The sequence below is a fragment of the Danio rerio genome, chromosome 16, assembly GCF_052040795.2.
Source record: "Danio rerio strain M-AB ecotype USA chromosome 16, GRCz13ab, whole genome shotgun sequence".
Lineage (NCBI taxonomy): Eukaryota > Metazoa > Chordata > Actinopteri > Cypriniformes > Danionidae > Danio > Danio rerio.
In genome coordinates, this window is record NC_141036.1 from 13,795,965 (window position 1) to 14,084,322 (window position 288,358).

General features: G+C 36.9%; 11 protein-coding genes and 2 long non-coding RNA genes across 35 annotated transcripts in view; 3 read left to right on the top strand and 10 right to left on the bottom strand.

Moving 5' to 3' along the window:
* grin2db (glutamate receptor, ionotropic, N-methyl D-aspartate 2D, b) overlaps positions 1-3,385 on the bottom strand; it is a 295,775-nt gene extending 292,390 nt beyond the window's left edge. The window contains exons 1-2 of one of the 3 annotated variants that reach the window (XM_087286722.2): positions 2,839-3,030; positions 2,602-2,701 (exon numbers count right to left, since the gene is read on the bottom strand). The gene's annotated coding sequence lies outside the window, so the exon portion shown is untranslated. Of the gene's footprint in view, positions 1-2,601; positions 2,702-2,838; positions 3,031-3,313 lie in introns of those variants that run through there. The other 2 variants (XM_087286723.1, XM_087286724.2) reach the window with 2 other exon arrangements.
* Positions 3,386-25,110: 21,725 nt separating this feature from the next.
* On the bottom strand, positions 25,111-62,958 carry si:dkeyp-69b9.3. 5 transcript variants are annotated; one of them, XR_015511131.1, is made up of 16 exons: positions 62,712-62,958; positions 59,846-60,002; positions 44,105-44,161; positions 43,838-43,893; positions 41,629-41,686; positions 41,072-41,197; positions 38,159-38,340; positions 35,955-36,095; positions 35,520-35,824; positions 33,162-33,300; positions 32,292-32,714; positions 32,060-32,173; positions 30,401-30,538; positions 30,210-30,264; positions 25,943-27,258; positions 25,111-25,739 (listed from the first exon to the last, which is right to left on the bottom strand). XR_015511131.1 is itself a non-coding variant. In XM_087286760.1 (15 exons), the coding sequence occupies exons 2-15, from the start codon at positions 59,898-59,900 to the stop codon at positions 26,834-26,836; spliced, it is 2,274 nt and encodes a 757-aa protein (XP_087142886.1). In that variant the 5' UTR covers positions 59,901-60,002; positions 62,712-62,958; the 3' UTR covers positions 25,111-26,833. The 5 variants fall into 5 exon arrangements, 1 of the variants encoding a protein (XP_087142886.1); XR_015511132.1 differs by having other exon boundaries at positions 25,111-25,745; XR_015511130.1 differs by having other exon boundaries at positions 25,111-25,757.
* LOC141378342 (uncharacterized) lies at positions 57,559-59,696 on the bottom strand. Its single transcript, XM_087286361.1, has 3 exons — positions 59,691-59,696; positions 58,314-59,341; positions 57,559-58,117 (listed from the first exon to the last, which is right to left on the bottom strand). The coding sequence occupies exons 1-2, from the start codon at positions 59,694-59,696 to the stop codon at positions 58,349-58,351; spliced, it is 999 nt and encodes a 332-aa protein (XP_087142487.1). The 3' UTR covers positions 57,559-58,117; positions 58,314-58,348.
* A 12,312-nt stretch (positions 62,959-75,270) lies between the features above and the next one.
* Positions 75,271-85,029, bottom strand: LOC101883024 (uncharacterized). 2 transcript variants are annotated; one of them, XM_087286758.1, is made up of 3 exons: positions 84,973-85,029; positions 80,676-80,693; positions 75,271-80,578 (listed from the first exon to the last, which is right to left on the bottom strand). In XM_087286758.1, exon 3 carries the CDS (start codon positions 80,352-80,354, stop codon positions 77,703-77,705), a length of 2,652 nt encoding a protein of 883 aa, XP_087142884.1. In that variant the 5' UTR covers positions 80,355-80,578; positions 80,676-80,693; positions 84,973-85,029; the 3' UTR covers positions 75,271-77,702. The 2 variants fall into 2 exon arrangements, with proteins under 2 accessions (XP_087142884.1, XP_087142883.1); XM_087286757.1 differs by lacking the exon at positions 80,676-80,693.
* Positions 85,030-89,455: 4,426 nt separating this feature from the next.
* Positions 89,456-115,186, bottom strand: ntd5 (ntl-dependent gene 5). The gene is given in 8 exon segments (NM_001386345.2): positions 89,456-90,194; positions 90,429-90,626; positions 95,282-95,464; positions 100,552-100,628; positions 100,746-100,884; positions 111,616-111,807; positions 111,945-112,091; positions 115,087-115,186. Coding segments are annotated over 8 exon segments (1,086 nt in total). The 5' UTR covers positions 115,154-115,186; the 3' UTR covers positions 89,456-90,111.
* A 4,579-nt stretch (positions 115,187-119,765) lies between these two features.
* On the bottom strand, positions 119,766-134,110 carry dbpb (D site albumin promoter binding protein b). 3 transcript variants are annotated; one of them, XM_087286136.1, is made up of 5 exons: positions 133,998-134,110; positions 132,641-132,881; positions 130,822-131,280; positions 127,002-127,255; positions 119,766-123,474 (listed from the first exon to the last, which is right to left on the bottom strand). In XM_087286136.1, exons 2-5 carry the CDS (start codon positions 132,834-132,836, stop codon positions 123,259-123,261), a joined length of 1,125 nt encoding a protein of 374 aa, XP_087142262.1. In that variant the 5' UTR covers positions 132,837-132,881; positions 133,998-134,110; the 3' UTR covers positions 119,766-123,258.
* On the top strand, positions 133,864-135,018 carry LOC147840193 (uncharacterized). Its single transcript, XR_015511174.1, has 2 exons — positions 133,864-134,406; positions 134,525-135,018. It is a non-coding gene; the product is annotated as an uncharacterized LOC147840193 (long non-coding RNA).
* Positions 135,019-136,409: 1,391 nt separating this feature from the next.
* Positions 136,410-144,087, bottom strand: si:dkeyp-69b9.6. 6 transcript variants are annotated; one of them, XM_087286743.1, is made up of 3 exons: positions 144,041-144,087; positions 140,182-142,964; positions 136,410-140,070 (listed from the first exon to the last, which is right to left on the bottom strand). In XM_087286743.1, the coding sequence occupies exons 2-3, from the start codon at positions 142,226-142,228 to the stop codon at positions 137,729-137,731; spliced, it is 4,389 nt and encodes a 1,462-aa protein (XP_087142869.1). In that variant the 5' UTR covers positions 142,229-142,964; positions 144,041-144,087; the 3' UTR covers positions 136,410-137,728. The 6 variants fall into 6 exon arrangements, with proteins under 6 accessions (XP_087142869.1, XP_087142867.1, XP_087142868.1 ...); XM_087286741.1 differs by having other exon boundaries at positions 136,410-140,082; XM_087286742.1 differs by having other exon boundaries at positions 144,037-144,087.
* An 842-nt stretch (positions 144,088-144,929) lies between these two features.
* shisa7a (shisa family member 7a) lies at positions 144,930-177,322 on the bottom strand. Of its 3 annotated transcripts, none has more exons than XM_087286764.1 (6): positions 176,702-177,322; positions 157,757-159,943; positions 154,672-154,820; positions 154,040-154,105; positions 150,987-151,175; positions 144,930-148,929 (listed from the first exon to the last, which is right to left on the bottom strand). In XM_087286764.1, exons 2-6 carry the CDS (start codon positions 158,479-158,481, stop codon positions 148,019-148,021), a joined length of 2,040 nt encoding a protein of 679 aa, XP_087142890.1. In that variant the 5' UTR covers positions 158,482-159,943; positions 176,702-177,322; the 3' UTR covers positions 144,930-148,018. The 3 variants fall into 3 exon arrangements, with proteins under 3 accessions (XP_087142890.1, XP_087142891.1, XP_087142892.1); XM_087286765.1 differs by lacking the exon at positions 176,702-177,322 and adding an exon at positions 176,223-176,472; XM_087286766.1 differs by lacking the exon at positions 154,040-154,105.
* An 8,818-nt stretch (positions 177,323-186,140) lies between these two features.
* On the bottom strand, positions 186,141-193,837 carry ube2s (ubiquitin-conjugating enzyme E2S). Its single transcript, NM_001025536.1, is given in 4 exon segments — positions 186,141-188,055; positions 191,803-191,993; positions 192,089-192,236; positions 193,354-193,837. Coding segments are annotated over 4 exon segments (666 nt in total). The 5' UTR covers positions 193,357-193,837; the 3' UTR covers positions 186,141-187,731.
* A 2,829-nt stretch (positions 193,838-196,666) lies between these two features.
* Positions 196,667-217,742, top strand: josd2 (Josephin domain containing 2; the record flags this gene model as incomplete). 3 transcript variants are annotated; one of them, NM_200151.3, is given in 7 exon segments in its annotated part: positions 196,667-196,838; positions 196,929-197,020; positions 198,719-198,973; positions 199,111-199,239; positions 210,114-210,239; positions 212,130-212,324; positions 216,927-217,742. In NM_200151.3, coding segments are annotated over 4 exon segments (555 nt in total). In that variant the 3' UTR covers positions 217,039-217,742.
* A 4,794-nt stretch (positions 217,743-222,536) lies between these two features.
* The window catches only part of ttyh1 (tweety family member 1), a 70,243-nt gene continuing 4,421 nt past the window's right edge, over positions 222,537-288,358 (bottom strand). Inside the window, exons 2-16 of one of the 5 annotated variants that reach the window (XM_087286774.1) lie at positions 278,508-278,555; positions 276,093-276,262; positions 266,709-266,938; positions 259,874-259,985; positions 257,155-257,495; positions 255,442-255,537; positions 255,171-255,243; positions 251,561-251,636; positions 248,028-248,083; positions 243,937-244,029; positions 243,726-243,818; positions 243,500-243,639; positions 236,288-236,455; positions 232,170-232,248; positions 222,538-223,068 (exon numbers count right to left, since the gene is read on the bottom strand). In XM_087286774.1, coding sequence (XP_087142900.1) covers positions 222,985-223,068; positions 232,170-232,248; positions 236,288-236,455; positions 243,500-243,639; positions 243,726-243,818; positions 243,937-244,029; positions 248,028-248,083; positions 251,561-251,636; positions 255,171-255,243; positions 255,442-255,537; positions 257,155-257,495; positions 259,874-259,985; positions 266,709-266,938; positions 276,093-276,227 — 1,776 coding nt within the window. In that variant the 5' untranslated portion in view covers positions 276,228-276,262; positions 278,508-278,555 and the 3' untranslated portion in view covers positions 222,538-222,984. Of the gene's footprint in view, positions 223,069-232,169; positions 232,249-236,287; positions 236,456-243,499; positions 243,640-243,725; positions 243,819-243,936; positions 244,030-248,027; positions 248,084-251,560; positions 251,637-255,170; positions 255,244-255,441; positions 255,538-257,154; positions 257,496-259,873; positions 259,986-266,708; positions 266,939-276,092; positions 276,263-278,507; positions 278,556-288,358 lie in introns of those variants that run through there. The other 4 variants (XM_087286773.1, XM_087286775.1, XM_087286776.1 and 1 more) reach the window with 4 other exon arrangements.
* On the top strand, positions 248,429-251,679 carry LOC147840194 (uncharacterized). The gene is made up of 2 exons (XR_015511180.1): positions 248,429-250,317; positions 250,398-251,679. It is a non-coding gene; the product is annotated as an uncharacterized LOC147840194 (long non-coding RNA).

Here is a 288,358-nt window from a genome sequence, read left to right on the forward strand (position 1 = left end):
TTCTCCACAGTATAACTTACACATACTGATTAAAGAGCAACAAATGAATCTCTCATTTATTAAATTTTTTTTTACATTAAATAAGAGGTGTCACTTTAAAAATGCACACATCTAACGTTATAATGAAAGCATTTGACTGCTTTTCTAAATTTTATGCTCATTTAAGACGAAATTAGTTGTGTTTGGGGAAAAAAAAAAACACCAAGATCGACATGTTTATATGTTATTATTATTAATTATGTATATATTTCTGTTTAAACACGCACCCAAAAGCCAGACTTTCTCTCCGCTTTAAATCGCATGTATAGAATCCATTTGGGAAACAGCGTCTATTTATCTCTATGGAGCGCATCAGCTGACAGTCATGCACCATTATATGACTGTTTTAAGGATTGTATAGGATGGGCGATGGCACCTGTAATCAAAAGGAAATGGAATTGCGCCGTTTTTAATATTTATTTATAGGTGTTTTCATTCCTAAACAAAGCGAAGCACAGAAGACTCACATTTTAGAGCAAGGGCGACCCCTGGTGGTTCGGCGGTATGGGTTGTGTATAGGGAGGATCGGCTGTTCAGAGAAAGACTGATAATACGGGAGAAATACGGGAAAATGCCTTTACGGGATGATAGCGGGATAGAACAGTAAAATACGGGAGAATCCCGGGAAAAACAGGAGGGTTGACAGGTATGCACTATTAACCGCACTTTAATTCATCATGGTTAATTAATCGTAAAGGCTTTCTAACACCGTGTTTCTGCATGGAACAAAACTACTGCACCTTAAAGTTATGCCAACTGTGCACTAGTTTGAAGTTGCGAGCTTATACACTACGCACGCACACTGGATTAAAGGCTGATTTTAACTGTGGCTGAGGCTGTTAACTATAAGGGGTCTTTCACATATCCCTTGTTTTGCACATGCAAGTTCCTTATTTCCAATGGAGGGGAGTGGCTTGTGCAAGCATATTGTCAGCGACAAGAACGACGTAGCTATTATGCAGCTTAGATTTACATTAGACAAATATAAAAAAAATTTTATTCTGATTTTTATTTATTCATTGTTCTGTCGTTTATTTTCAGTGTAATATTATTACTTGCGTTTAAATGCAAATTCTTTTTTTTTCACTTATTTTTAAGTAAATGGACTATTTTAAATCTAGTTTGAATGAGCAATGTTTCTTTTTATTAATATTTTGTGCTGCATTATTTGGTTACTGATGAGCAATAAATACAATTTAAAAATATAAGGAGTTTTCACGTGATCTTCTAAACTAGAAGTATTTTAAAATGAATAAATTCATAATAGTTGTGAAACTGTGACTCTTTCACAGACTATAATCATACACCAAAATCTATAATCGTTGCATCCCTAGTTATGGATGTGACCAAAAATGTTAACGAGTTTACAGTTTACAACATACTTTGTAGAAACTTTGCACAACCCAAAAGAAATAACAATAATCATAAGAATAAGAGCTGCCTCATTATAGGAAACTATTGATTTTATTTTATTTTAAATATTTGCATTTATGAAGGAAAAGCTTCGTAATGGATGTGACATATGTGAAGTTGCCACTTGTGTGACTTTAAGAAATCAAATATAATTGTTTGACATTTACATTGACAGAGACATTTTGAGCAGTACTGTAAAAAAAAAACTTACACAAAAAAAAGTAGAAACGATTTCGCTATTTTAATTAAAACTGAATTTTTTCATGACAAGGTTTACATTTGCATGGAATTGCTCAAATGTACTTTTTTATCTTCATGCTTGTCTACTATCCAAAAGCCATTAGACTTTTAATAACTGGAAATATAATTATACTTAATGTAACCTTAAATGTTTCTTTTGTACATGTTTAATAGTTACAGGGCAGGATATGTATTTGCTTGATTTTAACATAAATAAATCTAATTGTTCTGTATGGTGATATTTTTCACCCAATTTTTACCCCAAATTAAATGGAGACGCAAAACTTGTCTGTCAGTGAAAATCTCAAAGACTAAGAAAAGCTCTAGACTGGAAATCAAATACACAGATTAGACAGATTTCAAATGTGTGGTTGTGCATTCCTGTGTATTTTACGTCTAGTATTTTTGGCCTATTCTTAGTTAAACATCTATTAAACTTTCATTGACAGTCCAAATTGAGGCTTGTTTTAGCCAAGCCCCTCTAAATCTATTAGACTTCTTTTAAAACACAAAATTGCTAGCTGGGATTTTAAATGTCAGACACTTTACCTGTGGGTAAAATGCTTTCTATGTTATGAAATCATCTCACTGTAGATAAAATAAATTAAAAATAGAATCCAAGAAAATAGATCTGCTTATTGACAGAAGCACAATCAGATTTATGCCTGAATGTTTTCAAGCAAAGTTCATTAATAACGCATGTCCAGTCCAACCACACAAACACAAGCAAGGGCCCAAGAGAAATCGTTTACTCTAGATATTAAATATTTAACAAAGGGTCATTGCACACTTGAGGTCTATAAATAAACAAACAAATGATTCCCTCATTACATAATCAGAGTTTTAAAGCCCGATTCATCTTTAAAGGCAGCAATTAAATGACTGCAGCAGTTAGCATGATGAACCTGCCTTGTGAATGATGATGTCCAAACATTTTTCCTAATCCGTCAACACAGTCGGCAGGGTGTCTCTGGGTGATTTGTCGAAAGCCTTGGCAGGTTTGAAGTCACTATAATCAATATCAATTATTAGTGAATTGATAATTACAGGCGATGTAAGCTTTTAGCCGTTTCAAAACTTTTGTTAAAAACTCTGACGAGGATTACACACGCGTACGTGTTTCCAAAGCTCAACTTTAGAAAATACCTTTTGTTGGCAGCGATCAAAGCTCCTCCTGCCTTGCTGGTTATCGCCAATTGCCCCAAAACTGTCGTCGAAAAAATATAACTCCATGTTTCTGTCACCTCAATCCGCTCACCATAAACCAGCAATGTGAGCGTGAACGCGCATAATGATTGACAGGTTGCACGGCCACTGCTATCACGCAAATTAACCGGTTCTCAGTCAATTTTTACTTGTTGTTTTATGTTGTGTTTTTTGCACATTACAGAGTGCTATCACAGAGACAGGTGTGATATTGCCTGACACCTGATTTACTGCACCCTCTCATGTGATATTTTAAGTGTCATTCTACCAGAAAAAAAATCACTTACAGAAGATTAATTAGGCTACAGAATGAATTATTAAATTATTCAAAAAGTAGTCCATAGTTCATTGCCTCAGTTATATCATTAAAGGGATAATTCACCCAAACCCGAAAATCATGTCATCATTTACTCACTCTTCAATTGTCACGAAGCTTTCTGTATGGTGGCCGAGAGAGCTACGTGCTGCAATTTGACAAAACACATGTGATTACAAAACACACGAGCAAATTAAGAAAAATCTTCATCTGTTCGACAACACGCGTACTATAAATCCTCACAACAAATTTATGGAAACGCGCTGCATTTTCTTAGAACACTTTTAAAATAGCTCGGACATAACGAAAATATTTTAGTTTTAAATGCAATATTTAGAGATATTTGTTTGTCTATTTTAATATCATTTTTGTCTTTAGTATTCATTCATTCACACACTCTCATACACTACAGACAATTTAGCCTACCCAATTTACCTGTACCGCTTTGGACTGGAACCAGAGCACCCGGAGGAAACTCACACAAATGCAGGGAGAACATGCAAACTCCTCACAGAAACGCCGACTGAGCTGAGGTTCGACTCAGCGACCTACTTGCTGTGAGGTGACAGCACTGCCTACTGCACCACTGCGTCGCCTCTGTCTTTAGTATGTATTAGCCTAAATTACCATACTGTACATTGCTGGGTCTGTCACATAACCATACTGTATGAATGAATATCTCCTTGAAACATTTCCATTGTATTCTGTGCTATAAAGAAAGTGTTGTGAGAAAATGCAGCCCGTTTTGTAAATTGTTTGCACTGTTAGAAAATGCAGTGTGTTTTATTAAATTGTTTGTTTTGTGTAAAAATGCAGCATGTTTTTAAAATGTGTTTGCACTGTGAGAATTTGCAGCACGTGTGCTGTCAAATGAATGATCAGTCTTTTTATTTTTTAATTTTATTTATTTTTTTGGTCATTATAAAATAACTTTCTAGGAAGAACTATTTTTGGGCCCTATGATTCCTCAATGTCAAAAAAACACAGGTTACAAACTCTGATCAGATCATAAATTAGGTTTTAGCTGTGTAATGCAGTTTTCAATGATTCCATTGTTTGTTGTTTGTTGCAATAAATCAATAAATCTGTTTTAGTATAAATACTTTTAGGTTCAGTCATTATACATAAATATACACGTTTTTGTAAATTGATTGCGCTGTGAGAAAATGCAGTGCGTTTTGTAAAAATGTTTGCATAGTGTGAAATTGTAGCTCATTTTTGTTTTTTGTAATTGCATGTGTTTTCTTAAATTGCAGCTCGTTAAGCTCTCTCGGCCACCATATTTTTGACTTTTTTCCACCGCTGAACACAAAAAAAAAGATATTTTGTGGAACTCTAGAAACCAGTAACCGTTGACTTCCATAGTATTTGTTTTTCCTACTATAGAAGTCAATGGTTACGTTTTTGGCATTCTTCAAAATATCTTATTTTGTATTCAACAGAATAAAAAACAAATAATGGTCTGTAACCACTCTAGGGTGAGTAAATTTTAATTTTTGGGCGAACTGTGTCTTTAATTATAACAAGATTAAAAGCATTTTTCAAAAAAATACAAGCTAATATCAAAAAGCATGGAATCACAAGAGGCGACACTCTAGTGCAATTTGGGAAACAGCCACTAGATGGTGCGGCTGCCATTTTGGAATGAAAACTCTAATAGAACAACAGCATATTATAAGTCTGTAAAATAAACTATTAAATGTGCTGGTGATCGCGATAGTAAGTGTTGTATTGTCGTCTTTCAGGTTGTATCTCAGCTTTAATGCACTTTTTAATTAAGTGAAGTTTATGTATAAACAAATTTCGAGAGGATCACGTGCTTATGATTGCTAGCGGCTGGATCGGCATTATCCAATTCACTACGCTCCAATCAGATGACTCCTAAAGTACTTTTAATACCCTGGGTTTCATTCTACTGCTACCTTCGTTTTGAAGAGTCCCCCCTTCCTCCCTTACTCCTCCTTCTTAGATGGGTGACACGGTGGCCCAGTGCGTAGCACTGTTGCCTCACAGCAAGAATGTCTCTGGTTCCAGGCTTTACCAAACCAGCAGAAATTTCTGTGTGGAGTTTGCACTTCTCCCTGTACTCACGTGGGTTTCCCCCGGTTTTCTCCCACCGCCTAAAAACAAGCAATTAAGTTAATTGAACAATCCAAATTGGCACCATAGATATACTTCTAGTACGTAGTTATTTTCAAGAGCAATCACTTACTGTTCATTGGTTACTACAGCAGGGGAGTTCTCGAGATCTACTTGAGCTCAAACTCCCCTCCTCCCTTGCAACGGGTGGAAACCCTGGGCTTGAGGATCTCATAAGCTCAGGGCTCTCTCCCTTAACAGTATGCCAAACAAGCTTTTATAATTAATCATCAGCTAAGTGTGAACTCTTGAAATAAATGAAAAACAAAGCAGCTGCTTGCCATCGCAACAGCCGATCACTTTTACTCCAAAATGGCTGAATCCGGGACTGTTACTGGGCGCTGCTGTTGCAATGGAACGTTCTATTGAGTGTTGCCTCTTGGTCATTTTAAGCTCTTTCTTAATATCTTAACACTTGCAATCAGATATCATGGGAAAACAACTATTTTTTTGGATTGTCAGAAACCTGGCTAATTTGTATAAGGTAATTTGTATGTAAACGTAAATTTTTTTAAACAAAAATTCTTTAAGTCAAGCCCTTAACCTACCCATCATTGGGGATGTGCAGAACTTTCTAAAATGTATAATGAATTTGTATAAATATATACGAATTAGCCGCTAAATCTAAAAATTAGGAACGGCCTTGGTATTGTTTTAGAATAAACTGAGCAGCAAACCCAGGTACAAATTTAAACTAGTACTGCACTGCTGTTCATATAATCTTGAAACACCTCCCATAGGATATAAAGGGCCCTGAAGCGCTTTTGCGATGTACAGATTTGTGGATAAGTCAGGGCCCTCGTGGACACAACAGAGAGGCTGACCTTCAGTAGATGGGGAGATGGTTGACTGTGCGCTCATGAATATTTATCAGCCGAGAGGACCGATCTCCCCACGGGCTTAATGCAGCAGCTCATATCAAAAGTTTTATTACTACCAAACAAAAAATTACTAGTAACAAAACCCCTAGACAGCAAAAGCGCAGAGCACGGGTGAAAGGAAAACAGGGAAACTGTTTGAAAAAGAGTGGAAAGACAAAGGGAGAGATGAAGTGGCAGAGTTGTATCAGTGATGTAGTGTGATAGGGCTCTTGACCCTAATCTCAGATTCTCTTGTTTAATTGAGGTTGTAATTACTCTCTCTCTCTCTTTCTCTTTCGCTCCCGCCATACTGTTCAGATTGTTATCTACATACTGAAAGAGCTTATAATCACTAACTCAAGAGGCGCAGCTCCTGAGACTTAGAGAGCCCTCTCACTTTCTCTCCTCCCAGCTCTACTCTAAAGAGTCTTTTATACCTCTTCTCTCAACCCCATCCCTTCATTCCTCTCTGTTTGACCTACAAATTCACACTCCAGCTCTGCTGCACTTTGTTGCATTCAAACCTCGTCCATTACATCATTTTAGAGCTTAAAAAAGCGTAATCATATTAAACATGACTTCACTTAACCGAGCGTTAAGTCCTTGACTGTGGATCAGAACATTTCAATTGAAACGGTGCAGACAGAATACAACAACTAAACAGACTCGTGCTTAATGCAACTGATCGGCCGACAGAAGGAGAGATTCAAAGCTGTATTGACCTTGTATGCTTGGCGGTGTTGACATATGTAAGGTAATGATGTGTTGGTCATTATGTAATCATTTTCTCTGGGTTCATTTGGCCCCTACGGTTCCACCTGTTCAAACAGGCATCCAGCAGGGACAACAGATCCACCACAATGTGTTTCTGTTCAGCTTACGCTCAAACACTGACACACCACTCGTACGTGTGCATTTGCTACATGTGTTGACCTCTGCTTGTGATTCACTGTGTTCAAGACTAAAAAAAAAGACAAAGTGAAAGTGAGAAGGACAGGTCAGGAGCATCATGCTGTCTTGCAGCTGTGGCCACTTGTTGATAATTCTAGCCGCACTTCCTTTCAGATTCAGTGTCACACCAATACATCAAAGTGTCCTTTTTTTGGTCATTATGAAATAACTTTCTAGGAAGAACTATTTTTGGGCCTTATGATTCCTCAATGTCAAAAAACACAGGTTGCAAAATCTGATCAGATCATAAATTCGGAATTAGCTGTGTAATGTGGTATTCAGTGTTTTAATTGTTTGTCAATGAATCTGTTTCAGAATAAATACTTTTAAGTTCAGTCATTACGCATCTGGATTTATTTATTGTCATAATGCCAATCCAACCTGTATATTATCCAGTCACAAGATAGCGCCAAACAGTCAAAAACAGCAGCATGACAGACAAGACGGTCAATATGATTTAAAGTATCCAGATGAGTCTGTGTTATTAGTTTCAGCGGTTGTTATCTGGGAATAATTTAGTTTGGAATGTTGTGATTGACCAATACGAATCAAATGGCCAATACGAGGAAGTACTGTACATCCAGGCGGTTGTTATCACAGAATAAAGCCTGAAAGGTATAAGATTGAACAGCTTTATTCTGAGAAAACAACCACCTAGATGTACTTTAACTTAATATTGTATCCTATTAATTAATACTTGTTTAAGCTGACAGAATCTAAACAGCTGATGGAGCATAAGATGTATACTAACTTATGCATTATTCAGTCACAAGATGGTGTCAAACCTTTAAAAACACAAAGCTGACAGTAACAAAATTGTCTAAATAAATCATAGAAGTGGGTGTCAGAACAATCCCCTCACAGCAGGAAGGATTGCTGGATTGAGCATCGGCTAGTCCAGTTGGTATTTCTGTATGAAGTTTGCATGTTCTTCCCATGTTCATGTGCGTTTCCTCCGGGTGCTCCGGTATCCCCCACAGTCCAAAGACATGCGCTATAGGTGAATAGAGTGGAGGAGCTATGACATCAATTTGTATGCAAAAACCCGAAAGAGAGTTAGCACTTAGTAGTTCTGGTTCCCTCATCCCAAAGTCAATGAGTTTTTTGAATGGGGTTTCAGTAAAATCGCTTAAATAAGGTTTGTGACGAACACAAACTCAAGATGCTTTCACGTTTTGTTTTACGACATAAAACACATCAGTTACAGCACACTCTTGATTTTTTAAATCGATTACGCTTCTTTTAAAAGACGGTTGCTATCAAGTTGCTAAATGTGACTACATTATATGGAGACATTATACGTCATTGAGCTGATCTGGTCTGGAGCGCAGCTCGCTTGTATTGGGCATTTGGGTTTGTCTGTTATTTAAGTATTTTTATGAATAGTATTTTATAGTTTGTAGTGTTTTTCTAATTGGGAATACTGTGTGTAGATAATGCCTTCACATGTAAAGACTGTCGAGATTAATTTGTTGATCATTTAATTAAACGATATTATGGAGAAAATAATATAAAAAAAATAAGATAGAAATAAGCTAGAAAAGTCGTCTGTAGCAGGGTGGTGCATACGTCACAGGCGAGCACCCCAAATGCGCTGTAATTTGTTTATAGCCTAATGTTAGCTTTTCAATTCTTGCGTTTGCATTTAAGATCCAAAAGTGCTCAAAGTTGTATTTTCGCATGAGGATTATCTGGCTGAACAAAACGTGTGTTATGAACAGTGTTTGAACACAGAGCTTATTATTTGCAATCTTCGAAAACCCTATAGGAATATCCTATAGGGATTTTATCGAGGGCACCAGTTTTATGCTAGCAGCTGATTCGCCTACAAGGTGACGTCATAGTTCCTCCACTGTATTGAATAAATTAAATTGGCCGTAGTGAATGTGGGTGAATGCAAGAGTGTGTGGGTATTTCCCAGTATTGGGTTGCGGCTGGGAGGGTATCCACTGCATAAAACATATGCTGGATAAGTTCATTCCACTGTGGCAACCCCTGATCAATAAAGGGACTAAGCCGAAAAGCTAATAAATAAATGAATAAATCATAGAGTAACCTACGTATTACTTTTCAGAAGACAAAAGTAAGGACTTATTGAGTGATTATTATTCATTTAATAGAGAAATGCGTTGAGTAATATAGTACTTTCCTCTTTTGAACGTTGTGTTTACATAAAGTTAGCGCTCCAACAGTTTGCTGTTTAAATTTACGTTAGCATTAAAGTTATTGCAAATTTCCAAAGAACACAGAATACATCTTTTTATTATAGATAAATATCAATTTGTGAAAATGTTCAGTCACGTTTCAATGTGGTTTAGTGAGGTTTAAAATAAAAGCAGTCCCGTTAGGCCTAACATGATAGCTATACCAATATTTTTTTTTATCTTGTTTTCAATTATTATTATTGATGCTTACAGACAACTAATGACTACATTATTTAGGGGAATTGGTTAGGATAGGATCAAATGTATAATTCTTTTTTAACAGGGGCATAGCCATGGGTGGAGGCCAGCTAGTGTGTGCTGTACAGGTAAACCTCACTCCTCTGACCTCTAAAGGTGCTCTAGCGACAGACACTAGAGGCCATGGTCTTTAGCCTCCTTGTTAGAGCAACCGACTCCCATGCGGAGGGTTGCAGGTTTGATCCTAGCTTGGAGCGGGTTGGGTGGTGTAGGACCGGCAGGGTTACATTGGTGCTGTTACCCGGATGGGAGTGAGTTTTAGGGAGGTGAGTGTAACGGAGGCCAGCTAGTGTGTGCTATGCAGGTAAACCTCACTCCTCTGATCTCCAAAGGTGCTCTAGCGACAGACGCTAGAGGCCTTGGTCTTTAGCCTCCATGTTAGAGCAACTGACTCCCATGCGGAAGGTCGCCGGTTCGGTCCCAGCTCGGAGCAGGTTGGGCGGTGTAGGACCGGCGTGGTTACACCGGTGCCTAAAAATAGATGCAGAAATAGCCAAACAGTTGAAAACCACAGCATAACAGACTAACATATACAAATGAATGTGAATATAATTATATGGATGTGAACGTATTCACTGACATTGACGGTGATTCAAAGTTCCCAGATGAGCCTGTATTATTTATCGGTTGTTATCTCGAAATAACTTACCTTGGAATGTCACGACAGACCAATCACAATCAAGTATTCCAGAATATCCAATAATATCCAATGCAATCTCACGGCTATTCGTAACTTATTGATTTAGTGGCTAAATTGGATGAGTTCGTATAACCTCATTCATATAATTTAGTACGATTTGATTATCCCTCAATGATGGCTCGGTTTAGGGGTGGGGTTTGGTGCCAAGCCTCCTTTTTAAAATCTGAACTGAACTCATACGAATTAGCCACTAAACTGTTTCCTCATGGGATCAGGCTGTAATAGCCTATAACACACTCTCACATATTTATTTCTTTAATTTTGTGAGGAGAATAATTTTGTGGTTTCAACCAGATTTATTCCCAGCAAGTATTTTTTGTTTTTAAAAGATGTCCTATAGACATCTAAACATAGTCATCTTGGCTAAAACAAGGTTAAATTTGGGCTGTCAGTGAAAATCTAATGAACGTTCAGAATAGACCAAAAATAGACTTGTCATCAAATAAACAGAAAGTATTGTTTTATCTAAGCTGTCTACATTTAAATGTCTATTAGACGTCTATTAAACACAAAATTTGCTGGGTTTAGAGCGTTCAGATTTACATCAGTTTCGATTGGATTTCAGTGGCCATATACACCTGCCCTTTCCACGAATAAATAGCTATCCTGTCAGAAAAAAAAAAAATGCATGATGTGACTTGGAGTAAACAGCCCCAAAGTGACATAGATTCCATCTAAAGAACACGGTTACTGTTTTGTAGCAGAAAAAATATGAGTCACACATCAGGAAACGAAACCAACAGAGTTGCAGAAGTAGAAAGTAAACGTTTTAAAAGAGTCAGCGTGAGTCTTCCCTCTGTGTGTTTATCGGTGTCTGGGGAGGTCAGAGAGCTCATTCCCCCACGGGCTGCTTCTTTACAATAGTGCTGATGACTCATCAACCTGAGAGGAACTGAGGGTCAGCGAGAGCAGCTGATTAACACTGTAATTGCTTTGGGCTTTCCAGCACTGTGCTAATTGGTTATTATAACTAACCCATCAGTTCTTTCATGTTTAGGGGCTGATTTATAAATGGACTCTTTGGGACTATTGACCATTTGGGAAGATGGAGACACAGCAAACCTAGACATGGCCTGTGGACGGCTGAAAACAATTGCTGTTTAACACACCGATTAACCATTATTGCATTTTCTCTGAAAACGGCAGTAAACAGAGATGGTTGTGAGGTGCTGGCAGATCAGATATGGCAACTTTCATTTACATAATACATGCATGATGAGCCCTCGAATATAAAAATGTATCTATTTATCTCCTGGAACGCAGCCTGTTTATTCATAATCTGCAGTCCTGTCCAGAAACGCCACTGTTTTACCGCTTTTTCAGGACTCGGTTTGAACGTGCTCGATGAGAAAATTGAGAATATTATATTATGGAAGAGAGGTGGAGGAGGGGTTTGTTTTGTTCTATGCATACTGACGATCTTTGATTTAACATTTTAATTAAGGGCTCAATAACAACATAAGGACATATGGTCTCTTCTGCTCATTGGAGACAGTGAAGTATCCTGTAAGGTAGGAAAATTGAAACAAAAATTGTACATTTCTGCCAGGAATGTTAAAGAAATTGACCCAAATTTGAAAGGTTCCTCATAATTTACAGTTAAAGTCAGAATTATTAGCCCCCCTTTGAATTTACTTTTCTTTTTTAAATGTTTCCCAAATGATGTTTAACAGAGCAAGGACATTTTCACAGTATGTCTGATAATATTTTTTCTTTTGGAGAAAGTCTTATTTATTTTATTTCGGCAAGAATAAAAGCAGTAATAAATTGCCTAATTACCCTCACCTGCCTAATTAACCTAATTAACCTAGTTAAGACTTTAAATGTCACTTTAAGCTGTATAGAAGTGTCTTGAAAAATATCTAGTTAAATATTATTTACTGTCATCATGACAAAGATAAAACAAATCACTGATAAGAAATTAGTTATTAAATCTATTATGTTTGGAAATGTGATGAAAAAAAATCTTCTTTTGGTTAAACAGAAATTGAGGAAAAAATAAACAGGGGGGCGAATAATTCAGGGGAGCTTATAATTCTGACTTCAACTGTACACATGCTTAGGCCACCTAAGATGGTCACCCGATTTTGTTGGTCACATTATGTTTTGGTTGTCTGTGTTTTTTGACTCTCAAAGTGTCAGATGTCATTGACTTTTTATGACATTTCATGATTCGCCAGTGACACAGATTCAGTCCTTCTTTTATGTCCTTCAGTGTAAAACAAACAAATTTCCCTAAAGCAGGTCGCACATCAGAAGCGCCGCACAGCAGCGCGCCGCACAGCGCCACGCAGCGCCACGCAGCGCCATGCATTTTAGAATTCTAAACATAGGTTTCTATCAGGATACACACACCGGCGCCGCAAGTCGGTGGCTGTTGGCGGTGCCCGGCCACGGCTCAGGACGCAGTTAATTTTTCAGCCACGCTACAGAGCGCCATCTGATTAGTTTCATGTTAAATATCATTTGAATGTGCGCGTCTGTTGTGTGATACTTTAAACTGTCATGTGCGCGCCGTGCCGAGCGGCTCTTCTGGTGTGCGACCTGCTTTATATCGCAAAGCACTGTCAAACAACATGAATTAATATAATTTTCTGTCATTTTGTGTTTCAAATGTTTTATTTATTTATGTTTTTAGATTGCATTATGGGAGCTTGATTTCTGCTCTGACCTATTTTGACATTGAAAGATTAAAAAACGACACGTCTTTTAATGACTTGCTTAGTAGATTGTGGCATATTGGATATATTTATAATTAATAATAAAGGTGACACAGTGGCTCAGTCGTAAGCACTGTCACCTCACAGCAAGAAGATGACTGGTTCGAGTCCCGGTTGGACCAGTTGGCATTTCTGTGTGTGAATGTAAGTGTGTAATGGTGTTTGCCAGTACTGGGTTGCAACTGGAAGGGCATCCGCTGTGTAAAACATATCCTAAATAAGTTGGTGGTTTATTCTGTTGTGGCAACTCTTAATAAATAAGGGACTAAGCCAAAGGAAAATGAATGTATGAATAATATTAAAGTAATAATAATACTTATCTAAGTAATCGAGTAATTCATTACTTTTAAAAATGAAGTAATAATATTTGGGTTACTTTTTAAAAATGTAATGAGAGTTACTTTTTATTTTAATTAATTAGCTTTTTAATAATAAATTGCTGAAGTAAAATTAACGTAGTGACAGAGAGAAATTAACATAGAGAATGCACTTCCACAGCAACTGACAGAAACCAAGATGGCAGGCCAGAGCCTTACGTTTCTTGATGGAAGTATTCTCATCATTTTGAGCGTATTGAATAAAAGGACAAGAGGATCACCCTAATGGACATTGGTTTTACTTAACTAATAAGACAAAAAGTACAAAAGTAGCAAAAACATCTTTAAATTTTCAATAACCTGTACATGGAATGTATAACTCTAGAATCAGAAAGTTCTCAGGAGATAAATTATACTAAATAATTAGTTTTTGATGTGTTTTTGTTTAAATGAAGGTGTATGTTTCATTGTGTTGTTAAATGCAGAGCTCCTCTATTAATAATAATAAAAAAGAGCTGCACATTCTGAAAGAGATCCAGCCTCAGCCAGTTAAGAAAAAAGTAATGCAAAATAAAAGTAATGTAACACAATACCTGCTGCAAAAAGTAATTAAGTAGCACAACTAGTATGAAAAAATAAATAAATAATATAAATATATATTTGTGTGTCTGTGTGTAAAACATCAAAAAGTTTACTTGCAACTTATTACAGACATTTTTTACTTGGTCAACCCAGACAATCAATCATTCCAAACTACAAAAAGTCAATAAAAGGTGCTTGTTAAACTGAAAGCAGAGATCAAGGTCACATAATACAATAATAAGAGCAGACTAAACAGAATATTAAAGTACAGTTGTCCTCTTTTTCTTTTTTAGTAAAAATCTTTTTTTTATTTTAAAGGCTTCACGTCTTTTAAAATGACTAAAAGGCAACAGTAACAAAAAATCAAATCAAAATCACGCTAGACCACTGAGCAATACTTAAAAGTCTGCAGTTCCCAGCAGGGCTCTCTCGCAGTACTGATGTGTGGTGTGTCTTCAGTGTGTAATGGAGTGAATACGACTCAAGTTGTAAAAATTATGATCGGTCAAGGTAAGAGAATCCAAGGGGATCAATAAAAGCTCAGGCAGGCTGCATGGATCATGAGCTCCTCTAACTCATGGTCTCTCACTTTCTCTTTCAAACACTCACATGAACACACACATTCATTTGAAACAGACTTGTTCTGATTGATTGGTTGGGTGGTTGGTTGGTTGGTTGCTTGGTTGGTTGGATGGATGGATGGTTGGTTGGTTAATTGATTGATTGATTGATTGATTGATTGATTGATTGATTGATTGATTGACTGAGTGACTGACTGACTGACTGGTTGGTTGGTTGGTTGGTTTGGTTAATTATTTGATTGATTGTTTGATTGATTGATCGGTCGGTCGGTCGGTCGCTAAGTCGGTCGGTTGGTTGGTGGGTCAGTTGGTTGGTCAATTGATTGGTTTTTTGGCTGGTTAATTGGTTGGTTGGTGTGTTGGTTGGTTGGTTGGTTGAATGGGTGGTTGAATGGGTGGTTTGTTGGTTTGGTTAATTGATTGATTGATTGATTGATTGATTGATTGATTGATTGATTGATTGATTGATTGATTGATTGATTGATTGATTGATTGATTGATTTGTCGGTCGGTCGGTCGCTAAGTCGGTCGGTTGATTGATGGGTCAGTTGGTTGGTCGATTGGTTGGTTGGTTGGTTGAATGGGTGGGTGGTTGGTTTGGTTAATTGATTGATTGATCGATCAATCGATCGATCGATTGATTGATTGATTGATTGATTGATTGATTGATTGATTGATTGATTGATTGATTGATTGATTGATTGATTGATTGATTGATTGATTGATTGATTGATTGATTGATTGATTGAGTGAGTGACTGAGTGACTGACTGACTGGTTGGTTGGTTTGGTTAATTATTTGATTGATTGTTTGATTGATTGATCGGTCGGTCGGTCGGTCGCTAAGTCGGTCGGTTGGTTGGTGGGTCAGTTGGTTGGTCAATTAATTGGTTTTTTGGCTGGTTAATTGGTTGGTTGGTGGGTTGGTTGGTTGGTTGAATGGGTGGTTGAATGGGTGGTTGGTTGGTTTGGTTAATTGATTGATTGATTGATTGATTGATTGATTGATTGATTGATTGATTGATTGATTGATTGATTGATTGATTGATTGATTGATTGATTTGTCGGTCGGTCGGTCACTAAGTCGGTCGGTTGATTGGTGGGTCAGTTGGTTGGTCAATTGATTGGTTGGTTTGGTTAATTGATTGATTGATCGATCAATCAATTGATTGATTGATTGATCGATCAATCGATTGATTGATTGATTGATTGATTGATTGATTGATTGATTGATTGATTGATTGATTGATTGATTGATTGATTGATTGATTGATTGATTGATTGATTGATTGATTGATTGATTGATTTGTCGGTCGGTCGGTCGCTAAGTCGGTCGGTTGATTGGTGGGTCAGTTGGTTGGTCAATTGATTGGTTGGTTGGTTGGTTGGTTGGTTGGTGGGTGGGTTGGTTGGTTGATTGGTTGACTCACATTTTTTAATGTTTACTGAATCAGTCTTACCAAGTTATGGGCCGATGGTTGGTTAATTGATTGGTTGGTTGGTTGGTTGGTTGAGTGATAGTTGGTTGGTTGGTTGGTTGGTTGGTTGGTTGGTTGGTTGGTTGGTTGGTTGGTTGGTTGGTTGGTTGGTTGGTTGGTTGGCTCAAATCCTTTACTGTTTACTGGATCAGTCTTACCAAGTCATGAGTTATCAGATTATAACCCTAATTTCTCTTATGAAATTGCATATTTAATTGATAACACTGTATGTAATTACGGTACTAAATTACATTATAAAGAATTTAAATGTTTTCATGTCAATAAATTACCTTTTTTTTTTTGCCCTACTGCAGAGTACAGAGAAGGATTTACATTTATTTCTACCATAAAGTCCTATTTAAACAATAATAGATACATATAACTTATAAACAGGTCAATACAATAGATAAATATAATCATTCTATATATAAAATTGTCTTCACACCATATTAAATAGTCCCTGAAGCAATAAATATAATCTTGTCATGTTCAAGTGCTTTGTTATCATAAAAAACACATTGTCTGCTCTACTGTATACCTTCACAGCGTTATCTCTCCACGTTTCCAGGTCCAACTGCTCTATTAGATACTAACAAGACAACAAACTCAAAGTGTGCTGTAATTCTAGCTACTGAAAAAAAAAAAATATATATATATATATATATATATATATATATATATATATATATATATATATATATATATATATATAAATATATATATATATATATATATATTATCCTAGCTTTTATCTTCCTTATGAAATTCAGATGCCTAGAAAGTGGTTCATCTTTTGTGAATCTTTAAAATATTGGCAGTATGCGCCCAGAGACCATGAAGTTTTTAAAAGCTTAGCTTAAAAGGATCATGAACTTGCTTTTTTTTTATTATTTTATGCATATTTCTGAGGTCCACTTATGATGTTTGCATGGCGTTTTTACATTGAAAAAACATCAAAATCAATAAGTAATTGGCTATTTTCTAGCTTGGTTTTAAGAGATACTGGAGGGCTAAGAATGAAACGCCCACTGCTGTGTACAATAGTTCTGCACAGTAAATCATTCAACTGCTCCATCAGTTCACTGTGGTGTTAGTAACTGTTCTATAGACCGTATTTTGGGTGGCGGCTGTGATTGGATCCTATACTACATTTAGTGACTCGGGGGTTTTACAGATTGTACCATAAAAGCTGAAGACCAGGGGCAGTGTGAAATTATGGGAGTTTAACAAAACAGGAGGGTGGCGGGAGATGGGTCAGAAATATGAGGGACTCCTAGGAATAATGGGAGTGTGGCAGGTATGAGTGTGAAGGCACAGTAACTGTACGATAATTAATTTCCTCTAATTTACCATTGATACAGATGTTAAATCTGTTGTATACCTTCAAGAAAGTAATTAAAATTTTATTGCGCCCTTCCTGAAGTTTCTGTACACTCTAAAAAAATGCTGAGTTGTATTAACCCAGTGTTGGGACAAATATGGACAAACTAAACTTTCGATTAAGTATTTACATTTAAATTAGTTTAAAATGACGGTTCAGTTTGTCTATATTTGCCCCAGCACTGGATTAATACAACCCAGCATTTTTAGAGTACATGATCAAATACAACACTATTATTAGATATTCTATTTGTTTAAGCCCAACAGTCCACAGACCCTTACTGTACTTTTCTTTGACCCCGAGATGAAAACCATGCTACAAGTGTCTCACCGCGCTCTGTTGCTCCAAATCCAAGCAATTAAACACTCTCCTTCCGCTCTTGTGCCCGAGGGGGGTTGATCAGGGTCGGTTGTGTGCGATCGAACTAACCTGACCTTCTTGCAGTGATCCAATCACCCGCAGCGGGTCCCAACGGATCCACGCAGAGGAACCAAGATGCAAAGCGGCCACACAGTCAACATCTCTACTCTACTTGGCCGCTTTACACATGAAATGTGCCTTTCAGCAATTAATTTCCATGAAGCGGGAGTAAAAATCAGCACCAGGGAAGAAAGCTGGTTATCCGTGACAGCAGAAGTCATTATACAGAAACTCATTACATACCGTTCACGTGAGCAGAGCGTTAAAAATCGCTGGATTGGCTCAAGCGAGGCCTTCAGCATGGAAATGGATGAATGCATGCTTGATTTATGCTGGATGAAACTTCTTGTTAGATGGTTATCGTCCTTTTTCACAGTTCACGTTTAAAAAGCTTTCATCTCTCTCTGAACCTTCGAAAAAATCTGTGGAATGCAGCTCATATCAAAAAAAAAAAGATACGTCGTTCATCTTAATTTGCCTGATTATGTCAAACTGAGTTTGTTGATAATTGCGAGAGGTGTTCCCATGTCATTGGATGAGCAGAAAAAGTCTTCACTTTCAACACTCATTTATAGTCACTGTCATAGACAAGCATTTGTCACATGCATTTCAGTGTATTTCACAAGTGCTATTAAGTGAGGGATAATGTCTGCTTCAAATCTATGATGATAATAGCTATACATTATCATTCATGTTGAAGGGCTTTTCCCAAATACAATTTATAGACGTGAAATTTAGATTTGATCTTGCTTGATGAGCTTAAAGCTTCTGCCAAAGTAAAGAGTCCATCTCGACATGGAAAAAAAAAAATGAACTCGCTGTCCAAATATGCCTACTTCTATTGTAAACAGTATATGATAAACAGTATGTGAGCAGAACGTCCAAATGTGAAGCATTTATTAACTATAAACTGGTCCTGGACTTTTTTATCAACATAAAACATAAAATCAACATAAAAACAGGCTGCTGTTGTGCTTTTATATTAATATGAAAATAATATGATAGAATAAAAACATAATATTCAAATGATTTTAGATTTAGTATAAATTTGCATGATTTTATCAGCCACTATAAGAGCAACAATTTATAATTTACCTCAGATTTAGAAATAAGTCTGAAATATTTGGTTGGCAGCAGTGTTCTCCTTCTCCAGTATTTGATTGCTCAATAATAGTTTTATAAGCATTAAGGCTCGTACACACCAGGACATTTTTCAAGAGGGATTCAAACCCAAGCGATTTTCACTGCCGTCAAGCAGAAGAATATGTAAAATCACTCCTTGACGTTAGATGGCGCTACACAACTTCAAGGTTCTGACACCCACATTTAACAGAAGAAGAAGACAAAGTTGACACGCTTGTTGTTATGGATGGTTTAAGCAGCAGCTCCAGCTCTAGAAATGATTATTGTTCACCAGTGCAATAAGCAGCGCCACGTTCATATCGCCTCTGGGCATCTTCTTCAATGTGCGCTCGCATTGACAATTTTGCACTTAAGCACCTCCAAGTGCTGTTTACTGTAACATCAGCAGCTCTGTGCACGTGAACAAAAGTGCCAACCTGATTGGTGAGGAAGGTTTTGATGTGGCGCATCAAAACAAAATAAAACGAGTATGAAGCGTTTCTTAATAAAAGATGCTTTTACGCCTGCCGTTTTGCGCGTTGGTGCACATTTGCGCCCTTTATTTAGTCACAAGGCTTTAAACGTAGATAGAAACGCAAGCAAAAAACATTTCCGTGTGCACAGGCACTAAAGGCCCTTGTTGGCCCGCGTTGCACACAACACGAAAAATGCCAGACGTAAAAGCATAATTTTTTTTAAAAACGCCTCATGCTTGTTTTTTTGTTTTGACGCACCGCGTCAATTTTGTCTTCTTCTTCTGTGTTACAAGTGAGTGTCAGAAGCTTACAGTTGTGTAGCTCCATCTAACGTCAAGGAGTGATTTTGCATACTTTCTGCTCGACGTCAGTGAAAATCGCTTTCTTGACGGTTTGAATCCGGAAAAACCTCTTGAAAAACGCTGACGATAAACACAAACATAAAGCAGTGTGTACGAGCCTTTATGTTTAGATTTTATGTCTTCTACTTTTTAACATGCTGTTTTGAAGTGGTCATTTTGACGCCAAAGCTCTTAAAATGCACATTATACTGACATGTTTGGTGAAGTTAACAAGACTGGGACTGACTAGACTTAAAATGCAGCTAAAAATAGCATAATCACAACAAAAGGTGTGGAGCAACAAAAAAAGTGACAAATGTGTATATATTCATCAGAGATTTTGGTCCTTATTGAAATGATAGCATCACGCTGTTGCTGCAGATTTGTTGGCTGCACATCCATGATGCGAATCTCCTGTTCCACCACATCTCAAAGGTACTCTAAGAGAGATGATTCACGATATATGACATGGCGCGTTATCCTGCTGGAAGTAGCCATCAGAAGATGGGTACACTCTGGTTATAAAGGGATGGACATTGTAAGCAACATTACTCAGGTAGGCTGTGGCGTTGACACGATGCTCAATTTGTACTAATAGGCCCAAAGTGTGCCAAGAAAATATCCCCCACACCATTAAATTATCACCAACCGAATGTCGCAGCAGAAATCGAGACTCGTGAGAGCAGGCAATGTTTTTCCAATCTTCTATTGTCAAATTTTGGTGAGCCTGTGCAAATTGTAGCCTCAGTTTTCTGTTCTTAGCTGACATTAGTGGCACCCAGTGTGGTCTTCTGCTGCCGTAGCCATTCCACCTCAAGTTTCGATGTGTTGTGCGTTCAGAGATGCTCTTCTACCTCAGTTGTGACGAGTGGTTAATAAAGTTACTGTTGCCTTTCTATCAGCTTGAACCAGTCTGGTCATTCTCCTCTGACCTCTGGCATCAACAAGGCATTTGCACCCACAGAACTGCCACTCACTGGATAGTTTCTCTTTTTTCTGACCATTCTCTGAAAACCCTAGAGATGGTACACACAATCCCAGCAGATAAGCAGTTTCTGAAATACTCAGACTAGCTCGACTGGCACCCACAACTATGTCGCCACTTTCAAAGTCACTAAATCACCTTTTTTCCCATTCTGATGCTCAATTTGAACTGCCGAACAGGTAATAAACTTAACATCATGCTCCATGATGGCTTTTTTTCATCAGTAGAACATTTCATATAAAATATTTAGCCTTAAATCATGGTCCTTGGTGATTCATAAAATTAAACATTTCTAAAAATGCATGAAATTATCGACTTTTGCATGAAACAAATTTATTTTCAACATTATTTTACCTTCCTTTGTGTTAAAATTTGTTGACCATAAATATACTGCTTTTTTATTTTAATCAGTAGTTGTCGAAGCTGTTGACCAAACTACCATAAATATTCCATAAAGTAATGTAATAAAAAAAAAAATGAGCAGCAATTATAAAGTTATGGAAAGAAACAGAAATTAAAAATGTGGTAAAACAGATTAGCCTAATGGTTTTTAAAAACAATTCCCATCAAAAGGCACACATAATAATTCATAAAATCAACATCATCAGTTTGACTTATTTTCGTGTTGATCAAGATGTATATTAAATTTGTCACGTTGTGTTAGGGAGCTCCCACCCCGTGTCAAACATTCTGAGCGATCTAATTAACACATTCAAGTAATTAAAGCATGGAGAAGCTGAAATTCGACTCCGCAAAAGGTAACAAACATGAATAATGCATGATTGTGTAAACCGCATTTATTAGGATCACTGAATAGTTAATCAGTTGGTGTGAATTAATATGATTGGTGTGAAGTGGGTTTCGAATCTGAAAGCAGACCTTTTCATAAGAGTTGCCTGATGTTTGGGTTTCATTTCTGCCCGCCAGCATCTTCAAAAGCATGTTTAACCATAACCATGATCTAGACAGAAAGGCAATCAAGCTCCTGCTAAGTTCTAACCATCTCCAACTGTAAACTTACTGGAAATTAAATGAAATTTTAAATAAAAAAGGCTCAACCCATTTCCAGCAGGAGCAAAGACAGCTAACCGAAATTGGAAAGGCTTTATTGCTGACACAACCTAAATGAACATTACAGGCAGTTAAACGATTCAATGAGGGACATTTAAAATAAAATAGAGCTTATTTTCAAGATTAGAGTATTTTTACTCAGGAATTTAAAGTCATGAACTGAGAAATCGTTTGACATTGAAGAAGACATTGTACTGTGTGGAAACATCCTATACATATCATTTCATTTGATTTTCCTTCGGCCTAGTCCCTTTACTCATCAAAGGTCGCCACAGCGGAAACCTTCCAACTTATCTAGCATGTTTTACACAGCAATGTCCCTTCAGCTGCAACCCAGTACTGGGAAACACCCATACACTATTATTCAGACAAATACAATATGGCCAATTTAGTTTATTTAATTCACCAACAGAGCATGTTTTTGGACTTGTGGGGGAAATCGGAGCACCCGGAGGAAACCCATTCTTATACGCAAAGAACAAGCAAACCACACAGAAATTCCAATCGACCCAGCATGGACTTGAACCAGCGACCTTCTTGCTGTGAGGCAACAGTGCTAATTACTGAGCCACCGTATCACCCATCCTGTAGATTGTAGAATGAAATTGTTCATGTAAGTCTGAAAACAGCTTATATCGAAGTCTATCAGGCATGTTGTGAACTGTGCCTTTTTATTTTGTAATAACAAACTAAAACTAAACTCCGCCTCCCAGAATAAGATCAATGCCCATTTTTAACATCGCTGCATGTTTAGCTCCGCCCATCGATTCACCTATGTAGAAACCCAGTTTGGATTCCAAGTTTGTTTATTCATTCATTCATTTTCTTGTCGGCTTAGTCCCTTTATTGATCCAGGGTCGCCACAGCGGAATGAACCGCCAATTTATCCAGCATGTTTTTACGCAGCTGATGCCCTTCCAGCCGCAACCCATCCCTGGGAAACATCCACACACACTCATACACTACGGACAATTTAGCCTACCCAATTCACCTGTACCGCATGTCTTTGGACTGTGGGGGAAACCGGAGAACCCGGAGGAAACCCACGCAGGGAGAACATGCAAACTCGACTCGAACCAGTGACCCAGCGACCTTCTTGCTGTGAGGCGACAGCACTTTGTTTATTTTGAGAAAAATTGTATTTTGTTGCTGATAATTTATTTGTGTTATTCATTCCTTCATTTTCCTGTAGTTTAGTCCCTTATTTATCAGGAGTCGCCACAGCAGAATGAACCGCCAACTTTTCCGGCATATGTTTTACAAAGCGGATGCCCTTCCAGGCGCAACCTAGTACTGGGAAATACCCATACACTCATACACTCACATACTGTACAATACACTACAGACAAATACATTCATTCATTTTCCTTTGGTTTAGTCCTGGATTAAGGATCGCCACAGCGGAATGAACCTCCTTATCCAGCATATGTTTTACACAGTGGATGGCCATCCAGCTGCAACCCAGTACTGTGAAACACCCATAAACATTCACACACATACAATACAGCCTTTTTAGTTAATCTGAAATTCACCTGTACCGCATGTCTTTGGACTGCTAGGGAAACTGGAGCGCTCTGAGGAAACCCACGCAAACATGGGGAGAACATGCAAACTCCGCACAGAAATGAGAACTGGCCCAGTGGGGACTTGAACCAGCGACCCTCTTGCTGTGAGGTGACAGTGCTAACCACTGAGCCACCGTGCCGCCAATATTTGAGCTATAAGAATAATAATTGTTCAACTAAATGCTGGTCTAAAGTCCAGCGCAGAGCGCATTAGTTATGCGCCTGTGCAGTTCCAAACGCTTATACGTTGTTTAAGACACACAGGATGTATAGCATTACACAAATATTGTTACACATGAAAGAAATTAAAGGATTAAAAATGATTATTTTCTACATTAATATAAAAACCACTGCCCCTATGCCTTCTTCTTGTCAGGGAGCTTAGTTCAGTTTATTCATGACAATTTGCATTTGTATAATGTTATTATTATTAGCAGTATTATTTATTTTATGAGTGTCTTACATGGAGTGTTTTCACCGTTTACTTACACCACAAAAGTAAAGAGAAAGTAAAGAGGCCGAATGGAAGAGGCTAAATCTTTATCCTCGTGCTCCAGATGGTCTATTTTAACTGTTTTTTTTACAAGTGAATCGTTCAGTTTTTACTCTCACAAAGTCCGCCAATCTTAAAAAAAAACAAAAAAAAAACGTAATTTTACGGTTTATTTCCGGCAGCTGGGGTGGCGAAAAAAAAAAGTTAAATAACGGCCATTAAATTATAGAAACTTACCGTAACATAACAGATATTAAATTACTGGAATTTCCTTGGATTTAAATTTCTGGTAAATTTCTGTAATTTAATATCTGTTATTTTACTGTGAATTCTGTAATTTAACGGATGTTTTTTCCGTATTTTTCACATTTTATTTTGTCACCCTAGATGCCAGAAATAAACCGTAAAATTACTGATTTTTTTTTTTTTTTACAGTGCATGTAAATAGCAAATGTGCCATGTGTGATGCAACTGACTCTTAAAAAGAAAGAGAGAAGCGACTCTGATTGGTTTAATGCATGTTATGCTCAAAACACAGCCATAACTTGGCCCACATGGAATCTACGTGCACAGAATTCCGCAGATGTTCAGCCCATCATTAATTCTGTTTATTAACCTGAGTAAATGTGTGTAAATCTGTATTTATTCAGTTTTTTTATTAATTACAGTAATATTATTAACTAATATGAAAATTTTCATCTGATTTATGCACAATGTAGTTTGTGCAGTAATATTTTCTGTCTTTTAGTTTCTGCATTGTATGAGAAAGTTGCTTTGTTTACCAAATAAAGTGGATCTAATTGGATTTGGATTTTAAGCATTAAATAAAATATAAAAAGGTATTACTTTTTTATTTCACATATAAAGGTTTTAGTTATGATACTCCCAAAATAATTCCACAGAAATCCGCGGATTTTTACCAAAATTCTCCACAAAAATAGCAAAAAAACGTCAGCAGATTCTGTCTGGCTCTACCCATAACTCATTAAGAGAATAAGCACAACCCTGTTAGACCATGCGCCAGGACGCAAAGCGCATTTTTCCATCCTTAAAATAACACAAGTGGATTCAAACACACATTTAATGCTTTTTGCGCCATGTGCTTCAGACTTTGAGTCTAGATCCTTAAAATAGAGCCCTTGATAACCTTATTGGTGAAAATCTGAGAACAGAAGAAAATAAATAGAGTGTTTATCAGATCTAAATACGTATACTGTTAAAAAAAACACACACAAAGAAACAGATACAGTCGGGAAGATCAATTAAGACTTTAATTGGACTACTTTAAGTATTTTACATGACTTGGACATAGATAGTTGACCGTTTTAATAAATTATTCAATAAATAAATCAGTGAATGAGTCAATATAGGCAATCAAACGCTTAATATGTTTGCTTTTTGGTTGGTTGGTCATTGACATACTGAGTCATGTGGCTTAAAAAGAAACCATGGATGCTTTAAAAGGGTCACATACAAAAAAAAAAAAATCCTCTGAGAACCAACAAGGCCCAGCTGCACAAATGCTGTGATTCTCCAGCACCTGTTTGCACACTGAACTCAGGACAATACATTTGATTATCAAACACGTTGTCCTATTTACACGTACACGTTCACATATAAGACTGGGAAAGAATAACGAGTTCATGTTTCAGTTTCTTTTGGACATTTGAATACGCTTTATCCCTGTGCCCTTTCATGGAAGTATATTGCATTGAGTAATGTCCTGCTTTGTCCAGAATAATGCATTAAAGCAACAGGCAGCCGAAAGGTCAAATGTCTATGAACAACAATGGCAGACGATTTTAAATAGGTCCCATTATGAAAAGATAAACAGTTGTGGTTGAACAATCACTTCAAACACTCAGAAATAAAGGTACAGGAGCTGTCACTGGGGCAGTACCTTTTCAAAAGATACTTGTACCCAAAGAGTCCACAATGGTACTTCAATGGTCCATATTAATGTTCAAATGTACTTAAAAAGTTCCTCTGAGGTACTATTCTGCACTCTTCAGGTACAAATATGTATCTTTTGAGAAAGATACTGCCCCAGTGATAGTTCCTGTACCTTTAATTCTGAGAGTGTACAATGTTTTGTGTGTGTGTGTGTGTAGCAGACTGCATCAATCTGCTCTAAAGCCTTTAGATAATCCAACATAATTACATTGGGCTTTTTTTAAAGACACATCTTCTTTTTAATCCAACTGAAGGTGCACACTGGCTTCAAACCAGCATATTTTTGCACTGTATTGGCACAATCTTCAGAGGATCTGTTGTTAGGCCACTGCGTTTGGGCTAGAATGCGCTAATCCAGGCAAGGCAGAACATAACTTGATACTAAATGGAAAAATGTACACCAGTATAAACAGAAACAAGTGCGTTTGGATGCTTTAGGCACCTCATTTAGGGTGCATTGAAATTGTAGATACAGAACATGCTGGCAAGTGTGTGCGTGCCAACACAAACACACACGCTCGCGCGCAGATAAAGCAGCCAAGAGAAGCGTGCTCACACACACAGGGAGCGCATACACTTCCCTGCAAATACACACACACAGATTGTTTGAAGCTCCCGCCGCTCCGCGCAGTTGCCACATGCCGACAGTTTGTCTGGCACTGAAGCAAGAGGCAAATCAATAGGGAAACCCGTGACATTTTTTTGGTATAATATATTCTTTTTCATTTTTTAAGCTTTTATAAAAAGTCATTGTGAAAGCGTGACTTATGTGCACATGCTCTTTGTGGATCTTTCTGAACGAATTACCAAAGCATACCTCTTCTTTTCACTTCCCTCCTACTCTCGACATTGCGTGGAGCAGAGGCTACACCAGTCAGATCTGTTTGGTCACATCAGTTGACAGAGATGGATGCAGAACCGGAGGAACGAACGAGGGGGGTGTACAGGATTTGAAAGGTGCTTCATTTCCAATCATGCATCCAATTAGCCACAAGCACATACAGACACACTACGCCCCCTTCTTCACCATTGCTCCACCATCAGGTCCAGGACCCTGTTGACGTTTAGGTCCGAGTCGAGGCCAAAGTCGCTCTCAAGAAACGGGGCGGCAGGGGGCGTTAGTGGATGCAGACCAGAGGTCAAGGTCTCCAGCCAATCAGCGGGGTCAAAAGCGGGGACCTCTGACCTTCTTTTCCTGGACAGGGAGGTTGATGGTGGAGTGGTGCAGATGGGGGGAGGGGGAAGCGGAGCTGGGGTCGGACAGAGGGCTGAAGTGTTGTTAGGTGAGGGAGGAAGCTCTAAAAGAAGCGAAGAGCATAAAGGAGACGACAGGAAGTTGTCATCTTTTTGCCGCTTGGTGGACTGTGATTGGTCAGGCTGTAGGGCAGAGGAGAAGCCTGAGACGACGAGAGCGGCTGATTGGATGTCTGTGACGAGCGAAGAGTTATCTGAAAAGATAACAAAATAATTTAATGGTGAATTCACAGTGTTAAAGATGTTTGATGGATCTTAAGTATGGGTGTGAGGAAATCTGATGAGCCTCACGACATCTGGCTGAGATTGGTGTGAAATCAGTTCCAAATCGGTTACTTTTCTTTGACAGTCAAAATAGCCAATATGAACTTGGAAAAGTGATTCTTAAGTAGCAGTAAAACACTGCTGGGCTAGAAGTAACCGCTTGCGTCAGAACCGCTTGCGTCAGGAGAGCAGGCACTGCAAACAATACTTTTCTTACTTTTTTGTTTTGATTCTAGTCCAAATATCTAAAAACTTCTAAACTAAGAAGCATTTTCTGGACAAGCAAAACATATTGTCTTGTTTTAAGAAATAATATGTTAAAATTAAGTGAGTATTTCCCTAAAACAAGCAAAATAATCTGCCAATGAGGAAAGCTAAATTATCTGAAGTCAAAAGGAAAAACTAGATTATTTTGCTTACACCATTGGCAGATTATTTTGTATGTTTTAAGGTAAAACCTAAAATGTTGCCGTATTATTTGCATTTTATTTGCATGTCTAGAAAACGCTTCTTGGTTTAACACCTTTTGACATCTGGACTAGAAATGAGACAAAAAATCAAAGTAAGAAAAGCTTTTTTGCAGCAGCACTAGGCATCTCGAAGTCCTGCACATTGGCTCCAGGCTTGTGGACCTTTTCCAATCCCATCCCCACTCTCTCTCCAACTTTGCTTACTCTCTACAGATGTTCATATACCAATAAAGAAACAAAAATGTCCAAAATAAATTAAAAAACAACAATAACATGACCTTTTGTAAGGGTGTTTTCAAACCTGCCATATTTAGATTGGTTGAATCTCACTAGAGTTTGTTTTCCCTATTGGTGTGGTTCGTTTGGGCAGGTGTGAATGTAGACTAAAAAAGCGCACTGAGACCTCCTTGAATAGGTGGTCTTGGTACGATTTCAAACGAAGCCTGGAGGAAAACATGATCCGAACTAGAACAGACACAACCGCAAAAAGTACTGCACCTTTTTGGACTAATCTAGCTGCTGTAGCCGATGCACTGGGATGTAGAGAAAGAATCTCTGTTGACAGTGCTTTACCAATATTTTTAAACAAAGAGAAAGAGAGGAAAAACATTACCTGATGGACCGTTGGTAATTTTTTCAGAAGATGACCATGTCACAGTTTGGTTAAATTAATTTACACCTCCTCCTGAAGTGACTTGCGATGCGCGTTCATTGTTTACAATGCATTAAAACATTGTTTTCCAGCAGCAGCCGCGCTTCATTCTCGAAATGTATAGGTTATCTAAAGTGATGTATACAAACTATATAATATACTATAACCAGAGATCCAATCAGCCAGCGCAGTCATCCCTCCATAGTAAGAGACATTAGCCCCTTTTACACATACAGATCAAAATTACTGGCAATTGTCCGGAAAGGTCTGTATGTGTGAACAGGCCCTTTTTAAAAATACCAGTAAATTCGTTCTGGCTATTTTCCGGAAAGAGAAGTTATAACATTATCGGTAATTTGCCGGAATGCTGCGCTGTGTGAACGCCGATGGAAGATTGCCGGAAAGCGCGTGTTCACGTCTAGACCGTGCTGACGTGAGACGTCTGCGTTAGCCAATCAGAACAGTCAGACGCATTTACGTCCGCGCGGTTTAGGAGAATAAAAGCCTCTGAATATTTTCCCAGACACACTTAGCTGCTAGAAGTTAGTCAGATCACGTTTATATGTTCATCTTAATACCAACTGTATAAATAATTATCGATAAGATGCTTATGATAAACCGTTGTTTGTTTACCTTCAAGCTTTGCGTGTGCCCGTGAAACAGCCTGTGAGCGCCAGCACACACACATATCATGTACATCTCAACATGTGAAAGTGTTTCTCTATATGTTTTTATCGGAGTTGTTCACAATACTGATCCATCCACAGAGGCTGTAATGTAGTCAAATGTTTACAAATACAAGCGCAGCCGTTTAGAGCTCATTTCAGGTTAATGATGTCAGAATTTACCGGTATTTTGGAATGGATGTGTGAATGGCCCTTTCCAGAAAAAATCCGTAAGGTTCTCGCCTGTGTGAACAGCGCTTTTTTGAACTTACCGGTAAAGTCATTCCAGAAATTTTCCAGATATTTACCGGTATCACTGTGTGAAAGGGGCTATTTTGTGTCTGCCAGTTTGTTTACCTGCATGAGTTCCATTGGCATTTTCCCGCATGTAAATTCTGACCAATTGAAAAGCAGTTTAGAAAATACTTTCAATAACATCTGGCCAATAAGTGATGTGAATTTTGTCACATGACTGCATTTTAGTTCTTTTCAACTGGTTCGGACCAAATTAATCAGTGTGGTGTGAAAAGTACCCAAAACGGCAAAAAAGGTACCATTTGTTGCCCTTGGTCCGGACCAAATGAACCGAACTATAGATGAGAAAGCACTCTTAGGCTATTCTGTATAGTACACATTTCAAGTATAGTCCTATGAGTTTCTAGAGAGCACTGTTTTGATTATAGTGAATTACTGCACTCATAGGTTGCACTTAAAAGAATGTTTGTTTTATTTATGCTATTAGTAGTTTTTGTACAATTACTTGCGGTTGAGTTTGTGGGAAAAATATTGCAGTGTGTTTTCAAAATGCACCTAAATTTATTTATTTATTTATTTATTTTTTTGAATAAAATACTATATTTTATTATATATTTTTTCACTGAGAATTTCTTTAAAGTCTAAAAATCTCATCCTTGTGAACCCAGTCTCATGCCCTACCTCGGGTTGATATGCGTCTCGTCACACCCCTAATCTTAACCTATTTGTCATCCACAACCAGCTGTCAGTGATTTTAAAAGTGTCATAATTGCTGTCTCTCTTCAGATCATTTTCAGAAATACTCTTAAATTTTAATCCACTAGTCAAGTTTTACTTACCTGAACCACCAATATTCACATCCAAAATGTCATCTATGGATTGAGAAGGGTCCATCTTACATGGTGAAAGAAGAATGGACAGGAAGTTGAACGTCAGTGCTCATTGTTAATGAACAGCGATCAATTCATCAATAGTTGCATATTGAAGGAATTGTCAACAGCAGACGGCACATAAACTCGTAAACACTCACCTGCACTCTTTGAATGGCCTCCTGTAGTTCCTCTTCCAAACTGCGGACAGTGGGTGATGCTTGTGCTGGACTGGCAGTGATTTGCATTGGCAAATCAAAGTCCTGCCCAATTGCATCACAAAGCTGACAGCAGTTTACCTAATATTAAGAATAACAATAAAGAAAGAAATGTATCTCAATAAGTATGTTTCAGTGGACATTAATATGATTAGGATAATGCTCTGATTAAGAATCTAATATGTAATCAGATTTTAGATTACTTTGATCCAGTTAAAAAGTCAATATCAAAGTAAACAAATTAAATTAAGACATGTGCAGTAGTCCTCTATATGTCCCATTAAAGAGCAGAGAAGGCCTGTTGCTGGAGAATTTATATCTGTCACCATTTGTTTGCTCATTTAAATAAATGAACTGCAGTTCAAGTGTCGATAAACTAAAAATAAAACATACTAAATTCATATAGTACCCTTTACGAACATGAATTATGATGAGTGAAACTTTAAAGGAAACATTGGATAGTGTCATGTGGTGATGTTTAATCATATTATAGTCTTATTCAGGGCTGCACAGTGGCGCAGTGGGTAGTAGTTCACCTCACAGCTGGACGGTTGATGGTTCGAGCTTTGACTGGGTCAGTTGGCATTTCTGTGTGGAGTTTGCATGTTCTCCCTGTGTCCGTGTGGGTTACCTTTCCCCACAAGTCCAAAGACAAGCGGTACAGGTGAATTGGGTAAGCTAAATTGTCCGTAGTTTATGTGTGTGAATGGGTGTGTATGGATCTTTCTCAGTGATGGGTTGAAGCTGGTAGGGCATCCGCTTCGTAAAACACATGCTGGATAAGTTGGCGGTTCATTCCGCTGTAACAACCCCAGATTAATAAAGGGACTAAGCCGAAAAGAAAAATGATTGAATGAATGAGTAGTCTTATTCATTTATTCATTCATTTTCCTTCAGCTTAGTTCCTTATTTATCAGGGGTTACCACCAAGGGCGCCACTAGCCGGCACGGGCCCTATGACAACATTCTGGTAGTGTCATGGAAGAAAGTGAAGAGCGAAAATTGGGCCCCCTAATAGTAACGCTGGGGGCCCCAAAATGGCGTGGGCACTTAAAATCATCCTAATCTTACCCCTACTTGCACCCCTGGTCACCCCAACGGAATTAACTATTCCAGCATATGTTTTACACAGCAGACGCCCTTCCAACCACAACCCAGTACTAGAACACTCCCAACCCTAACCCTACCCCTACCCTAACCCTATCTCTAACCTAGTACTGAGAAACTCCCATACATTCTCGCAGTCACACACAATTTTGTTTACCCAATATACCACGTCTTTGGACTGTGGGGGAAACTGAAGCATCTGGAGGAAACCCACAGGAAAATGGGAAGAACATGCAAATACCACACAGATATACCAACTGGTTCAGCTTGGACTCGAAACAGCAACCTTCTTGCTGCGAGGCCACCATGCCACTAGTCCTATTCAGATTAAGGTAAATAATTTGATTACTGATGTCTATGCATAGTAAATTCTGTTTTTTTTTTTTTTTGTGCTAATATTACTTATCTCATGAGCTACGAAATATCTAACAGATAATGTACCCCCATTATATTTTCATGCCACATCCCAAAACTCCCAACACTCAAAGTGCTTACTTTTCCATCACCACTGCAGTATGTAAAGAGCAGTTCCTGTCCACCTGTTTCTGCTTTCCCTCTGTTGCACCCTGGCTCCTGTTGCAGGAACGGATGAAGGGAACTTCCACACAGCTGGACAAAGCAGAAGGAAGGAACAGCACAATAAATGCTTGAAAACGAAAAGAAACTGATATAGCACGAATAAAGTCAATAAGAAAACATCAGAATCAGGAAAGGCATCCTTACTCACCTGAGTGTCCTTTGCTCCATCTCTGGGTCTGCTCCTGATCCTCTCTCTCATTTCCAGCTCTACACTGAGTTCATCTACTGCCTGGCCTGGTCTCCATGTTGCACCAGAGGGCATTTGAGGGGATGATGTATGCAAAGTAGGGCTGGAGCCAGCAGAAGAGGGAGAAGTTAGGAAACCATCACTAGCTAAGCTTGGCTCGGCTAAACCTGTGTAAGTGGAATTGGAGGAGGTGTCTATGCTGGTGGGGCTTAGGTTTAGGCTGGCAGGGTGGGACTGATCTAGTGTGGCCCCTAATTGGCAAAGTGGAGCAGGGGTTAATGGGGGACGAGGCATTTGGAAGGGACGGAGTCTCTCCAAAAGTGCCGGCTTGGTGCCAGAAACTGGGAGTCCACGTTTACGCAGCTGTTGACGAAGAACTGACACCTGAAAAGAGGGAGAAATACTTTCAATGTTCTACACAAAACTTATGCATGCAAACAGTTTGAAGACCAAACAATCCAGAGCAAAACAGTCTAATCCTGCTCCTGGGGGTCAACATAACATTAGATTTAATTCCAACCAGATGCCTAGGAGTTTCTAGTGAGCCTTGAACATCTGGTCTGTTTAACCATGGTTGGAGCCGAAATTTCAAAACAGTGATCCTTCATGAATTTTACTGAACTGCCTTAAACTTGACCATGAGTCTTCAAACCTGCTTCTGGAGGGCCACTTTACTACTGGGTTACTAACCTTAATTAAACACACCTAAACCAACTAATCAAGGTGTTCGGGATTACTTAAAACCCCATGCCTTAAAAATCTGTTGGCTATAGCCGAATTGAGCAGGATTGCCATTTTGGAGCAGGATTGGTCATCTTAACCAGTTCTTACCGTCAAGTCATCAAGGTTTGAAGGCAGTAACTCTGCTTGGTGGATGGGACTTGTATCAGGAGTAGAAGGGTTTGTTGATGGTGTTGCAGACTGAGGAGAACTCTGAGGTGTAGATCCAGAAGTCTTCAAATTGTTCTCACTATTGATTGGATGAATAACATAATTTTATGAATTACTCTTTGATTCCACTGTGTTACCATTTAACCTAGAGACTTTCCCTTTTCCACCAACACAAACCAGATAGTTCAGAGCCAGTGCTATTGTCCGTTCGAAGCTGGCCATTTAAAAACTTCTTTGCTTTTCCACTTTCTAGAGCCAGGTCTGATGTCACTGCATACATCTAATTTTTCCCAACAACACAAATGTGGAAGTGCCAAATACAAACACAGCATAAACAATGCATTGTTTTAAATGCTATAACTTTGTGAACCTACACAATGAATCTGTGTATATACAGATTTTACAAGTGACAATAACATGTTCATGCACCCACCATTTGCAAGAGACTCAGAATACAAGTAAGAATAGCATGTTCATGCAGTGCGCTGTCACACTAAGTAAAGTTGCCTTGAACCGTGCCGAAGCACTTGTCCCCCCTCCACTCTCCCCCTGTCGGCCTGCACTCACACTACATCTTTACTGTCTGAACCGGAGCACGCTTACGTAATCGATCACTGTTGTTCAGAGAAGTGCTCTTGGACAGCACAATGGACATTGCTTTAGCTGTATTTATTTGTATTATTTTTAGTTGTTTAGGATGCAGTGGCATGCAGTCCAGGGCTCAACAATAAGGACTGCCCGGTGGCCCAGGGCCAGCGTGAGAGACGCTTGGTACAGTAGACAGGATCATTACTGGCCCGATTGGGACAGTACTGCCTTGTCACTAACATTTAATTTGTCTGCGACTATTTGTCAATTGCGTGGATTTTAAGTTTGTGCGTTTAAGTCTTTAAACATTACCTTCTCTGTGATGTCGTAAACACCATATTGCTTTCCGGTTCCTCTTATCTGATTTGATGTTTTGAGCATGCAATTTTTTTCCATAACCTGGTAACAACCAGTACAGAGAAGGCTAAAAGAAAATGTCAATTTCTAATGTCTTGGAAGCAGACATTTACATGTGAACAACGCGACAAAAAAAATGTGATGTTTTGCACAGTTTGCCATCAGTTTGACAAGTCAGCCATCTTTTGTTAAATAATTTTCAACTGTAATAAAATACCTCCACATTTTCCATACTACTCTTTTTGTTTGCATAACACTTTAATTAATTTTTTTAAGTATTAAAATTGTAGATTCACAGACTTTATTTTTGACATATTATTTAAAATATGCTGCTAAAATATAGCTATTAACTTCCCTTTTTTTGGTGGGGCCAGTGAAAATATTGGCAGGACAAGTAAAAATCTGAACCACTGGCCCAATCAGACCAGTACAAAAAATCCTTAGCGTTGAACCCTGCAGTCAAATATTTTGCTGAACAAATCCACAACATTTGACTCTTATAAATTATCATAAAAGCCCTCGTGCCGCACGTATTAGGAGGTTTTCACCTTCCGTCACGTCTTTAGTTTCGCTTTCAGGCATGCTTTGTACTTACACTGCAAACGTACCAACCAAACCGCGCTCTGGCATTCCTCTTCCAACCAGGCCTGGGGATGGCCAACTGAATCGTGTCTGGGCCCGATTCAGAGCACTAACACTTGTAAAACAAACCGGGAGCGAGCATGGGCACGGTTAGGATAATAGTGTAAGTGCACCCAAGAAGCGATAATGTGTTCAGCATAATGTTCGCTGCTATTACTGACCTTATCCCCTGACTCAAATGGTTCTAACTTCTAGCTCAGCAATGATAAGGTGCTACTAGAGAGGCAATATTTCTTGGTCAGATTGCTTTGGGTGTCGAAAGGCAAAGTAGCAATTTGGAGCAAGGTTCTGGCTCTGAACCAGCACTCAAACTACCTTGGTGGAAAAGGGGTAGGAGTAGCAAGAATACAATTTTAGCTGTGATTTTGATTTTGATCATATCAGTTGGCCTTTATTCATTTAATGCTAGATTACATTACACTACTTATCTTATTTGGAATTAGGGAAAGGTGATGCAGGTTGATGCAAATGAGAACTACAGCTTCCAAACTGTATATGACGGTTTTACATTCTTGCTTTTTACTCTATACTGCCACCTAGTCCAAATATTTTTGAGGGTAAGGCTGACATAAAAGAGTGATTCTGGATTTTATTCAGAATTTCAGTTATATTTTAGGAAAATATGAAAATAATACCAATCATAGAGCATGCACAGGGCTTTAGCTGTACAAATCATGCATTTTTCCATGAGTGTTTTGTTTGGAGGATTACCTGTTTGTCACAGGGAGTTGTTGTTGCTGGTTGAGAATTTGTAGTTGTAAGAACACCTGCTGTTGTTGCAAGAGGTGCGAGTATGAGGAATCAGTGGCCGGAACCTGACTGTTGTTATTTTTTTGCGAAGCATTTGCAGCTCCGCTTCCAGTCCCAGTCCTTTGATCTGGAGGAATGTACTGATGGTATTTCAGTTTCCTCATTTTAGGCTTTGAATCGCGAGGTTTCCGTGGTCGTGAAGGGCGGGATGAATTTAAGGACCCACCCAGAATGGAATGAGAAGGTGGAGCTGGAGGCTGTGCGGTCTTGAGGCAAACAAAGCGAAAATGTGATTAACATAATTTGGAAAAATGACATTATCTAGTAGATGAGAGAAATAATGAAGGATGAAATGGGGCGAGAAGCAAAACAAATCATTATTTTAATTCTCTGTACCTTTGGCAGCAGGGGTGGTGTCTGGGAGGGCATGTACATCCCTTTGGGTCTCCCAGTTGTTATGGAGTTTGACCCCGTTACTGTCATGGTCATTGGTTGGCTGATGCACTCGGTTGCCGGGAGCAACGCCAATCTACACTGCTGTAAAAAAAATAAAAATGAGTCTGTAATGGTGAAAATTCTGAGTAACCGCCTTCCAGCCTTTTAACCTGAACTTAGAGGTATTTTCTGACCCACTAGCTGCACCAAACCGATTTAAATGTCAGTTGAAATCAGAATTATTGGCCTCCCTTTGAATTTCTTTTTCTTTTTTTTCTTTTCTTTTTTTTTTTTACATATTTCCCAGATGAAGTTTAACAGAGCAAGGACATTTCCACAGTATGTCTGATAATATTTTTTTCTTTTGGAGAAAGTCTTATTTGTTTTATTTTGGCTAGAGTAAAAGCAGTTTTTAATTTTTTAGAACCTAGTTAACCTAATTAACATAGTTAAGTCTTTAAATGTCACTTTAAGCTGTATAGAAATGTCTTGAAAAATATCTAGTCAAATATTATTTACTGTCATCATGGCAAAGATAAAATAAATTAGTTATTACAAATGAGTTATTAAAACTAATATGTTTAGAAATGTGTGGGAAAAAACTTCTCTTTGTTAAACAGAAATTGGGAGGAAAATAAACAGGGGGCTATTAATTCAGGGGGCTAATAATTCAAACTTCAACTGTATATTCATTAATATAAAGCAAAAAATACAAAAATACCTAAAAGTGAACAGGGAGCATTTTTTGTTGACTCAGTGTGGTTTGGTGCTTCAATTAAGAGAAATATTTGGTAACACTGGTATATACAGACCAATTATCACTATTAACTACTGGCTTATTACTGTACCTGCCTATTATTAAGATATTGTCCGTTTATTACAGCTTCCAGGGCAACCAGCTATTTACAACGAAGATAAAGTGATTTTTTGTATAGGCAACGAGACAGTTTTTTGGATTCCTTTGAGACGAATTACAGAAAGTGAAGTTTTAAAAATTATTAGTGAGTTAAAATTAAATAAGGCTCCTGGAATTTATAATATTCCTGCAAGATTTTTTTAAAGACTTTGTTAAATTGATTGCCCCCTATTACATATTTTAAATGTATCAATTAAACAAGGAAAACGCAATGTGATTTTAAAAGTGCTAGAGTTATGCCTTTATATAAAAAAGGTAAAAATGTACACTAGGTAAGGTTAGTTATAGACCTGTTTCAATCTTGGGGATGATGTCAAAAAAATTCTAGGAAAAAAATGTAGACAAACAGATTGTCAGCTGTATTAGTAAAAAAAAAAATTGTATGAACTACAGTCAGGTGTTAGACCATTACATTCTACCGAGACATGCATATTACATATGACTGATAAGGAGTGCTGTGGATGGTGGCAAATATTGTGAGATGGTGCTGCTTGACCTTCAGAAGGCATTTGCCACTGTAGACCATCAAATTTTATTATATAAATTAAAGGCAATTGGGTTTAATAAAGCGACCATAAAGTGGGTTCAGTCCTATCTGGATGATAGAAGCCAGAGAGTTGACATAAAGGGTGTTTTCTGCTAACCTTATCAATAAATTGTAGAGTTCCTTAAGAAAGTATTTTAGGTTCATTATTTTATCTTTTATATATTAATGATTAAAAAGTAGCATGTTCAGAGGAACTCAATCTTTATGCTGATGATGCCGCAATGTTTGTATTTCATCAAGACAAAAGGGCCCTGGAAGAAATCATGAATTCCCAGTTAAGAGTTTTGGTTTATATCAACTAGTTTTTAGTAATACACTTTCTTTATACCTAGGTAAAACAGAGGCTATTTTATTTGCTTCAGTACTTAAATTAAAGAAGGATGATTCTTTTGTGGTTATGATTAATTCTTATAAAGTACATATTCTGCATTATATTATTTTAAATTCTCAGGCCTACCCAATACATAAACATAGCTACCTTATTAACGAATAAAAAGAAGCCAATTAAGAGTTTATTGAGCTAAAAAGGCATAGTTAATGTTTTATTATTATTGAGAACTGTAGCATTAAAAAGTGTGACCAAATGTTTGTTTTTATTGTTAAAAATTAAACAGTTTAATTGTGAATAAAAGAGAATAAAAGGACAAATTAAATTGATAGACTTAGTTTAAAAACTGTGTAGGTGTTATATGCCCATTATACCTGTACATTGTTTGGACTGATAGGCGTAGCAACAGGTGACACATCACTCAGTGATTGGTCACCTCCTTGCCCAGGTGATGATGAGGAGAAGCCGGGAGATTGGTGCATCCCGAGTTGCTCGGGAGATGCAGAGGCAGAAGAGGAGTTGTCATCTTCAAAGACATCTGATGGCAATAAAGCAGCTGAGGCAAAGAAAATGGTAAAGGAAATGGTGAAATGGTGAAATGTATCAATTTCTCTGCAGCAACCCTAGTTATAGATTAAATGTTATGTGCAAAATGTGCAACTAAAGTTTGTTTACATATTTGTGAGGTTATTTTTTCCCTATGAATTTATTTTGTTTTATTTTTGGCTTCAGTTAGACAGGATAGTTGAAGAGCTGACAGAAAGCAAAAACGGAGGAGAGCAGGGATGGGTTGGGGAGTAAATGTGGTGGGTGGTGACGATTCTAGAAGTTTGGTAACCCGAACCACAACCATGCTGCATGTCTGAGCACTGCGAGCTTCGAAAAATATAGATACTGTTAAACCACTAGTCACACTAAGCTGATATAACCATACAAAAAGCAATTAAAGAGTTCAGATACAAGTTACATCTTAAACTTTCTTCTAAAATGGTAGTTTTTCTCAAAATCCTATGTTTATGTTTTGTTATTTTATTTTAAATGCAATGCCAAGAATCTAATCTTTGCCACAAAAGTCAAATTAATGAAACTACACGAAGGAGCCTGAGAATAATTGTTCATTTGAGGAGAAACACTTGGAGTTTTTGGCATCTGAAATCTTCAAATACAATCAAAACTTCATGTACTGTATATTAGAAAATCCTGATATGCGTTACAATTAAAATATGTTAATAATGCTGTTAATTGGCTAACTATTTACTATTAATTTTATGCTGCAGATTTTTATACAAATGGTGGAATATATCTGTTAGCTGGATTTTGTCAGAGCCTGCTCAATGTCAGTATATTGTGCAGATTCGCAAGAGTGATATGCCCTTTATGTGTCACGCTCAGTTGGACTGCTGATTTATCACTATTGATGCCCTTGTGCTTTGTTTTAAACCGATTAACTGCCCCATGGTCATCTAGGGCAGGGGTGTCAAACTCAATTCCTGGTGGGCCGAAGCCCTGCACAGTGTAGTTCCAACCCTGCTCCAACACACTTACCTGTAGGTTTCAAACAAGCCTAAAGGACTTAATTAGTTTGATCAAGTGTGTTTAATTAGGGTTGGAACTAAACTGTGCAGAGCTGCGGCCCTTTTGGAACTGAGTTTGACACCTGTGATCTAGGGTGTACATCAGGAAAGCGCACTCTATACTGACACTGAGGAGAAGAAACCGTTAAATAAAGTCATTATTTCTGTTTTATATGAGCACAAAAGTATTCTCATATCTTTATAAAATGTACCACTGAAGACTAATGGTTTATTTTGGTTATTTATTTGTTTTTTTCCGACTATTTATGTGGTCTATGAAGGATGAGAGAGCTCATGAACTAGCTTTTTAGGATACACCTGTTTCATGAAGCCAGTTGTACAAAATTGGATTTGCAGAGTTGATTTAGCATTCACAAAACATTATTTTCATTATTTAAAAAAAAAAAACATTATCTGCCAAATCAGAATTTAAATCAGAGTTCGTGATTTGCTCTGGACCACATGCAGCTAGATGTGTGACATGCAACAAACGCCAAAACACAAGAAATTGAAGACCATCAGTTTGTCAAATAAATATTTACATTAACTTAAAGTTTATAAATTTATAGTGTAATATTAACTGACAACTCAAAATTATAGAAATATATATTATACATTTAAATAAATACAGTTCATATATAAATATACATTATTGGCAGAAAAAGATTTTCCCTCAGAAATGTTTTTTAAACAGCTTCGATTTGGAGTAAAACTTACACACGTGATTTAGGGAATTGAAGTCAGAATTATTAGCACCCCTGTTTATTTTTTCCTCCAATTTCTGTTTAAAGAAAACACATTTTTAAACTTAATAGTTTTATTAACTCATTTCTAATAACTGATTTATTTTTTCTTTGCCATGATGACAGTAAATAGTATTTGACTAGATATTTTTCAAGACACTTCTATACAGCTTAAAGTGACATTTAAAGGCTTAACTAGGTTAATTAAGATAACTAGGCAGGTTAGGGTAACTAGGCAAATTATTGTATAATGATGGTTTGTTCTGTAGAATATCAAAAAAATAAATATAGCGTAAAAGGGCTAATAATATTGACCTAGAAATAGTGATTAAAAAATTAAAAACTGCTTTTATTCTAGCCAAAATAAAACAAATAAGACTTCCTCCAGAAAAAAAATATTATCAGACATACTGTGAAAATTTCCTTGCTCTGTTAAGCATCATCTGAGAAACATTTAAAAAAAAGGAAACAAAACAAATTCAAAGGGGGCAAATAATTCTGACTTCAACTGTTTAAGTCACTTTATCAACAGCTGATCCAGTGTTGGTCACTGTGATGAAACCAGGTAAAATCCAAACATCTTAAAAACTTAAACTGGATTTGTGCAACAGGCCTCTGGTATTTAGATGCATTTTTGTCAGTCTAACAATAAATGAACAACAATACAGGTGTATCTAAATAGTTTGAGCTTGTCCACTTTTGTCAAAATCCATAGTCAAGAGCATATCTATTGGCAAACTAGCGAGTATTATATACAGCAATTTAAAACCCAAATCTGCTATCTATATTAGTTGAACTGTTTTAGAGATTAACCATTTAGCATACTAGCTTAGCATCTCTATGCTATCCGAATGTTAGTATAAAAACAGTGTTTGTTTGTGAGTGCGTGTTTTTCTGTGCATATAAATATGCAGTTTGGCTTCTTGCACAGTTTGTGAGACTTCAGTTTCAGTTAATGTCAATAACTCACTGTTCTCTGGAGGCAGAATATGCCTCTGCAGGAGTTCAAGTGGTCTAGGCCGACTCTGGATTTTCTCAGTCAGATCTTCAGCCAGACGAGCCTTCTTCTGCCTGTGAGCTCCACTGTAACTCCTATCTGTGAGCGAGAGACATCCGGAGAGAGAAAGTGAGGACAAGAAATCAGAAAAAGAACAAAATGGATATTGAAAGATGGGGAATGTGAATGGCAGATCAATTGCTCTGCTTTATAATAAGCGAGGAGAGGAGGAGGAATATTTTAAAGACAGATATGAACGATTTTTTTTTTTACAAAAGAGTTTGTTGTTGTGTAATCCAATTCAGACATTCAGAAAGCCACTGATAATAAGTGCAGAACTGAAGGACCTTCGGCTGAATGACTTGCAAATACAAAGAGCTGTTTGATGAATGGGGGCCGATGGATGTGTGAATGGCTAATGGACAAACCGCTCATTCCAGCTTTAAGGTTACAGCTTTGTTCGGCGCTGGTATTGGGGTATTCTTTTATGACTGAAGGTCAGGAAATATTGGCTGTGGATGATGCATCACCTGGTGCAGTTTGAGCAGTCAGGCCACTAGGGGGCGACTTCTGAGTGGATCCATCTTGCTGCATTGAGAAACAGCCCAGACAGATTGACATTAGTAAACAACATACTGTAAATCTTTATTTGTCCAACTTCTACTGTAACATAGTTAAAAAAAAAAACAACAACGCTGATTGTTCTGACATTCTCCTGTAAGACAGACTACATTTTTCACCTCCTGACTGTAATTATCTTCAACCAGCTGCTGTTTACTGTCTTACTAATCATAATTAACTGTGCTAACAGTGTTTCACGGCTAATACTAATAGTTTGCGACAGTAACTAAAGATGTAATTACAAACATTAAATTATGCTAAAGAGGTAGATGAGCAGCTCATGTCTGTTATCAGGCTGTTTTGGCAGCGCTGAGTAGTTTGCTTATCTACACTGGCACCCTGGTTCACATCAGCCTGTTTTATATAAACCAGGCATACACATACTCCTGCTGCTGGAGTCTGTCAAGCGTGGAAGCCATTAGATACAGACATTGTGTGTTTTAGTTTGGAACTTCACCCTCAAACTAAGTTTGAAAGAGTTGCAGTCACATAATCTGTGGAAGCTTATTTCCCCCATGTGTTAAAAAACAAGAAAGGTAGTTACACGTTATGACTTGATAGGATAGGATAGTTCACCCACAAAAGAAAATTTACTCGCTATTTACTCAGCTGTTTCACTGTTTTTACTTGTGTGTGTATGTTTATATATATATATATATATATATATATATATATATATATATATATATATATATATATATATATATATATATATATATATATATATATATTTAAATCAGAAATGTAAACCCACATCTACAAGTAAATTAATTGCTACTGCAAGATATAAACTTTAGACTTGAAAACAAGTCCAACTTTTGACATTTAATTGAAAAATGTAAAAAAAATTGTTGGTGTGTTTTTAGCCCTAAATAAACAGATTGGGAGAATATAAAGCCACTATTATTATTAGTTTACAGCTTGCAATTGTGGGAAAAAGGAGTCTGAAATAATATTATTACAATTATGAAATAAAAAATGTCTCAATTATCACATGTTGTGAAAAAAAAAAAAAAAACTTTGATGAGTGAAATGTACACTCAGAATTCTATCAAAAAAAAGGCAGACCTGCAAGATGCAACCCAGGCTCATTCTGAAAACGTAGTCCCGTGGACGTTTCTGGAGACCCTGAAATACGTCCCAGGAGGTAAGTATTATTGCAGTTTTTGTTTTCGCGAATCCGCAGGAGGCCGCTGTGTGCGCTTTATCTTATCTCAAACGTCTCTTGCGAGTGCCGCTCGCGCCCGCGCTGTTCTGGCGTGAACCCATCAGAGGCCGCTGTCTGACTGACCGAATGATTGACTGCGCGACCGGCCAATCGGCAGACCCACCCTCCTCCTTCCCTGAACCCAACCAGTTTTACCGACTGACCCGCCTGCCCGCTCACTTCCCTAAACCCGAGCAACAATTTAGAAAAGCTGTCTAGAAAAAGAAAAGCCCTCGTCTGGTTTTTTCACCACATTTTCAGATTTCACCACGTTCTCACCCTGTTATGAACCCGTTCACTTTATTTTTTGGATTCTGTTTTTGATTTCTGGAACCGGTCTTCCCCGGACTCGAACCCAGTCGCCGTGGTCAACTCCACCTCTCTGCATTTGATGTCCGCCGACGCACACGATGAGCTGACCGGACAAATTGATTGCGGCGGGAAAGCCCTCCACACGGAGGCAAGCGGTCAGCCCGTAAGCACGAAAGGGAACATCGTCACACCGCCCCGTAGCGTTTGCTTAAAAAAATTAAATGCAGCCATACGTACCTCCAGGGACGTATTTTGCGGTCTCCAGAAACGTCCACAGGACTACGTTTTCAGAATGAGCTTGGGTTGGCAAGATGTGAACTTGCAATTTTAAGTTCATAACTTCCAATTGCAAGTTATAGACTTGTGATTTTAAAGTAAATAGTAAATAACTGTGAGCTATGAACTTGCAATTGTGAGGGGGAAGTCATAATTGTGAGATACAGTTAAAATTGTGAAATACAACTCCCGACAGAGGTAAACTGAGAAAAACTATTAAATTCCTCAACTCCTTGGCGCAAACAATCCTCCACAATAAACTTTCATTTTGTGGGACATACATTTCACTATTTCTCCTAGGACGTAGATTAATAATGCCTCACCAAACTATTGCTGACTTCTTTGTCCCCAGTTTTATCAGGAACTGAGGCCTTTGTACCTAAACAGAACATGGAAAGAAAGGATATCAAGAAAAAAGTGAAGACAAGCTGTTATAAAGCTAATATTTGGAAGTGAAATGCATATTCCAGCTGCTCCGACAAGTGTGAATTAAATATATTATGATTTTCCTGCCCCATAAAGAGAAATTTCATAGATGCCTGTGGCCAAGCAAAATGATCAAAAAAATCATAAACAACACACAAACTCACCAGCCTCTGCATTAAGTTCATTCTGCTGTCTTCGGTTCTGGATCCTCAACTGCAGAACTGAAAAACACATATTGATTACAATGCAATGAAAGCTACATTTATAACACTTTGTACTGGGAACGTTGGCAAAAAAAAATGTTGCGCAATGCTACTTTATGGATCATACAGCTTAATTTAGGACTGCATGCCCAGCATCTGACAAATATACAGCACCACGCGAATGATAATAAATGAGTTAGAAGCTTGAAACACTTGTGATTGGGTACACATGCGATTGCTATTTGTGAGCAATTCAATGCAAAAATCAACCTTGCCATAAAAAATGGCAAAAATGGCAAAAAACAACTTTCTAAGTTGTGTAGACTTGTTTTTCTCAAAAATGTATCTGTAGACATTTTTAAATCATTTTCATTTTTCACACAAGTGCCAATTTTAGATCTGTCACATCCATAACAAAGCTTTGTCCTCATAAATTCACAAATGTCAAATAAAGTAGTTTAAATATTATCCTTTTGATTGGTACTATGTATTTTGGTGTTGCACTGTTTAATTTACAGAATTTCTACTATGTATGCTGTTTACTGCAAACGTACTATTTTGGTCACACACATTGAAAAAAAACACTAAGTTCCACATAATCAATTGGTGTTGGTACAACATGAAGGAATTATAAAGGAAGCCGACAGCTAGCTCTCTGCAACTCTCACATGGTTGCCCACTGAAGCCAAGCAGGGCTGCGCCAGGTCAGTACCTGGGAAAGCTAGTTTGCTGTCCGAAGTGGTGTTAGTGAGGCAGCAGAGGGCGCTCAACCTGCAGTCTGCGTGGGTCCTAACGCCCCAGTTTAATGATGGGGACTCTATACTGTTCAGTGAGCCCCGTCTTTTGGATGAGACATTAAACCGAGGTCCTGACTCTCTGTGGTCATTTAAAATCGAAAAAAAAGAGTAGGGGTTTAACCCTGGCATCCTGGTCAAATCTGCCAACTGGCCTCTGTCTATCATGGCCTCCTAACCATCCCCACATCATAACCATCCTCCACCAATCAGCAGGTGTGTGGTGTGCGGTCTAGTGCAATATGGCTGCACACTGGTGGTGGATGATAAGATTCCCCCGCCGACAAGAAATGCACTATATAAATGTAAGGAGTTATTATTATTATTATTATTATTATTATCATTAATTTAACTTACAAATAAAGTGGATTGAACATAAAACAATTAGTTTTAATTGTTTAATTATCAAAAAAAAAAAAAACTCAAGTATTGTGTTGTTTCCAGCTTGATCTTACTAGGAAACATAACTATTTTATGCGTTGTCATTTTCAGAATTCATAGAAGTTCAGTCGTATGAAAATGTACACTTTTTTTTAAAGGAGACGTGGCACCCAGCCATGCCCAAAAACCCAACTGTCATTGGGAGATTTAAACTAAAATGTACGAATGAGATCATATGACAAAAAATAACAAATTGTGTGAGATTGCGTTGGTTGTTTCAGATCTGTTTAAATAAGTAGTTTGAACAAACAGCAAATGTCATTTTTTGAGTGTACAAAGCACATGTATATTTCTCTCATTTAATATATAAAACATGTTGATTGATACTTATCTGATCCCTTAACTCTGCAATCAGTTGTTTTGAAAAATATAAACAGAGATTTCAATATACTGTAATATACACTACCTGTCAAAAGTTTGGGGTCAGTTTTTAATTTTTTTTTAAATTCTGTTAATCAATGCGGCAATCATTAAATGTAAAAAAACAATTGTTAAATATTTATTTTAAAAATGTAATAAATGGTTTCATATTGTATGTATTTTCAAATGAAATTCTCACTCCAGTCATTACTGCTTTTATTACTATTAACAACAACCACAACAATAATAATAATAATAATAATTCATATTAGAGTGATTTCTGAAGGATCATGTGACTCTGAAGACTGGAGTAATGAAGCTGAATATTCATCATTTAAACAACTAAAATAAATGATTAAATTAAATAATTAACTACTTTTTAACAGTTATTTTATAGCAATAACATTTCCCAAACTTTTGTCTAATGTATAAATTCTTCAAAGTTTTTACTGCAATGTCACATCCACAACACTAAAAACTGCTCTCTTAAAGAAGTTTTGGGTTTCTGCTCAAAGAAACAGACTTGAGCAGCAGGTGAATTACATCTCGGTGAGCTATGATGTCCCATGATGCACCTCTGTGCTGAGTTTTGAGATCTGAGAGTGGACGTGAGAGGAAGGGGCGAACTATTTATCCCTCTGAATGTCTATTTCTGTCGCCTTCCCATCCCCCATCCAGCTGTCTCGCTCTCTCTCTCTTTCTCTGTCTTTGACTCCCTGCCTCGCTCGCTGTCAGTCGCGTTAAGTAAATTCTTCCTCTTTTTGCTTTACTCTGGAAGAGAATGACACGCTGAGTGGCATCAGGCTAAATCAGGTTGGAATAGTGGGATTAAAAATTCACAGAGTGTCATGGCAGCTTAAAGTAATGTGCTCTGATCACGTAATGGCAGAGATGCATAATGATACTTCAAGCTTTTTATTATTCTACTAATTGCACCACCTGTTGAGATCACCGTAAACGCCTGAAATCAATACATAACAAAGGACATGGATGACGCCTTCTTTTCAGTAACATTTAGACATTCTGTTTACTTTGAGCAACTTTGTATCTACATGTCAACTTGTAGTCATTTAGCATTAGCCGATTGTCTGCTCGGTATCTGACAACAGTTGGTTTTAATGGTCCTCAAGAGACATTCTGCTGATTATGAGTTACTTTTTAAGAATGTCAATTCACTCTGCTAACTCTAAACCATCTAGTGATACTCAATATAGATATACTTGCATATTGTGCAGACAATGTCTAAAGGATCATAATCAAGCTGTGGGCAAAACTGTTTCTAACTCACTATACACTGTAGATATGGAAGGTCACACACATGCACATGCGCTCACTCGCTCACACACATATTATATGCATTTGCGATTTATCATTGTGTTTGAATGAAAAATTTTAGATGTATTCTGTAAACTGCTGATGACATTTCTTTCATATTTTTGATCAAATGTTATTTAGAGCCTTTTGTGCGTAAAATATTAAAGAAGATGGCATGTACAGTGTGTAGTATATACAGTTGAAGTCCGAATTATTAGCCCCCTTGTTTTTTCCCAATTTCTGTTTAACAGAGACATTTTTTCAACACGTTTCTAAACATAATAGTTTTAATAACTCATTTCTAATACCTGATTTATTTTATCTTTGCCATGATGACAGTAAATAATATTTGACTAGATATTTTTCAAGACACTATACAGTGTATACAGTGTAAATACACTATATACTATACAGTGTAAAGTGACATTTAAAGGCTTAACTAGGTTAATTAGGTTAAATTGTCAGGTTAGGGTAATTAGGCAAGTTATTGTATAACGATGGTTTGTTCTGTAAACTATCGAAAAAAAATAGCTTAAAGGAGCTAATAATTTTGACCTTAAAATGGTGATTAAAAAATTTTTTAAACTGCTTTTACTCTAGCCGAAATAAAACAAATAAATTTTTCTCCAGAAGAAAAAAATATTGTCAGACATTCTGTGAAAATTTCCTTGCTCTGTTAAACGTACTTTAGGAAGTATTTTAAAAAAAAATCAAAGGAGGGCTAATAATTCTGTCTTCAACTGTATATACATAATTAGGTACCACTTTATATTGTGGCCTTAACTAATATGTACTTACACTAAAATTAATAGTTTGTTACAATGTACTTATTGTGTAAATACATGTGTTTACTGTGTACTTATTGATTAAATACATGTTGTTGCAATGTAATTACATCTGTAATTAACTTTTGTTATTACATTTGTAAATACATTGTTCACCATCCCTTACACCTTAACCCACACTTAAACCTACCCATGCCACCAAACCTGTGCATAACCGAACCTCTATCCCAACTCAAAAGCACCACAAGTGTTCTCAAATACATTATAAACACAGTAAGTACATTGTATTTATTTATTTATGTAAGTACATAGTAGTTAAGGACACTTAATATAAAGTGGGACCCATAATTATACATAATTCGTAAGAGGGATAATATTATTGGCCCAGTGTTGGTATTTAGAAAGTAATAGATTACAAAAATAAGTTACTCCCCCAAAAACTAGTTGCGTTACTTGGTTACCTTTATGGCAAGCAGGGCTCAACAATAAGGACTGCCCGATGGCCCGGGGCCAGCGTGTGAGATGCTCTGGACAGTAGACAGGATAGTTACTGGCCCGATCGGGCCACTGCTTCCTTGTTACTAAAGTTTAATTTGCCTGTGACTATTTGTCAATTGCGTGCAAATAAAGTTTTAGAATTGAGAAACATTGAGATTTTTCAAGCCTTCAAATGCTACCTTCTCGGTTCTTCTTATCTGATTGGATGTTGTGAGCACGTTATTAGTACAGTGAAGAGACAGCAACATGGCGATGACATCAAATGATGATGCTAAAGGAAAACATTTGTTTCTAACATCTTGGAAGCAGACATATACGAGGGTACACCACGACAAAAAAAAAGTGATCTTTTGTACAGTTTGCCATCAGTTTGGCAGGTCTTTAGCCATGTTTTGTTTCAAAACACTTTGAATTTTGCTCATTACACATTTATTAAAAATTTTGAAATATTTAAATTCTATATATACAAACATTTTGGCACATTTTTTTATTTGTGGCTAAGAAATTAACTTTTTTTGGTGGGGCCAGTGAAAATATTGGCAGGGCAAGTAAAAATCTGAACCACTGGTCCGATTGGGCCAGTAGAAAAAATCCTTAGCGTTGAACCCTGGCAAGTCATTCATTATGTTACTTTTGTGTTACTTTTTATTACCTGGCTGATCTCTTTCAGAACTTGTTTTTTGCTTTAGCCTACACCTACATTTACCTTAAAGGGTCACGAAACACCAAAACACATTTTTTGAGCCATTGTCAGTTGTATATGTGTCCCACACTGCTAAAAACACTATTAGGACACATATATTTCACTAAAAAGTAAAAATTGGTTGTTTTTGCCTTATCTTAGCGTGTATTCCAGCATGTAGACTGGACGTCTGTACCTGGGAGTACCGTATTACGTCTCCGAGTGTGCTGCATTATTGCACGAGTAAGGCTTGGTTCAAACCAATCAGCGCGCTCTATTGTGCAACTTTATTACTATTCATTAATGTTACAGTGTTAAGATGGCAGAGAGATGTCACGTTGTGTTGGCAAACAAGTGTGCAGTGTTGCTTTCATAATTTTCTGCAGTGAAGGTTTTTTTTTTTTCATTTTCTCTCTATTTTAGGATAATGTTATCTGAGAACTTCCTGACCCCAGAGCTCTAAATGTCGTATATACAGGTTATTGAAAGTTAAAATGAAATGTGTTTGCTACTTTTGTACTACTTGTCTTAAGTAAAATCACTACCCATTGAGACAATCGCCTTTTCCTTTTCTTCGATGCGTTCAAAATAATGAACGCATTCTCTCATTGACTGTGTGATTCATTGTGACTACTTTAATTGTAATTTTGCAATTTATTTTTTTTAAAAGCTAATTAATTCAACTAAAAAGTAACTTATGTCGCATTTTAAAACAGTAACTCAAATATTATTACTTTTTTTTAAGTAATGTGTTACTTACTCGTTACTTTTACTAAGAAAAGTCATATTATTACACAACTTTGATTTGATTGAGTTACCCTAAACACTGTACTGGCCTACATATTGGCATATATATATATATATATATATATATATATATATATATATATATATATATATATATATATATATATATATATATATATATATATATATATATATATATATATATATATATATATTTATATATTATATAACATAATTCTCAAGAGGGCTTATAAAATTGACCCAGTGTTGGGGAAAGTTACTTTAGAAAGTAATTTATTACAGTATTGAGTTGCCTTCCAAAAAAGTAACTAGTAGCGTTACTTAGCTACTTTTGATGCATCACGTTACTTTTTAGTTACTTTCGCGTTAATTTTTATTACCTGGCTTAGGTAATAGAATCTCTTTCAAAACTTATATTTCATATACACATATATTTAAATATATGTGTATACAAATTATATAAATAATGTAAATATCTTTGTAGCAAAGATGTTTTGTATACAATCCAAAAAATAATTTTGCTGCTTTTTCCAAACTACTTATTTAAAATGAGCTTAAACAACACCATTCTTCATTTTTTTTTTTTGTTCAGTCTACTTAAATTTGTTGCGTTAACTTAATCGATTTGTGTTGGGACAACATGAATGAACTGTGTGGAATCCTTCATTTTTTAAATGTGTTTTGTTTCTATCTATGTTTGTTTCTATGTATAACTAAATATATCAATAATTGCAATTTACAAGTACATTTGTGACTTAATTACCTGGGCTGTTTTTAAAGACACATGGTCTGAACTCCAGAATTTTATTTTTATTTTTTTATGCTGCTTGAAAGTCTCTTTGGATTCTGATAGCTATCATTAAATGATGTGTTTCAATATTCTATGGAAGGTGTCGGACCAAGAAAAGTTAGTCCAATCAAAACATTTAGTCCGAACATTTCGATAGGCTGTCAAAATATATACTTGCATACCTCTGCGAAACCTGTTTTACTTCATTGGCACATTAACTGATGTGTTTCAGACAGAAAATGGCAGACAAACATCAAGAACCTAAAGTTTTAGAAAGCTTTCTTTCTGGTGAATGTTACGTGATGTATATTAGTGTTGTCTAATGAGTGTTAATGATTTCTGGAGGCATAGCTTTGGATGATGTGGGCTTTCAGCGATATCAGGCTAATGTTAGCATTTTCCAAGATCTCCTATTGCAGCTTCAATATTGAACAAACCCATTGTGTGAGGGAATGAGAGCATTAACGTGTAATTTGTTCAGCCAAAAAGGAAAACCATGTAGTAGTTCCTCCACTTGTTCCAAACCTGTTGAAGTTTCTTTTTTTGTTGTTGGACACAAAGCAAGATATAATGAAGAATGCTGGAGAAAACAGCCAGGCTCCTTTTTCGCAACACTCTTCAGAATCATTTGCTTTGTGTTCAGCCGAAAAAAGAAATTCCCAAAAGTTTAGAACCACTTTAGTGTGAGTAAATGGAAAGGACTTCATTTTGGGGTGAATTATCCCTTAGTTTATTTTAGCATGCTAGTTTAAGCATCTTTCAGCAGTTTCTTCTGCAGTATTTGTCTGCATTAAGCAAGGCTCCCGTTGTGGTTGACTGCTGCACTTTTACTCTGTTCTCAGCAGCTGAAATCTTTCAAAGTGGTTGTTGGCTTCTCTAAGTATCCTTCTTGTTTGCGCAGAAAGTTTAGCAGTTGACCTTTTCTAGGCAGAGTCTGGGAGGTCTGATGAAGCCTCCACTTGCCCATAATTGAGCCAAAAAGCCTCCTGCGGGACATCCAAACACTTGGAGATGATTTTGTACCCTTTTCCTAATTTATGCATTGTTTTGTTACATTATCTCTGACGTCTGAAATGTTGTTTGTTCTCCATTTTTAAAGCTTGCCTTTTAGATTCACAAGCTGAATAATATCTGTGGGGGATTACAATGGTATGTTTTTAATAAGGGCATCCGCTGTGTAAAAACGTGCTGGATAAGTTGGCGGTTCATTCCGCTGTGGTCACCCCCGATTAATAAAGAAATTAAACCGACAAGAAAATGAATGAATATATATATAATATATTCTCAAGGGGGCTAATAATATTGACTTTAGCATTTTATTCCAGCCAAACTAAAAGAAATGAGAGAAATAATTTTTAAAATATAATAAGAAATACTGTGAAAATGTTCACATTACTTAGGAAATATAAAAAAATTATAATTTCACAGAAGTGCTGGCCAAAACATAATCAAAAAAAAAAAAAAGGTTTTAACATTTTTAATTCTTTCCACTGTCTATATTTATTATAAATGTATAACTACACACAGACTTACATTTACAGTATTTGAGAAAATGTTTATTTTATAAATTAATATATTAATTAATATATTTTATAATTAATATATTTACAAATAAAATATACAGTCGAAGACAGAATTATTAGCCCCCCTGTGAATTTTATCCTTTTTTAAATATTTCCTAAATTATGTTTCTGATAATATGTTTTCCTACTGGAGAAAGTCTTATTTGTTTTATTCCAGCTAGAATAAAGCAGTTTTTCATTTTTTAAAACCATTTTAAGGTCAAAATTATTTAAGCTATACATTTTTTCGATTGTCTACAGAACAAACCATCGTTATACAATAACTTACCTAATTACCCTAACCTGCCCAGTTAACCTAATTAACCTAGTTAACCCTTTAAATGTCAGATATTTTGGGGGGGAACTTTTTTTTTTATGTTTAATGTACTTTTGTTTAATGAACTTAATCGATTTGAGTTAGAAAACAATTAGTAAAATTTACTTAATCTTGCTCTGGGAAGTTTTTTATTATTATTATTATTGTATTTTTTTTTGCATGTAGATTTAAAGGAATAGTTCATCCAATCGTCCAGTGTTTATTCACTTTTTGCTTGTTTTAAACTTTTATGAATTTCTTAATTCTGTTGAACATAAAAAAAAAGGTATTTTGAAGAAAGAAACCTGTAACTTCCAGCGTTTGTTTTGATTAAAGTAAATGGTTACAGGTTTTTCAACTTTCTTCAAAATAACTTCTTTTGTGTTCAACAGAATAAAGAAACTTCTAGGTTATAAACCATGTTTATTTTGGGAGGGAACTATCACTTTCAGTAAATTTCACATATGGAATAAAGGCAAATTAGATATCTAAGACAAACTAAGTTTTTTGAAGTAAGTTTTTTTGTTTGTTTTTGAGTCATTTTTTTACTTGGTCGTTTAGTTTACTTTACAAACTTTGTTTTAAGTACACTTAACTCTCTGTTTGTAGGTTTTACTCAAACTATTTATCACTGAATTAGGCCATGCTATTAAAGTGTGCTTTATCTGCAATACATTTAAATAAACAATGAAGTAGATTTCTTATCACAATCTAGAAGATAACATATCTACACTACAGAGATAACGAGGTGCCTAACCGAACACAATACACAAGTATGGAAACTGTCATGATTTGTGTGTGTGCATGTGTGTGCATGTGAACGAGTGTGTGGCTTTGTAAATAAACTCCACTTCATAAAACAGCAAGTAACTACTGTCCACATATCATCCAAAGCAATTTTTAAAAAGTGCAAACAATTAGAAAATAGAGAAAACTGCTAACTGCCAGAGTGTTGGGAACACCAGTCGTTGTTTTTCCCTTAATTTTATTACTTTGATTTGCTCACAGAATCAGTGTGAACCTAACAAGCAACTCCTAGTAAAAAATAGTTTAAGGTGTAATTTCTACACGTTTGAATAGCAGAAATTACTTTTTGTTCTCGTCTGAATTTTGAAATTACATTTGTTTCTGTATCAGTGTGTCAGATTAGTAGGAACATTCTATGTGTGGTATTAAAACAGGGAAAAAACTCCAATGTATGATAATTTTAAACAAAAACTTTAGTCCTTAGAAACAAAATCTAGATTTTACTATACTTTCAATGCATAAACATAAGTAATTTAATTATGTATCCTGAGAAGTATCTTTTTAGCTTATTACACAAGTCTCTGAAATCTAATTTTCAGAAATGTGTTCAGGTAAACTGCTAAATCATGTTGCGTTATTAAAAAACAACCTAATTTATACAAAATCTATTCATGCTTATCAACAGATAAAAGAAAAATTAGCAAATATATAGAATATATAGACTTTACCCACTAAAACACCAAAATGTTGGTCAGTGTTACAAGGTTAAATTCCAAAAATGCCATATTTTTGGTATAGTTTTGGTTTAAATCTGCCATATTAGAACAAAAATCAGTTAATGATATATTAAGAGTCTTTATTAAAGGTTGCAAAATACTAATTTGTTGGCATTTAAAATCTATATGTATGTACATAACCTATAAGTAGGTTAGAATAAGTAAGCAGATTTATTTTTACATAATAAACCTGTTAAGGTGAATGATGAAGGACCATTGTTTCACCTATATTTTAACATTTTATTTTCACAGATTTGAGCAGACACTCTACTTGGATTCTAAATGCGTCCTATGTATAGAAAAATCCCCTAAATTTCATTTAATTTGTGCACCGAAATGGGCTGATTCATTTTTGCCCCTCTTAAATCCCTTTCCAAATTTGTATTATAACTTTACCCTTAATACACTCAATGACTCACATTTTTTTATTTACTCAATTTTCCAGAGAAGCAACCATTTTTCTGTCAACACAACATATCCAAGGTCAGAGCTGATTGAAGGGTCAAAACCAGAGCACAACAAGTCTTTCCCCGCATCAAGATCTCTTCATTATGAGTGTGATTTTTCTTTTAAAAGTCTCTTTTTCAACACTATCTAAATTGTTTTAAAGTGTAAACTCAGTGCATTTTATTCTGACGACAGACTCTTGTCAAAACCAAAGAGTGCTGCTGGACATTTGTCTGAGAGTCTTGCCAGCATGATGTTTACAGGGAACTCAAGAAGAGGGCATCGCTTTTGAAGAGGTTCCAACCACAGATGGGAACCAACAAAGACAATCTGTCCACTGTCCACATGTCCTTCAGGGAGGACCGCACTGCTGGCCACATTTCTACAATAAGGGGAATTACGAGAGACTGTGGGACCTCATGAACATGGTCAATTAAAGAGGGCACAATGGCAGAAACTGGTTGTAAATATGGATTCAGATGTACGTTATGAAATATCAATCAATCTGTCGAACTTTACAGTCATTATGTAAAAGTAGTCGTAAACAAACACCTAATCAAATAACAATGTGTTCTACTATCTGTAAATATTAAACCACAATGAGACTATTTAAATTGCATCTTTCTTCGAATGGATTGTGCTCTTTCTATAACTCAAGCACCAGGGTTGGATTCAGTGATGTTGGTGCCCATAGCAATTTCAGCCATAAAGCCCTATCAATGCTGATATGTAACCTTTATTTAGCCGTTTCTTTCTTTAAACACTCAATCAATCTTTTTACAAGATTTTATTTTATCTCAGCCCTTTGGTGCATAACATCACACTGGTGTGATCAGTCTATAGGGTCTCTATTGTGTGCAATCACGTGGGTGTGATTATAACGTTCAGTGTATCACGTAATCAGCTGCTAAATTCAAATCTGCTTTCTCGCAATGGTTCCCGATAAACCAAAGCAAGACGCTTGGTGCATCAGTAATGCCAACTTCTAATTTATTATAGGTGGGATTGGTTTGGCATATGTTGAGTTGTAGAATCTACACATTTCTCTGTAAATTATTTATTTTTTTCATTAATTTTCTTGTCAGCTTAGTCCCTTTAATAATCCGAGGGTCGCCACAGCGGAATGAACCACCAACTTATCCAGCAAGTTTTTACGCACAGATACCCTTCTAGCCGCAACCCATCTCTGGGAAACATCCACATACACATTCACACACACTCATACACTACAGACAATTTAGCCTACCCAGTTCACCTATACCACATGTCTTTGGACTGTGGGAGAAACCGGAGCACCCGGAGGAAACCCACGCGAAGGCAGGGAGAACATGCAAACTCCACACAGAAATGCTAACTGAGCCGAGGTTCGAACCAGCAACCCAGCGACCTTCTTGCTGTGAGGAAACAGCACTACCTACTGCGCCACTGCCTCGCCTTAAATTATTTATTTTTTACATTTAATTTAAAAAAATTCTTATGCTTTCTAGATAATATTGCATTATGTTGTGTTTGACTGTTTGTAAAAAGACCTTTTAACCTTTGTTTTAAAAAATGCTGGTCGGTGCTCTTTGGGTACGGGATTCATCTAAACAACAACAGAAATCAGTCCAAGGCACTCGAAAAAATGTGAAACATCTAAAAAGCCTTTATTTAAATGGCTAAATCTTAAAAAACCAACGCGTTTCGGCAGGGAACTGCCTTCATCAGGGTAACAGCGGCCATGTGCATCAAGAGTCTCTTGAGTACTACCGTCACATGACTCATGAATCCAAACATCTGAACAACACTCAAATAATTTAACAAACAAGGTCAGCTATTATCATTAATTTGGCATAGATGTATTAATTGTATGAGCGCTTCTATCTATGCCAAATTAATGATAATAGCTGTCCTTCTTTGTTAAATAATTTGAGTATTGTTGAATGTTTGGATGCGTCATGTGACGGTAGTACCCAAGAGTAGTACTCTAGACGCACATGACCACTGTTACTTTGATGAAGTCAGTTCTCTGCTGAAACGGGGAGGTTTTTTAAGATTTACTTTAGCCATGTGAATTAAGGCTTTTTAGATTTTCCACATTGTTCGAGTGCCTTGGTCTGATTTTTGTTAATGTTTATTTTATGTTTCAGATATTTAAATAAATACTAGCATGGTTTCAAAAATACATGCTGATGTATTTTATAAGAAATGTAATCAGATGATGTGGTTCTTTCACACTTTTTAGGTTACTAGAACGTTTACACTACTCGTACCGGTTTAACAGCCACTTACTTTCATGTGTTTCGGGAAAAGTTGATTCACTAACATTCAGTAAACCAAACAGTTCTGTCTCTCCAATACAAAGCAGACTCATAGATCAATAGCCAACATAGTGCAATTAATAAGTTCATTATTAATTAATATTAGACTAAACACAGTACATGTTCTTACAAATATTTGAGATACACACAATACGTCTGTTTTTACAGAAGGAGGAAAAATGAAACTAAAAATAATATATGCATAGTGGTCTGAGGTTTGTCACATGATAATATTGACATGTTACCATGGACGCTTTAAAGCAACACATTCTAAATAAGGGTCAAAAACATGAGTATGTGTATCTTTTGTGTAAAAGGGTTAATGTAGTTAATGTACTATTTATCTATGTAACTTCAAGGGAGGCAAGACAAAGATATCAAAACTAGATGGATATATGAGGTACTTTGATGTTTAATACATGATGTTTTAAACATTATTTTATTGAATCTCTGGCACTACCCTTCCTACACTTCAAGAACTGTACTCTTTCAGAGCGAGTAAAAGGGCCCGCAAAATCACTCTGGATGCCTCACACCCAGCACACTGCCTGTTCAAACTGTTGCCGTCTGGTTTGCGCTTCAGAGCACCAAGCACAAAAACAGCCAGACACAGGAAAAGTTTCTTTCCTCAGGCCATCTACCACTTGAACAGTTAAATATTCCCCACTTGTACACAGCACCGCATATCAATATACAATGCAATACTTTCTCATGCGCATTCGTACACAGCATCTTATAACCTGTATATTTATAACAAATCTGTACATACAATTCAACATCTCTTGACTAACTGCATCTCTGTTTAATGCATTTCTTTTTTCCATATTTATATATATGAAGAAACAGAAGTAATAAAATAGTCCAATGGCGGTGGTCTTTGGGGGTATCTGCACTTACTTTTTGAAATGCTAATGATTAATGCTGTTTCAGCAAACTTTATATTTTTCAATATAGTTAAAAATTGTCCAGCAAGACCTTTTTTTCTCAGTTATCAGGTTGAGCCTATTTTCAGGTGCTTCATAATATCATTGAGCCTGCTGAAGCTGTGTTATGGTAGCAAAGTCCTGTGATTATTAACCCAGAATGAGAGCAGAGTTTCTAGCTGTAGCTGCCTGTAACTTTTTTCCATCGGATTTAGCACACAATGTGACCACAGAATAGTCAAGTTTTAAATAAAATATTTATCTAAGCTCTTTTTTTTTTTTTAAGAAAGATGCTAATGGTCTAATCTTTAACCAATCGTTAACCAACTTTAACCAACCCATACTTAAAACATTACTGCCTACAGCTATGGATACACATATTCGTGTACATATCGCTGTCAACACTGCCAATATATATATATTTTTTTTTGGGAGTATGCTGTTTTATTTTGCCCTGTCGTTGTATTTGCACTGTCTGTATTTTGCACTGTCGTTGTATTTGCACTGTCTGTCTTTTGCACTGTCATTGTATTTGCTCTGTCTGTATTTTGCACTGTCGTTGTATTTGCTGTCTGTATTTTGCACTGTCGTTGTATTTGCACTGTCTGTATTTTGCACTGTAGTTGTATTTGCACTGTCTGTATTTTGTACTGTCTGTATTTTGCACTGTCGTTGTATTTGCACTGTCTGTCTTTTGCACTGTCATTGTATTTGCTCTGTCTGTATTTTGCACTGTCGTTGTATTTGCTGTCTGTATTTTGCCCTGTCGTTGTATTTGCACTGTCGTTGTATTTGCACTGTCTGTATTTTGCACTGTAGTTGTATTTGCACTGTCTGTATTTTGTACTGTCTGTATTTTGCACTGTAGTTGTATTTGCACTGTCTGTATTTTGTACTGTCTGTATTTTGCACTGTCGTTGTATTTGCACCGTCTGTATTTTGCACTGTTGTTGTATTTGCACTGTCTGTATTTTGCACTGTCGTTGTATTTGCACTGTCTGTATTTTGCACTGTCGTTGTATTTGCACCGTCTGTATTTTGCACTGTCGTTGTATTTGCACCGTCTGTATTTTGCACTGTCGTTGTATTTGCACTGTCTGTATTTTGCACTGTCTGTATTTTGCACTGTCGTTGTATTTGCACCGTCTGTATTTTGCACTGTCGTTGTATTTGCACTGTCTGTATTTTGCACTGTCGTTGTATTTGCACTGTCTGTATTTTGCACTGTCTGTATTTTGCACTGTCGTTGTATTTGCACTGTCTGTATTTTGCACTGTCATTGTATTTGCACTGTCGTTGTATTTGCACTGTCTGTATTTTGCACTGTCGTTGTATTTGCACTGTCTGTATTTTGCACTGTCTGTATTTTGCACTGTCGTTGTATTTGCACCGTCTGTATTTTGCACTGTCGTTGTATTTGCACTGTCTGTCTTTTGCACTGTCTTTGTATTTGCACTCTCTGTATTTTGTACTGTCTGTCTTTTGCACTGTCGTTGTATTTGCACTCTCTGTATTTTGTACTGTCTGTATTTTGCACTGTCGTTGTATTTGCACTGTCTGTATTTTGTACTGTCTGTATTTTGCACTGTCGTTGTATTTGCACTGTCTGGAGCCGGCACCTAAGCTTGTGCCGCACGTGCTGCTGATGATGTGACAATAAAAGTGATTTGATTTGATCTGATTCAATGATCTATGCTAAGCTAAGCTAAAAGTACTTCTGCCAGACCCAAAAATTGTGTGAAATCCATTGTGTGAATGGATTCAAAAATATTAAAACTCAACTGTTTAATTCTAGAACAGTTGTGAAGCCAATTTACAAAAAAAAAAAAATCAAAGCATTTCTTTTAAAATGAACTTAGATTCATTGTGTGTTTTTGTACCGTTTTCACAAGTGTTTCAGTTTTCAGTCAACATACAGAAATATATATTTTACTGTAAACTAAACTTCAGTCTTTAAAACATGAAACAATGTAAATGTGTTTTTGAACTGAAGCTGCTTTTATTTACAGTAATTACTGTTTTTCCAATTACTGTGTCAGTCTACGGTCATCTTATGCATACTGCTCGCCTAGACATTCAGCAAAGCTGCAAAGAGACCAGAACAGCCACCAGTATGCTCATCTGAACTCCAGTCACCAACCAAAGTGAACAGGACAGCGAAAAAAAAAAACCCAGCTCAGATCCTGCCTTTGTTCTTACCTGAGCGGAACTTATTGCGGATGAGCAGTGACCTCTCAGACGCCAGCAAGGTCATAATGAAGAGACCGCAGAGGAAGAAGTGGAGGGGGCTTTAAAAGATACGTCTTCCTCCTGCAGAGCAGATACTTGTGATGATTTCTTACGCCCGTTCCTCTCCCTGCACAGAGAAAGAAAGGAAAGGAGAGTCATAGGAGGCCTGAACTTATCAGAGCTGCTATCAGGAACACAAGCAACTGGTGTAGTCTGTGAGTGACTGACAGAAACAGGAGGAATCAGAAGTCTGACAGCATCACAGCTTTGACAGTAAACAGCTTTGCTTAATAAAAACCCCACAGATCTCAAACATGCTTTTAACAGTAAGTCAGGCTATTAAGCTTCAAAAAGGAAGTGGTCCATTTCAAGTATTTTAATGCCAAACAATAGCTGTGTGTGAAACTGAACATTTGCTCGTCATTCAAGAAAACATTGACAATGGCATGTGAAATAGAGAAGTAGAGACCTGTAAACAAATCATTCTATTGAGGCACACTTTTTTAATACGTTCTTTTTTTCCTGTGTGTGAATGATTGGTTTTTGAGTTCAGTTCACAGTGAATTGAATAACAAACAACAAAACAGTGTCCGAGAGAGCTTAACATGCTGCAATTTAAAAAAAAACGTGCAATTACAAAGAAATTGCCAACAAATTGAGAAAATACTTTCATCTGTTTGACAGCACCCATGCTGCAAATACTCACAACAAACCTCACAACGCAAACAAATTAATAAAACACGCTGCATGTTCTTACAATTCAAACAAATAAAAGGCACTGCATTTTCTCACAACACAAACAAACTAATAAAACGTGCTGCATTATCTTACAACGCAAACAAATAAAACGCGCTGCATTTTTTAACAACACAAACAAAAATAAAAAACTGCTCTGACATTTTTTTACAACGCAAACAAATTAATAAAACAAGCTGCATTTTTTCACAATGCAATCAAATAAGACGCGCTGCATTCTCTCACAACACAAACAAATTAATAAAACGCACTGCATTTTCTTACAACACAAACAAAAATAATTAAACACGCTACATTATTTCTAAAACGCAAACAAATAAAATTGCACTGGCATTTTTTTACAACACAAACAAATTAATAAAACATGCTGCTTTTGTCACACAACGCAAACAAATTAATAAAAAGGGCTGTATTTTCTAAAACGCAGACAAATACAACGTGCTGCATTTTCTCACAACACAAACAAAAATAATAAAACTGCGCTGGCATTTTTTCACAACACAAACAAATTAATAAAACGTACTGCATTATCTCACAGCGCAAAAAGATCGAAACACAACAGAAATGTTTCAAGGAGACTTAAAAACTTGACAAACACCGCTGTGCCGTAACTTTTGTTAAGTGATATAAAAGGCGATCTTAGAAAGGGGAATTTTTTGTTTGTTTTATTTTAATATCTCGATTCCCTTGTCTTTAGTATTTATTAGCCTTAGTAACCATAACCTAAATAGCATGGGTCTGTCCTGTTTTATGGTCTCCTTGAAACATTTCCGTTGTGTTGTGAGAAAATGTAGCGCGTTTTATTAATTTGTTTGCGTTGTGTGAAAATGCAGCACTTTTGTTTAAATGTGTTTGTGTTTTAAGGGATTTGCAGCATGTGTGCTATCAAACGGATGAAGATCTTTTCTCAATTTGATGGCATTTTTTTATAATTGCATGCGTTTTCTTAAATCGCAGCACATTAAGCTCTCTCGGCCACCATACAATGAACTTTTTTGGTCCATTACTGAAACAAACAGACTTTGAATATGGTGTATCCAACACCTTCTTGAAACTTTCAAAACTTTCATATATAACTTTTTGATATATCAAAACTTTAAATAGCTATTTCACAAATAAAAAAAGAATTCCATCATCACTTATTTATCCTTATGTTGTCCCAAAACCAAAAGGTTTTTGTTTATTTTTGAAAACCACTCAAACCACTTAGTTCAAATTCAATACATTTATGATGTCATTTAATAAATTTAAAAAAAAAACTTCTAATGGAAATAACTAGATTCTCCTGTTTCATTAAAATATCTATTCATTCATGGGTAGACTCTTAATAATAAACATTATTTTCTGGTTAATGTACGACCTTTAAAATCCACTTAATTTTTCCGTTGCACGAAATGTTCATCAGATTATTAAAATGTTCTTCAAACTAAGAATTAAAATGATCCCTTAAAAGAGATCCCAAAATGTTTATTCTGCAGCATGACTGCAAAATCCCCTATTTTGGAACATTCATTGTGTATTTCTGTGGCAAGTAAATCAAGACAGAATATTAATTTTGAACTAGTCCCCGTCTCCATTCACTATTGTATATTAAACAGTGATAGTACATTGAAGCTAAAGTTTCTCCTTTTCTCTTCCACAGAACAAAGCAAATCGTATGACTGTGGAACGACATAAGGGTGAGTAAACAAAGACAGCGTTTTCATTTTTAGGTCTTTTTAAACTATTCCAATGGGAGGAATTTTGTGCCCAACTAGCCAAGGATATAATGGCCCGTCGGAGCAGATGAGAGTGAGTGCATGTGCACAGGCTTGAGTTACAGAAATAATTGGTTTTATTTATGTGCCCCAGAGCTGGATTTCAAGTACGTCAACGTTTTCACTGTAGATCTCTCTTCATGGGTTAATAAGAACTGCACTACCCGCTAACTGCAGCTACTGAAGCAACAAATTGTCCTTAGATGAAGATCACAAAAATGTCTGGCATTACAGACATATGCACCCATATGCTTTGAAAAAGTGCACACACACTTGCAGATAAATGCAGGAACGTGATAGAATAAATGGAAATGAATACTCACAGTCAGACTGCACTCCCACAAGTTTTGTCAGAATGGTGTTTAACAGAGATTAAAGTCAAGAGAGAGAGAGAAAGAGAGAGAAAGCTGCTTCTGATTGAGGTGGAGAATAAGGGCAGAACTTAAGGCACGTTCAATGACAAGGTTGTTCCTTATCTTCTTTTTCGTCTGCTTGCTCATTCCCTTCCACAGGTGAATCTAGGGAGAAAAGGGCCCAGTGTTTCTTCCTCTTTTCTTCCGAGACGAATTCACCCTGTGCACCTCGTTCTCTCTCTCTCTCTCTAGCCTCACACGTGGGGTTGAGCCAACTGTGCTGGGCTATCAAAAGAGCACCCTGACGCACTGCCCTGCCCCCTCTCATACACACACACACACACACATTGGTTTTAGTAATTTATGAGAACTTTCGATAGGCATAAAGTATTTTCTACAGTAAAAAACTAAACCCAACTCTTACACTAAAACTTTTAAAGTTTAAAAATACCCTGTTAACTAATTTTAAACAGTTTTAAATTAAATTAAACATAAATGCCCTCAGGAACCACATTAACACTGTAATACCAAGGTCATACACAAGTCATTAAACATTTTTTGTCCTCATAAATCACATTCACAGGCAAATGCATGCACAGGTTGGTTTTGGTGGTTTATGAGGACTCTGCATAGACATAATGTATTTTATACAGTAAAACTGCTTATTAAATGACCTTACCCTACCCTAAAACCCATCCTTCCCATGAAACTTTTACATTTGAAAAGACCCCGTTAACTATGATTTTAGACTGTTTTAAATTACAAGGACACAGCGCATGTCCTCAAAAAACTAAACCCAACTCTTACACTAAAACTTTTAAGTTTGAAAATACCCTGTTAACTAATTTTAAACAGTTTTAAATTAAATTAAACATAAATGCCCTCAGGAACCACATTAACACTGTAATACCAAGGTCATACCCATGTTATTAAAAATGTTATGTCTTCATAAATCACATCAACAGTTAAACGCACACACAGGTTGGTTTTGGTGTTTATATGGACTCTGCATAGACATAATGTATTTTATACAGTGAAACTGTATATTATATGGCCTTACTCTACCCCTTAACCTAACCCCCACAGAAAACGTTAGCATTTGAAAAGAACTTGTTAACTATGATTTTAGCAGTGTTGGGCAGTAGCGTCACTACATGTAGTGACGCCACTAGCTTAACTACATTTCTCAGTAGCGTGGCAGTAGCATCGCTACTTTATAAATCAAATAGCTTTTCCGTAGCCAAGCTATTTTTCAAATCAAGTAGCGCAGTCGCGTCCACACAAGTTACATTTACTGATTGCGGATCAATCAGTGATGGCACTGACATTCACGGAGCTGTGAGGCCGGTGTCTAGCCGATAAAAGTAAAGCCATACGATGGAATGGCGAGAATGAGGAATTCTTCTTCTTGTTTTACGGTGTTCGACAACAAAGTTTTTGGTGCGTTACTGCCACCTCTTGTTGGCGATGTCGCCAACCGAAACTTGCTTGATGGAAAGATGACAGGGGAGACCAGTTATTTCTGAAGCAGGATTCCTCGTGCCCATAACATATAATGTATTCAATATAACACTTATTCCAAAATATTTAACTTTACTATAAATTACTATGGTATTTTAAATGTGTAACACCTGGTTTTATTGGATGTTTTGGTTTAGCTGTTATATACTATAATTTGTTTCTGTTTGGTACAGCATACTATTTACAGTAAATAACTGAACTGAACTATTATGCCTCATATGTTTCATTGACAGTTTTATTGATCACTAAGATATGATTGACTTGGATTTAAGTTGCTTTGATTTAAAAATGAAAATTGCAAAAACATCCTAGATGTAGCTAAGCTACTTTTGCCTTGTAGCTTTTAGTTTAGCTTCCTACATTTCCCAGGGGGTAGCTTTTAGTGTAGTTAAGCTATTTTAAGTAGAGTAGCTAATAGCTTAGCTCACTAGATTTTTCAAGTAGCTTGCCCAACACTGGATTTTAGACCATTTTAAATTATTAGTACACAACGCATGTCCTCATAAACCACATTAACACTGTAACACCAAGGTAATACCCATGTTATTATGAAATTTTTGTCCTCATAAATTACATGAACAGGTAAACACACATACAGGTTGGTTTTGGTGTTTTATGAGGACTCTCTATAGGCATAAAGTATTTTACACAGTAAAACTGCTTATTGTATGGTCTTACCCTACCCCTAAACCCAACCGTCACAGAAAACTTTTTAATAAAAAAAAAAAAAAAAACACTGTTAACTATTTTAAAAACAGTGTTAAATTACGAGGGCACAACGCACACAGGTTGGTTTTGGTGGTTTATGAGGACTTTCCATAGGCATAATGTATTATATACAGTAAACCTGCTTCTTATTTGGCCTTACACTACACCTAAACCCAACCCTCAAGTAAAATTTTACATTTGAAAAGACTCTATTAACTATGATTTTAGAAAATTATAATTACATTAAAAGACATTTTAAACCACAATAACACTGTAAAACCAACGTCATACACGTCATTAAACATGTTTTGTCCTCATAAATCACATTAACAGGTAAAACACACACACAGGTTGGTTTTGGTGGTTTATGAGGACTCTGCAAAGACGAAATGTATTTTATACAGTAAAAAACACTTCTTATATATGGCCTTACCCGGCACCTAAACCCAACACCCACAGGAAACCTGTGGATTTTTTTTTTATTATTTGAAAAGACCCTGTTAAGTATGATTTATAGCAGTTTTAAATTATTAGGACACAAAGCATGTCCTTATAAACCACATCAACATTATAATACCTAGGTCATATCCATGTCATTACACGTTGTTTTCCTCATAAACCACAAACATGTACACACACACATTGGTTTTGGTGGTTAATGAGGACTCTACATAGGTGTAATGTACTTTAGCAAAAATGCTTAATATATGGCCTTACCCTACCCCCAAACCCAACTCTCATAGAAAACCTGTAGCAGATTTTGGATGTCAAAAAAGCCTGCTAAGTTTAAATTTTAATTATTTTAAATTACATGTAGTGTCCTCATAAACCACCTTAAAGTTGTGATACCCATTTCGCTATACAAATTTGTGTACTTGTAATCCACCAAAACAAGTACACACTCACACACACATACACACACCTGCTGACAGATTCATTGAGAGGCGACACTACTGGGTGGGTAACGTGCGGTGTCTCCTATCTCCTCTTTCTCTCACAGGGGTGACAAGGCCAGACCTTCCCCCACAGGTACTTGATAGAGCTTGTAAAAACTAGTGACCTTCAGCAGCACATTATGTACAGCAGAAAAGCTACAAACAGAACAGGGAGAAAAAAAAGGTTACATTTTATTTTGATGGTCCCCTTTAGACATTCAGTTGACTATAAGTCACTCTGCAGCAACATGTCATGTAACTCTTATTAGGGCATTGAGGTTCCTTTTTCTCCAAGTTTCACTCAATTTTGTGCACTGCCATATCTATAAAGCTTTCAAGGTATACTCAACCTTGTTCTGTTTTCTTCCACACATGCTGATATATTGGCAGACGTCTGTGAAACTCCTGATTCTCCTGTTGAGGTTTGCAGCTAATGTTAGTTAGCATGTCTAATGAGCACCACATTCAAGTGTCTTTGAAATAAATAGTACTTTTCCAGCCTGATCTCACAGGGAAAAGTAAGTATTTTACCAGTTTTATTAGTTTAGTGGCTAATTTGTACGAATTCCTACGAGTTAAGTCGTACAAAAAAGAACGATTTTAAAAAGGAGGCGTGGCACCCAACCTCGCCCCTAAACCCAACCATCATTGGGTGACGAGCAAATCGTACTAAAATGTATGAATTAGATTTTATATGAATAACGAATTTATACGAATTGTCCACTAAATCAAAAAGTTATGAATTGCCGTGAGATTGCTTTGTACTTTTCTGTGTTCAGTATTATTATTATTTTGTATTATATTATATTTATTTTATTTTATGTTTTTACATGTATTATTTTTTTAGTAATACAGCATTTTGAACATTGAATGAATTAAATTTTTAAATAAGCTTTCGGAAATAGCATACATTGCCAGTAAAATCCATTTTACTAATGTTATTAATGAGTGATTTCAATTATTTATGCTTTCAAATTGCATTATTGGATCCAGCAAGTTTATCAAATTAACTTTTATAGCGGTTCGAAATTGTATATTGACAATTATATACCACAAAAATCCTATTTTAAAACATAATTTAACCATATTTAAAAAAACATGAGAATTTTGTAACAGCATTCATTAGCACTAGGTAGAACATAGTTAATGTATTCTTGAAAAGAATATAAATAGTTGGCAAGGATGCGAGTCTTATAGGCGCAATATATAATTTTCATGTATTCACAACAAACAAATGTCTGATTTGATGGTCTATTTGTTAAATGTAAGTTACATTGAGTCTACATGGGCGATGCAGTGGCGCAGTAGGTAGGGCTGTCGCCTCACAGCAAGAAGGTCGCTGGTTCGAGCCTCAGCTGGGTCAGGCGTTTCTGTGTCAAGTTTGCATGTTCGCGTGGGTTTCCTTCAGGTGCTCTGGTTTCTCCCACAGTCCAAAGACATGCGGTAAAGGGGAATTGGGTAGGCTAAATTGTCTGTAGTGTATGAGTGTGCATGAGTGTGTGTGTGGATGTTTTCCAAAGAAGAGATGCGGCTGGAAGGGCATCCACTGTGTAAAAACATGCTGGATAAGTTGGTGGTTCAGGGGAATTGGGTAGAATTGGGTAGAATTGGGTAAAGGGGAATTGGGTAGGCTAAATTGTCTGTAGTGTATGAGTGTGCATAAGTGTGTGTGTGGATGTTTTCCAAAGAAGAGATGCGGCTGGAAGGGCATTCACTGTGTAAAAACGTGCTGGATAAGTTGGTGGTTCATTCAGCTGTGGCGACTACAGATTAATAAAGGGACTAAGTCGAAAAGAAAATGAATTTAATAAATGATTGAATGAATGAATGAATGAATGAATGAATGAATGAATCCATCTACATGCCAGCTAATTCTCATTAGATTATAAGTAGACTGTTAGGTTGGGGTTAGTGTAAGTTGACATGTACTTGCAAAGTTTTTTATAGTCAGGTAAATGTGTTGAAGAAGCAGTATCAACAGATCTTAAGCAGACACTGTACTAACAGTCAAGTTAGTCTATTAACAGTCTCAAATGGACCATCAAAATAAAGTGTTACCAATTTGATAACTCCAGTGTGGAATTATGGGAATTATAGGTCTTTGTTACATCCTATGTAACCCCTGCAGAAATCATGTTCATTGATGAGCTAAAGTATTCAAAATCTGAGATGCTGTTCAAATGGTTTTTAGATATTTTATTAAAAAGAATCTGACATATTGTGCATTTAAAGGAGCAAAAATATGTTCTACAGAAGAAAGCAGCTGGTTTTTAACAACATGAGGGCAAGCAAATAATGCCACGTCACTTTTAAATGAAATATCCCTATTAAATATACCCTAACATGACTTCGCAACATTTATAGACATACAAATACAGAGAATACTAAACATATCAAATCAGCCATTAGATTCAATGTAAATCCACAAACATGTGACTATGTTTGTCTGCCAGTGAGAGACGGAGGCCGGCTGGTGGTGGAGGGGGTTGGGAAAGGGAGATCATTACTGCACCACCTGTTTGGTGGCTTTGACGGACAGGTTGGTGTGTGCTGCTGCATCAGCAGGTCAGAGATGGCCAGCGGGTGACAGAGAAAGAGACGCAGAGAAGAAATAAAAACCAAAGCGCTTCAAAACAAGAGTTCCAAAACAGAGTGCACATCTATTTGTACACCACATATAAGCGGTACGACAGAAAAGACACACAGGCTATAGGATTGTGATCATAGCAGCGCAGAGCAGCTGGTAAAGCCAATATTAGCCATTTTAGCAACAGACATTGTCTCAACCTTGAAACCGAATACAACTATTGAAACTATTATAAGCGTGAATGATATAAAAAAAATTGGCTTATTATTGAATGACGCACTTGCGAATTTACGCCTCACAGTACTATTGGGGGAAAAGTGATGTAATGACCCTTCCTTCCATCGACCCCTCCTTTCGGGAATCCCTCTGTGATTAACACCTGTTACTGTCCATCTCTGTCTCTCTTTCTCTCTCGTCATCCCTCCCTGCTCACCTCTATTAGCTTGTGTCATTTTGTGTCACAGCATGCGCAGCTTAACTGAAACAACACATTCTATACATTCTAACGACGCCACACGTCTAATTGGTTTTGAGAGATGCAAGGAAGAATGTCAAAATGATATATATCTGCGCGCACAAGGTGGGAACCTCTATTTCATTATGCCATTCTCCAGGCGATCTGCAATCATATATGCAGAAAATGGGAAAGGGTTAGATCTGATAACTGTGTCAGAATGATAATTACAAAAAGTTTAATTTTATAATACTTTTCATTTTGAATTGAACAAATATGAAACTCAAAGGGATAGTCCAGTCAAAAATGAGTATTTAGTCATTATTTACTCACCCTTCACTTATTCCAAAACCTGTTTGAGTTTTTGTCATCTTTTGAACACAAAATAAGCGGTGGTGGAAGGAGTACTGAAAAATCACTCAACTAAAAGTACCACCAAAAATGTAGTGCAAGTGGAGTAAGAATATCTGTTGTAAATAATACTTAAACTATGGGTAAAAAGTAGCCCTTTAAAAAAATACTCAAGACTAGAGAGTAGTGAGTATTACGATGTAAACGCCTTATGTGTTTACATGCAACTTGTGCATGTTTGAAAACGTAACGTTCTGTAGCGCATTTAGTGATTGTTTAAGGCCATTTGGTGATTTCAGTCATCAAACAGTAAACATCCTTCATGTTCACATTAGTGTCATGTGTCTAAACAGTATCCGAGTCATTGCATATAAAGCTTTTGGACATCTTCTTGGACACTTTTAATGCTTTAAAACGGTTTGCTGCCTTTATAAAGAGCCCATGTCTTGAGGTTGTTCAGTATGGTGCGATTTACGTAATATGTGCAAATTGATTGGACAGGAATCACAAGACAGATTTTTCTTCTCAGCTAATCCCCATAGACTAGAAAAGATAAAGTAGTGACTGCAGTTTGAAGGAAAATAGTGGAAAAAAATAACAAGTGAAAGTAAAAGTACACATTTTTTAAAACTACTTTGTAAATTACAATTGCTGAGAGAAACTACTCAACTACAGTAGTTTGATTATTTATAATGTGTTACTTTACACCATTGAAAAGAAAGATATTCTGATTAAAGCCAAAACATGTGATCATTGACATCATAGTACCCAGCAAGTGCACAACGTCATAAGATGTTAATATTAGGTTAGACTTAGGTCATGATGTTGGGTGACCAAAATTCAATGTCTAGCCAGTGTCTAAGGACGTTATTTTGACGTCCAATAACGACGTTAAATGACATTGATATTTGGTTGTTTTTAGGTCGTGTTGGAAAGTGATCAAAATCCAACATCTGTTCGATGTTAGACATTGGGTTCTGACTTCAACCTGATTTTCATTATCCCACTACGTTAGGGTACAGCGTTAATCTGACGTCATCTTGTGGCTGTGGAAGTCATTTGTTACAGGTTTTCAGCTTTCTTTAAAATATATTCCGTTTGTGTTCCACAGAAAGAAAGTCAAACAGGTTTGTAGCAAGTTAAAGGTGAGTAAAAGATGAGAGAATTGGGTAAACTGTCCCTTTTACACTGCAACAGAAAAGAAACTGCTGTGTATAAGCACCTACCCGTCATTAAATTTTTATTAGACTATTAGTGGACTGTTAGGGTTAAGTCTGGATACTTATTAATAAATAGTGAGCATATTATCTGTTTGGGAACCATCAAAATAAGCAGGCGATCTATTAATACTTGGATGGCTGCTGTTTGACATGTAGTTGCAGTTATTTATAGTCTAACAGAATGCCTAAAGGGGACCATCAAAATAATGTGCAACCAAAAAACTATTTGTCAGCTTTTTTGTTATTGATCCAAAGCAGTGCAAATAGGGCCAGTGGTTCTCGGCTGATATAGTTTTAAGACCCAGTTTTTACACAAGTCATTAAATACAAGGTGTCAGAAAGCATATCCAGGAACACTCTTGAAACCCATTTTTAAGCACACCAGCTGAAAAAAACGTTGTAACAGAAAAGATGGACAACCCTAAATGCTGCAAGGCTGCTTACTGTAAATGCTTGAGGAGTGCATGCTTAACTTGGACTGAGTTTGCCCTCTGGTGGCATAAATATGTAACAACATCATACAATATGCTAGGTTCTGTCCTTGTGCTTTCCTGCATTGGGAAAATTAGCTCTTTAAAAGCACTGCATCCAGGTCCCTCATCTCTAGTTATGGAAGTCTCTTTGCTTGAACCAGCCGTCATATGCGTCAGCAGCAGGACATTCAGGCCACTTCTCCAATCATATGGCTTCACTTGCCACAGCTATGCTAACACCACTCAACTGTGTATCTCCTGATCCCTCTAGCCTCAGTATCTACCTCTCGGAAAATGTACTCTGTGTGTCCACCAGCATATTACCTCTTCCATAAACATTTCATAAGCTGAACTAAAGGGCTCTTTGGAGCTTCTGCACTGGAGCAACTAATACTTATTTTCCAGTATTTGGAGGTAGGTGTATCTATGTTTGCTCAACAGAAACTGGCAATAATGCTACTAGTTTTTAGGAAAATCATTTGGACAGTCGGAACAACACTAAATTAGCTTAAGAGCAGGGTCTATCCTTACAATAGGCGCTATGATATCAATAAGTATTAGTAGATTGTCTGCTTAGTATCTTCTGATACCGACAGACAGTGCTCTAACTATAAAGAACTTTGCATTAACCTTACAACTAATATAACAGTCAACTAACACTCTAATGAGAATTACTTGTCATGTAGCTGAAATGTAACTTATAATTTGTTAAAGGGAGCATTAGTGAAACCAGAACTGCAGTAACGCAAGTATGCATTCTTTGGGCAAATGCATTCAATACAAAACATCTACAGAGTATTTTAAAGTGTCACACGACAATCATTCAGAACACCAATGTTAGAGGCTTTTACCTGTTGCTTTTGTCAGCAGCTTTGTGTTTGTGTAAGAGGGGATTTAGTTCCCATTGTGCTGTTTCAACCACAGAACTCGTACATCTGCGTTCCATCACTGATAATACAAAACCTGCAAAAGACAATAAAAACAGCTTTGATTATGGTGGCCTTTATAATTCTCGTTGTTGATTTTGTTAAAAGCAGAGATTGGTGTCACCTCTGGCTTACTTGCATACTTTCAGAGTTGCTGCAGTGTGAAGGCAAGGAGGATTTGGTGGATAGTTCTTATGAGTGAGTTCTTGTCGCTACCTGGTGCCAAAGCCCCTCAAATGTACTAATACATAGATGCCCTGTCTTGTGCTGAAGGACTTCATCCAGCTTCAACACACTTGTCAGTATGTTCCAGGTCTGAACAGAGAAGGTCTGAATTATAGAAGAGTGAAAGAGTATTGAAAAACCTGAACAATGTGTGCATTTTGTAATCAATTCCATTGACTTTCTGTCAGAGTTGTGCGACATTAGTTGATGTTTGCAAAATAAACAAAGTAATGAAAGATCATGGGCATACTCTAGAGTTCTGCCTGTCGCAAAATTGTCTGTGACTTTTCTAATAAACAGCTAATTTAAAACCAGATAAAAATAATGTTTAATGGAAAACATTTGGAAGATTACCCAATATACTGTTTATACATAATTTAAGATCTTCTCACACAAAAGCCGTTTATTTAGCATGAGGAAGATATTCCTTCATTAACATCCATAGCACAAATAACAGCTTGTTTTGTCCTTGCTTGTATAGTGGTAAAGTTGGAGCATTAGCTTTACAACAGTACTTTTTTGGTTGAAGGTTGCAGGCTTGGCAGCCATATGCTTTGGTCCAGCCTGATCTCACGAGAAAACGTGAGTATTTTACGTTTTGCCAGTTAAGTGGCTAATTCGTACGAATTCATACGAGTTCAGTCGTACGAAATGGTACGATTTTAAAAAGGAGGCGTGGCACCTGACCCCACCCCTAACCCCAACCGTCATTGGGGGTTAAGCAAATCGTACTAAATTGTACGAATTAGCCACTAAATGAAAAAGTTACGAATTGCCGTGAGATTGTGTTGTTTGGTCTGAAGAAATTGATTAGCTTCATTCAGGCCTTTAATTATGAAATTTTGTAGGATAGTGGCCCTTGAGGAGAGGGTTTGGACAGCCCTGTCCTAATCCTTTAAAATGGGGACGGGCAACTTTGATTAAGGAGAGTCATTGGCTGTTTCTCAATTATGCATTTTCGTATAACGTCATCATCAACTGCCAAAGATCAGTTATAAAACTCAAGACCGCAAGAACAGAGGAGGCGTGAAAGTTCCCAGATGTGTTCTTGGTATGGAGAATGCAGCGATGCAGACTTAAGCACCAAACTAACTCTAGAAGTCCCAAAAGTCATTGCGACTGAATAAAGGAGGTGAGGAGTGCAGCATGTTATATAGACTTATTATTAAAGTTCAGATATATGACTTATTTATCTCAGAAGTTTCCGCAAACGAGACACTGAAAGTAAACATTGCCATAAAAATCTTAATAAAGCTATAAACCATAAAGGGTGTTTTTTTTTTTTTTTTTGCAGAAATTTTAATTAAATCTGTGTTAAAACTATTGTGCAAACTACATTTACAAGTTTTTTGTGAATATTAGGCAGAACGCAGAAAGAACACAGCATCTAATTTGTCACAGGACGCGTTCTGTGTTCTCAGTCTCCCGAGTTTGTTGTTTTAAGGTGATCTGGCAAATTCTTCACAAGATTGCAAGTTCATTCTCTGCGTTCTTGGAATTAAGAAATAGCAGGTATTCTCCAGAGTTTTGATCCAACCCTAATCAAACACACCTGAGCAAGCTAATCAATAATTTCAAGGTAAGCTATTAGAAAACACAAGGTAGGTGTGTTTGATTAAGTTGGAGCTAAGCTCTGCAGGACAGTGGCCCTACAGTAGATCGAAGATGCCCATCCCTTAACAATATTTACACCAGAGGAGAGGTCAACAACCGAAATCCTGGAGATCTACCTTCCTTTCAAGTTCAGTCAAGAGCTTGAAGAACAATCAAGTGCCTTAGATCCTAATTAGTCGGTTAATTTGTGTTTGGTTAAGGTTTGGTCTGAATTCTGCAGAAAAGTAGATCTCTATGAACAGGGTTAAAGGTCTCTGCTATACGATGTGAGAGCTTGAAGGATATAGGGGAAAAACTGTCCTGCATTATCTGTCACAAATTCCACATGTGCAAAAAACATGGGAGGATAAGGTGCCTATAAAAATACTACAATTTGAAAATTTTCTTGGGGCAGTTGTGAATACTTTGGATTGAAACAAACTTTTTTATTTGATGGACATGATAGTTCCCACACAGTGTGCTGCAGAGGCAGATTGCAAGCCTTGCATGGCCTGACCTTCACAATGACAGCAGAAGAACTAAACTCTATAGCCTTCCCTGACCAGGGACCACCCAACAGGTCAGCTGACAAACATGTAAAGAAGTCAATCACATTTAAAGGTTTCAAAGTCCAAATGGCTTAATGTCCCTACAGTAAAAGACTAGTGCTCGGTTAATGAAGTGTTTAGATGTAAAGAGAAAATCCAGGGTTTGTTTTATCCTGTTAAATGCGTAGTCACAATAGTTTTCTTCTTCCATGAGGGGGTTTGACATCATGACAGCTTTGTTTAAAAAAAGACAACCACAGAAATCCTGGAGAATTTAATGAGATGTAAACGTCGAAGCTCACAAAATGTCTTCCATTTTGTGTGCCTTATGAATCAGCCAATGGTCCACGAAGTGATGTGTAAGGCTGACTACACTAAAGCAAGCTTCTTCCTGCCAACAAACCATGAGCCATGTCTAAAACGTTACCTCTTCGCACTCCTTTTCATTATGAGGAAATTCTTTCACATTATACTGCCTGATATCCATTTCAAGAGACTATCGCACGCTCACACTCATTCCCATTATTGTGCAAATGTCTTATTAACGGCAAGTGCCAGGCATCAATGTAACAAGCTCAGAAAAATGCAAGTCTCCTGCATTTTTTCTATACTGTTTCTCTCTTGCTCGCTCTCACACATCCAAATGCACACATTCATACCCAACACTTATAGACACCTGCTGTCAGCTTGATTGTGGGAGCCGCTCTCCTTGATGCTGCCAAATGGAACAGCGACCCTATGAGCACATCTGAGCTGTCAATCACAAGTACACAGACACTCCTGTCTAGCACAGCCTGTAAGGTTAAAGGAGGCGAAGCACATCCATGCATAAACACTTCAAGCCAGAATTATCATTGATATCCTGAGCAGTCTATGTATCAGAGTCAATATAGGCATCAGTCTTAATTAAAAATAAAAATAAAAACAAAAGTAAATCAAGAGCATAAAATATTTTTTTTCTGAAAAAAATGGATGGCCTGGAAGCATCTGAATTTGATTCATTTTATTCAAAATCCTGTGACACAGGTTACAGAAATTAGGCTGTTTAAATATCCACAGTCTTGTTTTTAAATTGTGTATTAAATATATAAGTGTTCTGTGACATAACACACCATTTTAAATATAACATTTTCACCATAAATAAATAGTTCTCATTGGTGCAAGGTTCTCAGTCAGTTACAACACACTCCTTAACTTGTAAGAAAGAACCAAATATGTATTTTAAACATGTGCTAAACTGTGAAATGAGCTCAATAATAAAACACACTAAACCAGTCTTAATATATATGAAAAAGCTATGTAAACAACTGTGTGAATCAAATTTAGTGATATTGTCCAGCGCATAAAATATCTTTAGAATATGTGCTGCCATGAGCTGAGAGCAAAGTTAATTGAGCATGGAAAAAAGATGGGATTGACAAGCTTTAATTAGCCTGTGCAAATATTCTGATTCATAATCAAATCTGAAGTTTAACCAACAGAATTTTATATTAACCCAAGGTGGTCGTTCTGTGTATGATGTTTGGTTATTTAAAGTTTGGTTGGCAAATTGCAAGAACAGAATTGTTCATCAAGGGTTAAACCTTTCAGTCACTCAAGCTGTTTTTATTCAGGTTTTAACCTACTAGTTAGTTGTTCTGCTAAGTTTAAATGTAACATTATCAGCATAAAAAGAAAAGTGCAAGAGCACCAGACAATTATATCTGCACATCACTGTGAAAATGTATATAAATAGTTAAATTAATTTGTATCACAAATAATATGTGCAGATGAACTAGAACCTTCTGCAATAGTTCAGAAGATGTAATAAAACCTTCTTTGTCCATATAAAAGCATAATTTAAAGCAATGAAAATTAAGCAGACCCTGAAAGAAGGTCAGGGTTTTGTAATAATTCAGAAAAGAACAAAGCACAGCATTTAGCATTCAGCAAAAGAAAAATATTGTTGTACACACATGCTCCCTTCTGAAAATATAGAAAAACCTAGAGGCAGAAACCAAAAGGAACACACAGCAAGATGTTTTAAAGCGGATAAATCTGAGGATGTTCTAAAACAATAATTAAAAAAAACCTAGGCCTGTTTAATTGTACATAACAGATGTACAGCAGATTCTACAAAAACAATCAAATGTGTTAAAACCCTCAGTTGTCCACAGTAAACTGGTATTTATCAGTGTTGCTCATGAGTAGGCCCACACAGAATCTACGCACGCAAAGTTCAACAGATTTTTAGCCCATCGTTGATTCTGTTTTTTTACTTGAGTAAATGTGTTTTAATTTGTATTTATTAAAGTTTTAAATTAAATTCAGTAATATTACTGACTAACATGAAAATAATGATATGATTTATGCACAATACAGTTTGTAAAGTAATCATTTCTGTCTTTTAATAGATATAAGATATAAGAGCCTGGCTTTGTTTATGAAATAAAGTGTATCTAATTGCATGTGCATTGTAAACATGAAATAAAAGTTTAAAATGTATTCTTTTTTTTTTTTCATATATTAAATTTTTTATTAAGATCCTCCCAAAATCATTCCATGTAAATCCGCAGATTTGTAACAAAATTCTCAGCAGAAATAGCAAAAAATGCCCGCTGTCTGTCTGGTTCTTCTCATGAGGCACAAAGTGAGCCTTCTGTCAAATGCATGGAACTGAATTAGCAGTAGATCCAATATGTGATAACTCAGTAGTTATTTGAAGAACTAGCGAAAATTATGGAAAATGCATATGACACAACTGATGACAAAAATGTAAATGAAAGCAATGGCTGTGTGGAATGAGAAAAGGCATAATGAGGTCACAGTGCTATTAAACTGCCCTCTGCAGGTTACAATGAACAAAGCAGTAAGAATGAGCTTGCACTGAACATGTTTAGAGGCAAATTTCCCAAGCTTCTTGTCACAAAAGAATGGTCACTTTAGTCATGATACGCAGAAAATGGCGAAGAAAAGCATATGTGAGGCCTAGTTTGGCCAAATAATTTGGAGAGTTAAAGATATAGTGACCTGGCAAATCCTTGTTACTATTTCGTTACTTCAAGGAACCACAATGTAAAATTTTAAAGAGCATTTATGAGTGTCTTAGTCTATTACAAAAGCTACATCACACCCATGAGGAAAGAAGACGTGCATGCATGCAAAAAAAATGAAATGAATAGTTGACTGAAGATTTGAAACTCAATATCTTAAAACTAAAGCATATTAGAATAAAGATTGAGTGAATATTGCCTCGTTCAGTCATCAGCAGTAATAGCCTCAAGTATCAAAGGAATGAAATGTAGACAATTATCTGAAACTAATGAGAAATAAGGAATTGTTATATCAATACAGAATAAATTAAATATATATATACAACTATTCGTATTTCTAACCTTTTTGTAAAAAAAAAAAAAAAAGGTGACCTAATTGTTTATATCCTCATGTAGTTCCTTCTCCCCCTGTGTCACTGTCGGACTCCATTTCAGGAACTGTTGAACTGTACCACTCTGCATTCTCCTCTGCCTCTGCTTGCACACCAGCGAGGGAAATCCCTCCACTTTCTAGCTTCTCCTTCATGTCCACTGCTTCCAGCTGCTGGCCTTGGTGCTTGCGCTTTGTGTGACGTCGCAGTGTGTTGCGCTCTGCAAAACGCATATGGCATATTAAGCATTGAAAGGGTTTTTCACCGGTGTGTACTCTCTGGTGTCTCATTAGCTCCCCTGATTCACGAAAACGCCTTGGGCAAAGCTGACACACAAAGTTTCTCTGTCCTGTATGGATGTGTTTGTGTCGCTCAAGATGGCTTGATCTTTTGAATGCCTTGCCACAGAGTTGACACACATGGGGTTTGCTTTGGGAGTGTGTGATGGAATGGCGCTCAAGGTCCGAGAGATAGTAGAAGATCCGAGGACAATACTGACAGTAAAGAATGCGACGTGGCCCTAAAGAGTCTTGGCTCTTTGAAGGATTGGTGGGTGATACAGGACAAAGGGGAGAGGTGGAAGAGGTGGTATCTAGTGAGTCTGCTTGGTCCACACAGGTAGATTCAGTTTCACCGTCACAGTTTACCTCCTGGTTTTTAATTTCCTGGACTGTGGCAGAGGAATCCGGCTTGGTTGCTTCTGAGGAAGGTGAAGTGACCGATTGAGCCTCAGTCTGGTTTTCCTGTTTTTTTTCCACAGACACAGCCAATCTGAGAAGAGCCTCCCGAAAGGAAGTGGGCACTGGTGTGTCAGAGCAGGCATCAGTGCTGAATTGCTTGGCTGGACTTGTAGAGGTCACTGTTGAAGTGCTAGAGGAAGCAGTTGATGAGGTAGGGCTAGCAGGAAGATTAGAGGGGTTATTGGATCCTGAGATGTCTTTAGATGTGGCAGAGGAAACCGTGCTGAGGCTGAGAAGTGACGGATGTGAAATTAGTGTAGATCCCAAATCAAGGGGACACGTGGCTAAGGGAAGTGCAACAGTGGAAGAGGAGGAAATTTGAGATGATTGCCCAGGCAAGGACAAACTCGGAGTTGAAGACACCTGAGGAGATGACAAAACTAAAAACATGGGGGAGGACTGAGTGTTCTGACTGAGAGAAACTGGTAAAGAAAGGGTAATTAGTCCTGGGTTAGCCTTAGAGGCTGGTGAGGAAAGTGACTGAAGCTGAGATGGAGGAAGGAGAAGAATGGGAGTATTTGACCCTGTTGTATTGGCCACGATCTGAATGGGAACTGATGCCAAGTTAGACACAGCAGGTATGATTGTGGGTTTTGCACGAGTTACAGAACTGGAAGAAGCTGTAGTCTCCTGGTTTGAGGTAACTTGTGAGGCTTCCTCAGAGACAAGGCCAAGAGACATATTTGGACACAGTGAATTAGGTTGTGTCTGCTGTCTAGAGTCTGCAATATCCTGTGCGCCAGCAAATGAAGAGGGCTTATCTTCAGCTTGCCTTGGGCTGTGGGCTGTTAGTTCAGTGAACCCTTCAGCATCTTGTATATTATCAATTTGTGGCATTTTCTGTCCATCAAGGGTGAGTGTGTAAGGAATGCCCTGGTCATCTATAAGTAGAGTATCCGCTGGCTCTGGGGTTATGGCATTGGGGTACGATGAAGATTGCATGGCTTCAAGCGAGGGGGAGGACAAATGTGCATCCCAAGGCTGTGGGAGATATGCGTGAGCCTCACTTACTGAAGGCATCCAGCAATATCCAATATCATCCTCCTGCTCCACTTCATCATGTTGGGGTTCATCTTCAATTTCGTCAACTTCCATGTGAAGTGAACCTTCAAATTCAGGGTCTACAACCCATTCACACTGCCTCTCCTTATTGCGATCTTTCTTTTTTGGTAGACTTAAATCTAATACCTCGTCTTGATCATACTGTCCCAGAGATTTTCCTGCACTGGTCATTGCCAAGTTTGTTCTGAGAAAAAGTCTATTCTCTCCTACGCTACCCAAAGTTTGTGTTTTATCATCTTCGGTGCATTCTTTAGTATGTTCTAAATTTTCTATGTTTGCATTCATGTCAATGCCAGGTTTACTCCCTCTTGCATGTGCCACATCAACGACCTGTGTCTTTTTCTCAAAAAGGTTGCATCCATCAGATGACACTAGCTTGTCATTATGAAAATCTTTATTCAGAACAGATTGTCGTTGAACCTTAACCTCTAGAAAATCATTTGAGGTGTTAACAATGTTTGTAGCTTTGGTTGTTACTTCACAAATGTCTGTCTTAGCATTATCAGACTTCATCTTGGGTATCAGCTGCATGTTTGTTGGTAGACTTCTTCTCTTTTCCTCAGAAGTGACACCTTTATTTTTAGGCGTCTGGTTTTCATGAGGACTCATCTGGTCTGAGATTGATGTGTATTTTGGTGAATTCTGCTTGCTGTAATCCTTTACATTTTCTGTTTGATCTTGTGATGGGACAGGAAACCCATCTGGGGGCACCTTGTCCTTATGTTCATTCTTCAATGAAAGCCCCTCACCTGATGACTCGCCTTCTTGACCCACAGACATTTGACAATCTTTGGTTGCAGTAAGATCAGTCCATTTATTTTGTGAAATGATCCCACCTAAGCTGTCCAATGTTTGTTGTTTTCGCATAGCAACCTCAGTACATTCAGCAGTAGAGAAATCATTATTCAGTACTCATGGAGTAAGTCAGTCCTGAGAGAACATCGAAATATTGCCTGACAGGGCCACAAAATCTTGCATAATCCATGTAATGGTACCATTTCCATTTCCTTGTCCATCTGATGTAACTGCTGATATTCACCCATGCCTCTGGCACTGCCATCAGTCATGAATGTCTCATGTAAGGACTCAATCTGAAAAAGGCCACACAAAAAAAAGAATATAACATGATGCTTTCTTTGATAAAAACGAACAGAACACAAATTATAATGACAAATTTCAAATGATCACCTGTTAAAGCCAGTAATCCTTCAGGGAAAAAAAACAACATTAGTACTGTAATGTGCCAAGTTAACCAAGTTAATTTACACTGTATAACCATAATTACTTATTACAACATTCAATGCTATATTTAAAAATCAATAACTTAAATATGCTTAATTCTGTTGTTTGCAATTAAATAATGCTTGTTGTGTGCATTTAAATACATAAAGGAAAATATCCCACATTAAATACAAAAGTATGGTGAGGTTCTCATGTTGTTCGTAAAAAAAAATGTATTTGGTAGCAATAAGAAATTGTATGCAAGTATTTATTAAGCACAATAGAATCATAATAGATGTTGCAGTTGAACAGAAGAGAAAGAGGAGGTGATATTAGGCAGCTTAATGTTAATATATAAATAATTATATTCTTATTAAGCTGACCAATGTTGCCTCTAAGGGTCTATTTCCTCTAAGAAACAGTCCTAATAATTTAATAACAATACACAAAAATAAAAAATCTGTTTTCACCTTTGATAACAGCATCATTTATTTTTTAAGTTATCTTCATTTAATACTGACCCCTACTAAAATACACACTCAGTAATAACAATCCTTCAAAAACCATCAGTGCTGTAATGTAGAAATTAACTGAAACTTTAAACAATATTAATATTTGTAAATGTACAGCCACTTTATGTACTTATGTAAATAGTATTATTAATACATATTCATCATTATTTAATAGTGTTTGACGCATTAATTCAGTTGCACTGTCTGTTGTGCACATTTTCATATGTGATGTCATCCAGTACATAAAATAAAATGGATGTGGAGGACCTTTTGAATTGTGTACAAACCTAGCGATAAGGAATTGTTTTAAAACCATGGTGCATGAATCACTTCACAATCAGAATAAAATGATAACATATTGCAGTTAAACTAAGACAGAAGAGATGATGAGAGAGGGAGTCTTATTTAGAATATGAAATTAAATAAAAATAGAAAAAAGTAAGCATAAAACATGAACCAGTTTGTTCATCATTAAATGTCAGTTTTTTATTATTAAAACACAGACATACACATATAAATGAATTCAAGTAAAATCCAAAACAGCTTTTTCTGATAGATTTTTAGCATCCTCAGTTTAAAAGCACGATATAGTTTTCTATCATGCAGCACAATCGCTTTACAGCAAGAAGATCACTGGTTCGAGCCCAGGCTGGGTCAGTTGGCATTTCTGCGTGGAGTTTGCATGTCTCCCCATGTTCGCACAAGTTTTCTTTTGGGTGCTCCAGTTTCCACCACAAGTCCAAAAACATGTGGTATAGGCGAATTGGGTAAGCTAAATTGTCCATAGTGTATGTGCGTGAATGAGTGTGTATAAGTGTTTCCCACAATGGGTTGCAGCTGGATGGGCATCCACTGCATAAAACATATGCTGGATAAGTTGGCGGTTCATTACGCTGTGGCGACTAAGCCGAAAAAAATTAATGACAGATTTTTGATAGATAATGATAGAAAATTAATGAATTTCTATCATAATATTGTGTACTGTATACCAGCACACATACTGACAGAATTGTTGTTATAATATTTTTAAACTCTGTTTCTTAATTATTCATATACTGTACAGTAGTCGACATTTAAAGCGGATGATCAGATTTCATTAAAGTTGTCCTAAAGCTATTGAACAGCACCCATTGTTGTCTTAGGACAATTTTGAAAAACCTTTTTTGATCCACTTTAAATGTTGACTACTGTAATAATGACCACATTAAATAAAATCAATAAACCATTTATGCATATTGTTTGAGTTTCCAATCGTTAACTTATCCATCAGCTTAATGTTCTGTTTGTAGTTATAACAAAGTTTCTTTAAGACTAGTCATTTCACTCGGCGACCATCTTTGAAACGCCTCTCCATGTATGTCCGGGCATTCTGTCTGAATGGGGAAACATCAAATTCTCCAAAACTGTTTGCCAAGCATACGATTACATTACATATTTAGAATCACCAATAAAATTAAACAACAACCATCTTGTAAGTTTTGTTTCCAAACATTCGAATCAAACTAAATCTGAATTTATTCAGGTTTCCCTGAGCTAATGCACATGCGCACACAAAAGTAACAAGATCGGGACACCAGCCTCATTTATGGCCGTTACATTAGTACATTATTGTCCTTGAATGATTGTCAGATGCACTTTGTTTGCAAGCATGAGTTGCTATCATGTGATGTGTGTTTGACAGGATGGACTGTACCTCGTGTTCGTTTCATACAGATTGCAAAACTAAAAAAAGTTTGTTTTTAAATTTATTTTACTTATATATATTTCTTATATATTTATATGGATATTTCTTATATGAAAGTATTTGCTGAAATTTCAGTTTTACTGCCGTAAAAGTCCAAGCTCCCCCAGCCTGATCTCAAGAAAACGCAAGTAAATTACGTTTCGTCAGTTTAGTGGCTAATTGTACAAATTTTCTATGAGTTCCGTGGTATAAAAATTTACGATTTTAAAAAGGAGGCATGGCACCCAATCTCACCCCTAACCCCAACTGTCTTTAAATGATAAGCAAATCATACTAAATTGTACGATTTAGATAGTTCGACTTAATACGAATTAGCCACTAAATCAAAGTTACGAATTGCTGTGAGATCTCATCGTCTCCCCCAGAGAATCATCAATCTATATCGATCGATGATTGGTTCTTGTACTAGTAAGCGGGGTTTCATTCGCCATGGTGACTGTTACACTTTTCCCATTCAAAACTATACGAGTGACATGTCTCATGTATTCTGGTCTTTGGTTATCATCGGGACTAATGCGGATGTAAAAAAACCTATTTCAGTGAGGTAAATATATTTTAAAATATGATAGTTTAATAACATTTCTATTGCCTGGACATTTTTGTCCTCTATAGGAAGGAATTATGTGTAATGTTTAAACTGATGCACAAGGGGCTAAAAACAATATTCAATAACTGAACAATATTCTCCATAAAATACTTTATTGGGTTTTTTTCTATTTACTACATTAGTGTTATGGTAACATTTTGTTAGTTATAGTATAAAGCTTTTAATTTATATAAATGTTAGATTTGTGTTATTTTACACCTTAAAGAAACAGAAAATTTGCTATCTATCAAGTGGTTCCTAACCTTTATTTGTTTAGTTTTTCTGTTGAACACAAAAGAAGATATTTTGAAAATGTTATAAAACTGTAATAACAGACTTCTATCACAGGAAAAACAAATGAAGCCAATGGTTACAGGTTTCCAACGTGTTTAAAAACAACTTATTTTCTGTTCAAAAGAAACTCAATTTCTGACAAGTGAAGTTTGAGTAAATTATGACAATTTTAGTTTTGTGAACTATTCCTTCTATGTCAGATCTAATAAAAGTTGTTTTGACATTAAGACAAAATGATAATAAACAAAAACAAAAAATGTACATAAGAATGCTAAACATAAATCATCTAAAAAATCGTTTTTAATGACTGGCATAGGTTATGACTGCAATGTGTTATTACTTAAGAATTACACTGTCCTGAGAAGTTTTCACTTTATCAACATAAACATGGAAAAGAAAAGCAGAACTATCGAATCGAAGAACTATAATAATTGATATTTTACAGGTATTATAGGTATGTTTTTAATTTGAGTAATATGTTTAAAAGCGCTCAAAAGCTGTGCAGTTAGTAACGCAATGAGCTCGACGACGCGCTGTCAGGACAGCAGCTCCACTCCTCCTCCTCCTCCTGCCCATGGATTTGATCACAAATGAAGCCCGTTGATCTGTCAGCGCACGCGGCTCGGGGTTTGACACCGATGTCTTTTGTCCGCACACTCAGCCATGCCGCACCGAGAGAGTTTAGAGCTCGACACGGGGACCTTCGACGCCATTACGCGTTCGTTTAAAGAAAAAAATAAATACAAAAAAACAAACACCGCGTTTGACGTCCTGACAGAGAGTCGAACCCGTGCCATAATAAGCACAAAAGTGTGTGTGTGAAGAATATACCCATCCACAACGTGAGTATTTCGAAGACACGGCCAATTATCCACACATTCGGTTGGAAAAACACTGACAGCGCTCGAACCCGCGGCCAGCCATTTTCTGCGTACCGAGGGTTCGAGCCGCCCGGTGACAGCGTTCAGACACACCGCTTCCCTGGAAACAATATTTCAAAACTTTCTCAGACAACCAGCGCTCTTTCACTGCTAGCCGCAAGAACACACGCTCAGTCCCACAAGCGCACAGCCATTCGCACACATTGCTTGTTTTTAAGTGAAATATTGAATATGAAACTGTTCTCACCCCACGAGTCAGCTCGCGCAGGCACTGACTGGCCCGACCCTGAGACACTTCCGGAAGACCAAATATGAATGAATGACTGGGCGGAGAGGCTGAGCGAGCAGAGGGGAGGGGGTGTCGTGGTGTTGCAGTTTTCTGCGTCCGACCTGGACATGCTTAGGGTTGGGATTTTGAAACAATTTATATTCATTCATTCATTCATTCATTCATTCATTCATTCATTTTTCTTCGGCTTAGTCCCTTATTTATCAGGAGTCGCCACAGCGGAATGAACCGCCAAACATTGTATATTTAATGAAAATACTGAATATATATATAATATATATAAATACTGAATATATATATTTTAGAACATTAGTTTCAGATTATTATTATTATTATTATTATTATTATTATTAGTTAGTTAGTTAGTTAGTTAGTTAGTTAGTTAGTTAGTTAGTTAGTTAGTTAGTTAGTTAGTTAGTTAGTTAAAATGTATACAATTTTGGTAATGCAAATTAGAGGAGGCATGTGCTTAATTACAAAAATGCCACAACAATGCTAAAATAATCAATCCTTTTGATAGTTTTGATATGGAATATAGAACATTTATTTGTAATAAGCAGTGCCAGACACAATCTTCTGATTTATTTTGAATTTCTTTTTGTATTTCTGCACAGGATTTTGTAAAAAAAAAATAAAATAAATAAATAAATAAATAAATGAATAAATAAATAATATTGAAATCTGTGGATTTATCTGAAATTATTATGAGAATACAGAAACTAAAACACATGGAAATTTTTTTATTTAACTTTTATTTAAGGTTTGCAGTTCAAATCCTATTAGAACTTGTTTGGTATCAAATCAAGTCTCTCATATGATATCTAATAAAAGACAGAAAATATTACTTTCATCTAAATCAGAGACGCCCAATTAAGGCCCCTGTGTAGTTGGCCCACAGTAACCTTTGATTTGGCCCTCTATCCCTTCTGAGAAGAGAAGGAGAATGATGGGGAATGCCTTTAACAGAGACTGTCATTTCTAATTTAACATAACTTTTGTTTTTTTTAACTGTTGATACAAAAATGCAAACTGAAATTAAATGTTTTATTTAAATGTTGTGAATGAATCAGATTTTTTTATTATTATTATTTTAAATACAGTAACGATAGACAGTGGACATTGCAGAAGACATCAGCAAGCGAATGAAGGCAATGTGTTTTTTAGTGTCATAAATAGGATTGTTCATGTTTTTATTTTAAGATGTTCATTATAAAATGTAAAAATATATAATTATTAATACAATTGAAGTATTTTAAATGTATTAAATTATAGTATTAATTAAATTATATAATAAAATTTATAATGAATTTTAATAACAATTTAGGAAATTATATAGACAACTTTACATTTTGGTATAGTTACCTCCAGACAACCAACCTCAATTAAGTTTAGCTTTTGGCCCAAGAAAAAGTTTGGACATCCCTGGTCTAAATCATCTAAGCATTTGCAACTGAACATTTTTTATTATTATGCAAGAAAGAACATTTACAAAGATACAATATAAACAAAGAGACAACAAGGGTTACCTAAATAAAATTCCAGCAAATTAAACAAGTTTAAATGATTTACACCAAGAAAGAGTTTGACATGCAATATAATTGTTAAAGTCTTTTAAAGGAGTTTACATGTAAATCAAAATCCTTTCAAAAATTAAAAAGGTAAGGGTGTTTCTTTGAAAATTTTTGGATGTAAAATGTAGACAGAAAAAGCAATAAATTAATAATAATTTTACAATGAGAAGGATCTAAGTTCAGAGAGCAAAGCATACAATTTTTGGGGATATACAAACGTTTTTTTTATGACATTGGAAAAGATAACCCAAAACACTTTACAGTAAGTACTCTTCCAAAATAAATGATTTAGGGTTTTGTCATATTAAGTACAAAATGAGCATTTAGGGGAAATATTCTTATTAGATTTAGCTAGTTTGGTATTTATTGGGCAGCAATCATGAATGGTTTTGATAGAGACTTCAACAGCTTTATTAGATAAAAAAAAAATATATATATTTTTTTCCAAAGTGCATCTGAACATTGGACATTAAATAGACAAAATAAACTCATCATGGTCTCAAAAAGCTTTAGATTTTTGTAAGCACAGATTCCATCTGGGCCTATGCAGAATTTTGAAATTATATGTATACAAAGATATAGATATTCTGTACACGTTGATGTGACTGAGATCAATTGTTCAATGATTTGTTTAGTAATTTGGCCATTGGATTGGATCAAATCTTTAAAAAGTGGCTGTCCTTAAAAGAAGAAAAATATATTCTGAATTCAGAATAGATCCAACACAATCTCACGGCAATTCGTAACTTTTTCATTTAGTGGCTAATTCGTATGAATTCGTACGATCTAATTCGTACAATTTAGTACGATTTGCTTATCCCCCAATGACGGTTGGGGTTAGGGGTGGGGTCAGGTGCCACGCCTCCTTTTTAAAATCGAACCATTTCGTACGACTGAACTCATACGAATTCGTACGAATTAGCCACTAAACTGGCAAAACGTAAAATACTTACGTTTTCTCGTGAGATCAGGCTGAATAGATCACAATATTCAGTCTCGGTTTTCATCTGTATTAAATCCTCAGGTTGTGTTGTTCAAAACCTTTTGAAGAAACATACACATGCACACACAAAAACAGCTGTCCCCTTAATCTTTCTTTATACCCAAGAAGAAGACCAAGAGCTAACAAGCCCAGCACTATTTACTGCCACCGCATGGTATGGGAGAATTATGTTCACTCTCTCCTGCAGTGAGTGCAATCTAACTTGTTTTGCTCATTGGGTTTGCCCCGACGAAGGCTTTGCAAGGTGACACGAGGCAACCCCACAGTCTGCTTTCCTTAGCGCTAGTTCTTTGGCATCATTTATTGGCATGTCATCACTCTAATCCCTTCATCCTCTGCTAAGTGTATTGTAGACATTGATACTTGAACATGCCTTTAACTATGGTTTACACACAGTCAACTAGTATTGCATTCGAGGCCTTCTGGGGTGTTTGCATTTATGAGTTGAGATGTTTAAGTCAGGACGACACAATGACTCAGTGGTGGTTATACAAAAGATACATTTTATACATGCATTTGGAAAAATGTGAACTGTACATCTACAAAATAAACAATCACTAATATGCATCAGTTTTGCTTTTATCTACTGTCAAATTACTGTCAAGATGCTTCATCCATTGCTTCTGAGGGACATTCTTAGGGACACTCCCACAACTCGGAAACTCGGAGAGTAAAATCCAGAGTTCCTGCCTTGTTAACTTGACTTGAATGCACTATTGCACTCAGGAGTTTATACAGGCTGGCTTTAATTGTTTAATTATCTGAGATGGTTTCTGCATCCAAAATCACCCCCTATACCCTCATTCACTGTTCCCTACATTAGCCCACTGATATTGTCCACTTGAAGGAGTGAGTTAATTTAATACACAGGAAGGAATGTTGTTTTGTTTGTGAAGGGTATTTTACACTTAGTGATTAGTCTATTAGTAAAGAAACAAAGACATTTGATTTATGTATATAAATGTTACTTTAATTAAATAATACTTTATTTTGGGGTGGCACGGTGGCTCAATGGTTAGCACAGCAAGAAGGTCACTGATTCGAGTCCCAGCTGGACCAGTGGGCGTTTCTGTGTGGAGTTTGCATGTTCTCCTTGTGTTTGCGTGGGCTTCCTCCAGGTGCTCCTGTTTCCTCCACGGTAATGCATGCGCTATAGGTGAATTGGATTAACTAAATTGGCCATATGAGTGTGTGAATAAGCGTGTGGGTGTTTTCCAGTACTGGGTTGCAGCTGGAAGGATGTATGTTGGAATAGTTGATGGTTCATTTTGCAGTGGCGACCCCTGATAAATAAGAAACAAAGCCGAATGAAAATGAATAAATAAATGTTTTATTTTGAAACCTACACCGATAACATGGCACTTTAGATGCCATCTTGTGGTCAGAAGCGGAAATCCATATGGTGCATGAGCTCACAGTGTACTAAGGGGGTTTTCCCAATAGTATCTGGATGCAGCATTTATGATGCAAGCTGAGATTGCATCACTCACCAATGCACTGTCAGACACAATGCACACAATGGAGTGAGTGACGTCACTGTGACGGGTAGGGTTAGGGGTGGGGTTAGGTGAGCACATTAAAAAGCATTGGATGCAGCTCAGATTGCACTGCACCAGGTCTGCATCCTAACCCCTCTTGATTGTCTAGCTGTTGAGTGTACATGGGTTGTAGACTCGTTACTGCTATGCATTGTGGGATTGATTGAGTGCACTTAATCTCCACTACAAACACCACTAAAAAGGCTGATTTGTTGGTCTTGGGGAAGGGGCCAGTGTGTATTTTGCAGCCACTAATTAATGCGGCTTTTGTGTGTTAACACAAATTCATGGTTAATTGAACTAAAATCCGTTCTTTTAATGACAACACACATGTTCCAGTTTCTTTATTGTAGATTTATAAGATATGGAGAGGAAAATACATTCAAAAAATCCTTTATGAAAGCAATCATTCAGCAAAGCTGCTTCAGCAAGGCTTTTTATGCTATAATACACACAGGTCTACTCTACTCTTCATGTAATCCAGTCAAACAGTTCAGTCAAAGTTCAGTTAATGCTATATATTTCATAAAACTGCTTTTGGAATGAAGTAAATCTAGAAAGAATCACAACATGGCACAATTTTGGAGCCTGGAAGCACTTGTGTGACTGACGAATGTATCAGCTAAAACACTTTTAACACAGAAATATAATAAGATAAACGCCAGAGTAACTTCTAAAGCAGTTTTACACTTTGTACGACGACATAACAAGGGAGCAGCTAATAGCATCCACAACCTCCAGCAAGTATGAGGGTGTTTGCATACATCAGATATGACATAAACTCTGTTTAAGGTAACTTTGTCAAAGCAACAATAGAAAAATATCAAATAGAAGACATAAGAGTTAGACGAGGCACGCATGTGAGATCCTGCTGAGATCCTGTCCGGAAAATCAAAAAGTAGTTGGCACATTAAGACAATTTATGTTAAACCAGACTTGAGTCAGATTGAGAGTCATGTGCCAATATGAACATATTTTGATGAGATCACTGAAGATCTGCAGGATCACATGCGTCAATCTCAGAAACCAGTCGATGAGGGTAAAGCTTGAACTGCAGCCAGGTAGGATCTAAAGAGAGAAAATACAACTAGTTATCAACAGAGAACCATTAGTACTGTTATTGTGAAAGTTAAACCACACTGAACTGAACTTCATCTTTGAAAACTGGACTGAAACAGTTGGCTAGAACTTCAATGTTAAGCTGCTTTGACACAATCTACATTGTAAAAGCGCTATAGAAATAAACATGAATTTAAAAATGTAATTGAATATATTAATTGTGAAACTGTGTTGATTGCCTACCAAGGTAGCAGCTAGGTGCCTTTAACTCCCCATCTACGCAGACCTCAGTGGCAGTAAAGCTGCACAGTTTTTCTGGATGTTTACAGAAAAATGTCACATTCTCTCCATGAGCAACCACACCATCCGTCAGATCATATGGCCAGCGTTTTACTCCTCCCACGATCACCCTGCTGCGCTGAGCTGGAACTGGGCAGCGGGCTGATCGGAAAGATGAGGGAGGAAAAAGAACGATAAGACAAATTTGTCATGACAAAGAGAAAAGGTTTATGATTTAAGGCTGCAAAGCAAAACATTCCAAACCTTGAATCCATGGCCCTGACTCCACCCTGCTTTAACATGCATATTCAGTGATTTGATCACAAGTGGTCATCCATGATGCATCATGCAGTATTAAAAGTGCAGTAGGTGATCTGCCTACAAGCTATTCGTTAGCATAATATCTTTAAAACCTATCTCCTTACCCTGCTGTCCAAAGCCACCCCTCCTGATATCATGAACGTGCAACTTAAAGATGACAGTAGACAATCCACTACTAGATCATGTCAATCACCAGTTAAAAAAACTTTATAGTACTTTATAATACTACAATTCTGAAGGAAACGCTAAAATCTAGCACGTATTTAATTGTGTAGCAAGCAAATCTTGTCATAATGTGCAATATTTCATGCATGCAAGGATCGCTGGTCTCACTCTCTCACAAGCTTTGTCCTAAAGCAACTACTGTATGCTTAGTGGTTGGCCTGCAGCATGCAGGAATTACACTTATTACTAAGCCACACTTACATGCTATTTCAGACCGAATATTTAAAGTAACACGGTAAACAATATAGAGAGCGCGTCACAGGTTTTCATTGTTCAAAAATGAACCAATGTGATGTGGAATATAAAAGCAACTTCACCTCAGTAAAGCAGGCTGGGCGGAATAGCGCTATTTACCGATGTGTTGTTGTTAACGTAAATAAAAATCAGCATCATCAATGCAGTAAAAGTTCCCTTATGAAATTGAAAATAGTCACATCAATCGTTCACCGGAAGATTTTAGTTACTAATAATAATAATTCCTTACATTTATATAGCGCTTTTCTGGGCACTCAAAGCGCTTTACACACAATGGGGGGATCTCCTCATCCACCACCAGTGTGCTGCATCCACCTGGATGACGCGACGGCAGCCATTTTGCACCAGACCGCACACCACACACCAGCTGACTGGTGGAGAGAAGGCAGCGATGAAGCCAATTGGAATATGGGGATGGTTAGGAGGCCATAATGGACAAAGGCCAGAGGGCAGATTTGGCCAGGATGCCAGGGTTAAACCCCTACTCTTTTCAAAGGACATCCTGGGATTTTTAATGACCACAGAGTCGGGACCTCGGTTTAACGTCTCATCCGAAAGACGGCGCTCAATGAGCAGTATAGCGCATATACTGGGGCATTAGGACCCACACAGATCGCAGGTTAGGCGCCCCCTGCTGGCCTTACTAACACCACTTCCGGCAGCAACCTAGCTTTCCCATGTGGTCTCCCATCCAGGTACTGACCGGGCGCAGCCCTGCTTAGCTTCAGTGGGCGACCATGTGAGAGTTGCAGAGAGCTAGCTGCTGGTGTTGTTCAGTAGCTGCAGTTACTGAACAACACTTCTGTGCAAATAAACTATTTGTAACATAACACAATCTACTTCTACTAAAAGAGTTTTAAAACAGAACATTACCTGTCAAAAAGAAATACTTCAGCAGGGGCAGACTGGCCATCTGGCAGACCGGGGAGTTTCCCGCTGGGCAGACGCACTTTTTGGGCCGGGCTGATCATCGTCTTAGATCTGATCAGCCCATAAAAGGCTTAGCAGCCTATCGTTTTTATCTTTATTGATTGACGATGCTGTGATCTGTGACTCTCTGAAAGTAAGATGCTTTTTTCTCCAGACAGACAGACCGGGCCGGCCCATGTGACACTCTGCAGCCCATTGGTTCTTTTCTTTATTGACATTAGGCTGACCCAATCACAAACTCCTAGTATTTTGGACTCTGTGTGAGCGTGCATTGTCTGTGTGAGCGTGCATTGTCTGTATATCAAAATAGTCGAGAGTCAGAGAGAAGAAACAAAAAGGCTAAACGCACACGGCTAAAAACGCAAATCACGTGACCACACACACACACACACACACACTCTGCCTAGAGATGCACCCAGTAGTTCAGCGCGGGTGCTTTGAGCATAAACCCCAGGTGAGAATATAGTGCATGTCGGACAGTTCATCAACTATCTGCTGAATCTCATCTCACTATAATTGTTAATTGGATATTGAATTCATCTTGTTGTCTCTATCTAACGACTCTTCGGTCTTTTGAATCACTTGTTCTAAGGTAACTCTGTTTTGGCTGAGTGCAAAGATAAGCTAATATATTAATTTATGTAACCACGTACACTGATTCTGCACATTGACTGATTGCTTACCTTCATAGTATACATTTATTGACCGTTATACTTTTATAATGGCCATTATTGATTATTAAAACTGAAATTCTGCAAAAGAGACGGGGTAAAGTTCGTTCTTTTCAATGAAAAAGAAAGGAGGCAGTTATATTTAAGACCTGTTTTGTAATAAGAATGCAGAGTGAAGATGACGGTCATATAAATTTGTAGCTCCACGAGGCTGTTTGGTGTCTGTTAATCATAATATCAAAATGAAACAAATTTCCTTATATTATGTTTTCATTGTTCAGATGAATGAGGTTATAAAATACACTGTTCCCTTTGAAGATTTACTCATGCGTCAGCAGGATGTTTTTGTTATGTTTATTATTAAATACAGGCTGAGTGAATAGTGTATTGAACAAGCTAATTTGGCTTTAGTGTATGAGTGTGTGTGTGAACGAGTGTGTATGGGTGATTTCCGATACTGGGTTGTGGCTGGAAGGATATCTGCTGCATAAAAAATGCTGGAATAGTTGGCAGTTCATTCCCCTGTGGCAACCCTTGATAAATAAGGGACTAAGGCGAAGGAAATAAATGAATGATAGTGTATTTTTTAGAAACTTAACAAATATCTTTATGGACAGTATACAGAAGTTAAATTGAGATGAATGTCTGTATTTATTTATTTATTTAATATATATGGCTTTTGTGTTTTATAAAATAGGAGTTGATAAACATATTGGACATGCACAGATAGATAGCTTTTTGATTGAATGTAGTGGGCCGCTCTGGCCCAAAATGCCAGGGCCGATTTTTTGCCCCAGTCCAGCCCTGACTTCAGCCATGGTGTTGTCCTTCCTCCACCGTGCAAAAGTAACTACAATATGGAGAATTAAGTTGTGGTTCAGCATTTTTTTTTACTGTCATTCTCTTGTATGCACCTGCAAATGGCGTAAATGTGTAAACAGAGGTGCACAGATGTACAAATCTACATTTGTGTACAGACAGTTTGAGCTACTTATCAGAATTATGGAAATTGTCGGCCCAACAAATTTTAATTGGATGAACATTTTTTAGTCTTATGCCTTACCCAGAATACAAAAATACATATAAATACATTTAGATCATTTACTTTAATCATTACAATTGGAATGTGATGAGACTTTGATCCAGCACAAAAAGAAATGTTTCTGAAGACAATCACCTACTGCACCTTTAACATGCATTCAAGTGCATTTCTTGCGACCACTTGTGTTTCATAAGAGTGCAACACAAAAGCAACAATGAAGGAACAAATTAGGGCTGCACGATACTGGAAAGATATGTGATATTGTTGTTTAGTATTGCGATAACAATATTTCTTATGATATATCATTTCCCTATACATTTTTAAAAATTATTTATTTAATTAATGATATTAAGAAAAACCAGCAAAATATTTTTTCAGATCTAATTAATTCTAATCCAGTCAAAGTGCAAAAATAAAGTCTTTGAAACTTTGAGGTTCAATACTCCAATTTCTTCTCTTGTCTTGACTCCTGCCATAAGCACTTATTTTCAGCTCTGGGTTTACCTTTGGGCCACTCCAGCCAATAGCAGAACAGCAACTTGTAGGGAGGTGGGGATAAAATAGTAAGGCCCCATCTGATTGGCCAAATTTAGAAAAAACAACCAATACATCAAATAAATGTAATTTATCCCACATGTCTCAGATACGTATTTTGCATACTGTATACTACTATCGTGATAACAGTAATTTCGGGATATATAGTGCAGCAAGCAGAAAACTACAATTTTGATCTTAATCCGTGTGTTAAATAGCTTGTTTTTTTATGATCACATGATCAGTCAGGAGGCGAGGCAGTGGCACAGTAGGTAGTGCTGTCGCCTCACAGCAAGAAGATCGCTGGGTCGCTGGTTCGAACCATGGCTCAGTTGGCGTTTCTGTGTGGAGTTTGCATGTTCTACCTGCCTTCGCGTGGGTTTCCTCCGGGTGCTCCGGTTTCCCCCACAGTCCAAAGACATGCGGTACAGGTGAATTGGGTAGGTTAAATTGTCCATAGTGTATGAGTGTGTGTGTAAGTGTGTGTGTGGATGTTTCCCAGAGATGGGTTGATGCTGAAAGGACATCCGCTGCATAAAAACTTGCTGGATAAGTTAGCGGTTCATTCCGCTGTGGCGACCCCGGATTAATAAAGGGACTAAGCCGACAAGAAAATTAATGATCAGATACTGATCAGTCGGTAGGCAGAGAGTAGGTGGTCTTTTGTGAGAGTTTAAATGCATTTGACTAGGTGAACATCTAGCACAATTCAATCAAATTTTGCTCTCAAAGTGTTTGAGCATGCACAAGCTTAAAACGTTTTAGACTGTTTACACTTGTAACATCCTTGGATTGACAAATATTTTTAAATGTTCTGTGTTGTTTCCAGCTTTCCTTACCTCTACAAGCAGGCTCTGCACTCCAAGTCCCATTAGGTAGACACGTCACTTGATTTGGTCCATCCAACAAGAAGGTCTTTTTGCACAGGTAATAGATAGTGTCACCAACATCATATTCAGTTCTCTGGACGGCCACCAGGTGTCCACGATCAGCAACCTCCTTAGGAGGAGGACAAACCACACCTGAGAACATACATATGCACACACCTAAGATTTCAACAGTGCCAGCTTATTCAGCAATTTAAGACCAGTACAAATCACAATGTGAGTTTAATAAGTCAGATGTATGTAGACTGAATGATCCTGACATCTATTGAACTGTAAGTTGTGGAGATACTTGTTATTGAACAGTAAAATGGCATCAGTTTGCATATTTTGGCAGTTGTTGTTTTTTTTAATACAGTAGGAGAATATGGATACAGTCATTGTTAAGGGGAAAGACAGCCGTTTTGTTAAAGACAATTGATTTAGTTTGTTTTAAGATGCTAAAACTATAGCATTGTGTTGGCTATTTAGTAGATGTGGGTCTAAGCAGAAAACCCATTGTCACACAGTCATCCTAATTGTCAGATTTGTTCCTTTTTGCAAAACCATGGCACTGTTCATTTTTCACTCTACAGTGTGATGGACATTTTTATTTAACAACATGTTTTTGTAAAATGCTGTCAGAAACTAAGCAGTTTGGTACTGGCCACAGGCAAAGGTTTTCTTTCCCACCAGAAATGTATCTTTCCTGGAGTTAATTGGCACAAATGTGAGTGTACGTGCACTGATGGGTATAAAACTGTCTGTTGAGAAGACTGCCCAGATAGCATATGAATGTGGGCCACTTTAGGCAGTTATGCGGCACTGGTGGTATTCCTACAGCCCAGACAAAATGAATGTGAGCCTAAAGTAGCACACTTGCACAATGGCAAAAGGGGGCCAAAGATTCAAATTCATATATAGGCCATTTAGGGCAAAGATTTGGTACTTATGGCAAAATGTAATCTGAATGTGAGCTTAATGTGCTCCATGTGAAAAATGATAAATTTGGCCCATATGATGGAGGACAAATGTGGGCCACAGATGGTAAAAATGTGGCATAGTCATTTAAAGGTAATCTGAGTCTAAACCTAAAGTGGCTCACACATGTAGGTGCAAATGTGGCCCAGTTATCTTAAGACAGGGGTTTTCAAAGTGTGAGGCGCGCCTCCCCAGGGGGGCGCCAGAGCATGTCAGGGGAGGCGCGGGAAAAAATATTATATAATAAAAATATAATTATTAAGTTTAATTATTATATGTATTTTTTATAATTTTTAAACGTTTTAATTAGACAAAGCTAAAAAAAAATACATCAAAAATAAGAAAACCTTTTTTACCCAGAAGGCCATAGCTGTGAATTCGCTTCTGTTTGGCAAGCCCGCCAATACAGGTAAATGCCTGCTAATCATGCTGCTAATACAATGGATCGGTTTCTGAGACCCCACGATTCAAAGCCTTCAAGTTCAGGGCTTAAACCCAAAAGAGGATGATATGATAGTCAGTATTTGAGTTTAGGATTTACGTGGACAGGACCAGCTGATGAACCACGACCGTTATGTGTGGTTTGTCAAGATATTTTGGCTAATGACAGCATAAGACTCGCTAAACTTCGGCGACACCTTGAAACCAAGCATGATGAGGTAGCAGAAAAACCTCCAGAATTTTTTTGTGTGTGTGTGTGTGTGTGCGTGTTTGGGAGGAGGGGGGCGCCAATGGATAAGTTGTGTCAAAAGGGAGGCCCACTGTCTTAGACTTTGAAAAACCCTGTCTTAAGACATATGTATGCCACTTTTGGCAAATTTTTGGCGCAGTAAGCTCTGGCTATTGTGGCTGTGAGCCTAATGTGGCCAAGAGAAAATATGGCAGACGTGGCCCAGTTATTTTAAAACATATGTGGGCCACTTTTGGGGATATTCGGCACAGTAAGCTAAAAGTGACGAAATCAACACCGTCAACATAAACAGCAGAATCAAAAGCAAATAATGAAAACTGGAGCTTCAATAAGCTGTACAATGTATTCATACTGCAATGCATGCTGGGATTTTTGTACTTTGCCACATCCAGCAAGTGTAAAGTATATGAATAAAAGTAAATTGTGGCCCAGAATAGGGTCAGTTCTGGTTCATTTGGTTGAATTCTTGCTAATATCTAATATTGCTGGCTTATTTGTGGCCCAGACCCTGGTGTGGGCTGGATTTGTCACATGAATTTTGCTAGATGGGTAACGCACGGTCTCTTACACATTTACTCCGCGTGTATGTGTAACAGGTGTCATCCTGCAGAATTATTTTAATAAACAGCTTTTTTGCTTTGCTCTAACTCTTGTCTGATTGAAGTCATTTAGCAGATTTCCACGACAACAGTATGTGCGAATAGAAGTAGAATCACCATTTATGAGCTGAAATTCTTCAGGTCATGTTTGTTTTATCATTATTATTTTTGGTTCTAGGGTATTTCAGCAAATTTAAAGCCTGCTGTCTATGATATAAGCCTTTTATCATCTAATCTCTCCATCAAATGACAGCAAGACTGCTTGTTGTAATTCAAGAAATGTCCACTAGGCCAAAAAAAGCATGGCACACTATGTTCCAAGAACACAATGATCATAATAATAATTATTATTATTAATCACAATTATTGACATGATTGCCAATATTTCATGAATTGTATTGAAAAAAGAAGGATTCAATTTGATTATTAAAGTTAAAAATCGACTGTTGAATTGCAAGCTTTTAATGCAGATTTTTTTCTTTTTTAAATATGTGGGTTTAGACCTTAAATATGTTGGCCCATTATAATGGACAGTGGATTTGTTAAAAGGATTTGTTACCCAAAAAATAACATTTGCACACCCTCACATGGTTCCAAAGTTTTACTATTCTGTTAAACACAAAAGAAGATATTTAAAGAAAGCTGAAATCCTGTAATCATTGACTTCCACAATAGGAAAAACAAAAACTATGGAAATACATTTTCCGGCTTATTTTGTGTTTGAAAGTTTGAAACAAGTAAAGGCTATGTAAACGATGACAAGATATTTTTGAATGTACGCTCCATTATTGTGTACAGTGGGTTCGAATGATGTGCAGTTTATAAAACAAAAACCTGAAAATGACATTTATATTCCCAGCAGGCACTTGATGTCAGCATGATGTCAGATTGACGTTGTACAGCAACGTTGTGGGGACGTTGCATTTTGTTTGTAAATGAAAATCGGGTTGACAGCAGAACCCAATGTCAGTTCAATGTCCAACGTCCAACCTAAAATAACTAAATATCAATGTCTATTGATGTTACAGCTTGATGTTGTGTGGATGTTACCACTATGACATTTATCAGACATCGGATTTTGGGCAATTAAATGTCCGTATTTGACCTCAATATGACGTTGGTTTCAGATGCTGGCTCGATGTTGGACTTTGGTAACTTTCTAGCACAACCTAAAATCAACCAAATATCAATCTTTTAACGTTGTTATTAAACATGAAAATTATAATGTCTTTAGACGCTAGCTAGACATTGAATTTTGGTCACCTAACATCGCAACCTAAATCTAACCTAATATTAACGGTCTTATAACGTTGTGTGCTTGCTGGGTTGTTCAATTTTTTTACCTCACAAAAAAATCAACAATTTGTATTATTTTATATTTAATTTTATGTTGATTTATTGTTATCAATGTACAACAGTTTGGACCTGATGTCAGTTTTTTACAAGATTATTTTTTTCTCTCATTTATGAAAGTCTTAAGAACAGGGACGATTATTGAAGCACCATTAACATTTGCAAACCATTAGTGTGTTTCTCAAAACAACTTGCAGTAAAAGCAACACTCAGTGGATTATATGCAAACACCTGTAACATGCTCAAAATCTCTATTCATCTCTTAAAAGGAAATATTTATGAATCAATCAATAAACAAATCAGGGCCAAACACCAATAAATTACAAATAATTGTGTCATTGTTCATTAATAAATGTCTATCCAATTTAACACTGCCCTCTTTAGTATTTCCTGATGCAAACTATGCCTACAATTTTGGTTTTGACTGAAAATGCTCAGGCCTATGTGCTTTTGCAGATTTCCATATCCTTTATAAAAACAACAGAAAACATTCATACATTAAACGGTATATTAAGAGACTGGAGAGTATTTGCAGTTAAGATTTACTACAAAAATTATCAATATAGAAAGTGCACTCCGTTGGGTTACATAACTGTTCCGTCCACAATACATTTAAGTAATTAATTGATTAAATGATTCAAGTAATGATACGCAAATTTATAAATTTTTCATATTGAGAAAATACACTCACTGGTTTCCAATTACAATTCAAAATGTATCAGCTATTAAGTTTTTATCTGGACCATGTAGCGAAGCATCACCTTGGAATTATAAGGTCCTATCTGCATTCTGAATGGTTTGAGACACTGCTCACTGCAGAGCCATTTGAGCAGAGCTGAGCTCCAGCGAGGGGGAGCATGAGCTCTCGCTCCTCCTCCTATAAGCTGTTTTAATGCGTACAGCAACCCCACCCCTAACCCTACCCCCAGTGACATCACTCGTAGAAGAAGTGCAAGAAAGGAGGAGCGAGAGCTCAAGCTCCCCCTCGCTGGAGCTCAGCTCTGCCCAAATGGCTCTGCAGTAAACACCACTTGAATGGTTTTGAGATATTGAGCTTCAAAGTTTTTGCATTCCATAGCAAACAGTATGTGTGTAACATTTGTTTTTCAAATAAAAAGTCTTAAAATGTAAACAACTAGTAGCATCCCATAATGTAATTAAGTTGTCATTTAATAAGAATATGGCAGTGACTCAACTGACAAAAAGGTCAAGATTTATAATGCTAAGGTGACGAACGGCAGACAAAACTGTAAGGCCTAAATGCATAACATAACCAACAGGGGGCAGCATTGCACCACCATATATTAGTCAAGCCCGCATCGGCTTCAGTAGCGATTCACACTCAAAAATTCATTTACACATAGTGCCCCATCCACCTACTCACAAGCCCACACAGTCTTTGTTGCTCTTCTCTCTCCCGCTGTCCCTCTCATCTCATTACTTAGTAAGTAGCATGGCGTGCAAGAGCACACAACCAAGATCTCTTTAGCAGTTCGGCTCAACATTTTCCACTCAACCATACACATTCTAATACACCTGCTATTTCATTTAAGCAAGATTTCTGTCTCAATCAGTCCAATGTGAAGGTGTTTACGTAGACATGCGCACACATACACACTTACGGCGACAGATGGGGTGAGGGTATTGCCACGTCTGGTTCTCATGACAGATATTCTCACTATTTCCAATCAGCACAGATCTGTATGGGAAAGAGGACGAGGTGTGTAGATTGCATAAGCATAAAAAAAACAAGACATTCTGTTTATATCAGTGGCAGATATCTCTTTCCAGTTGAATTCTTTCTATTCAGTCTCACCCAGATGCACATCGGTACTTGATAGTGGATCCCGTGGTGGCACTGCCCTGCACAGAGAGCAGATCATCATCTTCAGGCAATGAACAGGACACATCAGGCACCAGACCCGGCCCTGCTGAAACATCTCCGCCTGGGGGGGCTGATGGGAAAATCAAAATAACTTGTTTATCTCTTATTTTGAGCATTTGAACTAAAATGCTTTGTTGGTTTGGTGGACAAAAAAATCAATCAAGTAAAATGTATTAACATGTTTTCCTGAGGTAACGGAGCTATGTGGGTTTGCAACTCACTCTCTTAGCCTCAAGAAGCAAAGAAGTTACACTGGTGCTGTGACTTGAATAAAAAAGACTGGTTTAAGCCTGGTTTATACTTCTGTGTCAAGTGACGGGCGTAACCCACGGCGCATCCAAAGTATGTAGCTGTGCATTTATACTTCTGCACGCTGTCTCTGTTGGTCTGCAATAACACTTCGAAATGCTAGTTGGCAGTGAGGTGTTATTGTTCCTCTGTTTCGAGTTTCTTCGTTGGTGTTTTGTTTTTTCTGAACGCTTCCTGAATGTACAAGTGGCTCAAACTCGCTCATTTTGAGGCAGGAACTGGCGGACATGCAACAACTTTAACTATGAGGTAAACACAAAAGAAAACTTTCCATCCGGAGCTCCTTCACAGGACACTTGTAAACAAACGCTCCATCGGGCTCGCGCCTCTCACGCGGCTCTCGGCCCTGCCCAGACTCCTCAGCACTACCAAGCCGACCAATCACATCGCTTGCGGTACACGTCGTCATTTTTTGAGAGGTGCACGTCAGCGACGCTGACGGCCACGGCGTAGGGCTTGACGCAGAAGTATACATCAGCCAAAAACCTGAGGTCCACCACACTGCCTTTTTTGTTGAAAAGAAAATGAAGCGCAGTTTGTTTTTTATGTCACTAGGCAAGGACTGAATTAGCTGTGTATTGAGCACGAGTGCTGCAAATTCAAGATTTGTGGGTCATACAGCACAAAATAAAGGATGATTTATACTTCTGCGTCAAGCGCACGCGTATGCTATGGTGCAGCCTACGTGTTGACGCATAGCCCTACGCCGTGGCCGTCGGCTGACGTGCACCTCTCAAAAAATGTAACTACACTTCGCAACGACTCGTAGCGCAAGCTCTGTTTTTGGTCGGCTTGGTAGCGCTGATGAGTCAGGGTGGGACTGAGATTTGCGCGAGCCCGATGGAGCGATTGTTTACAAGTGTGGAGTCCCGTGAAGGAGCTCCGGATGGAAAGTTTTGTTTTGTGTTTACCTCATAGTTAAAGTTGTTGCATGTCCACCGGTTCCTGCCTTAAAATAAGTGAGTTTGAGCCACTTGTACATTCAGGAAGCGTTCAGAAAAAACTAAATACCAGCGAAGAAACTCGACACAGAGGAACAATAACACCTCACTGCCAACTAGCGTTTCGGAAGTGTTAATGCAGACCAACAGAGACAGTGCGCAGAAGTATAAATGCACAGATACACGCATTGCATGTGCCGTGGGTTACGCCGTTCAATTGACGCAGAAGTATAAAACAGGCTTAACTCAAAACAGCAACCACAAGTCTCTCCTCCATCTTCAAAAGTCTCTGTAGTCGTCTTGACAACACAAACACTGCAGGTATTTCAACAGAAACCCTGACTCTGCTTTCATTTGATTGGAGAATAAAAAAGATGCGACTGATGTAACGCACTTTTCCACTCAGAGTTGACTGTATGTTGAGCACACAATGCACAATGAAAAAAACGCAAGGCGCAGCAGGAGATTACAATGCTAGGCACGCAGGGCTCATAAGCAGCACGCAAGCCGTTAGTAAATCATTCAAACCAGGAAGAGGGGGTACTAGCAAACACTCTTAGACCCCAGCCAATAGTGCCAGCCACTTGTGTGCTTCTGGAGGCCATGGAAATGAGTTTCATTGGTACAGCTCTCACTAGCTGGCCTCTGTTACGCAAACAATGCAAATTTTACTTTTATCTGAGTCACGGCACCAATGTAACTCCATCAGTTTTGCACATCCCACTTCAAACAGGATTCAAACCAACCTTTCCAACAGAGAGAGAGGAGAGAGGGCACTAACAAAAGACCACAGTCTATAGTGTCAGCCACTAGTGCACCTGTAGAGGCAGGGGAGTGAAGCTTATATGTACAGCTTCCACCAGGTGGCTTCTTTTACACTGACACCCTTATGCTGTCACCCTTATGCTGTGTTCACACCAGATGTGGAAAGCGTGGATAAATCATGCTTTTCGCGTGTAAATAGACGCGTAAACATTTGAGTTTACTTGCTTCAATCGTGCGTCAAATCCGCTTCATCCGCGAGTTAAATTCACATCAAAACAGACACGCTTTCATGTCATGGGCAGGGCTTCTTTCTGCCCGGTGACTCTAGCTTCATTGCTAAATGGCTAACATGAGTTTTATTGAGAAAATAACTGTGTTTATGTGCTTTATGAATGCTAAAAAAAAACAGCGTTGATTCGTTCGGAACCGTGTCTGAGTCCACTAGATCCTTTCAGAAGTGCACCCTGCTCTGTGAGCTCATTAACTCCTCCAGAAACTGTACATGGTTGAAAGAAGCATTTAGCGGTGCTTCTGACTGAGCCGAGCCCAGTTTAATGAACTGTTGTCAGTGTGTGCAGGAGGATATTCCCCCGGGACACCGACAACGTCATAATCATACCCGCACAAGAGCAAGCTCCTGATTGGTTAAAGCGGCGTGAATGTCTGCTGAAGTTCAAATTTTCAAACTCAAGCAGTTTGCGCTTTAAGAGCATCAAAAGCACAGAACGCTCAATACGCGTTGCGCCATTTGTGCATATCGTGCCACAGTATGTCTATTCACGCCTTTGCATTGACTTAACATGTAAATCACTCGCGCTTGATGCTTCTTCGGCATCTGGTGTGAACACAGCATTAGTGGCCGATCACCCTAAACACGCTTTTTGAGAGGTTGAGAGGTGCCCTTTTTGAGGCATATCTTTAAATGACTCCCATGGCCTCCAGAGGCGCACTAGTGGCTGGGGTCTTTAGAGTGTTTGTTAGTGCCTCCTCTTCCTGGTTTGAGTCCTGCTTGGAGTGGGAGGTGTAAATTGAAGAGTTTTCTTGGTGTCGTGACCTGTAGCAGTGAGGTTTGAGGTGGTTGTATAACTGTGGCCAGTAGTAGATGTTGAGCTGGTAAACTTTAATTCCAGGTCTCATCATGGCATGCATTAGAAACTGATGTTATAGGCTGCAGTCTTAGTTTTATTTTTATTTTTAATCTTTGCCATTAGTGCTCACTCCTATGCTGTAAACCTTGGTTTGATTCTTGCTTGGAGTGGGGATAAAAAGGTTACACTGGACTTGTTCTGGTTTAGACAGAATATGCTTTCTTGGCCTCAAGCATTGATGTACCTTGGGTTTAGCACCCTGTTGCTGGTTTGTGGTTTGTTTTTTATGAGACAAAATCTGGAAATTCTTGGTAAATTTTTACCACTTTTATTATGACCGGGGGCAACCCACAATCCTTGCCGTTTTAGAGGCACTCTCACCCAGTTTCTTTGCTATAATAATTTGGCCCTTGACGAATCAATGGAATCTTTATTCCTTCCCATTTCTCCTGCATCCAAGAGTCATATCAAAGCAAATATTGTTGATATAACATGGCCACATATTAAATCAACCCTTTATTAGCCATAATTGGCTCTGCAGAGTACATTTAAAAGAATGAGAGATTGCAAAATATTTGTGAGCAAATCCAAAACTATTTTGGAAGGCAAAATTTCTTTGGGCAGTTCAAAAGTTTTGCTAGAGAATGCAAAGTTTCTTAAGAAAACTCTTGGGAATTAAAACAAGCGCTTGGTGTAGAGCAGAGAGTAAAAGTGTGCCACACCAGGAAGTTATAGGACCTAGCCACCAGGCTAGTCTCCCTAGAACTACATTTCCCTAATTTGCATTCGCAGGGCTTATTAGTGTGTCTTGGGATAAACAGTATCAGAATGTAAACATAAATTATGTCACTAAAAGAGCAAAAAGAAGAACAAAGAAATCTCCAACAACAACTACGACTAGTGATACATATCATCAAGATAGAGAAATGGACACATCACCATGGTCACCATTGTCTGTTAGCATTCTGTATGTGTAGGTCTTGCTACACTTTAAAATACAGTGTTTGTTTTGTGTGGCATGCATTTATCCAATCAATGTACATTTGCATCCCCTAAAGTTCCTATTGTCATGGGTTAGGCCAGTGTTTCTCAACCACGTGGAGGACCACCAGCACTGCATGTTTTAGATGTGTGTCACAAACATTTTAGGTCTCTAAATGAGCTGATGATCTGAATCAGGTGTGTTTGGTTAAGAAGACATGAAAAATGTTCAGAGCTGGTGGTCATCCAGGACTGTGGTTGAGAAACACTGGGTTAGACCCTACACTAGGCGTGTCAAACTCAGTTTCTCAAGGGCCGCAGTCCTGCACAGTTTAGTTCCATCCCTACTTCAACACACTTACCTGTAGGTTTCAAACAAGCCTGAATGATTCAATTAGTTTGATCAGGTGTGTTTAATTACAATTGGAAGTTGGAGCACCTGTGTCTTACACTAAAGTATGAGCTAATTTAGTTCCCCAGAAAGGTTATGCAAAAAAGCCACCACTTCCACCAACGGTTACAGGGACTATGAAGGTATTACTCTAGTGTCAAAGCTCGTAAATACACCCAAAGGCCTTCTGTTATTCAGCTTCAGGTCCATTATTCAGTCTCTTCATACATGGTCAGGACAGGAATCTAAATGGATGACCCTGTGACTACTAGCCTGGGGATTTTATTCACTACATTACGAAGCAGGAGTACAAATACATGACAGGGTGAATAGACAGATGGATATTTAGGGTTGACAAATGGATTTGCAGGTCACCGTGTGGCTGAGCGGGTACCCAGATGATGGATGGACAGAATGCGTGGCTCGATTTTGAGTTTTATCAGAAAAATCCATCTGGAACAAGCTGTTCTCACATTCCCTATTGAGCAGTTGACTCATGCAGTTATGTATCAAATCTCTCCCCCTTTTGTGAGGATGACTGATTAATGAAGGGGGAGGAAATCACACAGTCAACATGCACACACACTAAACTTCCATTGTACAGCTTTGAATGAGCTTGAACTTTGTGTGTGAATCCGGCGTATGTTCATGCCTGCCTTTGCTTGTGAAATATTCCATGCCACTGATCTGCAAATATAGAGTACTGCAGGACAGTTTTCACAGACCCCAAACGCCCACACCTCAGCTCTTTTGACAGCTCATTCCTAGAAATACCTCTCATGTTACTCCAGGAAATGTGAGTGTAAATGTGTGCATGCGATAGAGGGGGATGATACTGGGAATGTTGCAGCCTGGAGCTCAGCCGATTTACGCCTCCTCTCCACAGAGCTGGAGTCTTTAGACTAAAACCCCACCATCCAGAAACAAGCAGTGACCCAGGTCTACAAGCTCTAAGCATTTGTTCCATAAACAACCAAAAAAAACACATTACTATGCAGACACTGACACATATTCCTCATTTTTATCTCGCATTCATGGCTGGCTGTCCTCAATATCACCACCATCACTTTGTTGCTATGTAGCATTCTCTCTGAATTGCGTAAATCTGACAACAACTTGACAGTTTGCAAACAGGATGAGGGCAGTCCGACCCAATGAGACACTAACCAGTGCAGATGATCACCAGAGTAAAGTACATCATGTACATCATCTGTTTCCACCTTTCAATAAAGGGAGACTGAGCCTTTATATGCTGTACATGTCTGCAATAACAGTATAAATCAGGAGTTTTCAAATATTACAATTCCAAGGACCCCTACCAAGTCTTTGAGCAACCCAGGCAGGCTCATTCTGATAACGTACCTCTATATCCATTTCTGGAGAGTGCCAAATATGTCCCAGGAGCCACTTTTTTCTTTTCTTTTCGTGAATCCACCAGAGACCACTGTGTATGCTTTTTGAGATCTTAAATTTCTCCCACGAGTACCATTTGCACCTGCTGTTTTTGCGTGAATCCACCAGAGAGCATTGTTAACTGACTGTTTGATTAACTGACTGATCAGCTGACCCACACTCCTTCTTCCCTAAACCCAACCAATAGTAATTTAAAAAGCCCAGAGATATTATTAGGGGCCCATGACTGACCGATCCCCCCTCCCACCGGCCCCCCACTCTTCACTTACATCCGCGACCAACTGCTTTGCCTGTGTGTGTGCTTGGTGCTTGTGTGTGTGTATGTTAGTGTGCGCGCACGAATGAGAGAGAGAGAGTGAGAGAGAGTGAGAGAGCTTTCCCAGATAGCATAATACACTCGGGCCCGTTTCGGCTAGATTCTCGCCTGCCAGAGACTTACCACTCAGCCCGGCTCCGGCTGCCGGACTCCGGATGCTTGTGGACTCACTGCCCGATTCCGGCCCGAATCAATCGGGCCAGATGCGGCGGCCGTAAGCGAGAATCGGCGCCGGAATCGGCCCGAGAGTAATGTGCGCTGCGGCCCGGAGCTGGCGCGACTCAGTATTTATATACCCTTATATAAAACCTTTTGGTATTACATTGGTACTTGATACATGGTATTACAAGCCTTTGAGTTGATATAACACCAAACGCCTGTGTGTCTGCTTGGTGCTTGTGTGTGTGTTAGTGCGCGCGCGCGCTTATGAGAGAGAGAGAGATTTGTCTGTGTGTGTGTGCTTGGTGCTGTGTGTGTGTGTGTGTGTGTTTATACAGACAGCTTGGCTGTCTGGACTGTATAGCTGGGGGATTTTCGGTTTCGTTCTCCCCCGCTCTTTAGCGCGATCGGGCGCGGCGGGCAGAAAACGGGGCGGGTCGGGCAGAGGGACAATAAATTCTTAATATAAGCGGGAGCGGTTGGGTTCGGGCAAAAACCTGGCGGGTGCAGGCGGGAGCGGGATTCAAAATTTAGTCCCGCGCAGATCTCTAGTGTAGAGCTAAGGGGAAGGGATAAATACCCCTTTGAATGATGATTTTTCAGGACCACACTCGAAACCATGGGGTAAGAAAATTTCCCAGAATACAGCAGCCACAACGGCAGGATCACTGCACCCGGAAGTAAGGAGGTCGACAAATTGGTATTTTTTGTCATTATTACAATTTTTTACAACAAACAAGCATATGTTTTACATTCACGTTTTACAGTCATGCTTTAAAAAAAACGCTAAAATAAAAACCACTAAATTTTGCGATCTATGATCCCTAATCATAACTCCTGTATAGCAGTCCCACAACATTCTGTCACTCGATGACTCTCGAATATCCTGTCAGTAATGTCTAGTGGCTGGGAATGGGCTTTTTACAGTGTCTGCTATAATGTTAGTGTTGTTTTTGTGTGTTTACATAGATGAATATGGCTACGGTGTAAATGCGCAGTATAGTTACGAACTTATTGCCACATTAAATCGTTATGATAACATAAAATATGCTTTCAGTGATTTCCTGAAGATAAAGACAAAAAAATAGCACAACTGGAATACCTACAGTGTTCGCGATCGTCTGAACTCATATGAAGCAAGAGATTGCGACGACCTATGACAGGGGTGGCCAACCCTGTTCCTGGAGAGCCACCTTCCTGCAGATTTCAGTTGCTACCCATATCAAACACACCTGAACCAATTAATTAGAACCTGAACACCACCTGATAATTACAGCCAGGTGTGTTTGATTTGGGTTGCAACTGAAATCTGCAGAAAGGTGGCTCCCTAGAAACAGGGTTGGCCACCCCTGACATGTGATGACATGTGCAGGTACTGTAATGCTGTCCCAATTCTTACATTTTGAAGTCCTTCCCCTTTACTTGTAAGGGCCAAGGGGAAGGGGAAGAGGTAGGGGTACAAAAATAGAATTGGGATTGGGCCAAAATGGACAACAGCCAACTGAAATGAGAACGCATGTTCTGCTCCTGCATGAGAGGATGTACTGTATCTCTCCATAGCTGCAGGTGGCAGTATCTGTACTGTCATTTCACAGTTGGAAACTGGAGCTAGCGCTGCACACATACTAACAGTAAACAAAGCAGCATTTATATACTGTTTTCACAGTACTTCTTGCTCACCACAATGGGGTTCACTAGTGCAAATATATCTGAAAGTCTGATAATCCAGATTGTTTGCAAATATTTAATAAATTCAACAAATTTACAGCCAGCTTCTTTGAGTTTCACTCTGATTTGTAGCTGAAAACCCAATAAGAGCACTCTCTTTCACTGACATACTCAGATCATGGCATCATTCTTTCTCCAGTTGCTGATTTTTATGATATATCAAATTTGATAGTGCTATCTACTGACTTACGTCACTTCAGAACACCTTGTGATGGTGTAAATTCAACCAGGAGAATAATAAATAATAAAATTTAGCTCTCTGTGGATTTACCCTATGGATAGATTCTATAATGGAGTTCCAGATTGATAGTTCCAATAGATCAGTGGCCGATCCCCCAAGCCGGGATCTTGTTAGGGGCAGCTTGGAGAAATCCCCCACCCCCCAAGCTTGCTCCAACCCTAATCAAACACAGCTGATCCAACTAATCAAGGTGTTAAACTACCGGAGACTATTAAGCAGGTGTGAGTTGGAGGTGGCTGGATCTAAACTATGCAGAGCTTTGGCCCAAAGTTTGAGACCACTGTTATAGATAAAGAGAGGACCTAAGATAAGCTCCAAATGTGAGTAACAAAGTTACTCACCAGTTTGCCAATACTGTTTTTAATCCTTAAAATACAATACAACAAAATACAATACAGCAATAATATGAATGCAGTATGTTCAAGCATGATTATCAATTGAAAACACTATTGTAATTCTAAGAATATGTAATCTGGTGTGCGGTGCTTTGTTATTCTTATGTGGGCAGCTTATAATAACTGTTTTACTTGTCTCGAATGGTTCAATGGTTCAGTTGTTTGCAATCTGTTTTCACATTTTTCACAAGTTTCACATTTAAAATCCTAAATGACCCCGCATCCCTAAAAACATCCTAATGCACAGTTCTGTGCACTATATGCTTATTTTTGTTAAATAATTTTATATAATAGCTAAATCTCTTACGTTATATTTCTCTAATGTATACATTTGTTTAATCTAATTATAGTCTGAACAAAAACTGCAGTCTGAATGAAAATGTAGATTCATATTTTTACACAAAACAAAACACTTGTTGACTTTGCCTAATGATGGACAGTAAATTTACTGTCCAAATGTTTTTTTTTTTTTGATAACTGTAATTAAATTCTCTATTAATGATAATTAAACTTTCATATCAATGGGAAACTTTGGTTTAAGACTAAATTGCATATAAAGTTCTATTATAGATTTAAAGGCTATGCGATGGCATCATTTTGATGTTTTATGTAAACATAGTTATTTAATTTTGATGTTTAATTATTTTAAATTATCCTAAATTGTTTTTCAAATGTTTAAATAATCAAATTCCAGTGCTGTTTTCTGATCTAATCAGTAGGCATCAAACCTTTCACAGTGTCACACGAGCAACTGCTAATAGTCACTTTCTAGTGCCAAAGTGCTCATTTGGTGAGTCTCAATTCTTTTTTTAAGGGAGCCAAACTGTGGAATGATTTACCTGTTAAAAATTAGAAAGTAATATAAATATTTTTAGTAGTGTTCTTAAAAAGCAGTTAAAAGAAAACAGCAGTGTTTGCACAAATAAACTACTGTTTGATCATGCCACCTTTGCTTTTGCCTTCAGTAATTTTATGTGAAGAATTATAATGTATATGTATCTTTTTTATTTTCATTATGTCATTATGTCAAGTCTCACAGGTGTTGAGAATTAGCAAGTCTGTTAATTGTGATGCAATGTTACCGCTGTAATTGTGATGTCTATGTCAAATAAATAAATAAATAAATAAATAAAATGTTGCTCATAGTGTGAAAATGGGACATGTACCTAATATCGTCGAAATGATAATACTTTATAAATCTGTTGCCGTCAAATGAGAGAGATTTCAAAAGGAAACTGATTTTCCAACAACATTAAACCCATAAGAACCTGAACAATCATTCATTCATTCATTCATTCATTTTCTTGTCGGCTTAGTCCCTTTATTAATCCGGGGTCACCACAGCAGAATGAACCACCAACTTAACCAGCCAGATTTTACGCAGCGGATGCCCATCCAGCAGCAACCCATCTCTGGGAAACATTTACACACACGTTCACACACACACACACTCATACACTACGGACAATTCAGCCTACCCAATTCACCTGTACCACATGTCTTTGGACTGTGGGGGAAACCGGAGCACTCGGAGGAAACCCACACGAAGGCAGGGAGAACATGCAAACTCCACACAGAAACGCCAACTGAGCCAAGGTTCGAACCAGCGACCTTCTTGCTGTGAGGCGACAGCACTACCTACTGCCTCGCCCATGAACAATCAGAATACTAATTATTGAAAATAACAATTGTTTTCCCTAGTTTGTAAATAATTCATGTACAAGTATGACTGGTTCAAAATATATATAATTATGAATGCTACAATACAAAAAAAATGCTTTTCATACTTTAAGTTTTTGTCTTTTTAATGTTGAAATATCTAAAACATCTTAAATCAAGTATTATTTTCTAGACAAGAAAAAATATATTTTCAGGAAAAAAACAAGTCAATTTTAAGTTTTTACTTAAAACAAGCTAAATAATCTGCCTGCAGTTCAATTAGTTTGAGCAGTGTTTTTTGCATTGTAAAATTTCTCAAGTCACTGACCAGTAATGAGTACAAAATGTTAGTGTTGGGCCATGGATTGATGGCAAGATGTATGGATGCATAGATGTTTAAATAACTCTTTCTTACCCGAACAAACAGGCTCATCTCCACTCCATTGCCGGTCACCTTGGCAGCGGCGTATTGTAGTGTCCAGTCCGTTTGACAAGGTGTACCCAGACTTACAACGAACCTCAAGCAGGGCAGAGAAAGAGGGTGAAGGGGAAAGGAGAACTATATCAGAATGTTTTCCAAGCGGTAGAGGCCACGGACACATACGACCTGTTCACAAAGTAGAATCACACGAAAACCTTGAAAACTTCCTTTTAGTGTATCATAGGTTTAACAGTTGTTTGTAGTTTCTTTTTTTTTTAAGCTTATTGTAAATGTTTGTGTGTTCAGATGTTTGCAGCTCTGACCTGGGACCACACAGCTGAGTCCACACTGGCCATCGCAGAGACACTGGCGTTTGTTGCCGCAGTCTTTATCTTGCTGACACTTTTTTGGGCATGTCTGTCTTCTCTCGTTACCCAGTATTCTTTCTGGGCACTGCTCCGCTGCATCTTCTTCAAGATAAATTGTGAAGAAATAGTACAATTGTACGAAAACACAATAGCCACAGTTGGGATGTTATCGAAAAAAATTGGGTCAAACATGGACAAACCCAGGCGTTGGGTAAATTCTTAATGATAAAAAAAGGTTTGTCTATGTTTAAGCCAAATTTTGGCTAAACTTTTGGCCAAATATGACTTTTGAACTCTTGCTTTTAAAAATGTTGAGCCAATGTTGATCAAACATGGACAACTGGTAAAAACATGGCCTGGGCAATCCCAAAAGCTGGAATTAATTTTTTTATTAAATGTAGAGCTCAACTTTAACACAACTGCTGGGTTTATTCATATTTTACCCGTGAAACACAGCATTAACAGGACTGTTTTTGAAGTCGCTCAAGAATAAATCACTCATCAGTAAATGCTTCTTCAAAGTTGTTCCTTGGCATCCAACAAAATACATACATCAGTTACTGATGGACCTTTTAGATTTACAAATATGAGACATGAGGTGTTATTTGAAAAAGTCTAAATAAAAGTACTGTACCACTTTGAATTAGTTTTTTTTTTTTTACCTAATTAATGCATAAGAGAATAACTCCAAAGGCATACAATTATATTTCTTTTGCTAGTAATGGGCATGCAGGCGACTCCTCACTCTTTAAATACAATGTTCAAAAGCAATTTCTATTTATTTACTCTGTGCCATAAAATATCGTGCTCTTAAATGTCTGGCCATCTGCCCAAAACACTGTTCACTGAACTGAAACCAGGTGTTAAACACAATATGTCCACATAAAGAAGACAGTGATGAATGTAGCCCACCCATAAACAGGATGCAGCAATTAAATGTTACAAGCCCATAACAAAACAGAACGCTCGTAGCAAAATAAAGAGCTTAAAGGAATAGTTCACCCAAAGATTTTAAAACTCTGTCATCATTTATTCAGCCTTTACTTGTATAAAACCTGTTTGGGTTTCTTTCTTTTGTTAAAAAGCAAAGCAGATATTTTGAAAAACATTGGAAACGTGCAACCATTGACTTCAATAATATTAGTTTTTTTCCTACTATGGAAGTCAGTGGTTACAGGTTTTTAGCTTTCTTGTTTAGTAGAATAAAGAAAAAAAGGTTTGGAGGCACCTGAAATAATGATTTTTTTTTTTTAACACAGTTGCACATTTTAGATAGAAACTTAAGATTATTCACTGTATATGTATGCAAAATTCATGGAAAACTAGCTCTAAAAACAGATTCAAGGCAATTTTCTGAGGGTATGGAAGTAAACAATAATAAAATTGACATTTTTGTAAAGCAGAAGTAAAAATTCTGTTTACTTACCCATGTTATTGCAAAACTTCCAACCCAGACTCATTCTGAAAAGCACCGCTAGATACATTACTGGAGAGCGTCAAATACATCCCAGGAGCTTTTGGGGTTTATTTTGTTTTCGCGAATCCACCAGAGTCCGCTGTGTATCTTTTTGAGATCTCAAATATCTCTCTCGAGTGCCATTCACGCCTGCTATTCTCGTAAAAATCTACCAGAGGCCGTTGTCGACTGACTGACTGACTGACCGATCTACTGACCCACCCTCCACCTTCCCTAAACCCAAACCAATTGTTTTCAAAAGCACCAATTGACCCACCCACACCCTTCCCTAAACCCAGCTGACAATGTTTTAAAAAGCAATCGAGAAAAAGAAAAGCCCTTGTCTGCTTTTTACTACGTTTTCAGATTTTACCACTATTCTCAACCTGTTGTTTACTTGTTTATTTTATTTAATTTTTTTGGCTTCATTTTTTTCTTACCCACTTTCTGAAACCGAACTCAAACCTTGTTGTTGTGGTCAACTCCCCTCTGCATCTAAAGTCTGCCGACGTACATGGCAAGCTACAGGACAAACTGGTAACAATTATTTTGGACCCCATTGACTTCCAGTATAGTGGCAAAAAAGTTCTTCAAAATATGAATTCAAAAGAGAAGCAAAATGAAGTAAATGATGATAGCATTTTTAATTTTGGGTGAACAGAAATTTCATGAAAATATGACGGAGACTGAAATGTGTTTTAAAACTTTATGGGTAATACTTCAATAAGGTTGTATTACAAATATTTACTCTCATCTTTGTTAATGTTTGGTAACAGAAATAAAGTTGTTTAATAGCTCTTCTTAACTCATGGTGAATTAACTAATGTTAACAAGCATGAATTAGTATTTTAACCCTTGAACTGCCTGTTCTACCAAATTTTGACAGTTTTAAATAATGGTTCACACACAACATTGTTCACAAAAAAAAAAAAAATCAAACAAACATCGTCCTGTTGCACCACTTGATTTGATGTTGATGTAAAAAGACAAGAAAACATGTTAAATGATGTAATTTAAGTTATGTTAGTTAGTTAGTTTTTGAATAAATTGGTCTTACACTTTATATTTTCTGATTCTTCATAGTATATGTATGAATTCCAGTACTTTCACCATAAACCGACATAGCAACCATTTAGTAGAGGTTGATATTTTAGAAATTAAGGGATGCATTGAAAAAAAAATGTATTGGATGTGTTAACTAGCAACATTAGGAGTTAAATGTTTAAATTTAATTCCTCAAAAATGTTTAAAAAAATTTAACTTAATGTTAAAATGTTTTCTTGGTGGGGTAGTTAAAGTTTTAATAATGCATCGGCCTAAGTGTTGAACTATGATTGCTGAACAAGCATTGTAAGTCATGTTAGTAAATACATTAACCATTATAAAAAGTTATGCTACAGTGTGACTAAATTAGGATAGAAATATGATAAAATATGAATAATAAATTCTGAGAATTAAAATATAGTCTGTGTTTCTCCTACAAGTTACAAAAGCTGTAATTCATCAACTATTCATTAACACACACACACACACACACACACAAAACGTTTTTTTAAATGATATAAAGACTGTTATTTGGAAAGCTACCCAGCATTTTCTCAGTATTTTCTCCCAGACACCTCCGCACAAGCTCACACTCACCTGATGCTGCAGACAGGCTGCTGAGGGCCCACACACACATAAAAGCCACGAGCAGAGATCGCTCCATCTTTCCCGGACTCTCAGTGCAGAGGTTATGAAAAAGCTGGTGACACGGGAGAGGGGATTTAAAGATGGGGAGAGTCTGGAGGAGGGGGGTTTCTGATGTGTGATGGCGAGGGAGGAGTGGAGCCGTCGTACAAGCAGGAACACACACACACACACACACACACACACACACATCTGGATCGTATCTGGAGTGTTTTGAACGCCGGGTTGAGAAAGACCTTTCACCCAATTCCTCTGATGCCAAATGAGCTCAAACACTCAAATGACAGGGCCTCGTGGATACACTCTTCTCCACATTCACACACACACACGCACACACACACCATGCCAAGTTGACCACTGACTGTATCAGCGTGTGTATTAGTATGAGTGACCTGACTGACACTGACTCATCTCAGCGCACCGCCGTTAAACTCAGCATCCACAGGCGGCAGGGAAACGACTTCCTTTTTAACAAGAGTAAACACACACTCGCACACACGCGCGCGCTTTGACAGTTAAACGTGACGCGCTCCCACACAGAGCGAACAGCTGAGCCAACAAACAAACAGGCACATTCAGGTTAAGTACGCTGATTTATTTCTACATCTCACTCTTTTGATGAATGTCACACATTGTGAGAAACACAATCTCTTTATTTCTCTCAGCCAGACATGGGAACAAATACATTAAAAAGGTGTTTGTGACAAGCTACAAATACTCGCTTTTAAACGTGTTGGGTAAATCCCTTCAGACCTGAATTATGTTTTCTGAGTTAACCATTTTCTCTGTTCTAGGGCTTCCATAAACGAGACGAGTATAAAAATAAGCTGAAAAAATTAAATGGAGGAATAAAAAACAAAATAATGCAAAATGTTGGTGTTTACCTATGGTTACTTCTGAATTTTGCAAACTTAAAAACTGAAACATTTAACTTCAGCTTTGAAGTTTATGTTTTATAGACCTCACAGAACCCATGTCTGGAGACGAGAGGACGGACATTTTCAACATCTGAACCCACTGTCCCTTATAAGACATACAGTTAAAGTCAGAATTATTCGCCCCCTGTTTATTTTTTCTTCAATTTCTGTTTAATGAAGAGCTGTTTTTTTAACACATTTATAAACATAATAGTTTTAATAACTCATTTCTAATAACTGATTTATTTTATCTGTGCCATGATGACAGTAAATAACAATGTTTAATTAAATATTTAATATTTTTAGATATTTTTCAAGACACTTCTATGCAGCTTAAAGTGACATTTAAAGGCTTCACTAGGTTAATTAGGTTAACTAGGCAGATTATGGTAATTAAGCAAGTTATTGTGGAACGATGGTTTGTTCTGTAGACTATCAAAAAATATATAGCGTAAAAAAGGCTAATAAGATTGACCTTAAAATTTTTTTTTTTTTTATTAAAAGTTGCTTTTACTCTAGCCAAAATAAAACTAATAAGACTTTCTCCAGAAGAAAAAATATTATCAGACATACTGTAAAAATTTCCTTGCTCTGTTAAACATCATTTGGGAAATATTTAAAAAGGATAATAAAAAAAGGCTAATAATTCTGACTTCAACAGTATATATATATATATATATATATATATATATATATATATATATATATATATATATATATATATATATATATATATATATATATATATATATCCCTGTACTAATGTAAATGTTCACATTTTAATTGCTATATGTTGAATAAATTAAAAAGTGTTTGAATTCCTATTTCTGAATTTTTACATCAGAATTTCATGAATACACATGAATAAAGTATATAAATAAATTTTTTTACAATGAAATCCTGTAAAGTGATACTAATGCAATTTACTGTCAAAACAATTACAGTAATATGTTGTGAAATTCTAAGATTTTTTTTGCAGCGTATCAATAAATGTGTGTAAAGCCACTGAATATATTGTTTCTTTAATTGGAACAAAGTGCTGTCATGCTTCTCTTGATCATAGTGGATATTCCTCAAATTACAACAGTCAAAGCCCTTCTGCTGTTTGACTTGATGATAAATGTCCAATATCATAGACAGTAGGCTTTAAATTAGGTGAACTGCTCACACACAAACACGCACACACAACCTGACATGTGATGTTCATTTTAATGGATTCAGGGTCCGAAAGGGTTTAAATACAAAATACCACTGTGACTAAATAAATTTAAAATCATTTTATTTCACTCCTGTGGCATTTTTAATATTGGAGAATGTTAATCTGTATTACATTATTTGTCGGTGCTTATTGCAGATCCTAGGCCTTATTTACTCATTCATGTATGTTTATTTCATTTTAAAATGTTAAAATTTAAGCAGTCCTGCAGCATAGTTTGCAGGGGTGGGCAATGAAACTGAAATGAACCTCCAAAACACAAAAGTGGCTCAATAATGCTGGTGCCAAAATGGTTGTCACCGACTCGGTATCAGTCATTCCCCTCGCTGGCCAGTAGAGGTTATCATCACCGGACTTCTAAACATTACGTCATCCACTTACACTGACAGCATGCACACCTGCAGCTCATTCAGTTGATGACCCACGCTCACACATATAAGCAGCACATACCTCAGTTCATGGCGAAGTCTTGTTCTGCCCTGGCTAGCACTACTGAGCATTTCTCATTCTTGCCTGCTTCCCCGTTGTTACCTTGCTTTTATTTTTGACCTTGTCCTGCCTGCCGCCTGCCTTGTACCTTTGCCTGAATCCCGACTCTGATCCTCGCCTCCTGCCTTGAACTCTAGCCTGCACACCGACTTTGATATTAGCCGCCTGCCTCTGACCCATATCTGCATACTCACTCTGGGTTTACCTGCCGCCAGCCCTACGACCATATACTACTGTGTTTGATGTGAGTTCGCACGCGCATTACATTTGTGTGCTATTTGTTATTAAACTGTGTTTAATAAAAATACTGAAAATAGATCCCTCTGTGTCAGCCACTTCGTTACAATGGTGCCTGAACCGATACTTTTTAGCCATTTTGCACCATTTTTCTGGGTTTGGGGCTTGTGACTACTTTTACATGGACATCACTGATCTAATGATTTGCCTTAATCTTAATGAGACAATAATATGATTCAGGTGTTCACATGAGTTGCTTTTTGAATATTACATTCATGATTCCCAGTTACATGTTATAGCACATAGATCCATTAACATCATTGCGTCACCAGCCTATAAATGTTTCCTTCGCAGTTTGTGTCTGTGGTCCTTTAAGGTAATCAAAAATCACTGTTTACGTGGGAGACTCTTGATCAGAGTATTGTCTTACTCATATTAAAATCAAAGTATTGGCGTCCATGTGAACATTCTCGCTGAAATATCACAAGCTGTCAAAGACAGTCCATTCCTCACATTTCATAAGTGACATGCCCCCCCCCCACGCGCAACTTTTGTAAAGCATCTGCTGCATGTTGGTGTGTCAGAATCCTTGCTTGTAAAATATAGCCATACTGTAGAATGCTTAGTTTAAGCAAATTAGATGAATGCAATCATGCGTGTTGATGAAGTGAGTCGCACGCCGCATGCGCCATACTGCACACTTTGCCTTCTATAAGCAACAACAACAAACACCTGACATCGCTGACGGTGTCCATATCCCTCAAATCTGTTTAAACATTTTGAGATGGTGTGACACAAGGCATGTTATTTAAAATGAAACTATTAAGATGGCGCTTTGTGGCGCGGTGGAAATATGAACAGTGTTGAGTCGTGGCTGGATGCCGCAGACATCCACTGACTTAATTCTAAATTGCATGGCGCTGCGGTGTGCGACCTGCTTTACGTTCTTGTGGCAGAACCAATGGCACATTAAGTAGCGAAATTCATATGCTGACTTGGCCGGGTACCCAACCCTAGTAAGCACCTGGACATCCCTTTCAGACAGATTCCTCTTACGTCCACAGTTACTCCTGTAAGATGTGGTTCTTCTTCTTGGTGTTATGCTGACATTAGCCTGGATACCATGGCTCTTGATACATCACAAAGACTTGCTGTCTTGGTCACAGATGCACCAGGAAGACATTCTCCACCTTCTTTTGAACTCTGATATGTCACCCATAACTTCATTTGCTTTGCAATATGTTAAGTAAAACTATGCTATTGCTCTGCTAATTAAACCTTCCCATGCTGCTCTTGATGGTGGAATGTGGAATCAATAAAGATTTGCCACCAGACTGGTCAAATTCAGCCATGAAACCTCCAACACTAATTTGCCCATTGTTTCAGCATCATTGTCCAACCCCTGTATATTGTCATAATGCCCAATCCAACTCATTTTTCTTGATGACCATAAAAATTCATTGCTTAAAATTGTTTATTTAGGTTTTGACCAAACCAATAGTCATATTTTATGATAGTAAATATGTTGTTAGCTATTAATGTTAGCAAGCTAGTGCCATACAGCAATCATGCAGGAATAGTTTACTCAAAAACGAAAATGTTTCATTCATTCGTTTTCCTTCAGCTTAGTCCCTCGATTATTAGGGGTCGTCACAGTGGAATGAACCTCCAAGTCACATGACTGTAGCCATTGACTGGATGTTTTATTTATTTTTTTGTGACACACATAACATGCCTATATAAGATGCAACAAAATCATACTCAAGAGAGCGTTTAGTGAGTAAGAACAATACTTTATTTGTGGTCTTGGAGAAAAAGACTACATTCCCCTGCATTACTTTGGCTAGGTGCAGTGTGGGTAACACTGATGCATTAGGGCATTTGTACATCAAAAAAAACAAAAAAAAAATAAACAAGAGAGTCACAACACAAAATGTTCATAGTCATCCACATGTGGAAGTGCAGAAAAGTAAGGACTACATTACCCATAATCCATATGAAAAAAGTATATTGTCACTGATGGAAAAAAAACAGGCGGCAAATTACTGGGCAGAAAAAAGGCAGTTCGCTCAAACACCTACATGCACGAAAAAAGAGAAAGACGGAGCAAACAGTATTAGGATGGTCTTTATAATGCTAGTGTACAGGAAAAGAAATCCATTTTGGGGATCCGTTTTATTTCCATTGATTGATCTGCAGTCATGACACACTTCTTCTAACCGATGCTGAAGATGAACGCGATAACAAACAGAACAAAATCTCCACGGCCAAAAGGAGACACATTAGTCTTTAAAGGAACATTGAAAGTATCAAGGAAACGAAACAAGAAAAATAATTCATTTATAGTAAGAACAACAATCAGATCAATAATAATTCATAATAAGTGAAGTTACTTTAATGGTCATTAAGGAAAGAAACAGACAGACAAAAGAAATGAGGAACCACAAAACTAACAGATTTCGTACTGACACCAGTAATCAGGTTGTAAAAATTCAATATTGTTCAAATAAAAGTAAAAGCGCTTCAATGTCTTTGCATATACAGGTGCGAAACCAGCAATAGCACAAATGTCTCAATGTCAGCCTGTTCTGAAATGTGCATCCAATAGCTTTTCATACAATCAGATGAGAGTCACGTCCCAAATATATATATTCAATCCGTCGAGGCTCAAATTGTGTTTTTGCACAGCAAGAACAGCCTCTGAAAGTTCACTCTTAAGATCTGCATGTTGTGGATGTGTGCTGCTGCTGCTGCTGCTGAAAAGCGTTTTTAGTATTCAACCATGAGTCAGATTCCTATAAAAAGAGGAGTACACGGTAGACAGGAGATAGCAACTTGAGGAAGAGAGAAATAAAATGCAACCGAGTTCACCGTTTAAGAAAAATCAAGACAAAAATGCCGATAAAATGTGATACTTAATGCAAGTCTTTCTTCACCATCTTCCTAAACCATCATTACACGTTCAGTTTTGCGTTGAGAATGGCAAATAAATATCAGCAGTAAATAGGGGTGTGTGATATTTATTTATTCATATAATAATTAAACAATATCACCCATTAGTTTATTTTTGTAATGGTGCTTCTGCTTGTTTAGGCCTGTTGAGGACAATTGCGACACTAAAACCATCTGTAGGTGCACTGGAAATAATCCTGGCTGCCTTCAATTTTTAAGCTGAATCAATTTAACCATATGAGTTCATTGAACTATATTAAACTAACTTAAAACAGTTTGTGTATCAGGTAAATATACAGTGCTCAGCATATACAAGTGCATCCCTTAGAAATCTTTCTTTTAAATGCATATTTTTTATATTATATTTGTGCAAATACATTAGATTTGTCAGTACTGAAGCCAAATCTGGACTATATCTAATAAAATAATGTATGATAACGGTCCAAAAACTAGAACACTCAAATTTATATGTTGTAGAAAAATGTTAAATACAAATTTAAAGAAGAGGGTAAAAAGAAATCAAGAGAAGCAAAAAAAAAATTTTTTAATTTTGTAGGAATATTTTGTAGGAATTTTGCAATATTTTGCATGAATTTAATTGTATTATATTTCAATTTCTGAATATATTTTGGTGACTAAAATACTATTTAAATAAATATCTGTTTAATAAATCTATTTTTGTTTAAATGCACCAAAATATATAGCCTATATTCACTGAAAAATAAAAAAAAATATTCATTTTCAAAATGGGGTGTACTTAATTATGCTGAGCACTGTAAGTTAGACGATGATTAACTTAGTTTAATAAGTAACAAGGACCTAAAAACAAATGTAGTTAGAACTAATTAACCACACAGTGTGATGAAAAGTGTATTGAGGGACTGATTCAATTGTTAATTCAATTGATTTGTTCAAAAGGCTGATTCATTTGGAAACATTGGCTCAGATGATTTGTTCAAAAACAGATTCATTTAGGAATTAAAATTTGCAAGATTTTTGCCCACAAAGTAGTCAAATAGAAGTCTGTGTGTCTAAAATGCAGCTTAATATAACCATGTTTCTTGTTAAAGTATTTTATGATATAAAGTCTTGCTTGTGTCATATCGTATTCGTAACCTGAGGCTCTTTCTTCTCTTTGGACTCCTGCATTACCGATAATGTCATCTCTCAAGCAGTTAAAACAACTGCGCAAGTATGGTAAATGATAAACATCACACACCCCTAAGCAGTGAACTGATGAACTGCTTTCCCCCCAAATCATGTCCCATCATCAATGTTTGTTCACCTTTACCAAAATATTAGGAACAAGTTTATCACAAGTGCTTTCGAATAAATCTATATTAACATTTCTATACAAATTTAAATGTATATCTTATTCTCAGTATTTTACAGTTTAAGTTCTCTAGAAAGATCTTTTCTAAATCTCTAAAAGGTTAAAATTCTGCTGCTCGCTCTTCTCCTTCACGACAATAAAAAGTCTTCAACTGCGAAAGCCCCAAGTATACTTTGTTTTGTATGCATACGTTAGCATGTAGCACAGTCAATCGTTCAGAGTATAATCCACTTGAGCACTAGCACAGAGGTTCTACATACGGCACACTAAACGGAGTCATTGTCAACCACTGTCTGCATCTTTTCTCTCTACGAGCGATAAAAACACCTCACACGTAGAGTCTATCGTTTTTTTACAGTGGCTGGTTCAGTGTTGACGCCTTGTGGAAAATTTTACAAAAACGCTCCAAAAGCATGTGCTAGCGACATGTACATGGTATGCGTGCTTACAAAAATTGAGCGTCGTGTGTACAGTACACCGTCCTGAATGATGACAAAATTTGTGTTACTGTACAAAGACCCGTGCGTACGTGTAAAAACTCAAGTATACTTTGGGATTAAGCGTTGATTGCTTCAAAAATACCACATAAATCTGATTTTATATTACAGTGATACCTCGACCCGTTCCATCAGTACTTTACAGCCCTCACGAAGATATAGAAAATATACAAAAAATTAATTTCAAAAATTTCCTTTTCCCGTTCTATCATATAAAAATATACAATTCTCTCCATAATTAAAATCTTACCATTGTACCTTACTGGAAATAAAGAAAGAAAAAGAAAAACTATTAAGAGAGGTGACATGCGCTCTCTCTCTCTCTCTCTCTCTCTCCAGTTTACAACTTGAGCTTGTGCGGTCTTCATACATCTTTCAATATAATCGATGCACTTTCCTCTGTCTCTTAGCTTGTGTCTATCACAGGACATTCATTGCGTTCTCCATCCATCATCGCATTTATCACATGTTCCTCCTCTCCATTTACTGATCCAGATGGTGGCTCTCGTATTTGTTGAGGATGTTACGGCAGCGGCCGAGCTCTTTGCGCATATCGGCCACCTCCTGTCTGAGAGCAGCGTTTTCACGCTCCAGGAACGCGGCCCTCACTGAGATCTGGTTCTCCTTCAGCCGGCGAGCGTCGCGAGAGCGTTTTGCTGCCTCATTGTTCTTACAACGCCGACTCCAGTACTTCTCATCCTGGAAAGAAAAATAAAAGATCTATTTGAGAGCTGACATTACAGTGAGAAACATCTTTGAAGCACAGGGTTTCAGCAAATTTAAGACTTTTAGACTGACATTCAGACGTTTACAGGCCAAAATGCCAAAGAATTATTGTAATGGCCAGTTGATTTTTTTTTACTTGCCCCATTAAAACTGAAATTTTGTTATTACTTACCCACATATTTTAAATATCGAGTCAAAAGATAGTTAGAAATATTTAATATACATTCATAAATCAATTTTAGTTTCAAAAACTGTTTAACGTGAACATTTGCTCATACTGTATATACTTTTATTACTTTACAATAATTAATATACAACAAACTAAATTTATTTACAACAAAGTTTTATGCATAAATACACGGATAACTTTAAAAGAAGTGTTACTGTAAGGATGTGAGAAAGATTATTAAACCATAATGGCAAATAGAGCTTATCAATTTAACTTTTTTTAATTGTGTTTGTTTTTTTTTAGATACAGTAGATTGTTGGTTGTAGCAAGTAGGAAACTTTACATGGACAAAGGAAAATTAAGACCTGTTTAAAAGTATTTAGGACACACAATGTCATATTTCAGTGACTTTTTAAGAACTAAATTTTAGTTTTGGAAAATTTAAGACATTAAGGCTTTAAGACCCCGCAGACACACTGAAGCAGCAGATAGCATGTGGTTTGACTACACATGGATCTGCTGTTTTCTCTGAATGTCCTCAAGTGCCAGACACAGGCCTGTGGTTCACACCACTGCAGTGACCAACAGTTAAAGTTAGTGGTCATGAGAAAACCAGATACAAGTCTCAAAACACTATATGCATTCTCATAAATCAGGCAGTTGCCATAATGTCATGCACTTCTTTCAGATTTCCAAATCCAACTTATTATTCCGTTATTATTATTATTCCGTTACACTATTACTTAGTTATACATTCAAGTTTTAAAAACCCTTAATATTTTAAAGGTATTGATTAATGGTTAATATTTCGATCATTTGCATATTCATAGTTCTCTAAAGTTGGTTAGTGTTCACATTACATGAAAGTAAACTCCTTTTTCTGTGTGCATTTTAATTATGAATATTAAAAAGTGACATTTTTGTTACAGTTTTTTAAGATTTTAATCGGCATCTGTTCCCTCATTGACCAGAGTAACTATGGTTAAAACTAAAACTGTAAAACTAAAACATGGTCCTTTACTTGAAATAAATTTCAACAGCAAAATGAATAAACGTTATCAATTATTATAACAAACAAACAAACAAATAAATAAAGAAATAAAGAAATATAGTAAACATTTTTTTTTTTAACATTTTTATTTAATACTTAAACTGCTCTAAATTATTTCAAGTTAAATTTATTCAGAAATTATATTCCACCCTGCATAGATCCAATTGCACAAGTTGAATAAATGACGACATTCTTCATGTTCTGGGTAACTTTGACTTCTATATTTTAAAAAAATAAGAAAGAAAAAATAAGCTGTTGATGATAAAGAATGCTGCTTTCTCTCCAACTATCCAAAACATCCATTAGTTCCCGGAGAAGAGGTCAGTGTGATTACACAGGAATTCCCGCTTTTGACTGCTGTGCCCTTTATAACACTAAAGCTGATGAATCTGAGCTCCTCGGTTTCCAGGAGATCTGCTTTAATACTGAGATCTGAAGATTATTCGCGTGCCATTCCCGATGAAGTCAATGTGACATGCTTTATAAATCACTGTCTGTTACTTCATAACACTAAAACTATGCTGGTCATGGGTACTCATGGTCACTTTGGTTTTTCACATTTTGAAATCCACTGTTATCACTGACACAGTGTTACTGTCTATACAGATGCAAATATCATTTGCATGGAGACAGGAAGAACATCAGACTTGATCACCACAATTAAAGTGGAACTTTTAGCTAATATCACATCGAATTAAAATGAATGGGTGGTTAAAATAATTAAAAGTCATTTGCTAAACTTAGACTTAGAAAGACAGCTGCAGAATAACACTGCCCTACAAGGCTTTGGGCCCTATAATGTCCAAGATCTGTATATAAGCAACCCATCAATATACATATTCGGTAGATATTACTACAATATTACTGCTCAACAGTTGAATATATATAATAACCAGCTTTTATACCATAGTTTACAAATGTATCATTTAAAACTACAATAAAATATAAATTCAATTCAATTTTTTCAACTTTTCAAAAGTTGTCCATCAAGGTTTAATAATGCAATATAAATGCATCCATGAATCAAAACACCCAATGGAAAACCCATCAATGACCAACTACAGAAAATCAACAGTAATGTTTTACAGTGTACAGTAGTGGTCAAAGGTGATGTCTATAAAATCTCTGCACTTCATTCAAACATGTTACTAGACAGGTTTCCATCCTAAGGTGAAGCATATCTTTTCATATTTCATCCAAATATGAATTAGGTGCATTTCCATCAAGTTGTTAGAGTGGCCGACTGTAGTATTGGTGACGTAGTTACCAACAGTAAACAAAGATGATTAGTCAGGTGTGTGTAACTCTCGCAACGTCAAGAGTTTATTCTACAAATGCATTTCCAAGTCCAAAAGCACCTCATTTAAGCCTAAAGACTTTTTGCTAATTAAAATTTGCCGTTTCCATCGCCCACTTATCGCAATACTTGATAATGTGTATTAAACACAGGGAAACACAGCCACGGTTCTGCTAATAGAAACCTTCCAAAGCACATAATTGGGCTTGGAAGGAGTAAAATGATGGGATATAGTTCCACTATACATTTAAATGGTTTTACTTGTTGTTATGGAAGAAAATTGAGTAATGTGCAGGGGAATAAGCATTATTATATATATATATATATATATATATATATATATATATATATATATATATATATATATATATATATATATATGAATAATTACAGTAACCCTTCAGTTTAAGTAATAATTCACACCATTTACTTCTGGCTTATTACTTATATTACATTATTTATTCCTATTATTAAGATATTAACTGTTTATTACCACTTATTTTACATCGCTAATCCTACCCAATACCTTAACCCAACTACCTACCTTACTACATATTAATAAGCAGCTAATTAGTAGTTTATTGAGCTAAAACGTCTTGATGGTTTGTTAGTAGTGTGAATTGTACAGTAAACTAAAGTGTGACCATTAATTCTTTATATTGTGGTTAACATATTCTTTTCTTTGTAAGTTTATGCATGTCTGGCATGTTATCATAGTAAAATAAAACCTATTTTCTATTATAATCTGTAAACTTGCCTTTTTTACTGAATAATTTTGTCAGTAAAAGTCAATATCCAATATATCTCTTTGCAATATAACATGTTACTCAAATTTTAATGGTCTAATAAAGCTTGTAGGGTCACTAATATCACATATTATGCAATTTCACCTACTGTGCTTCACTTTTAACCACTACTGCATGAATTCTGTTCTATAATGGAGGATTTTGTCCAATAATGTGATAAGCTGAACTTCTTCTCACCTTCAGGTCTTCAGGGACGAGCATCTTACGGGCCTTTTTAATCATGGGCTGAGGTTTGAGGTCCTCATCAGAGAAGTGATGTCGGCGTGGATCAAAGGCCTCCTGTCCGGGTACACTGGATAGCGCCACGTCCGCTGGATCGGGGTCAAATGGCGCCAGCAGCTCATTGCAGTTGGTGGCGGGTGGAGTAGGGAGCGGTGGACATGTGGTGGAGGAAGGTGAAGGCGTGGGCTCTAAGCTGCCTGGCGGAGTGCCTGAAGATAAAAAACAAAACAAAAACATGCCCTGATTCAGTCACGCTGCTGTGTGTGTGCACTTTCACAATAATCTAACCAAAAGAGCCACAAGAGGGCAGTAGAAGCTAACAGAAAGCAACTCCAGCAGCCCGTCCCTTGTTTTTCCATTTTCCAATATTTCTAGGCTGAGCTAGGGATTACAAAACCACGAGATGGAGGGGTTTAAATTTTAGAAATGATTCATTTGATAATGAATTTGATGCAAATAATTTGTTATATTATATTTGAAATCAGTGTCTGTCTCTCTTTAATTAAATAAATGTTGAATATATATATATATATATATATATATATATATATATATATATATATATATATATATATATATATATATATATATATATATATATATATATATGAGCAATTCCATGGAAATGTCAACCTTGCGTTGAAAAAATTAAGATTTAACCAAAATATGGAAACCAATTCTGTTTTTTGTTTTCTTGTATTTAACAGTACTTTAGAAATAAATACTGAAAAATTTCTCTGGTAAATCAAATATAATAGTTTGAAAACATTGACAAAGTCACATAAATGGAAATTTGTCACATCTTTCACATTCATAATGGAGAGATGTCACATCCATACCGACACTTTTTCCTTAAAAATCCAAAAAGTCAAATAAAATAAAAGTTAATCATTTTTGTTCTTTAGAAAGACATATTTTATCATTTTGATTAACAATATTTATTTTGGGTTTTGCAGTTTAATTTCCAGAATTTCCACAAAGTATGTTGTGTACTGTAAACCTGCAGAATTTTTTTTTTTTGTCATATCCATAAGGGATGTTTATTTTCCTCATTTAAAGTACAACACATGTTTACAGAATGATATTTTTCTGGTCCCTTAACTCTGTGGTCAGTTGTTTTGGAAAATATAAACCAATGTTTCAATATAATGTTAACATTTACTTTATATGTGAATTCATGTTTTAAGAAACTGATAGAATTGTGTTTTTTAATATATTTTTTTCTTTAAATATATATATATATATATATATATTTTTTGTATTTTTTTATATATTTAAATTTGTAAGATTCTCCTTAATAAAACTCAAAAGATGTTGGTGTGCAAACAAATACAAAAATATCTAATTTTCTCTGTAAGGCTCTTGAGCAAATTTGCTTTAGGGAATCTAAGTGGACCCTGTCATGACAGCGCATCAAATCCACCGTTGCTATGTTATGAAAATCTATGTGTTGAGCCATAAACCTAATCTACTGTCAGTAAAAGTGCCCTTAAGAGTAACTTTAACCCCATTTGGCAAAGATCATCTCTGTACTGTCCACTGTGGCACATGCACTGACACAGGCTCTCTCTCTCATTTTTTTTTTTTTTTTTTTGACGGCTTGATAAAATCTGTACAAATACGTGTGATGGCTTCTGCATGTGCTTTTTAATCGGGTTGAACATTTTAAATATTTACCAGAAGCACTTTTAATCTCGCGCTCTCTCTCTTTCTTTTTTAGCCACTTCAGAAATGTAAACAAACATCTAATCGGAAGTACAGTATCAAGTTCGAACTGAGTCATTCCATCTCAATCTTTCAATCTCTCCCTGTCTGTTACTTACGCTTGCTCACGCTCACACACACACACACACACTCCCCCACACACACACACCTCCTCTAGTCTGGTCGGCTCCTCCCCTGTCCTCGGCCCCAGCACGTGATTGAGCGAGCGCACATGGACCAACGTGTGAGGAGAGGAAGAGATTTAAAAACATGCGAGCACAATTGCACACACACGCCGTCTTTGCCTTTCATTCTTTGCTGCTGGCTCACCTGCGTTTTTCTCACTGTTTACTTACCGGCCTTTCAATCGCTGTATTTTTCTAGCCTCTATAGCTAAATCTTTTCCTCTCTTTTCATGTGCTGTTATCCCCATTTGTCTTTGCATGTGCCCTTTTTTCCCCCTTTACTGCCAGTTTCCTTTAGGACATTTCTAACTGATCCAGTCTGTTTTCAAATACACATGCAAACTTTACACTCAGCTTTTACTCAACAACCCATTACATACTCAAATACCTTTTGATGACATGAAATACGCACAATATTAACGCATACCTAGAAAACAAAATGAACATCTTCACAAAAATCACAAACAACCGCACACCCTCGAACACTCACTCCCAAAAACTGCCCAAACCTCTTGACACTACAAATAGTCAAACCTACAAATACACACTATGAGCTTCAATCCACACTTATAACAACATACACACACACACACCCAAACCATTAAAACTCTGAAACTACTCAGTAATACACAAACACACACACCCAAGGGACAGTCTGGTACTTTTTTCAGCTCACAGAACGAAATCCTTGCGAATTCTTGAAAGCAAAATGGAGGAAGTGTTTGAATTGAGTGAAACCTCATCTACCACCCATAGTGTTTCCTTTCCTAATCTCTATGAGCTGGTCTTAGTCTTGTGGGTTTTCAACATCCTCTCTAGCTTGCATCTTCAAGAGCAAGTTATATTTAAAACCCAATGTAGACTTCTATATTGAATGTACACAGTAGGTATGGTGTAGGTTATGCATGGTTGTGTACCCTACGCCGTACCCTGAAGCGAAACTCCTCAAAAATGTAAATTGGCATCCTAACAACGTGATGGCAAGATCTGTGATTGGTAAAATTGGTAGCATTACTTTCCTCTGCATTTCCAGTGTGAAAGCACAGAAAAAAATGGATGTCCTTCTCATTATTTTGGTTTTGTTTGTACTTATTTCAATAAAAGCTACTATTTTTCAACATCCATCAGTTTCAGGACCAACACAATCAGCTCAGTTCCATCATGTAGTAGGCCAAACTCAAATCTTAAACCAGTTGAACACAGATAAACTTGTGTTTGCTGGGTGTAAAACTGTAGAGCTACACAGATTGAAGGCAGAAGTATTAATGCACAAAATGGCGTCGGCTACATGTGCTGCGTATTATGACACGGGGTACAGCGTTCAATTGACGCAAAGTATTAAATGGCTCTAAGGTCTTGTTTACACAGTATTAAAATAGATTTTCATCAAGCTGATCATCAAGTGGGTGCTAAATACAAGTGAAAATGGGGTCTAAAGCACTAAAGGCATGTCCATTTTCAACACCTTCCTGTGGTATTTGAAAATGGAATTGGATTGCTTTCATAGTTTAAACACTCATGTGGTCAAATGTCTTTGATCAACCACAAAACACCACCTACTCTTTGTCTATTGACCAAACATGTGATCATTATGGGATATGCTGTATGAGAGTAAACAAAACATGGCATTCAAATTGTAGTTGCCATCCACATCGTTTTCGTTCACTTGCTTAGAAGCAACACAGCATTGGTTGTACACTGCATATCGAACTACTATTAACCTGATGTGGAATGTGTCCAAATAAGATGGAGGATTCTTGACGAAATCCAAACACAGGGAGTCTCAAGAGGCCGGTGTAAAACCAAGCGAAAACCATAATGCATCTTGCTTGTGATTGTATACCTGAAAATGAATGTAGATTGGTAGAAATGGGGGCCTAACTCACCATGCAAGCAGTCTGTTGATCCCATCATGCTCTGGGGCGTGTGCATGTCCAGCCCGAGCAGTGAAGGTGAAGAGGCAGTGGCGGATGTTGGAGACGAGGAAGAGGAGCAGTGTGGTGGTGATGTGGGGAGGCACTGGGAGCCCTGGTTGGGAACGGCGGACTGAGAGCTTTGCGAGGGTATCTGAGCCGAGGTGGAGTTGGAGGTATTGTGCATGCTGCTCATCCCGTTCTCCGTCAGGAACTCCTCGAGATCCATGTACTGCAACTGAAACAGCCCGCCATCACAGGGCAATGTTCGTTCCCATAGCAACGGGCCCAGGAAGGAGTTGTTGTTGTTGCTGTTGTTTGAGAAGCTGCCCGTTCCTGCTCCATTGCTGTCACTGACTAGTCCATTGCTGCAACCGTTGCGCAGAGGACAACGGCCGAGAGAGTCCTCATCGATATCTAACCTTTCCTTACCTGTGAGAGAAAGAAAATACATCCAATTTAATCTGGGTATATATACTAAGCCATCAAAAAAAAACATGACAACTACTAATTAACACTTATAATGACATTTCTACATTTCAGGAGTGCAATGTTTGTGAGATTACGCAGTTAGGGGCGGAATAACAGTTCCCAGCAACTTTCACATCCCTCTGGGAGAGCTACCTTTGCAATGTCAACACATGTGAATAGATGCGCCTCCCAGTGCATCAATGCAAAATGAAGAGGCTTTGAAATACCTTCCTTTAAACTTGCAAAAGATTAATGTGTCGGAAAGTCCATGGTAAAGCGATTACAATGTTGTTACACTGCTGTGACACTGCTTAGCTGCGTGGCACAGCAACAATGTTGTCGAACAATGACTAAACGTTACAGAATTGTGCTATTATGATTGAACCAAAGCAATGACGCAAAAAACAACAGGTGTAACAACAAAGCCAGATGAGTATTGTAGAACACAATATTAGCAATAGTACATGGCTGAGGCCTGAAGGTTTCCATCTTAAAGTATTAAGGTGGGGTCTGAGACACTCTAGGGTGAGGTCTAAATGCTTAACAACTCCAGTTAGTCTAAATCAGGCATTTTATGGCGCATTGGAGTGGAAACCAGAACCACTAAAGGCAGTTTGAAATTTGCAATTTCTGTTTGAGTTATTCAGTATAAAAACAAACCATAAAAATGTAATTGGGTTTTAAGTTTGTAGTCTTTCCTCTATGAAAACACAGCAGACTGTCGCCTAAAACTGCCTACGCTTAAAAACAATTAGCCAAACACTATAAGTGTTGCTGAATCGACAAATACACTAATCACTAATACTGTTCAAAATTAAATGTGCTTTAATACTACATAATAAGATTCACAAATCCTGTGCACACACAATTCAATTATGCTCCTCATCTATTCAGGGTCATTTCGCATTAATGGCGAGCAAATAATCAGTACAAAACAATGACACGAACAGCAATCCATACTGAAGCTTTTCCAATATTCACAGGCAATGGAAAACTTCTGTCAGTGTGGTTAGGCTGTACCCAGCGCAGGCCTGTAAACAAAATGGCTTAGCCAATAGTTGACCTCAAAGCACCTGGGTAGTGCGCTAAGTGGCTGAATGGCCTGGCCTTGTTTATCTCTTCAAGTCCCATGTGATGTCCCGTCTGAGAGATATGCACGATGGCACATGACCCTGCCATTTGACATGTGCAACCACACATGAAAGAAAAACTGCCACCCTAGGAATTGAGAAACTAACTCTCGTTGTGTATATTAGCACATTTTAGTCTTAATAAAATTAAGAAATATATATATATATATAAAACAGGTGCGTTTCCTCACCCTTCATTTCACCACAGTCTTTCACGCGCTGATCACATTTGACTGGAAGCTGCAGGAGAGATTTTAAGTTTCCTGTGGAGTTTAAGTGTCCTCCGTTATGTGTGACTCCTGCTTGGCTACTGTTGCCAAACTGCGGACTGGCTCCGGCAGAGGGAAGGTCCGGGGGAAGGAGCTGTGAAAGCGGCCTGGCCATCATCCAACGTCCGCCGGATTGACCGCTAGATGCTTGCGTGGTTCGATACTATTGTGCAGCCGTCAAATCAATCACATGACGATTCATAGTGGAAGCAAGCAGAAATACATTAATATCGACATGACTGTGTGTTCAGACATCACAGATATCAGCATGTAATGCAGTTCGTATCATAAAAGTAGACAAAGTTGTGAAGTCACGCAACACGAGACCGTGTTTACTTTAGAGACAGAGGAGGAGGAAAGACCTGCGCGCTCACGTGCAGCACCACAGCATCTGATCACAGATAGAAAATGTATAATTACCTTTATTTGAAAACAGCCTTTTTTTAAACAAAGAGCGCCATTCTGCTTGCAGTTGATGGTAGATTAGACGAATGGACAGAAATATACATTCCTCGTATTCCCAGAAATTCTTGACAGTTTATGTTCTGCCGGAACTTTTGAAGAAAAATAGACAAATGTCCAGAATAACGACCTCCAAGCGCAACGTACAGACAATAATTTAACAAAATACAGCGACTCAGGCGAAGAAACAGGAAGAATAAATGACTCCAAAACCGCAAATGATAACTTGACTGCTGGAACTCTTGAATGCGTCGCCTCGAAAATGACAAATGAAAACAAAACGAAGTGTTGCTGAGTCAATTTCTGCTGCGTAGCGCGATTGGTGGGATGTTGACGTTTTTTTCCATGCAGTCGCTCAATCGCTTTTTTCCCTCTGTGGTCACCCCCTTCTGTTCAGTTCTCTCTGCATGTGTGTTGTCGCACGCTTTGAGCTTGAGCCGTCCGAGCTTTTCGCTCAGCTGGAACGAACACGGGCCGCTCACGTGACGTCACACCTCCCAGTCTAGAAGCGCGAACATGGCACTACTTGCACGGAGTTTTAATATTAATGAGGCACGCCCCCTCGTGACAGGCACGCTCCTCGGGGGTGGGTGGCACTGATTAAAAACAAATTGGTCGATAATTTCATTCCCAGCTGTCCTACGTTTGGCACTATGAAACAGCATTAACATGTGGCATTTATCGAGAACATTTTGAGAGTGGCCAGTTTTACAGAGCATCACAGATATGTTTATAATCTGTAATATAGACTGCTGATCTCACCAAACAAACGGTCGAGTTTTATCACTCAGAGAGCTACCTTTTGGGGGAAACCTACCAAGCGAGCGGGCACACTTTTTCACTTCACTGGTAATCCGCTGGAAACGTGAGCATCATGCGAGAGGAGATGGCAACTACACGTTGTGTCTCAGGAACACAGACGCGCTCTCCAGTGCACATGGTGTCCGCACGCGGAGACGCGGCTCAGCCTCGAGTGCTTATTGCTGTGATTGGCTGACAGAAAACAGGCTCCTCCCGGCTCGGCCGGCCATTGGTTAGCATAATGCGCGACGCTCCGCCCATTTAAACCACCCATGCTACAGCCGCGTGAGAATACAGAAACTGCGTGAATCCAGGCGGAGTGGCGCACACACCCACAAAACATTCAGAAATAAAGGAAACAGATTGGCTGTGGCTGAACCTGATGAACCCAACCTCACGAGAGTATCCAAGTATGCTTAATGCAGGTATTTACCATTTCATAGCTTAACATATTACTAGTCCAGCTATACATCAGAAAATTAATAAACAACATTAGATGGATACAAATACTGATAGACAACACGTTTCCTTCACCCATAACAGGAAATAAAAACAGTGGATACAAATTAATTTCTGCCCTCCCTCGTGCACAAACACACTCGAGGACGCTCATACTTGTTTTCCACCCACTATCAGCGTTTTAATCCATGTGACAGTTGTGCTGCCGGGCTCCAGCTTCACACCAGAGGTTGCAGGATCCTTGCTGCCACCAACTGATCAACATGGAAAAGAGCAATGCAAAGTGCTACAATAATAGTGTATACAGTTCTGGGATAAAAATAAATACATCTGTCACAAATCGGTATCCTAGATTTGGATTTTACATTAAAATAGCTGCAGAAAAAATAGAGGGACCATTTTTTCCTGAATGTGCTGGATTTATTAGGTATATGTTTGGGTAAATTATTATAGTTTTTCTATAAATGTCTAATGATATATTCAAGTAAAATAATGTAGTGTTTTTTAAAAAAAAATGCATTATGCAGTAAAATCTCTTGTGGAGATAAACATTGCTATTATGTTTTTTTTACTTCTTATTTTATGCTGTAACTGAAAACATTTTTAAATGTATTAGAAATGTCATCAGTAGTTTGCAGAAAACATGTTTTACTCAAATGGGCCTCACTATAAATACATACATATACATGTGTTTATATATACACACACATGTATATGTATATGTTTATAATTAGGCCTATAAGTGTTTAAGTAAAGCACATGCAACTTTATATGAATATTGAAGGACTGAAATAAGGAATATCTGCAAATAAGTACTTTATGATATTCATATTTGAAAATTTGAAGACACATTGAAATGGGTGGTGGAAGGAAAATGTTATTTCCCAAAGAAAGCACAGATTAACATTTTACCTCAAAACACATACCTAAGAGTGACACATTCAATTGATTGGTCTATTGTTATTTTTCCCAGAGCTGTAGAACTCCAATTCTTTTTGAGAAACCAATTTTATAACCCCAAAACCTGTGTATTTTTCAGGTAAAAAAAAGGCAAACTGAATAAAATTAATTCCCAACCATTACAATAATAAAAAGGTGTATGAAATCATACACTGTTTTTGACACTGCAGGTGTTTATGAAGATTAAATGTGCATCTAGTAATGTTTTTATGCATTTTTGTGTGGCTAATAATCACACAACAGTTCTTTTTTGGTATAAAAAAATCAGGTAAGAACACATTAACAAAGAATCAATTAATAACCTTAAAGAAACAGATTCTAAACATTTAAACAAAATTTAAACAGTGTAACAAAGATTTTAAAAAAGCAGAAATGAAAAATATTAAACATAATATATCAGGAATGGGCTACATGCACAGCTACTGTTTCTCAACCAATAGGAAACTTTCTGTAAAAGGTTAATGGGGCTATTTTAAATTTTATAAGGTTCCTTTTACAGCATCAACATCGTAATGTATATTAAATACAATCAGTTAAATAAACTTAGGCATTAATTTAGATGTTCAAGCATAAAAGAAGATGATGGACTAGGTAACCGCTAGTGCTGTCAGTAACAGCAGGCTAGCGCAGAAACTCTATTCAAAATACTGGGGTAAAAAAAAATATGCATATTTTAAAGAGATGGCAAGTAAAATGGAATTTAATGCAGCACTTCTTGTCCAATCTGAGAGCGACTTTATATAAAATATCTATAAGGCAGTGAAGATCACTGATTTTTAAAGTAATCAGATCTTAAACTTGGCGATTTTTTTAATGGAAAGGCAGTTCATTGGAATTAAAAGTCCATGTGCATATACTCCATTGATTATTCCATTATACCTGTATACCAATACAGGTGGGTGTATGCAAATGCATATTTTTTGTATTTATGCAAATGCATATTTTTTGTATTTTAATGAAAAAGCAAATGAATATAAAACATAAATGTGTACATGGAATAATGAGAATATAACATTTTCAAATTTTATTAAATGCTTGGGTATCATCAACAACCAGCTTATAATGTGTAAATAAAGTGATAGAAACGTACTTATTTTCTTCTTTTAAAGAAAAAAAGAGGCTATAAGAAGTATGGCATCTCTACATAAAAGGTGAAAAAAGTACATGGGATACGTTCATAGTTGGCAAGTGGACAGACCGTGTCACACATTAATACACTTAATCAAGACCTGATCTAAAGTGATAACTCTTACAATCACTCTTTCAACTACCTGAAGTGTAGCTATGATAAAAAGATAACTGACATTTCCTTAAAAAACATAATAAAATATTGACACAATTTACATTACAGTACACTCATTTCTCTCCGTTCCACCCTTTAAACTCTATACATAAACGCTACATTGTACAAGCCATAATATGTTGTTATAATTGTCACAATTTGGTAAGGCTTTGCCTTCAGGGCAAGTATCTGTAAATTAAATTTGTAAATATTTTTTGTCTTTTGACTGGTTATTGGGAAAATTATATTTTTCCTGTTTAAGTGCTGACGTTACTTTAATGGTATTTTTCTTCTCAAACAGTAAATAAAGCCAAATGGGACTCACATTTGATATTACACATTGTTAATCAGCATGTGTTATTATGCATTAGTTACTTTTGGTTCCTCTATTAAGATTTAAGGTACATTTTCAATTGGATTTGTCCCCAGTCGCCATTCCTCTCGACCTGTCAACACAAGGACAGCAATGTCCAACATGCAGTAATTTAAATACTCTTTAAAATAAAACACTCGTATTCCTAACAGAACCCTTTTTTCTTCTTCGTATACTGATCGCACTTTTTACATTAACAAAACCACACCTCCACACTTGCTCTAAGTGAACACCAACAAGGTAATATATATCAGAGACAGAATAATTCTACAGAGCATTGGTTGAGGAATAGTGAGCATACTGCATACTGTTAAGGGCACAGTACATGTTTAGCCAAATCAGTGAAACTATTGCCAGCCAAGGATCATTTCGATAAAGTTTCCACTTAGAAGACTGGTGTGGTACCACACAGATAGGTAGGCTAAGCATTTCTTTAAAACAAATTCCATTTAATACATCTGTGAGTTCGCTGAAGGTGTTCGTTTTCAGGGATCTGAGTTATTAGAGGAAATGCAATTGAAATGATTGAGAGAGTAACGAAAAAGCTCTCATGACACAAGTCAATGTCTACATGAGCAAAGGGTGTACTCAGTCAGATATTTGTCATTAAAATCCCAACATTTCTAGTCTCAAAGTGCATATGAAAATGAATTTAAAGACAAAATTGAGTGCATTAGAAAGGTAAGGACGAAGAGTTCCCTTTGCACTCGAACCTCCTGTATGTGGATCCCATGACTAATTTAACACAAAGCGCCCTCTCTTGTTGAAACCTAGCTAAGGTCCCTCGACACACCTTCTTGTGCCGTGTGAGGAGCATTGAATTCCAGAAACGACAGGGACAATGTCTACAGGAAAAAGCTCTGTTGGCTAAATGGGAGCTTCGGTGAATGAGAGCAGAGAGGAATTTGCGAGACTGTTTTCCACAAACTGGGCATTTCAAACGATGCTGAAGGCCTCTCACTTTGGGGCAATGTCTAGCTGCTATGTGAACTTTTAGTGCAACCTGTTGTGAAAAGGTAGCACCAAGGCAAAGGGGACAAGGCCTTCGTTTCAGAGGAACTTTGAGAGAACGAAGCCTGTTCAGCTTCAGTCCACCTGGAAGGCCCAGTTCATAAACAGCACTTCCTCCACTTCCACGCCTGATTCTCACAAGAACAGCCATGCGCTTCTTAATTTTATGTTGAGTCCTGTGAATTGCTCTCCTTTTTCTCTTGAGAAAATTTCTTTTCTCATTTCTCTGCCTTTCCCCATGTGGGACCTCCGGCTGCTCTCTCTGTACTTTTGCAGCCGGGGTCCATTTGTAGCCTATCTCCTTTCTCTCTTGCCGTCTTTTTTTTTTTTTTTTGCGCCGCCTCAACTCTTCTTGGCTTTGAAAAGTGTGATGCTGTGTAGATTGAATCTCAGCTGGATGCTGCTGGGGATTGTGATGTTGCTGATGTGGCTCTGATGGGGGCAAAGCGAGGGACTGCACAGGTATGTTTGGAGCAAGTGTATGCCTGTGACCAATGTGATAAATGGGTTCACCTTTTATCCCAGAGTGCTGATGGTTACAAAGAAGAGGCCCTGAGGAAGTTGACGGCAGAGAATGAGAATAAGAGGAGGCATTAGATGAAGATGGGTGTGTAGCATTGGCATCTGGTATATAAAACAGAGGGGAGTAGCCACCTTGTGGTTGGGGAGGTGCATGGTGGCTGTGAAGAACTCCATGCTGTTCGCCATGTGTGCCACTGGGTGGCGCTAGCTGAAGCAAAGCATTTGTTGCAGCTTCACTCTCTGAAATTGCACCACCAACATTAGTTTCTTCACCTGTGCTCCTTTGAGCAACTGGCTGACCAGTCCGTGTTAAGCCATGCTGAGAAAGCCTGTGTCGTGTAAGGCTGTTTGAGTATGCAAAAGCCTTTCCACAGACTTCACAGGAAAACAGTTTTTCTCCACCACCCTCGTGAACCGTTTGGTGATGCGCAGTCAAATGAAAGTGATGCCGGAATGATTTCCAGCATATAGCGCAAGTGTACAGTCTAGGTGGGGGCTGTGTGTTTGATGCATGTGGTTTGACATCTTGAGAGTATGGATAGAAAGAAGAAGTGCTGCTTTGGCCCCCTTGAATCAAGTTGCCCCCAGAGGATGGATAGCTGTTAAGGTTTTCTATGCCTGGCGTTGTTGGCACTTCCTCCAGTTCTCCTTTCTGGTGTAGTTTGCCATGTCTTTTAAGGCTCTGGGCATATCCAAAGTCCTTTCCACACAGAATACATTTGTAGTTCTTCTCTCCCGAATGCACTGTGTGGTGCTTGCTAAGATGAAATGCCTCTCTGAAGTACTTGCCACATACACTACAATGGTGAGGCTTTTCCCCAGTGTGTATTCTGTCATGCCTTCGCAAAGTTTCTCTTCGTGCAAATCCTCGACCACAGACACTGCACAAATATGGTCTGATTTCCCCACCAGGCATTCCTAGTCTGTTAGGCCTTCTTTTAGGAGGCTCAGCACCAACCTCTCCGGGTTCCTTTTTTTTGCGGGGCTTACGAGGGCGCTTGGGCTTTCCACCAGGTGTGAGCTGATTTGGCTGCTGGTTATGGACCACAGCACTACCTCTATAGGACTTATCCAGTCCAGATGTTGATAACGGACCACTAGGTGAGGCAAGAGGCCCTAGACCCAGACCTCCAAGCAATCCACCAATGATATCCCTTCGATCCTCCCCTCTGCCTCCACCATGGGCAAGATCACCACTCATACAATTTGCAGCTGCAGCAGTGATAGCAGAAATGGCATTGTTGACGGAGCTAGTGACATCATCTTCAGAGTCTTCTAACAGAGATGAAAGTGGGAGATGTGGCTGTTGGTGATGCTGCTGGCCTGGGTTTTGTGAGTGTGGATGCAAAGTAGGAGCTAATGGTGCCTTCCTAAGTGCAGTCCCTGTCAGGCTGCCACCACATGGGGTTGTTCCAGAATACATGTTACCTTGAGAGCGCTGGTCCTTGTAGTCATCACTGAAACCATCACCCCGGTAAGAACCTGCACAACAGACTAAACAGTAATAATGCTATGCACACACATTTCACAGTGCCTATGAAAATTTTTGACTTGATTGGGTTTACTAAAAAAACTACTCTAGACGTTACTCACCCGCTGCATTAGCCGCTATTCCATCTTGGGAGCCCCCAGCTTTATTGCTCTTGCCTTGAACTATATTACTTTCATGCTTAGATCTCGGTGTACGTCCCGACTTGCCACAGGTGCCAGAGGCTGCATGGTTCAATAGGGACGTACTTTCACGAAAACAGCGGCCACAAGCTGGACAGCGGAATGGTTTCTCTTCATGAATTTTTTCATGGCGGGTGAGTGACTCACGCCGATTGAAAGCACGACTACAAGTACTGCAGGCATAGGGCCGAGCCCCTGAGTGAATAACACCATGTTGAAGGAGATGTCCTTTTTTCTTAAAACATTTGCCACAGTCAGAACAATGAAAAGTCTTGTCAGGACTGCCACATGAGGATGAGGCTGAGCTTTCTTGAGTAGAGTGCGGAATACATGGATCAGAAGGATGCAAGACTGGGTTTAAAATGTTACTTCTTGTGCCACTTGTGCCTGCTGTGGTTAATTCATGACTACGTAGGTGCCTGCGCAGACTAGAGAGCTGTGTGAATGTTTTGCCACACTCACCACAATGATAAAGGGCTTCTTGTTCTGTCTCGGATTGTGGTGGCATGACACCATGACTGCCCGTTTTCGAGCCGTTTGTCACTAAGACTGATGTAGAAGAGGCTACAGAAGATGACACAACAGAAGTAGAGGATGAAGAAGTTAAGTGCGAGGAAGGGTCTCCAGCAATACCTGACAAACCAACACCCCCACCTCCATCCAAGCCTGCTGTGTTCTCTTGGTTCAGTGCTCTTAAAGTGCTACTGTTGGGGTTTGTAGAGCTATGATTGTTGCTGCTATTACTGTTGTTGTTTTCAGTCTTTCTCTGTGGCAGGTAGCCAGCCATAGCTTTTTTTCTCCTACCACCAGAGGAGCCACCTCCTCCAGCAGCGCCATCGCCCTTTCCCTCCTCTTTTGATAAAGAAAGATGTAGTGGAAGAGGAAGTGGCAGCCCAGCTTCCTGCTGCATTAGAGATGCTAGCTGGTTGGATGAAAGAACTGGGATTCCTTGAAAGTCAAAGCCCCCGAGTGAGGAAGGCTGTGAGGAGGAGTGCAGTGGATGGTGTGGATGTGGGTGGGGGTGAGACAAAGTGTGTGGTGGTAGTTGCTGCTGTTGTGTTGGTGGCTGTTGAGGCTGTGATAGAGTGCTGGGGTGACTATGAGTGTGTGAAGAATGAAGAGCGGGGGGAGGAGCGAGAGCCGAACTTGCCTCTCCTGCAGCTTGGCCCAGTCCAAGCCCAAGGTGGTTATGACTTCCTTGCTGAACTAAAAATTGTTCTAGACTGGAATTGGCTGGTACTCCAGAAAGAAAATACTGATTTGCTGCCAACATGCAGCTAAACTGTTGATGTAGGCTTCGGGCATCAGACTGAGATCCTGCTAATTGATGGCTCAAGGTGGTTACTGCACTACTGCTGGGAGGGTTATTGGACGTTGAAACAGAACTGGAAGACGGGGAGGAGGTTGATGGACCAGGGGCGGCTTGAGGTACTGACAGGCCAGGATGCAGTGGGGGTGGTGGCGGTGGAACAGATGAAACTAATCCTCCACTTCCACTACTGCTGGCAAAATGATCAAATCGCCCTACTCCTGGATGCAACTGCTCTTGTGCAAGGGTGGTCTCAGTTGGGTGGAATGTGCGCAAAAACTGAGGGTACCCACTCACATGACTTCCACCACTGCCACTGCTTCCAGACATTTTGCTTGACTTCCTTAAACTTTGGGATGAAGACAAGGACTGTTGTTGTAGAGGTGGGGGAGGTGCACTCATTTTTGCAAAAATTGATGTGGAATCTGTAAACGCACTGCCTCTAGATCCTTGTAGTGGGCCTAAGCCAAGTCCAGACAAAATTGACCCAGACGTCTCACTCTGCTGCTGCTGTTGCTGCTGCTGTAACTGGTGTTGGTGAAGCTGCACTTGTTGCTGGTGTTGAAGTTGTCGCTCTAATCCAAGACTTTTAAACTGATGCGACTGGTGTCCACTCAGCATCTCTATGATGTCCACATTGTATTTTCCAAACTGGAACATCTCCCAGTTACTGAAACATGGGTGCGCAGTGGCAACACCTTCTGCTCTATGAGCAGCAACAATGTTTGTTTGAAGCTTTCCAACTGAGTTTCAGCAGTTTCAGTGCAAAATGGTGCTTTCTAACATGTTCCTTATGTTTATGTTGTTTCACTTAAACACGCACCACGTTTTTTAATATTCTGGTGAATATTTAAGGAGGACATTTTGCTTTGATTGTAACTTGAATTTTTGATTTCTGCAAAAAAATCATTTTCCATGGATGTTTCATTCATGGGATTATAAAAATCAACTCCTTTTGGCTGCACACTGGATTCCATGTAATCACAGTTTTTGTACAATTCACCTCTGATACTGTAATTTCAGTTTGAATGTTCCATCAGAGTGCAAAGATGTATGAACTGGCAGAAAAAATGCCACTTGATGCAATTATGCATTCACATTTTGGAAAGTGCTGTAAAAAATGTGATCAATGTGGTTCAAATTCATTGAAAAACTTGCTTGGTTACATTTTTTTTTTCATTTCATGACAGTCCCACAGCAAAATGGATCCCTCCAAATCCCATGGGCCGATTTCATTTCATTGAATATTTATTCATTCTAAATCCACTCTGGTATAAATGGCTTACATCTCCGTTTCCAAGTTTCCATTAATATATTCTTCTTTTTTCCACAGTTGGAAGCAACATCCTCCACTACCATTCTTGTAAAGGATCTCTTTCTGCCACTCCTTTTCTCACTGTAAGAGGACAAAAAATCAGCAACATGTTAAATTATTGCTTTCAAGAAAATAAATGCAGTTCTAAAAACAACCTTAAATGTAACTTATTATAAAAACTACAACAGAGAGAGAGAGACAGCTTATTACAGTAAGCATTTAATGTTTGTTTATATTTAATACACAGAAAAAAAACACATGTAATGCACATATGTTTGGCACCAAATTGTAACTGTTGTGCATTTGTATTCTTCAGCAGCAAAAAGAATGTACCTTATAATGGCATGAACAGTAATAACACAAAAACTGAATGCCTGTTTATTTCTGGTGAACCCTAAAATGTATCCTCACTACAATGGTCATAATGTATTCTGTAATAACATGTAGAATTTAGGACTAATCAGATTTGTTCGTCGTATCCATCAGCATCATCTAAATTATAAACATGCATATTCAACCGATACTCTCTGTGTAGTACTGATGCATTTCCCGAATGTCATTATACAGTCACAACACGACACTAACCAAAAGTATCGTAAAATACGTTCTCGTATGATATGCGCAATGAAAAACAGCAAGATAAGACTCATGTCAAGATATTTATACAGTTTTCTCATTTCTCAATATAAGCGAGTGTTTTCTACGACTTTATCTTACATTCTATGCAGTTGGCATTGTGCAGAAAAGATGCTGAGTGCAGAGTGAATCGTCAGGGCTAGAGGTGAATTTCATGCAATTATTATCTTCCGATTGCATCGCGTATCGCTAAAGGAGAAGAGAGAAAAAAATCCATGTCGACAGACTCCAGGGAGTGTTTGCAAAATAGTCAACGACTGGAAAACGCACCCCGAATATCAATAGTGCACAAAAAATGCTCTGGCGTATTAACGGACACGAAATATTTTAGCGCTGTGGCTACGAGTAACATGTTAGCATGCAAAACAGCTGGCTAATACTACACATTCAGCAAATGGACGCAGCCTAGCATGATGCGCGACCAAACAAAAGCAAACCGGGAGCAAATCTGTCTCATTTAGCAAGGAAATTAATCATAATTAAATCAAAGACGAAACAATAAAATAGGCCTTTTTACCTACGCATCCATCTTTTAGCCTGGTCAAGATGAACAGGGCCTGCTATTCTCTCTCCCACCCTGCCCCCCTCGTTCATGTACCCCAGCAGCTCTGCGCTGTTTTCCAGTGGTTAGCCTTCTAGCTACAGCTAGTAAGCAGACTCTGTTTCCATTGCAACCGAGCTGATAGCATGAGACCGAGGGTCCCTTATATTGCAGGACAGATTCACTTTTAAGTTATATCCTGTGGAAAATGCATCAAACGGCTTTAAGACCGATTGTCTTTTTTATTTAGCGTTTGCTTATTTTTCGGCTATAATATTTTGGACGGTCTATGTTGGTGTTTTAGAAAGGTACGAGTGACGTGTGAGATTTTAACATTGGTCGTTTCCGGACCTTGGAACACTTCCGGCTACCCCGTCCGTTATGTTTCTGTATTTATTATGGTTGCTTTCGGGAGAAGCGAGCGCACTTCTAATGCTAATATTCATAAATGTAGCGCTAGTAATAAGACAGCATTCGTCCGGCTTTTAGCTGCGTTTAGCTTTCAAGTAAGCATTGTTGTTGTGTAGTCGAATTTGACATGTTTGCAAGTTCGCAACACGAGCTGTTTATGAGGCAACGTTAAATCCGAATTACAAATCGGCGAATATAAATCTGACATATTGTCCTAAAGTCGCTATTCGTTTATTTTAGGACTCCTTTAGCATCATGTTTGTGTCTAAGAAGCTCTTATAGTGGCCATTTTATTACATACTGACAGCTCAAATTCAAAGGCAGGTCCTTATCAAAATGGCTGCCTGGAATCTTTTCCAGTCTTCGTGTAAAAAAGGATACTAAATGCTAACATTAAACACTATAACATAATTTAAACAGTCTGTGTTTTCTGCAGTGTATCAGACATTCGAGGCATATCAGTTTCATCAGTTGACTTTATTTTACAAAGGTGGAATTATGTGGAGGATGCAGTATTTAAATATTTCTGACTTGAGGGGATTTGATATAATAGAAAGTGTTTGTAAACATCATGGGGGTAATGCTTGATCTGAAGCGATTTACCCAAACATCCGTTCTGCTTCTGTGCTCGAGTGTTTCAAGACATGAGCTCAGTGCTGTTTTCCCAAAGGGTTTCAGTCTTCATCGTCCCGCTTTGCATGTGCAACAATTGCACATTCCATTGTAAGCTACCAAACTTTTAAAATGCTTCAGGGCTTTATTTGCACATCCAATGTTTGATATTTTCTGCAGTAATATGCCTTGTGAATAGATTTCATAAACATTTTCATAATTATGGCTTGTGGATACAAAACAGACATTGCTACAGACTTTTTATGACAAAGAAAATACTAAATCGATTCATCTGTTCTAACTGTCCCTGAAAGAAACATTAAGAAGTTGAAATTTCACTTAATCAACAAAAAAAGAAAAGAAGAAGAAGACATTCGGTTACACACATACAACATACATCCTATGACATCATCATCATTTATAAACCCATTGTGATGTATCTGCAATGAGTAATGACATTTGCAGGCTTAAAACGATTACAATGTGACATCACACTGAGATTTTTTTCAAAGGCACTCCTCATCATTAGGAATGCATGAAGAATCGGCACACAATGAGTGGCTTTAAAGTTTGTGCTTCTATTTTTCTACTCATAATTTCCAAAAGAATTTCATGAGAAAGATATCTAAAACAAGTTAACACTAAAACCACAGAGGAAAAAAATCACCATCATAATCATAAGAGAACCATAACAACAAGAAGAAATTTTCACCAATAACCATAATATTAACTGTCATAGTAATGACAATAACAAACACCAATGTATTACAGAGCTGTTAGGAAGATTGTCTTTAAGTTGTATTCATATTTCATTAAGATACACACTAGTTCCAGTGAAAAGGTAAATGAATGTGTTACCACCAATCCTCCGGATGCTGATGTGATATAAACTACTCCTTTACACTTTAACTGGGAGGCATAAATAGTCCGTAGGGTATACTATTCAAGTTCATTACACTGAAAAATCAACCAAGAGGTATAAAGTATATGACCAAAAAAAAAATGAAGTTGGTGGTTTTACAATGTAAATAAATTCCTTTTCATTGGTAAAATGAGTTCCCGACACCTGCGTTATTTCCCAGAGGTCAGAACCATAGAATAATTAAATATCTGGCTCTTTTGCGAACAATCTCACACTTTTAATTGTACTATTTACTTACTACATTAACATCTTTTGTTGTTGTTGTTGTAAATAATGATGTTATTATCATTATATAATGTGTAAGCTGTCTGTAACATCTGCACCACTAACGCATGTGTGTTGTATAGCCCTTAATATTGATAAGCGTTATTGGTTATGAAGAGACCAGGTATGAAGTGTTGTGCTCATATCTGGGTAATAACAGATTCAAAACATACAGGTTAACTGTTTTGGCATGCTCGTATCCTCAAGACTGTTCGCAGAGAGAGTCTCAGTTTTAACAGCATATACACATGGCTTCATCATGGAGATTCAAAAAGCAGTCCAGGAGGTTTGTCTTTATGCAAATGCCAACCCACACCTGAGCGAGATAATGATACTGCCATGTTATGCGCACATTTTATGCCAGAATATTATTACGTACAAATATATTGATGAGTGCCCTTACTCTTGAGTTAGTTTCTTCATCTCAGATCCGTATTTAATAGCTTAAGGTGAACCGTTTGTCTACACAGTATACCTAGGGGCAAAAATACCCAGCATCACTGGAATCAAATGTATTATTTTTGTGCTTTTGGTAGTCCAGCGTCCCTCATGTTGAATCTCCCTTACAAATCCTAGCACTTGGACATTGTAGAAAGTGGTGGCTCAGAATCCAAACAAGGTGCCATTGATCATTAATGAGTCTTTTTAAGATGGAGAAGAAAGATGATTGTCAGACATTTCTCTTGGTTTTCATTTGGGCTTTTCTGTCCGATAGTGTCCCAGAATGGCTTTCGTCGATAGTTCAAAGCGATCTCCAGTTATGTACTGAAGGGCAAACTTGAGGATTTAAAACTCATTGTGTAATATTTCCCAACAAAACAAACTGAACAGATACTCACTTGGTACATCTGTGTTAAATTCACACGGAATAAGATGCAGGCGAATAAACGTATGATAAGGCTTGCTTTCTCTGTCTCGCAGCGTACAAAATGAGTTCATCAAATTTTTTCGAGTTTATGAATGTGCTCCCATCATTGTTCATTTTGACGTATATTGTAAAAACCCTGCTGCACTTCCTCATTATGTCAAAGTGGATTAGGGTTTAAAAAGAGATAAGATCCAGCATTACATTTGTCCAACTGTAAGTAGCTTTACACTTCTTCAATTGGGATGAGCGCTCCTCCTTCAACTAGTTCCTCTAATTATTGTCTCCCATAGTAAGAAGATGAAAGTCGTTCTCTAAAATATATGGCTCCATAGCAGCTATATATATGTAATAATGTGAAATATCTGAGGATTAAAAACATATGACGTAAAGATATGAAAAATGTCAGTCACATCATGTGGAATTTATATTACACTATTGATATTCTATGCGGAAGGTTTATAGGCAAACTTTACACAAATAAATAGTTGTATAATATGGCAGCTTTGATCATAATTTTAGCGGCAATTTCATGAACATAAAAAGCACAACAACGTTGAAGCTCTATCAAACCTGACTTATAACTGCTGTTATCTAATCTTATCTCGAGCATTTGCCACTATATACAATATATATCTGTAAAAATATGGCGCCACTTCGCTCTCTGTCTAGCTTCTCCCACTTCATGGCCCCCCGACTTCAAAATCTGTTTCTCTGATTCCTTTACCATCCTCCTACTCCTTTTCTCTCTTCTCTCGGTTTTCCTCTCCCTCTTCCGCCCACTCTAACTCTCTCTCTCTCTCTCTCTCCCACAGTTCCTCTACCATCCTCCAACTCTTCACACAGTCTATCCCTCAGCCATCTTCTCCATTCCCTCCTCTTGCTCACACAGTAACCTCATTCTTGCTTCCTGTTCTAACCCCTTGATTCGATGCCACTCCTCCACTTCCCCCTCCGCCGGGGATGAAGTGAAGTTGTTCAATGGTATTTTGCCTTTTAGCTGCAAATGCAAGCCTCCTGGCACTGTGTCCACCAAGAGTCCCTGTTCCCATAACCACCCCCGTTCCTGGCATGTCACCCCATCCCACTCCTCCAGCCCCACCTCCACCCAGGTGGCCTGACATTGCCGCTGAATTCCGCTCTTGCTCTCGCCCCGATGTTGGGTGCGAGTTCATCTTGATCATGTGGTGACGGTCGAGTGATGGCGTAGCGCAAACATTCTGCTGCGACTGAGCTTTCTGATGGCTAACACGGGGAAGGGTGGGCACCATTCCGCCTCCTCCTCCACCCTGGTAGTCGCTCATTCCCATACCCATCGTGCTTCCATCATAATCAACCCCGCCAATCTCTTCCTCGAGGTGTTCTGGCGACATGAGCAGCCTCTCCTTGGACTTCTTCAAGGTGTTCTGGTTGTTGGAGTTCTTGGATGATGTGCCTTTGTAGTACTGGTGCTGCTGGTTTTTCGGGACCCTTGATAAGGTGCTGCCATCAGCAAGGGCAAGAAGTTGGTCCGTTGACTTGACGCGTCGTGGCGGTTTAGACAACGTATCATAATTTGGGTTTTTCTTTGACTCTGGTGGATCCAGAGGGTAAGGATTGGGGGTATGGCTTGGGGCTGACTGTGGGTGAGGTATTCGAGGACGGGGGGCATGGGTAGGAAGCGTGCCTCTTCCACCCAGTGTGTAGTCACCACCCCAGGGAAGGTGATGCTGAGAGGAATGAAAGTCAGGACGGGCGTTGTTGGGCCTTCGCTTGGTGGTACAGTAACCTGAATATTCCTCCAATCCTCCTTTTTCTGTAGACGCAGGAAAACATGTTTGAAGAAATCAGAAAATTGGATGAGAACAGAATACACATTAGGAATTCTCCAATCTTAAAATCTGTTCAATATAATCATGAGTTGATTATTGTACATTACATTTTTATGCAATCAGTGTCATTTTAATATATCAATTCAACAACTTATCAGTTTTTATGTAATGGCAAATTACCAATAAAAGATCTAAATCAGATTTCTGTACAAAACCGATAAGACTTTATCTTAAAATGAAGCAAATTTAAAGAGGAAAAATGGGGTTCTAAAATAGGGATGCTCCGATCAGGATTTTTATAGCTGATACCGAGTACCGATACCTTGTTATGGTGATCGGCCGATAAAGAGTACCAATTCTAATGCTTCAAGCTTTATAATGCATAAAGCACCATTTCCCTCTACGTATGATACTTAAAGGGAGATCTCGCCTTTCCTAAGAGAATAAATGAAGAATGTTGCATATACATTTATCACATACATATTAGCCCCCCTGTTTATTTTTTCCCCAATTTGTCTTTAACGAAGAAAATATTTTTTTAACACATTTCTAAACATTATAGTTTTAATAACTCATTTCTAATAGCGGATTTATTTTATCTTTGCCATGATGACTGTAAATAATATTGGGCTAGATATTTTTCCAAGACTCTTCTATACAGCAAGTTATTGTTTAATGGTGGTTTGTTCTGCAGACTATTGAAAAAAAAAACAATTAGCTTAAAGAGGCTAATAATTGTGACCTTAAAATGTTTTTAAAAAAATAAAAAAACTGCTTTTATTCTAACCGAAATAAAACAAAAGACTTTCTCCAGAAGAAAAATTATTATCAGACATACTCTTAAAAAATGTCCTTGCTCTGTTAAACATCATTTGGGAAATATTTAATTAAATTCAATTCTTCTTTATTTGTATAGCGCTTTTACAATGTAGATTGTGTCAAAGCAGCTTCACATAGAATATTATAGTGAATTGAAACAGTGTTAGTTCAGTTTTCAGAGTTTAAGTTCAGTTTAGTTTAGTTCAGTTCAGTGTGTTTTAATATTTACTGATGAGAGTCCAAACACTGAAGAGTAATCCATTGATGGGCAGCTCTGCAAGTCTCAAACTATGCAGTCAGTGGCGCATAGTTTGCGCCACTGACTCCCTATTCCAAATCTTTTTCTCCATTTTGGTATTTCCTAGAATTGAATATTTCCAATATTTTTCCAATAATGTTCATATTTTGTCTTCATCTATCAAGTGAAAGTTGCCTATAGCTGACTATTGCATATAGCTGACAATAGTTGACTATTTAAAATTTTGGGTCAAATATGTGGTATACTTTTTTTTGGTTGTGTTTTTGACTCACACATAAAAAGCAAACCTTCACCACAACCAGCTGCTTAGCACATATACGTTCCTCAACCTTTATGTCCCAGGATTATTGCGTAAAGCCTGATTTCATTAATTTAACAATATTAATCCAATCCTATTTCATCTGAACCCAGAATTATTTCATCTTTCAGCTGATTAACTCTGAGTCATCATATCAGCCTGTATAACCTTCGCCTGTGCAGAACTTTCTTGTCCTCCAACTGTAACTCACACTTCCCAGGAGGTTTGATGTCTAGCTGAGAGAAAGGCCTTAAGGCTGTATGCGTCTGTGCAAGATTGCGGGCGCTTTGCAATGGTTTGCCCTCATTAAAATGACCTTAGCAAACATTTATATCTCCCAAGTGTACCAGTGAAACACTCACACTGTTTAAATAAAAAAATAAAATAAAATAAATCATTTTTACGCAATGTTCTAAACCCTGCATGAGACTATGTCCTCATCACAGAGCAGGTAATTTCTTTTTTAAAACACAACTGTACTAAATGTCACACTGCTTTTGATATCTGTCCATTTTTCCTCCTTATTGCTCATAAATTTAAATTATTCTTTGAAATGACGAAGGCTAAAATTAGAAAGCAATCATGCCAAGCTTTTATGTTATTCTTACAAAACATGCTTTTCTCAAGATAAGAATCTTCCTCTCCACAGGTAATAAAGCACTTACCAAGACGCTTGAGAGACGAGTATCTGTTGATTTCAGGCTTCATGGCGGCTTCATACGAGGGCGGCAGCTGAGCCAGGTTATGTAGGGATTGATGGAAGGACGGCTGGGGCTTCATGGCGTTAGTATGCTTACTGGGCTTCAGTGTGCCACCCATGGCCAGCTGCATGTTGTTCATACGTGGTGCACGCTCTTTAAAGACACATCAAATGAATTCTGGTTATTTCAAACTACTTCTACATTGTAAGTAAGACCCATTTTACTCATTATTAACATATTTTGGTTGATGGGATCACAAGTAGATTTCTGTTTACATCTGGGGTTTTAATCCGTCTCCTTTGCGCACTTTTGACCACTTTCTGAGGAGATGGTCTATGTATGGACCTTTTCTGATCTTTCAATCTAGTGTTGCGAAATTTACAAATGAATGGAGAAAACACAGCAGAAAATGCAGAGTGGATCAGCTTTCATTTCTGCTTTGACGGCCACAAAACTATGCCAGATGGTTTTCTTTATCCATTAATACTTTTAAGGAGAACATTTGCTTTAACATTTTTCACCTATAAACAAAACTTAAAAATGTATTTCCCATCTGGATAACATCAGGGGCAAATCTGTCCTGACCTCAGAGTATATCTGTTGTGAGGGAGCAATTCTAGTGCGTTTAATATCTTACAACTAGCGCTACTTGAACACACCTACTCACTGTCTCGCTGACAATTCCTTTATCCAGTACAGCGCCATTGGATTAGAGCACTGTCAATTTCTCAGATCAAACACAGTAGAAGCTGCAGACCACCAAGTAATATATTATAATAATAGGCCTATAAATATTGAAATGCGTTATGCATGTTGAAAGCTCCAGTTCGTTCTTAATTATTCAACATGCACCAGGACCTCTTAAAATAAAAACTGTGGTTAGCTTTTTTTTCTGTTGTTCAAAAGAATAAAGGCACACTAGCTATGTTTTCATCCACAGATGTAAATTAAATATATGTGCAAAACTGAAATATAGCATAAAAGACATGCGAATAAAGCAGCGTTTCCATCCAATGAGTCAAAGTGAACAATATCACCGCTTCCTGATTACCTGGCAGCAAAAATCAAAAGTAAAAAACTTAATAAATGACTTGCGCCTTAGAAGACAATGCTGACGCGCAATGAACATGGTGGTGTTTGAAGGCATGAGACGCTGAGCACAGATGCTCTTGACAGTTCTGAAGGTAATAAGTAATTTAACCTCCGGAGACCCTGACTTGTGTCCTCTGTAGTGGACATTAGGTTTTCATGAATTTTCTTAGAATTTTTTTGAGCTGCTCTGTCAAGTCCTGTTGTACTGTTCAGAGGACATCTTGGGCTTTCTAGTGATATGTCATTTGATTGGCTGGCATGCTAGGAACCACTTCTTACACCACATCCAACATGGCCGACATACAAAAAAGCACATTTTATGGTAAGGAGAGAGGTATGTAAAATTTAGCTTTTCAAAAGTTTTTTTTCTATTATTACATGTGTTTATTAAAGTGTCAGGAGCAATACATTTAGCTTTCAAAGCTGTTAACTTGTTTGTGTTTTAAAATAGCATCCTTTTTTAAATGTCCACTATAGTGGACACCAGGACCATCTTAATGTAATTAATGATTGCATGTTGTAGGAGGCAGAACTGAAGCAGAGAGGAATCTTTATAGGATAGTTGAGGGAGACTCTGATTTTGAGCCTAACAATCAGACAATTAGAGAATTAGAGACAAAGAATGACAATCAGTTTTAAATTGCTTTTATGTAAAATTTGTTTTGGATTAAACATCACTTCTTGTTCGGCTCTCTTTCAGACAAAACTGTTTCAGGAATTTCAATACAAAAGGCAAAAATGGTTAGTTTTTATTACATTAATATTGGATTAATATTCCTTTACAGCCATATCCTGTACAGGTTTGTTGTCTGAGTGGCGGTCGTTTCGAACTAAAATGGACATGCTGTAAAATTAAAAATAAAAACAAATTGTAAAAACTCTAAATTGTAGATTTGTTTTTTAACCCAAAGGATGTTGGAAATCACAGAAGAAAAAAAATACAAAAATTCTTTGGGTCTCAGGGGGATAATAACACTAATACTGAAATGGTTAAGGCGTTTTAGAATGACCAAAACAACATTTCAGATGCTTTACAATGTGCTCAGCCTGCTGGTTTATCCATTCACACACATTTCTACCATCACAAGAAACATCCTATGACATCATCATCATTCATCAACCCATTGGGATGTATCTGCAATGAGTAATGACATTTGCAGGCTTGAAACGATCACAATGTGACATCACACTGAGATTTTTTCAATGGCACTCTTATAACAAAATAATGACTTTAATGCGCATACTGGAGTTTCCTATAGGGAAAAGTGGTTCCGTCGTAGTTTATGCGCATCTTTTCTTATGGAATAAGAAAATCCACATAAAATAGGTGGATGGAAACATAGCCATTGACTTTTCCAAATAGGTAAGCTAAAACGTGGTGTTTTAATAACGGTTTTACACTTTTAACATCTAGAATGGTAAACATGTATTGAATACAGACAGTTTATGCATGGTAGTCTTACATATTTCTGTTTTAGTTTGCAATGTTTAAGAACAGCATCACGTTTAAATGATTTTGTCATCTGAGAATAAGCTTATTAAATATTTAAAAATGCCTTTTTCCCATGGGGCCTTTTAACTGGTTCTTGGGAGGGCCAAGAACCAGTGAAAGGGCCACATGGGAAAAAGCATTTATGAAAGCTGTGCCACCCCAATAAAAAATCATAGCATCTGGCTAGCGTGCTTTAAAAACACGTCACATAATGTTGAAGGATTACGTCATTTGTGGCTGTTTGTAGACATTCAACCACAGGAGCATTTACACTAAAGCCATCCAATCTAACTACCTCTGAAAGTGGTCGAATGTGGACAATCGCAAAATGTTCCAGACCCCATTTACACCTGTTTTTAGAGTCAATTCGTGATCATCTCCATATCTCAATACCAGGTGTAAAAAAAGGTTTAAAACTGTGGGTTTTACCTACCGATTGTGGCAGTGTGTTTGGGACTGGAGCCTGTGGTGTGGATGAAGTTATGCTGCAGATTCCCCACTGTTAAGCAGAACATAAGGTGTGTTTTTAAAGTATATCTTTAAGGATATTTTACATGTAGTGAATTAACAAAGTAAATGCATTCCATCTTCTACTACAAATGTTGCCCTGTTAAGCTCTTTCTGTGCTGAGAATTTTACACCGTCTGTTCATTCTAATGCCATCATATACAGCTCCGTGCTAAATAATTCACAAATGCCCTGTCATCATTTGGCTATTGCTTCTTCTCCGTGTTTCTTTCTTGTCCTGAATTTATACAGTTCACAAGACTCAAGCTCAGATGGGAACATGAAAGGATCTCTGTATGACAGACGCATCCTCCAGCTGCAACCAGGAGCATGAACATTATTTCAGATTCATAAGATCATTCAATATAGATGAGTATTTGACTTGTGACACTAATTGGTCCCATATGATGAATTAAATTAATTTTTTAATATTTACATTAATTTAGCTTACAAACATACATTAGATGACACATCATAATTCTAAATATGCTTGTCTCATCTTACTCTTATATAGACCGTAGTGAATGTATATGGAGATAATGCGAGTTTCCAACTTACGTCGGTTATCTTTCTGTAGTGTGGGATAGAGATTTTTCGGGGGTCGTCCAAGCGTCCCTTCTCCTCCTCCAGTTCCCAAAGCTACACTGTTGTTTCTCTCTCCTTCCTGTACTGGACTCGACTGGTGACGCAACATTTCCACAAGAGCCCTGCAGGGTAGTATGTAAACATTAGTCAAGAGAATACAATCTAAAAAGTGTTAGTTCACCTAAAAAAGAAAATCACTTCTCACTATTTTATTATTCACTGACATGTCATTCCAAAGCCTTAAGAAATGTATTCATCTTTGAAACACACATGAAGATTTTGAATTAAATCTGAGAGATTTCCGTCCCTCCATTGAAACTTCATTCACCATTCATAAAGAGATAAACAAAAATTCTTCCATTTAAATTGGGAGGTTAACCCAAGTCTTCTGATGAACAGAATTTATTTGCATTTTTATTTGCATATAAACTTGAACTAAAGCAATTCATTCTTGTCACAAATAACGAGCTTCTGCAAGAATCTGTGCAGCTTTTTTCCCTTTACTTTCTTTAAATTAGCCAATAGCTGGGACAGAGTACATAAGGTTTAGAGCGGTGTAAAATATACATACTATACTGTTATATGAATTATATATATTAAGGATGCTCAGATCGATTGGCCAAAGATCGGTATCAGCTTATAATCATATTTTTTGACTCGATCGGTACTCACCAATCTGGCCGATCTCATATAAAGATTGCAGGTGTTTGTTTACGGCTTTATGCACAGAGGAAGATGCGTTCTGTGTTTTGACAATATTGCAAAATGACTAAACCCTGATAGAAAATTTTAATGATTTATATAAAACAATATTTTAAAAACTTGAATATTTAATAATACACCTTTTTTATATACTTTTTCCCATAAACAAATATGTATTCATATAGGTGTGCATTTCAATGTCTTATGCATCAAATATACACTCCAAACTTTTTCGTCATAGAAGCATGTTGAATTCTTTCATCATTTGCAATGTTTCTAAATTCCATCGTCAGTCATTTTTCTAACCAATGTTTTTATCCGTTTTATCTATTATTTTCTGTAAAGCTGCTTCTGACCATGCAACACAATCTCACGACAGTTCGTAACTTTTTGATTTAGTGGCTAATTCGTATGAATTTGTATGATCTAACGCGTACAATTTAGTACGATTTGCTCATCCCCAATGACGGTTGGGTTTAGGGGTGGGGTTAGGTTCCACGCTTCCTTTTTAAAATCGTTCAATTTCGTACGACTGAACTCATACGAATTAGCCACTAAACTGGCAAAACGTAAAATACTTACATTTTCTCGGGAGATCAGGCAGGACCATGACATGTCAACACTAAATGGTTATAAGAGACGTGTTTAAGGGATTATATGCAACATTCTTCATTTATTGTCTTAAGTAAGACAAAATCTCCATTAAGTATCATACTTAGAGGGGAAAATGTGCTTTATGCATTATAAAGCTTAAAGCATCAGAATCAGTACTCTATCAGCCGATCACTATGACAAGGAATCGGAGCATCCCTAATATATATATATATATATATATATATATATATATATATATATATATATATATATATATATATATATATATATGTCAGAATTATTAGCCCCCCTAAATTATTAGACCGCTTGTTTATTTTTCCACAATTTCTGTTTAACCGAGAGAAGATTTTTTCAACACATTTCTAAACATAATAATTTTAATAGCTCATTTCTAATAACCGATTTATTTTATCTTTACCATGATGTCTGTAAATAATATTTTACTAGATATTTTTCAAGACACTTCTATACAGCTTAAAGTGACATTTAAAGGCTCAACTAGTTTAATAAAGTTAACTAGGCAGGTTAGGGTAATTAGGCAAGTTATTGTATAATGATGGGTTGTTCTGTAGATTATCAAGAAAAAATATAGTTGAAAGGGGCTTATAATTTTGTCCCTAAAATGGTTCATAAAAAAATCATAACTGCTTTTATTCTAGCCGAAATAAAACAAATAAGACTTTGTCCAGAAGAAAAAATATTATCAGACATACTGTGAAAATGTCCTTGCTCTGTTAAACATCATTTGGAAAATATTTAAAAAAGAAGAAAAAAAATCGAAGGGGGCTAATAATTCAAGCATAGCCTGGTGGACATGATTATGCATTCACTATGGTATGAACCAGCATAGGGTTGGTAAAATATATATTTATATTATGTAATATTTTAATTATTAATGTTATTTAGGATACAGATTAAAGTATTTTGAACTAATTCCACAATTTAATCAATTCCAATTTAAAACACATTTCTTGTTTTAACATCACTAAGGCAGCCAATTCAAATGTCATCTGACGATTAAATGGGCACTCTCAGTGGTTATCGGCTGATAGATATCGGCCAGTATGGGCCTTCTGCGCCTACTGGTAGGCTCAGATGGCTGTTATCATCCATCCACATAATTAATCAACTATATTTATTTAATTTCCCATTAATTTTATTTGATTAACCCTACCTAAAACCAAATCCAACTATCAGAGTAATGTAAAAACTGAAGTCTTCTCTATAAGTATAGCTGATTAACTATGTGGATGGATGATAGCAGCATTCTAAGCCTACTAGTAGGCGCAGAAGGCCCCTACTGGCCCATATCTATTAGCTGATAACCACTGAGGACGGCCATTCATTCATTCATTCATTCATTTTCCTTTCGGCTTAGTCTCTTTATTAATCTAAATCTCTATTAATCTAAATGTGAGAAGAACATGCAAACTCCACACAGAAATGCCAACTGGCCCAACCAAGCCTCGAACCAGCGACCTTCTTGCTGTGAGACAACAGCACTGCCTACTGCTCCGCCGCGTCATCAATCGGCCATTAATTCAGGTGATAAAATTCAGAGAGGGTGACTAAGGTGCCACCAGGGTAGTCAACCACCCTGTAATTTGTAATTTGGGTCCTGGAGATTAGGAGGTGCCAGGAACAAGTTTTTTTGTTTTGTTTTTCTAATTACACATCTTTACCACAATGTGATAATTTTCATTTTGTGGTCAACTATCCCTTTTTTGATGAAACATCTCACCTGGGCATGTTCAGTTCCCTGTTCCTGGGCTGCCGTGATGCCTTGTGAAACGCCACCTTAATGGCCACCGCCACTGCTACTGTAAACGATATGACTCCACCAATGACGTAGACGGTGTTGTTGCTCTGTTCGATGCGGCTCTGGTCAGGCAGGCCTGGTGCTGGGGACCTGGTCACAGGGGGCGCTGTATTGGCCCACACCGGGGATTGGTAGTTGTGGCAGATGCTCTGGTCCAGCCTTCGGGAGCGGTCGGGACAGCAGAATCGATAATGGCAGGTCCCACAGCAGTAGATGAAGTCGTCCTTGGAGCAGTTAAAGGTGAGGTCATACTGCCCCATGACATCATAATAACCTCGACACACGTCCACTTCCACCAGCTTGCGAGGAGGCGGAGCTACCTGAGCCGCTCCAAAAGGGGCCTTCAGTTTATCAGTCGTTACATTCTTTGGCAGCATTATTTGAGGCAGCGGCCTGAGGGGCATTTCTGCCACTCCAGCTGGCTGCTTTGGCCGACGATTCATGGACTTCCCTCGCATGCTCCCGCCGTTTTTAGCAAGGGGGTACATAAAGCTCCTGCCCTGAGATCTTGGGTTGGGAGTCGGGGTGATAGTGATGGGCCCATTTCTGGAGGGGCCCGGGACGCTCGCAGCGGAAGCGTTAAGTGGGACAGCGATTAGCAGGAAGAGAATGATGACACGGACTCGAGCTTCCAAGGTGGGCATCATCTTTACATGACTAACACTGCTATTTTTTCACGCTGACTCAACCCACCGCACAATGCCGAATTTTGTAAAAGCAGCTTGCTCAGCGCTGTCAAATAATCTTGTAGCAGCCCTCCGACGTATGAAATCTGAGTCTATATTAAAACAGTCTCGAAAGTGAAATCTGTTTACAAAGTCTGCTAAAGTGAACGGTCGCACTCTGAGATGGCGAGAGAGAGAGAGAGAGAGGGGGGGGAATAACTATCTTGATGTGCTTTCAGCTTCAAGGTGAGTTATACAACACATATTTTCTCAACATGCAGCGCTTGTGTCCAGAATACAGCTGGAAAACCTGAACAATACGTTAAACAATCCAAATGCTGACAATGCAGGCAACATACAATTGTGTAAACAGGAAATTAAAAAAACTGTCAGATATTAACAAGGCAAATGTTCCCTTTTGTGGCTTCCTTCAAAAATAGACATTTTCATAGCAAGTGACAAACAAAATGGCTTCTCGTTTCTGTCCGATTATTTCAATATCCTGTGTTTTCACGGACACATCAAGGCAATTAAGTTGTACAGCTGTGTACATTAAAAGTATTCAGGTTTAACTCTTTGTTTTGGCACTTATCAGGATGAAAGATTCGTCTAAGAGATAGGGGCAACTGTAAACATCATTAAAAATGTAAACTAATGTTTTGCTAACATATATTTTTTGTTGTATTTGGGCACTCCTTACATTCAGCAATGGCACTTAGTCTTTAAGCAGATTTCCCTGACCTGTGATGCTCCCTGAAAGTTACTATTATTAACTAGTATAAACAACGTCCATACACTTGGTGAAAAAGAAATCGAGCTAATCTCGTTTACGTGTTAACAGGACTACTCAGGACGGCGGACTCCTGTAAGGGTTTGAGGGTGGTGTGATGAGGAATCATTTTGATTTCGTTCAGCATCCTGGTCTTATAAACCTCTACATTACTGAACCAATGTGAATGTGCATTTCCTCATTCGGCATGGGAAGAATTACCAAGATAATTCTGTGTGCAAATTTACAATAGGAATCAAGTGTGAATTGATCCGTCTGTCATGTTGAATAAAAACAAAAGTATGCCCTACCTATGCAGATTTTAGACGTCTATTAAAGAGTGTTCAATAAAGTTGTGACAGACATACGCAAAAAATTAAATGGCAGTAAAGACGTACAACGTTTTCAAGGCTGATTGTCTTCACAATAAAGAAGGACGTGTGTAAACCTGCCAGTCTCTTTCCAGTTTCTTAAGATTCACGCAGAAGATTAGCTTTAAAGATAAGCCCACTTTTCATTGAAATGATGAAACATTTGAAACCATTTGCTGGAGTTCTTGGAGAAATGCTTTAAAGTCCCATGGTGTGGACATGGCTGTTTCCTCTGGTTTTTTGCAGGGTTGATCTTGAAATCTGTTGGCGGTTATGAAGTGGTCGGTTGTCAAGCGATGTGTCTCTGAAAAGAAATCAACACACTGATGTTACTGCCTACATACACACACACAGAGAGAGAGAGACAGAGCGAGAGAGAGACATCTGTGAAAGTTTTTGAAAGATCATAGTTAGCTTGTCATCTGCATGGCAGCCTATTATTTTCAATGCGACACATATGGCATGTGATGTGACAGACAAATAAGGTATGCAGCAACTAATGCGATCAATATAGAATTCAGCACAAAAGAGATTTTTTTATGGGGTACGACTGCATGTTTAAACACATTAAAGCTACAGCAAGAATATATTTCAGTTTGAAGAAACTATGCCAGAATCAGAAATATTAGTGTGTGAACACATTAAATATGCATATCTGCAAAAAAGCAATCATTCCGTTTTAACAATGTTCAAAATCAATAAGAGTTGCTAAAAAGTATGTGGCAACACTGCAAAATAAATGCAACAAATATACCAACTTATAAATCAACATCTTAAAATTAGCTTATGGCCTAAATGTGATGTGCATTCCAATAAACAGCAGCAAAACTCGCCGTTACAGTTAAATAAATACCCACACGTGCCCTGAGGACCATATTAACTCTGGTTCTTTAATTCATACTGAATCAGAATGGAACATTGAATCTGTGAGATTTCAGTACGGCTACAGTCGCATCTGTTCAGACTTACAAATTCTGAAAAACATTCCTTGCTATTCTTGAAATATTATAAAAGATTAATTGAAAAGAAATGTTTTTAAAAGAATGATTCATCACTAATCAGACTATTCACACTGTGTTTCAGAGTACAAAGTTGTATATTGCAATATACACTTACCGGCCACTTTATTAGGTAGCTGCTTGTTAACGCAAATTTCTAATCAGCCAATCACATGGCAGCGACTTAATGAATTTAGGCCTGTAGACATGGTCAAGACGATCTGCTGCAGTTCAAACCGAGCATCAGAATGGGGGCAGAAATGTGATTTAAGACTGCTGGAGGACCACCAGCACTCCATGTTTTGGATGTCTCCTTTGTCTTTCATACCTATTACAGGTCTTTCGGTCTCTGCTAATGAGCTGATGATCTGAATCAGGTGTGTTTGGTTAAGGAGTTGGAGCTGGTGGTCCTCCATGAACGTGGTTGAGAAACACTGATTTAGGAGGCTTTGAATGTGGTATGGTTGTTGGTGCCAGACGGCCTGGTCTGAGTATTTCAGAAACTGCTGATCTACTGGGATTTTCATGCACAACTATCTCTAGGGTTTACAGAGAATGGTCCGAAAAAGAGTAAATATACAGTGAGGGGCAGTTCTGTGGGCACAAATGCCTTGTTGATGTCAGAGGAGAATGGCCAGACTGGTTTGAGCTGATAGAAAGGCAACAGTAATTTAAATAACCACTCGCTACAATAAAGGTCTGCAGAAGAGCATCTCTGAACACGTCCAACCTTGAGGCGGATGGGCTTCAGCAACAGAAGACCACACCGGGTGCCACTCCAGACAGCTAAGAACAGGAAACTGAAGCTACGATTCACACAGGCTCACCAAAATTGGACAATAGAAGATTGGAAAAGTGTTGCCTGCTTTGATGAGTCCCGATTTCTGCTGCGACATTCGAATGGTAGGGTCAGAATTGGGCATGAACAACATAAGAAAGCAAACTGCCTTGTATCAACAGTTCAGGCTGGTGGTGGTGGTGTAATGGTGTGGGGGATATTTTCTTGGCACACTTTGGGCCCATTGGTTCCAACTGAGCACCGTGTCAACACCACAGCCCACCTGGGTATCGTTGCTGACCATGTCCATCTCTTTATGTCCACAGTGTACCCATCTTCTAATGACTACTTCCAGCAGGATAACGCGCCATGTCATAAAGCGCGAATCATCTCAGACTGGTTTCTTGAACATGACAATGAGTTCACTGTACTCAAATGGCCTCCACAGTCACCAGATCTCAGTAAAAGAGCACCTTTGAGATGTGTTAGAAAGGGAGATTCACATCAAAGATGGAGAGGGGTCTGGCTGCAGACTCGGTGCAGTGCAATCTGAGCTGCATCCAATGTTTTTTAATTCGCTCACCTAACCCCACCCCAAACCCTACACGTCACAGTGACGTTACTCACTCCATTGAGTGCATTGAGTCTGACAGTCTCAGCTTGCATCATAAAGGCTGCATCCAGATACTATTGCAAAGATGTGCAGCCAACAAATCTGCAGCAACTGCGTGATGCTATCATGTAAATATGGACCAAAATCCCTGAGGAATATTTCCAGAACCTTGTTGAATATATGCCATTAAGGATTAAGGCAGTTCTGAAGGCAAAAGTGGGTCCAACCCAGTACTAGCGGGTGTACCTAATAAAGTGACCGGTGTGTGTAGTTATAATCAATATTTTTATGCACTAAAATGTAGTGAGGTTACAGTTAAAAAATAAATGTAACATTATCTACATTGTTACTGAGCAAAATTAAGATTCAATTTAATATTTATCCCTCAAGATCTGTGCTTACAAGGATATGTTCACCCCAAAATGCAAATGTGCTATTAATTTCTACCCTCAGGCAATTTAGGATGTAGGTGACTTTTTCTCTACTGTAATATTTAAAAAGGAGTTTGAGCTGAAACTGCGCTCCTTCGTAATTCAAAAGTCAGTGATTATCAGAACTTTGAGAGCCAGAAATAGAGTTTAAACTAAATAAATACCTTGATCTCCTGAAATTGTCTTATGAAATGTAACGATTGGTCTGTGCTGTACAAACTGAGCATTATTTACAACATTACACCTTGGGTGCAGATATATCTACCAGAAAATCAGATTTGCTTTGGTTTACATCATATGGATAATTAAATATAACAAATAAAAATGAATAAAAAATTTATATTTGATCTTATTAATTTAAAATAGTATTATTGCACATTCTTCCGTTATTTATTAAAATAATACAATACTAATATTTACATCATTGTTAGTTTTCCTCAAAAAATATTCAAATTGTAATAATTTTTAATACTTACTAGCAATGCTTTGCCAGTTTTAGCAATGTTCAAAATCAATAAGAGTTACTAAAAAGTATGTGGTAACACTGCAAAATAAATGAGATAAATATACCAACTCATAAGTCAAAATCTTAAAATTAGCTTATGGCCTAAATGTGATGTGCATTCCAATAAACACCAGCAAAACTCACCGTTACAGTTAAATAAATACCCACACATGCCCTGAGGACCATATTAGCTCTGTTTTTTTATTCATACTGAATCAGAATGGAACATTGAATCTGTGAGGTTTCAGTACGGCTACAGTCGCATCTGTTCAGACTCACAAATTCTGAAAAACCTTCTATGCTATTCCTGAAATAGTTTAAAAGATTAATTGAAAAGTAAAATATAATTGAAATGAATTATTCATCACTAATTAGACTATTCACACTGTGATCCAGAGTACAAAGTTATTTATGACAATATACACTCACCGGCCACTTTATTAGGTACAATCCTAATGCTTGTTAACGCTAATTCCTAATCAGCCAATCATATGGCAGCAACTCAATGGTATTAAGCATGTAGATGTGGTCAAGACGATCTGCTGCAGTTCAAACCGTGCATCAAAATGGGGAAGAAGGGTGATTTAAGAGACTTGAGTAAACACGAGTAAATAAACTGTGGCTATATTCACTTTGCCCTGAAACTGACAGCACAACGCCTGAAAGTTTCCTATTTATGTAGATGAACATCTTACACAGGATTACAGTTAATCTAGCTACAACAGTGATGTGCATTAGCAGCGTCCAACTATGTCGGTATGCAAATGAGCTTGTTCATAACAGTCTGGAGCACAATCTTCTTCTTGCATAATGACGAGCCAACAGAGGCTCATTGGAAATACAGGCTTTAGCCTACTACATTGTCAAACTGCAAGAACAGTATGATGCCAACAACCTTTGTTTCTTCACTGATAATATTTACAGGGAAATATTATAAGTGATTAAAGCATTTTCTTCATGCATTTCTTTGCACAATACTTAATAAATACCACCAAACATTTGAACAATGTCCATAAATTGTGATTGAATACATTTCCCTCACATATCTATCTCCATATAGATAACTTTCAAGAAGTGTTTATAGGATGTTGTCCTCGTGATGCAGAATGCTTGGATTCAAGTCTGGTGAGATAAAAGCAATGTATAATCAAGGTAAATCCATTTTGTCGCATAGCACTTTTATCTTATGTTTGCTTTTAAAAACACTACTGGTTGGGTTTAGTTCAGTAGTTCATTAGATGATCTGTAGGACAAGCCGCACCCTCTTGTGGATGTGTACAGGACATGTTTGTGAAACCTATAACAATATGTAACCTAAGTAACGTATTTCAGATTTGGAAAATTCTACACAGTGCCCTCTAGTAGATTTGTCATCTGGAATGTGCAACAAATTGTACCTGGTGCAACGTATTTTCGCAAAACTGTAGGCTGAGACATTTATTTTCAATGAGACTGGGTTGTTTTGAGCCGACAAACTCGCGCATGAGCTGATGCCACTCGTTTTATTTCAGAAAACTATCATCTAAACTATCATCTAACTATACTAATTAAAACTGAAAAGTGCTGCAAGTTGTTGACTTACATTTTATAAATCACCAAGGAACTAGTTTCAGCTAAAAACCTTCAGGGTTCTTCTTACACATATTTCAAAGTCAAATTTAAGCACTTTTCAAGCACTTTCCAGGTGCATTTTCAAACTTTTACAGCATTTTAAAATTGTGTGGTAAATTACATATTTACATACAAATAGATGCTTCTTCATCAGGCACGTGCACACACAGGGCTCAACCTGTGTAGTGCACATGCCCTTTTTAGTCTTGGATAGAAAGTGCCCTTCCAAAATGATCAAAAGTGCCCTCGCGACGCGACACACCCTCCGTCCCGCCCTTCAGTAGGCACACGACAACACCGCTCTTGAGTACGCGCGCGACAACACAGCTGATCAGAACGTGCGCGACAACACTGCTGATCAGAACGCGCGCAACAACACCGCTCTTCAGTACGCGTGCGACAACAACACCCAACAACCCCCCACCACCACCTACCCCCTCTCTACAAAATTTTTATCCTGCACATGCCCTTTGCACGGTCTCTGCACGGGCCTGTTCTTCATCACAATAAATCAGATGCTATTTGTTAGAATTACTATTTGTTAGAATTACTAATACTATACTATAGAATATTATTAGGAAGGTTTGATGGCATATTTGCAACAAGCCAAGCATTAAATTACTGTCATTTGCTCTACTAAACGTAATTTACTCACATCTTAAATGTTTCACCTTAAAGGAGACCTATTATGCTCCTTTCTACAAGACGTACAGAATTATTATTTGATGTTCCTAGAATGTGAATGAGAAGTTTCAGTTTAAAATATACTTTTACAACTCTTTGAATCTGCCCATTAAGAGTTTTGATCCAAATTGTGTCGTCTTGGAAACTGTTGCTTTAAATACAATTGAGATTGTGTTCCCAGCCCTCTTATCAAAAGAAGACGGAACTACAAATGCCAGTGCGTCCTCATAGCGGCGAATTCAAAACAGGACTAATGTTATCTCTGTGAAAATGTTTTTATTTGTCCAGGAAGAAGACTATGATGGTCATCTGTGCATCATATGAATCAACATTTAAAAATCCTTTTGGTCATTGACATTAGCCCCTTTCACACATACAGACCTTTCTGGAAAATTACCGGAAAGGTTTGCATGTGTGAACAGGCCCTTTTTAAAAATACCGGTAAATTCGTTCTGGCTATTTTCTGGAAAATGAAGTTGTAACGCATGTGTGAACGCAGAAGGATGTCTAGAACACGCTGACGTAAGACGTCTACTTAGCCAATCAGAACACTCATTCATTCAGAACACTGAATGCATTCACGTCCGCGCGGTTTATGAGAATAAAAGCCTGTGAATATATTTCCAGACAGAATTAGCTGCTGGATGTTAGTCAGAAAACACTTCTATGTTCCTTCTTAATGCCAACTGTGTAAAAAAATACTAATAAAATGCTTATGACAAACCGCTGTTTGTTTACCTTCAAGCTATGAGGCGTGTGCACGTAAAGCAGCCGGTGAGCGCCAGCACACACACACATTATGTACATCTCGACATGCGAAAGTGTTCCTCCATATGTTTTCATTGAAGTTGTTCACAATACTCAACAATCCATCCACAGAGTTTGTAATGTAGTCAAATGTTTACAGATACAAACACAGCCGTTTAGAGCTCATTTCAGATGTCAGAATTTACCGGTATTTTGGAATAGATGTGTGAATGCTCTTTTCCGGAAAAATCTCGTAACGTCTTCGCCTGTGTAAACAGCGCTTTTTAGAATTTACCGGTAAAGTCGGTCCGGAAATTTTCCAGATATTTACCGGTATCACTGTGTGAAAGGGGCTATGATCTTTTTGATTTGGTGGGCGACTGCTTCTCATTCAGGGCTGTCTATGCTGATGATGGAGAGATCAACACTAACGGGTGGGGCTTTCTCTCTTTAATGACGCATCTAACAGAAGAAGTCAAAGTGTTTCTGCAGGCGGTTTTTATGAAGTGTGATTATAAAAAATAAAACTAATGCATTTTTACCATTATTGGCTGATTACAGTAACACAGTCACCACACAGCTGTGTTTAAACCCCTTATAAAACATATCACCTTTAAATTGATATTAATTTCATTTAATGCTTTGTTCATTCATAAACCGGTCTTCACCATGCAATTTGTCTTCTTCCACAGTTTAAGCAAATGGTACAAACAAAAAAGCTTTAAATTTTACGCAACAATATTGATTTTATTTCAGATAGTTAATAGGCATGGTGGCTCAGTGGTTAGCACTGTTGCTTTACAGCAAGAAGTTCGCTGGTTAAAGTCCCGGCTGAACCAGTTAACATTTCTGTGTGGAGTTTGCATGTTCTCCCTATGTTTGCATGGGTTTCCTCCAAGTTCTCCGGATTCTCCGACAGTCCAAACACATGCGCTATTGGAAAATTGGGTAAACAAAATTTGCCATGGGTGACGCGATGGGTGGGTAGCACAATCGCCTCACAGCAAGATGGTTGCTGGTTTGAGCATTTGCTGGCTCAGTTGGCATTTCTGTGAGAAGTTTGCATGTTTTCCCCCTGTTCCTTTGGGTTTCCTGAGTGAATGAGTGTGTATGGATGTTTCCCAGTACTGGGTTGCAGCTGGAAGGGCATCTGCTGCATAAAACATATCCTAGATAAGTTGGCGGTTCATTCCGCTGTGGCGTCCCCAGATAAATAAAGGGACTAAGCCGAAAAGGAAATGAATGAATGAATGAAAATTAGCCTGTAGTGTTTGATAATATTGGGTTGTGGCTGGAAGGGCATCTACTGCATAAAACACATGCTGGAATAGTTGGTGGTTCATTCCGCTGTGGTGACCCCTGATAAATAAGAGACTAAGCCGAAGGAAAATGAATGAATGAATAATCCTTATTACCTATTTCTTCTTTCTTTTTAGCTTAGTCCCTTTATTTATCAGGGGTCACCACAGTGGAATGAACCCCCTATTACCTATTCGGTGATCTAGATTATTCTAAAAGCAATTCAATTAAACCTTCATCCAGTTTAAGAGCTTTATCCAAAATCCTAGCCCTTTTTCAAACACTACATTCAAATTCAAGCCTTTTCCAGGAATTTTAGCATCCTAAATCTTCTATAATGTCCTCCTCACTGAAGAAAAAAACAAAACTCGCTCTTATTTTGGATGGCTTGAAGGTAAGTAAACTGCAAATTGTCATTTCTGCAAGAACTATCCCTTTAAGTCTGTCATTTGTACTCATTAAATGCAGTACAGCTGCAAAATTCCCACTCACGGCGTTGAGAGAGATGATGTGATGACCGTTTGTCTACTGCGTTACAACAAGTCACTATGAATCAGAAGCATTGAGAAAAGTGAATAGTGGCAATGATCTGAACAAATAGTGATCAGTCCTTTTCAGAGAGCGTAGCACGATGCACGACACGGAGGAGGAGGGGAAACGAAAGAGAGAGAGAGCGAAAGATCCTGCTTTCCTGACTCTGTAGGTCTATGTGTCACAGGAAGTGAAAGAGACCATGTTGTGAAAAAAAAAGTATTCTCTAATAAATACCTAGATGCTTTGATTTTTCACAATTGCAGGGGCCTGTGGAAAACCATGGAGCAGATGAAAGACGTGCGAGAGAAAAGCGAGATAAATGCAGGGTAGAGATTTAAATATGAGCACAGCAAAGCAGAAGTGCACAGAGCCAGAGGTATGACAGCGGAGAGGTGCTGTGTGCTGTGTGTGTGTATGTGGGAGTGCAGTGTGTGGGTGGAAGAGAATGGAGAGCGTTCAGTGACACCACTTACTAACACACACACGCGCGCACAGTACACACAATACACAACAGCAGGAACATACAGTGCTAACACCAAACTGCAATGCATGCAGACAGTAAACGCTGACAAAATGTGCTTCTTTTTTAACACCTCTAAAATGCGGCAGCCCTCCAAATGTCTGTTGTGGCAGATCAACAGGTTAATGGTGTGAGAGAGGCTGACGGCATGTGTTTGATGTAATGAGGCGCAGGTGTGACCAAAGGAAACTGACCATCAGAATGTGCAGGGGATACGGGGATGGCCAAAAAATAAAGCTGCTTGCTGCGGATTCATCATAGCTATAATGCTTGTGCATCGTGTCTACTGTGACGTTGTGACAAAAGCTGCAATCTTTAATAATACAAAATATATACACAGACACATGCAAAGGACACACACACACACACACACATTAATTTATAATAGCAAAAAGAAATTTTATTTAATATATAGGGGGAAATCATTCCAATGATTTAACAGAAATGTTTAATAAAAATATTACAACAGCATATAATTATTCTTACTAAAAGTAATAAACGTAATAAAAGACCAAAAATCTTGCCATTGAATGTAGATTGTAAATTATTTCACATTATATTATATTAATTATATTATATTATATTATATTATATTATATTATATTATATTATATTATATTATATTATATTATATTATATTATATTATATTATATTGCATTATATTATATTTTATTATATTCTATCTTTTAATACACACACTTACAAATCTATTTAATGCAAAAAATATTAAATTAATATTATAAAAAATTAAAATGTTATTATATTTATTGACATTTGTAAAATCAAATATTTGTAAAATTTAATTCAAATTATGCATTAAAAGATTATATTATATTATATTATATTATATTATATTATATTATATTATATTATATTATATTATACAGTGCATCTGGAAAGTATTCATAGCACTTTACTTTTTCGCACTTTATTTTTTAATTTACAGCCTTATTCCAAAATGGATTAATTTAATTCCTCAAAATTCTACACACAATGCCCCATAATGACAATGTGAACAAAAGGTTTTTAGAAATTGTTGCAAATTTATTAAAAATTAAAAACCTGAAAAATCACATGTACATGAGTATTCACAGCCTTTGTCGTGAAGCTCTAAATTGAGCTCAGGTACATTCTGATTCCACTCATCATTCTTGAGATGTTTCAGCTGCTTCACTGGAGTTCACCTGTGGTAAATTCAGTTGATTGGATTTGATTTGAAAAGGCATACACATCTATATAAGGTCCCAGTGTTGACGGTGCATGTCAAAGCACAAACCAAGCATAAAGACAAAGGAATCGTCTGTAGGCACAAGGCTGGGGAAGGTTACAGAAAAATATCTGCTGCTTTGACAGTTCCAATGAGCACAGTTGCCTCCATCATTCGTAAGTGGAGGATGTTTGGAACCACCAGGACTCTTCCTAGAGCTGGCCGACCATCTAAGCTGAGTGATCGGGAGGGAAGGGCCTTAGTCGGGAAGAAGATCAATAACCCGATGGTCACTCTGTCTGAGCTCCAGCGTACTTCTGTGGAGGAGAACCTTACAGTAGGACAACCATCTGTGCAGCAATCCACCAATCAGGTCTGTGTGGTAGTGTGGCCAGACGGAAGCCACTGCCCACCTGGGATTTTCCAAAAGGCATCTGAAGGACTCTCAGACATTAAGAAACAAAATTCCCTGGTCTGATGAAACTAAAATTGAACTCTTTGGAGTGAATGCCAGGCGTTACGTTTGGAGAAAACCAGGCACCGCTCATCACCAGGCTAATACCATCCCTACAGTGAAGCATGGTGGTGGCAGCATCATGCTGTGGGGATGTTTTTCTGTAGCAGGAACTGGAGGACTAGTCAGAATAGAGGGAAATATGAACGCAGCAATGTACAGAGACATCCTAAATGAAAACCTGCTTCAGAGTGCTCTTGACCTCAGACTGAGGCGACGGTTCATCTTCCAGCAGGACAATTACCCAAAGCACACCGCCAAAATATAAATGGAGTGGCCCAGCCAGAGCCCAGACCTAAATCCTATTGAACATCTTTGGACAGATCTGAAAATGGCTGGCTGTACACTGTCACTTCCCATCCAACTTGATAGAGCTTGAGAGGTACTGCAAAGAGGAATGGGCAAACATTCCCAAAGACAGGTGTGTCAAGCTTGTGGCATCATAATTATAAAGACTTGAGGCTGTAATTGCTGCCAAAGGTGCATTAACAAATTATTGAGCAAAGGCTGTGAATACTTAGGCACATGTGATTTCTCGTGTTTTTTATTTTTAATAAATTTGCAACCATTTCAAAAAATCTTTTTTCACATTGTCATTATGGGGTATTGTGTGTGGAATTTTTGGAAATAAATGAATTTAATCCATTTTGGAATCAGGCTTTAACATAAAAAAGGTTAAAAAAAAAAGTGAAGTGCTTTGATTACTTTCAGGACTGTATCTTTATAATACTAACACTTACAAATCAATTTAATGTAAAAAAATGCATATTAATATTATATAAAATTAAATATTACATTATATAAAGTATTGACATTTGTAAAATCCAAAATTTTAAAAACATAAAGATTTTATATTCTATTATATTCTATTATTAGTCATTGACAAGAACATTTAACAGAAAATTTTTAATGCAGTTTTAACAATATAGTTTTAATAGCCTATTTCTGATACTGCTGGTCACACTGCTTTTAGCCGATATGCACACGTCTCTGGAACATCTTTCAGTCTGACTTCCTTGTAATGTATACATTTTTCGCGTTTTGTCTGTTTTATTTGCATGTAAATTAGATGTTTTATGAAATGATTTTTAGAATGTCCCATTGTTTATCATTGAATGTAACATTTTTGCCTCACTTGTAAAGCACTTTAAACTGCATTAATTTGTTTAAATAGTGCTACATAAACAAAAGCTTGCTTGCACAACTCATATTTTTGTCTTTGCCATGATTACAGTACATAATACTTTACTAGTTATTTTGCAATATACCAGTAAGTAGTCAGTTTAATGTGCAATTTAATGTGCAATTTAACTGGGTTAATTAGTTTAAGTAGGCTAGTTTATAACTAGGTTAATTAGGCAAGGCATCTGACAACAGTGGTTTGTTCTGTAGCTAATTGAAAGATAGTATTTCTTAAGGGGAGTAATAATATTGACCTTACTTCTTTAAAATTAAGAACTGCTTTTATTCTAGCCAAAATAAAAGAAATTAGACTTTCTCAAGAAGAAATACATATAGGAAATAGTTCCTAATTTCTTGCTCCTTTAAGCACCTCTTGGAAAATACATTTTTAAAAAATCTAATTTAACAAGAGGCTAATAACTGTGCTTTTAACTGTGTATACACACCTGAAGTCAAAATTATTTGCCCTCTGTGATTTTTTTTTAAATCTTTTTTTCCCAAATTATGTTTAACAGAGCAAGGAAATGTTCACAGTTTATCTGATAATACTTTTTTTTCTAGAGAAAGTCTAATTTGTTTTATTTCAGCTAAATAAATCATTCTTTAAAATCAAAATGGTTGATTTAAGGTTAAAATGATTACCCCCCTTAAGCAATTTTCTTCCACTGTCCACAGAATAAACCATTGTTATATAATGGCCTGTCTAATTACCCTAATCTGCATAATTAACCTTATTAACCTCGTTAAACCTTTAAATGTCACTTTAAACTGAATATAGTACCTTGAAAAATATCCACTAAAATATTATTTACTGCCATCATAGAAAATATAAAAGAAATTAGTTTATTAGTAATAAAAACTATTATGTTTAGATATGTGCTTCCTTTCTTTAAATGAAAATTGGGGGGAAGATATACGGGGGCGGGGGGTGGTTAATAATTTAGGAGGGCTAATAATTCTGACTAGGGCTGCACATCATATCGTTTCAGCATCGATATCGCAATGTGCACATCTGAAATAGTCACATCGCAGGATCTGCAATGTTGAGTCTGAATCGTAGTTGACCAGGAGCTACAGAGCACATGTGATTTGTAAGTTTAAACATAATAGAGGGCAACTTTATCCTCTGCATGTGTTTTTACTGCCTTTGACTGCACAATTCAAGAGAGTTTTAAAAATCTGGGCACAAAATATTATAATGTTGGAAAGCGTAAAAAAGAGTACTTGTATTTAAATTATTTATATGGCATTTAACTGAATTCAAACTGAAAACCGAGTGACTGAAAACTGAGTCCTTTACTTACCCTATTGGCAGAGAATTTAGCTTGTTTTAAGGAAAAACTCTTAGTTTCTTCTAAAGGTGAAAGCTAAACAATATTTTTTTTACTTGATTTAAGACATTTTTAGATATTTTCACTAGAAATGATATGCATTTTAAGAATTGTGATTATTCAATTTCTGTACCTGAATACTTTCAGATTGCCCAGAAAATTGTCAAATACAGCAATTCAAACTATCTTGTGAATTATATTTATATTGCAATATATACTGCAAAAAATAAAATATCGTAATATCAGATTTTTTCAATATTATGCAACCCTAATTCTGACTTTAACTAAATTATAATAATTAATATTATTATATATTCATACAGTCGAAGTCAGAATTATTTATCCCTGTTTATTTTCCCCCCAATTTCTGTTTAACGGAGAGAAGATTTTTTTCTACACATTTCTAAACATAGTTTTAATAACTCATCTCTAATAACTTACTTATTTGATCTTTGTCATGATGACAGTAAATACTATTTGACTAGATATTTTTCAAGACACTTCTATACATCTTAAAGTGACATTTAAATGCTTAACTAGGTTAATTAGGTTAACTAGGCAGAATAGGGTAATTAGGCAAGTTATTGTATAATGACGGTTTGTTCTGTAGACAATTGAAAAAATATATAGCTTAAAGGGGCTAATAATATTGACCTTAAAATGGTGTTTAAAAAATAAAAAAACTGCTTTTACTCTAGCCGAAATAAAACAAATAAGTCTTTCTCCAGAAAAAAAAATATTATCAGACAAACTGTAAAAATTTCCTTGCTCTGTTAAATATAATTTGGGAAATATTTTAAAAAAGAGAAAAATTCTATTGTGGGCTAATAATTCTGGCCTCAACTGTTTAATGACTTATCGATGTAACACTGGATGTGTGAACTGCCCCTGTTAACGAAGTCTTCATGATTAGCAGAACAGAACCTGCTGATGGGTTTGCCCCTTAATTAGGGCATGATTAATATGGATGCATTTAATAGCCAAGCTTTTAAAAGGACAGATTCAATTACAGATTTTGCACATACAGAGCAACCAGCGAGACCTACGTGGGAAGACTAGGGTTGTTTTTTGTTGTTGTTTTTGTTATTGTTTTTCAGTACTTTCCTCACACTTGTCATGAAGTTCTGCAAGAAGCAACCTGAGAAGATGTTTTAAAACTGCGACTTTGATCTGAGCAGGTGATCCATGTGGGCCGTTTCCAGTCTTCAACATTAAAACAGTAACCTCTCATTTGCATATCTATAATAAAGCGTAGGCCATTTCGACACCTTCTTGTCTATGCGAAACAGTATGCGCCTCTACAAACTGGATTAGCTTCTCTTTTTTTCCAGAACGCGGCGTCCAATCAGCAAGGCACTGTGGGCGACTTCTAAAGAGATGTGCGACTGAAGATGTGGCGCATTCACAAACAGCTTCAAAATCTGACGGAAACATGAGTTCGCTGAGAAAATCGTGGACGCTTCACCTGCCTTTAATCTGATCTTAGGAAATCGTGCCGTTCTGCTTCGATTTCATTGTATTCCTGTTGCAAAACATGTCTGTTTTGGCCATTCTGTCGACTTCTCTTTATCTCTCTCTCTCTCTGTGATATTCTGTGCGTGGGTTGAGGCAGCTCACTCTCTCTCAGAATAGCACTGCAGTAGTTCAGACTTGTATAGAAGGAAAGAAGGAGAAAGAGAATGATAGATAGGATGAATAGACCTTCTTCTCCCCTCCAAAAGCTGCCCTCCTCTTGAAAGACAAAGAGTTTGTCCTTTTCGCCTCATACCCCTGTGATGCTCCGAGCTATTTGCGGACTCGACTAGCAGTCCATCGCCCTAAAACATTCCATCGACTCCTATTAAAAATGCATATTTATAAAATGAATCGCCTTGTTCTTGATGTTGTTAAAAGGCTCGGCTGTCAAACGGATGAAATCAAAAGTGAAAGAGACTTAAAAACCCACTTTGTTTGCATCGTGGACAATGTAAGGGTCTGTAGAGCTAAAGGATCTAAATAGTTGTGGGCTTGCATTATCAAAATGTCTCAAAAACTAAATTCTGCTTGGAGCCTCAAATACTTTTCCAATCTGCATGAAGGAACATTTTTTAGGATGTAAAAAATGAAAAGTGAAAGAGACCAAAGAAATACACTTTGTGTGCATCGTGAAGCATTTCTGTCAGAGGTGCAAACCAACATAGTCTCATGGCAGTTTGTAATAAGTTGACCACATTCTGATATTTGTATTAATTTGCATGTTTTGGGATGATCTGCTCACGTCATAGTGACGCACATGTTTAGGGATGGGCCTTCTTTATAGAAAACGTAGTTTCTAAGACTCTCAATTCTCCAAAGCATGTATATATTTTTTTTCGGTGATTTCAGGTTGGTTTAATGAGTAAAATGTTTCGTAAAACATCAAAAAATATTTTTTTGTAAGTTAAAATTCTTGTCAGTGGTAAAGATTAATACACTCTCACATCATTTTGTATATATGAAGAGTTTAAATGGAAAAACCTTCAAGTGCCGTCTGAAATTTTCAGCTAAAATCAGCATTTTCACAGGCTATTGTGTGTAGTTTTAGTCATTTTACTCTTAGTGCAAAGAATAGGTTATTTTCATCGCCTTTAACATGAAATAACTGAACATAAACATAGGAGGTTAAGAGAAGTGCAAGATTTAGAGGAAATGTTCAGGTTATTGCATCTGAACTCTTCAGATACTGCATTATTGGCTAATTTATATGAATCAGTCTGATCTCAATTGTACTTTGGGGATGATCTGCTCAGGTCCCAGTGGCACGTATTTTATTAGTTTTTGGGAGGATGTGCCTTGCTTTTAGAAATTGTCTATTTTAGTACAAATGACATTATAGAAATCTCATTTCTTTTTTTGTTGCATTTTACTCAGATCAGGTAGGTGCAGACGGCCCATGAAAATGATTTCATGAGTAAAAGGTAATGCTGTGAGCTGCAAAATGTGTCATATGAAAGAAATCAGCTTTATTTACATGAGCTGGAATAATGTCACAGGCTAGAATAAAAAATACTTTTAATCTCTGTTAAATGAATGTTGCGAAAGGTAAAAGGGACCAAACAAACCCATTTTTTTGTGCAGCTTTGCAGAACTAAAGCAATAAGGTGAGGAATTATCACATTAATGGACAGTCCCTTCCCCCCCAAGCACAATCTGACTTCAGTGGAAAACGTGTTGCAAAACATCAAAATGTGCCATTTAGCAAGAACAAATTCTGCTTGGTTCTCCATGACAGCTAATTTCACAGATTTCTAAACAGGACAAACAGCTTTATTTGTATGAGCTGTAATAATGACATATCAGTTTGAATATAGAAATAATGACACACAACAAATATTGCAGGTGCTTTCTTCAAGTATTTTCAAGTTAACTCATATTTGTCATCATTTTTTACAGAGATGCCATCTTGATAACATCATGCCTTACAGTTTTATATATATATATATATATATATATATATATATATATATATATATATATATATATATATATATATATATATATATATATATATAGTTATTTTAGAAGTTGTTTAATTATGTGTAGGCCGCAAAAATCCCCCCAATCTGTGATTGTGTCAATTTAACACATGCAGAATGAGCGAGCGTCATACCTGTGGAGAAACACACCGTGCGAAAACTCCTCTGCGCAAAGCTGACTTTTGACGCTCTCGCTACACTCATGTTCCTCAATAACAACAGCTTTTGATACATTTCTGATAGTCGAAGGTGAAAGTATCGTGTATCGACGTGTCTCTTGCGGATTGTGGAGCTGTACTTCGCACGAGGGTGAGTAGGAGGACATGACAAGCAGCGCGAGCGCAATGAATGGCCGTCTGCGTAGGCGTGAATGCATGTTTGCACGAAGGCTGATGTGGAGCCACCTTACACTTACATATGTGTGAACATCTTCCTCTGGACGCCCGAAACTCACTCAAAACACAAGATGTGACACGAACATAGTCTCGCCTAACACCTTTGCAAGCGTAAGCCACGAAACTTCCATGAGAACAGAAGCATGGCGCAGAAAAACGCGCATTAATAAAGACATTTAGATGACATGCAGCTGTGTAGCTGAACTTAAAAGACTTACCTGAACTGAATTGCACTGATCCTCACGACAAACAACAGCAGCAGTCTCACATCTTATTCAACCTGAGCGACGATGATGGCTGAGGAATTATTCCCACAAACTGTTGCAGCGCTCCCCTACTGATGACAGCCTCGTTTTTTGATAACAAAACAACTGTTATAGTCACTCATTTCTTCCCAGGATTTTCTCTCACCAACCCCGCTCGTTTCCATGTTCGTACTACAGATTAGACCATCAATTTTTGCCCTTCAGTGCAACTTATTTGCGTGTAACGTTATGTGCTGTGAAAGTATTCCAGGTGAGATCACCTTTGTCTAGGTCCCTCGTGTGTTTTTAATGGCGCGCAGAATGACCGATGCCATGAATTGTTGCTCCTCAACGTTGCCGTTAATCGACGCCGCCTGCAAAGTGTGCACACAAGAACATTCCGACCCTGTCACGAAACACCGGTGGAATGAGGCGGGTGTTCTCACACAGGTCCGCTGCGCTGAATAGTGCGTTTATTGGTTTCGCGAGACGGCGTTGATGAGGGTTTGATACGTTGATTCCCGACCGCTTCAAGTGTTTCGTTTCTCAAACTACTTCTCATCCTTGCCACGATTATGGCTGGCTAAGCAATATGGTGTGTCTGTGTGTGTGTGTGTGGTGATGGGAGACACACAGATCGGTTGCCATGACAACGATGTCATTTTGTTTGTGACTCTAATAATCTTGATTCCGTTCCCTTAAAGATAGGAGAAATGGCTTGGGGATATATAGAGGTAAGCTATGGCGTTTGATAAATGTGGCAACCCAATATGGATTTAAAAACAAAATGCACATAAAAGACACGAACACAAAGAAGGAGAGGGAGTGTGTGTGAGAGAGAGAAAAGCCAACCCGCATAATGACAACCGTCGCTTTTGCCACAGCATGAAAGCTATTCACATAAAAACAATAATAAAATAAAAAGATTTAATTTATCCAATATTTAATTATGAATACATGCAATATTTTAAAATATTACTACACCATCTATAGATGTAAACCTGGTAATGATATAAAACCACATAAATTTAAATTGGTAAAAAGATGTATGAATGGTTCTGCAATAAATGCATCTTTATTTAAGAAGTGCTTTATTAAAGATAAATCATAGGCAATTAATGCATAATTAAATCTCCAGCTATTAATCTGCGCTTAATGTAATATCTAACTAATGAGTTGGAGTTAATAATCTCAAATCATCTGGTGCAGAATCGTGCAATCAAGTGCTGATCCTCAACCGGCGCCTCTGGCTAATCGACAGCCGTCATTCGCCATTTCAGCACCATGGAGAGCGATGCAATCAGCTCAGCGCACATAATCCACCGAGAGCATCAAATATTAACCACTCCTTGCTGGAACAGTAATTCATTTACGGGTTTTTTTCTCTCTCCTGGCACTAGGATTTGCACAGGTGAAAAGTGCGAGCTGTTTTGCAGTCTAGGCCCATGTGCAGCCGACAGATTTTAAATCTTTTTTTTTTTGTATCTCGACTATATTGTGAATACTTGAAGCTCACATCTTCCCCCTCATCGGCTTCCCTTCCTACAGACAGCAATTAACCGGTGTACACTTAGCTATTCCAGGTGGGTGGGCCGCTGATTTGGCCGCTCAGGAAACCGGCTACGGAAACCGATCATGCGTCAATAACCGGCACAAATTACAGCCCGCAGTGCGCCCTCTAAATATGGGGAAAATACTGAGTATTTCATAAAAGTTTCCAGGAGGGAAATGCACTAAATATCAAAAAACTGTACGTGTTTATCATTACGTTTCAAATGCTGATTAAATTCAGGCAAAACAGCCTGCAAGGTAAGATGTCAAGTAAACTTCACAACTAAACAGCAGATCATTTGGAGAAAACGAATCTTTTAATTTCTATTGAACATGCTGTAATTATCCCAACATACAGGAAAAAAAACTTTTTAAATCTATTATTCCCACTTTCAACTATCTTATATACGCCCAGCACATATGATTCTGTCTGGTTCTCGAATCTGATTGGTTGATAGCTGTGCGATATTTTGCAATATCATCACTCATTCAGCCTCTTTACCTTTGTGTATTACTCCGCCCAAGCAGAGGTATAAGCTCACCACAGTTTGACAATATTGCAGCTGCTGGTCAACATGATGTGATATTGTAATAAGATAATAAGAATGATGCCTTTTTAAAAAATATTTATTTAGCATGTTGGCAGCCAACAGACACATTTCATCACAAGATGGCAACAAAGACCACTTAATAAGCCCTTAGGGAAGAAAAACTTAAAATTTCAAACTACAGCTAAACAAATCATTATAAAAAAGGTAGGTTACATTCGATCTCTCTTTTGTATTTTTCATAGCTGTATTTATATAGTAATCTGTTAGTGTTTGCTTTGGCGTTTTCAGGGTTAATTATTGTTATCTCCAAATTGCAACATAGAGATACTGGGAAATGTTTGTAGACTGATGGCATTTCATGCTGTTCAGCCTTATAATTCTAAAATGTCAGCAAAATCACCTGTTATGTCATCACTTTAGATATTTCGCTAGAGAATCACTCAAATACTAGCTCTAAACTGATGTTTGTGTTTGCTGTTCTAACGTCAGCTGATATAAAAGCATTTTTAGACTCTCCATGTATTTCGATGAATCATCTGTAGAACTGCATTCCTAATCAAAACATTACTGCAGAAGACCAATTGCGGGTGCATGGACCCAAGATTTTTACCAAGATTCACACAGAAATCCGTTAAGTTTGGTAAAGGATCATGGTTTGGGGTTATATTCATTTTAGAGACGTGCGAGAGATCTAAAGAGTTGATAGCAACATCAACAGCCTGAAGACATTTGTACTGCTTATTTCATTACATTACAAACCACATGACATGGCAAATTCGTCAGCAGGATAGCGCTCGTTCTCATACTTCAGCCTACACATCAAAATTCCTGAAAGCAAAGGAGGGCAAGGTGCTCCAGGATTGGCCAGCCCTGTCACCAGATAGGAACATTATTGAGCATGTAAGGGGTAAGATGGAGGAGGAGATGCTTAGGATGAATCCAAATGATCTTGATGAACTCTGGGAGTCCTGCAAGAGCACTTTCTTTGCCATTCCAGATGACTTTTATTAATGTGTTATTTGAGTCATTGCAGAGATGTATGGATGCAGTCCTATAAGCTCTTGGGAGTCATACACAATATTCATTGTTTTTCCACTGCAGCATGACTTTATATTCTATACTGTACATTATTTCTGTTAAGAGATGAGACTTTCGTCTAAGCAAAGTCAGACCTTACTGTCCTAACTAAGTAATTAAAAATCAGGACATGAACATTTTTTATTTTGGTGGAAGAAGGGTAATCTAGAGGCCTCTGCCTTTCATATAAGCCACTTCTGATACCAAATGATCAACTAAGTCAAGTAATTATGTGTTGTTCCTAAAACTTGGATAGGCGACAAGACTTTTGTCAGGTAGTGTTTATATTTATTGAGAGCCCAATCTTAATCTGTAGGGTATAATATGGAGTTGGCTCACTATATCCAGATATAACTGCTTAGATCTTCAGGGAAAGCTTTCCACAGTTTTTGTGTGGTTATGGGAATTTTTTGTGCATTTGCGAGGTCGTGCATTGATGTTCGATGAAAAGCGCTTGCTCAGTCCACATTCTAAAGGTGTTAGGTTGAGGTCAGGACTCTGTTTGGGCAGTAAAGTTCCTCACCACACCAAATTTGCTCATCCAAGTCTTTAAAGAACTTGCTTTTTGCAGTCAAGTTGGAACAGAAAGTGGTCCCTCCGAAACTGTTCCTCAAAATATAGGGGCATAAAATTATCTAGTGTTGGTAAATTAATGGTTGAGGATCACCTTTTGGGGAAAAGCCTAACCCCTGAATAACAAGCCCACACCACAATCCCCATAAAAAGCTGGAGATTTCCTGGAGATGTGCCTCAGCATTCAATGACTCTGCTCGGATCTTACATGGCCTACCACTTTGTGGCAGAGTTGCTGCTGCTGTTGTTGTAATACCACTAACAGTTGTCCATGCCATATTTATTAGTGAGAAAATGTCCAGAATAGGCTTATTGCACAGGTGGTGATTGATCACAGTATTCAGTTTGTTTGTTTTTTGAGTTAATGAATGCTAAAACCGATGACCAATCCGAATACATCATGCTATAAAGATTTAACATTTAAAGTATGAACCATGAGGTATTGTCACATTTCCAACAGAAATGGAATATAAAGTAGAGTTTTATGATATTGCTCATCCTCACCATCTCTGTCTTGCAGTATAATAGTAAAAGATGTCCCGTCCAAGCCATCAGACTGAGGTTGAAGGGGAAGAACTGTCATTTCCGAGAAAGCAAAATTCAGACCTGTTTTTTTTCTGTGGATTAACTTGACACCTCAAAAACAGCATTAAGTTCTAACAAAGCAAATTTTGTTTTCATGACAAATCAGCAGTCGACAAAAACACAGCGATTATAATAACAATACTAATATGGGGTAAGTACTGTGGGCACAAATGTAGATATCTTTCTTGCTGTAAATAAACATTGATATGTTGACATGACTTTGTTTTCAACAAAAATGGATAAGTTTGTTGGTTCATTTGCATGAAAAAGCCAAATTGGTTTTAAAGAGCAATTTTAAAAAGACAAAACATTTTAGTCTCGATGAACCAAAAAAACATGATTTTGTGAAAATGCTAAGATCAAGCCATGTGTATTATATGTTTTATGTGAGAACATGACTAGAGCCCTGCATTTAAGCCAGAGCCCGTCATGGCCCAACTTTTATTTTATGCCCCTAGTGCAACTTTTCACATCATAGCTAGCACGCATATCGGGCTTCAGACCTGCTAGAGAAATGTTTTTTTTTTTTTAGTTTAATGAGATCCGATGCTTGAGGTCCAGAAGCGCCAGTGATGATTTCCAGCCACGTACAATGGAGAACGTAAAGAGAAAAATTGCCAATGGCAAACTTTAAGGTTCAAGAAACCCTCGAGTACTTTGAGATTTTAACAAGTTTGTTTGTGTTGAGTATCAGTTAAGACAATGTTAGCACCTGTCAGCTGCAAAAAAACTGGATAATTGGGAGCTTTTGTCAGCTAATTTCATCTTCTGGGTTTAAAATGATTTCTGGGGCGGGATCAAAAATTGTGACGTATCGCAAACCTGCAAGTGCAAAGATGACGCGTCGGTTTATCATTATTATTCATAGCGGAGTTCTCTTATCCTATGAGAAAAGCCGGCTTCTTAATTATTCATGACTGCACATGCTTTCCGAAGGGAAGGCAGACCTGCCAGTGCCAAGCTGTGAGACCCTGTTGATGACTGGGTGATACCGCGTCCACGGACCCACAGCCATTTAGCCATTTATGAAGGGTTGTATATGTTTGTTTCGATGATCCACGGGGTTTGTTGCATGGTTTTTTCAGTCAGAGTATCTTTTGGACATTGGATTTTTATTTTAGAAACGGATATTGAAAAACGAGCCAGTTTTTGATTTATGTTTTTAAATGAAAAAAATCTAATTGAAATTCAATGTTTTTTGATTGTTGGTTTTTAAAACGAAAATCCAAAAATGGCTCATTTTTCTTTTAGATGGTGAAAAACGAAAAACCAAAATTCAAAAATTATTTTTTTTTTTATTTTATTTTGAATAACAAAAAATAAAATCACCAGAAAAGAAAAACGCATAAAGGCAATGCTGCCACATACAGGCTAGCCTATAGGCTATTATTTAATTCCACCTAATTATGTTATAAAAGGTATTTTCTCGTGATTGCAGGATTTTGTTAATACAGATTTTTCTCATTGAAGCCGGTTATATGGAACAACATGATTTACAATATATGCTTTATTTGCATTCCTCTTTAGGAGTGACAGTAACGTTGGAATCATTGCTCATCTCTTTGTGTTATAGTTATATAATAGCAGGTTATTTTTTTGTTAAATTTCAATTTCTGTATTAAAATCTGCTGCTATATTTGCACATGGCTGTATGAAATTATGGATAGATCCACTTTAGTGGGGTGATGACGCATACACACAACTCATCTGCAAGTTCAGTGATAGCCCGTTTTTAAAAGATAAATTTCAGATAAAATTAATTGTTAATTTTTATTTTAAAATACTATGACTCATTTAAATGTGCATTACGAACAACTAATGTTAATGTTAATGCCTCCCTCATTTAGAATGATTTGTGGTCAAACTTCAGGAAGTGAAAGTATTATGGTTTTAACAACATTAAAACTGTCTTTTCAGAAAAGTGTTCAGTAAAGCAACCTAATGCTTGCCTTCAAATGTCAAAATAAAGGTTGATTCATGTAAAACAGGGGTGCTCAATCCTGTTTCTGGAGATCTACCCTCCTGTAGATTTCAGTTGCTACCCATATCAAACACACCTGAACCAATTAATTAGGACCTGAACACCACTTGATAATTACAGGCAGGTGTGTTTGATATGGGTAGCAACTGAAATCTGCAGGAAGGGATGGAGGAGCAGGATTGAGCACCCCTGATGTAAAACATGCCAACAAAAAATAAATATATAGCTTATAACCGGCCCTTATATGAGAAATAGGTTGTCTTACTTAGGAAAATTAGTCTTAACAAAATCCTGTTATAACAAGAAAAGACCTTTCATAACATTATAAAGTGGAAAAAAATAAAAGCCTATAGTAGGCTAGCAGGTCAGCATTTTGTCACCGAAATGGCCTACCTGGTTTCGAAATATATATTTTTTAAAAATCAAGCCTTTATTCAGTTTTGTTTTCTGGTGAATATATTTTTTGTTACTGAAAATAAAAATCAAATAATTATGAACTTTGTTTTTAAGTTTTTCACCATGAAAAAGAAAAACCAGCCGTTTTTTTGATTTTCGTTTTCAAATTTAAAACCCAAAATTAAAAAAACATTGAATTTCAATTTCTGTTCTTTAATTGTAAAACGAAAATCAAAAAATGGCCAGTTTTTTCGTTTCTCAATATCCGTTTCTAAAATGAAAATTCAATGACCAAAAGATCCACTGACCGTTTTCCTCACGATGCTGTCAGGGCCGATACAGCAAAGCTGTTGGTTTGCAGCAAGCATTTTTATAGGGAGAGCAGTATGTGAATTGGAGAATGGCGGACGTTGTCTTTTATCAGGAGTTTTTTCACATTTAGACACATCGCCGTGCTGCTATGTTCGGCTAAATCCTCCAGATTACCAACAGGGCTAATGGTTAAAATAGCACCGAGTCTGACTCTGCATTCAGACCGGGGGATTGAGGGATAAGTCCTCATTTATAGTGTTTATATGAACACGATTATCTTTATAATAATAGAACAAATTGTAGTTGTGTTTATATGAAATTACAAATGACAAATGTAGCAGGAGATTAAATTACGGTTTATTTCTTTGTATTTTAACTTTGTAAACTTTAAATTCATGCATCTTCTCATGGTTTGTCTCATTTTGTGAACCGACTGACAACAGTTGTTCGCTCCCCTCCTTCTCCCCTGCCCACTCCTGCCCTTTACACCCATTATCATGCATCTTTTGAAAAAATTCTGAGGTAGACTTGAACCGAAAGTAGGGGATGTCATGCCACTTTAAAGCTGTGAAAGGCAAACTTCTTGTCAACTTTTCAAATAGTGACAACTTTAAATGATGAGATAACTGGTTATGCATAATGCACAGCTTGAGGTAAGACACTGTGGACTACATACCGCTTGGATATTGATGTCACAAAAAAAAACCTAAAACTTACATAAAAAAACCCCTCAAATTTCTCTAAAATTATTCACATGAATAAAACGAGCGAAAAACATCAACTTCCTATTAAATACAAATCTGGTCTGTTTTAATGGTTGTAACAGCTGTTTGACGGGAAAAAAAAAAAAAGCTTCAGATTGGACTCGATTTTGATAAGCTGTTGGACAAGGGCAAAGCTACAGCCTGTGCATCTCGTGCAGGGCTCTAAACATGACATCTAAAACAACATCAGTGTAGTATCCGTTCTTTATATGTGGATTAGTCAATTAGCTTTTATTTGATTATTGATGATTTGACATGATCCAGGATTGTTTGGCTCTTTGAAACTCATTTTCGAGCCGCTGTCCTAACAACAGGTCCGTAAGATCAAAGTTGCTAACGACAAACGCATATTTTGAACAGATACCAGATTTCTATTTCTGAAATATGAATGGTCGTTACTCTCACTGATATTCATTTCTTGAGGAACAATGATATCATTTTTTCTGGAGTCGTGCGCAGAGGTAAATTTGAACAATGAAAGCCATAATATGCTGGTGGCTTGATTTTTCAATGCAAAATTATTCAAATGGCTATTCCTTATATCACAGAATAAAAAAAACAACTACTTTAATTCCATTAGGCATAACAAATCCACTCTGTGGAAAAATTAATTGATGAAAATAGTAGTTTTTATATAAAGTATAAACCTGTCCTGTACACATATTAGAAATAGTGTTTTGCATTACATTTAGCAAACCATTTCATCTACTAAAACTTGTCATTTTCTTAACTCTTTGATAACTGGATGTTATTTAGATGATGTCATTACACTGCTGTGGTTGCATGGCTGATCATGGTTGCTAGGATTGATATATCTGCACTTGCCAATGAACACGAGTACAAACAGAATCTGAGAAAGCCTCATACAAATCTTTTCATCTGGTTGCTTGAAGAACCAAATCAGCCAGAGATAATTTTAATGACTAAAAAATATCCAGTAGCTGTCGAATCATCTCATATTTCAAGCACAGCATGAAGAACAGACTACAGGACTGTATTTGCAGAGACGCACAGTGCTCCTTTGAGACATCGCCAACTACTGGCTTGGCATACAGAATACAAAGCTTGTGTGTCATACTTGTCACTTTGGCAGATCTGCGAAGAGCATCCTTTTGACAACACCAAAACCTTTTTAGTTCACTTGTCATTTAAACATACCCCAACACAAGAGATGCACTAATTTATCAGCTGATTTTTGATTCACTTAAAACCACTAGAATATCAGATGTTACATGATAAAATAAAACAGAATTAAGAAATACGGTACAAAAGTTTATCAAATGCATGCATCTAGATGCTGATGTCTGCTGCATAATTTATCTGGTTAAAAAAAAACTTCCTAAAAATGAAACCTCGTTTTCTCCGACATCAACAATACTGTTAAACAGATCAAATCCATGTTCTATGAAATTTATACAGCAATATATAAAGCTAAAATGCATGCATTTTTGGACTTCGCTAACTTAAAACATGATCAAAATAGTAATGTATTTGAATTAGGAAAGCTCAAATTAGTGTTGAATTGGATAATATTTTATTCAAATCAGTATTGGCAAAAAATAAATAATAATAAAAAGTGCACCCCTAAAAATACTTTTAATCAAATAAAAAGAGGAATCAAATTGCTCCCTAAAATGTCTTTATTTCTTATTAATTTAAATAACTTAAACGGCCACAAAATGCCCTAATGTTTATCCACAAGCTTTTAAATACGGGTAAACGGTTTCTGCCATCACATCCTGCCCAAAGTTTGTATGTTGTTAGCGAGGATCTTTTTTAACTGAAGGTCCACCACAGTATAACAACAGGCAACAACAAACTACAAGACGTGATTCCTTAAAAAAAAGAAACATTCCACTTTTGGGAACAGGCTCATTTTACAACTCCCCTGGAGTTAAACAGTGAAGTTAAACCGTTTTTTAATTCATTCAGCTGATCTCAAAGTCAAGCAGGAAAAGTTTTAGCTTATCATAAATCATAGAATCAGACTAGATCATTAGCATCTTAATTCAATAATTTTAAAAGGGAGTTTTTTATGTTAGTTCTTAGCCATATTGAACTAGAAAACAGCAACTTCCAATTGTAAGAATAGGAAAACCATCAAAATCTTATGAAATTTGAGCAAGATGCTAGTTGTCTAATCCGATTCTTTGATTTATGCTAAGCTAAAAGTGCTCCTCCACAGACCTGGAAATCGGTTAAATGGATTAAAAAAATGGTAAAAACTCAACTGTTTAATTGCAGGGAAGTTGTAAAATGAGGTTATTTCATCCCTTAAAAAGTGGAATGTTCCTTAAAAGAGCCTTTAGATAGAGACCAGCAGAGCCAGAGAAAAATGCAGCTATAGACATTTAAGAAAAATCTATTTTTAACAACCAAACTACTCAAAAGATGAGGACTACTTTCCACGATGAGGTTGCTCTTGATGGTTTAAATTTCATGATCAACTATTTGCCCATATTGCTCTGCCCCAACTGGCCTCGAGGCTTTAAGGAATCCATCTTAAACATCAGTGTTGGGTAAATGTAGCTGTTTGCTTAAAAAATGGGAACAAAAGGATTTTTGAAAAGAGACTATGAAATAGAAAAACAAAATTAGTACAAATTGGAAACAAAAATAATACCACACAAATACGCACTCACAAAAAAACAAAACAAAAACTCGAGTTTCAGACCACATTTTACCCCTCCCCCGTCTGTTATTCCTGATCTTCTTTCTCACCACAAACACACATACAATGATCCTATCCTGTGCAATGTACTTTTCCTGTTTAAACCCCACTGATAAACCTCAATGGGTTCAGTCCAAATATAACAAGACAGAATTACCGTCCTATCACACCTGCAAGCTATCTAAATATATTATAAATTCTGTGCCGACAATATACACTAAAATCCAGCTGATGGTCATTATGTAATGCTAGAGGCCACAAATAAATGTTCAAAAACTTTTACTACCGCTTTCATAATCTGAACAATGATAAAACTTTCAAAAACATGGATGAAAAACCCCTTTTGTGAATGAAACAAAGAGAGAATTGCCACGAGGACAGTTCAAGTCCTGAGAGTAAAGTGGGAAGAGACGAATGCAACGAAAATGAGAGGAACATGACAAAACCAATGTGCCATCCTAAAACACAAGGACAGTTGGAGGAGGAGAAAAGGTGGTCTGCACACTTCAATATTTATATATACACAGAAAAGCACAGATCTTTTATAGCCGCCTCAGAGCTCGTTTCTTATCTGTTTTTTTCTTTGCGACTATATTAGTATTGCTAATATTGGAGTTGTTGGTGCCAGTACCCATTGTTGGCAAACCTGCCCCAACTACACGTTTGTTTGGGTCTCCTGCATGTTTCTTGGGTTGGGGTCCGTCTGCAGGTTCCTGAGGGGCCCCTGAAGTGCCTCCCATAGCATGAATCTCTGTTAGAAGATGAGCACGGGATGCATACTCCTTATAGTCCTCCAAAAGTAACTTCCCAGCCTCCTCATTCAAAGCTGACTCTGGGTTTGGGTGGATCAGAAGGCACTTGATGGTCTAAAAGAAAGATTTGAGAAGTATGGAGGGTAAACAAGCTGTATAAAAAAAAAAATCTGCTCTTACGAGTTCAAAAGTTTAGAATATAATGAAGATCTGATCATCACAAATTTCTTGTTTCCATGGCCACATCTAACCTTGTTTGAACATACGGTTATTGTTGTAATATCAATACTCATTTAATAGATTTACATTGACTAATAGATTCAAGGTCTAATAGAACCACATTGAAAAAGCCGAACTGAATGGAACAATAGGATGAACTGTGCTGTGTTTGAGTTTTATTTCTCCAAGTAAGGAAAAAAATGCTCTAAAACATAATATGACAGAATGAGGCTTATAACAGCGCCACACCACACAAAGTTCTGTTATTTTAAAAGAGATTCTTTATTCTGTTGAACACCCAAAGGTGTTTTGATGAAAGCTTAAAATCCTCAAACCATTGACATCTACGGTAAGATTACAGTTAATGGTTACAGGTTTCCAGCTTTCTTTAAAATATCTTCTTTTGTATTCAAATGTGAGAAACTCAAACAGGTTTGAAACAAGTGAAGGGAGAGTAAATGACAGTTATCTCATCAAGGGTAAACAATAAAAATCAAGATCGACTTAGAATAAAACTTATGGCTACTGAAAAATTATCTTTGCCATTTAAATGAATAAAACTAATGCAACAATATTATTAGTTTGAACAAATTTTGTCATAATTGATGGAACTAACTACAACCCCAGATTTTAAACTATACATACACATGGATATAAAGATAGCCCAGTTTAGTGTCTGTATCAAATTAAATTGTGATTTTACATATAAAAGCATAGTAATAGAGCTGCACAATTAATCGTTGAAAGATCGCGATCTCGATTCGACCCCAGCATTTCTACAATTCTGCCAATCATATTTTCAAGTTCAGAAGAGAAGAAAAGGCGGCTGCACGAGTCTTTTCATTGTTTCACACACGTTGCTCAGTCACATTGACACCTCCAAATGATGTTGAATGAGTCACATAATGTATTTATAAGGTATGATTCACCTAAAAATGTCATTTTTGTTTTCATATAATGATGTTTTCGCGGCCGGGAAATCACACGTGACGAGCTGCTGACCGTGAGCTGTTATCACAGAGAGGGCGCACGCACGCTCTACTTAATGATAATTTAGTGAACAGAACCTGCATATGATGCGAGTAACAGGTAAATAATAATCAGTAATGTAACATGTAAATAATATTCAGTTTGTGGCACAGAGTGATCGTTTGGGAGCCGCGCGCGTAGTATGAACAAGCACTTAGCAGTCAAAATAAAACCGAAAGTGTGCACTTCATTTAAATGATCATATCGCATTTTAGAGTTATGATTACTGCAAGCATTTGATATGTTTTTTTTTCTTTCATAGCGACCCCACAGTTGTGCATGAAAATAAATGTTTACAATGTCAGTATAACTACTCTAGCCTATATATTGTTAAATATAATCTGATAATGGCAAATGTCTGATTTTACCAGTGAATAAATTTGTCTAATATGACAGATTGCAAGCATATATCTCAAACATAATAATTCAACATCAGAATTATTATAAGTAGAATAGAATTATTTATAAAAACCAGTAGACCTACACACAATATTATTATCGATGTTGTGCTATATTGTTTACCATTCCTTTATTTTACATCTACAGAATCGTGAGAAAATCGTGATCTTTATTTTGAGCAAAAATAAATAAATAAATCGCGATTCTCATTTTAGCCAGAATCGTGCAGCTCTACATAGTAATTTCAAGTGAGAGTTTCTAAATGAGTAACAATTAGAGCTGCTTTTTTTTCTTTTTTTTTCTTTTTTAAATAGTTGCTAAATGATGTTTAACAGAGCAAGGAGATTTTCACAGTATGTCTGATATTTTTTCGTCTGGAGAAAGTCTTATTTGTTTTATTTCAGCTACAATAAAAGCAGTTTTTAATTTTTTAAAAACCATCTTAAGGTCAAAACTATTATCCCCTTAAAGCTATTCTTTTTTTGATAGTCTACAAAACAAACCATCGTTACACAATAACTTGCCTAATTACCCTAACCTGCCTAGTTAAGCTAATTAATCTAGTTAAACCTTTAAATGCCACTTTAAGCTGTATAGAAGTGTCTTGAAGACTATCTAGCCAAATATTATTTACTGTCATCATGGCAAAGATAAAATAAATCAGTTATTGAAATAAGTTAATAAAACAATTATGTTTAGAAATGTGTTGAAAAAAATCTTCTCTCCGTTAAACAGAAATTTTTTGGGGGGGAAGAGATTAAACAATTCAGAGGGTTTGATCATTCTGATTTCAACTATAGTACACATTTGCTTTCTGCGATATAAATTGCGACATGACTAAAATTTCACCAAATGTCTTGAATAGCTCTATTGGAAAAACAATTCATTCATTTAGATTGATTGATTGATTAATTGGCATGATTTGGCAAGGGGAGGGAACCACGATCTATAAAACATAATGAATTACAAGCATATAAAAACAGAATAGATCAAATCTAAGTAAAATAAACAGTAAATTAACAGTTTATTGCATGTAAATGTAAATTAGCACAGCAAACTGCATAAATGGCTATATGAATGAGTGATGCACTGATCTTGTTTTTTTTTTTTACATGGCCAATTCAGATTTATTTAGCAAATTAATTCAATACCGATTCCCAATTATACATAGGCCTTGACACTTTTTTCAGAAGCTGACTTTTAAAAGCAAAGCCACGTCATTAATTTGAATACAATAATACCCTAGGTTTTACTGTACTGGTTTATTGGACTGTTTAGATGGTAAACTATTTAATTTTTATTTATAAATGAAGTGTAGCTAGCAGAACTGGGATCAAATTGTCCTTCTAAACTGATCTGAATTAGATTATGGACTAAAGTCCACAATGAACAGGAAGCTGCTGCAACTTTTATTTTTATATTGTGACTCAGTATATTAAATGAGAAAACAGTGGGCATGGCTTGTTTTTTCTGCTGCAAGCTGAATGGATGTAGTAAAGTAGGCATTTCATTCAGAAAGATAGTAAAAGGGGTTTTGAAAGTGATTTCATTTCAGCAAAACAGATTGATTAAACGTATATATTTATTAAATAATATTTTAGTGACTGAACATCTTTAGAAATAGAAAGATAACACATTAAATTCATGCAAAATATTGGAAAAAACAAACAAATTACAAACTACACAATTTACAATTTGTTAATTATATTAATTAAATATATATTTTTTGTTTCTTTTGATTTTCTTCATTCTTTAATTTTGATTTTAGATTTTTCCCTAAACATATAGATTAGGGCTACTAATTTTTGGACTGCTACCTTAAGTTATTTTTTTAGATTAGCTCCAGATTTTGCTTCAGTACTGAATAATCAAATGTATATGTACAAATACAATATTGTAAAGCATCCTATAGAAAACATTAAAAAGATTTGTGAGGGGTGTACTCATATACTGGGCACTGTATGTCCATGTACACGCACATATTTAATTACAGTTTAGATTTATTAATTCAACTGGTAAATCTAAGATGTTGCAGAACCTTATATTTTAGGGCAGGGGTGTCCAAACTCGGTACTGGAGGGCCTTCCCTAAACACACCTGCCTGGACTGAGTTTGGACACCCCTGTTTTAGGGAATTTCTGACCATGAAACAAAAGGGAAAAAAAATTTAGTCAATGTTTGAAAGAACTTCAGAAAGAATAAAATATTACTTACCAACAATACATGTCTCAAGCCCAGCTCTGCTTTCCAGTCTCTCTTGAGTACATTGACACAGATCTCACCCTTGTGCCCAACATTAGGATGGAAAATCTTTGTGAGGAAATAGCCTCTGGGAGGAACGGCAGGAAAGTCCTTCCCAAGCACCAAACGCATCCGGAACACACCACCTGCATATGGAGTTCCTTCTGTTGAGCAGAAGACGGGGGAAAACAAGTTGCAAGTGCAATGATTAGATCACGGCTTTCATTGAGAAGAGGAAACTGTGATAATCTCTACTTGCCTGGGCCCTCAATGGAAGTGTGCAGCTCTGTGATGTCCTCTTCACTGGGGTAGATTTTGATCCCCTCAGGAGGATCTGCTGCTAAAGCTGAAACTTCTTTATAGACGAGTCTCAACACTTGAGGCGGCAAGTTCTCCACATTTGAATTCTGCACACAATAAAATGTCAAATGTAACAAATTGCAAAATTTAAAAAATGGTGGGGAAAACTTTTTATTTAGAAAATAATACAAAATTATTAATTTTAAGAAACTTTAGCCTATACAAGTTCATAAACTTGATACATAATACATACATTGCGGGTGAAGATTTTGGGATCAGTAGGATTTTTCAATGATTTAAAATAAGCTCATGTGGCTCACCAAGGCTGCATTTGTTTAATCAAAAATACAGAACAAATTACATAATTGTGAAATGTTATTGCACTGTAAAATAACTGTTCAAAAGTAATTCATAATTTATTCTAGTGATTTTAATGATGAATTTTCAGCTTCATTATTTCAGTCTCCAGAGTGACATGATCCTTCAAAAATCACGCTAACATTAGTTATTATTATTAATGGTAATAGTAATAAAACAATAATGATGGAGTAATAATTTCATTTGAAACCACATACAGTAAGCAAGCAGTTGTTTGATAGTACCACTACTATTAAAATAAATAAATAAACAAATGTAATAAATCAAAATAAATAATATAATGGAAAAAACAAGAGCCTAGCACATCTGCTTCACCAAACAACAAAAATAGGTGGAATTTCGTTCATTTATCCACAATAAAATACACATTTATTTAATTAAAAAGCAAAAACACGAAAAAAAAAGCGGAACAATTGTACAACGTATATCATACTGAGCTTGTATCGTCTGGTAATCAAGCAGGTAACACTTAACAATAAATTATATTTTTCGGAACCTTTAGTTAGGATAAAGTAATAATTACCCAGTTACTTTAATATAATGCTTTATTACAAAAAAGTATGACAAATACCACACAATTCGACATTAGTGATGCATTAACGCGAGTAAAAGTTAAAAAGCCTTTTGTTAACAAACGTTCGTAAAAAAATATTAATGCTGCATAATACAGTGCTTATAATTACTGTCAATTTAACAATCAAAGCATATTTGAGTTTAAATCACATTACTGTAAAGAGTCTCTCAAAACAAGCTGAACGACTAAAAAGTAAGACAAATAAACAGTAAAGCTGTTTTGTTGTAATCAGTTTGATGAATCACTCGTAAACAATACATAATTGAACCTACCATTTTTAGGCGTGCTGGATTTTTTAATCGGCAGCAAATTTGTCCCAAAGGAGAACTTAGCAGAACTGACACTCAACCGGCCGATTTGACGGATTCGGTGATCTGTAACCGGACTGACGGAACAAAATGATAACGAATCTAAAAGTTGCAACCAATCAAAGATAGCAAAGTATTCCAAGACGCCTGACTATTATATAAATAACCAAAACCAATTTTCACTGTGATGTCGGTCGGCTTGCTAGTGCTGCTATCAAACCAGGCTAGGCTAACTGTGGGATAGCTAGCTATTCTCCAGAGCTGCCTTTTGTGAAACTTCAATGCGACGTTGTCTTCAGATCAAATATCTCGTGTAAAGATTTTTTTAAATCCAACGTGGTGTTAATTTCGTCTGCGGTAATTGATTTGTTTGATAGCTAGTCTGCTACTGCTGACGGCTACTGTAGCCTGTTATCAGCTAGCAGTCTTTGACACGGAACAAAAATACAATTCGTCTAAGCAGCAGTTCGAAATACGTTTAACCAATCAGAATGTGAGAAGGACTTCACGTGCTCAACAATTAAAGCGTTTTGACCAATCAGAAGCACGGGTTGTGCTGACGTAGCTGGCCTTGGAAACCACTTCGACCAGAGAAAGTTGAGAATGCGAAAGATGCTGTTTGCTAATAGGTGCGTTTGAAAAACTCGTGCCCTCCCAGAGGCAGGGACTGATGTGTGGCTTCAAATCGACATCCAATGAAAGACGCAGAAAGAAATATAAGAAAAACTTTAGAGGTTTTTTATTACTGTAATTGGTTTCTTCTTGTGCAGATCACGATGGAAGAATTTCTGAAAGATTGAGTTAAACTAAAGATTAATTTGCCTTAAAATACAGTTTTACTCACTCAACAATTAATGATTAAAAAGCTACATAATTTTTATTTTATTTTATGTAATATTTTAACAACATGTAATGATTTCACTGTTTTTACTTTTTTATTTTTTTTCCTGCAATCTGTATAAAATGTCAAATATTCCTTGTTTTTTATTTGGCTTTTTTGACAACTGATGTGATGTCTTAAATGTGACTGAAAAAAATGTTGCTGTTTTTTTTTTTTTTTTGATTATTCAGTAGCCATCATTTTGTTATTGATAATCGAACGAGGGTGTGGCAAACAATTTACCTTATTTCTTATTTAATTTCAATTTCATTTATAAAACACTTTAAAACAGTTGAAAGTGCTGACAATAGAGAGTAAAACAAAGCGTAGCACTTATTATAATGTCCACCTTGTTACTCCTGTCTAACTATATAGTTTTTTCATTGTAATAAATAAAATCAATATACATTACAAATGTTTTTTGGTTACTTGCATCCAAAGAACTAACCAACAGGATTTAATGGCATTGCAGTCTCGAAATACATTAAATTTACAAAGTGCCATATAACAAGTCTTTTTTGAGATAATTCTTGTTTAGTAATACCTTTAAAAATACTATTGCTATACTATACTATTGGTAAAGTGAAAAACATTTTAGCTCCTAGAAAATGTAAATATTACATAAACTATTTATTTGAAACACCTTCTAAAAGATATGAGAATTTTCTGTAATGGGGACATTTAGCCTGTGTTACATGTGAAAATTCTGTAAAAAATGATAAACCGTAATATCCTTAGCTGCACCTGTATATTTTTCTTATAGTTTAATAAGTACTCCTTCGACTGAAATTGAATCTTGGAAAATTAAACATTTTTTTCAGGGACAGTAACTACCCTAAAATGTCACTGCATAGTTGAATGGTTTCAAAATATCATGATATTGTGGCTCCAAAACATGTTCCTTTTAAATGTCTGGTTTAAAAAAAAAAATTGGAACAAAACATATTTTATTTTGAGAAACATTTAAAATATTTTGGAACAGTAAACATGTCAGATTAAATAATTCATTAAATCACAGATTTATATACAATTTAAAATTGCATCTTTGGATATCTTTTCTGCTGGAGGTACTGTTGTACAAAAAAACAAAAAAAAAAAAGTAAAACAAAAATCTTACATACTGTAGGAACAGTATAGCAGAACATCTTAGCAGTTTTAAAACCTTGACTGTTCCAAACCACGGTATACCTTAAAAACGGTTTTCGTCCCATGCCTGAAATACACACAACTACATTTCAATTAGTACAATTGCTGTTTGCAGCACAAAAATAATAATGTTAATGCAAAATAAGAAAAGAACGTACTTTATTAACTATTATTTATATTCTTTGTTTGCAGTATATGGTGCTGGACACAAATCTGTAGTTTGATATTAATTGGTCTGTTTTTACTTATAAACAATTATATGGAGACTATATGAGCTGAAATCTTAATGATATTTTTTTCTTAATTTGTAAGTAAGTTTTACAGTAAAAAAATCTAGTTGGAAACACTTGTTTTGTTAACAAAACTACCGGAGGTCTATCATATTATGGAGGATGAAACCTGCAAAAATAAATTACACAAATGTTGGGGGAATAAGAAAATGCATGTTGACCTGAGGAAAAGTACGGAACTTTCTGTTTAGCATTTTCTCATTCCCCCAACACTCATGTAATTTATTTAATTGTTTTCTGCCCACACTATTATTTATTTAAATATTTATTTATGCATGAAATTGAGGATTTATATATACATTTATTTATTTGAATCTTTATTTACAAATTTATTTTATATTTGCATATTATTTATTGATTAATTTGGCTGAAAGACAGAGAAAATATGACTCCATTTCAAATATGAAATATGAAACACTCAACAAATATGTATTTACACGTTTACATAAGTAAAAAATCAGTTTAATGGGCTCAATTCTGTTTACAAATTTCTCTCTTTCTCTGTGTGTATACACACAAAACTTTAGGTTTTTGAGATGAACATATACTTACTACTGTAATGAAGACATTTCCCCTGACATTTATGTTGTCATAAATATTGTTACTGGTTCTGTTGCCAGTGCTGTATTTTGCAGGCTATATACGTTTAAAGAGTGTATAGTAGCATTCCTTTATGTCAAATGTCTCTGAATTACTGTTTATATGTAAGCTGCAATGTATGGACCATGTAAAATCCTTTCACGCATCGCTCATCCGTAAATGCTGTTGTGACAATAAAGTGAGTTGAGTTGGGTTGAATGTAAAACAGCCAATAGTATATGGATGCAGCCTTTATGATGGAAGCTGAGATTGCATCCCTCAGCGATGCAGTGTCAGACACTCCACTTAAATGTAACGAGTGACGTCACTGTGATGGTAGGGTTAGGGGTGGGGTTCGGTGAGCCTATTAAAAAGCTTTGGATTTTATTCATTAATAAATTAATTTTGTTGTTATAAGGAAAACGGAAATGCCTTGCCATGAAATGAAAGAAATGAATTGTTGAAATGCAGCTGGATATAATTGGAAAAAAAACTCAAACAATAATAATGTTGCAGTATTTCAAGACGGCCGCCAGAGAGCATTCAAAGGCTAAGTATGCTGGATCATTTACTAAATATCAGTATTTAGAATCCATTAGTTAATGCCTAATCATTTAGCTTCTTTAAAATTGTTGTTGCCATAGAAGCATTCTGACAGAATCAGTTATTTGCCTTTTTTAAAAAAAGAACATCTTACAATCCACTCATCCTGTGGTCATCTGTAGATGCATTGTCTGTAAGTTTATCATCTGTTTGTGTTTATATTCTATCTCAGATATTATTGGTATGCATATATAACTATTTATGTACATCTTTTACATAGTTTCACTCAGTTTCAACATACTCAATGTGGCATGGAATAAAGCAGCATTCTTCCACAATCTCACGTGTTGGAAAGAGTTTATCTGTCTGTCTAACTTTGGGGAGAACACTAAGGCTACACATTGTTCTGAGATTATTGCTGCTCTGTTTTTTTAGTCTTCTATATGTTCTGTTTTTAGCAGTTAAAAAGCATGTGTCCACAATATAATAAGTTTATATTGGACAACATATGTCTAACAATACACAAAGTAATACAAATAGAAAGAAAATGAGTGAAATTATATATTAAAAAACATGCCTCTTTTCTGATCTAGTAATAATAGTCTATTTATGCAATAATATTAATAATAATCACCATCATCATCATCATCATCATCATCATCATCATCAGTATAACAAAAACAATAACAACAACAATCTGCTGCGTAAAACATATGCTGGATAAGTTAGTGGTTAATTCCGATGTGGAGACCCCTGATTAATAAAGGGGCTAAGCCAAAAAGAAAATGAATGATTGAATTAATAATAATAATAATAATAATAATAATAATAATAATAATAACAAAATCTGCTTAAAAACAACTACACCAATCTGTTAATATGTTTTTGTGATTGTTGTTTTTGTTGTTTTTGTTCTCATTATTGTGTTCTGTTTTTTTGGTATTTCTTATTAAAATTGAAATATAAAAAGCATGATGATCAATATGTAAAATGTAATTTATTTTCTATTAATAATAATAATAATAATAATAATAATAATAATAATAATAATAATAATAATAGTTTTCAATAGCATTTGTACAATTATTTAAAAATGTTTTGTTCACTGTAATATGGAATAAAATATGCAAAGATATATACATAAAAAAATTTTTTAAAGCTCCAACATATATAATATTAATCTATTATTATTATTATTATTATTAGTAGTAGTAGTAGTAGTAGTAGCAGTGGCTACTACAACTAATAATAATATTAATAAAACATTAATGTTTTTGACATTTATACAGTTTATTAGCACACAGTTTACAGTAATGTCTAAAACTGAAAAAAAGGGTTTGAGAGTTTTTATTTTGATCCCTGGATGACTTTTATATATTTGTATCCTCCATTGCAATTTGATTATTTAGTTAAGTTTCGTTTAGTTTCGTTTAGTTTAGTTTATTTGTTTACAGGGTCAATGCACATTAATAAACATTACTGTAAAATGTGCCAGAATTAGCCAAGAATGTGTAGACCCCTTACGAAATGTTAAAGAGTCACACCCAAAATAGAAGCACAGCATTAAACATGAAATAAACTTTCATATATAAAATACAGTTAAAGTAAAAAAGACAAGAACAGACTGATGGCAGCAGAGGAGGACAAAAAGCCAAAGACAACAGTACAAATGTGTCAAGAATACAGTACTAATGCTGACAATGCTGATTTGCCAATAACCAATTTTTAACATGAGATTGAAAAGAACGGAAAGTGAGTGATCTTCTAATTGTTGGTGGGATGGAGTTCCAATCCTTAGCAGCTTCCACTTTCACACAAGATCATTTTTTATGTAATTTTATATTTTATTTATTCGTTTATTATTCTTTATTATATTTTTTTGTAAAATGAGGGTCCCCCTATGGAGCGGCCGTGTGAACTGCAGCATGATCGCACGGGGCGTTCCCTCAACGCGACAACAACACAACTTCCGGCTGATCCTCACGGACAAGAAACAGGCGGCGTTCCCCTTTCACAGACCGCAACAGATTTCGTTAATAACAGCTTAATATTGTATGTTTAATGGACCAGTAAAGATCAGTTTCGCGGTACGTGTCAGGAGCATCAGTGAATAAATCGTTGCACTGCGGATTCAGTCTTCCAGAAGGTGAGATGATGATGTTTACGATGATGATGATGATGTATCCAGTCATGTGCTGTCAGCTTACGGGAACGCGAGTACATAACGTGTTTTTGGCCGTAATTACATGTTAATGGACGGTCTGAATGTGTTTGTGATGGCAGGGTGAGCATGAGCGAGGGCGAGGTGTTTCATGAGAAGCAGAGACTGGAGCTGTGCGCCATCCATGCCTTGAACAACGTGCTTCAGGAGAGAGTTTTCACTAAAGAGACCGCCGATGACATCTGCAAGCGGTGAGCGCGCGCGCGTGCACACGACTACAGTAACTTAACTGAAAGAGGTCATGGCATGGATTTTGTAAAATCATTGTAACATTTAAATTGAAGGTCACTTCTACTGTTAATATCATGTTTACACACACCACGCAAAATTATGTGTAAACAATTGAAGAGTTCAGATGCAAAACCCTCTAAATAAGGGGTCACCAATCTCGTTCCTGGAGGTCCGGTGGCCTGCAGGGTTTAACTCCAACTTGCCTCAACACACCTGCCTGGGTGTTTCAAGTATACCTAGTAAGACCTTGATTAGCTTGTTAAGGTGTGTTTGATTAGGGTTGGAGGTAAAATCTGCAGGACACCGGCCCTCCAGGAACAAGTTTGCTGATCCCTGCTCTAAATCCATCAGACCTCTTTTTTTTTTTTGTAAATGAACATTTTCCACCCGGCTTCTGATTGGGTTCAGAAGTTTCATTTATTGATAACGATAGGGTTATTAGCTAGTAAATGCAATATCTTTTTTTTCCAAAATGTCACTTTACACATTTCAAAATTTGTTTTTTTTAGCAAGGTCAATTTTCTTTTGCATCAAAACTAGCTAAATCCACCAGTGTTTTTTTTAGCAAAATACCCTAAATCCACCGATTGAGACAACACAGTGAAGGTAGTTGAAAATCACTAAAAATGCAATTAGAAATAATTTTACCAAACATAAAACACATAGAATTAAAATATATAAATCTGTCAAGTAAGTTGCGGTTCATTGCGCTGTGGAAACCCCTGATAAACCAGGGACAGAGCAAAAGGAAAATGAATGAATGAATGAAATCTGTCAAGTAAGAGCATTAATCAGTAACATTAACACTGACATTAATTAAATCATAACAATCTGTTGTCATTTCTGATATTTGGGATTTAGATTTAATGTAGATAGAGCAATGTAAACATTGGAAAATAAGCTTGTTAGGTTGAAATAATGTAGTGTAAAAACATTATGAAACATCAATATCTGTGCATTGTCCGTTAATATAAAACGCTGATCAGACATAAAGGTAATATAAAATGTTATATATTTAAAAAAAATAGCTTACATTAGCAGCTAAAACACAAGGTAGGTCTACTAGGCAAAAAGGGGACGTCTCTCAAACTATTTTAGAAACTGTCATTAATTCATTCTCACCATTCTTGGGGTCTTGGTCTCTTGTTTATCTTCATAGCATGCATGTGGGATAAAAGAATGGTAACGTATAGTAAATCTGACTTATTTAAAGTAGCGTTGCTGTGCAAAAACACGTTATGAATGCATGCTATTCTTCCGACTGTACATCATTTTTTTGAGTTTTGAGGTAAGGGACATTTTCATTTGCCATTCATTGACAGTCAGGACAGCCTCATCCAGTTCATCAAACTCCGTCTTTTAAAATCAAAATCGAAAGCGGAATAAAACGCTCTCCTCATAAAAGCCGGCGTATCAACGAGCCATTACTTAAAAACAAATGATTCGATTTGCGCCTTCTGATTGGTTCTTGGTATATAGCGGCTTTTGCTGTAAAGGCAATTGGCGTTTAGCGGCTTTTACCAACAAACTGTTATGATTTGATGATTGGAAGCAAATCTGTTTGTTGATGGTGTAGTGCATGCCTAAAGCATTCACTCAATGTCATTCTCATTTTTGGCAAAAGTGGCGTTTTGTGGTTTTGCATCTGAACTCTACTGACTACTGATTTTGTCAAAATTTTATGGTAGATATATGATAGACCCTTTGGGCTCCTTTCCACTGAGCAGTATGGTTTAGTACAGTATGTTACACATTTATTTCCATTTCCACTGATTGAAGTATCAAAATAGCGAACTGTACCACATCACTTTGTTGGGGCCCTTTTGTTAGGTTATCTAGCACAAGAGTACGGTACTAAAAGGAGGAGCTAGACTCGCAACAGAACGCGACAATCCATGGATATATACACTAGATATGACATATGGACCCTGAGCATGCGTCAATAGCGTCGCCACATTTGTACAGTGCTCCTAGGACAAATGTCATTCAACCGCACTAGTCAGGACTAAAGCCAATGGGAAGATGTTGGACTTTATCGCTGTGTACGGGTGTAGTAACGAGCAAACAAACAAAACAAACTGACCAAAGACTCCCGATCATAGATATACTGTATGTATATATGTGTATATATCTCCGGCTCTGGATGGCCAGTCCTCCATTGCACCTTGGCGCTGCATTCATTTCAAAGGAGCACTACCCTGTACTAAAATGACGGCTCTATTGACACAACATCTAATGTCGGTAGGCGACATGTAAACATCTATGGCGACAATCTACTATAGCACAGGAAAATACACAGTCAAAGCACAACACCTTAAAAGGGTGGTCCACTACAATATCATATTTTAAACTTTAGTTGATGTGTAACAGATGTTTGAGCTGGGCGATTTGGCAAAAAAAAATCTAGGTTTTTTTATAAAGTTTGACCGATTTTCGATTTCGATTTTATTTTTTTTTATTGTGTAACTAGTCTTCTCAAAACATTATAACAACATGGCTGAAGTTACATTCTCTTTAAAAGTAACTTGAAAAACCATCTGGTTAATGAACATTATATTTTTAATAGCCATGCCATACAAAAATTGGTCAAGGTGTAAATAAATGTAAAACAAATTCATGAGTTAAATAGCGTTGCTGAAGATTTGAATAAGAAATCTTTGTGCAAATATTGCACTTGCAGGAATACAGAGGTATTTTTTGCAAGTTTTGCTGAGTCTAGGAAAGATTGGCTGTCAGCTCGGCTTTGACTTTGTCTTCTGATTGAATGACAGGTTGTAATGCTGCTGCCTTTTTCTTAAAAAGATACAGTGGAAGAAAAGGACCGAACATGGAAACTGTAAAGCCTAATTTAACCCAATGTGTGAAGTTGTGGACGTATAGCAGGAGCAAATACAAGCACCAGATGTGTGTCTAATATAAAATTATATTTATATATATATATATATATATATATATATATATATATATATATATATATATATATATATATATATATATAAATATATATATATAAAATCTATTTTTCTTTGCCCCCTTTTAAATACCGATCATTTGATGCGCTTCACTCAACTCTCTGTATTATGCTGCCTGATGTGTCTGGTTTCAACTAGGTCCGCTAAATGATGTCATGGGGGCGGGTACTTTCATTTTCACTGCTACTGGCCCTCACCTCTGCTCGTGTTCAAACCAAAAGATCGGCGTGGTTTTTCACATGGCAGGCTTTTACATCCTTCATACATGTTGAGATCGAGTTTATCGACTTGATGAGGGAATATGTCTTGACAATCCACACAGACGTGACTCAACAAGTAAAATCCTACATGACTTCACGCTTTAACAGGCAGTCAAACATGTCGCACACCAGAAGTGCCACGACACGGCGCGCACATGACAGTTTTATCACAGACAGTTTTATCACACACCAAACGCGCACATTGCATGATATTTAAAATGAAACTAATCAGATGGCTTTCTGTGGCACGGCTGAAATATGACCTGCGTCCTGAATCGTGGCTGGGCGGCGCCGGTGTGTGTATAGAACCTGTTTAGAATTCTAAAATCCATGGCGCTGCATGGTGCTGCGTGGCACGTCGCCGAGAGGCGCTTCTCGTGTGCTTCCTGCTTCTTACAGAGAGTGAACCAAAGTGCATTGGTGCCATTATAATGTATTAAATATATATATTTTTTAAAAATCGCGATTTCTCGATTTGATTCAAAATTAAATCGTCTTAAAATGTAAATTCGAATTGATCGAAAAAATCGGAAAAATCGCCCAGCCATAATAGATGTGTAAACATAAACAACATCTCTGAATGTAAAACGCTCAAAGTTTAATGCAAAGGGAGACCTTGGTTTTTACAAAGTTAGCAAAGCCTACAATTAACAAACTTTGGGGACTACAAAAAAATACTTCCGGGCCTTGTGAGATCACAAACGTACTTTTACTGCGCACACACACTGCTAATGGCTGTGGCCAGAGGTGATGTATTGTTAAAGCAGAGGGAGAAAATGCCGTCCTGCTATTTCCACAGAGCTCCTTCTGTTTCTGTATTTGAGCTTTACAGGACACGACACAAAGACAGAAGTGCTTACAGTTCAATATTAATTATGTTCCATAGAATTATAAAATACATAGTAAGCATGATTTGACAAAACACCACCTGAATCTCTCCCAGTTCAGTGCTGAATTCCGTTAAAATCTCCTCAAAGAAGGAGCAGCTCCAACAAGCAGAAGCTGTGAACTCTGAGCCACAACCTGTAAGTGTTTTTTATTTGTTAAAATTGATCATGACATGCACAGTGTCTAGCCTTAATGGTATGCTGTAGCAAAGATGTGAACAATAGAAAATGCTGTTTGGCACCGCTAAGGATTTAGCTACAAATACATATTTATCAGTCAAAATGCTGTACACACACACACTTACACTCACTTTTCACTCTTCACCAGCATGTGCAGTAACTCTCTATAGGCAAGTTTTCCTGCGTTTTACATCTCAGATTATGAAGTCGCAAAAGATATGTGAACGATTCATATTACTTACACAGGCATATTCTGAATATATGTGAAAGTCGTCGTGTAACACGTTGAGTTAAAAAAATACAGGAGAGCTCACCTAACTCATGTAGCAGCAGAAATCAATCACGGATCACACAGGTTGCATCCCACATCATGTGTTTTATTCTTCTATCAGCGGTGTCCCTGTATATTACAGAAAATAACTTAATCCGAGCATCAGAGAAAAATAAAAATAAACATTGATCCCGTGCACTTGCGCTTTTCGTGTTACACGCGTCTACAGGCAGTTCACATACACACACACACACACACACACACACACAAATAAAGACACACACACACACACACACACACACATATAGACACGCACACAATGGCAAACTCTCTTAAAGGAGCCGCACCCCATTTTCACTCGTTACAGACACTAGTCAGATTTTATTTTAGAGAGCGGGCATGAGATTGACTGACTGTTTACCAAAAAGCGCGTGCTTCTACTGGCGTGGCGTGGAGCCGATCCGCGAATCACAGCACATTATGACACATGACCAATCAGAGTCACTTGAGGGCAGGCCTTTCAGAGGAACTAGGAAATAATATATGTTTTCTTGTTAGCTGAGTAGCTGTATATAATCAAAGTAATGTAATGTAATGTAATGTAACTTGGATCATGCGACGGCTGCCAAAGGACAACGACGCCAGTGCGCTCACCACACACCAGCTATTGGTGGAGTGGAGAGACAGTGATACAGTCAATTCGGTGGAAGTGAAAGTGAGATTTATAAAAAAGAACGTGATTTCCTTCAAGTGAATATTCACAGCTAGTGTTTCTTCCCATACTGATGAACTTCTGGTGAACGGTTAATGTGACTTGTTTTCAATTTTATCTGATTTAAATATTAAAATTAAAATAAAATCAGTTAAATAGACTTAAGCGTTATTTATTTGTTCAAGCATAAGTCGTTTAGGATCAGCAGGCAAATCTATTGAAAATACTGGGTTAAAATACATTTGCATATTTTAAAGACATTTTAATTTAATGCAGTGTTTCTTGTACATTGTGAGACCCACTTTATACCCTATGTCAATCAGACAGTGAAGATCATAGATTTTAAAGAAAACAGACATTAAACACAGCGATTTTATAACGGCATACAGTTCACTGGAAGCATTTGACCTAGATTACTGAAAAACTAAAAGTCCTTCTGCATACTTCTGCATATACCCTATACTGTAAAGCAGTGGTTACCAAACTTGTTCCTGGAGGGCCGGTGTCCTGGAAATTTTAGCTCCAACCTTAATCAAACACACCTGAACAAGCTAATCAAGGTCTTACTTGGTATACTTGAAACATCCAGGCAGGTGTGTTGAGGCAAGTTGGAGCTAAATCCTGCAGGGACACTGGCCCTCCAGGACCAAGATTGGTGCCCCCTGCTGTAAAGGAAAAAACTTGTTCCACGTAACGAACGATAAGCATGATATGTGAACAGAACAGAACCAATGGCTTTCTGTTTGTTCTGTTGTACACGACGCCACCATGTTACGGTTCTATTGGCAATGGAAACACAAGCCTGATCAGGGTGATCCATACTCAATCAAACTACTGTACTGAACCCCACCCCTCAGTGGACACTAGGCATTTTACAATTCTATGAGGCTGTGGGGTCTTTAAAAGCCTCTCAGGTAATGGACACTGTTTGGATCGGCTCACATCATTGCATAGGAAACAATACCAACATCCCCTCGCTATTGCACATGATAGCAAGTGAAAGACAGCATACATATAAAAAATGTCATTCAAAGACAAAGCATTGTTAAATTATTAACTTGCATATTTGAATGCAGTGGCTCTCAGATCCAGTACAGCTGATGGCTTTATGCGTCCCAAATGACATACTACACACTATGGATTTAAACACTCAATCATATTGTGTAGTATTGTGAGTTTAGTGTCTTTCTAAATGTAACACCATTTTTTTTTACTAAATGGAAATTCGTACCATTCATACCATTCATACAATACAAATCACAAAGAGAAAGATATAAAATTAGAGCTAAAACAAACAATTCTCACTGATAAAATGCCAAATCAAAAAGGCAAGTTTTCAACCTAGATTTAAAAACAGACAGATGTGATATAAATAAAATACAGGGGCAGAGCATTCCACTATCTAGGACCAGCTACAGCAAAAGCACTGTCATCCCTGAATTTCAGCCTTGACTTATGCCGAGTTCAGACTGCATGATTTTCAAAGTAGACTATCTGGGCTTGCGTTTCGTCGCTGCTTTGTTTACACTGCAAGATGGTTCGGCGACATGGACATTCACATTGCACGACTTTACTATAGGGAGAATCGCCGACAACTTCGTCCAAACTACGTCTCACAGCCAAAAACACGTAGTATATCTTTTTTTATTAACTACATAATGAGAAAGAAGCCTTTAATGGGGTAGAAAATGTACATATTTGCTCACCTGGGTTTAAAGGGAATTAGCCATTTCTCCTTAACGTTGATAATAAACTAATTTCTTTCTGTATGAAATGTCAAACAGACACGGTCCTGCTCCTGAGTCTTGTCAAACCTCCACTAGTTTTCCCTCCATTTCGTGGGTCCAAATAAACAGAAAAAGAGCGCTTTTAACTTCTCCCTCAGCCTCCCCCTGGCCTGCAGCAGGTATACACACACGCACACGCAAGTGAAAGCTGCTCTCTCATTGGCTGTAGGCGATCGCTGATGTTACTTTCAGTCAAAACTCAATTCACACGGCATGATTTGAATCGCCGACAGCTCCAGATATTTAGCATGCCAAATATCTCACAGGCATCGGCGACTCATCGGCGATTCTCTCAGATCGCATCTTTGATCGTTCATACTGTGTGATTGTCACTCATGTGCACGAGCAGCGATTTGCCTGTGATTTCAGGCATTTGTCGGCGATTTCTCAAAACCTGTCGGCGAGCCAAAATCGGGGCTAAAATCACGCAGTCTGAACTAGGCATTAGGAATGTATAATAGTCTCTGGTTTGATGACTGAAGAGATCGACCAGGCTGATGTTCAGTCAACAGGTCTGACAGATATGAAGGTGTCAAACCATTTAGTGATTTAAAGAGAAAGAGAAGAATTTAAAAAGTGGCATGATAGTGCACAGGCAACCAGTGCAAAAAGCATTGCTGCATCCCAATCAGCATAATATTCGTTCTAAATAGTATTTGAAAATAGAAATAGTATGACCCAAATCGTAGTATGTTGAAAAGAGGATGTCAAAGGCTTCCCGGATGGTTTACTATTTCCGGTCAAAATTTTAGGTGTAGAACCATCCATACTCTAACCGCTAATATTGCCCACAGTACATAGTTAGTTGGACGTGAATTCAATGAGAACTACAAACGCAGGTAAAAAGTGTAAACAAACTACAAACATGATGGACTCGCGAGATCAACCTTTAAGTAGAGAGGCTTCGGTAAAGATGTTTGTATGATGGCTCTATTTTGACGGTCCATGCGCGAAACTGAAATCGCAGGGCGCAAACGCATTCAGGGCATGTCAGAATCCATATTTGCTAATTTAAGGATGGGAAAATCCACTTTGGGTCGTAGCGCATGGTCTAAAAGGGTTTAGTTTATTTTCTTAATGAGTTATAGGTGTATTTTGAGAATAAACCAATCAGAGTCTTATCTCCCATTCCCTTTAAGAGCCAGCTGAGTCACGCCATAAGAGCATTTGCTATTTACATGACGGTGGAAGTGGAAAAGCTGAGCATTTCACAAGCAAACAGTTAACAGTTTTTTTTTTAAACAAAAAACAGCTAAACAGAGCATCTACAGCTCAAGAATGAGAGATAATCGATCTACTTTCACTTTCGCTCTCGTGGATAGGGAAACCTTTATGCACAGACATTATTAGCCTATAAATAATTAATTTTGTTTGTAAGCGCAAATATTTGTTTCAAAACTATATATAAATTCAGTTCTAATTTCCAGCAAACGAATAAATGAACAAAAAAACCGAAGTGTGTTCAAAAACCTGAGTTATAACCTAATACACATGCTGTGCCCCATCATGGTCTAAAACCTGACAGGTGGGCAAATCTAAGCTTGTTTTTAATAAAACAAATATAAATATCGATATAATAAATAATACTGCTAATAATAATAACATTATACAAAAGCAAATTGTTATGAATGAACTGAAAAAGCCTCCTGAGATGAAGAAGACATAAAAGCAGTGATTTTTCAAATTTATTTAGGCTAAAAAATAATATGTTTTGTAATATTTTAATTCTTTATATTTATATCCTATATATATTCTTTTTATATCCTATATATCCTTAATATTTTAATTTTTTCATATGTAAAGATATTTGCGTATTGCTCTACATCTTGTGTGTAGGCTATTAAGCAGTGTGTAAGCGAGGCGCAACTCTGCGCCGGAGTTTAGACCGGGTTTGTTTTGGTCTAATGAAAAATCTATTATAGTTTCTCAAAATAGCAACGCACCAGCAGTGCGCCTCAGAACGCCTTCCTTTTTAGACCAGAACGCCTATGGGCGCAAATATATGCGCAAATACATTTGCTATTTAAACAGCGCGGTGCAAAACTGCAAAACGACTCTTGCATCAAGCTAAAACTAGCAAATAACATTTGCGCCGCGCTGCATTGCGCTGGGTATATGATAGGGCCCAATATGTGCAATATATATTATTATAAAATAATAAGTTTGGGAACATTGATACAGCCACAATCTTCTTATGATACAAACACAGATTGAATAGATCTGATCATGTAAATGTTTGTACAAACCATACTGCACATTTTCATTAATTTAACAATAACTTATAAAAATAGCTTCCAGTGAACTTATTTCTGCTGCCCAGTTTGAAAGATATTTTTTCAGCTTAAAACTGGATAAAAAATGCATCAAAAAGCTGTGTGTGAGAAATTAACACTTTAGACAATCAATCTTTAGCAGCTGGTCAGTTAACCATATTTTTTCCTATGTTTCTGCTCTCAGCTGTTTCTAGCATTTGCTGATGGTAAAAAATAAATAACTGAAGTGACCTTTAATTAGTATTTTGCACTTTAAAAATAAATATTCTGTTTATTTAAGATATTTTTCAGGATCTTAATATTTATTCTTTAATTCTTTTAATATATTGTTATGTTAAGGTTCACATTTATGAAACCAATAGTTAATAAGTTGGTTTTTATTTCCATATTTGCTGACTTTTGTTCCCAGTTTGATCTAGCTGTTCATACATTCCACTCAACGAAATAGGTAAAAGTAAAGTATTCATGATTTGTGCTGATATCGGATTTATATTGGTATTGGTTCGTACTAAAGGCTGCAATATCGGTATCGTATAGGAAGTTTAAATTTTGTATCGGGACACCTTAATCTACTATACATTTTCTTACCATAAAAAATTATCATAGAAGCTAGAATGGTGTAAAACTCAAACAATCAAATTAAATCTACTAAGATCCTACAAAAGTCCATGCCAGTGGGCCGAGCCTGAATTCTGAAGGTGGAGTATATGCAAATCAACCAATGTGACATAATGTCACTTTATTGGCAATTGAGTCATTATTACAGCTTGATTTAATGAATGTTTGGTTAATAATAAGTAGGATGTTTGAAGTGTTGAAACTTGCAGGATTAGAAACAAAGAGCTGTTATATGTAGAATGATCAAGACACATTTTAATTCTCATGTCATTGCTTCTCTCACTGTTGTTCTATATTCTCCAAACTAGGGCTGCACAATATATATCATTTCAGCATCGTTATTGCAATGTACGTATTCGCAATAGTCACATCGCAAGATATGCAATGTTGACTCTGAACTACAGTTGACCCGGAGATACAGAAATGTATTTAATTACTGTATTAACACAGAATCTATATGATTTATACAAAATAGATTTTCTCACTTAGAATTTGTATCTTGTTTCTAGTCTGAATATCTACTTTTCAAAGCAAAAACGAGACTATTTTGCTTACCCCACTGGCTGTTTAAAGGAAAAACTTTTAATTTAGACCTATTTGTTCTGAAGTTAAAAACAAAACAATATTGTTACTTGCTCTAAGAATGTTTAGATGTTTACCTAAAAAACGAGACAAAACAAAGTAAGAAAAGCTTTTTTGCATTTTGATTATTTAATTTCTGTACCTAAATCCTGTTAGACCCCCCAGGAAACTTTTTGTGAAACTGTATTCATATCACTATATTTATCACAGAAAAATAAAATATTGCAATATCAGATTTTGTCCAATATCGTGCAGCTTTACTCTAAACCAAAGATGTGCTTGTTCCTTGCAGACTTGCCCCGCAGTGTGTAATGAATCCACACCGCTCAGTGCTGGGCACGGGAAACTATGATGTCAATGTCATCATGGCAGCTTTGCAGAGTCGAGGACTCGCTGCTGTCTGGTGGGACAAGCGCAGGTGAGTGTGAAAACGCTTCATTTATTTATTTTTGCTAAACCCAAAAGAAGATATTTTGAAGAATGACAGAAAATGATGGCCATTGACATTCATAGTAGTAAACAAATACTATGGAAATCAATATTAGCTTTTCCATTTATGGCACTGTACTGTTGTCTCACTTTAGTTTACTATTGTTCGGTTTTCATTTCCACTGCAGTTTATTACCACTTAATGTGGGTGGGGGGTGAGAGGGGGGAAAGATTATTACTGTAATTGCTCTGCCTTTACCGTCTACCAATGAGAGGAACATCTGGACCTCTTCTACTGACACTGATGCTGCCATTTCAGCCATCTTTTTCTTGTGGTGGGATAAACAGGAGCCTCACAGTAGGGCTGTGGGATTTGGGGAAAACATCTAATTGTGATTTTTTTTTTTTTGTTTGTTTATTTATTTATTTTTGTCAAATTTTGCTTTTTGATTTACGATTTAATTCAAGCTTCAAGCTGATTTCAATTTAATTCAAGCTTCAGCTCAAATAATCTGTAAGCCGTGGCAACAATTCTGCAATAGCTCTTAAAAATGACCTGTTTTTGTTCGGTGTCTGTGACTTTGAAACCAAAATATTCCCATAAAACAACTGCTGTTTTTCTTTGATATTAATTCGTCCATGAATGCAGATGCCACAATCCCACTTGTCAGCGACTTCCTGTTTGTTTTCTTTTTTTTGTGAGCGTAGTTCAGCTGCCCAATTCTGATTGGGCAGAACAAAAGTGTGCTAACTCAGTTGGCTATTTGTAAAGCCTCGGTTAGATCACACGATTTTGGCCCGATTTCGGCGCAATTTCCTTGACGTAGGGTGTCATGGGGAGTTGTAAATAGCAAATGGATAATGTGACGCAAGATTCAATCATTTCTTTTAGTGTAATGTGGCATAGTTCACGACAACTAATACCATGTCTGCAATGCTCGCAGAAAGCATAGCATGTTTATTTTCTGAAGCATAGCGGACTGGTTTCGAAGCACATCACCTCAGATGTTATTCGTTATTCTTCTTTACATATATACATATAAATATTTTATACTGCAGCCTCTTGCGATTTAACTAATCGCAACGTTTCAAATTGCAATTTGATTTCGATTAATTGCACAGCCCTACCTCACAGCAAGAAGATCACTGGTTTGAATCCCAGCTGTACCGGGTTGCCTTTCTCTGTGGAGTTTGCATGTTCTTCCCATGTGGTTTTTGATAAAGCAGGGACTTAGCCGAAGTAAAGTGAGTAAGGGTATAAAGACAGGTTAGTCTTGTGTTTTGTGAACCAACTGCTGTCTTTTTAAATGTAGTGTTTGTTTTTGTTTGTTTTATAACAAATCCAGTGATGCTGGTAGTGACGATTCTCATGGACATATCTTGTGCGCATTTGCAATATGGGGATGTGGAAAGCCTTTTGAAGGCAAGCTTGAAATTATTAGCCTGAATAGCATAATAGCTAGTGCTAATTCTGCCTCTATTGGAGACCAAAAGCCACAATGTGATTGGTTCAGATGTGCTTCACATTACCAAGTTAGCATTTTGGGCTTCACAATGATAGGTAATACAGACATTTTCACCCCTCCATAGTAAGAAAACCTTTGTATATGGCATGTTTTAGTAATGGTGTGGCTCACTTGGAACCTCACACGAAGTGGTACTAAAAGAGTAAAACAGTTAAAAACAGTACACAGTGGAAAAGCCCCTAAAAGTGAGGATAACCAAAACAAACCATGCCGTACCATTCAGTAGAAAAGTACCTGAAGCCTATCGGTTGCAAACATTCTTCAAAATATCTTCTTTTGTTATTTCCAGGAAAAAAGAACATCAAACAAGTCTTTTTTTTAACTTCTCTTGAACTTTCTCCATTTATGTGTAGGTCAGTACAGAATTTGTGCCTGGACAAAATTCAGGGCTTCATTTTGAATGTCCCGTCAAGGGTGTCACTGGGAATTGTGTCTCTCCCACTGAGACGGAGACACTGGCTGGCGGTACGAGAGGTTCACGGACACTTCTATAACCTAGACTCCAAATTAAAAGGGCCTGCCTGTATAGGTGGAGAAACAGAACTCAGGTGAGACTTTCAATAATATAATTGTTTTAATATATTTTATTAATTTATTTTTAAATGAAAAACTATGAACATACTGATGATTTTCTGCACTTCTGTACTCTGTTTTCCCACTGTAAGATGGAGTACATAATACCTATGTACTGTCATATGTCAAATGTGTAATTGAAATGTCAAAGAACAGATAATTCAATAAGAACATTAGCAGGACTGTACAATGGCAGGTGCTTCAGGAAACAGCAGACATACAGTCCAGACAGATTACATGATCTTATGCACCCCGTTTACCCTTCATAAAGAGGACATATTATCTAAGACTGCTGATGTGTCTGAAATGACTTTTATCTTTAATCTGTATAAAAGGGGCTAAACATATTTAGTTGAAGTCAGAATTATTAGCCCCCTTTGAATTTATTATTATTTTTTAATATTTCTCAAATTATGTTTTACTGAGCAAGGAAATTTTCACAGTATGTCTGATAATATTTTGTCTTCTGTAGAAAGTCTTATTTGTTTTATTTTGGCTAGAAAAAAATCAATTTTTAATTTTTTAAAAAACATTTTAAGGTCAAAATTATTAGCCCCTTTACGCTATTCGATAGTCTACAGAACAAACCATTGTTACACAATAAATTGCATAATTACCCTAACTTGTATAGTTAACCTAATTAACCTAGTTAAACCTTTAAATGTCACTTTAAGCTATATAGAAGTGTCTGAAAGTATCTAGTCAAATATTATTAACTGTCATCATGGCAAAGATGAAATAAATCAGCTATTAGGATGAGTTATTAAAACTTATGTTTAGAAATGTGTTGAAAACAAAATCTCTCTGTTAAACAGAAATTGGGGTAAAAATAAACAGGACGGCTAATAATTCAGAGGGGCTAATAATTCTGACTTCAACTGTACGTGGGTGTGCTAAGAAAATAACCATTATTCATGATGTCAGTTAGCCTACTACTTCATTAAAGGTGTAGTTATTTAATAAAAGCAGCTATGGTAAACATTGAAAAAGTATAGTTATATTTTATTTAGGGCTATATATTTATTTATTGGTCAAAGAATAAGCATATTCACAAAATAGACTATTGACTATGATTCTACAATTGCAGGTACATTTGGCATTTCAAATATTTAGGGGAAAGCACTGTTTATAAACGGCAATTCCCTCCAGAATCTCACTGAAAGGATATCCTATTAAGGATTTACATGGTTTTGAATAAGTCAGTGCTTAGCCAAACAGAGATTGTTATAATTACTTTTTTTTTTTTTGCTTTTAGGGAACAAATTATTTCTGTATAGTATTGTTTGTGTGCTCTGTTATAGACAAATTAGGTAATGTGTAGAAGTAACAATGAAGAATGAAATGAGTTAAAACCTTGTTTAAAGAAAATTGCTTTCTGTTTCTTACATTTCAACACTTCAAACCATGATGACATTTCACTTGTGGATACACGCACATACACAGAGAATGAGAAAGAAACACAAGCTCTCTTAATCTGACTGATACATGACTGTCAAATCTGTTACATAATGTCAACACTGTTACCTTAAATGGGTAACAGTAACAGAACTTACAGCAAAAAACACTTATACACTGTACACAAAACTGTAATTCTTTAGCCCAAAAGTCTACTAGCTTGCATAAATACTTTGGGCACATGGCACTAACTAAACCAGGATAAAAAAAAAAAAATTTGATTAATGTGGGATCTGTGTCATTTTGAAACTGTGTTAACAGTTTTGGCAGTTTACAAAATAACTCTACTTGTAAGGTCTTTTTTAATTAAATATTTTCTCTGAGTCTACACACACACCTTTCGTTGCTTATCATCTTATCAACGAGAGGTAATTGACATCTTGTGATCTATGAAAATAAATAACACATTTTATAAATAATGTAAAATCTAACAATTGTTTATAAAACGCTAAAAAAAAAAAAAGATGACTTTGCACACAAAGCCTACCTGCAATTATAAAATCACCCTTAAGTGACCACAAGACATTGTCAAAAACCTTTCACAAGCAATGGTAAAAGACAATTTTTATAGGCAATAAATAATGACACAAATAAATGTGGTTTAAGGAGCAAAAACTTTTCATTTAAATACTCTCCTGCCATAAAATCTGACCAGGAAACTCATGTAAATGCATGTTCAGGAAGGTCAATATGTGCATAAAAAGCTGTGTCCATTTCTTTTTCACACTATTCTTCATTGCGCATGTTTGGTAAATACCGACAGGACAAAAAGCACGTAAAAAAACTGTGTGTAAATCCGACCCATAATTTATCTTGTTTTGAAGCTAGGGATGAAGTTAAACACAACAGGGTAAATTTGAATCTGTAAGTGGATAAAATTAATTTGAACATAGTATATGTTGGAATTTTTTGTAATATGAGTATATTTTATCATTTAAAGAGGTTATGCCCTCTTATTATAAAATAATGACTTATTATAAAATAAGTCACTGATGTCCCCAGTGTGTGTTTGTAAAGTTTCAGCTAAAAATACCACACAAATAATGTTATATTACTCTTTGAAACTGCCCCTTTTAGGCTTTGATCCTAATTGTGACATTGGGTAACTGTCACTTTAAATTCAAATGAGATTTTGCTCTTTTTCAAAAGAGGGCGGAGCTACAGATGCCTGTGTCAGCATAGTGGCAGATTCAAACACATCGAATGCCAATAGAGTGTAGGAACTATGACGTCACCTTGTAAATCGGCTGCTAGCATAAACCTGGTTCCCTTGATAAAATCCCCATAGGATTTTTCCATTGGCTTTTCGAAGATTGCAAATAATAAGCTCTGTGTTCAAACATTGTTCATTACTTTTTGTCCAGCCGGATAATCCTCACATGAAAATACAACTTTTATTAGTTGGGGCTCGCCTGTGACATCAGCACCACCCTGCGGCAGAGAACTTTTCAAGCTTTTTTTCAGAAATATGGTCTATGACAAAGATTTACCCTTTCACTTTATTTCATCATAATCCACACTATATATTATCAACAAATAAATAAGTGTATCCCTCAGTAAAAGACAACAAAAATGAGGTGTAAGGGGACAAGTCTGTCAAATGCCTACAAGTTCCATTATAGACAAAGAACAACATTAAATATTCTTTTTTTTTTTTTGTCACGAAGTACAGCGAAAAGCAGCACATACAGTCACATCTGCTATACATTTTAAGGAGTGTAAATATTGCAGTTATGAAAGAGTTAAATGTGTTCAGATGAAGAAAAAACATGAAAAATCACTTGATCACGTTAAAATGACAGTTAATGCGATCTAAAATGCGATATGATTATTTAAATGATGTGCACGCTTTCGGTTTTATTTTCACTGTTAAGTGCGGTTCATATTTCTTGTGCGACTCCCAAACAATCGCTCTGTGAAACAAACTGAATGTTATTTACAGCTCAATTACCTGTTATTCACAGCCTATGTAGGTTCTGTTCACTTATTCACAGGCGAGCGCCCGCCCACTCTGAGGTAACCGCTCACGTCACTGGCGATTTCGCAGCTGCGAATACATTAATACACGAAGACAGAAATGGCATTTTTGGGTGAATTATACCTTATTAATACAGTATGTGACACTTTTTACACTGTTTGGAGATGTTCACGTTGCTGAGCATTGTATGTAAAAGAACAGGAAGATTTGTATGGCAGTCTTTGCATCTCTACTTAACGTAAAAAAAAATATGATTGTCAGAATCGTAGAAATGCTGGATTAAGATTGTCGAGAGGGTCGAATCAACGTCACGATCTTTTTTTGATTAATCGTGCAGCTCTAGCATAAGAGGTAACAAGGAATAGAACACAGCCAGGAATTATGCATCAAACCACAGCTCTAGAGGTGTAGTTGCAAGCGTACAAGTTTGCGATGCAGTTTGTGAATGTTCGTTGGAACGACGGATTTGGGAAATGCCAAATCAACAAACTAAGTTTATAAACAGCGGAACTTGCGACCTTGGTTAGCTAACGATGGTTTTCGTAAACGCACTCCAATTCAGCTCGATGATGTATAATGTCTCCGACACCGCCTGTAGTCCCATTTAGCAACTTGATAGCTACTGTCTTTTTAAACAAGCGTAACCGATAAAAATAAAATAAAACTCAAGAGTGAGATGTAACTGATGTGTTTTATGTCGTAGAATAAAACGTGAATAGGTGGTAGCCATGAACTGTATTTAAGCGATTTAATTGAAATCCCATTCAAAAAACCCATTGACTTTGGGACAAGAAAACCGGGACTCCTATAATGCTAACTTGCTTTCGGGTTTTTGCAAATAAATTGACATCATACTTCCTCCACTCTATGGGGGAAAGATCATCACTAATGGGCGGGGCTTTCTCCCTCTGATGACATGTACAATGGTAGAATGTCAATCAAACTGTTTCCGCAGACTGTTTTCATAATGTACGATTATTTATTTAATAAAATTTTACTATTAGCGGCTGGCTATATTCACATTCCGTCACAACACAACTGCTTATAAAAGCCATTTTTGCACAATAGGTCCTCTTTAATTTCATTTTTTGGTGTATGTATTATCAAATGATAATAAAAAACAACTTTTCCTCCTCAATTTCAGGTCATTTCTTACTGAACAGCTCTCTCAGGATGTAGCAGAGATGCTCCTCGTCGTCCAAAAGGAAGTGGACGAAGATGGAACATGGCTGAAGCCTGACGACACCAGGAAGTGATGTAACTGAACATTCTCTCTCTCTCTTTCTCTGTCAGTGTGGATTAAATACTGAAAGAGAAACCCTGGAGGCGCAGCAAGATCACATCCACAACCACACACACACATGCAAAGGGAAGTCCTAGTGTTTTCTCAAAACGAAGGATTGACGTCGCTCTCCTCTTTTTTTTCTCTTTCTCTCCTCTCTCAGGAACTCCATCTCTCACTTTATCTCTATCTATGCACTCCACTGCTGAAGTAGATCAAAGATTCGTCTGTCTTTTGTTACAACTATGCACAGAAATGGTACTTTAGAGTCTCGTTCATTGCCTTTTTAGACGTCCGTGTGCAGATCTTTTACTATGCAGAAACACAAGAGGCAAGAGACGGAAGCTCTGTCTCTCGCTCGCGTCCTTTTCTTTTGCAAACCGCCTCATCGACGTCGAGCGAACAAATGAGAAGATTCCTGTTATTTATTTGAATTTCTACTCTGTAGTGTAGCGAATGTTGGAAATCGTCCTCACTGATTACTAATGTTTGTCGATTGTTAATGTCGGTTTTGGTGTCAGAGCTGGGTTTTGTTATTATATAAATGGTATTTAATCAAGACGTTGACTGCGTCAGTTGGATTTTGTTGAGGGAAGGGCGGAGGGGGAATTTAAGCCCGATGGGGTAAATATGACACTATAAGTGGACAAAATTAATAAAATGAATATGAATACAGTACATGTGGGATTCATTTTGTTTGTTTGTTTATTTTGTTTATTCTTTTTTGTATTGTTATTCTTTTTTTCCCAGATATAATTGTAGGGGTAACCCAGTGGCTCCGTGGTTAGCACTGTCACCTCACAGCAAGAATGTCGCTGGTTCGAGTCCCAGTTGGGTCAGTTGACATTTCTGTGTGGAGTTTGGCCATCTTTAAAATGCCTCTCGGCAGTATGCTCAGGCATTCTGTCTGAATGGGGAGACATCAAATTCTCCAAAACCGCTTGCCAAGCGTACGATTGAATTTCATATTTGGAATCACCAATGCAATTAAACTACATCTGTCTCTTTAGTTTCATTATTAAACGTTCAAATCATACAAAACCTGCAGAAACTCACATCTAGTCCGAGCCCCTCCTCTGAAGTATCGTCAGTCTGTAGGGATCGATGATTGGCTCCTGTACTTGAAGGCGGGCTTTTTTTTGCCGTAAAGTGATCGACAATTGGCTTCTTTACTTGAAGGAGGGCTTTAGTGGCCATATAATGATTGACGATTGGCTTCTCTACTAGAAGGCGGACTTTATTCCCCATATAGTGTTCAACGATTGGCTTATCTACTAGAAGGAGGGCTTTAGTCGTCATATAATGATCGACGATTGAAGGCAGGCTTTAGTCGCCATATAATAATCAACAATTGGCTTCTCTACTAGAAGGAGGGCTTTAGTCGCCATATAGTCAACGATGATTGGCTTTTCTATTAGAAGGCAGGTTTTATTTGCCATATAGTGATTGACGATTGGCTTCTTCTACTAGAAGGTAGGCTTTATTCGCCATATAGTCAACGATGATTGGATTTTTTTATTAAAAGGTGGGCTTTATTCGCCATATAGTGATCTACGATTGGCTTCTCTATTAGAAGGCGGGCTTTATTTGCCATATAGTGATCAACGATTGGCTTCTCTACTAGAAGGCCGGCTTTATTTGCCATATAGTGGTTGATGAATGCCTTCTCCACTAGAAGGCGGGCTTTATTCGCCATGTAGTGATAGACAATTGGCTTCTCTAATAAAAGGTAGGCTTTAGTCGCCATATAGTCAACGACGATTGGCTTTTCTATTAGAAGGCAGGTTTTATTTGCCATATAGTGATTGACGATTGGCTTCTTCTACTAGAAGGTAGGCTTTATTCGCCATATAGTCAACGATGATTGGATTTTTTTATTAAAAGGTGGGCTTTATTCGCCATATAGTGATCTACGATTGGCTTCTCTATTAGAAGGCGGGCTTTATTTGCCATATAGTGATCAACGATTGGCTTCTCTACTAGAAGGCCGGCTTTATTTGCCATATAGTGGTTGATGAATGCCTTCTCCACTAGAAGGCGGGCTTTATTCGCCATGTAGTGATCGACAATTGGCTTCTCTACTAGAAGGCGGGCTTTATTCGCCATGTAGTGATAGACAATTGGCTTCTCTAATAAAAGGTAGGCTTTGTTCGCCATGTAGTGATCGACAATTGGCTTCTCTACTAGAAGGCGGTCTTTATTCGCCATGTAGTGATCGACAATTGGCTTCTCTAATAAAAGGTGGGCTTTGTTCGCCATGTAGTGATAGACAATTGGCTTCTCTAATAAAAGGTAGGCTTTATTCGCCATGTAGTGATCGACAATTGGCTTCTCTACTAGAAGGCGGGCTTTATTCGCCATGTAGTGATCGACAATTGGCTTCTCTAATAAAAGGTGGGCTTTGTTCGCCATGTAGTGATCGACAATTGGCTTCTCTAATAAAAGGTGGGCTTTGTTCGCCATGTAGTGATCGACAATTGGCTTCTCTACTAGAAGGCGGGCTTTATTCGCCATATAGTGATCGACAATGGCTTCTCTAATAAAAGGTGGGCTTTGTTCGCCATACAGGGGTTGACGAATGCCTTCTTTACTAGAAGGCAGACTTTATTTGCCATATAATGATCGACGATTAGCTCCTGTACTAGAATGCGGGCTTTCTTCGCCAAATTGACTGTTACACATTTACAGAACAAACCATCTTTAGGCAATAACTTGTATAATTACCCTGACCTGCCTAGTTAACCTAATTAACCTAGTTAAGGCTTTAAATGTCACTTTAAGTTGTAAAGAAGTGTCTTAAAAAATATCTAATCAATTATTATTTACTGTCATCATGACAAAGATAAAATAAATCAGTTATTACAAATGAGTTATTAAAACTTTAAAGTTATAAATGTGTTGAAAACAAACTGCTCTCCGTCAAACAGAAATTGGTCTTTATAATTCAGGGGGTCTAACAATTCTTCAACTGTAGGTGAATTGAACAAACTAAATTGTCGTGTGTGTGTGTGTGTGTGTGTGTGTGTGTGTGTGTGTGTGTGTGTGTGTGTGTGTGTGTGTGTGTGTGTGTGTGTGTGTGTGTGTGTGTGTGTGAGAGTGAGTGAATGGGTTGCGGCTAGAAGGGCATCCACTGCGTAAAACTGGAATATTTGGCGGTTCACTCCGCTGTGGTGTCTCTGAAATAGAGACTAGGCGAACAAGAATAGAATTTGTAAAATTCTAAATTAAAATTCTAAATGACTGTATTATACAAAAATGGTGTGCTTTAAACGTTTGGAAGAGTCAAATAGCATGAGTTTTACATTTAAGGCAATAGACTTCATTCATTCATTTTCTTGTCGGCTTAGTCCCTTTATTAATCCGAGGTCGCCACAGCGGAATGAACCGCCAACTTATCCAGCAAGTTTTTACGCAGCGGATGCCCTTCCAGCCGCAACCCATCTCTGGGAAAGGCAATAGACTTAATAACTTAAATAACTTTATATAACAAATACTAAAAATAATCTATCCGTAAAATATTTTAACTTATAAAAAAGCTCATTTCTGCTGTAACATATAGATATAGCCTACTGTTTAAATTTCAAGATGCTTGTAGCACTTTGCATGAACAGGTATAAACGTATAAAACACACGCACACACACACACAAAAATATTCAGACCTCCCATGTTTGTTACTGTATTTTTTATTTCATTTATATTAGACTCTGTAGTGAAAAAGGATGCCATTCAAAAGGAGCATTAAACCATAGAAACTCATTTTTCAAGGATTAACAACAGGCCGAGAGCCAAGAGAAGGGACCAATGCAATTCCAAATGTATATACGATATATACTGAACATGTCAAGAAGACGTCTGATACACACACACAGAGATGGTGTTCGCAGGATGTCCTGATGATTATTGCTGCTTACATTGTAGCCATTGCATTGCAATTGGCGAAACGCAATTGTATTGCTCAGAGCCAGCAGAGGAAACACACACTAGCCCTCAACAATCTTTTGTTTTTTTTCAATTGATCATCAAAATGCATTAACAATCAACATTTATACAGTGAATATATATATATATATATATATATATATATATATATATATATATATATATATATATATGAACCCAGAAGTTTACATACACTACTATTGAAGTCAGATGTTAATGTGACTAAACTTTTTCTCTTCAAGTTTGAATTATCACATTTGTTTCTGTTATGCTTAATAGCAGAATAATGAGATATTTTTTTGTGAAATTGTTACAACTATAATGCCTCTGAAAAGCTCAGATGATGGTGTCAAGGTTTTGGAAGTTTCTGATTGGCTAATTGACAACATTTAATTAGTTAATTGGAGGCACAACTGTAGAATAATATTTAAGGAAAACCTCAAACAAACTGCTTCCTTGTGTGACAACATGGGAAAATCAACAAGCCAGAATCAACAAAAAAGCCAGGTTACAATTTGCAAAATTACACTGGGGAAAAAGAATCATTTTTGCAGACATGACCTGTGGTCTGATGGAGCTAAGATTGAACTGTTTGGCCATAAAGACCAGTGTTACATTTGGAGGACAAAGGGGAAAGCTTACAAGCCTAGGAACACCATCACAACTGTAAAGTATGGGGGCGGCAGCATCATGTTGTGGGGCTGTTTTGCTGCAGATGGGACTGGTCTACTTCACAGGACAGATGGCATCATGAAGAAAGAACATTATGTAGACATGCTGATGCAACATGTCAAGAATTAAAACTTGGCCACAAATGCTCTTCCAAACAGACCATGACCCTAAGCATACTGCCAAATTAGTTCAAATGTGCTTTAAGGACAACAGAGTGAATGTTTTGGAGTGGCCATCACAAAGCCCTGATTTCAATCCTATAGAAAATTTGTGGGCAGAGTTAAAAAAGCTTGTGCGAGCAAGACAGCCTACAAATCTGACTCAGTTACACCAATTCTGTCAGGAGGAATGGGCAAAAAATCCTTCAAACTATTGTGAGAAGCTTGTGGAAGGATACCCAAAATATTTGAGCAAAGTTATACAGTTTAAAAGAAAAGCTATAAAAATACCAAGGAAATGTATGTAAATGTTTGACTCTCTAGAAATTAATAAAAAAATGTAAAAAATAAAGTTCTCTCATTATTCTGGCATTTGGTAAATGTAAATTATTTAAGTAATCCTAACAGACCTAAAATATTAAACGTTTAGTATTTACCATCAGACATTTTAAAAATGGTTATGTTCCTTTTTTTAGAGTGTATGTAAACTTCTGGTTTCAACTGTATATATATATATATATATATATATATATATATATATATACATATATATATATATATATATATATATATATATATATATATATATATATATATATATATATATATATACATACATATATATATATATATACATATATATATATATATATATATATATATATATATATATATATATATAAACATTATTCATATATTTTTTATATAAATAATCATACCAGAGGGTATACAAGGTAGTACAGCATCGCCACTTATAAAATAGGGTTCTGTCAAATATTTAAAAAAGAAAGGTGAAGAGAAAACTGTATAATCATACAAAGAAATTGTGCCATCGCCACTATGTTTCTGTGACTACATATAACAATATCAAAACTCCAAAATAAAGTGGTTATACGTTTAAAAATAGAGCACTACTGTAACGTCAATACCATCTTGTTTCCACCAGCTATGTACAGATTGACACTAGAGGGAGAGGAAGTGACGGGGTTTTCGTAAGTCTGTTACACCCAAATGACTCAATGGTACTGACGCTACGCACGGATATTTAACACGTAATGTTTTAAATTAGTCTCCCGTCTCATAAAGTGTCCATCCATATGAAAACTAAACCTGGCTATATAGCTTTCTTTTCTATTATACAGAAAAATAATTAGTGCGAGTACAAGTTTCTTGAATGGGAGGGGTTGGAGTGTGATTGACTGCCGCCGTAGCCAGTCAGCATGCTGGGAGAGTACTGTGAAACCACCGGGCAGATCCGCAGTTCAGGAGAGCAGAGAAGGGAAAGAGAAAAGAGAGTAATATTATTATTATTTTTAAATCTATACCTGTGTATGTATGCATGTGTGTATATATAAAAACATACAGTTTTTACAGAATTACTTTTAAATCCTTCGCTAAGCTCCACCCTTAGATACTGTTGTTCATGTTTCAGAAAGCAAAGTCATTTATTTTTATTTACATATATTTATTTGAAGTATTTTAGTAAAAAATACACTGAACTGTGAAGCCAAGGTCAAACTAGAGTTTGCGATTGAGAAACTCTGTCGTATGGCACTGCAAAAAGGGGCGGAATTAAACAATATGATTAGACATAAAAAAGCGAGTGATTGCTACAATTCCTGTCCAGAGAGGTCATGTTTTGATCCTTGATTGGTTTCACGCAGTGAAGTGATGCGATTTTGCAGGTCAGAGTTCACTAAGCAAACTGCAAAACTTGACGCACAAACTTTAATTTCCGTTTTGACGCATTCGCGTGTGTATGAATGGAAGTCTATGGGGAGAAAAATGCAGTGTGACCGCAGCTTGATATGTAAACTCAAAACTGGGAGAGTTCATATCTGAACTGCAAGAATTAAACTCAGAACTGTGAAATTTGAGATGAAATGTGAGATGAAATTGTGAGATGTACAGGCGTAAAATCAAACCTATGAGATAAACTTGGAACTCCAAACTGCCAAAGATTTGAGTAAAGATTTAAACTGTGAACTGCGAGATGTAAACGTCAAACTGCAAAACGCCAATTCGTTAGAGTTGGATGTAAACTCAAAACTGCAAGATGTAAAGATTTATACCTAAAAATGCATGACGTGAATGTTAAACTTCAAGATGTACACTCAGTAATGTGAAAGTAAAGTACAGAACTGCAAGACATCAGTTCAGAACTGTGAGACGTAAATTCAGAAGTGCGAGTCGTAATAAAGGCTTAAATTTGTAAATGCGAGACGAAAGTGTGACAAGCAAAACTGTAAACTCCAAACGGTGCGATGTAAGAACTGTGATGGTGCGATTACACCAGATATGAAGCAATTAAGCACAAGTGATTCACATGTTAAGTCAATGCAAAGGCGTAATTAGATATCATGCAGCTATTCGCGTGAATGATGCGAATCGAGTGAATGACATGGTGCGAACTGAGCATTTCAGAAGTTTGGCGTGCTTAACGTGTGATTTGCACGAATCGCTCAAGTTTAAAAAAATCTGAACTTTGCTGGACATTCGAGCTATGTTAACCAATCAGGAGCTTGCTCTAGTATGCTCAGGTATTCTGTCTGAATGAGGAAACTTCAAATTCTCCAAAACTGTTTGCCAAGCTTACATTTTTGGATTTACCAATAAACTTAAACAACAACTGTCTCATAAATTTTTTTTTTTAAACGTTTGAATTAAACAAAATTGGCATATTTTCAGGTTGCCTGAGCTAATGCGCATGCGCACTCGGAAGGAACGAAATCACGGTGGCGACCTGCTGTAAACGCAGGCCTGTGTAGTTCTACAGCACAGAGAATACAACCGGCCTCTGAGTGAGCTAAGGGAGATTCACGTGAGCTCTACTGGTGCTCCTATTGGCTGTCGCTCAAGGAAGTCACTCTTCGTGAAGTTTATGTATAAACAAATTTCGAGAGGATCACGTGCTTATGATTGCTAGCAGCTGACCCGCATTATCCAATTCACTACTATCCAATCAGATGACTCCTAAACTACTATAAATACCCTGGGGTTTATTCCATTGCTATCTTCGTTTTGAAGAGGCAGCTTCACCGTAGCTAGCTCCGTTGAAGCACCTACTCTAAACCAGCATGGACAACCAAAGCATCTACAAGCTATCACCTACCAGCTATCACCTACCAGCTACAATCTACCAGCTACCATCTACAAATTACCAGCTATAATCTACAAGCTACTAGCTATAATTTACAAGCTACAATCTACAGCAGCAACAACAACTGCAACAACAACAACTGCAGCAACAACAACTGCAGCAACAACAACTACTACTTCAAAACAACTCCAACAATTGCATCAACGACTTCAACAAACATCAAACCTTCTACTTCAACGCATCTGCTGTGTCTTCAACCCTATTCTCCAGCAAATGACAGCCAAAATCTCCAAAGCCATTGCAATGAAACTGAACCATTACCTTTTTCCTAGCGGTGCACATGCTATGCACATGAAGGGAAGCTTTGCAAAATAACTTTACCAAACATTTAGACTAAAACATTTATAAATCTTTTGAATAACAAGACTAGTGTAAACAATGATTTTAACTAAAGATACTTGCCTCTTGCCCGTCCACTGATCCATAACATTTAACAGCTTGTTTGCTGGAATGTTCAGCAAGCAACAGCTCAAGTCATAAACAATGGTGAACTTGATCAACAAAATGGCCGCCGGGCTTTTTCACCTTTGGCACGCTTGACTGGCTCTCCTTTAAGCCAATAGCTGTAAAGAGAAGCGTCACCACCCAATAAGCTCTCTGGAGAAGGTCCTGCCCTCTCTCTTGACTCTGTTGCAAGTCTTATGAATGAATTTGGACCAGACAAGCTTGTGAATGAAGTTAAGATATCAACAAATGTTATTCATGGATTAAAGTAAAGCCAATTACTAACATTCCATTCACAGTTTTACTAAGTGGTGACATCGCCCTCGAAGTCTTATAGAGTTCAGAGTTTGATGTTAGCAAAAAAAAAAAATAATAATAATAATAATAATAATAATAATATAAAAAAATAAATAAATAAATAAAATAAAATAAATTATACAGAGCACTGGGGTCCAATTACACTAAACCAGTGACTCATTTATTCATACACTAGTGTCTTATGTAAGCTTATAATGGCAAGTCAGTTGGATGTGAAACAGCAACAAACAACTTCCTGATTGGCTGCTATGAATTGGAGGACATTTCTGACAACGGATCTTCAATAAACACTTCCAGGACCACCAGACAAACCATACCCCTTATCCTTAGCTCTCCTTCCAGTTGCCATTCTGTGGGGGGATGAATGCTCACCTCTACCATACTTGCACGTAGCGACATCAAGCTATCAGACCATGCATTAATAAAAAGACCATGACATTTGGCTGCAGAACCTGACCCTCATCCAACCCATTACATTTTATATGCTCTTCAAATACAATCACACTCTACATAAAGGATGCATTTCCACTCACATAGCTCACATCCACGATGCCATATTTCTCAAATTGCTTGAATTGCATTGTCACCCTGATACTAACTTCTGATTTCTGATTTCAGATCTAACCCAAGGATCTAACCCGGGCGTTTCAGCTCTCCCTTCCTTAACCTTATTCTGCTCCAATCTACAATCTGCGACTACCGAACCTGCAACAGTGAATTCGTTAATCAAAAAGAATCGATAATAAACTCATGATAGTACTATTCTTGCCCCACTGTTCAGCGTTCTTGTATTAGTCCCATTGACATTGCGACTTGAGAATTCTCTAGCAAAAACCCTTGATTATTGGTCTCCGCTCCTCACAATTCTATATTCCTAGCATTAACAGCACCATTCCATCAGACGAATTCTCGCTGAATTATCATGATATAGACCAAGCAATTTCGCTCATCAATTTAGCCGGCCGCAATGCTTGGCTTGCAAAAATCGACATTTCATCCGCCTTTAAAATCATGCCAATTCACCCAGACTTCTGGCACCTTTTTGGCATTCATTGGCGCTCACAATTTACTTTGCTGTCCGATAAACTTTCGGCTGCAAAAGTAGTCCTAAAATTTTCGATATGCTTAAGAAGCATTATGCTGGATTTTATCTAATAACTACGAAATCCCGCATATCATCCATCTCCTCAATGATTTTCTCCTTATTTCCCTACCTTCTTCACCCCCAGCTAAACACCTATCGATCACCCAAAGGTTTTCGAAAATCTAGGCATCCCCCTCGCAGAGGAGAAACAGCCGGTCCCAGCACTTCCATAGAATTTCTGGGCATCAACTTAGATTCGAATAAATTTCAAGCATCCCTTCCCAAAGAAAAGATTGACCGTATAATCTCTTTATCTCAAAATTTCCTCGAGAAACCATCATGCGCCAAACGTGAACTGCTATCTATTCTCGCGCATTTCAATTTCGCGATGCGCATAATTCCTCAAGGCCGCCCGTTTATTACTCACCTCCTTCAGCTCTCCTCCTCGGTCCCCGGTTTAGAAGATACCATATATCTTTCTAAACCCAGTCGCAATGAACGCAGCTTATGGATCTCCTTCCTTAAGCAATGGAACGGCTGTTCCTTTTTTTATAGCGACCTAATTTCTTCCCCGGTGGATATTAATTTATTCACTGACCCTGCCCCCTCAGTCGGGTTCGGCGGCTTTTACCAAGGTCACTGGTTTACTTCAACGTGGCCCCCGCAGATGCTCAGTCTACCCAGAAATCAGCAATCATCTGCGCTTTCGAACTCTACCCCATAGTCGCAGCAGCGCTTTTATGGGTAGATGAATGGTCCGCCTCTAGCATTCTCGTTCATTGCGACAACGAAGCCACCGTTTATTGCATTAATAAAGGACGCTCGCACGCACTTCCAATTATGCCCTTATTAAGACGCCTCGTTTGGACGGCAGCCAAAAAGCAATTCATTATGACTGCTAGACATGTTCCAGTTTGCAAAAAATCAAATTGCTGATTCTCTCTCTCACTTTCTTTTCCAGAAATTTCGGCTCTTGGTACCGGAAGCAGACCAGCATCCAACACCTGTTCCACTCTATTCACAAATGATATTGCCATAAAACTTCCATATCCCTGATCCTTTACGCTGTCGCACCAAGGACCCTTGAGTCATATTCAGAAATGGCTATCACATCCAATTTCAATCCCGCAATACACCCCACTATATCTGTTCTAACACTGCTGAATGCTGAAACACTCGCCTTTTTCATTAAGCAAAGCAAAACAGATCAGACAAGCAAAGGGCATTTTATTTACATATTTAACATTTTTCCCCCACAGCCATTCCAAACTCTCCTAGCCTTTGTCCATTCAAGGAGAGCAAAGGAGTCAGACCTACATGCCCCACTTTTTACTGATGACGCTAACCGTCCAGTAACCCGTTTTTGGTTTCAAAAACATCTGAAAGATGTCCTTCGCCTTTCGGGCGTTCCCCCGAATTGTATTCCAGCATTCATTTAGAATTGGCGCAGCCACCACAGCAGCTCACAAAGGTCTATCCTCGCACCAAATCCAGACCCTAGGCCGCTGGTCCTCCGATGCCTTCAAAGCTTACATTTGCCTCAGCCGATCCCACCTCAAGACAGCCCAGCTAGCCCTAATCAGCTAAATTCCAAACTCCAACTAGGGGTACGAGCTCGACCCTAAGTAGGCTGGAGTACGTGTGCGTGTGTGCTTGTGTACGGGTGCGCATGGGAATGTGTGAGGTTGCTCGCGCAGATACAGCGTGCGTTTGCACACGTATACATGCTTATTTGCACGTGGATATGTATATGGGCGTGGGCGTACGTCTAGGTATGCATATGCACGTGCAAGCAAATGAGTATGTGAGCCCATGGGCATTACATGTTGTGCAGCTTGCATTTATGCTATCAACTTTCCTTTCAATCTGCTATGCTCCTTCTCTCACCATGCTCTGACCCCCGCAGGGGTCCAATCTGAGCTTCGACTCTCGCGAGTCACCCCTAGCCCATCCCCGGCCACCCCTTCACTACCACCTCCAGTAAGAGCCTGCACTACCCCCTCCCTCTTCCCGACTCTTACTGCCCCCCCCCCCCCCCATAGCTCTGACCCCCGCAGGGGTCGCGCTGAGCTTCGACTCTCGCAAGAGTCACCATTTGCGCCGCCCCACCCAGGCCATTAGAAATGGTATGTACGCGCATGTTATGCGCATACATCCGATGTATACCTGTTCCGATGCGTGTGCATGCACATGCCGAAACAGGAATAGACGCACGTGCATGCTCACGCACGCAGGTTATTCCCTCTCTCCTTTTCTTCCTTTGGCGTCGAGTTCCTCCGCCCTCTCTTTTCTTCCTTTCTTATAGGCCATCAATCCTCAGCTCTAACTCCCGCAGGAGTGACTAAAACGAGCTTCGACTCTCGCAAGAGTCCCGCCCCGGCCACCCCCTGCTGCAGTCTCCACCACCCCCTCCCTTTCCCAGACTTCAGCAGGGGAAATGCCCACAGCAGCTCTGACCCCCGCAGGGGTCGCTCCGAGCTTCGACTCTCGCAAGAGTCAATCACCACCCATGCCCGGCCCTTACCATGTAATAACCATATATATTCATATATATTTATATATGCATATATACTTCTATATTCTCCTTTTCTTCTTTCTGGCGTTGAGATTCTCCGCCTGGCAATTATTTGCCCCTTCTTTCTTCCTTACAGCGTGAGTGCTTCCGCTACTTTTACCCTTCTCTGATCTTCCCCCTTATCTCCTTACCCTCCTATTTCCTCAATTCTTTTCCAGCGTTGAGTTCTCCGCTAACTGTGTTTCTTTCAGCGTCACTCTTTCGCTATGTTCTTCCTTACGCATAGGCCCTCAATCCTCAGCTCTAGCCCCCGCAGGGGCGACTAAAACGAGCTTCAACTCCCGCCGGAGTTCAGGCCCTGGCCACCTCCCACCCTCTCATGCAAGAGTCTCCACCGCCCAAATCTTCCCGACTCTTGCTTGAGCAAACTAACCCCAGCTTCCACCCCCGCAGGGGTGTATATATTTGAGCCTTGACTCCCGCGGAGTCAATCCAGCCCTGCCCTCACCCCGCCTAGGCTCTAGCAGCCTACTTTGCTCTGCTCCCTTAGAAGCTTCTCTTCCTAAGCTATCAACGCTATATCCAGCAGCCGGATATGGCTTGTTACACCTGCCTTTTTGGGGGGCTCTTCAATACGCGGCTGCTGTCCCGAGCTATTCAAAGGCATTTTGGGGAGTTCTCGAGATCTACCTGAGCTCAAACTCCCCTCCCGCTTTGCAACGGGAGGGAGTCCTGGGCTCGAGGATCTCATGAGCTCAGGGCTCTCTCCCGGGACAGCATGCCAAACAAGCTTATAATTAATCATCAGCTAAGTGTGAACTCTTGAAGTGAAGTTTATGTATAAACAAATTTCGAGAGGATCACGTGCTTATGATTGCTAGCAGCTGACCCGCATTATCCAATTCACTACTATCCAATCAGATGACTCCTAAACTACTATAAATACCCTGGGGTTTATTCCATTGCTATCTTCGTTTTGAAGAGTCCCCCCTTCCTCCCCTACGCCTCCTTCTTAGACGGGTGACACGGTGGCCCAGTGCCTAGCACTGTCGCCTCACAGCAAGAATGTCTCTGGTTCCTGGCTCTACCAAAACTAGCAGACATTTCTGTGCGGAGTTTTGCACTTCTCCCCGTGCTCACGTGGGTTTCCCCCGGGTTTCCCGGTTTCCTCCCACCGCCCAAAAACATGCAATTAAGCCAATTGAACAAGCCAAATTGTCAACATAGACACGCTCCTAGTTAGTAATTAGTTTCAAGAGCATTCACTTGCTACAGCAGGGGAGTTCTCGAGATCTACCTGAGCTCAAACTTCCCTCCCGCTTTGCAACGGGAGGGAGTCCTGGGCTCGAGGATCTCATGAGCTCAGGGCTCTCTCCCGGGACAGCATGCCAAACAAGCTTATAATTAATCATCAGCTAAGTGTGAACTCTTGAAATTAGCATAAAGTTGAATGATTCTCTACTTCTTTGCATTGCTAGACACGCCCCACCTGGTCACCAACGGTCGCTGTCGCTCATGTAGACGGAGGTCTCTGGAAGTCGCTCACTATCCGTTTAAATGAACAGTCAATTGTTGCTTTTGCCGATGCGAGTTGCTCGTGATGTAAATAAGGCTTAATGTGTCGTCAGATCACGCTGCTCTTCTGAAGTAATTCACAACTTGGTCTTGATGGCGAATCTCTTCCAGAAATGACAGCGACTCTTTGTTTACAAGATTGTGGGCTTTTGAGTAGTTGCTGTCATGTGATGTGCGTTTGACAGGGTGAACTGTACCTCACATTTGTTTCATACAGATTACAAAGCAAAAAAGTACAGATTTTAAGCTTTTGGGACATATTTCTTATGTCTGTGTAACAAGTATATGCTGAGATTCCAGTCCTAAACACACACGTCTGGTCTAAGCTTTTCCCCCAGAGAAACGTCAGTCTATAGCAATTGATATATGGCTCCTGTACTAGTAGGCGGGGGTCTTCATTCGCCATATTCCCCATTCTTGTCTTGTGTATTCTATGGTCTTTGGCTGGGTGCATCTCTGAAGAATCTGATGGATCCAGAAATGGTGCCAAACAAGTCCATGCTGTTTTTCAGCATTCCATAACCATGTTATCCATTTTGCAATGAAAATTGAGTGATTTTGCATGAAGTGAATTTCACACACAAATTAAGTGAACTGCACGCACAAATAAAGCGAATAAACACAAAATGCTCAAGCATTTAATTACACGACTTGAATATCGCAATTTCCTTCTGGTGTAAACGCCCCCATGAGACGTAAAGTAGAAACTGTGAGACTGAAATTCAGAACTATGAGACATAAATTTAGTAATGTGAGATGAATGTGTAAAATGTAGAGGCGTAAACTCCAAACTATGAGTTTGCAGATCTGCAAGATGGAAACGTGGAACTGTTAAAATTTAAAACTCCAATCTGTCAGACATAAAGTTTTAAACTGGGAACTGTCAGACGTAAACATTGAACTATAAGATGTAATTCCGGAGTCGTGAAAAAAAAACTCGTAACTGCTATAAGTAAAGATTTAAACGTCATGTAAATGTTGAACTTTGAGATGTAAACTCAGAACTACAAGATACAAAGATTTAAAGTCAAAACAGTAAGATGTAAACATTCAACTGCGAACATAGACTCAAAACTGTGAAATTAGGGCAGATAGCGATTGGTCAGTAACTTTTTAAGGTGGAGCTTAGTGAATAGTCGTTAGGTCTGCTCTGTCTTTGGGTCTGTTTGAATCTTTGCTTGTTGATTTTTCTGAGAAGGCCAAAGATCGTAGTGATGCGACAAAGACAAGGGGACTCACAGAGGGGGGTGGGGACTGTCTGTCACTCAAAGGCAGGTTCTCATAACCAGGGTTGCCATTGGAGGAAACGTTTGGAGTCCTGCATAAAGAAAGAGAGAGGAGCAGAGAGGAACCAGGTCAAGGGGACAATGGAGACGAGAGGAAACGGACAATAAAGAGTGACGTGCAGGGAAGAACCAGAGCCAGGAGCCGGGGTGGAGACAGGAAGAGAAAAGTTGGAAGAGAGTTAGAGAGAGGCGACATTTTTCACTTTTTCTAAGAGAAGAATGTTTTGATAAAGAAGTGAATTCTATACAAATATGCTAAATATATATATAAATGTATAGAATATGGATTTATTTTTGCAAACATTTATTTTAAAGCACATGGAAATGTGATTGAAATGAGAAAAGATGTTTATGGGTCAAAGACGGGTTCTCTTGGATTTTTTTATTTATTTATTTATTTTTTTTTTTTGTCTTAACATTAGAATTTATAGGTTCATAGCCAGCCTGATTAAAGGGTAGGGGTGTTCAGGGTTGACTTTTACAGTTATTTTTTTCATTTTCTATTTAATTAAGTAGAGATGTAAATGCTGCTTTTAATGACATTTTAAGCACTGTTTTTAGCTTGATTAGCCTGTCAGATGATCTTCATAAATTTTTGATGTAAAAAAATATTTCCTCAACATTTAAAATAAAGATATATATATATATATATATATATATATATATATATATTTTTTTTTTTTTTTTTTTAAATACAAAGTACATCATTTATCATTAGAAAAAAGAATATGAATCTGTTTTAAATTAAAAACTGTAGTCTACCGTTCACTTATGTCAGATTGTGTTTTCTAGCAGCTGGATATTGAACTCATGAAAAAATATTTGTTTGCATTGGGCAAAACTGATAAGCTGAAGTCACACCAAATCGACAGCCAACAAAAGGTTTCCGCTTGGTCATAAAGCCTTTTTCGATGGGCTATTTTTACTACACTGTAAAAATGCTGGGTTCCACATAATCGATTTGTGTTGGGACAACATGAAGGAATTAAGTAATTAGTTTTACAAATTTAAGTGGATTGAACATAAATCAATTTAGTTGTCCCTCCCAAAAAAAAACCCTCAAGAATTGTGTTGTTTCGGCTCATTTTAAATAAGTAGTTTGAACAAACAGCAAACATCATTTTTTGAGTGTACTTATGATGGCATAGAAGTCAAAATAAGACAAATGAGCTCATGTATGGCACAAGTTTTGGACCTTTCTCAGTGAGGGGTGGGTCTTTCGGACTCCCTGTGGCTACAGGCCTGATTTATCATTTTATTTATTGGCAAAATTTGACCAACATACATTTTCAGCTCACATACAGTATTAGAAACGCGCTACACTACATTTTCAAGCTGATTATTAAGACTGATATCTGCTAAAATTAATAGTTTAAATAAATTATACATAACATAAATTATACCTATATTTACTTGACTGATTATTAATTGAATGATAAATAAAAGGACTAAGCCGATGGAAAATTAATTAATTCAAGAAATTTGAAAGAGACGGAAATAAAAACAGTTTAATTTCTATCCATTTCGACTAGTTGTTTCAGAATAACTGCTCTCAGTCAAGTACAGAAAACACAACATAACTCAAGTTAACATGCTTAACTACATTTTGAGGATCAAATTTAGATTTTGTTTTTGAATGCTATTTTAAGAGTTCACACTTAGCTGATGATTGATTATAAAGTGTGTTTGGCATGCTGTTCTGGGGAGAGCCCTAAGCTCATAGAATCCTCGAGCCCGGGGCTCTCTCCCGCTCGCAGGGCAAGAGGGGAGTTTGAGCTTAGGTAGATGTTGAGAACTCCTCTGCTATTTATGGTTAATGACAAATTAGAGATTGCTACAGAGAGATATACTGCTGATTAAGCTCGTATATGGTGCTAATTTGGTTTAGTCAATTCACCTATGTCGCAAGTTTTTGGACTATGGGAGGAAACCGGAGAACCCGGTGGAAACCCACGCGAGCACAGGGAGAATATGTACACTCTGCACAGGAACATCTACTGGTCTGTTAGAGACTTGACCAGTGGAGTTCTTGCTGCGAGGCAACAGTGGTAAACACTTGGCCACCGTGCCACCATATCAAGGAAAAGAAAGGAGAAGTAGGGGTGGAAAAGAGGATTCTTCAAGCCAAAGAGGACCAAGGTAAGGAACTGTCTATTGAAAATGAGTTAGGAATCATTCGATTGGTGAATCATGCGTTAGCTAATGAGGGATCAGCTGTGGTCAATCATAAGCATGTGCTCCTCTCAAAATTAGTTATAAATGAACTTCACTGATATTAACATTGCTTTAACTTTAAGTGTTTAGAACATAAAAAAAAAAAAAAAAAAAAAAATATATATATATATATATATATATATATATATATATATATATATATATATATATATATATATATAAATTGAAACTGAATATATTCATTAATTCCATTATCTATGAAAATAAGGATAGGTCAGGATAAATATGTTACTTTATTTACATCAATGTGTCAAACAATAATAGAACATGATTTTACTCATATTTAGATTTTATTTTTAAATTATTTGAAACCTAATAGGCTTTCTACGTTCGTCTTTGACCCTCATGTCAGATCTAATATACAGTTTTTAAAAAAAGGAATAATTGAAATTGAGAAAGAAACAGGGAATGTTGAAGCAGGGAGAAGAGAGAAACAGCACGGCTGACTGCAGTAGAACTGAAAAGACTGATGTCCATTCTGATAGAAACATCAGAGGGCAGGATTTACCTATATTGTGCATCGTCTCTGATTGGTGGATCTATGTCTGTCTTGTAATGATGGACAGACAAATAGACAGACACACAGACAGACAGACCTCTGGACTCATGTCTGTTATTTGGCTGGACTGTGCTTGACGTATAGACCTGTCTGTGTGTCTGTCTGTGTTTGTGTGTGTGTGTGTGTGTGAGAGAGAGAGAGAGAGTTTATGTCTGTCTGTCTTTCTGTGCGTTCTATCTAACACCTGTCTGTCTGCCTGTTTGTATATGATCGGAGCTTTATTTATTTTTCTGCCTGTGCATAAGACTTGTATTAGTTGTTTGTGCATGTGTATTGTCATAGTGTAATGGTCATTTATAACACAACTTAGATGCAAAGCATGAAACTAGAATCTGAGATTCTTCTACCAAAAATATTAGAAAATCTACAAAACACATAAATATATTTAAAATTATTTTGGTTTAATTGTTTTAAAATGTTTGGAATAGAGTTTATTGAGAATTTATTTAGTGAAAAAAAGAGTCAATGGCCCTAAACTAATACATAGTTGTGTAATTAAATACAAACAAATAATAAATTAATAATCTTTAATAACTGCTTAAATGTAATGCTATTTGTATTATTATTTTAACCTGAAAGAAAAAAAAATGAATGAAGAACTGGAAAATATATGAATCAAGTTTAACTCAACTTTAAAAAATAGATTTCTAAAAATGTTATAGACTCATTTCAACTAATAATTCAATTACAAAAACAACAAAAGAAAAACAGAATAAACCGAAATAAAAAATACAATAATAATAATAAATATTTGAATGACATTTAGCTAACGTTTTAAGCTATAATACACGATACATATGTGTATGAAGGTGTGTGTAAATTTAAAGATATAAATGTATTTATTTATTCATTCAAAATTCACATTTGATTCCTTAAAGAGATAGTTTACCTTAAAAAGAAATCCTTTACTGACACTCAAGTAACTAAACTTTTATGGAGTTATTTCTTCTGTTGAATGTATAAGAAGATATTGTCAAGAATCTTGGAATTACTGACGTCCAGGAACAAAAAAATTACTCTTATTTTTTTTTTATATTTTAAAATATCTTCTTTTGTATTCACCAAAAGAAAGAATCAAGCAGTTTTAGATCAAGTGAAGGAGAAATAAAGGATGGCAGAATAAACATTTTTGTGTGAACTATCCCCCTATACCCTACAAAGTGTGCTGTTGAGCTGCTGTGTGGGTGTTGTGTTGTGTGTGTGTCTGTTCTTGTGGGTATATGTGTTTAAAGCTCATTCTGTCTGTCTGTCTGTGTGTCTGTGCATGTGTTACTCACGGTAATGGAGGTGCGCTAGAAAAGGGGGGAGTCCAGGCGGCCCCCTGGTAACTATAGAAGGGGGGCAAAGCCCCTCGCTGGGAGCCCGTGGCCGTCTGTCTACGTGCCTGATGAGAAGTGAAGGGGTCCTCGCTTTCACTGTCCGAGTCTTCATAATCGTCTGAATCACTGTGCCATCCGGTAACAATCATAGAACATAAAGAATGGCGAAACAAAACAAATGCTTTAGATCAAAACATATCCAGACACTGCAAATAAAGAGAGTAAAAAGGCAAGAAATAATAATAATTCTCATTATAATAATTCTGCTCATCTCTTCTAGATGATTGATTACATTTAAAACACATTTTTTTGTATCTCAAGATGTTTACCTGTGCAAATGGGGGATTATTTAATTAAATATGCACTTACAGCACAAAAATCAGAGCACTGGAGACAGATTTAAAATGACTGTTTAAAAAATCCTGTGAACAGACAGAAAACAGCTGCAACTGCAAATTCTGTAGGACTATTCACTGAACAATAAACGTGTGTAGGCCTGGAGTGTCCGTCTGTAAATTCAGTCTGGTCATACATTAAGCAGACAGCAGCACCAATTCCACAAGTGTCTTCACACGGATAAAATTTGCTCATGAGTTTGACATGTTCTTCCAAAATGTTTAAAGATATAAATCAATCACATTTACATACTATGACTCCCCCTATGCACACTCTTATCGCTATGTGCCCACTGAAGTGTTTTTGTGCTGCAGAAATGCTAGCTGAGAGTTTTATTCTGTTGTCAATGGAAGCATTGCGTTGTTAAAAAGGCAGCTGCATAGCTGAGTGTTTTTTTAAATGCTTCGACAACTGGAGAAGGCCTCACAGCTCACGGATGTTTTTAGTACAGCGCTCACATTGCTGCACAAAAAACACTTTGGTGGACACGCAGCTCACACTGTAAAAAATTTATTTTATTTATTTATTTATAATTTTTAAACAGGAAAAGATTAAAAGATAATCGGGCCTGACTCAGCATGAATGCTGTTTTTCAGCAGGTTCCTGCTCTGCAGAACATAAAAACAGACAAACATCTCATCCATCAACACAGTACAAACAATCACCAAACATATAAGATAAAGAAAAGCAAGCTACTATCTCAGTGGCTACAGCGATAGTTGACCATCAGATGACGAGCATGGGATTTCTTAAAAAGTCTCAGTGTTGGTATTGTTTTGAGATGTTGTGGGATCTCATTCCAGACTCTTGTGAAAACATAAAAGAAAGATCTCTGTCCATAACAGTTTTTAAAAGCCGGTACTGGCAAACATCCATGTGTTACAGATCTGGTGGAACGATCAGTCCTTGTGTTGAGTTGGAAATGCTGGGTTTCACACAATTCTAGTTAACCCCCAAAAACACTCAAGAATTGTGTTGTTTCAGCGCATTTTAAATAAGCAGTTTTAACAAGCAGCAAAAATACGATTTTGAGTGTAATGGAAATGCCAAGATAAGCATACATTTAAAAATCTGCATGAAATTTCAGTGTTTTTCTTTAAACAAAGCAAAATAACCTAAAAAACAAGATTGTTTAGCTCTTTTAAAAATCGGTGTGATATAAAAAATGTACAATGTTTATTTTGCGAGCACAGATTGTTAGGGTGCTTTCACACCTGTGAATCGATTCAGTTGTTCTGAAACAGGGATTAAAATTGTTACATTTTTGCTCTTTGCTCTTGGTGCGGTTTGCTTTCACATTGCAAAGTTTCTAATCGGACCAAAAGAGCTAAAACAAGTCACGTGTGAGTAAACTCTCCACACATTGGTCAGAATGTCAGGGTTTATTATGAGTCCCGCTCAGCTGTCAGGGGAGGTGGTGGTTTGGTGGTGTTTGACAAGGTGCGCGCCACGTGTCTGAAGAGCGAGGAGAGATGCGGTGGGGGAGGGGTGAGAAGGGTGCGTGACGTATTTGAGGACCGGGAGGGAGACAAAGATTACTGGGAGATTATCACTCGTTTGGGAGCATCCGGGAGACTCTCGAAACTTCCCGCCCAACTCATAATTCTCTCTTCATACAGCCGTATGCCTATTACATATCCATAAAACACTGTGATATAACCGCGCTCAGATCGTATCGCTTTCTCACTGCAATCAATCCGCTCCAGAGTTCGTTTCAATCAGGCCGAGACCACCTCATTCAAGCGACCTCGGACCGATTGATTTGGCGCGGATCCAAGCACGATTGCTGGTTTCACATATGCCAAACGAACCACGCTAACTGAGCAAACGAGACAGGTTCCAAAACAAAAGTGTAGGTGTGAAAGCACCCTTAGTCTTTCAATGCACAATTAATGTAAATCCACTGAAAACAAAAACGTTTGGTTTGGTAATATTTAGTCAAAGTCTGACCATTTGCTTTCATATTTGGAGGGTTGGTCCTTTTTTTGTTGATCTCAGTTTGCAATAAGGAAATTATGCTTAATAAAAAAAAGCCCCACCCCCTACTCAATATTCCATCAGTTGGAAGAACATCGACATACTGAAATAAAAGTCATGCACTTTAGTCCTCATAGACTGTAAGAAAAAACATTAAATCCTTATTTATTTTGTCTGAAGCGATGCAATAATTCTAGAAAATGCTTCTTGACTTGAGAATGTATAGATAATTCAGCTAAAGCAGTGTTTCTCAACCACGTAACTGGGGGACCACTAGCCCTGCACATTTTCTATGTCTCCCTAACGAAACACACCAGATTCAGATCATTAGAGGCCTCATGTACCAACGCTGCGTACGCACAAAAACTTTGTGTACGCCAGGTTTCAAGCTCACGTTTGGATTTACTAACAATGAAATTAACGTGAGAATAAGCATTGGTCCACACCAACTTTATGCCTGGCGTACGTTCATTCCTTGTATGTCTGTTTTATTTCCATTGGCGACTCCTAGAGGCAGTTATGTTAAATTGCTCTCTACAAAGTGTCTTTGAGCTGTGCAATGGCAGCTGGATGAGACAGGTTCATCTGCATGTCTAGCAGGTATATAAATAAGGTTTTCATACAATGCAGATGACCAGCCAAACATTAAAGCGCAATTTGCAGCAGTCGCCGGTTTGCCCAATGTAATCGAAGCGATCGACTGCACACACATTGCTATAAAGGCGCCATCTGAAGACGAATATGCATATGTGAATCAGGAACATTTCCATTCAATAAATGTGCAAATAAAATATGATGCACAGACTTATTAATGATTCCTACTTGTCTTACTCGTGATGAAGAGTAGGTAAAATCTAATACAGTATGTAGCGGGGGAAAAAAGAAGAATGAGTTCATCAGACGCTAGATTCGAACTGTTCATGCTTGAACGTGTCAAAACATGTTGCCATGTGTTTTACGAGCTACGCCACCACACTGTTAAAGATACTACAAAATTTTACACCTTTACATAGCACTATTTTTTTTTTAATCCACTCAGTGCAATCTTCAGACCCCACTGTGTAAACCACATCAGCTAAACTCTCCCACTCTATTTTTTTTTCTTTTGTTATAAAGTATCAAGTAACACCGTTTTTCTCCAGTCTACCTCCGAAAGCAGCACCTCCAATTCACATTCTGTTCAAAGTTTCTCTTTTTGCTTGCTTTTGCCATTGCTTTTTCGTTGGGTTTTGCAAAAGTAGAGTCATTAGCATCTTCATACGGGGTAGAAGGCAGGGAGGGGTTTTGTGCTCGTGCATGTGCGCTCAGTTTTACGTTCATTCGGATGTACAAAGAGAATATGCGTGGAATTCGGCGTACGCAGTTTTTCATACATCTGATTTTTTTTACTGCGTAAGCACATTTACAGCTTTGTGCGCAATGTTTTAGTATGATTTCAACACAAGTCTTTGTGCATGAGGCCCCAGATCATTAGCAGAGGCTGAAAAACCTGTAATAGGTGCGACAGACAAAGGAGACATCAAAAACATGCAGTGCTGTTAATCCTCCAGGAACATGGTTGAGAAACACTGAACTAAAGCAATGGGTCTTTTTCACTAAACATGCACAAATGTATTTCAGATGTTTTCAAGGATTCATCGAATAATTTGTACTAAAATTTTGGGAAAAAAGAGTTTAGCATTGGGTATAAACATTTTTGGTTTATTTACATATACATTAAAAAGACTTTATGAAAAGCCCAAAATCTGTAAAATGACAGGTGCGTAAATATTCTGTGCTTTTGCCTGCTGCGTCTCATGGCTATATAAATACAGATATTGTCTTGAAATGAAATAATCCCTATCCAGAGCAGCATATAATCCTTTAATCTGTGTCACTCCTCTTTGCCATTTTAGTAATGTATGCATCTTCCATTTCCTGCCTGTGCAAATGGAGTTCAAGCATAGTCTTACCGCAATTAAACACTTCAGGCCGCCTCTGTGACTTCATAAAATTGGATTTGCCAACATCAGGCACTTGGTGGGTATATACCAACTGGAGCTGAATCAACAGTATGTGACTAAGCTTTGTGAACTAATGGTAATGGCGACATTAATACCATATCCAGATAACAGAAGTGAAGTGCATTTGAGCAGTAATGGCCTTAAGTTGAGATCATGTTTCTATCATCTGTGCATTGCTGATGAGTGCGGCTGTCAGGGTTTACATGTATATGACACTGAATGGAGCAGACCAGCAGCTCATCTCCATTAACACTCAGCTGCAGCTGATGTAGAGGATCATGTAAGTTGGTTTGCATTAAAATGATCATGTTTTCCGGTTCTGTGGGAGTATTAATGTCTTTGATAATGTTACACATGCGTACTAGAAAACAATTGACATCTTATTAGGATGACGTGTATTCCTTCGTCTTGATTTATACTGACGGATTGATTCGTTCTATATTTTGTATATAAAAACATAATTTTGTAAACTAAATGAAGGGTTATTATAAAACTGAAAACTTGAAGTGTTAAAAATACATGGGTCAAATAAAAAGGGGTTTAAACAATTGTTAAAACATAGTAACTATGGATGTATTTTTTCATACATTAAATCTATCATACATTTTTACTATGATTTACAAGAAGACAGCCACTAAAAATCTCATTCAGTGTAACCATAGTAAATATATCAAAATATCTTGTTGGGTATTTTTAATACACTTATAATTATTTATGGCATATTCAAATAAAAAAAGATCACAAAAAAATAAATAAATAAATGTCATTTAAATGTAGTTTTAAAACTAAAACAAGCTTTTTCTTTAAAAAAAAGTTCTTTTAAAAAAAGAATTTTAACACAGGTCAGTGTTATTTTTATGTATGCACATAAGTATTTTGGTTTCCAAATCCGATTGGCTGATAGCTTTGAGATATTCTGCAATATCAGCACCCATACAGCCTCTTCACTCTTGTGTATTACTTCGCCTACATGACAAGCAGAGGAACAACATAATGTACTTTTGTGGCTTTTTAGGTGAGAGTGTACAGTTGAAATCAGAATTATTAGCCCCCCTGAATTTTTAGCCCCAATTTCTTTTTAACGGAGAGATTTTTTCAACACGTTTCTAAATATAATAGTTTTAATAACTCAACTCTAATAACTGATTTATTTTATCTTTGCCATGATGACAGTAAATATTATTTGACTAGATATTTTTAAGACACTTCTACACAGCTTAAAGTGACATTTAAAGGCTTTACCAGGTTAACTAGGCAGGATAGGGTAATTAGGCAAGTTTTGTATAACGTGGGTTTGTTTTGTAGACAATCAGAAAAAAATTTGCTTAAAGGGGCTAATAATTTTGACCTTAAAATAGTTCATAAAAAGTAAAAATTGCTTTTATTCCAGCCAAAATAAAACAAATAAGACATTTCTTTAGAAGAACAAATATTATCAGACATTCAGTGAACATTTACTTGCTCTGTTAAACATCATTTAGAAAATTTAAAAAAGAAAAAAAATATCAAAGGGGGGGCTAATAAATCTGACTTCAACTGTTTAGATTACAACTATGCAGTTTATTTATAAGGGATAGTGCCTGTTTTAAATATTTATAATTTCGGAAATTCAGTGCATCCGTGGCCATTACCCTGCCATTGAGCAGAGCAAAAACTATTGACATTCCGCCACAAGATCGCCACAGAGACTCTTTTAGATTCTTCGTGTTTGATTTTCTTATTCATGCCGTCGAACTCGTAACAGTGCAATATGGCACACCTCCCACCAGTGCTGATATACAGCCATATCGCACTGCTATATATATTCAATGAATAGTATAGTATAGTTTAATGAATGAATATTAGTTCAATAAATAGTATGGTCAATGAATGACGGTGAATCATTATTTAATCCAAATTTTAAATGTTTGTTTATTCAAAAGACACTTTTCATGGATTTAATATGATTTTTTAAACTAATCTTTGACCAATATAATTTATACATGGGTCAAAGATTTGTCTGTCTATTAATCCATCCATCCATCCATCCATCTATCTGTCATCTGTCTATCTGTGTGGTTTTAGAGAACTGCAAGGAGTTTGGGAGTTGATATAAACCATGAAAATATGTTGATAAATGAATTAAATATTCATGTACAATTTCTTCCCCCCCAAAAAATTCAGATCAAATGCATTTGGCTTAAAGAGAAAACTAGACTAAATATAAAAAAATAGTTTGAATTTTTTTAATTATAATACATTTTTAATCAAATAATGTCACAATTTGTAAAAACTTAAAGCGAAAGAGAAGGATTTAGATCAGGGGTGTCAAACTTAATTCCTGGAGGGCCGAAGCCCTGCACAGTTTAGTTCCAACCCTGCTCCAACACACCGACCTGTAGGTTTCAAACAAGCCTGAAGGTCTCAATTAGTTTGATCAGGTGTATTTAATTAGGGTTGGAACTAAACTGTGCAGAGCTGCGGTCCTTTTGGATCTGAGTTTGACACCTGTGCTTTAGATCCTCTGTAGATGTAAATGTATTTTTCTATGATTCTTCATTTCTAACACAGCTTTATAAAATAGAAATCGGTAACAAAAACAATAATAATATAAACTTTACAACTAATCATTTACCGTACAACCATATGGAAGACACAAATTCACATTTACATAAAGCACAGCCCTACTATTTATCTTGCATCTTTATTTTGCTGCTGTCATCAAATGAATTTGCAGCATAAATCCAATCAGATTTTCCTAAAAGCAGCAGCAGATGGGGCATTAGCCAAAGTGAAGGAATAAAGTTCAGCTAACCTGTGGAAGCTCCTCCAGGCTCCAGGGAGGGAGCAAAGAATAGCAGTGAAGGCCAAAGCGGAGAGAAAAGAGTAGAGAGACAGATAGAGCAGCCCCTCCATCCCATCATAGCACAGGCCTTTCAGAGAGTCCACGTAATCCTGAGAGAGTGACAAGAACACATGAGTCCACTTGTTGCAACATGAAAACTGCTTGGCTGAGGTAAAAACCAGGCTGCCATGTTTACCTTGTTCAGGCCTCGACAGTTGAGAAGAGCAACCAGCTGATGGAAGTTTCCCTCGGTGGTGTTGAGGATCTGCTGAACCTCCCTGAGTGACCTCTGAAAGAGAGAAAACACAGCAGCTCAGCGGCAGGTGGAGAAGAGCTTCACTGCAGCTGCTATTGATCTGTGCTGTCAGTTGTTGGTACTGAGAGCAGTTTTAGCAGTGTTGACATACCTCTGCTTTTGGGAAGCGTGGAAGAGCATCTCTCTCCAGGCTGGAAAGATGAGAGTGGATGCTGGAAAGTGCTCTCTGGGACTGGGTCAGTATCTTATGCCAGTTCAACAAAGAAAATGTCGATTAACAGACATGTAATGACATATTTGAATGCATTCATTGTATGCATTTGTCTAGAGCAACACACGTTTAACTAGGTATTAAAGATTGAAGGCAAACTTTATGGTGGCTTGTGAAAGCCTGTTGGAATTAGTTTGCTTAGTTTTAAAGGGATTGAAAAAGTACAGATAGATAGATGGATGGATGGATGGATGGATGGATGGATGGATGGATGGATGGATGGATGGATGGATGGATGGATGGATGGATGGATGGATGGATGGATGGATGGATGGATGGATGGATGGATAGATAGATAGATAGATAGATAGATAGATAGATAGATAGATAGATAGATAGATAGATAGATAGATAGATAGATAGATAGATAGATAGATAGATAGATAGATAGATAGATAGAAATTAAATTAAATTAAATTAAAAATAATAATAATTGAAAAAAGAAAAGAAAAAGAGAGAGTACATAATTATCAAATCACAAACGGAAATATAGTACATATTTTTCAATATTAGTTATTAACAAAACCTTTTAAATGCACTTTATTACATAAAATATCCAAATATTTTTATGCAAAAATGTTAAAAGAGCAAATAAAGAATTTAGATGCAAAAACCTCTAAATGCCGCGTGACATTTTCTTCTAAAATTAGTATTTTTCTCATACTCCTGTATGTAGGCTCGGAAATGTGACTTTTAAAGTGATGAATAAGTTCTTTTCATTGCCTTTAAAGTGAAATAACTTAACATAAACATAGGAGCCTGGGAAAAATGCACATTTTAGGAGAACATTTCAGATGGCAATTTCAGAGGTTTTTGCATCTCAACTCTTCATTAGAAATCTAAGAAATCTTTAAACTCTTTTTCTAGCAGTATAAAGAAACTTAGATTTGTGTATGTGAAATTTACATAATAATAAAATAAAAGTTTATAATAAAACCAGGGTCTTTTACAGAGCAATCTTTAACATAATAACCCAAAATCATGTTTATACAATTAGGAAAATCTTTTTTTTTTTTTTAATATTATGAGCAATAAAAGCTTCAACATTAATCCAAAAATGTTGAGCATATTGGCAAGACCAAAATAAATGTGAAATAGTTTCATTAAAGCTTTTGAAAAAGAAATGTGTCAATAGAGCCTCCATTTTAGTACAGGGTAGCGCTCCTTTGAAATAAATGTGGGACCAAGGTGCAGTGGAGGACTGGCCATTCAGAGCCAGAGATATACACATAAATACATTTAGCCTATCTGTGAAAGGGAGTTTTCATGGTGGTCAGTATTTCTTTTTGGGTGTTTTAAATTATTTTTCTACATTGATGAATAAGTGATCGCACAGGCATTGTCGACAAAGAGCATGTGTTTTTTGTGCATGGAATGTATTATCCTCCCTCCTTATTAAATTTGATCTAATCCGTGTCCTGTTTGTGAATGAATCTTCGTCATGAACGACTTGTGTGAACCATCATTATCCCTGCATCTCAATTGCATATCCTTTCTGATTTAAATGATATATAACCTTTGAAATATTCAATAATTTAGGATGGACAGTATGCACATTGAGGCGCAGGCACTGTTATGTTATCAGGCACTCTTATAAGTTACTTAAAAAAAGCTCCTTTGCCTTATGGTCAGTGCAGTAAGAGACTGTATTATCATCAATAATGATACTCGTTTAGCACAAAAGTTTATAACATACAAAATCACAAAAACGAAATCTATGAAAGGTTGTGCCTTTATGCTTTGTTTTCTTTGTTTGCTCGTTACCACACCTGTACACAGCGCTAAAGTCCAGCGTCTTCATCACATTGGTTTTAATCTTGACTTGTGCAGTCAAATGACTTTCGTCCTGGGAGCACTGTACAAAAGTGGTGGCAGTATTGACGCATGCTCAGGGTCTTTATGCGATATCTAGTGTATATATCTCTGATATGAATTAATATGTTGTTAGAATGCATTTAGCATGAAATACTAGGTTGATAACATGTTTCTATTATGGATTTGCATGTTCACAACATGTTTCCAGTATGAATTAGCATGATGCTAGCAAGTTTTGAGTAAGCATTAGCATGTTGCTAGCATGTTTCAAGTATGCATTGGCATGTTGTTTTAATGTTTCTAGTATTAATTAACATGTTGCTAGCATGTTTCCTGTCGGGATTTGCTAGCATGTTTCCTTTACAGATTAGCATGTTGTTAGCATTTTTCCTCTACGGATTAGCATGTTGTTCTTCTTTACATTATTAACTGGCATGTTGTTAGCATGGAGGGAAAACACAATATTTTTGCCATTCTGTGAGGAACCTTTTTAATCAAATGAACCTTTATATTCAACAAAAAGTTATTTATAGTAGAAAAGTGCTATTTTTGTAGATCATTCTTCACACTAAAGCCATTTTTGACCTCCTCTTTTTTGAACAGTAGTCTTGATTCCATTACCCTTCAAACTGCACACATATTGACATTAACTAATAAAAATATACCTAATGAAGCCAAAAAGAAAATGAATAAATAAATGAAAGAAAAATGTCTGTTAAGAACTACAATATATGTTTTGATTAATCATAACACGGAGGGTTTTTTTCTTCAATGGAAGGGTACCAACCATTTTGTCCATGTCTTGAAACACTTCAGTCAGACTTACTGGAAATATATGCTTCAGCCTACATTTTTGTTGTTCCAGGTACATTTGTTGCACATTTACAATGACAGGGCACTGTCTGCATTTTGACAAATCTGAAATACATTTCTTGGGCTTTGGTTTTTCAAAAGTGTAAAGTACAAAGTGAGCTACCGAACAAACTGACCACACAAGAATGTGAAGAAAGTAGTTTGATTTTGTATTCCTACCCAATCGGTTGACACCCGATCACTAATAATCCATAAGAAAATCTTTTTAAATATATTTAAGTAGTTATTGCAAAGAGTGTTTGATACATTAAAAATGTAGTGTTAAGACATTTTTACAGCAAATTCTCTAAATAGGGAAACAAAACTAAAGCAACACATCCCTTTACAAAATTTTTATTAATACAAATACTATTTACAGAAGTAACCGGGCCATTAGAAAAAAAAAATCCTTAGTGTTTAGCCCTGTATACATCTAAAATCATAATGGTCTTAAAAGGGTCTTTAAAAAGTCTGCAGAAACCCTGTACTAATAATTAAGGACTGCTGTTTTGACGCATATATGGATCTGTGCTATTCAGAAAAAAATGCTAAAATATCAACCATTAGTAAATGCTCTAAAAATGAGTGGCTACAACACAAAGTTGGTGGTTTTAATTTACGGTAGTCTAGGGCACGTTCATAAACTGTGTGTGAGGGGACTACAAATTGCCAAACTCAGTAAAAAAGACTCTAAACAAATTGCAAAGTATTGATCTGTGTCCGCTAAAATAGGCAGTCTTCATGTGTGGAGAAGACGATGCCATCTCTACCCCTAATTCCTTTCCTCAATACTATAGAATGGATTGAATGTTTAATATTGCCACGCAAAAGAAAATCAATGGTTGTATCTGCTGCTTGTACTGTGTTTTATCATGGGCTCCTTACGATTATTTGGATGCTGTGTTGCTTTAATTAGTATTAGTCATTCCAAATTAAATTAATCAAATGTGTGTGTGTGTACTTGTGTGTGGTCAGTGTTAAACCAGCTTCTTTTTGCCTAATATTATTTCACTGTTTTTATAATTTGATGACCTTATGAATTCCCTCATTAATTCATCGGCTCCTCCAAAAATTGTCGGTCTATGTCTTGATTATAATGTCATAATCCTCTTTTTGTCTGTTCATCTGCACCGTGACATAAATGTCATTGCTTTCTAATCTTAATCTGTGCTTTGTGACATGACCATAATTCCTTATATTTGGGGAATTCTGCCTTGTGATAGCATATTAATGTTCTATTTTCTACTCCTTCACTAATCTCTATGACATCACCGTCTGCAGCATCATGTAACAAGATCGCGCACCTGTTGGAAAGGGCTGCTCATCTTCCTGCTGCAGGTTAGGTAATAATCCAGGACTTCTATTTGGAGAGAAGAGAGAGTGAGAAAAAATTAAAAATATGTATAGAAAGAGGTGCAGAAGATTATGAATGCGTCTCAGCTGGAGGCAGATGGTCGGACAGTTCTGTTTCAATACTTAGTGAGCTGCTACTGCCTACATAGGGGCTGTTTTTTTACATTCCACTGTTTTATCATAGTTTTAATATGTAGACATGCACTAGACAGACGTGTTTGACCATTGTGTTTGCTTCTTGCATCCTTTGAAGCAGCTTGTGTGTGACGCAATGTTTTAAATTCCAGTACAGTAGAAAAAGTTCAAATTTGAATCCATAAACCTTTTTTATTTTGTTTTCTTTTTCTTTTTTGCATTCCACTGCCATGCATCTTGCTTTTCTGTGTCAACTGAACAGTAAAAAAAGCATCAGCTCTGGTTTTAGAAGTATTTTTTCTTATTAGTATTATTTAAACCATTAAGTCATTGTTAAAACATTTAAACCAAACCAATAAACAATGAAGAACTTCATTATTATAATTATAACATTACAAACTTTGACTTGAAACAAAGAAGTCTAAACTGTAAAAAAATATGCATTTGATTTATTTAGGTGTGTGCAAACAATGTATATGGGCTGAATTTAAACAAACAAATAACATGTAGAATGTTCAAATTCATTTGTTTGATTAAATTCAGCCCATATAAATAGTTTGCAACCAATTACCTTAAAATGTGTAAGTCCGATAAATAATTGTTTTCAGTTATTTGATGATCAAACAAAAAGTCAAAAGTACAAGACCGTGTACTTAAAGGGATAGTTAAAAATAGATTTAAAAAATGGCCTTGCTCCAAACTAGTTTGAGCTTTTCATTCGGTTAAACACAAAAGAAAATATTTTGAAAAATGTTGTAACCATTCAAATCCACAGTGCAAAAAAATAAATACTTTTCATTTGGTTACAGGTTTCCAACTTTTTTCAAAATATCTTCTTTTCTCTTAAACAACAAAATGATGGCAGTATTTTAATTTTTTTAATTAACTGCACCTTTAAGGCTATAATGAGGGAAAGAGCTATGATTGAAACATTGTGAACAACACGATAAATTTTAAAAAAGAAAATATATACAGTTGGTCAGATTTATTAGCCCCCTTTGAATTTTGTACTTGTTTTATTTCGGCTAGAATAAAAGCATTTTTTAATTTTTTAAACACCATTTTAGGGACAAAATTATTAGCCCCTTTAAGCTATATTTTTTCTCGATAATCTACAGAAAAATCACTGTTATACAATAACTTGCCTAATTACCCTAACCTACCTAGTTAACCTGAATAACCTAGTTAAGCCTTTAAATGTCACTTTAAGCTGTATAGAAGTGTCTTGAAAAAGATCAAGAAAAATATTATTTACTGTCGTGATGGCAAAGATAAAATAAATCAGTTATTAGAAATTAGCTATTAAAACTTTTATGTTTAGAAATGTGTTGAATAAATCTTCTCTCCTATAAACAGAAATTGGGGAAAAAATAAACAAGCGGTCTCATAAATCAGGGGGGCTAATAATTCTGACTTCAACTGTATTTGAAGTTGTTGGTTGATCTGTTAATGATATACTCCAAGTTTATTACAAAATATATTTTGCCAGATTTTGCTAAATGTGAGTCTGAGATGGATGAAATGCTGACATAGCATCATGGGTAATGTAGTATTCTGTATGTTTTCTGCTAATAAATAAATCTTTAAAAAGGTTCTATCTGACATTTTTCTCAAAATTGAGATATTCACATATTTTTATTAAATGACAACTTATTTACATTATATGATGTTTTTATTTACATTTTTTACAAGTTGTTTATATTTTAAGACTTTTTATTTAAAAAACGAAAAAGGTTTTTATCTGCAAGGTCGGATTCTAGCGTGGCTCTATAAGGTTCTTTTAGCATTTTAAATGCACACATGAGGACCAATCAAGATCAGCTTTCTTTGTCCTTCCACTGGACTGCTCTGTTGTTAAAGAAAAATGTAATATATTAAATGTGAAATATTTTTATTTGTGTATATATAGCTGGTGAAACATTTTTCCGTGTTTATTAAACTTTGTTAAAGAACTAATTTGCTCTTTGTCTGTTTTCTTTTAAAGTCTTTAAATTTGATATACGGTATATGCCGAGCTAGTGTTTTTCCCATACTGACAATCTTCCGGTCACCTGTTATTGTGAATTTTTTCCCAATCTATACGGTTCCTTTTACAGCATCAATGTTGTAATTGTAATTAAATTGTAATTGTGATTGTAATTGTAATTAAAATACAATCAGTTAAATAAACTTTAACATTCATTTAGTTGCTCAAGCATAAAACAAGACAAAAAGCCATTTGCTCTCACATGCCCATCAGAATAGGCAGGATAGCGCAGAAGCTCCATTGAATATACTATGGTAAAATAAATGCTCATATTACTAAGACATGGCTGGGGGAAATGTAATTTAATGCAGTGCTTCTTTTACAATCTGAGACCCACTTTATATCGGATATCACTCAGCCAGTGGAGATCGCTGATTTTTAAAGAAAACTGACCTTAAATGTGCCAATTTTTGCATTGGCATAGAGTTGTCCGGAAGCGGTTAACCCAGGTTACTGCCAAATTCAAAGTCCTATTAGCATGCTTCGGCATATACTCTTTTAAGGCTTGAAGGGCAAATAATTAATTTGATTTGAAGGTCTTAAATACAACAATAAATATGACCATATTGATTACAAAAAATGAACATATGCACTGGACAAAACATTTAGCACAGCCTTGTATGCTTAATTTGAACAAGAAAAAAATATATATTCAACATTAAATAAATGCAAAAATTTTACTTTCTCAAACATCAACATTGTTACAACACCAATTCTTCTTATTATTAAATTAATAAGCAGACTGATTGTATTTCTTGAAAAGTAAAGCTTCAATTAATGATCTGCCAGACAGAACCTTAGAATTCCAAGCAGAAAATAACTTTTTAGGATATTCTATCTGCATTTGCTCTGTTTGGTACCCCGATTTGAAAATTTAAGAGAATTTTGAGTACATTTGGAGTACATTTTTGCTCTCTGTCATGTTAATGTATTAAGGAGAACTGTTACACACATATTGTTTGCTATATAAATGGCAAAAAACTTTGAAGCTCAATATCTCAAAGTCCTTTAGAATGCAGTTAGAACCTTATAATTCCAAGGTGACGATTTCTCTATGGACAAAATGAGCAAAGTTTTTAGGTTCAGAGACTAACTGTTGCACAATATTGACCTCATAATTTCACATAAGAGTGGGTGCAACCATTGAAACTAATTGTTTGTTGGTAATTTTTGGCTATAAAAATAAAAAGATAAAGCTTGTTATGATGCTGGACATTCGTCTTCTTTCTATAGCCTTCATATTTAACTCAGATGTGCTCCCTACAAAGGCAACTCAATAAGTTTTGAAACAGAGCAAATGTGTAAGAAAGAGCTTTACAGCACCTGGGCTTGTCCCAGAGTTGAAGTGAGTGGAGTTGAGCACAAATGTGTTTGGGTCAAAGCAAAAATCACTCAGGGCCTGAGAGAGGAAAAAATAGAGAGAAAGACAGCAAGAAAAAGAATTGAGCACTAAAGTGAATACAGAAGAGAGATGTCAACAGTGCGGCACAGTGACCAAGTGACATACTTCCCTCAGTCTCTCCGTCCCGCCGCTCTGACTGCTATTGATCTACAGTTTTCACTGACACACTTACAAACTGACCCTATTTTCATTTTTTTTTCATCCCTCAAATTGTTCATCTGTCCGCTCTGCAGTGTCTCTTTATCACACACTTGCTCTCCCTGGTGGAATGTGAGTAATTAATCAAAGTGAAGAGGACTCAAAATTACCAAGAGCTGCACAAGTGGACTAAAGAGGGTAAAAAAAAGAGAGTGAAAGAGCGATAGAGAAGAAGCGAGTGTGTGTATGTGTGTGTGTATTATAAATGGGAGCACTAGGCAATTGTTCCTGTTAGCTGAATCTGTACAATGAAAGCCTTGTTTTGATGGCCAGCAACGGCCATCTCTTCCTGTCACTTTCCTTTCTTTCTTTCTTTCTTTCTTTCTTTCTTTCTTTCTTTCTTTCTTTCTTAACTAATTTTTTAAAATAAAAAAATGGTACTTCAGTCCCTGCTCTCCACTAATGTTAACTAATTACTAATTAAACAAACAATGGCAGCGAATTACCAATAATATGTTGACTCTTCCTATTTCTCTCCTTTACATTTTTTTTTCTAAACAAAATATATACAGTTACATCCATAAATATTTGGCCATTGACACAATTCTAACATTTTGGCTCTATATATACACAATGAAACGAAATGAAACAAACAAGATGTGCTTTAACTGCAGACTGTCAGCTTTAATTTGAGGGTATTTGCATCCATATCAGGTGAACGATGTAGGAATTACAACCGTTTGCATGTGCCTCCCATTTGTTAAGGGCCAGAAGTAATTGGACAGAATAATAAGCATAAATCAAACTTTCACTTTTTAATCCTTGGATGCAAACAGAGGCGTAGCAACTGAGGGGATGTGGCCCTTCCTTATACAGCCAGACCATTTAAAAACAGGTGATTAATAGTTATATGAATGTAAACATTCGGATCTCATTCAACTTTTAAAATGTCCCCCACACTTTTAAAATGTCCACTACATCCCTGCCCCCTGGTTGCAAATCCTTTGCAGTTAATTACAGCCTGAAGTCTGGAACGCATAGACATCACCAGATGCTGGGTTTCATCCCTGGTGGTGCTCTGCCAGGCCTCTACAGTAACTGTCTTCAGTTCCTGCTTGTTCTTAGGGCATTTTTCCATCAGTTTTGTCTTCAGCCAGTGAAATGCATGCTCAATCAGATTCAGGTCAGGTGATTGACTTGGCCATTGCAAAACATTCCACTTCTTTTCCTTCAAAACCTCGTTGGTTGCTTTTGCAGTATACTTTGGGGTTCATTCTCCATCTGCACTGTGAAGCACCGTCCTATGAGTTCTGAAGCATGTGGCTTAATATGAGCAGAAAATATCGCCTGAAACTCTTCAGAGATCATCCTGCTGCTTTTGTCAGCAGTCACATCATCAATAAATACAAGAGAACCAGTTCCATTGACAGCCATACAAGCCCACGCCATGTCACTACTACCACCATGCTTCACTGCTTATGACCATGAGCAGTTCCTTTCCTTCTCCATACTCTTCTCTTCCCCTCACTCTGGTACAAGTTGATCTTGATCTCATCTGTCCATTGGATGTTGTCCCAGCACTGTGAATGCTTTTTTAGAACTCTAATCTGGCCTTCCTGTTTAGGCTCTGTTAAGGCTATCCGATGGTTTACGTCTTGTGGTGAACCTTCTATTCACTCTGGTGTAGTCTTCTCTTGATTGTTGACTCTGGCACACATACACCTAACTCCTGGAGAATGTTCTTGATCTTGCTAACTGTTGTGGAGGGTGTTTTCTTTACCAGGGAAACAATTCTTTAGTCATCAACCACAGTTGTATTCAATAGTCTTCTGGGTCTTTTAGTGTTGCTGAGCTCACTGGTGCACTCTTTCTTTTTAAGAATGTTCTTATCAGTTGTTTTGGCCACGCCTGATGTTTTTGCTATCTCATCAAATCTGATGGGTTCGTTTTGTTTTTTTCAGCCTAATGATGGCTCGCTTGACTGACCTTATATCTGCTTGTTGTAATTGGGATAAAATAACACACACCCGGCCATGGAACAGCTTAAAAGCCAATTGTCCAATTACTTTTGGACCCTTAACAAGTGGGAGGCACAGATGTAAACTGTTGTAGTTCCTACACTGTTCACCTGATTTGGATGTAAATGCCCTTAAATTAAAGCTGACAGTCTGAAGTTAAATCACATATTGTTTTTTAATTTCAAATCCATTGTGTTGGTGTAGAGTCGAAAATGAAAATGAAAGAATTGTTTCGATGTCCAAATATGTATGGACCTAACTGTATATTTTATATTGTATGTCATATCGTTTAGCTTGAATATTAACAAAACAAAATGTCAATGTAGATTATTTTGAAATCTATTGTTTCAGAATACTTTTTGTTGTTACTGCTTTTGAGGCAAATTTAGGTCAAGAGTAATCTAAAAACAATCAAAAAGTAGACAAAACACATTTCCTAAAATATGTAATCCAAATTAAATGACTAACTACAATTTTCATAATACAACTAGTAAAATGCAGAATACAGTATGTAAGCAATCAATCCAATACTGACTAACATTCACGAAATGTGTTCAAAATGATTAAAAACAACTATTTAACTACAATATTTCAATATGTTTTAGTATTTATTTAGTTTATTATTATTATTCAGTTTCCCATGATCCTTTATAAATCATTTAATATGCTAAATTGCATATTAAACAGCTTAATATATCTGTGGAAAGACATATTGTGCATAGTCATTTTTTGATCGGTTAAATGTGGTCTTGGTAATTTCTTATGTTGTACTTGTTGTTCTTTGCAATTGTAATTTATTTTTATTTACATTTGTTTTTTCATATCTTACATATTTATACTTATCTTTCAAATGAAATAAGCTGACTTCTCACTTCCTCTCTGATACACTCAACATCACTCACTTCTTTTTGTTCTCATTTCTTTTAAGATCTCTTATGCTCATCTTCATGCCAGCATCCAATCCCCTTTATACCTCCCCCCATTTTTTATACAAAGAAACACACACACACACACACACGCACACACAAACACACACTCACACTGAATCTTTAATCTCTGCCCTATTTTCAAGCCTTTTTGGGATTGTGCCATGACTGCTGAGTTCCCAGAGTGGAAAACCTTTTTCAATCTAACACACTCTATTCCTCTCTCGCTCTTTCATAAGAACACAATAAGTGACTGCATCTTGGCTGTTGTGACCTTTTAAAATGTAAAAAGTCACATTGACAGAGCTTTGGCTGGATTTTTCTCCAAAAGCTCTCTCTCTCACACACACACACACACACACACACAGATGGTGGTTTTTCTGTGCTGGACGTCCGCTCTCGGAGAGCTGTTGTTTTTGTGTCGGGGAAGACGTTGCCTGAATACTCACCACCACAGTGGGTGTTTCCAGACCCAGAGAACCCCAGCTCATAAACAGAGACAACCAGGCCAGCACTGTCATCCTGCAAACACACACACATTTATACCATCTGCCCCTCTGTGCCTGAGTGGGAGTCAGTAAGCAAAAATAAATTGACTTTTTTTCTGTAAGCATTTCCTATCTTGGGGAATTCGGACGCAAAATATACACAATAAAAGCAATGATGTATGGATATCAGCACTTGCTTGCACAGAGCTGATCAGTAATGAGTGTTACTTACAGAATAAGTAGCCAGCGGGACTGTTTGGCTAAACCCAGGAGAATGAAGAAACACACCACCAGATCCACCAAAAGCAGCAACACATATGACAGCCACCTAAACCACATTTTCAGAACATAATAAATGCTAGATTCAAATCCTAGACCCAGAGTAACTGTTGTCAGACTTTTAAATGACACATAAAAACATAAAATTCACTGCCCAGTAACCATTTAAATTAAATTAAATTAAATTAAATCAAATTAAATTAAATTAAATTAAATTAAATTAAATTAAATTAAATTAAATTAAATTAAATTAAATTAAATTAAATTAAATTATTAAAAGACTTGAAGGCTGAAATTTTGCTAATGTGCCCATAAATGATATTGAATTATTTGATATTCACCTTCCTAGAAACCAAAGATATTTCATTTAATTCTATTGTATTTATGTTTGCTTGTTTGTTGTTGTCATTCATTCTCTACACCAGTCATTGCTTTAGAAGTTAGAAATCAGGAATGCCACAAAAGATAACTAAATTTTTAAATAAATGATGCTCGGCGATGCAGTGGCGCAGTAGGTAGTGCTGTCGCCTCGCAGCAAGAAGGTCGCTGGTTCGAACCTCGGCTCAGTTCTGTGTGGAGTTTGCATGTTCTCCCTGTAATCGTGTGGGTTTCCTCCGGGTGCTCCGGTTTCCCCCACAGTCCAAAGACATGCGGTACAGGTCAATTGGGTAGGCTAAATTGTCCGTTGTGTGTGTGTGTGTGTGTGTGTGTGTGTGTGTGTGTGTGTGTGTGTGTGTGTGTGTGTGTGTGTGTGTGTGAATGGGTTGCGGCTAGAAGGGCATCCACTGCGTAAAACTGGAATAGTTGGCGTTTCACTTCGCTGTGGTGTCTCTGAAATAGAGACTAGGCGAACAAGAATAGAATTGTGTGTGTGGATGTTTCCCAGAGATGGGTTGTGGCTGGAAAAGCATCTGCTGCAAAATGTGCTGGATAAATTGGTGGTTCATTCCCGGATTAATAAAGGGACTAAGCCGACAAGAAAATGAATAAATGATGCTCTTTTGAACAAATAATTTAAAGAATTATAAAAATACAGTTTACAATTAATAAATAGTATTCAGCATTTTATAAGGTCACAAAAACTAAGACTCAGTTGCAACAAAAGGTTCAAGCGTTGCATCACAGAAATAAATTACATTTCAAAAATATCTAAATAAAGCAGATACAGTACATTCATTTAATATTTTATTAATATTCTAACATTACCTCTAAAAAAACAGAGAAGTGAAGTGATAGTCAAAAGAAGTGTCTCAGAAGAAGGCCGTTTATGGAAACTACAGTGTTCATTTGACCATTCTAAAAATCCACATTTATAATGCCTCATAGTCACTGACATTATACTATGGCTATTACAGTGCTATAACTGTAATGGCTGAAAGCTGCTTCTCACTCAGGGCTGTCTATGCTAATGAGAGAAAGATAGTCACTAATAGGTTGGACTTTCCCCCTCTGATGACATGTACAAAGGGAGAATGTCAATCAAAGTGCAGACTGTTTTCATGAAGTGTGATAATAAAAAATAAAATCAATTAATGTTTACTACAGGCTGGCAATATTTACACACTGTTTCCACATATCTGTGTTTAAAGCCCTTATAACAGTCATTTTTGCAAAATAGGTCCCCTTTAGCCTACAGAATCTCATTATCTTCCCTAGTCTTCCTCACCTGTAGTCTTCATTCACCATGAGGGTGTTTGCTGCCCATCCAGGAGAGAATGGTGCAGGAATGCTGTTGGCGGATGGACTGAGGGTTGGCGCTACAGAAGGTGGAGCAGGAGTGAGGGCTCCCACTATACTTTCACTTCCGTTTGTCCTGTAAAAGCCATCTGCGATGGGGATCAGGCCTCTTCCCAGTGTCAGGTTGGAGAGCAGAGACACGACCCGCTCTGACAGACGCCTGCAAGAGCGCGTGGGCACCAGCGCTGGTTTGTGTCCTCCAAACACATCCTCCATAGAGGTCAAGGGCCCTGAAACTGACCGCTGGAGGCCGGAAATAGTGTCTGAAACCTGGGGAGGATCATGGGGAAAGTACTTCATTTAAATGTACAATGTAAGAAATGGTAAACTGCAACCGTTAAATTAAGAAGTGATTTTAGACTGGTTGACCCAATATAAACTCGCAAGCCCAGACTATTTTTTTACAATGTTGAGTTTATATTAGGGCTGCACAATATATTGTATAATGTGCACATTGGCAATAGTCACATCACAAGATATGCAATGTTGAGTTTGAATTATAGTGTAAGAACTTTATTTAATTACTTTATTTATACTGAATATATACGACTTAGGCAACCTTTTTTCTTACCTAGAATTTTAGTCTTGTTTCTAGTCCAAATATCAACATTTGAAAGTGAAAACAAGATTATTTTACTTACCCCACTGCAGATAATAAAGCTTGTTTTAAGGAAAAACTCTTAATTTTGACTTAATTCTTCTGAAGTTGAAAACAAAACAATATTTGTACATAATCTAAGATTTTTTTTTTAGATATTTTAACTAGAAATAAGACAAAACAATTTAAGAAAAGCTTTTTTGCAATTATTCAATTTCTGTTGACAAATACTGTTAGACTCCCTAGAAAACAGTCAAATAGTGCTATTCAATCTATCTTGTGAAACCATATTTATATCGCAATAGTTATTAGAGAAAATTAAAAAATCGTAAAGTCCAATTTTCCAATATCTTCATATATTTTTCCAATATCTTTATATAATTTTTTTTGCGATTGCAAGTTTTAATCTTGCAATTCTGAGTTGATCTCGCTACTGTTTTCTGTAGGTTTCAGTTGTTTCACAATTTTGACAAATTTGCATAAATTTGCTTTTTTCCTCCCAATTAAGAAATTCATTTTCTCAGTTCTTTTATTTCTTACAATTCAGTTTTTTCTTGCAATTCTGATTTTGTATCATGCAATTCCATCTGTAATTCTCATAATTGTATTATTTTTGCAGTTCTGACCTTTTATTTAGCGATTCTGAATTCATATCTAATAATTGTTTTTGTTCATAATTCTGAGTTTATAATTTGCAATTCAATCTTTTTTTTCTGTCTTTAATTCTCAAAATTCTTAGTTGACATCTCAGAACTCTGAATTTCCCAATTTTGGCTTTAACTTGTGATAAATTTTTCTTACAATTTTGACATTTTTTTCTTGCAAATATGAGTTTTTTTGCAGTGAAAAAAAATATGAATTGTCAAATAACCTTATTTATTTATTTACTTTAGTCCATGGAGGAAATAGGCTTTAATAATTTGGATTATTCTGTGATACTAAATGCTTTTTAAGGCAGTTCATTCCCCTGTGGTGATCCCTGATTAATAAAGGGACTAAGCCAAAAGGAAAATGAATGCATGAAAAAATGCTTTTTATTTATTTATTTAAAATATAAATATAAATTTGGGCAGCACGGTGGCTCAGTGGTTAGCACTGTCGCCTCACAGCAAGGGTTCGAGTCCTAGCTTGGCCAGTTGGCATTTCCGCCAACTGCAGCGTAAAACACATCTGCAGCGTAAAACACATGCCGGAATAGTTGGCAGTTCATTCCGCTGTGTTGACCCCTGACAATCAGAGAATTATTTTTATTTTAATGTTAATGTTAACTCATTATTCCTTAATGCTCTACAATTTTCATTGTTAGTGAATATTACTATAAAGAGTGTATAGTTTTTAAAATAATTCTTAGACCCACACTGCAATTATTACAATAACTATACAGAAGAATGATTTTTTAAATCACTTTCAAAATAGAATTTTTTCTTGCTGATGAACAAACAGAAATGTACTCCAAAAACTGTACAAGTCCTTTAGAATTCATGCTGCTTTACAGAGCACACGCTTTTAAAGCGTCCGAGGCTTATAATAAACAGAGCAAAATCTTCTACTGATGAGTGGACACTTACATACTTCTTATTACAATTATCCTTCTTTGGTGTGAATAGGCCATTACTTACTGAAGAGTGGTGGAAAAGATGTGAGATACATGACAATGGAACGAAAGAAGCAGGAATGAATGGAGAGGGCATTACAAGAGTGTACAGTACAAGTAAAGTAGGTCATTAATCAAACTGACGCACATTCATCGATCAACCATGTGAGCAACCAGCCAAATCAATACCAGGAGATGATTATATCTCAAACACAAATGTATTCAAACGCTCTCTCTCACTCCAACATGCAAAACACATAAACGTATTTGCAATCACAGTACAATAAAATCAGGCAGCAATTCCTGTGCTCCTCCAATCCCTCATAAGGAGATTGATGGATAAGCTTTCGTGTGTGTGTGTGTGTGTGTGTGTGTGTGCGTGTGTGTGTGCGTTTGTGTGTGTGCGTGTTTGTGTGTGTGTGTGTGTTTATGTGTAAGTGCGTGTGTGTTTCTCACCAGAAGATCGATGGACGCCAGTGTGTAATTGGCAGTGAGCAAGGATGAGGTCAACTGATACATCCCATCGTTCGCCTCACTATTGCCGTAGAAACCAACGCCTATGGCAACACTACAAAAAGCAGAAATATGAACGAGAAAACAATGAGTGGAGACAAAGACAGACTGAGGAAAGAGAGCACAAAAAGAGTACTGAAAGAGAAATTAGGAAACATAAATGAGAATGGGGTCTGGATGTTTATTTTAATGCGTTTAAAAATGTCTATTATGTTCAGCAAGACTGCATTAATCTGTCAGAATATGTCAAATTAAGTTTTAAAAAAAAGTTATTACAGATTAAAAGAATGATTTTTTTATTATATATTTTAAAATGTTTATTTATTATGTTGGCTTGGTGTGACATTACTTTTTATAATTAGTGTCAAAAACAGTGGCGCTGCTTAATATTTTAGCCCAAATTTCAAGATTTCGGGATGTACGAGATGAACATTATTATTGGATTGGATTACTGCAGTATTTCTCAACTAATAGATCACAACTTGGTAAAACTGTATTTTTGGTAACACTTTATTTTGATGGTGCATTTGAGTTTTAGTAGACTGTCTGCTTAAAATCTGTTGATACTGCTCCTTCAACAGACGTTCAACTGACTAAGAAACTTTGCAAGTACAAGTCAACTTACACTAACCCCAACCTAAAAGTCTGCTTATAATCTAATGAGAATTAGTTGGCATGTAGATGCAATATAGCTTAAATTCAACAAACGGACCATCAAAATAAATGTGACCTACTTGTTTGTTTGTTTGTTTGTTTGTTTTAAGCTGTTGACATTTATGTACAAAATGGATGTGAAATGTGATTAAAAAGAAAACATGTCCTAACTCGGTCTCTGTGGTCTAATAAGATGTTGTCTGGCTACATGTCAGTGTTACATTTCTAATTCACTTTTCAGTACTTGTTATGATAATTAAAAGTCTCTTATCGCTGAAAATCAATCTTTTGTGACATATCCGCTCACAGTGCACTCTCTTTAATTACAAATGCGGTGATGCAAGTCATGTTAAGAAATTGCCAAAAATCAGCAATATATTACATTATGAGGCATTTTAATGGAGGTATCATATTCAATCTTTTAATCAGAAGAATTTTCATGTTCATGCTGGTATTGTGTATTCTTAATGTTATTTGGTAATACCAAATTATTTTATTAGGTTTATACCAAATCATTAAAGGGATATTACACACATACAAATGAAAATGTGGTCAACATTTTACAACCTCCACTTGTTAAAAACCTGTTTAAGTTTCTTTCTTCTTTTGAACACAAAGGAAGATATGCTGAATATTTTCCATTGACTTCCATTGTATTTTTTGTTTCTACCGTGGTAGTCACTGGCTGCTCAGAATATCTTGTTTTTGTGTTCAAAAGAAGAAAGAACCTTAAACAGGTTTTTAACAAGTGGAGGATGTAAAATAATGACCACATTTTCATTTGTATGTAATGTAATGTAATGTGTATTTATATAGCGCATTTATTGTGTATGGCCATACACCCAAAGCGCTTCACAATCATGAGGGGGGGTCTCTCCACACCACCACCAGTGTGCAGCATCCACTTGGATGATGCGACGGCTGCCACAGGACAACGGCACCAGTGCGCTCACCACACACCAGCTATTGGTGGAGAGGAGAGACAGCGATAGAGCCAATTTGGTGGTAGGGGATGATTGGGAGGCCATGATCGTAAGGGCCGATAGAGGGACTTTGGCCAGGACACCGGGGTTAGACCCCTGCTCTTTCACGAGAAGTGCCATGGGATTTTTAATGACCACAGAGAGTCGGGACCTCGGTTTAATGTCTCATCCGAAAGACGGCGCCCACTGACAGTGTAGTGTCCCTTTCACTTTTTACTGGGGCATTAGGACTCACACAGACCACAGGTTGAGCGCCCCCTGCTGGCCTCACTAATACCACTTCCGACAGCAACCTAGTGTTCCCTAGTGGTCTCCCATCCAGGTACTGACCAGGCTCAGCCCTGCTTCAGTGAGTAACCGGTCTTGGGCTGCAGGGTGACATGGCTGTGGCTGTGTATCTGTGTACTATCCCTTTACTTAATTGGTATGAACCTAATTCTAACCTATTCTAATATCTAACCTAAGTCTGAGTACACAGTAAGACACTTTTTATCCATTTAACTACCCCACCAAAAAAAAGAATAACTCCTTATGTCGCTAGTTAGCACACTCAATGCATTGTTTTCAGCACATCCCATAATTTCTAAAATATCAACCCAAATGGTTGCTATGTCGGTTAATGTTAAAAGTACCATAATTAATACATAATGTATACTATGAATAATCTGATATACTATGAATAATCTGAAAATATGAAGTTAATGACCAATCTATTTAAAAACACAATCAAAATAAAACATTTTTGAACACTGACTCATCTTTATTTTTTGAAGTATGCCATGAAATATTTCAGATTCTCATTTAACAAGTTTTCTTGTTTATTTTATTTTTTACAATAAAACCAAAATCAACTGTAGTAGCGCAACAGGATTATGTTTGTAAACAAAATGCTGTGTGTGTAAACCATTATTTAAAACAGTCATTCTTTAAATAACTTAAGCAGTCATTATTTAAAACCGTCAAAATATGGTCAACCATTTGGTAGAGCATGGAGTCAAAGGGCAAACCCTTTAATTGCTTGCTTTACCTAATGGTTGACCATATTAGTGTAAACTATCCCTTTAACTTCACTGTAATAACAAAAACTAGTTTGGGAATTCTATTTAATGTTGTATCCTAAAACTGTTTATTAATCTGGATCAGCCATATTCTTTCAATTTAAGAGTAAAGTCTCAATCTAATATATTTAAAGAAATGGTTCAATGAAAATTCTATCATCATTTACTTACTCTTCACTTGTTCAACACGTATTTGAGTATCTTTATTTTGTTGAACACAAAAGAAGATATTTAGAAAAAGTCTGGCACCCATATAATTTCAGCAACCAGCGTTCTTAAAAATATCTCCTTTTTTGTGTTCAACAGAAAAAAACAAACTCATAAATGTTTAAAACAATATGAGGGACGGTAAAGGATGAGGTAATTTAAATTTATGGGTGAAATATCCCTTTAAGGAGTGTGTTAAGTAAATTGGGACTGTATACTTATGTGTGGCAGGCATTTTTGCGTAGAAAATATGAGGTTTTCCATAGTTTTTAAAAGTGTTTTTAAAAGAAACTAACTTATTTTTCCTAATGACAATAGAAAATTGTAGATCACATGCTCGGAACAGTGGAGCACCACTGATTTAAAGCACAATTTTATAAAAAAAAATTTTCATAGTGTTTTAAAATGAAACTTTAGATAATTTTTCTTAATGACCATGAAAAAAAAACGCTAGAGAACCGCTGATTAAAAGCATTATTTAATCAAAAATGATCCTTCCTGACCCCCCAAAAAAAAACATTTAAACTTTTTACACATTTAAAATGGACTTAAAAAGAGCATTAGAATCCAAATCAACAGCCCTGTAAATCCACTCATTTACGTATCTATTTCACATTAAAATATTCAGATTAATGCTTAGGCCAGATGCTTGCCCGATTTCTTCAAACCTGCCAAATATAACCCAGTCCAATCTGTCTGTAACTGTTTGACCCAGATTACGCCAAAGCAAGCAGAAGTGTGTGTTTACGTGTTTCATACAGTATTTAATAGGAATCCTAAATGTGTTTAGTCCTCTACTACACTGTAAATGACTGTTTAGCCTTCAAATTCTCCAGAAAAAGAGGTCAGCGTGGACGGGAAGGCTGTGACGTCATTGAAACAATACTAATTTACACAAGCAATATATGTGCGACATCAAGGACATTAATGCATCGTGCTGATGGTTCAAACTCAATGAGGCATGAGAATGCATTAGGTTTCATAGCTCTGAATATATTAAACGGGATGGTGCTCTGCCAATATATGTGCGCTGAGATAACATAATTGAAGGAAATCATCCCTCGCAAATGTGCAAATGAAACAGCTTTATTTAGAACAGGAATGACATCTTTATTTAAAGCAAAAGGGAGACTCATATTGTTTCGTTTATATGGGCCGTTGGTTTGAAGTTGTTGCTGATAAGAGAAGAGAAGCCCTTAACTGTTTTTTTTTCTGTATTTTATGTTGTGAAACACTACATGGTTTAAATGGCTTAAATACTGTCAGGACTGTTTCTCTTTTTCTCTTATTTGTGCTTGTGGGATTGAATGGATGATGTCAGGTACTAATTGTTTTCTGTTCTCTAAATGGTGAAAACTGCCTGATCAATGAAACTGTATAAAGATGACTTTATCAAAGTCCTGTCCCGTTGTAGGCCATGAGAAATATCAGACTAAATACAATAACTTTGGAGCCTTCATATACAATCTACCCGAAAATAGCCCTGGCAAATTCTGACTTAAAGTTTTTGTTCAAATGTAAATATGGAAATAAAAGTGAGAAATACTTTTTTCCACAATTATGCCTTTTGTACATCGCCTTATTATCATTTGGGAGAAGCCTTTCCCATTTCCAGTAAAATAAAAAAACTTAAAACTTGCAGGTTGAATAAAAGAAACTTTAAGTTAGAATTTGCTAGGAGTATAAATCATTTCTGGCTTTAGTGTGCGTACAATTGAAGTCAGAATTATTAGCCCCCTTAAATTACTACCCCCTCTGTTTATTTTTCCCCAATTTCTGTTTAACGGAGTGAAGATTTTTATCAACACATTTCTAAACGTAAAAAGTTTGTTCTGTAGACAATGGAAAATTAAAAACTGCTTTTATTCTAGCCGAAATAAAACAAATACGACTTTCTACAGAAGAAATAATATTATCAGACATACTGTGAAAATTTCCTTGCTCTGTTAAACTTCATTTAGGAAATATTTAAAAAAGAAAAAAATTCAAAGGGGGGCTTATAATTTTTACTTCAACTGTATAAATATATATATATATTTATATATATATATATATATATATATATATATATATATATATATATATATATATATATATATATATATATATATATATATATATATATATATAAGCTATAGGAAAACAACATTCAGCAGATTTCTGAAAAGATTCCTATTAAGTTTAATTATTGTAGACTACAACATGTTGTCATAAATTTGAGGATGGAACAATTTTATAATGCTATACTTTATTTTTTTAAAATGTATATTTTTAAAAGAAATATGGTATCTTATATACAGTATTGTGTTTTTCAACATGAAAATACAAAAAAAATAAACAAATAAATGAATTTATGTTACAGAGTCATAGATGTGTTTTTTATCACAGCTCTCACAGTGACAGTGGTTGTGAACAAGCGTGTCAAATGAAAAGCAAATGAAAAGTGTCTTAAAGAAGGCAGGACATGTCGACTATTTGATTAGTCACAGGATTTGATGAGAAATTGAAAGATAAGGTGACGTGAAAATAATCCGGGATCCAGAGACAGAAGTGACAACCTGCAAGCTTTGGATGTTTACGTGCATCTTCCATGTGATTTTTATAACTGTTTTGGAGCACACTAACTTATGAATGTCCTAATGAATAACATGCAGATACTAACATCTAAAAAATATCTTTCTTTTAAATACCCAAGACCAAATCATCTGTTTCCTTCAATTTCATTCCAGCTTATTTATTTATTATCTTTTTTACTATTTTCATGTTCAAAATCACAAAAAGTTTGAAAAAAAATTTAAACTAGATATATTTAAGACAGGCGTCACAGTGGCTTAGTGGTTAGCACTGTCAACTCACAGCAAGAAGTACACTAGTTCAAATCCAGGCTAGGTCAGTGGGCATTTTATGTGGAGTTTTCACGTTCTCCCCGTGTTGCCGTGGGTTTCCTCAGAGTGCTCTGGTTTCCCCCGCAGTCCAAAGACATGCACTATAAGTGAATTGAATAAACTAAATTGACTGTGGTGAATGTATGTGTGTATGGATGTTTCCCAGTACTGGTTGCAGCTGGAAGGGCATCCGATGTGTAAAATATATACTGGAATAGTTCTCGGTTCATTCCACTGTGATGAATAAATGGACTAAGCCGAAGGAAAATTAATGAATGAATAAATATATTTAAGACCATTTTCCAATCCTAAAAATGTTATAGTATAATATATACGTTTTATTTTTAGACAACACAATAATTTTAACTTCAGAAGAGCCAAGAATTACATATTGAGATCAATAACCCTGATTTTTCTGTTATTTTGACCAATTTTTTTTTTTTTTGGAAAAAATGATCACAGAATTTCTATTTGAAACTTTATAAAAGTATTATCAGCCCTTTACTGAAGAAAACAAACCCATACTTAATACCTTAAATCCAGTAAAACCAGATAAACTGCTGTATATTTATGCTGTATGCGATTTTCAGAGAAGTAAAAAGTTTACAATCAAACAAAATATGTTTTTACAGATTGTAAAAATATATATAATGTATTCCCACATCCATGCAAACCATTTAGTAAAAAAACAACTTTTAATAGCAACAAAAAGGCCTTTAGTTTCTCCGTTGGTTAAATTAAAAAAGCCAGAATTCACTTTACAGAAACTTTTTTTTTCAAAAAGCAGTTCCATGCACCTTTACTCGAACAATATTCATATATTTATGTTATATATTAAAAATATTATATTATAGATCATACGCAAAAATAAAACCGCTAAACAGCACCAGCTAAAATGTGCAAAGGCTGTTTTTGCAGAAATGTCTCCACCATCTTCTCATCAGAGAGTTACCGCTGTCACATGAAAATGACTGTCATTAGCGGGTCTTACCAACACAATGTGACGGCTGCAACCGACACCCATGTGACACAGCAGATGCCCCGCCCCTTTTTGCCACTGTAACCATGGCCACCGCTGGCATCATCATCTTCTTCTTCCTCCTCTGCATCTCTGCCTGATTCGCCCCGATGGCAGCAGCAGTAGTGGATGAGGAAACACAGAATCACCAGCAGCGAGAGTACAAGAGCGATGGCCGAGAAGCTGGACAACACTAGCAGAGTCTTTGGAGAGAAATAGAGAAGGAAAAATAACCACACACTCAAGAGTTGTTCGTGAAGTTCTTTGCTGGTGTATCAGTATCAGTTTTGTTATTGGTCTAACACAAGGATTAAGAATCGTTTAGATGCTAAATATGACCATCTTCATCCGAGAGATGCCCATCCCAAAATGTTAAATGTCTAAAATTTATTTTAAACATGTTATTATTAATTACTTTTTATAAATATACATTTATTTTTAAACATTCATTTACTTTATTTTCGGCTTAGTCCCTTTATTAATCTGGGGTCACCACAGCGGAATGAACCGCCAACTTATCCAGCACAGCGGATGCCTGCTGCAACCCATCACTGGGAAACATCCAATACACACTTATACACTACGGAAAATTTAGCTTACCCAATTCACCTATACCGCATGTCTTCGGACTTGTGGGAGAAACCGGAGCACCCGAAGGAATACAGGTAGAACGTGCAAACTCCACACAGAAATGCCAACTGACCCAGCCGAGGCTCGAACCAGCGACTTTCTTGCTGTGAGGTGATCGTGCTACCCACTGCGCAACTCTGACGCCCTATTAAAAAAAATGTTTAATTAAATTTTGTTATTAAAAAATCTCTGTAATTTATTTGACTATTATTTTAATTTTTATAATAATTATTTTATACTAGTTCTATTAGATTATAATAATTGTAATCTAATCATCATCTGATTTTGCTTTGTTTGTTTCTTTTATAGTAATGGACTATATAAAATATTTTGTAGTTTTGTGAATGATAACAACTTTGCTACCTTAATAAGCCCACTATATACTGTATCACCAGTTGGGAGTTTTTAAAATTTTTATTTTAATTTTTTTATTCATTTAACAAATATAGAAAATTTACTTATTTTTTTATATAGTACTATATTTGGGCGACGCAGTGGCGCAGTAGGTAGTGCTGTCGCCTCACAGCAAGAAGGTCGCTGGGTCGCTGGTTCGAGCCTCGGCTCAGTAGGCGTTTTTCTGTGGAGTTTGCATGTTCTCCCTGCGTTCGCGTGGATTTCCTTCGGGTGCTCCGGTTTCCCCCCCAGTCCAAACACATGCGGTACAGGTCAATTGGGTAGGCTAAATTGTCCGTAGTGTATGAGTGTGTGTGTGTGAATGACTGTGTGTGGATGCTTCCCAGAGATGGGTTGCGGCTGAAAGGGGATCCGCTGCATAAAAATGTGCTGGATAAGTTGGCGGTTCATTCCACTGTGGCGACCCCAGATTAATAAAGGGACTAAGCCGACAGGAAAATTAAAGATGAAGTACCATATTTTTATTATTGTATAATATTTGGCTTAATAGAGTACTTTACAGAGATTTAAAGGATCTGAGTTGACTATTTGTTAAATATAATTTAAATATTGGCTTTATTTAAAAAAAAAATCAAATAGCACAAAAATATGATATTATATATTTTTGGGTCTGGTCAGGAGCTCAATTTTTACTTTGCTTTTTACTATGAATTACTCAATTCATTAAGTTTATTTATTTTATTTGCTCTAAATATATATATATATATATATATATATATATATATATATATATATATATATATATATATATATATATATAGCAAAAGTAGTAAAGAGCAATTATTTAAGAAATCTATCTAAGAAACAATGACAAATTGATCATTGATTTAATTAATTTAAGGCATTTTAAAAACGTAGCAGTAAATGTAGTAAAATTGATTCCTCAACATTAGAAACTGTAAGAACATATATCATTTCATTAGATCACGATCAATTTAATTGCTTGTCATTTTACTGTAATTATTTGTAAAACTTACTATCAATCTCACAATGAGAATTATTTCAAGGTAAATTCTACACCATTCCTTTCCCATTTAATAGCACAGAGTACACGTACATCATATCTGCTTACTGTTCCAGCATCTGCATATACAGTATGCAAAGCAGTGTGCCATAAAATGGAGGATGTCTCTTTAATCTTATTGGCTAAAACAGCACTGAGGCTTCACTCAGAGAGAGCGCAGGGAGGTGTAATTAAAGCTTGACGTCACGTTCAAACACACATTGTGCATTCAGGCTTCAAATACTATACATTTGCAATCTGGTCTTAATTCATCTTCCACAATTTCTCTCTCTCTCTGTCTCTCTTTCCTTCTCGTCTCCCTGTGGTTCACTCTTCCGCTCACTCATCCCTCACTGTTCTCCCCCTTTCTTTCTTTTTATCCACGCCACTGGATCTCTATTAATAATCTGTGACCTACTTAAATACATTTACTGCTTTTCCCTCTGATTCTCTCTCTCTCTCTCTTGTTTTTTTCATCTCTCTCTTTTCTCTCCTCTCTTCCCAGTTCCCACTATTATCCATGAGTATTTCTCTCTCATTTCTCCTCTCTACCATCTCTCTCACAGTCTGTTATTTCCCTAACACATCTTTCTCTTATCATCTGCGTCTTATCCGCTAAAGCCATTCAGGCAGCAGGCGTAATCTGGATTTGTCTCTTCCACCTTTATTAATTTGCAGTTGGGCATTTTTTTTATTTTCATTTTTTTTTTTTCAAATGGTAACCACATTGCAGCTGTTTAATTTCTGCATTAAAAGTGTCATTAAATGGAATCGCACATAAAGTGCTACAATAGTATCTGAAGCAAACATTATTTATTTATTTGCATAAGAGAATATAGTGTATAAGTCATGTTTCAGAAGCATAAATACCATTAATATTCTTCAAAGGGACATGAATAACACTATCTGATAAACCTTTTAAGTGGAGAACACTCCACTTGTTTTGGAAATAGGCTCATTTTACAAGTCACCTAAAGTTGAGTTTTACCATTTTTTAATCTATTCAGCAGATCTCCAAGTCTGGCGGATTCACTTTTAGCATAGCATAGCATTATTTATTGAATCGGATTGGACCATTAGCATCTTGCTCAACTTTTTATTTTCTGTTGATCTTAAAGTGTAACTACAGAAGAGTCAAGCTTTAAATTAGAAAATATTCTACTTTTTTTTTTTTTTTTTTGAAGTTTTTGATGTTAATGGCTAATGGCTAATGAAGATGCTAATGGTCTAATCGAATTCAGTAATTCATGCTAAGCTAAGTTAAAATAGCTCCCACCAGACCCGGAGATTGGCTGAATGAATTCAAAAATAAACTTTAATTATAGGATCTTGTAAAATGACCCTATTTAAAAAAAATATTGACTGTTTCCTTAAAGGCAGATCTAAGTTGTGAACTCCAACACTCTTTAAAAAAAGCGAGGGATTAAAAGTATTTTTTTTCTATTACTTTTTTTTTGGTTCCTCAAAGTGAAAAGTTCTATTTGATCATCTAAAAAAATGTTTATTACTATAGAAAAGTCCCCTACATATTGAAGGTTCTTCATGGAACCATCATAGCTAAAGAACTTTGTAGGTTTTCAATGACAGGTGTTTTTGGTTTTGTTTGTTAAAAAAAATCATGCAGAAAACTACATTACCCACGATGCTGTACTGAAAATCATCTAAATTCTTAAATCCCTTATCAAATGACAATTTCTATCATTGTGATTCCCCTTGCAGTTGGGGGGTTTTGTTCATGCTTATAAAGCCTTCCAAAAACTGCTTTGACAAAAACAAAAATGTAATAATAATAATAAATAGTAAAATACTACCAGAACTTGCTTTGGTTATCTTGCTTCAAGATTTACCAGTTGCTGAGCATTCATAACCTTGCATTCTACACTGTACATTCCTAAACCATGACTAAAAGTTCAAATGAATCAGCGTTGAAGAGGTCATTCAATCTGACTTTGTAAAATGCTGAAATCACAATTTGCATACAAATTGCAAAGTTGGGAGGTCCATGTATAATACGTGAATTTGGGCATATTTTTTTTGTTAGGTTAGTGACAAAAGAATGCAACCAAGGTCACTGAAAAACGTAGTAGGTAAAGTTGTTAGCTATAATTACTGTTATTACACAGCTCTTAGGACCACTTGAGGAAAATTGAGGAATGAATACAAGAGGAATTGGTCAATCATGACATTACAAAGCATTCTTAGATAACAGCCACTAAAACTATTGAAAGTATTTAGATCTTAACCAATAGTAAACAGTTTGTCAACTCAGTCACATTTTAAAAAGGCATAACAATCTGTAAATCACTGATTTGATTTCACTTCCACTTCCTTAAAGTTTACACTATTTAACATTAATAATGATTTAATTTGCTGTAAATTAAACTCTTGTTGCTTACAATTCCAGTTTAAGGAAAAATGCTTAAAATGTTCTCAAAATTTTTAATGAATCTTATCTGTCACACATATTCTTGACTGTTTGGTATCATATTGTGATGGAATAATAAAAGAAGAAGGTTTGTGTAGGCTCCATCCAGCCATTTTTTCTTTTTACTGTTATTTTGTTTTCTTATAATTAAAAAGTTAGCAAATTATTATTCCTCAGATTGAAGTTTTCTGTCTAACTGCTTACCTTTGTAGCAAGTAGCTGTGTAATAAGCGAGATAATGTGCATCTAGCTGGTGGTTCTCTAAAAATGAAGCCCAACAGGCTTATTAACAGGCCAACAAAAAGCAGACCTTGATGCCCCATTCATATGGGGCTTCAGCGTCAACGCTTAACTAAAGGTGGTCTGAAGTTGGGGCTAAAATTGAGCGTCATAGCAGCATCAGCCAATGAAATTCAGTCAGCAATGGGCCACTGTCTAGCTGGTGTATTTGCATACAGCGATCTGATTGGCTGATGCTTCCGTCGGCGCTTGAAAAGTTGAACTAGTCCCAACTTCTGCAGCGAGCAATGCTGAAGTGGCGCATATGGATCTACAATGCAGTTCGGCAACGCTTGACATCACCCATTCAAAGTGAATGGGAAGCGTTGACGCTGACGTCCCGTATGAATGGGGCATAACTAACAAGTTTGTACTTCATTAATCAGGTCAAATATAGTGACGCCATAAACTGCATTACTGAGCCAATGTTGCTCAGTTTGGTTGCTAACGATGTTTTGATAAGAACAAAATATGCAGTGTTTGGAGTTTTTACGACCCTGATTTTGTCTTTAATTATTTTACTTAATCATGATTAATTTAATTGTTTACTGTTGGTTGCAACCCAAGCTCATTCTGAAATGTAGTCCCGTGGACGTTTCTAGAGACCGCGAAATACGTCCCGGGAGGTAATTATGGCTGCATTTCATTTTTTTAAGCGAACGCTACAGGGAGGTGTGATGCCGTTCCCTTTCGCGCTTGCCGGCTGACCGCTTACCTCCGTGTGGAGGGCTTTCCCGCCGCAATCAGTTTGTCTGGTTAGCTCATCGTGTGCGTCGGCGGACTTCAGATGCAGAGAGGAGGAGTTCCAGAAATCAGGTAAGACAAAAACAGAATCCAAAAAATAAAGCGAACGAGTTCATAGCAGGGTGAGAACGTGGTGAAATCTGAAAACGTGTTTAAAAACAAACAGACGAGGGCTTTTCTTCTTCTAGACGGCTTTTCTAAATTGTTGCTCAGGTTTAGGGAAGTGAGCGGGCAGGCGGGTCAGTCGGTAAAACTGGTTGGGTTCAGGGAAGGAGGAGGGTGGGTCAGCCGATTGGCCGGTCGCGCAGTTAATCATTCGGTCAGTCAGACATCGGCCTCTGGTGGGTTGACGCGAGAACAGCGCGGGCGTGAGCGGCACTCGCAAGAGAAGAAAAGCGCACACAGCAGCCTCTCGCGGATTCGCGTAGACAAAAACTGCACAAATACGTACCTCCCGGGATGTATTTTGCAGTCTCCAGACACGTCCGCTGGACTACGTTTTCAGAATGACCCTGGGTTGGTTTTTTTATGTTTGTTTGAGTGCCGATCTGTGCAGGCTATTGCTGCTAACCAAATTATCCCTCTAGGACAATAAAGATATTCCAATCCAATCGAACCACAGTTTAAGTACAACATACTTGTAGTTGACTTTTTAAATCTGTACACTTACAATTAACAGAAATAAAACTAAAGCAAAATCTGTCATTTACATACATTACTGATGAAGGTCTGTCTACAGCTTGCAATTTATAGTAATGGTTACATATAGTATTGGTTATACCTAAGAACTATTTATATTTGTATTGGCAATTTGATAATTTTATGTAATGCAAATCATGCAATTGTGATGTTTTCTTTATGGATGTGCAGTATGTATAGTGCTGAACAGAGGTCTTTAGTCCTGCTCTAGGGACCAACTATCCAGCAGAGTTCAGCTCCAACCCTGATTAAACACACCCGGAGCACTTAATCAAGCGTTTATCAAATGATCCTGAATGCAGGTGTGCTGAAGCAGGTTGAAAATAAACTTTGGGTTCTCAGGAGCAGACCTCTGGTGCAGAGCACAGTAGTTTATTGCTGATGTTGCCACAGAAGAGTTGGCTCAGTCAGTAGGAGTCAGTAAAGTTTTTATTATTTATATTTTTCCCAGTGTATGCCTACATTATTCAAACATTTGACAAAAGAATCTGACAGCTTCTCACATTTACCTCAAGCCCTTCCTATGCTAACAACAATAGCTGGAGTTCAGTAAACAAGATGTTTTAGACAGCATTACGTCACTCTTTCTACATTTGGTCTGTCATATGAAAAGAGACAAAGTCTCAGAACAACACATATAAGTTGTGTTTTGATCCTGTATGCTGAATAGTCAAAAGCTTTTGAACAAATTGGTTAAGTGGAAAATTTAATGACTTTTTCATCTTCAAGTCCACATGAAATCAAACTTTACAATACTTATTTTACTAGCGCATTTTGTTAACCTTTAGATGAAAAATGTATATGTTGTAATGATGAAGTTTGGCAACTGAAGTGGAATTCCATATACATCCATGTAACTAATCAGCTGTCTCCATTATGCTTGTCTTGTTTACTGTTGGTTACTAGGTAACCAATACTATAGTCAGCTGCTCTATAACAACTTGATGTGAATTGCATTCTTTTTTTGCAACCTCGAAAAAGATTTGGTGACACGGTGGCTCAGTTGTTAGCACTGTAGCCTCACAGTAAGGTCACTGGCTGGGGCAGTTGGCATTTCTGTGCGGAGTTTGCATGTTCTCCCTGTATTCACATGGGTTTCCTAAGGGTGCTCCGTTTTTTTGAATTGGGTAAACAAAATTGGCCGTAGTGAATGAGTGTGTGTGAATGCCAGTGTAAAGTGATGTTTTCCAGTACTGGGTTATGGCTGGAAGGGCATCCGCTGCATAAACATATGACGGAATAGCTGGCGGTTCATTCCGCTGTGGTGACCCCTGATAAATAAGGGACTAAACTGAAGGAAAATGAATGAATGAATGAATGAATAAAAGAATAAAAAATAGCTAAATATTAGAATGGAAACCCAGCGACTATCTAGCTGTAACTGATTCAGGAAACTCATGAACATTCAGTAAAATATTTTGTATAGAACATTACGTTAGGGGGCGAGGCAGTGAGAAGCAAGAAGGTCACTGGGTCGTTGGTTCGAACCTCGGCTCAGTTGGTGTTTCTGTGTGGAGTTTGCATGTTCTCCCTGCCTTCGCGTGGGTTTCCTCCGGGTGCTCCGGTTTCCCCCCCAGTCCAAAGACATGGAGTACAGGTGAATTGGGTAGGCTAAATTGTCTGTAATGTGTGTGTAAATGTGTGTGTGGATGTTTCCCAGAGATGGGTTGTGGCTGGAAAGGCATCCGCTGCGTAAAAACTTGCTGGATAAGTTGACGGTTCATTCCGCTGTGGCGACCCCGGATTAATAAAGGGACTAAGCCGACAAGAAAATGAATGAATAATTGAACATTATGTTAGGTATAGTGTCTATACCAGGGGTGCCCAAACTTTGTCTTATAAAGGGCCAAAAAACAAACTTAATTGAGGGCTGTGGGCCAAAGGTACATTAAAGTTTCCATGAGTAAGCCCCTAATTTATTTTCTAATATTTAAAAATTAAAGTCCCACTTTATATTAAGTGTCCTTAACTAATGTACTTGCATCAAAAAATAAATACAATGTACTTAACGTGTTGAAAATGTATTGCAGTACACTTCTGGTGCCCTTAAGTTGGGATACAGGTCAGGTTATGCACAGCATTGGTGGTATTGGTAGGTTTAAGGGAGGGTTAAGGTATAAGGGATGGTCAACAGTATAATTACAAATGTAATTACAGAAATTAATTACAGATGTAATTACATACAGATATTTAATCAAGCGTAAGTACAATGTAAAAACATGTATCTATACAATAAGTACATTGTAATGAATTATTAAGGTCAGTGTAATACATATTAATTAAGGCCACAATATAAAATGGGACCAAAATTTTTAAAAAGTTTAATGAATTTATTACAGCAAAAATGTGTTCGGGGGTGAGGTCTCTGAATAACTGTGTTGAGAACCGTAAACTGTAAAAAAGTAACTGTACTGTGGTGTTAGTAACTGTATTATGCACCTGGTTTTGGGCGGCCGCTGCTATACGGCGGATACTGTACCAAAGTTGGGTGTTATATAGCAAAACAGGAGGGTTGCGGGAGGAACATGGGAGACTCCCGGGAAAAACAGGAGTGTTGAAGTAAAAGAACTTCACAGAGGATTTTAAATGCACCTGTACTTTTGAGTCAAAGTTACAAATGAAACAAATTGTATCCAAATATTAGCAAAATGTGGAAACACACTTATGAAATAAACTGTATATCTATCATGACAAAGTTATTGTTTTAAAATCAGTCCTTCATGCTTTTAGTCTCTGCTACTTTGAGTCTACAGTTCTTTACCCACTGAACATTAAAAAACGTGAGATGCAAACTCAATTTTGCCTCTATAAATTGCAGACAGAAAAGTGCTTCTAATGGTTTTGACTTTAACACTCCAGTTTAATCTCTCTGAGAGTGCATTAGAGTGCTGTGAGTTAGAGTATGTTCTGCAAGTCGATAAGTAAATATTTCTGACAGCATGAAAAAAACAATGTTTCTGGATGTTCACATGCTATATGGCACATATGTGATATCATTTGGACAAACTCTCAGAGGGAGCACACGAAGGAGAGAACAAAATAGAGAGAGCGAGACAGAAATAAATGTGTGTCGCTCTGAATGATGAGCGTGCCCACCACCAGCTGTCAGGTGTGAAAATTGTTTTTGAAAGTGAGAAACAAGAAGGCAGAGAGAGAGGGTTACCTGCTGGTACTCCCAGCTGTCTGGAGTGAACACGCTGTCTCGCATCTGCATGGTTAAGCTCAGGCGAGGGATGGCATGGCATAACCGTACCCATACTGAGGGGGTGTAGTTGGGCACTGTTGCTATGGCCGCCATGGCTGCTGTAATCCACCTCTGTTTTTCTCAAGAATCTGTAATGGTTAAAAAAAGTGATTATTAACATAAACCTCAGAGATCGAGTCAGCTGTGATGTTTGTGTATAGACTTTTTATTACTCTTTTTAGGCGCACTTTACAATAAGGCTTCATTAGTTAATGTATTTAATCACATGAAGTAATGATGAACAACACTTGCACAGGATTTATTAATTATGATTCAGCATTTACTAATACATTAATGAAATACAAATCCATGCTTGTTAACATTAGTTAACGCTCTATGAGTTAACAAACTAATAATGAGCAACTTTATTTTCATAAACTAACATCAAAGCCCTGGTCAGATCACACAAATTTGTCATGATTTTGGCACGATTTCCTTGACGTGTGGGATTCGTAAACGACAAATGGGCATTGTGACACTAGATTCAATAGTTTCTTCATGTGTAATGTGGCACAACAACTGATACCATGCCTGCAATACCTCATGACACCATCACAAAAAGTCTAGCATGTTTGATTTTGAGTTCTATCACGTGGGTGACACTGGGCAATAGGAGCACATAATTTCTCGGTTATCTCAGCGGGTGCTGCTGTTAATGCACCGGTCAGGTAATCAAAAAGTAGACGACATATGTAATTATTGGTGTTTAATGGGTGGATAAGATCAATCATTGGTTTAACTTTAACTACCTTTTCTAAAATATTAAGGTGTTTTAAGCAAATTTATCTGATAGACTGGCCCATGCAGTATATGCAGACATCTTCATTCCCACAACGAGTTTCTGAGTTCTCTCATCCTTCCAACAGAGTTTGTTCCTTCAAGGTAATCTGGGAACATGCTCAGTATCGCGAATACATTGCAAAAGCCTTTCATGCTTATTCAAATTTGTCATTACTAGTAAAAACAGTTTATTATAGTCTATCTGAAATTAGCCTATTATTATTTTATTTAACAAACCAACACAATCTCACAGCAATTCATGTTTTGGCGCATACAGCAGACTTGTTTTGAAGTGCTTTACCTCAAATGTTATTCGTTATTCTTGTCTATAGATAACTAAACAACAAAATATACATAAAAATTAAGATAAAAACTATAGCGAACGAAATTCAAAAAAAAAAAATTAATGAATTATAAGTTTTTTTGAATTATGTTTGTTTGTGCTCCTCCGCCACTCAACAATAATATTAAATTATTTGTTTTGCTCTATGGAAAATAAAGATTTAATGAATGCTTCACTCTAATTGTTGTATCACAAACCTCTGTCATATATTTGTAAATGTTTTTATATTTCATTATTTTAAAGATTATGTCTTGAGCAATTGATTTTCCTTGATGCTGATGTGCTTTCATTTTCTCTGTCTCACTCTCAGCAGTTCAGGCTAGGGAGTGTTTAATAAGCAACCCTGGCAGGAAAATAAACATTTAGATTATAAAGAAAATATGTTAATATTATAAAGGAATAATAAGTTTAATTCTATCCATGTTGTAACAAACGCCCTTAAATAATGGAGTTAAGACTGAAATAAGATTTTTTTTTTAAATGAAATTGAGATAGAAAATATCGTTAGAGCAACACTTGTTACTGCTTTGGGAAATAACGCTCGTCGCATACTTAATGGGATGACTGATTTTGAATAAAAACGTGTAGTCTAGCACTTTGTTACCTACTACAAGTCAGTATTTTATCAAGAGAAAAAAAATGCATAATCTGACAGTGACTTTCGTAACCGACAAAAAAAATCGTGTAATCTGACAGCGACTTAACATAGATTAATAAATACCCTTTTCAATGCAATGTTTAGTGTTTGCTCACGTTGGTAAATACATTAAATAGTACAACCTTATTGTAAAGCATTCCACATATATTCACATTAACACAATATATTTTTTTTACCATTATCATATTTTCTATAATATGTAATATTATTGTTTATATAAAGAGAGAAAACAGTAGCATTTGAGTAATAAAACTAACAATGTGTGAAAAATATAAATAGGCAAGTTATAATTTGCTTGGTTGACTTGCTTGTTGATTTTTACTTCCTAATAGAGGTTGTTGTGAGATACTTTGGAAAATAAGGTATTTATTTTTTCTACTCATTTTCTAGAATACATTATCTAATACAAATACACATAATACACATTAAAAATTTTTGTTGTTGAAAAATAATTATTTTAAAAAATGTAAGCGGTTAATTGTAAATAACTAAAATAAAGACATGATTTCAACACTTAAAAGGAAAGTTCACTCAAAAATAAACATTTACTCACTATTTTCTCCCCCTCAAGTGTTTTCAGACTTTTACGAGTTTCTTCATTCTGTTGAAACAATGTTCAATATTTTGAAAACCTTCAGTATTTGGAAACCTGTCTGGAAACCATTGATTTAGCAATAAAACAAATACTATAAAAGTCAGTGATTGCAGGTTTCCAACTTTTTTCAAAAGAAATGATTTTGCGTTTAACAGAAAAAAGAAACTCACACAGGATCTGGACAAGTAAAAGTTAAAGAAATGATGACAGATTTTCTCAGTTTGGAGTGAACTATGCCTTTAATGTGTTAAATTAACTTCATTTTTTATATTCTGTATGGCCGCAGTTTGTGGAACGCCAAATCTTTTCATTTGTGTAACCATCTTATTTTTATGTAAGAGCAGACTTTGGCATTTATAAATGTAATGTTTTTGACTTCCTGTGTCATCCAGTTTAGCTGTTTTACTGCCTGTTTCGCAAACTGTATTTCTTAACATAATATTGCACTTAATGATTAACTCTGGAGTGTAGAACAAACAGTTTTACTGTTTACTGCTCTGTTCTTTTACTTTATAATGAATCACACATTTACAGTAAGCAGCTTACTTAAAAACAAGATAAAAAGGGTGGAATGACAAATGTGGTTCAATGATGTTCGATTTTAATCACACATCCACAAAAATACAAACTATATAACATGTATAAAAAGAAAAGGAAACCCTTAAGAAAAAGAAGAGCAAGAAGGAGCAGAATGAAGCAAAGAGGAACATGGAATAACATGCGGAAATGACAGGAGAAACAAGGAAGAGGTTGAAAGTAGGTTAAGTAGAAACACACACACAAACATTTTCATTACCAGGACTGAGGTCCACTGGGAACACAATGGGGATTAAGTGATTAGATCATCAATGTTAAGAGAAGAGCCTTGAGGACACTGAGCATCCATTAGATCTTGATGCAGCTCAGAAAAGCTTTTGGGGTTTTGTGGCGCCGAAATCTCACACAAGGGCTCCTTGTATCATTATTTCATCAGGCTTTACAAAGTAATTATGACCTCATCTCGGGGTATTACATTTGTGAAATCATCATTATGTGTTATTGATAGGACTAATGGGATGAGTCCATGACCTATGAGCTACAAAATTGTGATGACCAAATTGTCAAACCAAATTGTCAATCATCAAATGCTTTGTGGAATACACTCCAATAACATTACAACCAGATTTACATTATTATAATAAAAAGCAACACGTTCCAGCACTATTAATTCAACAAGATATTAAAGAGCAAGTACACTGTAAAGAAAAAAAGGTAGACTCTACCTAAAATTTGAAGGTAACTTGCTGCACAGACTCAACCTTTAACCTAAAAAGCAATGCAGCAATTTGCCATCAAATTTTAAGTTGAGTCCACATTTATTTTGTCTAACTGTGATGTTCTGCCCCCTGCTGTGATGGGACCAGTTATGTATATTTTCAATTAAGTAATAGGAAGTTTAATCAAGTCTTTGTCAAAATTGTGAGTAGGCCAACATGGAACCAGCACGTGCAGAAATGTGCAGATTTATGCAGATTTTAGCCCATCATTGACTCTACATATTTACTTGTGTAAATGTGTGTAAATTTATATTTATTCAGTTTTTAATTCATTTTACTAATATTATTTTGATATAATAAAATAATATTAAAATGTTCGAATTATTTATTTACAATACAGTTTGTAAAGTAATATTTTCTGTCCTTTAGTAGATATATTATATGAGGGACTTGCTTTGTTTACCAAATAAGTGAATCTAATTGAATTTGCATTGTAAACATTAAATAAAAGTTAAAAAGGTTTTATTTTTTATTTCATATATTATTGGTCCCACTTTATATTAAGTGTCCTTAACTACTATGTTCTTCTATCAAAAAATAAATACAATGTACTTAACATGTTTATGTATTTGAGAACACTTGTGGTGCTTTTGAGTTGGGATAGAGGTTGGGTTATGAACAGGTTTGGTGGTATGGGTAGGTTTAAGGGTGGGTTAAGGTGTAAGGGATGGTCAACAGTGTATTTACAAATGTAATTACAAAAGTTAATTACAGATGTAATTACATACAGGTTTTTAATCAAGCATAAGTACACAGTTAATACATGTATTTATACAATAAGTACATTGTAACAAACTACTAATTCCTGTGTAAGTACTTATTAGTTAAGGCCACTTAATATAAAGTGGGACCATTAAGTTTTTAGTTATAATACTCCTAAAATCATTCTGCAAAAATCTGCAGTTTTTTTTTTTACAAAATTCTCTGCTGAAATAGCAACTTAAATGTCCGCAAATTCTGTCTGGCCCTAGTTATAAGCCATAAAATAAAGCAACCAGCTATAGGAAAACCATACAGTTACAAACGTTGATTTTATCCAAACGAAATCTGACAAAATAAATCTGACAATAAAAAGTACAATAAAAAGTACAGAACTGTATACCTAATGGCTTTGATGAGGTAAAGAACTGACACAGTAACATTAAAATTATGAATATATATACAGTTGATGTCAGAATTATTACTCCCCCCTATCCCCCGAATTATTGTTATTTTTATTATTTTTCAAATGATGTTTAACAGAGCAAGGAAATTTTCACAGTATATCTGATAATATTTTGTCTACTGGTCAGTATTCTTTATTCATTCTTCATTATAAATAAGTCTTATTTGTTTTACTTCGGCTAGAATAAAAGCAGCTTTGAATTTTTGAAAACCATTTTAAGGTCAAAATTATTAGCCACTTTAAGCTATATATATATTTTTATATTCTACAGAACAAACCATCATTATGCAATAACTTGCCTAATTACCCTAATTAACCTTTAAATGTCACTTTAAACTGTATAGAAGTGTCCTGAAAAAATATCTAGAAAATTATTATTACCTGTCATCATGGGAAAGATAAAATAAATCAGTTATTAGAAATGAGTTATTAAAATTATTATCGTTAGAAATGTGTTGAAAAAAAAAATCTTCTCTCCTTTAAACAGAAATTGGGTCAAAAATAAACAGGGGGCTTAATAATTCTGACTTCAGCTGTATATATATTTAAGTTATACTGAAAGCATAGGGAGATCTGATTACGTCATCTGCTCGATAGTAGTGTGGGCTGAAGATCTATTTTGATGCTGGTTTCTCAATACTGTTGGTATTATCTGCATAGAATCATGGGTGGGTGGCTCAGTGATAAGCACTGTTGCCTAATATGCTAAAAAGCCTAATATAACCAGGAAGTTGGTGGTTTGAAGGTAGCACTTCATTGTGGAGTTTGCATGTTCTCCCCGTGTCCTCCGGGTGCTCCAGTTTTCCCCACAGTCCAAAGACATGCAGTATAGGTGAACTGGATCAACTAAATTGGCTGTACTGTATGAGAATGTGTGTGAATGAGAGAACACACCAGCACTAGGTGTTTAAGAGTTAGTGTACTCTTAGTGCTGCTTTGTGGCGGTAGGGCATCCACCGCATATGTCAGAGTAATTGGTGGTTCATTCCACTGTGTGGACCCCTAATAATCATTGACTAAGCCGAAGGAAGATTAGGGCCTACTCACACTATGCCATCCGTACCGTGCCCAGGCCCGTTTCCCGGATCGTTTGAGAAGTGTGAGTGCGCTGAATCGCGCTCAAGCACGGTTCACTTTGCCGGCCCTGGCCCGGTTGGAAGAGGTGTGCCTGAGCGCGGTACACTTGGGCTCTGGCGCGATACGCTTGTGTGTGAGCGCAAAACGCGCCAAAGCCCGAAACCGAAAGCGAGACGTGACTTTTAAGGGACTGTTTGATATGGATTTATTAATCATTCTTACTGTTCAGTGAACGCAAACTGCCGTAGTTTATTAAAGACGCAAACTCCTCACAGCACGCCAGCTGCGCGCCTTCAGCAGACCTCCTCATTCATGCAGCACGAGAGCTTTATGATCGTTTATGAGCGCCAAAAGTGGCGGATCTGTTCGGCGAAATATCTGACTGCGTGTCCCCGCATCCCTAAGGACTGTTTGGCGAAATATTTGACTGCATATCAAACCACTGAAACGATATAACTAGAGAAATCTCCACTGTGCTACTGGGTGAAAGCGTATGGCAAGCCGTTTTAGCATTTAAACCTTGTTCTGACTATCCATTAGAGATATTTCTAATTATATTTTGACTAGTCATAATTATAATTCGACTAGTCAGAATGACAATTAGAGATATCTGCAATTACAATTGTACTAGTACGAAATCAGATTGGAGATATCTGCAAATATATTATGACTAGTCATATTCCTCCATTGACTTCCATTGAAAAATATTTGCAGATATCTCTGAGTTTTGACTCGTCAAAAATCCAATTCAAGATATCTACAACTGTAATTCGACTATTAGTAAATTAATTAGAGATCTTCAAATATATTTGTAAATATCTCTAAATATGATGAATTAAAGACATCTCCAAATGTATTATGACTAGTAAAAACTCAGAGATATCTCTAATTACAATTGTGACTAGTCAAAACTCATTTACAGATATCTGCAAATATTTTTCAATGGAAGTCAATGGAGGAATATGACTAGTCATAATATATTTGCAGATATCTCCAATCTGATTTCGTACTAGTACAAAATCTGTAATTGCAGATATCTCTAAATGTCATTCTGACTAGTCGAATTATAATTATGACTAGTCAAAATATAATTAGAGATATCTCTAAATATATTTATGGAGTCAGAACAAAGATTTAAATGCTAAAAAGGCTTGCCATAGAGAGCGCTTCTGAACAGCGCAGCAGCGATGACGTAAGCGTGCCGAGGCCCGATATGGTGTGAGCGCGGGCCGTCGGGGGAGACGGGAGGGGGGACAAACGTGCTTTGGCCCGGTTCGAGACAACTGTACCTAGTGTGAGTACGGCCTTAGTGAGTGAGAATTATGGATAATGTTGTTTTTCTGCACAAATACAGCAATTAAACATGATTGTGTTAAAAAAATAAGTTAAATGCATAAAGCTTGAATAAAAAAATACAATCAGAGGTCTTGACAGGAAGCCTTTAACCGTTTATTATATGATAAATTGGAATAGGGCTGCACAATATCGTTTCAGCAATACTGTAGCAGTAGTCACATTCATACATTCATTTTCTTTTTAGCTTAGTCCCTTTATTAATCCGGGGTCGCCACAGCAGAATGAACCGCCAACTTATCCAGCATATGTTTTTCCGCAGCGGATGCCCTTCCAGCTGCAACTCATCACTGGGAAACATCCACGCACACTTATTCACACACACACACACTATGGACAATTTAGCCTACCCAATTTATCTATACCACAAGTCTGTGGACTGTGGGGGAAACCCACGCCAACACGGGGAAAACATGCAAACTCCACACAGAAATGCCAACTGACCCAGCCAAGCCTCGAACCAGCAACCTTCTTGCTGAGAGGCTACCCACTGCGCCACCGCGTCGCCTGTAGTCCTGTTGCAGGATGTGTAATTTTGAGTCTGAATAGACCCTTTTGATGTTTTTGGGTTTCTCAGTAGCGGAAGGCGTCATGGTTGGGTAAACTCAGAGTGCACTGGATGGGAGAGTTCAACAAAAAATTATCTTACAATCCTATTTGCTGAAATAATAAAAGAAATACTCCACGACGGTGTTCTCAAGACTTTCAGAAAAAGGAAAAAAATAGTGTGAGACTGACGACGGCAGCCAGAGGAGAGAATAACTTCAAATTTACTCTCAACCCCAAAGACGCTGCATTAGAAACACCTCGCATAAGCGGTAATTCGTTTTTTTGTAATTTGACGCAATGATAATATAATACATTCATGGATGCACATAAATGTTCATATGCTTTTTTACATTATTAAAATTATTAAAAACTTCCCAGGATTAAAGAGTATGATCACTGTTAAATGCATCATAACAGACTTGTGAAAAGGGTCCATAATAGTTCAACAGGACCTGCTTTTTTTTCAAGTTTCTAATCCAAATATCAAAAAATTCTTAAAGCAAGAAGCATTTTCTAATTTTCTAATTGGGTAAACCTTTTTTTTTTTATAATTCAGAAAAACTTTCCTTAAATTATGGTGGAGTGTGGAAGGGGGGGGGGCAATGGGGATAAGTCAAATATTACTATTTTCAACAAAAAAACAAGATTAACTTACATCACTTGCCGATTATTTTGCAGGTTAAAGGAATAAGTAACAGAAAACAAAAATCTTTTGTTCTTGTCTCGACAATTCTTCTTAATTTAAGAATTGTTATATTTTTGGACAAGACAGAAATGTAAGCATTTTTGTAAAGATTTGCAGAGTCACTTCAAAGTTTATTAGAGTGATAATGTATCATTTGTATGTGTTTGTGACTGTGTTAGGCATGGGACGATAACTGTTTTCAAGGTATACCGTGGTTTGGAAAAGTCAAGGTTTTAAAACTGCCAAAATATTCTGTAATACCATTCCTAAGGTGTGTGTAAGATTTTTTTTTATTAACATTTTTTTAGAACAGTATCTCCAGCAGAAAACATTTCCAAAGATGCCATTTTAAATTTTAAAGAAATCAGTGTTTTTGAAACTAATGAAGATAGCAGAAGTTCATGATTCATTTTCATTATTTAGCCTGACATGTTTACCGTTACAAACTATTTATTCTTTCAAAAAATAAAATATTTTGTTTTCAAAAGGGAAAAAAAAATGTTTTTTACCAAGACATTTAAAAAGAATATATTTTAGAGCAGTAATCACAATAGCGTGATACCGTGAAACTGTGATATTTTTATTCAAGGTTATCAAGGTTATCTTACACCGGCCCATGCCTAGACTGTGTACACATTTCAAGTGAGTTTAAAACATTTGGGCACAAGAAATTATGAAGTTTAAAGGTTTATAACTTTTATATTTAAACTTTCAATGTTTTGCCCACTCCTACTTATGTGAAAGAATAAGTCAATAGTATGGATGTGTTGAATGCAGATTCTGATTGACTAATGAATATTCTAAGGTATGCACAGTTTGAATTTTAAGTTCAAATGAGTAGAATTAACTTTCAGTAAATTTTGAGTTAACTACAATTATTTAACTTGATAAAGTTGACTGTTGGGTTGGGTGAGAAAAACACATAATTAACCCTTTAACTAATCCACCAAGGAAAAAAAATGTTTGGATTGCATTTCTTAACTCTTAATGTCGCTATAACAAACTCAATGCATTTTTTTTCAACACATCCCATAATTTATCATTATTACATATACTATGAAAAATCTCAGAATATTAAGTGTAAGACCAATTTATTTTAAAACATAATCTAAACAAAACATTTTGAATACTAAATCATCTTATTTTTTTGAAGAATGCCATGAAATATTTCACATTCTCATTTAGTTTTCTTGTTTTGTTTAGTTTTTATTTTACAATAGAAGCATCACCAAGTGTAGTAGTGCAACAGGATTATGTTTGTTTGATTTTTTTTGTAAACCAACAATGCTGTGTGTGTAAACCATTATTTAATTCTTTAAATGACTTTAACAGTCATTATTTAAAACAGTCAAAACATGGTCAACCATTTGGTAGAGCGGCAGTCAAAGGGCTAAGAAATTCAAATAAAGTTTTGACCATATTACAGTTCTATATCAATGCTACAAATGATTTCATTTTTAAAAGTGAAAAGCCAGCAACTGCAAAATGACCAAAACCCACAAAGACATTGATCAAGCAAAGATATATATTAGTATAATAGTAAATGACAAAGCAGGTCCTTGTTTTTCTTCTTACAAAATAGTGTATTATCTAAGAAAAGGGTGTATTTTTTCCCCCAGCTCTCTATACAGACACATATTTAAAACACACAAACACAGAAATGTGTTGTCAGCAATGCCCTGCCACTTATCAATGAAACAGAAAGTGTTTTTGAAAGAGGGGAACTTACAGCTTAGATATTAGTAGAGATGCAGCTCAGAGACTCGGGTAACTCACAAATGTTACATTTCTTTTTATTATAATCTCCTATCAAAGGCTTAGGATACTCGCTCTGAAATGATGTTTTGAAATTAGCAATGGAGGCTTGGCTATAGAGATATGTAAGAAACTAATGACTCAAATGTCTTAAAACAAATCACCTAAACGCCGTCATTAGCGCATTTGGTAAACATGATAATTTAAACAGAATAACTGACTCTTCATCCGCTTTCTTCACAGCCATATTATCACCTCAGATGTGCTTTATTTCTAATAATTTGGTGGCACGTTGTCAATTGTTTTTACTAGTGAAATTAATACTAGGAATTATTCATTTTGACATATATAAATAAATAAATAAATAAATATATATATATATATATATATATATATATATATATATATATATATATATATATATATATATATATATAATTATATATTTGATTGTAGATATTAACACTTTACATTTGTAAATTATGAACTATTATTAGCTATTATCATTGGCTACAAATATCTGATAGAGCTACACTATAAAAAAAATGCAAAGGATTCCACACAATACATTTATGCTGTCACAACATAAATCGATTAAGTTAACGTAACATATTTGGATTGTGGATTGAAAGTGGATTGAAAATAAAGCAATTAAGTTGTAAGCATTAAAAAACCCTCAAGAACTGTGTTGATTTAGCTCATTGTACATAAGTTGTTCGAACAGGCAGCAAAATAATTTTTACCATTGTATGTCTGCAACATCCTCTGCATCGATATACCATAGTCAACATTTGAAACATAAAAAAAAAGTTTCAAATAGTTCATATATTTCCTAAGTGATGCTTAACAGAGCAAGAATTCTCACAGTATTTGCTTTGTTTTTTCTGGGAAAAGTCTTACATTTATTTTAGTTTGGCTGCAATAAAATGAATTTTTACCTTTAAAAAAATTATTCAAAGTTCAATATAATATGTTTAATCATTTTAAGGTCAATATTATTAACTAGATGTGATTTTTTTTTGATTGGTCACAGATTAAACCACTTGTATCCAATGACTTGCCTTATTAACCCAACTTGCCCACTTAAACAGATTTACCTAGTTAAGTCTTTAAATATAACTTTAAGCTGAATGAAAAACTAGTAATGCCAATCCAGCATTATTTGGACTAACAGGTAACCTCACAGCCATAAGATGTTTAAACACTTTCCAACAATAAATCGCAAGTTCATTTCCATGATCTGACCAATTGCGATAAAACATTGTTTTGTCATTCAGAGCTATTCTGAGAAAATATCAACGTGAGAGTTTTCAGAAACATGAGTCCACAACCAAAGCAAACCATAAGTTGACTGTTAAAGATATCAAACTCGACTCTGTATAGTCCTGAGTACATTTACATTTAGTCATTTTGCAGACGCTTTTATCCAAAGCGACTTACAAATGAGGACAAGGAAGCAATTTACACAACTAAGAGCAACAATGAATAAGTGCTATAGGCAAGTTTCAGGTCTGTAAAGTCTAAGAAGGGAAGTATTAGTAGTATTAGTATTTTCTTTATTTTATTTTTTTCGTACAGTTAGTGTGATATTCAGAGAGGCAATTGCAGATTAGGAAGTGAAGTGGAGACTAAATAGTTGAGTTTTTAGTCGTTTCTTGAAAATAGCGAGTGACTCTGCTGGTCTGATGCAGTTAGGGAGTTCATTCCACCAATTGGGCAGATTGAGCGAGAGCGTTCGCGAAAGTGATTTCTTCCCTCTTTGAGATGGAACCACGAGGCGACGTTCATTCACAGAACGCAAGTTTCTGGAGGGCACATAGATCTGCAGAAGTGAGAGCAGAAAAGAAGGAGCAAGGCCAGAAGTCACTTTGTAGGCAAACATCAGAGCTTTGAATTTGATGCGAGCAGC

Excerpts from the sequence above, each read along its gene's own strand:
- si:dkeyp-69b9.3 (XM_087286760.1), bottom strand. The coding sequence starts at position 59,900 with ATGACCTTGCTGGCGTCTGAGAGGTCACTGCTCATCCGCAATAAGTTC. Across the intron at positions 38,341-41,071 it reads TATTCTGCCTCCAGAGAACA|CTGCTTTATTGCCATCAGAT; the intron begins GTGAGTTATTGA and ends TCTTTGCCTCAG. Across the intron at positions 27,259-30,209 it reads TGTGAATATTGGTGGTTCAG|ATAACTCTTCGCTCGTCACA; the intron begins GTAAGTAAAACT and ends TTATCTTTTCAG.
- LOC101883024 (XM_087286757.1), bottom strand. The coding sequence starts at position 80,354 with ATGCGAAAACAACAAACATTGGACAGCTTAGGTGGGATCATTTCACAA.
- dbpb (XM_087286136.1), bottom strand. The coding sequence starts at position 132,836 with ATGATGGCCAGGCCGCTTTCACAGCTCCTTCCCCCGGACCTTCCCTCT. Across the intron at positions 131,281-132,640 it reads AGACTGTGGTGAAATGAAGG|GTAAGGAAAGGTTAGATATC; the intron begins GTGAGGAAACGC and ends TTTCTCTCACAG. Across the intron at positions 123,475-127,001 it reads TCGTCCCTGAAGACCTGAAG|GATGAGAAGTACTGGAGTCG; the intron begins GTGAGAAGAAGT and ends TTTTCTTTCCAG.
- si:dkeyp-69b9.6 (XM_087286741.1), bottom strand. The coding sequence starts at position 142,228 with ATGTTCCAGTTTGGAAAATACAATGTGGACATCATAGAGATGCTGAGT. Across the intron at positions 140,083-140,181 it reads AATAGCGGCTAATGCAGCGG|TCTGTTGTGCAGGTTCTTAC; the intron begins GTGAGTAACGTC and ends ATTACTGTTTAG.
- shisa7a (XM_087286764.1), bottom strand. The coding sequence starts at position 158,481 with ATGATGCCCACCTTGGAAGCTCGAGTCCGTGTCATCATTCTCTTCCTG. Across the intron at positions 154,821-157,756 it reads AGGGAACTGAACATGCCCAG|GGCTCTTGTGGAAATGTTGC; the intron begins GTGAGATGTTTC and ends ACTACCCTGCAG. Across the intron at positions 151,176-154,039 it reads CAAACACACTGCCACAATCG|AGCGTGCACCACGTATGAAC; the intron begins GTAGGTAAAACC and ends GTGTCTTTAAAG.